The sequence below is a fragment of the Pseudophryne corroboree genome, chromosome 9 (genome assembly GCF_028390025.1).
Source record: "Pseudophryne corroboree isolate aPseCor3 chromosome 9, aPseCor3.hap2, whole genome shotgun sequence".
In the NCBI taxonomy this organism is placed as follows: Eukaryota; Metazoa; Chordata; class Amphibia; order Anura; family Myobatrachidae; genus Pseudophryne; species Pseudophryne corroboree.
Genome location: NC_086452.1, coordinates 460,517,075 through 460,805,432, shown reverse-complemented (window position 1 = coordinate 460,805,432; position 288,358 = coordinate 460,517,075). Strand labels below are relative to the sequence as shown.

The 288,358-nt window shown below is 48.3% G+C and overlaps 3 protein-coding genes across 6 annotated transcripts; all 3 read right to left on the bottom strand.

The window, feature by feature from the left end:
- Positions 1–64,404: 64,404 nt before the first annotated feature.
- LOC134958582 (protein SSUH2 homolog) lies at positions 64,405–134,420 on the bottom strand. 2 transcript variants are annotated; one of them, XM_063941279.1, is made up of 13 exons: positions 134,178–134,420; positions 122,818–122,885; positions 107,641–107,847; positions 106,523–106,598; positions 105,802–105,931; positions 105,054–105,114; positions 97,832–97,956; positions 87,663–87,725; positions 81,740–81,819; positions 79,770–79,862; positions 79,153–79,258; positions 65,451–65,558; positions 64,405–64,909 (listed from the first exon to the last, which is right to left on the bottom strand). In XM_063941279.1, the coding sequence occupies exons 1-13, from the start codon at positions 134,198–134,200 to the stop codon at positions 64,769–64,771; spliced, it is 1,281 nt and encodes a 426-aa protein (XP_063797349.1). In that variant the 5' UTR covers positions 134,201–134,420; the 3' UTR covers positions 64,405–64,768. The 2 variants fall into 2 exon arrangements, with proteins under 2 accessions (XP_063797349.1, XP_063797350.1); XM_063941280.1 differs by lacking the exon at positions 134,178–134,420 and adding an exon at positions 130,619–130,661.
- A 12,978-nt stretch (positions 134,421–147,398) lies between these two features.
- LOC134958580 (protein SSUH2 homolog) lies at positions 147,399–224,803 on the bottom strand. Of its 3 annotated transcripts, none has more exons than XR_010187069.1 (17): positions 224,621–224,803; positions 222,278–222,345; positions 219,535–219,729; positions 218,561–218,636; positions 217,009–217,138; positions 216,428–216,488; positions 215,269–215,393; positions 211,520–211,582; positions 208,977–209,056; positions 207,537–207,629; positions 194,091–194,196; positions 193,896–194,003; positions 167,478–167,708; positions 161,439–161,475; positions 152,339–152,398; positions 152,050–152,262; positions 147,399–148,128 (listed from the first exon to the last, which is right to left on the bottom strand). XR_010187069.1 is itself a non-coding variant. In XM_063941277.1 (13 exons), the coding sequence occupies exons 1-13, from the start codon at positions 224,641–224,643 to the stop codon at positions 167,568–167,570; spliced, it is 1,269 nt and encodes a 422-aa protein (XP_063797347.1). In that variant the 5' UTR covers positions 224,644–224,803; the 3' UTR covers positions 162,990–167,567. The 3 variants fall into 3 exon arrangements, 1 of the variants encoding a protein (XP_063797347.1); XR_010187070.1 differs by lacking the exon at positions 224,621–224,803 and adding an exon at positions 222,459–222,610; XM_063941277.1 differs by lacking the exons at positions 147,399–148,128; positions 152,050–152,262; positions 152,339–152,398; positions 161,439–161,475 and having other exon boundaries at positions 162,990–167,708.
- A 22,688-nt stretch (positions 224,804–247,491) lies between these two features.
- On the bottom strand, positions 247,492–288,095 carry LOC134958581 (protein SSUH2 homolog). Its single transcript, XM_063941278.1, has 13 exons — positions 287,737–288,095; positions 259,137–259,204; positions 257,787–257,960; positions 257,077–257,155; positions 255,974–256,103; positions 255,792–255,852; positions 254,517–254,641; positions 254,372–254,434; positions 253,180–253,259; positions 252,838–252,930; positions 252,634–252,739; positions 252,216–252,323; positions 247,492–248,148 (listed from the first exon to the last, which is right to left on the bottom strand). The coding sequence occupies exons 2-13, from the start codon at positions 259,198–259,200 to the stop codon at positions 248,008–248,010; spliced, it is 1,224 nt and encodes a 407-aa protein (XP_063797348.1). The 5' UTR covers positions 259,201–259,204; positions 287,737–288,095; the 3' UTR covers positions 247,492–248,007.
- Between the last annotated feature and the right edge of the window lie 263 nt (positions 288,096–288,358).

Sequence of the window (288,358 nt, the reverse complement as noted above, 5' to 3'; positions counted from 1 at the left end):
CATATAATCCTCCACCATTCTATCAATGTTGAGAGAATCATATGCAGTGACAGTAGACGACATGTCCGTAATCGTTGGCAGGTCCTTCAGTGCGGACCAGATGTCAGCATCAGCAGTCGCTCCAGACTGCCCTGCATCACCGCCAGCGGGTGGGCTCGGAATTCTGAGCCTTTTCCTCGCACCCCCAGTTGCGGGAGAATGTGAAGGAGGAGATGTTGACAGGTCGCGTTCCGCTTGACTTGACAATTTTGTCACCAGCAGGTCTTTCAACCCCAGCAGACCTGTGTCTGCCGGAAAGAGAGATCCAAGGTAGGCTTTAAATCTAGGATCGAGCACGGTGGCCAAAATGTAGTGCTCTGATTTCAACAGATTGACCACCCGTGAATCCTTGTTAAGCGAATTAAGGGCTGCATCCACAAGTCCCACATGCCTAGCGGAATCGCTCCGTGTTAGCTCCTTCTTCAATGCCTCCAGCTTCTTCTGCAAAAGCCTGATGAGGGGAATGACCTGACTCAGGCTGGCAGTGTCTGAACTGACTTCACGTGTGGCAAGTTCAAAGGGCATCAGAACCTTGCACAACGTTGAAATCATTCTCCACTGCACTTGAGACAGGTGCATTCCATCTCCTATATCGTGCTCAATTGTATAGGCTTGAATGGCCTTTTGCTGCTCCTCCAACCTCTGAAGCATATAGAGGGTTGAATTCCACCTCGTTACCACTTCTTGCTTCAGATGATGGCAGGGCAGGTTCAGTAGTTTTTGGTGGTGCTCCAGTCTTCTGTACGTGGTGCCTGTACGCCGAAAGTGTCCCGCAATTTTTCTGGCCACCGACAGCATCTCTTGCACGCCCCTGTCGTTTTTTAAAAAATTCTGCACCACCAAATTCAAGGTATGTGCAAAACATGGGACGTGCTGGAATTTGCCCATATTTAATGCACACACAATATTGCTGGCGTTGTCCGATGCCACAAATCCACAGGAGAGTCCAATTGGGGTAAGCCATTCCGCGATGATCTTCCTCAGTTGCCGTAAGAGGTTTTCAGCTGTGTGCGTATTCTGGAAAGCGGTGATACAAAGCGTAGCCTGCCTAGGAAAGAGTTGGCGTTTGCGAGATGCTGCTACTGGTGCCGCCGCTGCTGTTCTTGCGGCGGGAGTCCATACATCTACCCAGTGGGCTGTCACAGTCATATAGTCCTGACCCTGCCCTGCTCCACTTGTCCACATGTCCGTGGTTAAGTGGACATTGGGTACAACTGCATTTTTTAGGAGACTGGTGAGTCTTTTTCTGACGTCCGTGTACATTCTCGGTATCGCCTGCCTAGAGAAGTGGAACCTAGATGGTATTTGGTAACGGGGGCACACTGCCTCAATAAATTGTCTAGTTCCCTGTGAACTAACGGCGGATACCGGACGCACGTCTAACACCAACATAGTTGTCAAGGACTCAGTTATCCGCTTTGCAGTAGGATGACTGCTGTGATATTTCATCTTCCTCGCAAAGGACTGTTGAACAGTCAATTGCTTACTGGAAGTAGTACAAGTGGGCTTACGACTTCCCCTCTGGGATGACCATCGACTCCCAGCGGCAACAACAGCAGCGCCAGCAGCAGTAGGCGTTACACGCAAGGATGCATCGGAGGAATCCCAGGCAGGAGAGGACTCGTCAGACTTGCCAGTGACATGGCCTGCAGGACTATTGGCATTCCTGGGGAAGGAGGAAATTGACACTGAGGGAGTTGGTGGGGTGGTTTGCGTGAGCTTGGTTACAAGAGGAAGGGATTTACTGGTCAGTGGACTGCTTCCGCTGTCACCCAAAGTTTTTGAACTTGTCACTGACTTATTATGAATGCGCTGCAGGTGACGTATAAGGGAGGATGTTCCGAGGTGGTTAACGTCCTTACCCCTACTTATTACAGCTTGACAAAGGGAACACACGGCTTGACACCTGTTGTCCGCATTTCTGGTGAAATACCTCCACACCGAAGAGCTGATTTTTTTGGTATTTTCACCTGGCATGTCAACGGCCATATTCCTCCCACGGACAACAGGTGTCTCCCCGGGTGCCTGACTTAAACAAACCACCTCACCATCAGAATCCTCCTGGTCAATTTCCTCCCCAGCGCCAGCAACACCCATATCCTCCTCATCCTGGTGTACTTCAACACTGACATCTTCAATCTGACTATCAGGAACTGGACTGCGGGTGCTCCTTCCAGCACTTGCAGGGGGCATGCAAATAGTGGAAGGCGCATGCTCTTCACGTCCAGTGTTGGGAAGGTCAGGCATCGCAAACGACACAATTGGACTCTCCTTGTGGATTTGGGATTTCAAAGAACGCACAGTTCTTTGCGGTGCTTTTGCCAGCTTGAGTCTTTTCAGTTTTCTAGCGAGAGGCTGAGTGCTTCCATCCTCATGTGAAGCTGAACCACTAGCCATGAACATAGGCCAGGGCCTCAGCCGTTCCTTGCCACTCCGTGTGGTAAATGGCATATTGGCAAGTTTACGCTTCTCCTCCGACAATTTTATTTTAGGTTTTGGAGTCCTTTTTTTTCTGATATTTGGTGTTTTGGATTTGACATGCTCTGTACTATGACATTGGGCATCGGCCTTGGCAGACGACGTTGCTGGCATTTCATCGTCTCGGCCATGACTAGTGGCAGCAGCTTCAGCACGAGGTGGAAGTGGATCTTGATCTTTCCCTAATTTTGGAACCTCAACTTTTTTGTTCTCCATATTTTATAGGCAGAACTAAAAGGCACCTCAGGTAAACAATGGAGATGGATGGATTGGATACTAGTATACAATTATGGACGGACTGCCACGGTTAGGTGGTATAAAAAAACCACGGTTAGGTGGTATATATTATAATAATAATACAATTATGGATGGACGGACTGCCTGCCGACTGCCGACACAGAGGTAGCCACAGCCGTGAACTACCGCACTGTACACTGGTTGATAAAGAGATAGTAGTATACTCGTAACAACTAGTATGACACTATGACGACGGTATAAAGAATGAAAAAAAAACCACGGTTAGGTGGTATATATTATAATAATAATACAATTATGGATGGACGGACTGCCTGCCGACTGCCGACACAGAGGTAGCCACAGCCGTGAACTACCGCACTGTACACTGGTTGATAAAGAGATAGTAGTATACTCGTAACAACTAGTATGACACTATGACGACGGTATAAAGAATGAAAAAAAAACCACGGTTAGGTGGTATATATTATAATAATAATACAATTATGGATGGACGGACTGCCTGCCGACTGCCGACACAGAGGTAGCCACAGCCGTGAACTACCGCACTGTACACTGGTTGATAAAGAGATAGTAGTATACTCGTAACAACTAGTATGACACTATGACGACGGTATAAAGAATGAAAAAAAAACCACGGTTAGGTGGTATATATTATAATAATAATACAATTATGGATGGACGGACTGCCTGCCGACTGCCGACACAGAGGTAGCCACAGCCGTGAACTACCGCACTGTACACTGGTTGATAAAGAGATAGTAGTATACTCGTAACAACTAGTATGACACTATGACGACGGTATAAAGAATGAAAAAAAAACCACGGTTAGGTGGTATATATTATAATAATAATACAATTATGGATGGACGGACTGCCTGCCGACTGCCGACACAGAGGTAGCCACAGCCGTGAACTACCGCACTGTACACTGGTTGATAAAGAGATAGTAGTATACTCGTAACAACTAGTATGACACTATGACGACGGTATAAAGAATGCAAAAAAAACCACAGTTAGGTGGTATATATTATAATAATAATACAATTATGGATGGACGGACTGCCTGCCGACTGCCGACACAGAGGTAGCCACAGCCGTGAACTACCGCACTGTACACTGGTTGATAAAGAGATAGTAGTATACTCGTAACAACTAGTATGACACTATGACGACGGTATAAAGAATGAAAAAAAAACCACGGTTAGGTGGTATATATTATAATAATAATACAATTATGGATGGACGGACTGCCTGCCGACTGCCGACACAGAGGTAGCCACAGCCGTGAACTACCGCACTGTACACTGGTTGATAAAGAGATAGTAGTATACTCGTAACAATTAGGATGACACTATGACGGTATAAAGAATGAAAAAAAAAACACGGTTAGGTGGTAGGTATATAATAATAAATAATACAATTCTGGTCGGACGGACTGCCTGCCGTGTGCCGACACAGAGGTAGCCACAGCCGTGAACTACCGCACTGTACACTGGTTGATAAAGAGATAGTAGTATACTCGTAACAATTAGGATGACACTATGACGGTATAAAGAATGAAAAAAAAACCACGGTTAGGTGGTAGGTATATAATAATAAATAATACAATTCTGGTCGGACGGACTGCCTGCCGTGTGCCGACACAGAGGTAGCCACAGCCGTGAACTACCGCACTGTACACTGGTTGATAAAGAGATAGTAGTATACTCGTAACAATTAGGATGACACTATGACGGTATAAAGAATGAAAAAAAAACCACGGTTAGGTGGTAGGTATATAATAATAAATAATACAATTCTGGTCGGACGGACTGCCTGCCGTGTGCCGACACAGAGGTAGCCACAGCCGTGAACTACCGCACTGTACACTGGTTGATAAAGAGATAGTAGTATACTCGTAACAATTAGGATGACACTATGACGGTATAAAGAATGAAAAAAAAACCACGGTTAGGTGGTAGGTATATAATAATAAATAATACAATTCTGGTCGGACGGACTGCCTGCCGTGTGCCGACACAGAGGTAGCCACAGCCGTGAACTACCGCACTGTACTGTGTCTGCTGCTAATATAGACTGGTTGATATTTAAAGAGATATTAGTAGTATACAACAATACTATACTGGTGGTCAGGCACTGGTCACCACTCCTGCAGCAAAAGTGTGCACTGTTAATTAATATAATTGTACTCCTGGCTCCTGCTAACAACCTGCAGTGCTCCCCAGTCTCCCCCACAATTAATTATAAGCTTTTAATTTATACATTGATGACTGTGCAGCACACTGGGCTGAGCTGAGTGCACACAGACTGAGTCACACTGTGTGACTGACTGTGCTGTGTATCGTTTTTTTTTTCAGGCAGAGAACGGATATAGCAGAGAGAAGTGAACGGATATATTATATTAAATAAAAGTTAACTAGCAACTGCACTGGTCACTGACTGTGGTAAACTAACTCTGTCTGCGACTCTGCACAATCTCTCTCTATCTAATCTATCTATCTCTATTCTAATGGAGAGGACGCCAGACACGTCCTCTCCCTATCAATCTCAATGCACGAGTGAAAATGGCGGCGACGCGCGGCTCCTTATATAGAATCCGAGTCTCGCGATAGAATCCGAGCCTCGCGAGAATCCGACAGCGTCATGATGACGTTCGGGCGCGCTCGGGTTAACCGAGCAAGGCGGGAAGATCCGAGTCGCTCGGACCCGTGGAAAAAAAAGTGAAGTTCGTGCGGGTTCGGATTCAAAGAAACCGAACCCGCTCATCTCTACCGATAACACGCCGATACCGCAAGGTGCGCGGGTCGCACTTATTAATTACCCAATAGCGACTTTATTCAACCAAGTAGATGTAACTTTGGGCGACAGGCTCATATCACAATCCAACAATCTTTACGCATACCGCGCGTACATTGAGACTATATTGAATTACAGCTCGGATGCATTGTCAACAAAACACACAACAGGATTATTTTACAAAGATGCGGATGGTGAATTTAACAACACGGCGCTGGACGGGCCGAATACGGGTTTCAAAAAACGAGCAGGCGCAACAGCGCAGAGTCGCACTGTTGAACTGCTAGGCCCGCTTCACTGCGACCTTTTCCATCAACATAAACTAATTTTAAACGCCGTTGATCTGAAGATTAAACTAACCAGAAACAAAGACGCATTCTGCTTAATGTCGTCTGAGGCGGATGCCTTTAAAATACAGATCACAGCTGCATCCCTGTTCGTGAAAAGAGTTCAGGTCTCACCGGCCGTGCGGATTGGGCACGCGCAGGCCCTGTTAAACGGTAACGCGAAATACGCGATTGACCGCGTTGGGATGAAAATCTACAGCGTACCAACAGGCAGTAGAGTATTTAATCTAGAAAATTTATTTTTAGGACAAGTGCCGAAAACAGTTATAGCCGGTTTTGTGGATAACGAATCATTTTCAGGAATCCATAACCGGAACCCCCTGTGCTTTGAACATAAAAATGTAAGTTTTGCGTCCCTTTATCTGGATGGAACGCCGCACCCCGCCAAGCCATTTCAACCCGACTTTGAAAGCGGTAATGCTGTAAGAGAGTATATGTCACTCATACAGATCACAAATAAGCAGAAATCTGACAATGGTATACTGATTGACCGCGAAGAGTACCTCAGGGGCTACACGCTATTTGCTTTTGACCTTTCACCAGAACAGGAGTGTGGAGAACACCTTTCCCTGATAAGAACAGGCAATCTACGTGCCGAATTCCGCTTTGCAGAAGCGTTGGACCGGACAGTCAATGTGATAATATACGCTCTATTTGATAACATCATCGAGATTAATCAAAGGCGCGATGTGCTGTACGATTATCTATAAATGAAATAAACTAACACTACGCTGCTGAAAAAATGAACACATTACAGATAAACTGTATTCTGTATGCCGTGCAAAGCACAAGGCATATTTTTAAAGGAACGTATCCGTGCGATATGTTACCGGTCAGTAAACTGTCGCAATATCCCTGCGCGTTTGTAATCAATACGCATAGCAGCGGGCAGCCGGGTGAGCACTGGTTAGCCGCTTATTTTAACGAACAGCGTGAATGTTACTTTTTTGATTCTTACGGGTTAGCCCCTGACAGCCCCCTATTCCCAAAAGCAATAATACATTTTTTAAACTTGAATTCAAAAAGTGTTTATCACCAAAATAAGCAGTTGCAAAATTTTAACAGTACCGTTTGCGGTCAATATTGCATATACTTTATATTTTACATGTGTAAAAAATACAAATATGTGGATGTACTGGCCCGTTTTAGTGATGACACAAAACGTAATGATTGTTTTGTTTCAAATTTTGTAAGACGACTCCCAAGAAGCCATTGTCTGAGTCATTATGCATATAGATATATACAGAATTGTGTAACTTGTAACCAACGCTGTGCGTGAAGCGTTTTATGTACAACGTGTCATAACTATGGCACGTTGTACATAAAACGTTTCACGCACAACGCTGTGTGTGAAGCGTGTTACGCACAACGTTGTATTGTTTGTGTAACTTGTAATCAACATTCTGTTTGATACGTTTTATGTACAACGCATCATATCTATGATGTTTTTCTAATAAACAACGTTGTTTATTAAACTTTATATCGCGTGCTTGAAATTTCTTCCGTTTACAGCAATAGAAACAAAGAACAAAACGTTGTTTTATAAAGCATAAGCATATTTTATTGATATATGTATATATATATATATATATATATATAACACGGTAAAGAAGCATTTAAAACATTACATAAAATATTATTGACATAAGTTAAACATTGTGGCGCAAATACCAACACAAAATACAGTGTATAAAAATATTATAAATTAGTTATATGTTATAGTTTCAGCCACTGTGAATCCTGAAATAGATTTACGGATCTTTTCCTAGGCAGTAAGTAACCGTGCGGTGTTGTTAAACCTGGGGGACTTAAAACATTTATTCGACCTTTGTTAAGGGTTTGTAACGACATGGGCGATGTCACAGCGCCATCAGAGTCATCCTGCTTCTCAGCTTTTAATCGTTCTAAACACATTCTATTTGCCGCATTGGCTATGACGGTTGAGGGAATATTCAATTCAGACATTGCCTGCATAAATTCAGGCCACCCATTCGGTATATTACGGATCGACACACCGTTACTTTGCGTGATGCTTCTTATTAAATCTAACATGTTGGAACCAGGCACAGTGACGCCTTTGTACAGAAACTCCCCTTTACTGTTCCAGTCTGTGATGTGTTTAGAGCGTGTCATTTTACTCAATAGTATTTCACAGTTTTTCTTATACCGGTCATTAACACCGCTCAAAAGCTCATGATAAACAGCATCGGGTGCAATAGGCTGTGTCGTATTATTTGATTCATCGACAGATTTTGCAACGGGTGATAAAAGAGCTAAAGTTGACATTTCACTATCAGCCTGTTTACTCAACACCAGGTACCTCTGCAACAACATTGTATATCGCTTTGCTTTTTCATATTCTGATAAATCATTATTCTGTAGTATTTTCACGATCTCTACATCTAGACCATGCGTTGCTGTTTTACGTATGTCGTCGCTGTTCGGTTTATTATGTAAACGGTCTATCTGATTCTGAGGTACCAGATACATTTTCTCAGCGTACTCCATCAGCGATTAGACAATAGTCCTGTAATTAGTGGTATAGCAAAACCAAGCAGCGAACCGATAAAACCACCCGACTGTTTAACCAACCTCTTCTTTTTTCCAATGGCACATTTCTTATTACAAAGTGATTTTATAAGCGCTCGCTTCTTTTTAAGGTAGTTCAACTGTCGTTGAGACAGCGGTATTTTACCTTTAAGCGTGTTGAGCGCTATCTCACAAATAGCCGTGACTAAATCGTTTGAAGCGTTGGATAAAATAGCATTTCTTTGGATTGGTGTTGCTTTAATTAACGTTTTTAAAAGCACCCAATTACGTCTTATCCGCCCCGACATGTTCACCGTTGTTAGAATGACAACAAATGACTAAAGGTTGTACGGTTATAGCTTTATAGAACCACGCTTCTTAATGACAAAAGCAACAGGCGTGTCTGGTGGGAATAAGCCGCTTCGTAAACGATAATCGTCAAGAGCGTTGTTTCTTAAATCAACCAGTAAATTGTCTGAATTGAATATTCCCTCAACCGTCATAGCCAATGCGGCAAATAGAATGTGTTTAGAACGATTAAAAGCTGAGAAGCAGGATGACTCTGATGGTGCTGTGACATCGCCCATGTCGTTACAAACCCTTAACAAAGGTCGAATAAATGTTTTAAGTCCCCCAGGTTTAACAACACCGCACGGTTACTTACTGCCTAGGAAAAGATCCGTAAATCTATTTCAGGATTCACAGTGGCTGAAACTATAACATATAACTAATTTATAATATTTTTATACACTGTATTTTGTGTTGGTATTTGCGCCACAATGTTTAACTTATGTCAATAATATTTTATGTAATGTTTTAAATGCTTCTTTACCGTGTTATATATATATATATATATATATATATATATATAAAAAAATCCACAAAAGCAGCCGCTTCTCACTTATCATTTAAAAAACGCTGGTGCACGGTTGGTGTAATCATATAGAAAAAATCCAAGAATAACCACGCAGGTGATTGTACCCAGAAATACCAGCACACAGCTTAGATGCAAAAGAAGAAGTTTTACTTGTCCAGAAAAATCATTTAAAAAGGCAACAAGCATATAGCACACATGATGGTAGCAGCATGAATAGATCAATGAGTACTTATCATTCCGACAGCTGTTTCGACTATCTTCATCATGGGAATAGATAAAGTGACATGGTGCTGTACACTGCCATCCGCAGTGTCTGGTTCCAAAGTGACGTGTGCCTGAAAAGCTTAGCCCATGAGTGCATTAAATAGTGTGTGAAATACTTACCTGTAAGCTGTCTCACCTGTTCCCCGTCACACGTGGACATCAGCTGCGTTACATCCAAGCAGCACGGCATGTCGTGAACCGGAAGTGACGTGCAGGGGAGGGTATTAACCGCTGCACATCGTCAGTGACCAAACGATGGAGCCGGGACCTGTCCATCCTGCACGGAGACATAAGTCTCCGTAACTGTGTCCTGGTGTGAAGAATCACCCTCGGGCCGCGCGTCACTTCTAACGCGTTACCCGTGGCAACCAACAGGTCGTGCTTAAAACAGTCCGGGTAAACGAACACACCCGGAACTGAAGAAGCATCAGACCTGTTTCCGGGGACAAGGGGAGAGGCGCACAGGCAAAGAAAAACAAATACAGTGTAAGATAACATTGAACTGATAAAAATGAATAAAAATGAAAATAAATTAGATGCACACTTACATCCTGATGATGAATCTACTGATAATAAAGCATGTCTATGACCAGTCATAAATGATTTAACAATGAATTGAACTGAATTTAAATCTGTCACTGACTACATTCTTAGTTATTATACATAAATCATGCCTTATAAAAAAGCCCCAATTTATAGGCCTTTCAGTAAGTAGGTATATAAATCAACTGAAGTGTGCATATAAGCATAAACAGTTAATCTAATTAATAAACAAATAAACAAAAAAATTAAACAAAAAGTACATAGATAAGACAATGGATCCGGATGCAGAGTCATCAGGCTCACATGTGTTCACGTACATAAAAAATGTGAAGTGAAAAAAATGTAAATATAAAAAAAGAAAAGAAAAAAATATATTTATTTATAAAAAAGGTACCAACGAGAATTCCTCATTAAGTCCCAATGGTGAAAGGGAAAATAATCGTCGGATCCAGCGGCATTCTTGTTGTAATAGCAGCTTATGCCGGTCACCACCCCTCTTCAATGGTGGTATGTGGTCAATGGGCATGAATAAAAGATCTTTAATGTGGTGACCTTGATGAACGAAGTGTTTAGCAACTGGCGGAGTGGAATTTTCAATTTTGATGAACGCTTTCTTAATTGATGACCGGTGCAAGGCCATCCGTTCTTTGAGCATTCTAATAGTCTTTCCGACATATAGTTTCTTGCAGGGGCATTGGATCACGTAAACGACATATTTGGTCTCACATGTCATTCGATGTTTCAGTCGAAAAGTGTCTCCCCTAGTTGGATGGACGAACGTGCTACCTGTGTGCATATGCTTGCAATTAACACAGGAGCCACATTTGTGTGCTCCTGGTTTCAATTTTAGCCAACCATTGCCTTGTTGCGACATTGGTGCTATATCTGAATAGGTGATCTGATCCTTGAGATTTGGACTACGTTTGTAGCTAAATAATGGTAAGCTGTCACAGAATTTTCCCATAGTCGAATCTGCCTGTAAAATATGCCAATGCTTGGAGATCGCACGTCTCATGGCACCAGAGGCGACAGAATATGTACTGGAAAAGACCAATCGTCCAATCTCTGGATCTTTATTCTTGGATCTTAATACGTCTGAACGTTCCATCTGGAATTGTTGAAGCTCAGCCTCACCCCCAGTCCACAGCACGACCTGTTCATGCTGTGGACTGGGGGTGAGGCTGAGCTTCAACAATTTATTACCAAATTAAATCAAATTCCAGGGTCTATTAGGCTCACATGTGTTCACGACTTTTTGTCTATTAATTTTTTGGATGTTACGATCAAATTAAACAACGGGTCCATCACCACCCAGGTTTATAGGAAGCCTACAGATAAAAACTCTCTCTTGTTGGCTACGAGCTTCCATCCGCAGCCATTAAAGAAGGGACTACCCTTCTCCCAACTTTTACGAGTGAAACGCATAACTTCGGATGAATTATTATTACCAGCTGCTTTGACCGAGATGGGCAAGAAATTCATCGAGAGGGGCTATGATCCGACTGAGATACAAGGAGCGATCACGAGATGTCTCCAGATGGAACGTTCAGACGTATTAAGATCCAAGAATAAAGATCCAGAGATTGGACGATTGGTCTTTTCCAGTACATATTCTGTCGCCTCTGGTGCCATGAGACGTGCGATCTCCAAGCATTGGCATATTTTACAGGCAGATTCGACTATGGGAAAATTCTGTGACAGCTTACCATTATTTAGCTACAAACGTAGTCCAAATCTCAAGGATCAGATCACCTATTCAGATATAGCACCAATGTCGCAACAAGGCAATGGTTGGCTAAAATTGAAACCAGGAGCACACAAATGTGGCTCCTGTGTTAATTGCAAGCATATGCACACAGGTAGCACGTTCGTCCATCCAACTAGGGGAGACACTTTTCGACTGAAACATCGAATGACATGTGAGACCAAATATGTCGTTTACGTGATCCAATGCCCCTGCAAGAAACTATATGTCGGAAAGACTATTAGAATGCTCAAAGAACGGATGGCCTTGCACCGGTCATCAATTAAGAAAGCGTTCATCAAAATTGAAAATTCCACTCCGCCAGTTGCTAAACACTTCGTTCATCAAGGTCACCACATTAAAGATCTTTTATTCATGCCCATTGACCACATACCACCATTGAAGAGGGGTGGTGACCGGCATAAGCTGCTATTACAACAAGAATGCCGCTGGATCCGACGATTATTTTCCCTTTCACCATTGGGACTTAATGAGGAATTCTCGTTGGTACCTTTTTTATAAATAAATATATTTTTTTCTTTTCTTTTTTTATATTTACATTTTTTTCACTTCACATTTTTTATGTACGTGAACACATGTGAGCCTGATGACTCTGCATCCGGATCCATTGTCTTATCTATGTACTTTTTGTTTAATTTTTTTGTTTATTTGTTTATTAATTAGATTAACTGTTTATGCTTATATGCACACTTCAGTTGATTTATATACCTACTTACTGAAAGGCCTATAAATTGGGGCTTTTTTATAAGGCATGATTTATGTATAATAACTAAGAATGTAGTCAGTGACAGATTTAAATTCAGTTCAATTCATTGTTAAATCATTTATGACTGGTCATAGACATGCTTTATTATCAGTAGATTCATCATCAGGATGTAAGTGTGCATCTAATTTATTTTCATTTTTATTCATTTTTATCAGTTCAATGTTATCTTACACTGTATTTGTTTTTCTTTGCCTGTGCGCCTCTCCCCTTGTCCCCGGAAACAGGTCTGATGCTTCTTCAGTTCCGGGTGTGTTCGTTTACCCGGACTGTTTTAAGCACGACCTGTTGGTTGCCACGGGTAACGCGTTAGAAGTGACGCGCGGCCCGAGGGTGATTCTTCACACCAGGACACAGTTACGGAGACTTATGTCTCCGTGCAGGATGGACAGGTCCCGGCTCCATCGTTTGGTCACTGACGATGTGCAGCGGTTAATACCCTCCCCTGCACGTCACTTCCGGTTCACGGCATGCCGTGCTGCTTGGATGTAACGCAGCTGATGTCCACGTGTGACGGGGAACAGGTGAGACAGCTTACAGGTAAGTATTTCACACACTATTTAATGCACTCATGGGCTAAGCTTTTCAGGCACACGTCACTTTGGAACCAGACACTGCGGATGGCAGTGTACAGCACCATGTCACTTTATCTATTCCCATGATGAAGATAGTCGAAACAGCTGTCGGAATGATAAGTACTCATTGATCTATTCATGCTGCTACCATCATGTGTGCTATATGCTTGTTGCCTTTTTAAATGATTTTTCTGGACAAGTAAAACTTCTTCTTTTGCATCTAAGCTGTGTGCTGGTATTTCTGGGTACAATCACCTGCGTGGTTATTCTTGGATTTTTTCTATATATATATATATATATATCAATAAAATATGCTTATGCTTTATAAAACAACGTTTTGTTCTTTGTTTCTATTGCTGTAAACGGAAGAAATTTCAAGCACGCGATATAAAGTTTAATAAACAACGTTGTTTATTAGAAAAACATCATAGATATGATGCGTTGTACATAAAACGTATCAAACAGAATGTTGATTACAAGTTACACAAACAATACAACGTTGTGCGTAACACGCTTCACACACAGCGTTGTGCGTGAAACGTTTTATGTACAACGTGCCATAGTTATGACACGTTGTACATAAAACGCTTCACGCACAGCGTTGGTTACAAGTTACACAATTCTGTATATATCTATATGCATAATGACTCAGACAATGGCTTCTTGGGAGTCGTCTTACAAAATTTGAAACAAAACAATCATTACGTTTTGTGTCATCACTAAAACGGGCCAGTACATCCACATATTTGTATTTTTTACACATGTAAAATATAAAGTATATGCAATATTGACCGCAAACGGTACTGTTAAAATTTTGCAACTGCTTATTTTGGTGATAAACACTTTTTGAATTCAAGTTTAAAAAATGTATTATTGCTTTTGGGAATAGGGGGCTGTCAGGGGCTAACCCGTAAGAATCAAAAAAGTAACATTCACGCTGTTCGTTAAAATAAGCGGCTAACCAGTGGTCACCCGGCTGCCCGCTGCTATGCGTATTGATTACAAACGCGCAGGGATATTGCGACAGTTTACTGACCGGTAACATATCGCACGGATACGTTCCTTTAAAAATATGCCTTGTGCTTTGCATGGCGTACAGAATACAGTTTATCTGTAATGTGTTCATTTTTTCAGCAGCGTAGTGTTAGTTTATTTCATTTATAGATCATCGTACAGCACATCGCGCCTTTGATTAATCTCGATGATGTTATCAAATAGAGCGTATATTATCACATTGACTGTCCGGTCCAACGCTTCTGCAAAGCGGAATTCGGCACGTAGATTGCCTGTTCTTATCAGGGAAAGGTGTTCTCCACACTCCTGTTCTGGTGAAAGGTCAAAAGCAAATAGCGTGTAGCCCCTGAGGTACTCTTCGCGGTCAATCAGTATACCATTGTCAGATTTCTGCTTATTTGTGATCTGTATGAGTGACATATACTCTCTTACAGCATTACCGCTTTCAAAGTCGGGTTGAAATGGCTTGGCGGGGTGCGGCGTTCCATCCAGATAAAGGGACGCAAAACTTACATTTTTATGTTCAAAGCACAGGGGGTTCCGGTTATGGATTCCTGAAAATGATTCGTTATCCACAAAACCGGCTATAACTGTTTTCGGCACTTGTCCTAAAAATAAATTTTCTAGATTAAATACTCTACTGCCTGTTGGTACGCTGTAGATTTTCATCCCAACGCGGTCAATCGCGTATTTCGCGTTACCGTTTAACAGGGCCTGCGCGTGCCCAATCCGCACGGCCGGTGAGACCTGAACTCTTTTCACGAACAGGGATGCAGCTGTGATCTGTATTTTAAAGGCATCCGCCTCAGACGACATTAAGCAGAATGCGTCTTTGTTTCTGGTTAGTTTAATCTTCAGATCAACGGCGTTTAAAATTAGTTTATGTTGATGGAAAAGGTCGCAGTGAAGCGGGCCTAGCAGTTCAACAGTGCGACTCTGCGCTGTTGCGCCTGCTCGTTTTTTGAAACCCGTATTCGGCCCGTCCAGCGCCGTGTTGTTAAATTCACCATCCGCATCTTTGTAAAATAATCCTGTTGTGTGTTTTGTTGACAATGCATCCGAGCTGTAATTCAATATAGTCTCAATGTACGCGCGGTATGCGTAAAGATTGTTGGATTGTGATATGAGCCTGTTGCCCAAAGTTACATCCACTTGGTTGAATAAAGTCGCTATTGGGTAATTAATAAGTGCGACCCGCGCACCTTGCGGTATCGGCGTGTTATCGGTTCGTACGATCTTGCATGTCACGTACAACAGCGTGTTGTTCAGATCGTAGTAGTGTTCACCGCTGGCTGCTATATAAAATTCAAGCGGAGCTGTGTCGGATAACGCCGCTAAAGGTTGAACTTCGACGTATAGACTTTTCTCTATGCTAGTTTGTGTCGGGGGCACGTCAAAAAGATCCAGCTCTGTTTTTGCACATTCAACGGATTCGTGGTGTATGAAAGACATGTTTAAAAAATATCACCAACGGCACTCTTCGGCTTTCTCTTCTTCTTTGAGTTGCGTCGTCTCTGTTTTTTATTTAAAAAGGGTATGTCCCAAGGCGGAAGCGTTATCATACGCTTCCGTTTTCTTTTAGACACGCCTTTTCTTGTATATATTAGTCCTGAACCGTCTTGCTTTGCTTGGTTCGCCTCGTGTATCTTATTCACAACGGCCGTTGTGGCTTGCCCGATAACATATTTCGCTATATTACGAACCGCTGTCTTCATATGCGGTTTAGCCAACTCTAAACCTCTCCGGAAAAGAGGAACAGCTTTTCTGAAAAGACTTCGAAAAATACCGCCTAAACCGCAGCCGTACATGTATGCGCTGCCGTGAAAACCTGGTAATCCATTACTGGCTTGAGATTTATAATATTGCGCATAGAGGCCCGGATCGCCATAATTTTTAACAGCGACCATTCTGCTTAGTTAATAAAATTCAGTTTTGCGGCGTCTGAAGTGTAGCTTCACGATCGCTTTCCCAAACTTAAATGCCATGTTCTCGTTTTGGTCGTTCTTTATCTCTATGGCTATCGTGTCAAAATGTGTTTTGCACAATGGTACGTAATCGGGTTTCTCGTATCGTATTGTGACAACCTCATTGTTATAACCCTTCATTTCAACAGTGCGAAGTAGCGGTACATAACTATCCCCGACCCGTTGGTGTTCGATAATGTCTGTGTACACGTGCATCGTATATTGGCCGCCTTTGATGTCGGCGCATGGTTTAGAAATATTAGTTTTAGGCTGTAAACCCAGTATCCATGTCAGCTTAGAACCGGCGTGGATTTGATACAACAGTTTACTGTCACATGTTACAACGCATGCAAATGGATCATACGTTAGTCTTAATCCAACGTCCAGTTTCAGTTGTACAATTTCAGCGTTGATTACGTTCAGTAACGCCTCGATTGTTTCATAAAAACCGGGTTTAATGCAAAAACTCGCGACTCTCGCCACCGGCTGGTCCGCCGTTCCATCCCATGATAATTGCAGTCTACAATCTTGTAAATTCAATGTATTCCGCGTATGCGGGTATTGTATCTCAGTAAGTGCCACTTCCCATTCGCCATTTAAGTCTATCGGTTTAGCCAACTTTGTCGTATAGTTAGAAATCTTATTTTGCGGGAAGGTAACAGCCGATGCGTTGCTGGGTAAGGTTATGTAGAACGACTTGTCATCCATCGCTCGTCTTGTTTAGATACTGATGATCTTTATATGTCTTTTATCACCGATGCTGCGACCCAACTGTTAAATTTTGCGGGGTACCCGCGCCACTTGACTAACGCGTATTTACGGCCTCTGACCGTCTTATTTTTTAAAATCTTTTCCACTTTGTAAACTCTGTTATAGTTTTTTGGTATGCTTTGAAGCTCTTCGGGGTAAAAACTACCTGTTATAACTTCACCATACAGATCTGCCAACTTATAAAGCGGTTTAATCCCTTTAGTGTTCACACTATGTACAACAAAAATCTCCTCAGAAAAGCTCTGTTCGTAACCTTTCTGAAATATGTCCTTATATTTAGAAATACGGACGTGGTCACCGATTCCTAAACAAACTGGGGCTTTCTTACTTCTAAAGTAATCACCGTAGGTCGTTTTGAAGACACTCAATGCGTTAGAGTCATTCACATCGTTTGGAGCGCAATTAATCGTTCTATGGTATGTGTTATTATAGCTGCGTATGAAGTCTTGTAAAACGTCTATATATCTGTAGGTATTCTTTGCCGTGAAATAGCGCCACATGCGTGTTTTTAAAGTCCTATTGAAGCGCTCTATAACAGCCGCTTTCACATCGTTATTGGTCGTGAAATGATTTATACCGTATTTTTCTAACACCTTTTTTAGGTTTCTGTTTAGAAACTCTTTACCATTATCGGTTTGTAGCTTCATCGGCACATCACCGCGCTGGAATATTTTTTCAAAAGCATTAGCGACCGTTGCTGCATTCTTAGCGGTCAGACTTTTACCCCACACCCTCTTACTGAATATATTGATGATTGTTAATATGTATTTAACGCCATCGTTGTATTTTGACAAATCTATCAGCGAGACCAAATCGCATTGCCACTGTTGGTTTATACCCGATACACAAATCATGTTCCTTTTATAGTTTTTTCTTGCTGGCTTGTGCAGCGTGTATGCGTCTTGTTCTTCTAACCACTTTCTTACGTCGGATCTTTTAAATTTATTTTTAACCGACCCATAATATTTATCAATGCCGCTAAAACTACCTGGTTTTAACACTGTGTAAAATGCATCTTTCATCCGCCTGATTTGACGCGCTGCGTTGCGTGACATTCTGCGACTGGTGTTGCGTGACACTCTGTGACTGGTGTTACGCGACAATTTTTAATACGGTTTAATATCGAACACTATAAATTTATATCAAATTTAATATAAAATTTTATATTAAAGCGATATAAAACACTATCATTTAATATTAAAGGGGGTGGAGCCTAGGAGAAAGGGGTGTTACCACCTGTCAAGTTTGACAGAAAGGTTGTCTTTATCTACTGGCAGCCTCAGTTCTTCGGTGTCGGCTTTTGTTGACAGTGGAGCTGCAGGAAACTTTATGGATTTAACTTGGGCTAAGGCCTTAGGCATTCCTCAGTTACCTTTGGGTAGGTGTGTCACCATGCATGGCTTAGATGGGAGTCCGCTGTCTAATGGGATTATTTCTCTCCGTACACCCCCTGTACTACTTACAGTAGGAGCTCTACATTCCGAGAAAATCGAGTTCTTTCTTACACATTGCCCAGCAGTTCCAGTTGTTCTGGGTCACCCTTGGCTGGCCTTTCATAATCCCACCATTGATTGGCGGTCGGGGGAGATTTCACATTGGGGTACTTTTTGTGATAAGGAATGTATCACGTTTCCAGTCAGAGTAGCAGCTATCATTCCAGAACTCATTCCGGTGGAATACCAGGAGTTTGCTGATGTTTTCTCCAAAAGCAATGCGGACATTCTGCCTCCCCATCGGCCTTATGATTGTGCTATTGAGTTAATTCCTGGTGCCGCATTGCCAAAGGGAAGATTATATGCATTATCCGGGCCAGAAACTGCGGCTATGAATGATTATGTAAAGGAGAGCCTTGAGAAAGGATTTATTAGACCATCAAAATCTCCTTTAAGTGCAGGCTTCTTCTTTGTGGAGAAAAAGGATGGCTCGCTTAGACCTTGCATTGATTTTAGAGCCCTGAATAAGATCTCAGTTAAAAACACCTATCCTTTGCCGTTGATTTCTGTACTCTTTGATCAGTTACGTTCTGCTGTGATTTTTTCTAAAATTGACCTTAGAGGAGCGTACAACCTCATCCGAATTAAATCTGGAGATGAGTGGAAAACGGCCTTCAGTACTCAGTCGGGTCACTACGAATACCTGGTGATGCTGTTCGGCCTGTCCAATGCTCCGACAGTTTTTCAAGACCTCATTAACGATGTGCTCCGTAACTTCCTAGGGAAATTCGTGGTCGTTTACTTAGACGACATCCTGATTTTTTCTGAATCAATGGAACAACATGTTACCCAGGTGCGTCTGGTTCTTCAAAAGTTACGTGAGAATCATTTATATGCCAAGCTGGAGAAGTGTGAGTTTCATGTCATGGAAGTATCTTTTTTAGGGTACATAATTTCCCCTCAGGTATTTTCCATGGAACCAAAGAAACTCCAGGCCATCCTTAGTTGGGCGCAACCCACTAATTTAAAAGCAATTCAGCGCTTTTTAGGGTTTGCGAATTATTATAGGAGGTTCATTCATTCTTTTTCTGACCTGGTTGCTCCCATTGTAGCTCTGACAAAGAAAGGAGCGGATCCTACCAACTGGTCGCGTGAAGCTGAGTTGTCCTTCCGGGCCTTGAAACAAGCCTTTGTCTCGGCTCCAGTCCTCAAACATCCTAATCCGGAATTGCCCTTTGTGGTGGAGGTTGATGCCTCGGAGGTTGGAGTGGGGGCTATCCTTTCTCAAAAGGATCCGGAGTCTCTGGAGTTACATCCTTGTGCCTTTATGTCCAGGAAATTCTCCTCCGCTGAATCCAACTATGACGTTGGTAATCGGGAGTTACTGGCGGTAAAGTGGGCTTTCGAGGAGTGGAGGCATTGGCTGGAGGGAGCGAAACATACTATTTCGGTATTGACTGACCATAAGAACCTGCAATACATTGAATCGGCTAAGCAGCTTAATGCCCGGCAGGCACGTTGGGCATGATTTTTTACGCGTTTCAAATTTATAATTACTTTCAGGCCTGGTTCCAAGAATACTAAGGCTGATGCCCTGTCACGTAGCTTTCTTCCGGTTCACAATAACAATCCTGTTACCTCCATACTTCCATCTTCGGTCATCTGGGCGGGCCTCACACAAGATTTATTTACCCAGTTAAAACAGCTTCAACACCAAGCTCCTAGAATTACTCCTGCTGGTCGTCTTTACGTCCCTGAGTTTTTGAGAGCTACTGTTTTAACGGAATTCCATGATAACAAAGTTTCAGGGCATCCAGGAGTCTCTAAGACATTGGAGTTAGTCTCTCGCTCAGTATGGTGGCCTGGTCTTTCTAAAGACGTCAAGGAATTTGTTTATTCATGTCAGGTTTGTGCACAGCATAAGGTTCCCCGTTCCTTGCCCATCGGGCAACTTATGCCCTTAAATGTTCCTCTCAGGCCGTGGTCTCATATTTCCATGGATTTTGTGGTTGACCTTCCCCTTTCAGCCGGATTCCGAGTCATATGGGTGGTAGTGGACCGTTTTAGTAAAATGGCTCATTTTATTGCTCTTCCCCGATTGCCTTCTGCCCAAGGGTTGGCAGTTTTGTTTCTCCGCCATGTATTCAGGCTTCATGGGTTGCCTACTGATATTGTTTCTGATCGGGGTCCACAATTCATCGCACAATTCTGGAAATGTTTTTGTGCCTCATTGAAGATGAAATTGTCGTTAACATCCGGTTACCACCCACAATCCAACGGGCAAACCGAACGAGTTAATCAATCATTGAAACAATATTTGCGCTTGTATTCAGCCAAACTCCAGAATGATTGGTCCGAGTTTCTTCCGTTGGCTGAATTTGCTTACAATAATTCTTGTCATTCCTCCACTAAAGAGTCTCCATTCTTTTCAGTTTTTGGTTTTCACCCCAGAGCTAATTCTTTTTTTCATCATTCCTCAGTCTCCTCGCTTACCTTAACCTCCCATCTCAGAGCCATTTGGAAAAAGGTGCACCTTGCTCTCAGAAAAGCGGCCTTTCGAGAGAAGAAATTTTCTGACAGGCTCCGACGTCCTTGCACTTTTAAGGTGGGAGATAGGGTGTGGTTGTCGACTCGCAACATCAGGCTTCGACAATCCTCGGCTAGACTGGGACCCAAATTTATTGGGCCATTTCTTATTATTAAAAGAGTCAACCCAGTTGCCTTTCGGTTACGTTTACCAAGATCTCTCAGGATTGGAAATACGTTTCATTGTTCCCTGTTGAAACAATACGTTTCTTCCAGTAGATTTCCTCGGAAGATCTCTCAGGGTAGATCTCCAGTGGATGTACAGGGACAACAGGAGTTCTTGGTAGAGAAGGTTCTCGATTCCAAATTGTCCCGGGATCGGCTGTATTTTCTGGTTCACTGGAAAGGCTATGGTCCGGAGGAAAGGTCTTGGGTCCTGGATAAGGATCTTCATGCCCCGAGGCTCAAGAGGGCATTTTTTCGGGAATTTCCTCAGAAACCTGGCTTTAGGGGTTCCTTGACCCCTCCTCAAGGGGGGGGTACTGTTAGGCGCCGGGGTCCGCTTGATGGTCTGCGCGGCCCGGCGCCTAGCAACTAGAGATGCCGTGCACGTACAGCCGCCGGCTCCCTAGCAATGCTAGACGCCGGGCGCGCTGAGCCGCACGGACCCTAGCAACGGGGACGCCACTGGCGGACCGCGTTCCCCGTTGCTAGGCTTTAGGAAATTAAGATATTCACCTGCTCTCTGGCCGTGCAGCAAGGCAGCTGCACGGCATTTATTCTAATCAGCCTTTAGCAGCTGATTGGAGGACTCCTTGTTAAATACACTCCCAGGGCTTCTCACAGACGCCGGTAATAGCTTCCTGCATGCTGCCTTTGTTTGCTGAGAGTCTGTTTCCAGTCCTGCTGTATCCGGTCATTCCAGTCCTCAGAAGTCCGGTATTCGGGAGTTGTCATCTCATCCCAAGAGGTCGTTTGGTTCCCTGGAGTCCTGACTGATCACCGTTTTATATCCAGTGGTGTTCGTGAGTTGCGGCTCTGCCGTGTGTTGCGGCTCAGCCACTTTACCTTTTATATTTTGTGTTTGGAGCATTTGCGGAGGGTTCCGCTTCCACAAGTCCTCTCTGGTACTCGGCGGTGCCGGGTAGGAGAATTGGACAAGTGGATATTTTGGTTGTCCTTTTCCCTGGCGGTTTCTCCGCACATATTATAGTTTTGAGTTTGCTTAGCCCCTGGCCTGGTTGTTTAGTTAGAGGGCCTCTTGTTATCACCCTGTCTCGGGTTTCCCTTTGTCTCTCATTAAGACCGGGGGGCATCGAAGTTGGGCAGACATAATCCGCCCTTCAAACGCGGCTGCCAACGGCTCAAGAAACCATAGTCTCGCAGGGGATTTCTGACAACACGGGTGAGACAACAGAGTTAGGGCGCCAGGGGCTATTTTCCTGTCCTGCTCCCTTCCCCAGCATTCCGTTCCAGTGCTCCGGTCCTTGCCATAAGATCTCCTCTGACCAGAGTGCTGGAATCATAACACAAGCCTGCTGCATGACGGGGCGGACCTCCCTCTGGGGGATCCCAGAGTGGGGGGCCGACTTCTAGGGTTTGCCCAGGAATGGTTGAAGACCACTTCCGATGAATGGGTACGGGAAGTCGTCACTCGAGGTTACGCCGTATCCTTCAAAAATCGTCCCCTCATCGATTTTGCCTGACAGACGTCCCTTCGGATCAGGTGAAGGCAAAGACTCTTCATTCGGTGGTACAGTCCCTCCTGGACACAGGAGTGGTAGTACAGGTGCCTCTAGCTCAGAGAGGCAAGGGGTACTATTCACCGCTGTTCCTAGTCCCAAAACCGAATGGGTCTTCCTGGCCCATTCTGAACCTCAAGTCCTTGAACAAATTTGTGAAGGTCTCCAAGTTTCGTATATGGAAACTCTTCGCTCTATTGTTCTGGCCTTGGAGCCTGGGGACTATATGGTCTCACTGGACATACAGGATGCTTACCTGCATATTCCCATTGCAGTGTCGTATCCTCAGTACCTGAGGTTTGCGGTTGGCAACCTCCATTACCAATTTTCGGGCATTACCTTTTGGTTTTACCATGGCTCCGCGAGTCTTCACCAAGGTCATGGCGGTAATGACGGCTGTACTCTGCCGTCAAGGGGTCAGGATCCTACCGTACTTAGACTACTTGTTGATCCTGGAAAATTCCCCAGAGATTCTCCTACGCCACCTGGATCTGACTATCCAGTTTCTGCAAGCCCACGGGTGGCTCATCAACTGGAAGAAATCCTCCCTGGTCCCTGCTCAGAGCATGGTGCACCTGGGGGCGTTGTTGGACACTCACAACTAGCGGTTGTTCTTGTCTCAGGAGAAAGTCCTGAAGCTTCAGGACAGGATTCAATGCTTCCTATTTCGTCCGCAAGTGTCGGTACATTCGGCAATGTAAGTGCTAGGTCTCATGGTGTTGGCTTTCGACATGGTGGCGTACGCTCAATTTCAATCCCGCCCTCTGCAGAGGCTAATTCTTGCCAAGTGGGACGGCCTGCCTCACAGGATCAGGTCTCAAATGATCTCATTGTCTCCGGAGGTCCGTCTGTCACTGAGCTGGTGGCTTCAGGACCAACGATTGAGCAGGGGTCGTCCCTTCTGGACCTCCAACTGGATCCTTCTAATGACGGACGCCAGTCTGAGGGGTTGGGGCGCGGTGTTGGAGCAACACTCCCTTCAGGGTCGGTGGACCAAGGAGGAGTCTCTCCTCCCGATAAACATTCTGGAATTGCGGGCGGTGTTCAACTCTTTGAACTTGGCCCAGCATTTAATACAGAACAGACCTGTTCAAGTACAGTTGGACAATGCCACCACGGTGGTGTACATCAATCGTCAAGGTGGCACTCGAAGCCGCATTCCAATGAGGGAAGTATCACGGATTCTTCAGTGGGAGCGGAACGCCATCTGCCAGCCATATCGGCAGTGTTCGTTCCGGGGGTCCTAAACTGGGAAGCGGACTTTCTCAGTCGTCAGGACGTACACACCGGAGAGTGGAGCCTCCATCCAGAAGTATTTCAACTCCTCGTGGACAAGTGGGGCCTTCCAGATGTGGACCTGATGGCATCTCGACACAATCACAAGGTTCCGGTCTTCGGAGCAAAGACAAGGGATTCTCAATCAGCGTTCGTGGATGCACTGGCAATTCCATGGAACTTTCGGCTGCCATACGTGTTCCCTCCGGTGTCACTCCTGCCCAGAGTAATAAGGAAGTTCAAGCAAGAAGGAGGTATCCTACTTCTGATCGCTCCAGCGTGGCCCAGACGGTATTGGTTCTCAGACCTTCAGGGTCTCTCGATAGAGCGTCCCCTTCTACTTCCGCAGCGCCCAGATCTCCTCGTTCAGGGCACCTGTGTATATCAGGATTTGGGCCGATTGGCTCTGACGGCGTGGCTCTTGAAGCTTCCGTACTGTGGGCCAAGGGATTTTCTGAGGTGGTCATTCAAACCATGTTGAAGGCCCGGAAACCGGCTTCTGCTCGGATTTATCATAGGGTCTGGAATTCTTACTTTGCTTGGTGCGCATCTAACAATCATGACGCTTACTAGTTTAGTATGGCCAAACTTTTGGCCTTTCTACAACAAGGCCTGGACTTGGGCCTTCGTCTGGCCTCCCTCAAGGTTCATATTTCTGCTTTGTCGGTTTGGTTTCAGAGAAAAATTGCGACCTTACCTGATGTGCATACGTTCACTCAGGGTGTGTTGCGGATTCAACCTCCTTAGGTCCCGTCGGTGGCTCCTTGGGACTTGTCGGTGGTTCTGGAGGCGTTGCAAGGGTCTCCGTTTGAGCCTCTTGAATCTGCAGACCTTAAGTGGCTTTCTCTTAAGGTATTGTTTCTGCTGGCTATTGCCTCTGCTAGACGAGTGTCGGATTTGGGTGCCTTGTCTTGTAGGTCACCATATCTGATTTTTCACCGTGATCGGGCGGTTCTTAGAATACATTACGGGTATTTACCTAAGGTGGTGCCTTCTTTTCACCTTAATCAGGAGATTGTGGTTCCGGCCTTTGCCTCTCCTGATTTGTCTTCCAAAGAATGGTCTTTGGATGTGGTATGGGCTCTCTGTATCTACGTGAAGAGAACTGCCTCCATCAGGAAGTCAGATTCTCTCTTTGTACTGTTTGGTTTTCACAAACGTGGCTGGCCTGCTCACTAGCAGCCCTTGGCCAGATGGATTAGAATGGTGATTGCACATGCTTATGTACAGGCTGGTCGCCCAGCTCCTGCTACTATTAAGGCCCATTCTACTTGGTCTGTTGGACCTTCTTGGGCGGCCCGCCATGGTGCGACCCTTGAACAATTTGCAAGGCGGCTACATGGTCCTCAGTGAACACGTTCATAAGGTTCTATGCCTTCGATATTTCCGCCTCCCAGGATGCTTCCTTTGGACGCCGGGTTCTTGTGCCCGCTACAATGCGTCCCCTCCCATAAGTAACTGCTTTAGGACATCCCCGATGTTAATCCTTGTGGAGCCCAGTGTACCCCGCAGCAGAAAACGAGATTTATGGTAAGAACTTACCGTGTTGGGGGCGTGGCTTGGCCGAGCATGGAGTAGGAAGCTAGGAGTTAGAGCTCCGTATATCCTGCCTTTTATATCCTGCTTTCCCCGCTAGTGGCTACCAATAACCCGGCTCAGGCGTTGTGGCTTTTGGCCCTGCTCACATTGAGGGGTCTGTGGGACGGTGTTTCTGCTCTGGGAAGCCGCTGGACGTATCGCGGCCTACACCGCTCGGCATCACTCCTTCCGCCCGGCGCCATCTTGGGAATCAGCGGCGGAGTCCGGAGCCGCGCTGGGACGGGGCTCCCTCCACTCGCACCATCTGCTGTTTTCGGCTGAATCGGAGATCGCTGTGTGCCCCTGTCTCCTTTCACCTTGCGTTTGGCGGACTGCAGGCCCCTCTGTGGCGGTGATAGCTGCTGGCGGCGCGGGGGTACATCTGCCTACACGGGCCATCTCTCCTCACATCCCCTGCCTTTCTGCGCTGCTGATCGGAGCCTCCCAGCCTGCATTACTCTGCCTGCAGGGCTGCCTTGATACCTACAACTACCCTGCTCTACCCACACTGCTGGGTGGCGTTTCCATATCTACACTACTCTCTGAGAGGGTCCACTCAAAAGCCTGCTGTTGATTATACTGCCTGACTGCTGACATTACAGATTTCCTTTCCCCTGCCTGGGTTTATTCAACTGCGTGAGACTCTGGAGTCCTGGGGATTTTACAACCTGTGGTGAGCACGTACTGTTTATTCTATATCATTGAATCTGCCCGTCTCCCATCATGGTACATGGGGGCAGTGCTGCTGCTGCTACCGCTGCTGCTAAACTTGAAAAATATGCTAGAGGCTCTCAATCCTCCTCCCAACCCACCAGGGCTGCTGCTCCCCCATCCCCCTCTTCCCCTTCGGAATCACCACCTCGGGAAGACGACACGTCTCAGTCGACGCAGCAAATTCTCTTAGCCATATCCACATCCGAGCACAGAGTCATGGATAAAATTGGCCAAGTACAGGTGGATATTACTTTAATCAGGCATGACATGCAAAAGATTCGTGAACGGGTGGGGGAGGCGGAACACCGTATCTCCGACCTAGAAGACGTCACCAATCCTCTCAAAGACACAGTTTCCAGCCTCACAACTCAGATGTCGGCAGTTAAGGCGAAGCTCTCCGATATTGAAGGAAGACTGCGTCGTAATAACGTTCGCTTTGTGGGCCTCCCGGAGAGAGTGGAGGGCTCCTCCCCAGAATCCTTCCTTGAAACATGGCTTCTCCGTCTATTTCAACGCGATGACTTTGGTCCTCAGTTCTCTGTGGAGAGGGCCCATCGATTGCCTACCAGGGCTCCTCCCCCGGGCGCGCCTGCACGCACTTTCATAGCCCGTTTTCTACATTACAGGGACCGGGATGCAGTCCTACGGCTGGCCCGTACACAGGGTCCTTTGAAATTTGACAACCATGATATTGCTGTCTACCCAGACTTTGCCGTGGAAGTCCAGAAGTCGCGTACGCAGTTCCTACAGGTCAAGAGAAAGCTTCGTGATCATCAAATTCAATATGCCATGTTATTTCCGGCACGGTTGAGGGTGGTGTATGATGGCTCCACACACTTCTTCAATACCCCTCAAGAGGCGGAGGCCTGGCTTGAGCGCAGACCCAGGCCCCCTATTTAGGGACTGGTTCTCCCTCAGAGGACGCATTGACTGCTGGGTTCTGTACTCCTTCTAATCCTGTAGCGGGAATGATCTTTATTTCTAGGAGCTGAATGCTAGGATATAGCCTTTTTGTAGAGGCATTAGTTGTCTCTACTCCCTAGGGTTGTTATAGGTTCTCAGCCTTAGTTCAGTTAACGGTTTTTCTGGGATCCAGGCGTGTCTAGTTTGGGATGGATATGCAGGGAGGGGGGGGTTTGGGTTGTTCTGGGTTTGTTCCCTTTTTTTTGTACATGTATTGTCTTATGTGTCACTGTGCTATTTTTTTTTTCTCGAACTGTAATGTGTCCATGATTTCGTTTATGTATGCCTTCTGCTCTCCGTATGCTCCGCCTGTGTGCTGGCGGGGGGTCGTAGTGATCCCTTTGCTTCTCTCCCCTCTATGTTATGGGTTCCTCTCTTTTGCGCGCCTTGCTTGCCTTGGATTTTCTTCTTCCCCTCCCTCTCCGCATTTGCCCCTTGCCCTTTTTCTCCTCCTGTCCTTTCTCTTTTGTATCTATGGCTGCAGGGGTTGATGGACTCCGCATACTCGGCTGGAATGTGAGGGGCCTGAATGACCGCATTAAGCGGGCTCTGGTTTTGTCTCAGGTGAGAAAATATAGGGCAGATATCATATGCCTTTCCGAAACGCATCTAGTTGGTACTAAAACCTTGGCTCTCAGGAAGCCCTGGGTGGGTCTCTCCTATCACTCCACCTTCTCTGCTAACTCCAGGGGGGTTTCAGTTTTGGTGCGGAAGTCGGTTAATTTCCACTTGGTTCATAGCCAAATTGACCAATATGGCAGATATGTATTTCTTAGGGCCTATGTTAACCGTACACTTTTACACATACTTGCTGTCTACGTCCCTCCCCCCTACAATAATGAGGTACTCAGGCGGGCGATGTCGTTTCTTGCTACTTCTCCCTCGGCTCCGGTCCTTTGCATCGGTGACTTCAATAATGTTTTGGATAAAGTCTTAGATAGATGGACTGAGCTTCCCCCTTCCCTACCCTCTGCCTCCCCGTCCCCCACTCCGTTCGCAAGGTTGATTTCCGAGCTTGGACTCCTGGATATTTGGAGGTTGAGACACCCTAATCAACTCCAATACTCCTGCCACTCGGCCAGCTTTCACTCATTCTCGAGAATAGACTTGGCCCTCGTCTCCCCTGATCTCACTGCTAGAATACTGGATGCCCAGTACCTTCAGAGAGGAATCTCGGATCACTCACCTGTGCTGGTGGTCCTGGATTCTGTTCCTCCCCGTGGGGCTAAGCTCTGGAAGTTGAATCCCTTTTGGTTGACCTTGTTAACTGACCACGAGGCCTTGCTTAACGAATGGAGTGATTTTGGGGTTCATAATGCGTCCTGTTCTGATCCACTGGTTAAACATGACGCATTTAAAGCTTCACTAAGGGGCTCCTTCATACGACAAATAGCTAATGTCAAGAAATCTAGTAGAGAAGAGGAGATGCGCCTGGAGCTTGCCTGTTCCCAATCCGAATCTACTTACCTCACTACTAGGACCCTTGATGATCGGGCAAGTTGGGATTTGGCCAGGAAAGCCTGGTCTGACCACTTGCTTGATAAATCAAAGCGCAAATTACTTTTCTCCCAGCACGCCCTGTATTCACAATCGGACACGGGGGGTAGTTACTTGGCATTTCTGGCTAGGGGAGAGAGAACGGGGGGTTCCATTCAGCAGGTCTGTGATACTCAGGGCGAAATGGTATATGCCACTCCTGAAATAGCCCAGGTCTTCCAGTCCTTTTATTCCTCGCTGTATGCCTCTAGAGTCGCCTATACCCCCACTCAACTACAGCAATATCTTTCAGACATTACCCTGCCACAACTATCTCAACAATCTGTAGATATTTTGGATGCTAATATTACCCCAGAGGAAGTTGAGGCTGCTATTGCCTCCTTCCCTAACAAAAAGGCCCCGGGTAGCGACGGTATACCGGTTGAAGTTTATAAACAATATCGTGCATACTTTGTCCCCTATCTTTTGACTCTCTTTAATACATTGCTGGAGGGCGCTCGTCTACCTCCCTCTATGTCTGAAGCTATTATCGTGGTGATCCTTAAACCGGGTAAAGACCCTACGGCCCCGGAATCCTACCGCCCGATCTCATTGCTACCTGCTGATGTCAAAATTTTGGCCAAAATTCTGGCACTTAGACTCAATAGTGTTATCACTTCGATCATACATGATGACCAGACAGGATTTATGCCAGGCAAGTCCACCCTCCAAAATTTGAGGCGACTGTTCTGTCACCTGCAGATGGGGGACCGCCCCGAGTCGGAGGCTGTGGTGGTTTCCTTGGATGCTGCCAAGGCCTTCGACTCTGTGGAGTGGGTGTATTTGTGGGAAGTACTTAGACGGTTTGCTTTTGGCCCCAAATTCATACGCTGGGTACAATTACTCTATTCCTCCCCCGTGGCTCGGATATCTGTCAATGGCTATGTGACCTCTCCGTTTGCCTTGTCCCGTGGTACCAGACAGGGCTGCCCACTCTCCCCTGCCCTTTTTGCCCTGGCTGTAGAGCCATTGGCATGTTTCATCAGAACGTCCCCTGATGTTAGAGGCATCACCATTGACGGACATGAGGATGTCATTGCATTATATGCCGATGACATGCTCTTGTTCCTCAGAGACCCTGATGCTTCCCTGACCTCCCTTCTGGGTATTGTTGATACATTTGGTCTCTACTCCGGCCTGACTATCAACTGGAATAAATCTAATGTCTTTCCCATCTCTGGTATTCTTCCTGACCCGTTGCCAGATGTGTCCTCCTTGACCTGGACCCTTCGCTTTCAGTATCTTGGTGTCTGGATCACTCCTAATGTTAAGTCTTTTGTACATCAAAACATTGACCAGGTCACGATGGATCTGAAGCGACGGGTTCATGTATGGAAGAAGCTTCCCCTTACTGTCACGGGTCGCATTAACCTTATTAAGATGGTGATGCAACCGAAGTATCTTTATTTATTGCAGCACTCTCCTACTTATATCCCCAAGAAAATATTCACTAATATTGATAGTGTACTTTCCTCCTTTGTTTGGGGCGACAAAACGCCTAGGGTTGCCCTGAGAGCTCTGGTTAAGGCTAAATCGGATGGAGGCTTGGGCTTTCCCAATCTCCGGGCTTATTATATAGCTGCTCAGCTTGCACACCTGTCTAATTGGATTCTCAACAGGGATAGTCTCACATTTGAGAGATTCTTTGCCGAGTGTGTGGGGTCTCATTTCTCCCCTCTCCAGTTTCTTCTTTCTGCCTCTTCTACTGCTGGTCTTCCTCCTTTGCTACGACAATCGCTACTTGTGTGGCGTCAGGCTCACTCCTATTACTCATGGCAGGGCACAGACTCTGACACGCCACTCTGGTTCAATCCAAGATATAGGGAGTTGTTGCAACTCTCACAGGACAACATATGGATTGGGGCAGGCCTTACCACAGTCTTGCAACTATTTGATAATGGTGTTTTCAAGTCTTTCGCACAACTGAAGGAGGAGCTTGAAATATCCAATAGATCCTTTTATCGCTATCTACAGCTCCGCCATGCGGTGCAGGCACAGTTTGGGGCCTCACCCCCGCCCATTTCTGACTCCCCGATTAAAGATATGGTTAGGAATTTGGGTGCAAGACACCAAGTTTCCATTCTATATAGTAGTCTGAATGCCCACATCTGTCCGAATATATTTGATCAACTTAAACTCAAATGGGAACAAGACATTGGCCCAATTGCAGACGACCAATGGCTACAGGTGTTGAGCTCACTTAAATACTCCACTCAGTGTATCAAATATCAGCAGGTTTATTTTTATGTTCTGCATAGGACATACAGAACTCCAGTTTCTATGTATAAAGCAGGCCTACGGCCTGATAGTACCTGCCCCAGATGTGGTGCCCTTGAATCTACTTTTTGGCACTTATTATGGCTGTGCCCCACTGTGTATGCCTTTTGGGCAGCAGTTTGGGCGGACGTTCTGCTCACTGAACCTACGCTCCCCCCCTCTCTCCTACTATATGTATGTTTGCGCTAAACTTAGAGGAATCCTACTGCCCTGCACTATACAAATATGTTCTTTGCCTGACTACCTTAGCTAAGGTGATTATAGCGCGTAACTGGTTTGCTACCTCTTCCCCCAGTGTGTACAACTGGCGAGCCGTAGTAAATGAGGTGTCAGGACACGAGAGGTTTACACATAGATCTAGAGGGACCCTACCCCATTACTTTAGCAAGTGGGATAGGTGGAATACCTCCCGTCTGGCTACAACTGGAGCAATATTCTCTGACTGATTGAGGCTTCATATGTGAATTTACAATGTTGCCGTGACGCTTATTCCATGTGACACTGTGACACAGATGGTATTAATTACTGTATTTTTTCTGCAATGTGTGTTTTTCTTTTTTTTTTCTTTTTTCTTTCTCTTCTCTTTCTTTCTCCCTCTGTTTTGATTGTTGTTCTGGTTTTGTTCTGCATTTAATGTTGTTGTTTTTTTTTTTTTACCTTGTCCCTATGCAAAACTCTAATAAAAAATTACACAAGTAAAAAAAAAAAAGAACTTACCGTGTTAAATCTCTTTCTGCGAGGTACACTGGGCTCCACAAGGCACCCACCCTGACGCACTTGGCTTCTTTGGGTTGGTATGGCATTAGCCGCTGATACCCTCTCCTGTGGTGAGTGTGTGGTGTATGTGGCTACTAACGATTGTCGTCTCTTTTACCTGCTACTGCATTGGGCTGGTTAACAAAACTGAGCTCCTGTGCACGGAGGCGTGGTGATATAGGAGGCGGCGCTATGCATCTTGGGAAGAAGGTCAAAGCTTTGAGCCTGTTGGTGCCTCGGGTCAAGATCCTACTCTACACGCCGATGTTAATCCTTGTGGAGCCCAGTGTACCTCGCAGAAAGAGATTTACCAATGGTAAGTTCTTACCATGAATCTCGTTTTTGTCTTTCCTCTTAGTCCTACTTGCAGTCTAATCTACAAAATTATTTAGGAGCACCCCCAATAAAATACTGTTCTGAATTGATTCCACCAGTATCTATATTGGTCTATCGATGCTCACATAATACATTCTCATACCTCCCAACATGACCCTCTCCAGGAGAACACAATGCTCTGCTCCTGGACTTCCCTCTTAATTTATGATTGCCGTCACCTGTGCTAAAACACCTTTCTCATCTATTAACCTGTTCAAAACAGGTGCCAGCAATCATATATTAAGAGAAAAGACCAGAAGCAGAGCATTGTGTCCCTCTTGGAGGGGATCGTGTTGGGAGATATGCTTTCTTACAGTCTTCTTTGAAGACATTGGATCGGAGCCAGCGTACAGCCTTCATACAGTACAGGCAGTCACCAGCTGCTGTGATATCCAAGTAATCTTTCGCCAACCCACATCTGCCACCTAGTGGCCATTAGTGACACTACCAACACAACTTTAGGAGAAAATAGTCAAAATAACTTTTGCAACAGGACTAGACACAGACCTTTGGCCGGATGTAATAAAGACCGAGTTGGCCGGAGGTGCGGGTTCCCGTCCGGACTCGGACATTTTTTTAAAGCAACTTTTTTTTTCTTTCCGAACACGCATTATATGGTTTGTTGTGCATAAGCAAAGTAGAGATGAGAGGGTTCGGTTCGTTGAGATCCGAACCCCCCCCGAACTTCACGTGGTTTACACGGGTCCGAGGCAGCCTCGGTTCTTCCCGCCTAACATGCAAAACCCAAACGGGGGAAAACGTCATCATCCCGCTGTCGGATTCTCGCGAGATTCGGATTCCATATAAAGAGCCGCGCGTCGCCGCCATTTTCACTCTTGCATTGTCGAGATAGCGAGAGGACGTGGCTACGTTCTCTGCCTGAATAGCCCAATATCAGCTAAATCTCAGCTCAATATCTGTGCTCAGTATCAGTGCTGCATTGTGGTGACCAGTATATATATATATATATATATATATATAGTAGTACAGTACAGTAGTCCATTGCTGTATTTTGCTGCTCCGTGTCAGTTCTATTATCCTGAATAGTGCTCAGTATCTGTGCTCATTTATTATCATTGCTGCATTGTGGTGACCACTGACCAGTATATAGTAGTACAGTACAGTAGTCCAGTGCTGTTTTCGCTGCCCAGTGTCAGTTCTATTATCCTGAATAGTGCTCAGTATCTGTGCTCATTTATTATCATTACTGCATTGTGGTGACCACCGACCAGTATATAGTAGTACAGTACAGTAGTCCATTGCTGTATTTTGCTGCTCCGTGTCAGTTCTATTATCCTGAATAGTGCTCAGTATCTGTGCTCATTTATTATCATTGCTGCATTGTGGTGACCACTGACCAGTATATAGTAGTACAGTACAGTAGTCCAGTGCTGTTCTCGCTGCCCAGTGTCAGTTCTATTATCCTGAATAGTGCTCAGTATCTGTGCTCATTTATTATCATTGCTGCATTGTGGTGACCACTGACCAGTATATAGTAGTATAGTACAGTAGTCTATTGCTGTATTTTGCTGCTCCGTGTCAGTTCTATTATCCTGAATAGTGCTCAGTATCTGTGCTCATTTATTATCATTGCTGCACTGTGGTGACCACTGACCAGTATATAGTAGTACAGTACAGTAATCCAGTGCTGTTCCCGCTGCCCAGTGTCAGTTTTATTATCCTGAACAGTGCTCAGTATCTGTGCTCATTATTATCATTGCTGCATTGTGGTGACCAGTATATGGTAGTACAGTACAGTAGCCCATTGCTGTATCTTGCTGCTCCGTGTCACTTCTAGTATCCTGAACAGTGCTCAGTATCACTGGTCAGTGTCATGTCAGAACAAAATGTTTTGGAGGTTGTGGAGGTGTCTTCCTCAGAGGAGTCTGTACCAGGTACTCAGGATTGCCTTGAGTGGTTTCATCCCATTAGGATGGAGACAGAATGGCTGGATAGTCTAGGAAATAAGATTACTCAGAGTTCATTAGGGCATACTCTATTAAGTTGCTGGAAAAAAGCTACGAAGAATGCTCTAGATATGGATCAGTCCATTTCATCTAGGATCCCCTCAGCGCCTGATACACAGGTCTTGCAGGCCAACGCGGACATCGATGCCGACACAGGGATTGACACAGTAGTTAGAGGGGGACACTATGATAGATTGGAATATAAAATTCAGCAATTTATCAATGCCATTAGGGATGTGTTAGAAATACCTATACAAACAGAGAAAAATTCTTGTATGCTAACTGCAAAATCATTAGTGACATTCCCGGTTTCGGAAGAGTTGAATACCCTATTTGAAAGATCCTGGTTAAACCCAGAAGAGGTTTTTCACATCCCCAATAAAGTACTTAAGACATATCCCTTTCCTGAGGAGAATAGAAGGAGATGGGAGATTCCTCCCATAATGGACATTTCGGTGTCCAGGCCATCAGGGGTAATTACATTACCTGTACCAGGCTCGGCCTTGTTAACGGAGCCGAATGATCGCAAGATAGAGACAACTCCAAAATCCATTTACACGACTACTGGAGCCGCCCTTAGGCCCACTATTGCATGCACTTGGGTAGCTAGGGCTATATTAAAATGGTCAGACAATTCAATAGAAGACCTAGATACAATCCATAGGGATGATGTTGTCTTGATTCTAGATCACATAAAGGATTCGGCTAAATTCATGGTGAAAGCCATGAGGGACATTGGGCTGATGAATTCTAGAGCATCCTCCATGGCAGTAGCGGCTCGCAGAGGTCTCTGGATCCGCCAATGGAACGCAGACGCCGAATCCAAGAGGCACCTCCCCTTCGCAGGTGAGACACTGCTTGGGGACACTCTGAATACAAATCCTTCCGCAGCACCACCTGTGAGAAGACGTAACTCTGCTTCTCTGATGCAGTCCCCTTGGGCTGCCAGATCGAGAAAATTCGGGAGGACCTACTTCTGCACGAGGCTAGGCCATAGAAAGAGCAGAAAGTCTGCACCCTCTACAGGTGCACGGGTTTAGAGGTTGGATCCTACTCCCTTAGCGTCCTCAGCGTGACACGGAAGGACTCCCATGTGGGGGTCCAATGGGGGGGGGGGGGGATCTCATCTACATCACTACAGGGGAGCCTTAGTGATTATTATTATTATATACCGGGTAATACAAATTATTACCCAGGGTTAGAAACTGGATTCAGGAGTTTCCCCCTGGCTGTTTGTTTAATCAGCCCTGCCAATTGTTAGAACAGTGGGTTTGTCCCTGTCATATTAAAAAAAAGGTTTTTTTTTAAAGGGCCATCATGTCTGACACTTCCGTATATGTCCAGTGGTACTGCCATTTGATATAATTCCCGACATTACTGCCATTTAATTCCAGTGATTTGGACCAATAATACCATTGATTAGAACGAATAATTCCTGTGATACTGGCTTTTAATTCCAGTGATTTTGTCATTTTCTTCCAGTGATTTGCACCAATAATGCCATTGATTAGAACAAATAATTCCTGTGATAATGGCTTTTAATTCCAGTGATTTTGTCATTTTCTTCCAGTGATTTGCACCAATAATGCCACTGATTAGAACGAATAATTCCTGTGATACTGGCTTTTATTTCCAGCAATTTTGTCACTTTCTTCCAGTGATTTGGACCAATAATACCATTGATTAGAACGAATAATTCCTGTGATAATGGCTTTTAATTCTAGTGATTTTGTCATTTTCTTCCAGTGATTTGGACCAATAAATAATACCATTGATTAGAACGAATAATTCCTGTGATATTGAGGTGTTTGTGTCGCTTAGCTTAGCCATCCAGCGACCGCCATCCAGCGACCTTGGTGCACCTCTTTTTTTCTTTGCATCATGTGCTGTTTGGGGACTATTTTTTTAAGTGCCATCCTGTCTGACACTGCAGTGCCACTCCCAGATGGGCCAGGTGTTTGTGTCGGCCACTTGGGTCACTTAGCCTAGTCATCCAGCGACCTCGGTGCACATTTCAGGACTAAAAATAATATTGTGAGGTGTGAGGTGTTCAGAATAGACTGGAAATGAGTGGAAATTATGGTTATTGAGGTTAATAATACTATAGGATCAAAATTACCCCCAAATTCTATGATTTAAGCTGTTTTTGAGGGGTTTTTGAAAAAAAACACCCGAATCCAAAACACACCCGAATCCGACAAAAATTCTTAAGGGAGGTTTTGCCAAAACACGTCCGAATCCAAAACACGGCCACGAAACCGAATCCAAAACCAAAGCACAAAACCCGAAAAATGTCCGGTGCACATCTCTAAAGCAAAGTGATTTTAAGTAAGCAATTGTTAGGTTGCATGTCCTTTGCCAAGTTACCCTTTTAAACCCCAGAAGAGTGACACCTTGTTCCAGTTAATAAACTTACCAGTCACTGTCCTAACGAGTGGTGACTTTTGTAAGGGATCATTCGGGGGTCCTCATCTCTCTGTCTGCCTAGCACTATTGGAGCCTAGAAGCAGCATGGGAGTGGTGACCAAAGGCACGGACAGGAAAGACAACAACATCCGGGAAACAGATACAACCTTCCCACTGACTACTAGTGGCTTATTACATTTAGTGCTAAACAATTACTGTGACCGGACGGTCCCGTACGAAAGCCCTCACCGCTTTCGTGTCCCGTCCCCAGTACACAGAATGGATGTTTAGGTCACACGGGACCTGGCCACATAGGGGATTCCCGCTTACTGTAAGTAACCGCCTGTTACTGACTCCACCCACTGTGCCGTGGGCGGGTTTATGCTGCCACCACCAATCTCCTAACCTGGCGTGGCGTTTGGAACCACAGTTCTGCTCTGTAGGCGTCGACACGCTGCCTTACCACACCTGTGTGGTGTTGACGAATCCCCACTAGTCGCTTGACTAGGCCTCTACCGGTAGCTGGCAGAAAGCGGAGCTTGGAGACGTTGGGTGCTCCCTGGACAGCCGGAAAACGGGGCTATGTTTGCCCCTGCCCTGCAGGTCACAAGATGAAGCAGTCGTCTTGAGGCGGATGATGTTTATTTGCCCAATAAATAGTTCTGACAAGAACTCAGCAATACAGCAAGATGTTACAGCAGAATGAAACTGGTATAATACACTCTGGAGCTCACAGGCCTACTCTTTTTATACAGTCCTTTCCATCCAATCAGGATATCTTGCAAAATATAAATAAATTACATTTTAAAAGGATATAAGTGCACGAAGCAATTTCCTCCTTCCTGTCACACACAAAGTTTGGTATAATTTAAACTCCAATTCCTACCACCTAGGAGTTTACACTTCGCCATTGATACATTTAACACATAGCTTCAAAATACAAATGTTTCTGTCTCATTCACATCTCCATGCAAACCCAGTGTTTGGGATTACAACAGGAAAGGCTGCAACACAAACAGCCTTCCTTCCACCTTCGTTTGCATTTCAAAGAAAATGTTTGGCCACCAAGAGGCCGGCTAATTGACACTTACTTGTACATAGCAGGTCTGGAGCTAGGACAATTACCATAAGACTTCCTATGCAAAAGTGTTTCAAGAACTATTTTCAAGGCCTTTTTAGAAACAAAATACCTTGTACTTTTCTCATAAGTGCCCTGTCCATGCAGTTCATCATTCTCCAACTGCGCACTGCACAGCGCTATAACATATGACACATTATTAAACATATTTTAAATACCCGGTGCCTAGCACCCACAATACATTTAAAGATGGCGCACAGTTTAAAAGTGGCGCCAAGATTCTTGCTGATCTGAGACTCCCTTCCATTGCTGACGATCAATTAGGAATGCTGAATGCCCCCTGGTCCACCACGGACATTCTAAGGGTGATTAAATCCCTCCCTAAAGATAAGGCGCCAGGCCCCGACGGCTTTATTAATGATTTTTATGTCTCACTCCAGGACCTCCTGGCTCCCTCTCTGGTAGTTGTTTATAATGAAATCACTTCTCAGGGCACTCTCCCAAGGGAGATGCTGGAGGCTCGCATTGTCACGATCCCCAAACCAGGTAACGACTTGACATCTTGCCAAAACTACCGCCCCATTGCGCTATTAAACGGAGACATTAAAATATATGCTAAATTAATAGCTTACCAATTGAATGCCCTTCTCCCCTCCCTGATACATCCCGACCAGGTCGGATTTATCCCTGGAAGGCAAGAGTCTGACAATACCGTAGGGTATTTAACCTCGTTGACTCCTTAGCCCGTGAACAAAGTCTTCTTCTGTTATCTCTAGATGCGGAGAAGGCTTTTGACCGCATAAACTGGACCTACATATGGGAAGTATTATTGAAATTTGGCTTCCGCGACCAAATCCTGTCATCCATACTAGCCTTCTATAGCTCTCCCTCGGCCTGGGTCTTTAGTAATGGTTTTCTATCTTCCCCTTTCCCAATTTACAACGGCACCCGTCAGGGCTGTCCTCTCTCCCCTCTCATTTTTGTCCTGGCAATCGAGCCTTTAGCAGCTAAGATTCGAGCGGACCCACAGTTCCCAGGACTCCAGTTCGGTGCCACCCCCCATAAACTCTGTCTATTCGCGGACGATGTTCTCTTATTTGCAACCGACCCTTGCACCACACTCCCTCATTTACACAATATTTTAGATAGGTACTCTGCAGCATCCTATTACAAATTAAACACAACTAAAACTGATGCCCTGCCTCTTAACCTCACTCACTCCATGGCACCTTTGCGTGCTAAATACCCCTACAATTGGCAAACGACCTCAATACGATATTTGGGTATCTCTATCCCCCATCCTCCTCTTCTGTATTTGATGTTAACCTCCCTCCTTTACTGACCTCGTTACAGTTGTCCACCAAATCGTGGCTTAACTATGAGATATCTTGGCTGGGACACCTGGCCGCTTTTAAAATGCCGTTGCTTCCCAAATTAATGTTTCTGTTTCATACAATTCCCTTTGTTTTCCCCAAGAAATATTTAGATAATTCTACTACTATTCTCACCAATTATATCTGGTCTTCGCGTCCGCCTAAACTGGCCCGCGCCAGGATGTCCTTACCTAGGAGAGTTGGTGGCCTGGACATGCCTAATCTTTCCCTATACCAAGAAGACTGCCTCTTGGCCCAGATTAAAGCTCTCTCTAGTGATGTACATTCGGAGTGGACGTGTCTGGAGGAATTAGTCTGCCCCAGGTTTCCCTTGAGGGATCTCTTTTGGCTACCTAAATCTATACGACCTTCGGACCTACGCCTTCTCCCCTCAACCCGAGCCACGCTACAGGTCTGGGACAGACTGACCATGGGCTTAGCCCCTTCCTTTCATAATCTGTCTCGAATCTCTCTACGCACAGTAGCCACCCTAGTCCCTAATCTCAATTTGGCATGTTGGCGTTCTAGGGGAATTGGTCTCCTGGGAGATCTGTTTAATGGGTCCATGCTTAGCTCCTTTTCTTTTTTTTTATGTAAACTGTTTTTATTAATTAAGGCAGCAGACAGATCATTACAACAATACATTTCCAAAGGAAGGGACAATATCATCGCATATCAGAACAATACGTTTGAAGTACCCAAAGTATGGAAATAAGCTGTCTGCATAACTTACAACATCAGAACATATAATGGGGGAACATTTTAATAAAACAGCATTAGGAAAATAGGAAAGGAGAGAAAGAGAGGGAAGAGAGGGAAAAAAAAAAAAAAGGGGGGGGGGAGAAGGGGAAAGTTAAGATAGTTAGAGTCAGGTGAGAGTGTCTGCGCAGAAAGGACGAGTTCTTTGGAAGATAAGGGGGGGAACTTTATCAATTAGGGATCTGAGACATCTTAGAAAGACACCGTACACGGAATATGAGGGGGGTTATGTAGCCATGTAGGACCGATACACAGGAGAGTCTTTAAAGTCGTACCAAGGAAACCAGGTAGCTGTGAAGTTAACGGTTTTCCCAGATGAGAAGGAGATAAGGTCTTCCATGTCTAAAAAGTAATCGATCTTTGTAAACCATAATTTAATCGAGGGTGATGAGGTGGATCTCCAAAGAGTTGGAATAACCGCTTTTGCTGTGTTGCTAAGATGTCTCAATAGGGAGTGTTTATAGGAGTGCGCCCCAGCGGAGGTGTGATTGAGGAGCCAAAAACCCGGGTCTTTCGGGATCACATCCCCCACTATCAGTTCGGAACACTTGAATACCTCTGCCCAAAATGGAATTATAAGAGGGCAGTCCCACCAAATATGCACAAAGCTCCCTGGGGCATTTCTACATCTCCAGCACATATTCGAGAGGGAGGGAAACATTTTATTAAGAACAAGAGGTGTCCTATACCACCTATATATGAGTTTATAGAGGGTCTCTAATGTCGATAAGCATAAAGAGCTCGCTTGGGCGTTACGAAATACGGAATCCCATTTGATCTGTGTAGGTAGCCCTGGCAGTTCCTTCTCCCAGGAAGCCATGAAGGTAGGAAGTTGCGGAAAAAAGTCTTCCATGAGAAGCGCATAAATTTGTGAGATAGTATGTGTGGGAGAGCTAGGGGAAACGCATAGTTTTTCGAACCCGGTGAGATCCCTAGTTATATCAGAAAGGTTCTTGGAAGATGTTATGAAATGATGAACCTGCAGGAACTTCCAAAACTCAGCACTATGTAAGTTCCAATGAGACTGAACATCTGAAAATGAGCGCACCCTACCCGAACTCACCAGCTGACCGACCCTGAAAATCCCAGCTTCTGCCCATGGAGCAAAAGCTGTCCCGTGGAGACCCGGAACAAATTCGGAGTTATAGAGAAAGGAGGTTAAAGGGGACCATTTGGAGGATATATGGCTCTGAGATCTCAGCATGGCCCATAATTTAAGCGTGGGGGAGACCGTGGGGTGGGTAACCTTTGGAAGGATAGGAAGCCAAGGTGCGATTTCAATATAATGTGGAAGGCATCCCTCCTCCAGAAGAACCCATTGTTTGCGATCTTTGGCACGCGACCATTCCAGAATCCTATTCAAATGTACTGCATGATAGTAGTTAGAAATATGTGGGAGTTGTTGCCCCCCTTGATGCTTTCTCCTAAATAAGATGTCGTGTTTAAACCTGGGTGTTTTGCATCCCCAAACAAATGCACGAATAAGATTCTGGACGTCTCGCAACCAAAGTAGGGGGATGTGTATTGGAAGGGTCTGTAGAAAGAATAATATCCTAGGGAGGGCGTTCATTTTGACAACGCTGATCCTGCCGAACCATGATAATCTTAATTTCTTCCATTTCTGGAAGTCTAGGCGAAGCTTTGCCAACAAGGGGCTAAAATTCAGGGAGAATAATTTGGATAAATCGTTGGACAGTAGCACCCCGAAATATTTTAATTTGTGATCGTGCCAAGTAAAAGGGAAGGCATGTTTCAGACCCTCTACTACATCAGGAGGGGTAGTTAAGTTCATGGCAATAGATTTGGAATAATTTATTTTGAAGTTAGAGAGGGCTCCAAACTTCTCAAATTCTACCATCAGGTTTGGCAAAGAGGTGACCGGTTTTGAAATTATAGCGAGTAAATCGTCGGCATATAAAGCTAATTTGTATTCAGTCCCCTTTACCAGCAAACCCGAGATATTCGGATTGGCCCTAATGCTTCGAGCTAATGTTTCCATGCAAAGGACAAAAAGCAATGGGGATAGTGGGCAGCCTTGTCGTGTGCCATTAGAAATGGAAAAGGAATCAGAAAGGGAGCCATTAATCCTAATTTTGGCGGACGGGGAAGTATAAAGAGATAGGATTCTATGAAGACAGGTATTACCGAGCCCTAGATGCTTCAGTATGCCAGACAAAAAGTCCCAATCTACCCTATCAAACGCTTTTTCAGCATCGGTCGACAGTATGATTGATGGGGACGAAAGCTGGCCAGCATAGTGAATCATGTTGAGCACTTTAGAGGTGTTATCTCTGGCCTCTCGGCCTAAAACAAATCCAGCCTGATCTCCATGTATCAAAGCAGGTAATAATAGTTTAAGGCGATTTGCAATCAGCTTGGCAAAAAGTTTTATGTCTATATTCAATAGTGAAATTGGCCGATAACTGGAGCAAAGACTGGGGTCTTTACCCTCCTTAGGTAAAACAGCAATATGGGCTTCGAGAGATTGCGGGGAGAAGGGCGAGTGTTCTGATATAGTATTAAAGGCTCTCGTGAGTAGAGGAACCAATTTCTCCTTGAAATTTTTATAATAAGAAATGGTATACCCATCAGGACCAGGACTCTTGCCGTTGGGAGAAGATTCAATGACTTTCCTAACCTCCTCAGTAGAGAAAGGGGCATCTAGATCTTCTACTTCTTTCGTGGATAGCGTGGGGAAGTCTAAGGCCCGTAAGTAGTCAGCTATGGCTGTTTGATGGGACAACTTATCTGCTCTACCTGTCGGACCGGAAAGGTTATACAGAGTGGAGTAATATGTCCTAAAGGCCCTAGCGATGTGGGGTGTCTCATGTTGGGGCTGACCGTGACTATTTTTAATTGTATGAATAAAAGTAAGAGCACGTTGCTCTCTAAGGGCTTTGGCCAGTAATTTCCCGGGTTTGTTACCCCATTGATAGTATCTGCTACGGCATTTCCGATAAGAAAATTTAACTCTGTCAGAGAGTAGCTTATTCAGACCGGCCCTAGCAGCTTCAAGATCAGCATAATGTTGTGGGGTTTGGAATTTCTTGTGTAAAAGCTCGAGAGATTGTATCTTAGACAATAATTCACCCCGGAGTTTCTCCCTCTGCCTTTTACGGAAAGATCCTATCTGGACACAAACCCCTCTAATAACACATTTATGTGCTTCCCAGACCGAGACTTTAGAAATGTCGTCTAGGTCATTGGTACAGATATAGGAATCTAAGGCGTTGTCGATTCGAGACCGACAGTCCGCGTCCTGTAAAAAAGTGTCATTAAAACGCCAGGACCATTGGCGATGTGTACTGGGAGGAAGGCGTAATGTGAGGTTAACTGGGGCATGATCTGACCATACAATTTGTCCTATAGAAGCATCAGAAAGGAGATGTAGGTGTCGGTGACTCAGAAACAGGTAATCAATTCTAGAATATGTCTGGTGTGGGTGTGAGAAAAAGGAATAATCTGTCTCGGCAGGATGTGTCAGTCTCCATGTGTCAATCAGCTGGTGGTCGAGCAGGGCGCGTCTCACCCCCCTATGCTCCCTCTCCGGCCTGCAAGAATTCTTTTTAGAATTGTCCTGGAGGGGATCTAAGGTCCAATTTAAGTCGCCTCCCATCACCACCACCCCCTCCAAAAGAGGCTCAGCAGTATCCAAAACCGAGGACAAAAAGGAAGGTTGTTTAGCATTGGGAGCATATATGTTCAAAAAGGAAAAGCGTTGGCCGTATATGTCGCATTTCACCAGCAACCCTCTACCTTCAGCTATTCTATGGGAGGTAACATTAAGGATAGGCAGGTGGCGAGCCAATAATACAGCCACTCCTAATGTCTTACCGGCTGAATTATTAGACAGGAAAACATGAGGATAGTAGTGACATTTTAGGGATGGCACATGTCCCATCTTAAAATGCGTTTCCTGAATAAAAGCAACGTCAACTCTCTCATCTCTAAGCCATTTGAGGAGTTTAGACCTTTTCTCAGGAACATTCAGCCCTTTAACATTAAGGGTAGTGACATGTAGATCATTCACCCCCATCATTACGGCAGACCTAAGAGCTTCACAATAGTCATCCCCACGACAGACACTGGAGAGGGGAAAGGAAGAGCAGCAAGGGAAGGAAATAGAAAGAGAGGGAAAGCAGAGAAAGGAGGAAAAGAAGATGCAGCGTGGAAAACCACGTCGCGAAGTATCATAATATTAAACAGAGATGACAATACTAGAAAAAGGACAGCTGCAAAAAGGACAGGAGCGGAATCCTGCCGACTCCCAGTCCAAAGAAACAGGGGATGCAGCATAATGGGGTCCTACGGGGGGCCTAGGACAGCGACCATCCACAAAATAGAAGCTAAACAAATATAAAGTATTACCGAGGAGTGCACACAGGCACAGGTGAAACATATAGAGAAAAATAAAATATATATATATATATATATATATAAACAAGAAATATGTAAACATATATGTGTATATATACGTATAATCATTAAAATATCTAACCAGGCTTCATTAAAGCTGAGCAATTATGTATGAGTATCGTCGCAGTTATAATGAATGTAGCTTGAACAAAAACAAAATAACATATCGACGATACCCCATCACCCATCTATGAAACCATTACAATTTTACAACGTTACAAAAACCGATCTCATGTGTGGGCAACACATAGCACTATTTAAGAAAAAGAACCTAGTGTATGACATGAGTAACAGGAGAATTCACGTCCACATGGGACGAAACCTCACTTTCAGGGAGGCTCAGAAGAACGTGAACTAGAAGTAGCTCCCCTCGTCCGTGGGGAACGCACTTGTTGCCACGCGTCGTCTGGAGAGAGCACAACAGGTAGGTCCGGTAGGTGGTGAAAAGCTTCCCAGTCCGGCAGCGGTACCGGAGGTATTCCTAAGGTCGTGAAGAAGGTCTGTAAGTCCGAAGGTCTAGAGAGACTTGCGACCTTGCCACCATGAGAGACCTGAAGGGAAAAAGGGAAGCCCCATCTATATTTCAGACCAAGTTTCCTGAGAGAATCAGTAAGAGGCTTCAATGCTCGACGCTGTTGCAGGGTCGACCAGGCGAGATCAGGAAATATCTGAATCTTGTCTCCTTGAAAGTCAATACTGTCCAGCTGACGGGCCGACCTCATTATTTCCTCTTTTTGGACATAATAGTGGAGCCTGCAAATCACATCGCGTGGCCTGTCAGATGGCAAGCCGCGAGGACGGAGGGCTCGGTGAGCTCTATCAAATATAATGTCCTTGTTCGGGTCCAGGTCAATAAGTTCTCCAAATATTGTATTTAAAGCAGTTGTCAGGTCAGCCTGTTGAACGCTCTCAGGTAGGCCCCTGACTCTGATATTATTTCGCCGGCCGCGATTATCCATATCCTCAATACGAGATTTTAGAAAAGAGATATCGTCCCTTTGATGAGATAACACCTCCCGAAATTTAGTCAGAGAATCCAAGCTAGACGACTCATGGCGTTCCAGAACATCAACACGTTCCGCAATTTGAGACATGTCTTGTCGAAGCGCTGTTACTTCCTGAGTGATGGTGGAAAGCAAGCGAGTCTCCAAGGCCGAAAAATCTTGCTTCGTGGGAAGTGATTTTACATGAGATAAGATCTCGCTTATCTCCGCAGACAGAGAGGGGGCCTGTGGAGGCTGCGGAGTCCCAGGGGACGTCATGACGTCTATCAGACCGTGCAGATTCGGGGAGGCCGGGACAGTAGAAGAAGCAGCGGAGATTGAGGTTGGAGTAGTCAAGAACTGACGTAGATCCGACGAATGTCGGTTCGCAGGGGATGAGATCGCGTCCGGCTTGGTCTTGGCCTTTTTTTTTCTTTATCCCTCTCACCATGAGATCGGTCTTCAAATAAAGCAATGTAGTATTACACTTTCACATATCCTCGGCAGTATAAAAGCATGTGGACCGTCGCCGTGCAAAAGCCCCCACGTGGCCTTAGGGCAACATCAGGCAGGCAGATACATAGCTAGGGAGCCATACGGCAACTCACAGTGACAGGACATCTGACTTGATCCAATTGAGGTGTAATGACAGGACACTATGCGTCAGAAAATATGCGGCCGTGACGTCGCTCCACGGGCTACGTGGCCTTCCCCGGCCAGAAAGGTTATGTTATATACGAATGGCGGAAGTGGGTGATAAGCTGTGTTGAAAGCAGGGAACCAGCTGATACAAACAAATGGGGGGCACTTTTGCGGGCGGCAAAGAGGTCGCCACCGCCAATGTAGTGCACAGCCTTACAGTAACCTCTCCCCCCTCCCCGCCGGGGCACCGTGGATCACAGACACGGGGACCGTTTCAATTTAGAAGACTGTAGTATCTGTGAGTAATGAGCGCGGTGGCTCACTTAGCAGCCAGGGCGAGAGCACATTGAGGATGGTGGTACCCAGTAACCCCTGCGGCCAGCAGTGTGTGAAAAAACGAAGTGTCACCTCCCTTCAGTGTAGCATCAAACAGAGTGGGCAAGCAGCCCTTAAACAAAATGGCGCCACTGGCCTCTAGTACAAGGCCTCCGTGGCTGGGATACCTGGAGCCCACCGAGAGCGGGTTGAAGCGTTGGTGGAAGTGGTGTGGGTCCTCCAAACAAGGCTCAGCTCGCGCTTATGAGCGGCGTCCCGATCACAGGCGCGCCGCGGTCACTTCCGCGCCGTTCAGCGGGTCCCCGCTCCGGGCAGCGCGGGTGAAGGGGAGCTCTCCGGCCGTGCTCGTCAGGTGAGGAGAGAGATGTAGAAGCGGAGGAGGGAGGGAGATTGTCCAGCGTCCGCGGAGTACGAGCGCTCCACTTCCGGTCCGGGTCCCAGGTGAAATTGAGTCTCCTGCTTCAGTCGGGCAGGCAGGCCACAACCCGCACGGCTGCAGGAGGCATCCTCCGGCTCCGCAGCCCACTCTACCCGATACAGGCAAGGTATAGGGGACCAAATGTAAACGTCCCGTGAAGGTAGTAGTGGCAAACGAGCGTTTTATAAGTGTCTCAGGCAGGAGCTCCAGCACTGCAGAACTGCCTGTGTCTGCCACCAAGCCACGCCCCATCTTAGCTCCTTTTCTGACATTCAAGAACGTTTTGCCTTACCTGACTCTGAGAGGCTCAGATACTATCAAATACAACATTGGTGGAACAGCCTTCACCTTGCCCCCACCCCACTGTCCCCTCCTATGTCACAGGTCCTAGGCCGCCTTTCTAAGGATACATCTACAGGCGAGATCTCCTTCTGGTACAAAACACTACTAACATTGATTCCCGTTCTTAAAACTAGAGCCCAAATCAGGTGGGAGACGGATATTGGCTGTACCCTAACCGACCCTCAATGGCAAAACATTTTTATGTCGTCCTTTGCAATGTCTAAATCATTCTGAGATGCACGTCAAGCTACTGCATAGACTATATCTCACGCCTGATGCACACGATTTGGCCTGCATGCTCGAAGTTTTGTTGGCGTCTATGCGGTGAGGTGGGCCATCTTTTTCATATTTTTTGGACCTGTCCCCTTATTAAGTTGTACTGGGTCGAGGTGTTTGGGCTAATTAATAAAGTGCTTGGACTCAACCTGTCCCCCACCCCCCTCATAGCTTTACTGAATGTCTACCCGCGTTCCGTGGGTGCTAATTTACAGTACGTTTTAGGTCATATTTGCCTCGCAGCCCGTGCGGCCTTAGCCCAGAATTGGAAACAACCCAGAAGCACTTTTTGATGGAGACTGAGTATATGCCTTGCTCCTTTTCTGCCAAGTCCCCTCTAGTACGTTGGAAGCCCTGGCTTCTCTTTGTCAAGGAGGGTGAAGGAGCGAATTTGGTACTGCGATCCCCCTCCCCGGACATTCACCCTCACTCCCCTCCCCTCCCCCTGATGGAGACCTCTCCTCTTCCTGAGTCTGGGATTGCTCTGTGCTCAAGGTTGCAATTTGTATTATTTGTATTATTGTATTATTGTCGGCTCAGTGCCGTCTCTGCTCTTTTATTCTGTATTTCCTACTGTATTACGTCCATTGTAGTTTTTCTGATACACATGTTTGATTGATTTTGAACTGTATGTATATGTATTCATGTTGTCTCATTTATATATTTACTGCTCCCCCCCCCTTCCTCCCTCTTCTTCTTTCTGTACCCCTGTTTTGCAAAACAAAAAATTGAATAAAAATTATTGATGTTAAAAAAAAAAGTGGCGCCAAGCGCCCATTGTCCTCCTCATGGCGCCGGGCACTGGGGGTTAACCCCTTCAGTGCCACGGCCGCCACTGCCCATGTGGCCACCAGGGGCTGTCCGGCCACACTCCTCCCCCTCCAATTCAAGCGGGAAAACCAGGGAGCCATGTCCCAATGATTTGGCTCCTGGTCCCGCAGTCTCTAGGGGTAAAGGGGACGCTACCTGGGGGGTGTAGGCTCCGGCCTAGACAGTTCATCCATATTATGGTGGGCCGATTCTTGTGGGGACACAATAATCAATTAGTCGACATGAAGTCCAAGTCTCCACCACAACAGTCTGTCAATTCTCCCCAAGCTAGGTTGCAGCCACCTAACAGGTGGGTGGTAGGTCACCACTGTGGGGGCCAGTTACACAAGCAGAGTAAAAACTGGTCCACTGTAAACACAAGTGCCACCCAAGGTGTCCCAATTGTGGCATACCCCACCTTCCACCATAGCAGTGTTCTGCTCAATCAGGCCACAGGGTGCACCTGCCCATATGGCTCTTTCTGGCTCAGTACTGCTCTCAGTCCATGCAGTGGCACAGTAGTTCGAACCACAACCTCCTGGTCAAGAATGTGTGCCATCAGCACTGGAGCGGGTACCAGAGCCTCCTCCAATGACTCGAATGCCAACTCAAAACGGGTGCAAAGTCCTCTGACTTGGGGATGCCCTTCCTAGTTATCTCTGTAAGGGAGTTCACTACAGAACTAAAGTCGGTGACAATGTGTCCGTAGGGCCTTACAGGTTCTAAGGTCAGTACCTGTCTGGGTGATGTGGGCCAGGGATAGCCTCTGGTCGCCTCTGCTTTGAGCCTACCCCTGTCTCCTCCCACATGGTGCCCCAGGCACTGCACCTCCGTCATTCCAATCTGGCAACTGTCTGTCCTAACTGTCAGATCTGGCCTCCAATCCTCCTGTCGACCCATGAATCGGGAAACCTACTGTTACCTAGGTCTGCTGTTACCTCCTCGTCCGCTATCTGTACCACAGTGATGGCAGCCAGACCACCAGCCTCTGGATCCTGTGTGGCATCCACTGCAAGGAGGCTGCGTGTCTTCCCCGATCTACTGCGCACAGGCAGGGGACCTGCTATGTCCACAGCAACTTGCTGTAAAGGTTCTCCTATGGCCAGAGGCCCAGAGACAACACAACCGCTGGAGTGCCCCATCTGCCAACGCATGGCACCAGCCTTACAGTTGGTCTGGGCGTCATCAGACATTCCAGACCAGGGTAAGCTCTGTGTCAGGCACTTCAGGGTACGGTCTATCCCTGAGTGGCTGTCCAAAGGGGTTTCGCTGGCAACCGACACCTGTTGCGCAGGAAAGTTCCCTGGAGTGACCAGCTGGACACGTTCCCTATCTGGTCTATCCCCTCCCACTTTCCTGTCTACCCTGTACCTTAACCCTTCCCGCCAGGTCAAACTTCCTGCCCCAACCCTGTCAAGGCCGCTGCCAGAGTGGTGCCTCATGCCTTTCAGGGATGGGTCAGAGAGTTGAGCCACCCTAAACTCCTGCCTGTGGCTCTCAATTTCTCCTAAATTGGGACACTCTACAGGGGGATCTAGGTGGGGACTTCTAGGGTCAGTCTGGTAGGGGTCAGTCACAGAAAAGTCAGTGTGGTTTCTCATACTCACCGCCGGAGTTGGCAAACCACTTGGGTCAGGAGCATCATTGGGCACCCCCACAGGATCAAACGATCTGGAAACAACATCCTCTGCGTTGCTAGGGGACGTAGGCATACCAGAAGTAAAAGGCATGCAGGGTCGATGTGCCGATCTAGCCACTGTAATCTTTTCCTCTGGGTAGGCTGAGACTGTGGTTGGCTGTGCTGGCAGATGTCTAGCAGCTGTAGTCTTTTCCTCTGGGCTGGGCTGTGCTGGAATAGCTGATGTCAACGGTGGTTGTGGAACTTGACTCCGGGAAATGGCGCCAGAAAACGTGGTGACGATCCCACCACCCAGATCATTTCCTAGGACCACATCAGTTGGGCGACCATCCATGACGGCAACGTCTCGCAACTCTGGTCCAGCTCCCCAATCCAGGTAGACTCTTGCCATAGGAACCGCTTTCTCCGTTCCATCTGCCAGGGTGACCTTGGCAGTGCGACCCTGCAATACTGCAGCAGGATCTATAAGGTGGGGGCTCACTACAGTGATTGAGGCCTCAGAGTCTCTTAGGCCTTCCCCCTGCAGGGGTCCCACGTTGACCAGCTACAGGTGCCTCCACATATTGTGTAGGGGCTGTATGGCCATGCAGATGACTCTCTCCGCAGAGTGCACCTGTTTCTTGCCACACTCCATCGGACTGACTGGAGGGGGAACAGTCTCTGTAGGCTCATCTCCACTCTTCAAACAAGCGGGCCGGGCTCCAGCACTCGGATTTGGGGCACGAGTCTGGGGTGCTTGGGATGCAGGACAGTTCATACTCAGATGTTCGATTTTCCCACAGCCGTAGCACTTCTTCTCCAGTCGTGGCACCAATGATCTCTGATCACTTGCAGGGACACTGCGGTGCGGTTGCTGGCCAAGAGCACCCGGGTTGGAAGATGCTTGCTTTGGGGGGCGATGAGCTGAAGAGGGGTGTCCCCCTGGTGGTACAGTCTTTTGGAGCTGGCTGGGTGCTTCTGCCCCTGTGGCCGAATTGCCACATACCTGTCGGCTAACTGGGCAGCCATCTTTAAGCTGGGTGGCTCCCGGTCTAGCACCCACTCCTTCACTTCTGGGGCGCACCTGCGGTAGAACTGCTCCCTGCAGATCAGGTCGATCAGTGCGTCCCATGTAGTGGCTTCAGAATCCTTCACCCACTTCACCACGTACTGCCGCAGCTGGGTGGCGAACTGCTCATGGGTGCTGTTAGGGTTCTTGGGCAAGTCTCTGAACTTCTTCCTGTAAGACTCTGGAGTGATGAAGAATCGCCGGAGGAGGGCCTTCGCGACTTCGTCGTAATCCCCACAGTCCTCCGTGGCCACTCCTCGATAGGCCTCCAAGGCCTCTCCATGCAGAGTGGGCACAAGGTGTCTCACCCACTCCGACTTGGGTAAATCATGTAGTTTACAAGTCCTTTCAAAAACTTGTAAATGTCCATCAATGTCCCCATCACCTTCTGCAAACTTGGCAAACTGATGCGTCGCGATCTGTGTGCAGCAGTTGACAACGGCTCCCGGGGTACCACGGCCTGTGGTGCCCGCTCATCATGCCACATCTGGATGATAATCAAGCGCTCTTGCTCCGTTGCCCTTTCCCCCAATTCCGCTAGCCGATCTGCTAGACTATCCATGCCGCCCCCCCTAGGACGTTGGGATCCTGGCCCTGCTAGGGATTGTTGAGAAACATGGCTGCTGCGAGAGGGGGCAGGGCTTGTGGGTCTCACCGGGTCCGTACGAAGGTCCACTGTTGGGCCGTCCTCTCCGATGCTGACGACCTCAGCGCTCTCTACCTCCGTCCGGCGGGACTCCTCCAAGCTCATGAGTGCCGCCCTCATGACGCTCTTTGACGCATTGGAATGGATCTCCACACCCTTCTGCCGACACATGATCTCCAAATCGTCCTTAGACATTCCGCTAGAGTCCGCCATCTTGTGCGCTCTCCTGCGCTGCAGTTACTCCTCTCCTGAGTAACTTGGCTTCTCCAATCAGGTGACCGAAAAGCCGCCTGGGATTATCCCACCGCTATGCCACCAATTTCTGTGACCGGACGGTCCCGTACGAAAGCCGTCACTGCTTTCGCGTCCCGTCCCCAGTACACAGAATGGATGTTTAGGTCACACGGGACAAAACCAGAATGGATTGACTGCTGAATAAGCGCCTCAGCAGAGGATGTGTGTGAATTAAAAATGATTTCTGAACTACTGCGCTAGCCACACAACTATATGTGTTATAGTGTATAGGGATGAACAAGAGAAAAAGAAATGGCTGCGCTGGATTTCAGAAATAAATGTTAATGACAATAGAGAGAGCCAACGTAACAATAAAAAATCTGTCGTAATTTATTTAAAAAACTGTGGGATAATACAAATAAAGCAAATGGGTATACATAAAAGGTAATAGCTCAGTTAATTGACTCACAATAACAGCACAATTAGAAGTTGTATGTTGAAACAGCTATGACAAAAAATTGCTGAAGTCCGTAATCCATGACAGAGATGAATGATGTACAATATGAAAAAGAAATTTCAATTATGAAGCTCCAGTATTAGAACACGTTTGTATGGCCAGTGGATCAATCAGTGATAAATACCTCTCACGTGGGCTGGTCCATTTACCGGGCGTCCCCGGTCAGGTATCCTGCGTTGCCCACTGCCGCTATGCAGCGGAATAGAGACAAATTGCTGCAAAGGATCGGCTGACCTATACGGCGTGTGTGACAGCGGCTGTTTGGAAGCTGGAATCAGTCAGGAAGATTGCCGTCAGAGAGTCCTGACCTCCGTGCCGCATGTGAGACACCTGAGCAGGGTGTATGAAGAAACGAGTCCCAGAGAATCCTGAACTCCGTGCCGTGTGTGAGACACCTGAGCAAGGTGTATGGAGAGGCGGGTCATAATTGAAATTTCTTTTTCATATTGTACATCATTCATCTCTGTCACGGATTACGGACTTCAGCAATTTTTTGTCATAGCTGTTTCAACATACAACTTCTAATTGTGCTGTTATTGTGAGTCAATTAACTGAGCTATTACCTTTTATGTATACCCATTTGCTTTATTTGTATTATCCCACAGTTTTTTAAATAAATTACGACAGATTTTTTATTGTTACGTTGGCTCTCTCTATTGTCATTAACATTTATTTCTGAAATCCAGCGCAGCCATTTCTTTTTCTCTTTAGGTCACACGGGACCTGGCCACATAGGGGATTCCCGCTTACCATCAGTAACCGTCTGTTACTGACTCCACCCACTGCGCCGTAGGTGGGTTTATGCTGCCACCACCAAACTCCTAACCTGCTGTGGCGTTTGGAACCACGGTTCTGCTCTTTATGCGTCGACACGCCGCCTTACCACACCTGTGTGGTGTTGACAAATCCCCACTAGTCGCTTGACTAGGAATCTACCGGTAGCTGGTGGAAAGCGGAGCTTGGATACGTTGGGTGCTCCCTGGACAGCCGGAGAATGGGGCTATGTTTGGCATAGCCCTGCAGGTCACAAGATGAAGCAGTCTTGAGGCAGATGATGTTTATTTGCCCAATAAATAGTTCTGATAAGAACTCAGCAATACAGCAAGATGTTACAGCAGAATTAATCTGGTATAATACACTCTGGAGCTCACAGGCCTACTCTTTTTTTTTTTAAACATTAGAATTTTTATTGAAGATTTTTCACACAGAAATGGGGAACAGAAAAAAGAGAAAAGGGGAACATAGGGGGAGTCCGGAATGGTTACCATAATCAAAGCACTTGTAACGCACAGGTGAATGGATATACAGTTGGTTACATTAGGTGTTCAGAATCAAAAAGAAGAAACACAAAAAAGAGGCTTAGCACGAACAAACACCAAGAAAAAAAAAAAAAAAATAACTAAGAAACGTCTGATAACACAACATTCTTATAGAGGTCAATCTAGGTGGGGTGAAGCACAGATAAAGCAATTGGAGAGCTATAGACGGTTAGCCTGCCTTCTCTCCCCCTATAGTCGGACCAACCTAACCATTTCAGGTGAATAGAATTAGCTGAGGAAGAGTATTTAGCTTCCGCTGTTTCAAAAATAAAATGTTTGTGAATCTTATTTTGAATAAACGCTAAAGAGGGAAGATTCTCAGATTTCCACAATTGGGCTATAGCAGCTTTAGTGGCTATCAAAATATGCCCCAAGACGTAGCGATCACCTGTAGAAAGGTGGTCTACGAACAAATGCAATAATGCTAAAGCTGGGTCCAGGGGGATAGTGAATCCTAAAATCATGCTAATCATATTGAAAACTTCTCTCCAGAGTGGTTGTATCAGTGGGCACGCCCAGAAAATATGAAAGATATCCCCCGTTGAGCCATATTTCCGCCAACATAATTTAGATTGGGAAGGCCAGATCCTATTTTGTCTTTCAGGGGTGAAGTAGGCCCTCTGTATAAGCTTGAAGAACATTTCAGAGTGGTTAATACATTTGGAAACTTTAAAACAAGACCTAAATATACTGTCCCAGTCTGCATCAGTAAAGGATCTATTCAAATCTCTTTCCCATAAAATCTGAGCTTTGAATTTAGATTGTGTGCTGTTAGTCAGTTGAAAATGATACCACCACGTAATCCCACCTTTATGTGAGGATGTCTCCAGACGGCTTTTAATGTAAGCCGGAAAAGTAGGTTTGTGAAGATGTAGAGCCTGTGAGTGTAACTCAGCTTCTCACCTGCAAATATTTGAAAAAGTCTTGAGTCCGAATCCCAAATCTCTCTTGTATTTGAGAAAAGGACATCAAGACGTCACCTATAAAAAAATCGCCTACTGTGGAGAGGCCCCTCCGAATCCATTCTTCCAGGGTAAAATTAGGAATCAAGGACATAAGAGCAGATATCGACAGACAGGGAGACGGCAATTTAATCTCTTCCGAAGAGGACACTAGTTTATGCCATGAATCTAGGGTTGTTTTAATAGACTTGCAAGATCTGGACCTACTTTGGGCAGCAGAGGGTGGCAACCAAAACAAATCAGAAAGAGTAGCAGTATTCAAATAAGAAGCTTCCAGAGTGACCCACGTTTTCATGCTCGAGGTGTCAAACCAGTCCCTGGACTGACTTAACAGACAAGCAGCATGGTACTTTTCTATGTCCGGGAAAGCTACCCCACCGGATTGTTTGGGCAGAATAAGAATCTTTTTAGCAATTTTTGGCCTAGAGCCTCCCCACACGTATCTAATCAGGACCTGGTTAAATTTATTATAGAAGAGTCTGGGAAGGGGTCTTGGTATGGCGCGAAACAGATACATTAATTTCGTCAATAAGACCATCTTGGCAGCAGCAATCCTACCCAGCCAAGATACCTCCTGCAGCATCCACTCCCCAGTCAGCTCCGTAAAGGCTTTTAATAATGGGGCATAATTACATTCAATTAAATTATCTTCACTGGACAAGTTAATCCCCAGATATCTCAAGGAGCAGGATTTCCAGGCATATTTGTACGATTCCTTCAACCCAGAGACCACAGTCGGAGATATATTGAGTGGGAGGGCCTCAGTTTTATTAGTATTTAATTTGTAATAGGAAACATCCGAATAGTCTTGAAGAACAGCATGTAGTACTGGCAAGGAAGTCTCAGGATCAGAAAGACATAACAAAATATCGTCCGCAAATAAGCTGATTTTGTGGGAAATACCCCCTATAACAGGGCCACTAATCAAGTCCCGGGATCTAATGCAAGCAGCCAGGAGTTCTATCGCCAACGCAAAAATAATAGGAGATAACGGGCAGCCCTGACGAGTGCCATTAGAGATATTAAAGGGTGAAGAAAGACATCCATTAACAAAGACCCTCGCACAGGGCGTGGAATAGAGAGCCATGATAGAGTCTAAGATCCTACCAGAGAATCCAAATTTGGCCAGAATCAATCTCATAAAGTCCCAGTTTAACCTATCGAACGCCTTTTCGGCATCCAGAGACAAAACTAGGAGGGGTTCTTTTCTACAGGCAGAATGTTCAATGACATTAATCACCCTTCGCGTATTATCTGGGGCCTGTCTGTTTAAGACGAAGCCCACTTGATCAGGGTTGATCAGAGAGGGGAGCAGGGGACTGATACGGTTGGCAATTAATTTGGCATAGAGTTTTAAATCCGTATTTAATAGAGCAATTGGTCTAAAATTTTGGACTGGGGTGGGAGTTTTCCACGGTTTGGGGATGGTGATGATCTGAGCTTCCAGCATTTCTTTGGGGAAGCGCCCAACTTCTGTGGCTTCATTAAACACCGATAGGAGCACCAGAGCCAAACTCTCCTTAAAGGATTTATAGAAACCAGAAGGATAACCATCGGGTCCCGGGGCCTTTTCTGCTGGGAGGGAGTCAATAGCTTTTTCGACTTCTGCTAGAGTCCAAGGCACACTAAGAGAGCTACAAGACTCCGGTGACAGCGAAGGGAGAGGAAATTTGTCCAGAAAATTCTGAACATCCGTGCCTGTAGGTTGAAAGGTGGAGGAATCCTCCTTCAAGTTATATAGTTTGGCGTAGTAAGATGCAAAAACTTTTGCAATTTCGTCAGGATCATAGACTCTTTTACTCCTATCCGAGTGGATAATGTGAATTTTTTCTTTAGCTTTCCTGCCTCTCAGCTTCCTTGCCAGCAGTCTACCAGCCCGGTTACCATAAACATAGAATTTTTGATTCAGTCTATGTAGGTTGCGTTGGACTTCCGCTAAATAGAAAACGTTTACTGCCTCTCTGGCTTCCTGCAATGATCTAAGGAGGGTTTTATCATGTGGGTGTGTCTTGTGAGCCCTCTCCAGGGAAGCGACTGCAAGCTCAGCTTGTTCACATTTTTTACGATATTCCCTTTTAAGTTTAGCCGCTGTTTGAATCGCTGTCCCTCGTGTTACTGCTTTGAGGGCACACCAGAATGTAAAGATGGATGTCTCCCGAGGAGAGTTCTCAGAGAGGTAATAATCCATAGTGGTTTGGATAGCCTGCTTAGTGTCCGGCTGAAGGAGACTTTGTTTACCCAAGCGCCAGGGGGCCGGGGTAGTCTTTCTATTACCAATATCCCATTCGATGAATAGTGGGGAGTGATCCGACCAGGACATGGGGAGAATAGAAATTTTACGGATGGACTGTAGAGTCCATTTATCCGCTAAAGCAAGGTCTATTCTGGAATAAGAGGCATGTACTGGAGAATAAAATGTGTAGTCCCTGTCCATTGGGTGTTTTACGCGCCATAGGTCTAAAAGATCATTTTCCGCCAATAACTGGCGGAAGCCCTTCGCATTCCTATGGAGCTGACTGGAGAGTGAGGTCCGCTTGCCAGAGTTATCAACCAAAGGGTCAAGGGTCAAATTAAAGTCCCCCATGAGAAGTAAAGCGCCCTTGGCCAGTTGTTGTACCTTAGCACAGAGTTTCCTACAAAATGCTAGTTGCTTGGTGTTCGGGGCATAGCAGGAAACTATCGTCACCTCTTTATTTTCAAGAGTACCCACTAAAATCAGAATGCTCCCCTCTGGGTCGCAGTATTGTGACGTGAGGGGAAAAAGCGCAATGTTGAGACATTAAGATTGCCACCCCCGCTTTCTTCGCTGGTCCATTCGCCAAATAGCAATGGGGAAATCTCACATTAGTAAACCGTGGAGGGGCTGATTTAATAAAATGTGTCTCTTGGACGGCTATGATTTGAGCTTTAATTTTATGAAAATAATTTAATGCTAACTTCCTTTTATGTGGGGAGTTAAGACCCTTTGCATTTATAGAAACAATGTTAACCATACTGCACAGGAAACGAAGATTGCATAGTTACCATCAACCAGCTGGCATGTAGAAAGTATGAGCAACAATTTCCGGACAGAAGGAGAGGAAAAGGGAAAGAAAGGATAAGAAAAAGGAGAATAACAGTTAAAGGAAACATAACATTAACCCCTCTTGGGGGCATGGTTGGACGCCTAACCATGGCGACTCAGAATTAGTCTGTGGGGGGTAGTGGTTAATCTGCCCACACCCGAACTAAAATTCAATAAGATGCAGTTCCTCAGACCTCTAACTCTGGTCCCCCGCACCGCCAGCCTCTGGAACTAAAAAAAAAAAGAAAATAAAGTATTCTAGGGTAAAATACCCAGCTACCAAAGAGACGTGGGCGGTAGACGGAGCAACAGAGGCAGAAAACAAACAGTAAACCAACGGTGTCGAGCAGTGCCAGATTAATGTGCACATGGGCCTGGAGCTGAAATATAGGAAAGGCCTATTGTGTACCGCTGCAGCAGATTGGATTAAGGAGAGGGGAGCAGGGGATATGCCTCAGCGCCCGTTAGTTACATTACACCGCACAGTAGTGTCCGAGACACATTACACTGCACAGCAGTGTCCGATAGTTAGATTACACCGCACAGTAGTGTCCGAGTTACATTACACCGCACGGTAGTGTCCGAGACACGTTACACCGCACAGCAACGTCCAATAGTTACATTACACCGCACAGTAGTGTCCGAATCACATTACACGGCATAGTAGTGTCCGAGTTACATTACACCGCACAGTAGTGTCCGAGACACATTACACTGCACAGCAGTGTCCGATAGTTAGATTACACCGCACAGTAGTGTCCGAGTCACATTACACCGCACGGCAGCGTTACATTACACTAAACTGCAGCGTCCGACAGTTACTGTACATTACACTGCTAAGTAGTGACCTAGTCACATTACACCTCATGGCAGCGTCCGATATTTACATTACACCATACACTAGTGTCCGAGTCATATTACACTGCACGGCAGCATCTGATAGTCACATTACACTGCACAGTAGTGTCCGAGTCACATTACACCGCAAGTCAGCGTCCAATAGTTACATTACACCGCACAGCAGCGTCCGATAGTTACAATAAACCACACGGCAGCGTCCGATAGTTACATTACACCACACGGCAGCGTCCTATAGTCACATTACACCGCACAGGAGCGTCCGATAGTCACATTACACCGCATGGCAGCGTCTGATAGATACATTACACCGCAAGGTAGTGTCCGTATACACACTGGCCGGAATTCAATTGATTATCATGCATGACAAATTAAAACGGCAACGTCCGATAGTTACATTACACCACACGGCAGCGTCCGATAGTCACATTACACCACACGGCAGCGTCCGATAGTTACAATAAACCACACGGCAGCGTCCGATAGTTACAATAAACCACACGGCAGCGTCCGATAGTTACATTACACCACACGGCAGCGTCCTATAGTCACATTACACCGCACAGGAGCGTCCGATAGTCACATTACACCGCATGGCAGCGTCTGATAGATACATTACACCGCAAGGTAGTGTCCGTATACACACTGGCCGGAATTCAATTTATTATCATGCATGACAAATTAAAACGGCAGCGTCCGATAGTTACATTACACCGCATAGCAGCGTCCGATAGTTACATTACACCACACGGCAGCGTCCGATAGTCACATTACACCGCACGGCAGGGTCCGATAGTCACATTACACCGCAAGGCAGCATCTAATAGTCACATTACACCGCACGGCAGCGTCTGATAGTCACATTACACCGCACGGCAGCGTCTGATAGTTACATTACACCACACGGCAGCATCCGATAGTTACATTACACCACATGGCAGCGTCCGATAGTTACATTACACCACACGGCAGCTTCCGATAGTTACATTACACCGCACGTCAGCGTTCGATAGTTACATTACATCGCACGCCAGCGTCCGATAGTCACATAACACCGCACGGCAGAGTCTGATACACATTACACCGCACGGCAGAGTCCGATAGACACATTACACCGCACGGCAGCATCTGATAGTCACAATACACCGCATGGCAGCGTCCGATAGTTACATTACACTGCATGGCAGCGTCCGATAGTTACATTACACCACACGGCAGCGTCCGATAGTTACATTACACCGCACAGCAGCGTACAATAGTTGCATTACACCGCACGGCAGCATCCAATAGTCACATTACATCAAACATCAGCGTCCGACAGTTACATTACACCACTCAGTAGTGTCCTAGTCACATTACACTACAAGGCAGCGTCCGATAGTTACATTACACAGCACGGGAGTGTCCGATAGTTACATTACACCGCACGGCAGCGTCCGATAGTTACATTACACCGAGCGGCAGCGTCCGATAGTCACATTACACCGCAAGGTAGTGTCCGAGTCACATTACACTACAAGGCAGTGCCCGATAGTTACATTACACCGAGCGGCAGCGTCCGATAGTCATATTACACCGCAAGGTAGTGTCCGAGTCACATTACACTACAAGGCAGTGTCCGATAGTTACATTACACCGAGCGGCAGCATCCGATAGTCACATTACACCGCAAGGTAGTGTCCGAGTCACATTACACTACAAGGCAGTGTCCGATAGTTACATTACACCGAGCGGCAGCGTCCGATAGTCACATTACACCGCAAGGTAGTGTCCGAGTCACATTACACTACAAGGCAGTGTCCGATAGTTACATTACACCGAGCGGCAGCGTCCGATAGTCACATTACACCGCAAGGTAGTGTCCGAGTCACATTACACTACAAGGCAGTGTCCGATAGTTACATTACACCGCACGGCAATGTCCAATAGTTACATTAGACCGCACGGCAGCATCTGATAGTCACATTACACCACAAGGTAGTGTCCGTATACACACTGGCCGGAATTCAATTGATTATCATGCATGATAAATTAAAACAGTATGCCATTAAGGTCACAGAACATGCACACATAACTTTAAGTGTGAGAAAGTCCTGGGCATAGGGCTACACAGCATATACTCCTTTGTACCTCAAACCGCAGCTGCAGAACACCTCACAGATCACACAGGCGGGGAGCACTGCACTGCAGTGTACTGTCCAGTGGGCGGGGCTTAGAACGGCCAGGGGGTGTGGCTTCAGGCAACAGGGGCCAGGGCTCAACCATGGAAGAACCAGGGGGCAGAGTATGTTTATAAAGGTCCCACAGAGACACAGCTTGGGATGGCAAGTGAGAAGAACTTTGAGCAATCGTGGGCACAGCTGTAGATGCACCAGGAGGCGGAGCTTATCGCGATCTGGGGGAGGAGCTTATTTCAATCCTGGGTATGTGCCTCATTGGGCAGTGACAGCTGCTGGCAGCTTCAGAGGGGATAGGCAGAGTTCAGTCTCTCCGTGACAGGAATCGAGTGAGTTAATGCCATTGGTGATGACAGGAGAAAAAATTTTTTCTCCTGTCAACACTATCTGAACTGCAGGGGATCTGTGGGCCTATTTCCAGTAGGGGGCCTGGAGCTGCAGCTCCATCCGCCCCATTGTTAATCCGGCCCTGGTGTCGAGGCATCACCTGAAGAACAGTCTAATAGCATTCAAATCGGCCTTACATAGACACCCATAATAAGCAACTGCAAAGGAACTGGTGTAAAATATGAAACATGAAACATGACATAACAAAATGATTAGAAAGATACAAAAACAATGCAAGTGTAGTGGAACAAATAATACTCAGAGCTCAGTAGCCGACGAGGCCCAGTCCCGCTGAAGGCCCCGTTCGGGAGAGGTGTGTGTAGATGAGCTTGCAGAGTTCCATGACGCGAGGATCTTTTTCCCCTCCTCGACATTTGTTATAACGACAGTAGAACTTTCTCGAGAAATAAGCAACTTTGTAGGAAATCCCCATCTGTATAGAATGTTCTCTCTGCGTAGCACTGACGTGATGGGGTAAAGAGAGCGCCTTTTCGCTAGAGTAGCAGGGGACAGGTCTCCGAATATCTGAAGTGAGCCCAAAGCCTCAGAAGCAGTATCCGAGGGTCTAGCAGCTTTCAAAATTGCCTCCTTCACGTGGAAATAATGTACCCTCATAAGAACGTCTCGGGGGACCCCATCAGGGGCGTTCCTGGCTTTGGGGAGCCTATGGATGCGATCAATCAGAAAGTCCGCCGAGCGGTATGAGGGAAGGAGTTTGCTGAAGAGGTCAACTGCAAAGTCGTTTAAAGCGCTATTGGCGACAGCCTCCGGAACACCTCGCAGCTTTATATTGTTTCGTCTCGATCTGTCCTCTAGTTCAGAGAGCTTGTCCTTGAGTGCCGTTACCTCAGTTTGAAGCAGTTCATGGAAGGAGATTAGGTCATTATGCGACGACACTATTTCACCCATTTTTGTTTCTAGGTGATCGGTGCGGCCACCAATCTCATCAATAGATCTCTGGCATTCCTTCATAGTCGCTCTGAATTCAGCCGCAACTTCATCCTTAAATTGCGTTAGTAGACGCTTCATAGCGCCCACCGTAAGTGAGTCACTGTCCTCGATAGAGCTGGTGTGTGTGGTAACAGTGATAGGGGCAGACGCATCTCGAAGCGGCGAGGACATAGGTGCAACTTACTTCGAGGAACCACTCCGTACATCTTTTGATTTAGTGGTTTGAGGAGAAGGTTTAAAGAACGCCACTTGGGAAACAGATTTAGCGGCCTTATATTTCTTGGGAGGCATCATAAAGCTGACACAAATAACGGGACTGAAGTTAGGGGAGACGTTAGTAATATCAATCAGAGAAGGATCCACATGAAGGTTGAGTTGTCATGTCATGTCAAAGAAGTAGTCGGGTGGAGGCAGAATTGTCTCAGAGCAGTCACATCATAATAGTGTGGTCAATGCACCAAGGGGACATCGCATCCGATAGTCATGGCCGGTGCTGGGATAGCTGCGTTCCTATGAAGACTGTAGAATAATATGTATTATATATCGAGTACACTGGGAGTAGTGCATGTATTTACACCCAGTGGCCACAAGATGGGGCAGCTGTAGCAGAAGACACTGCTGTGAGAAATTTTAAAGCACCACAGGAAAGGGTATTGCCCAGATCTCTCCACAGAGGCCCCAGAGTGGGAACACAGTCAAGATTGTACCAGAGGGCCACCAGACTCAATGCAGCCCCAGGTCAGAGTCCCCCACAGCACACAGGCACACTACCTCTGATGATCCTGTTCCTCCAGAAAATCCAAGATGGCCGCCGCGTCTCCTGGGCCCCTGTCTCCCTGCTGTTCCCCACTGCCAGATGCCTCCTCTGCTTGCTGTATACGGAGGGTGACCTCTCTGGGGGACTGGTGAAGCCTGCTGTTGGTGTCTGCGCCCCGGGGGGGGTCCGCGCCGCTTCCTGGCGCCGAGATCCCGCTATGGAGCTCCAAACTCGGGTGCAGAATGTACTCGAGGCCCCGGCTTCTGGAGGTGCGTAGGCCGCAACCTGCAGGAACAGAGCAAACTGCTCCCCGGCTCAACGGCTGACTCTGCTGGGCACAGGTATGTTACAGGGGGGGAAGGGGAGCCCCCGGAGGGTGTCCACTGAGGGTGTTGACCCTGAAAAGAAAGCTTTAATAGCTGTGGGTAGAGGAGCCAGGCAGAGGCACGTCTCCACTCCTCACCATCCAGACCACGCCCCCAGACCTACTCTTTTTATACAGTAAAATCACAAACCACAGTCCTTTCCATCCAATCAGGATATCTTGCAAAATATAAATAAATTACATTTTAAAAGGATATAAGTGCATGAAGCAATTTCCTCCTTCCTGTCACACACAAAGTTTGGTATAATTTAAACTCCAATTCCTACCACCTGGGAGTTTACACTTCGCCATTGATACATTGAACACATAGCTTCAAAATACAAATGTTTCTGTCTCATTCACATCTCCATGCAAACCCAGTGTTTGGGATTACAACAGGATTGGCTGCAACACAAACAGCCTTCATTCCACCTTCGTTTGCATTTCAAAGAAAATGTTTGGCCACCAAGAGGCCGGCTAATTGACACTTACTTGTACATAGCAAGTCTGGAGATAGGACAATTACCATAAGACTTCCTATGCAAAAGTGTCTCAAGAACTATTTTCAAGGCCTTTTTAGAAACAAAATACCTTGTACATTTCTCATAAGTGCCCTGTCCATGCAGTTCATCATTCTCCAACTGCGCACTGCGCAGCGATATAACATATGACACATTATTAAACATATTTTAAATACCCGGTGCTTAGCACCCACAATACATTTAAAGATGGCGCCTAGCGCCAGTGCACATTTTTAAAGTGTCGCCAAGTGCCCATTGTCCTCCTAATGGCGCCGAGCACTGGGGGGTTAACCCCTTCAGTGCCACGGCTGCCATTGTCCATGTGGCCACCAGGGGCTGTCCGGCCACAATTACAATGATGAACATTTTGTGATATATATTTAAACATTGCTGATCCATATGAATATTACCATGGATACTGCTTTATATCCGCACTACTATACTATGTAGAGAAAAGTGATTGGACACCTCCCCGTGCAAGTGAAATGGTACGCTCCTGCAACAGACACGTGTTACTGAAGGTTCCGGCAAGCCATTTCTAATGAAATGGCTTGCCAGAAGGAGCTAACCGAGATTGAAAAGGGGATCATCGTAGACTGCGCGATGTCATGTTTCCATGGCGACCCCGAACTGGTATACCTGGACCGGCCAGCTCAGAGTCCAGATCTTAACCCCACTGAGAACCTCTGGGATGAATGGGAGCGACAGGTGCGTTCTAGACCGACTCAGCCTTTTTCAGTGTCGCAGTTGGTCTCTGTACTTAAGGCGAAATGGTAGAACATACCGCCTGATGTTGTCCAGGAACTTGTGGACAGTTTGCCAAGAAGGGCGTCTGCAGTCATGACAGCACGTGGTGGCCCTACATAGTACTGACGTCAGTAACATCTCGCTGATCTGTTTGCTGTCAGCGTTCAATCACTTTTGTCTATATAGTGTAGAAAGTCATATTTAGGTAAGTTATTTAAAAAGTGGATTAATAAAATGATTTTTACATGATTGTAGGTAAACAGAGTTTTATTTGGTTGATCAAAAATGATGGAGCTCGTACATTTAAATAGGTAACAAAAAAGGCAGAAATTGGGGGATATATATTTTATATATTAAATTCCACTTTTTAGAAAATGTGTTTATACATATCTGAGGGTGTAGTACAGGCGCCGCTCTGAGCCCATATGCAGAGAGTAGCCTGATAACATGTTACTGTAACAGCGCTGGTCCTAGGGCCATATTATATACACAACTGCACATAATGTTACAAGATGCCTCATACTGGGGTGTAACAGCTTGCAGGCTGGTGCCTCCTTCTGCATAGTGAGGTGACTGAGGCTGGATAGTTAAAGTCGCGTGGAGTAATTCCAGGTCACATGACGGCACAGCAGCACTTCTGAGGGTAATTGTCAGTATAAACCTTGTTCTCCTTCCCATAGACAAAGTAGTCGTATCGATTGTCTTTCCAAATGTATACCACCTTGGTGAGCGGCAGCCACTCAGTGCCGTGTCTCTGAGGATATAGAGTAAATGTATTATTACATATGGGGTACTACAGTATGCCTCGTACTATCCTAATGTGATAAGTGGGAGAGATTTACTAGGACTTGGGGAGTGACAAAGTGGAGAGAGATGAAGTATCAGCCAATCAGCTCCTAACTGTCATGTTACAGGCTGTGTTTGAAAAATGACCGTTAGGAACGGATTGTCTGGTGCTTTACCTCTCTCCACTTTATCTCTCTCCAATACCACATGGCTGCAGCCTGCCAATGGTGCTGTGGATTAGAGGGCACAGAGCGATCTCGCTGAGAGCTGCAGACACCCTGGATAGCTCCTGCACACGCGCAGATATCAAAATAGAGGTGTATGCCGCCATCGGGATTGTGGACATCTCCTGATATTTTTGCCTTAAAATAATTTTTCCCAACTTTTCACCTTCTCTGGAGGTGCGAGCAAACACGCGGATGTCCACCCCTTATAATGTGTCACTTTTATTTGAAGGTTCCCCTCAGTGTACTGCAGTGTAGGATCACCAATGCCAGCAATGTACGTACCTGTCTCAGTATCTGGGATGAAGCGGCAAACTGAGAGTGATGTTGCTGCAAACCGTTCAGGGAAGCCTGATTAATTGCCGGAGACGGGAAGTTGTTCAGCGGCGCCAACTATAATGGTAAATAGCCCACAGGTAAGAAGGTCACACTCCAGTCACACACTCAGATATCCCTTCATAAGAGGAGAGAGACACAGAGAGAGAGAGGGAGAGAGGGAGAGAGAGAGAGAGAGAGAGAGGGGGGGGGGGGGGAGAGAGAGAGAGAGAGAGAGAGGGGGGGGGGGGAGAGAGAGAGAGAGAGAAAAGGGGTGAGGGGGAGAGAGGGAGGGAGATAGAGCTGGAGAAGAAAGGGAGAGAGAGACAGAGATAGAGATAGGGAAAGGGAGTGAGAAAGAGAGAGGGGAGAGAGAGACAGGGATAGGGAAAGGGGGTGAGAAAGAGAGAGGGGAGAGAGAGACAGGGATAGGGAAAGGGGGCGAGAAAGAGAGAGGGGAGAGAGAGACAGGGATAGGGAAAGGGAGTGAGAAAGAGAGAGGGGAGAGAGAGACAGGGATAGGGAAAGGGGGTGAGAAAGAGAGAGGGGAGAGAGAGACAGGGATAGGGAAAGGGGGTGAGAAAGAGAGAGGGGAGAGAGAGACAGGGATAGGAAAAGGGGGTGAGAAAGAGAGAGGGGAGAGAGAGACAGGGATAGGGAAAGGGGGTGAGAAAGAGAGAGGGGAGAGAGAGACAGGGATAGGGAAAGGGGGTGAGAAAGAGAGAGGGGAGAGAGAGACAGGGATAGGGAAAGGGGGTGAGAAAGAGAGAGGGGAGAGAGAGACAGGGATAGGAAAAGGGGGTGAGAAAGAGAGAGGGGAGAGAGAGACAGGGATAGGGAAAGGGGGTGAGAAAGAGAGAGGGGAGAGAGAGACAGGGATAGGGAAAGGGGGTGAGAAAGAGAGAGGGGAGAGAGAGACAGGGATAGGGAAAGGGGGTGAGAAAGAGAGAGGGGAGAGAGAGACAGGGATAGGGAAAGGGGGTGAGAAAGAGAGAGGGGAGAGAGAGACAGGGATAGGAAAAGGGGGTGAGAAAGAGGGGAGGGAGAGAGAGCTGGAGAAGAGAAAGAGGGAGGGAGAGAGAGAGATGGAGAAGAGAGGGAGGGGGCAGGGAGAGCTGGAGGAGAGGATGAAGGAGAGCTAGAGAAGAGAGATGGGGAGGGAAAGCTAGAGAAGAGAGAGAGAGCGAGGGAGAGCTGAAGAAGAGGGGGCAAGGAGAGCTGGAGAAGAGAGGGGCAGGGAGAACTGGAAAAGAGAGAGGGAGAGCTGAAGAAGAGGGAGAGGGAGGGCTGAAGAAGAGGGAGAGGGAGGGCTTAAGAAGAGGGAGAGGGAGAGCTGGAGGAGAGAGAGAGAGAGAGGGCTGAAGAAGAGGAAGAGGGAGAGCTGGAGAAGAGAGGGAGGGGCCAGGGAAAGCTGGAGAAGAGAGGGGCAGGGAGAGCTGGAAAAGAGAGAGGGGGCAGGGAGAGCTGGAGAAGAGAGGGGCAGGGAGAACTGGAAAAGAGAGAGGGGCAGGGAGAGCTGGAGAAGAGAGGGGCAGGGAGAGCTGGAGAAGAGAGGGGCAGGGAGAGCTGGAAAATAGAGAGGTAGAGGGAGGGCTGAAGAAGAGGTAGAGGGAGAGCTTGAAGAAGAGGAGGAGGGAGAGCTGGAGGAGAGAGAGGGAGGTGGGTAAGGGACAGGGGGAGAGGCAGGGAGAGAGAGGTGGTTGGAGAGACTGTGTAGAATTCTGCACTATATGTACCTGGAATTTTCGTTTGATGTCACATTTTTTTACTTCTACAACTAAAGATATGACCAGCATCCATCTCTTTATAGAGAGCAGACACCAGTTACAAACTGCTAAGGTAGATGGTCACTGTGGCACAGGGAGTAAGGTATATGGCAGTGCGAGAGCTTAAGGGGCTGATGGCTGATTGCGAGTCGGATGCAGCAGTGATATCGGACACAATAGAGCAATATATTTTGGCTGTGCTTGAGCCTCGATTTTGTACACTCAGAGTCTCAGATCTGGATGCACGGTAGTAGAAATGTGAGGGGCGTTCCTGGACAGTAACTGGGAGTGACTAAATAGACGATGAATAGGGATGTTAAGAGTGTTGGGGGCAAGTCACGGGAGTGGTAATAGCAAACACTGAACCGCTCACTCAGGAGGCCATAGTCTGACAAAGACACTGCAGCTGCCAAGTATCACTGCGGCCGATGGTGGTGTTTAAAGACGCGGTATTTCTACATCTATGGGCGCATCACTCCTTACACATGCCAGATGCACGGATGTACACCAAGGAAGACTTTGTACTGCCACTTGCATAAATCCGTAGTAGTAATCTTTCTATACATTCAGTCCCTAAGCCTCAGTAGTGATCTGTACATTCAGCCTCTAAGCCTCAGTAGTGATCTGTACACTAAGCCTCTAAGCCTCAGTAGTGATCTGTACATTCGGCCTCTAAGCCTCAGTAGTGATCTATACATTCAGCCCCTAATCCTCAGTAGTGATCTGTACATTCGGCCTCTAAGCCTCAGTAGTGATCTATACATTCAGCCCCTAATCCTCAGTAGTGATCTGTACATTCAGCCTCTAAGCCTTAGTAGTGATCTGTACATTCATCCCGTAAGCCTCTGTAGTGATCTGTACATTCATCCCGTAAGCCTCTGTAGTGATCTGTACATTCGGCCTATAAGCCTCAGTAGTGATCTGTACATTCGGCCCCTAAGACTCAGTAGTAATCTATACATTCAGACCCTAATCCTCAGTAGTGATCTGTACATTCAGCCCCTAATCCTCAGTAGTGATCTGTACATTCATCCCGTAAGCCTCAGTAGTGATCTGTACATTTGGCCTCTAAGCCTCAGTAGTGATCTATACATTCAGCCCCTAAGCCTCAGTAGTGATCTGTACATTTAGCTCCTAAGCCTCAGTAAGTGATCTGTACATTCAGCCTCTAAACTTCAGTAGTGATATATACATTCAGCCTCTAAGCCTCAGTAGTGATCTATACATTCAGCCTCTAAGCCTCAGTAGTGATCTATACATTCAGCCTCTAAGCCTCAGTAGTGATCTATATATTCAGCCCCTAAGCTTCAGTAGTGATCTATATATTCAGCCTCTAAGCTTCAGTAGTGATCTGTACATTCAGCCCCTAAGCCTCAGTAGTGATCTATATATTCAGCCCTAAGCCTCAGTAGTGATCTGTACATTCGGCCTCTAAGCCTCAGTAGTGATCTATACATTCAGCCCCTTATTCTCAGTAGGAATCTGTACATTCAGCCCCTAATCCTCAGTAGGGATCTGTACATTCATCCCCTAAGCCTCAGTAGTGATCTGTACATTCGGCCTCTAAGCCTCAGTAGTGATCTATACATTCAGCCCCTAATCCTCAGTAGTGATCTGTACATTCAGCCCCTAATCCTCAGTAGGGATCTGTACATTCAGCCCCTAAGCCTCAGTATGTATCTGTACATTCGGCCTCTAAGCCTCAGTAGTGATTTATACATTCAGCCCCTAAACCTCAGTAGTAATCTATACATTCAGCACCAAATCCTCAGTAGGGATCTGTACATTCAGCCTCTACGCCTCAGTAGTGATCTATACATTCAGCCCCTAAGCCTAACTGGTAATCTATACATTCAGCCCCTAAGCCTCAGTAGTGATCTGTACATTCGGCCTCTAAGCCTCAGTAGTGATCTATACATTCAGCCCCTAAGCCTAACTGGTAATCTATACATTCAGCCCCTAATCCTCAATAGTAATCTGTACATTCATCCTCAGTAAGGATCTGCACATTCAGCCCCTAAGCCTCAGTAGTGATCTGTACATTTGGCCTCTAAGCCTCAGTAGTGATCTAAACATTCAGCCCCTAAGCCTCAGTAGTGATCTGTACATTCAGCCCCTAAACCTCAGTAGTGATCTATGCACTCAGCCCCTAAACCTCAGTAGTGATCTATACATTCAGCCCCTAATCCTCAGTAGTGATCTGTACATTCAGCCCCTAAGCCTCAGCAGTGATCTGTATATTCAGCCCCTAAGCCTCAGTAGTGATCTGTACATTCAGCCCCTAAGCCTCAGTAGTGATCTGTACATTCAACCTCTAAGCCTCAGTAGTGATCTGTACATTCAGCCTCTAATCCTCAGTAGTGACCTGTACATTCAGCCCCTAAGCCTCAGTAGTGATCTATACATTCAGCTCCTAAGCCTCAGTAGTGATCTATACATTCAGCTCCTAAGCCTCAGCAGTGATCTATACATTCAGCCCCTAAGCCTCAGCAGTGATCTATACATTCAGCCCCTAAGCCTCAGTAGTGATCTGTACATTCAGCCCCTAAGCCTCAGTAGTGATCTGTACATTCAGCCCCTAAGCCTCAGTAGTGATCTGTGCATTCAGCCCCAAAGCCTCAGTAGTGATCTATACATTCAGCTCCTAAACCTCAGCAGTGATCTATACATTCAGCCCCTAAGCCTCAGTAGTGATCTGTACATTCAGCCTCTAAGCCTCAGTAGTGATCTGTACATTCATCCCCTAATCCTCAGTAGTGATCTGTACATTCGGCCTCTAAGCCTCAGTAGTGATCTATACATTCAGCCCCTTATCCTCAGTAGGGATATGTACATTCAGCCCCTAATCCTCAGTAGGGTTCTGTACATTCAGCCCCTAAGCTTCAGTAGTGATCTGTACATTCGGCCTCTAAGCCTCAGTAGTGATCTATACATTCAGCCCCTAAGCCTCAGTAGTGATCTGTACATTCAGCACCTAAACCTCAGTAGTGGTGTATACATTCAGCCCCTAAGCCTCAGTAGTGATCTATACATTCAGACCCTAAGCCTCAGCAAAGATCTGTACATTCAGCCTCTAAGCCTCAGTAGTGATCTATGCACTCAGCCCCTAAGCCTCAGTGGTGATCTGTACATTCAGCCCCTAAGCCTCAGTAGTGATCTGTACATTCAACCTCTAAGCCTCAGTAGTGATCTGTACATTCAGCCTCTAATCCTCAGTAGTGATCTGTACATTCAGCCCTTAAGCCTCAGTAGTGATCTGTACATTCAGCTCCTAAGCCTTAGCAGTGATCTATACATTCAGCCCCTAAGCCTCAGTAGTGATCTATACATTCAGCCTCTAATCCTCAGTAGTGATCTGTACATTCAGCCCTTAAGCCTCAGTAGTGATCTGTACATTCAGCTCCTAATCCTCAGTAGTGTTCTGTACATTCAGCCCCTAAGCCTCAGTAGTGATCTATACATTCAGCTCCTAAGCCTCAGCAGTGATCTATACATTCAGCCCCTAAGCCTCAGTAGTGATCTATATATTCAGCACCTAAGCCTCAGCAGTGATCTATACATTCAGCCCCTAAGCCTCAGTAGTGATCTGTACATTCAGCCTCTAAGCCTTAGTAGTGATCTATACATTCAGCTCCTAAGCCTCAGTAGTGATCTATACATTCAGCTCCTAATCCTCAGCAGTGATCTGTACATTCAGCCCCTAAGCCTCAGTAGTGATCTGTACATTCAGCCCCTAAGCCTCAGTAGTGATCTGTACATTCAGCCCCTAAGCCTCAGTAGTGATCTGTACATTCAGCCCCAAAGCCTCAGTAGTGATCTGTACATTCAGCCCCTAAGCCTCAGTAGTGATCTGTACATTCAGCCCCTAAGCCTCAGTAGTGATCTATACATTCAGCTTCTAAGCCTCAGCAGTGATCTATACATTCAGCCCCTAAGCCTCAGTAGTGATCTATACATTCAGCTCCTAAGCCTCAGCAGTGATCTATACATTCAGCCCCTAAGCCTCAGCAGTGATCTGTACATTCAGCCTCTAAGCCTTAGTAGTGATCTATACATTCAGCTCCTAAGCCTCAGCAGTGATCTGTACATTCAGCCCCTAAGCCTCAGTAGAGATCTGTACATTCAGCCTCTAAGCCTTAGTAGTGATCTATACATTCAGCTCCTAAGCCTCAGCAGTGATCTGTACATATAGCCCCTAAGCCTCAGTAGTGATCTGTACATTCAGCCCCTAAGCCTCAGTAGTGATCTGTACATTCAGCCCCTAAGCCTCAGTAGTGATCTGTACATTCAGCCCCTAAGCCTCAGTAGTGATCTGTACATTCAGCCCCTAAGCCTCAGTAGTGATCTGTACATTCAGCCCCTAAGCCTCAGTAGTGATCTGAACATTCAGCCCCTAAGCCTCAGCAAAGATCTGTACATTCAGCCTCTAAGCCTCAGTAGTGATCTATGCACTCAGCCCCTAAGCCTCAGTGGTGATCTGTACATTCAGCCCCTAAGCCTCAGTAGTGATCTGTACATTCAACCTCTAAGCCTCAGTAGTGATCTGTACATTCAGCCTCTAATCCTCAGTAGTGATCTGTACATTCAGCCCTTAAGCCTCAGTAGTGATCTGTACATTCAGCTCCTAAGCCTTAGCAGTGATCTATACATTCAGCCCCTAAGCCTCAGTAGTGATCTATACATTCAGCCTCTAATCCTCAGTAGTGATCTGTACATTCAGCCCTTAAGCCTCAGTAGTGATCTGCACATTCAGCTCCTAATCCTCAGTAGTGATCTGTACATTCAGCCCCTAAGCCTCAGTAGTGATCTATACATTCAGCTCCTAAGCCTCAGCAGTGATCTATACATTCAGCCCCTAAGCCTCAGTAGTGATCTATATATTCAGCACCTAAGCCTCAGCAGTGATCTATACATTCAGCCCCTAAGCCTCAGTAGTGATCTGTACATTCAGCCTCTAAGCCTTAGTAGTGATCTATACATTCAGCACCTAAGCCTCAGCAGTGATCTATACATTCAGCCCCTAAGCCTCAGTAGTGATCTATACATTCAGCCCCTAAGCCTCAGTAGTGATCTGTACATTCAGCCCCTAAGCCTCAGTAGTGATCTGTACATTCAGCCCCTAAGCCTCAGTAGTGATCTGTACATTCAGCCCCTAAGCCTCAGTAGTGATCTGTACATTCAGCCCCTAAGCCTCAGTAGTGATCTATACATTCAGCTCCTAAGCCTCAGCAGTGATCTATACATTCAGCCCCTAAGCCTCAGTAGTGATCTATACATTCAGTTCCTAAGCCTCAGCAGTGATCTATACATTCAGACCCTAAGCCTCAGCAGTGATCTGTACATTCAGCCTCTAAGCCTTAGTAGTGATCTATACATTCAGCTCCTAAGCCTCAGCAGTGATCTGTACATTCAGCTCCTAAGCCTCAGCAGTGATCTATACATTCAGCCCCTAAGCCTCAGTAGTGATCTATACATTCAGCCCCTAAGCCTCAGTAGTGATCTGTACATTCAGCCTCTAAGCCTTAGTAGTGATCTATACATTCAGCCCCTAAGCCTCAGTAGTGATCTGTACATTCAGCCCCTAAGCCTCAGTAGTGATCTGTACATTCAGCCCCTAAGCCTCAGTAGTGATCTGTACATTCAGCCGCTAAGCCTCAGTAGTGATCTGTACATTCAGCCCCTAAGCCTCAGTAGTGATCTATACATTCAGCTCCTAAGCCTCAGCAGTGATCTATACATTCAGCCCCTAAGCCTCAGTAGTGATCTGTACATTCAGCCTCTAAGCCTGTTAGGGTCTCCTGCTCTGTGCTGCCACGTCGTCATGGCAACCGGGAGACAAGTGCTAGCGGAGTAACCTGAGCGTAGCTGATACTCCGGTTCGGGTCTTTTGCTGTGCAGTGGTTACAGGCTCTGTGCACGGCAGGGGATCCGGTGCTGGTTTTTGTGCTCACAGTCTGTGAGGTCTGAGTGGGGCGTGGACAGCACCTGCTATATAAACCCTCTTCTCAGGTTAGGCAGATGCTGCTGAATCTTTGTTGGTTAGTCAGTTCCTGAAAGCTAGCTAGTACTGTGTAAATTTTGTATTTGTTTGTTGCTTACTGCAAATAGGCCTTGGGATTTGGTATTACACTCTGCCAATCCAGACCTAGCAGTAAGACTGGAGTCAGTCGTTTAACCTGCTGGGGTTCTTTTGCTACTCTGTGAACCTAGCAAGTTTGCGGCTGTATTCTCAGACTTGCCTGCCAAAATCCTTTCTCACTGTGCAAGGTGTTCAGGTGTCAGTTTAGTGGCAGTAAGCTGAACCAGTGCACTGCAAGTGAGGACAAGGATTGTGGAGACTCTCCTTGTGTCTATTATTCCATCTCTGACCAAGGAGTTTACTGCCACACCCGTTGGTAACCCTTTAGGGTTTTGCTGTTGCCCTTAGCAACAGCATTTCGGGTTCTCTACGTATTAAATCACTACATCTTGCTTCTTTCCATCTGAGCATTCCTAATATTAGGGAGACACCCAGTTTCTTAGCCTTTGGGCTTCTCTGTTCACTTTGTGTTTATTTTGTTACCCTATCACCTTCTGTGTATGTAATGTCATATTCCCCAGTCTGTCTGTGAGTTCATTTGTTTTGCAGCCCTCACCGTTCAGACACCAGTACATTCCTGCTGGCACTGGTGTGCATAACAAAGCCTCAGCAGTGATCTATACATTCATCCCCTAAGCCTCAGCAGTGATCTGTACATTCATCCCGTAAGCCTCAGCAGTGATCTGTACATTCATCCCGTAAGCCTCAGTAGTGATCTGTACATTCAGCCTCTAAGCCTCAGTAGTGATCTGTACATTCATCCCCTAATCCTCAGTAGTGATCTGTACATTCGGCCTCTAAGCCTCAGTAGTGATCTATACATTCAGCCCCTTATCCTCAGTAGGGATCTGTACATTCAGCCCCTAAGCCTCAGTAGTGATCTGTACATTCGGCCTCTAAGCCTCAGTAGTGATCTATACATTCAGCCCCTAAGCCTCAGTAGTGATCTGTACATTCAGCACCTAAACCCCAGTAGTGGTGTATACATTCAGCCCCTAAGCCTCAGCAAAGATCTGTACATTCAGCCTCTAAGCCTCAGTAGTGATCTATGCATTCAGCCCCTAAGCCTCAGTGGTGATCTGTACATTCAGCCCCTAAGCCTCAGTAGTGATCTGTACATTCAACCTCTAAGCCTCAGTAGTGATCTGTACATTCAGCCTCTAATCCTCAGTAGTGATCTGTACATTCAGCCCTTAAGCCTCAGTAGTGATCTGTACATTCAGCTCCTAAGCCTTAGCAGTGATCTATACATTCAGCCCCTAAGCCTCAGTAGTGATCTATACATTCAGCCTCTAATCCTCAGTAGTGATCTGTACATTCAGCCCCTAAGCCTCAGTAGTGATCTATACATTCAGCTCCTAATCCTCAGCAGTGATCTATACATTCAGCCCCTAAGCCTCAGTAGTGATCTATACATTCAGCACCTAAGCCTCAGCAGTGATCTATACATTCAGCACCTAAGCCTCAGCAGTGATCTATACATTCAGCCCCTAAGCCTCAGTAGTGATCTATACATTCAGCACCTAAGCCTCAGCAGTGATCTATACATTCAGCACCTAAGCCTCAGCAGTGATCTATACATTCAGCCCCTAAGCCTCAGTAGTGATCTATACATTCAGCTCCTAAGCCTCAGCAGTGATCTGTACATTCAGCTCCTAATCCTCAGCAGTGATCTGTACATTCAGCCCCTAAGCCTCAGTAGTGATCTGTACATTCAGCCCCTAAGCCTCAGTAGTGATCTGTACATTCAGCCCCTAAGCCTCAGTAGTGATCTGTACATTCAGCCCCTAAGCCTCAGTAGTGATCTGTACATTCAGCCCCTAAGCCTCAGTAGTGATCTGTACATTCAGCCCCTAAGCCTCAGTAGTGATCTATACATTCAGCTCCTAAGCCTCAGCAGTGATCTATACATTCAGCCCCTAAGCCTCAGTAGTGATCTATACATTCAGCTCCTAAGCCTCAGCAGTGATCTATATATTCAGCCCCTAAGCCTCAGTAGTGATCTGTACATTCAGCCTCTAAGCCTTAGTAGTGATCTATACATTCAGCTCCTAAGCCTCAGCAGTGATCTGTACATTCAGCCCCTAAGCCTCTGTAGTGATCTGTACATTCAGCCCCTAAGCCTCAGTAGTGATCTATACATTCAGCTCCTAAGCCTCAGCAGTGATCTATACATTCAGCCCTTAAGCCTCAGTAGTGATCTGTACATTCAGCCTCTAAGCCTGTTAGGGTCTCCTGCTCTGTGCTGCCACGTCGTCATGGCAACCGGGAGACAAGTGCTAGCGGAGTAACCTGAGCGTAGCTGATACTCTGGTTCGGGTCTTTTGCTGTGCAGTGGTTACAGGCTCTGTGCACGGCAGGGGATCCGGTGCTGGTTTTTGTGCTCACAGTCTGTGAGGTCTGAGTGGGGCGTGGACAGCACCTGCTATATAAACCCTCTTCTCAGGTTAGGCAGATGCTGCTGAATCTTTGTTGGTTAGTCAGTTCCTGAAAGCTAGCTAGTACTGTGTAAATTTTGTATTTGTTTGTTGCTTACTGCAAATAGGCCTTGGGATTTGGTATTACACTCTGCCAATCCAGACCTAGCAGTAAGACTGGAGTCAGTCGTTTAACCTGCTGGGGTTCTTTTGCTACTCTGTGAACCTAGCAAGTTTGCGGCTGTATTCTCAGACTTGCCTGCCAAAATCCTTTCTCACTGTGCAAGGTGTTCAGGTGTCAGTTTAGTGGCAGTAAGCTGAACCAGTGCACTGCAAGTGAGGACAAGGATTGTGGAGACTCTCCTTGTGTCTATTATTCCATCTCTGACCAAGGCGTTTACTGCCACACCCGTTGGTAACCCTTTAGGGTTTTGCTGTTGCCCTTAGCAACAGCATTTCGGGTTCTCTACGTATTAAATCACTACATCTTGCTTCTTTCCATCTGAGCATTCCTAATATTAGGGAGACACCCAGTTTCTTAGCCTTTGGGCTTCTCTGTTCACTTTGTGTTTATTTTGTTACCCTATTACCTTCTGTGTATGTAATGTCATATTCCCCAGTCTGTCTGTGAGTTCATTTGTTTTGCAGCCCTCACCGTTCAGACACCAGTACATTCCTGCTGGCACTGGTGTGCATAACAAAGCCTCAGCAGTGATCTATACATTCATCCCCTAAGCCTCAGCAGTGATCTGTACATTCATCCCGTAAGCCTCAGCAGTGATCTGTACATTCATCCCGTAAGCCTCAGTAGTGATCTGTACATTCAGCCTCTAAGCCTCAGTAGTGATCTGTACATTCATCCCCTAATCCTCAGTAGTGATCTGTACATTCGGCCTCTAAGCCTCAGTAGTGATCTATACATTCAGCCCCTTATCCTCAGTAGGGATCTGTACATTCAGCCCCTAAGCCTCAGTAGTGATCTGTACATTCGGCCTCTAAGCCTCAGTAGTGATCTATACATTCAGCCCCTAAGCCTCAGTAGTGATCTGTACATTCAGCACCTAAACCTCAGTAGTGGTGTATACATTCAGCCCCTAAGCATCAGCAAAGATCTGTACATTCAGCCTCTAAGCCTCAGTAGTGATCTATGCACTCAGCCCCTAAGCCTCAGTGGTGATCTGTACATTCAGCCCCTAAGCCTCAGTAGTGATCTGTACATTCAACCTCTAAGCCTCAGTAGTGATCTGTACATTCAGCCTCTAATCCTCAGTAGTGATCTGTACATTCAGCCCTTAAGCCTCAGTAGTGATCTGTACATTCAGCTCCTAAGCCTTAGCAGTGATCTATACATTCAGCCCCTAAGCCTCAGTAGTGATCTATACATTCAGCCTCTAATCCTCAGTAGTGATCTGTACATTCAGCCCCTAAGCCTCAGTAGTGATCTATACATTCAGCTCCTAATCCTCAGCAGTGATCTATACATTCAGCCCCTAAGCCTCAGTAGTGATCTATACATTCAGCACCTAAGCCTCAGCAGTGATCTATACATTCAGCCCCTAAGCCTCAGTAGTGATCTGTACATTCAGCCACTAAGCCTTAGTAGTGATCTATACATTCAGCTCCTAAGCCTCAGCAGTGATCTGTACATTCAGCCCCTAAGCCTCAGTAGTGATCTGTACATTCAGCCTCTAAGCCTCAGTAGTGATCTATACATTCATCCCCTAAGCCTCAGTAGTGATCTGTACATTCAGCCTCTAAGCCTCAGTAGTGATCTGTACATTCAGCCCCTAAGCCTCAGTAGTGATCTGTACATTCAGCCCCTAAGCCTCAGTAGTGATCTGTACATTCAGCCTCTAAGCCTCAGTAGTGATCTGTACATTCAGCCCCTAAGCCTCAGTAGTGATCTGTACATTCAGCCCCTAAGCCTCAGTAGTGATCTGTACATTCAGCCCATAAGCCTCAGTAGTGATCTGTACATTCAGCCCCTAAGCCTCAGTAGTGATCTATACATTCAGCTCCTAAGCCTCAGCAGTGATCTATACATTCAGCCCCTAAGCCTCAGTAGTGATCTATACATTCAGCTCCTATGCCTCAGCAGTGATCTATACATTCAGCCCCTAAGCCTCAGTAGTGATCTGTACATTCAGCCTCTAAGCCTTAGTAGTGATCTATACATTCAGCTCCTTAGCCTCAGCAGTGATCTGTACATTCAGCCCCTAAGCCTCAGTAGTGATCTGTACATTCAGCCCCTAAGCCTTAGTAGTGATCTATACATTCAGCTCCTAAGCCTCAGCAGTGATCTGTACATTCAGCCCCTAAGCCTCAGTAGTGATCTGTACATTCAGCCCCTAAGCCTCAGTAGTGATCTATACATTCAGCTCCTAAGCCTCAGTAGTGATCTGTACATTCAGCCCCTAAGCCTCAGTAGTGATCTATACATTCAGCTCCTAAGCCTCAGTAGTGATCTGTACATTCAGCCCTTAAGCCTCAGTAGTGATCTGTACATTCAGCTCCTAAGCCTCAGTAGTGATCTGTACATTCAGTCCCTAAGCCTCAGTAGTGATCTATACATTCAGCTCCTAAGCCTCAGCAGTGATCTGTACATTCAGCCCCTAAGCCTCAGCAGTGATCTGTACATTCAGCCCCTAAGCCTCAGTAGTGATCTATACATTCAGCTCCTAAGCCTCAGTAGTGATCTGTACATTCAGTCCCTAAGCCTCAGTAGTGATCTATACATTCAGCTCCTAAGCCTCAGCAGTGATCTGTACATTCAGCCCCTAAGCCTCAGCAGTGATCTGTACATTCAGCCCCTAAGCCTCAGTAGTGATCTATACATTCCGCTCCTAAGCCTCAGTAGTGATCTGTACATTCAGCCCCTAAGCCTCAGTAGTGATCTATACATTCAGCTCCTAAGCCTCAGCAGTGATCTATACATTCAGCCCCTAAGCCTCAGTAGTGATCTGTACATTCATCCCCTAAGCCTCAGTAGTGATCTGTACATTCAGCTCCTAAGCTTCAGCAGTGATCTATACATTCAGCTCCTAAGCCTCAGTAGTGATCTGTACATTCATACTCTAAGCCTCAGTCGTGATCTGTACATTCAGCCTCTAAGCCTCAGCAGTGATCTGTACATTCATCCCGTAAGCCTCAGTAGTGATCTGTACATTCATACTCTAAGCCTCAGCAGTGATCTGTACATTCATACTCTAAGCCTCAGTAGTGATCTGTACATTCAGCCTCTAAGCCTCAGTAGTGATCTGTACATTCATCCCCTAAGCCTCAGTAGTGATCTGTACATTCAGCCTCTAAGCCTCAGTAGTGATCTGTACATTCAGCCTCTAAGCCTCAGTAGTGATCTGTACATTCAGCACCTAAGCCTCAGCAGTGATCTGTACATTCAGCCCACTCACCAGCAACTGCTCATTGGTGAAGATTTTTTCCCCGTTCACTTTCGTAAACAGCTCAGTAGGGAACTCGGAATTGTGGTCAGCTACAAACTCATAGATGTTATTTTTCCTGGAAGAGAGAATAAATAATATCTGCAAATGAAATGTATCCACAGGCTAAGGTTTATTTATCACTGTGCCCGTTTGTCCACGTCATACATTTATAGGGCACCCCATCCTACATTACAGTTTTTGGAACCACCCCAGGACAACCTGCACCTACAGTACATTTGCGAGATTGTGAGTCCGGCTGGACATGCTCCAAATTAAACGTCTTTATTTTTTTACCTAAAAGATTGTATATTTCAGACTCATTTGTATCTAATACTAAGCATAGGACTGAGGGGACATCACAATTGACCTTATTATAGGGTGCAGTACTTTTCTGTGTTGGAATGTTTATATTACAGATGTACAGTATTCATGGTCTGGGAATTGTGCTGGTTCGGGGTGCACCCCATTACGCCCCTATATATGGGGGTCATCCCCCATTTATCCTACAACAAGGAAGCAGTGATGTTGGGCTGCCCCATTGATCATCATCTTTGCAGGCATCAACAGAACACCTCATCTATTCTTACCACGTGACGGTCAGCTCGATGTAGTTCAGGATTTGTCCGCGCCCGGAACATCCCACGCACGTCACATGTCCGCTGCCGTGACAAGTTGTGCACCTGCGGATGGGAAGAGCACATGTGACATTGCAGCCATACAGGGTGAACTACAGATCTCAGAAGTGCCATGCAATCTAGTGTTTGTTGACGTTACTTAAAGGACAGTTCCACCTAAAGATGAATAATCAGTTTGGTGCTGAGACTCGCTGGTGGGATTCCTGACGTCCTGTGCCCGGTTGGGGCTACTCCTGTGACAAAAGGCATGAGCGAAGGTGACCAGTCCTCCGGCCACTTGCAGGATGCCAGAGAACCCACCTGAATGCCATACCACAAATAAGGGGTCTTTAGGCACCAGAGTGATGAAGAATACCTGTATCAATGAGTACATTCATTTAATGTGGGAGTGGTATGTAAAGTCGACAGTAACTAGGTCGACCACTATTGGTCAACAGTAACTAGGTCGACAGGGTCTCTAGGTCGACAGGTCAAAATGAGTTTTTTATGTTTTATGGGTGTGGTTTTCTCCGTACAGTGACCGGGAACCCCAATTAGTGCACCGTGTCCTGGAGACCGGATCCCATTTAATGTATAGTTAGCACAATTATTACCCAATGCTTTAATGAATTTTGGGCCTAATTCAGACCGGATTGGTGCTGTGTGTTTTCGCACAGCAGCCGACCAGGTCTGAACTGCGCCGGCGCATGGCAGACAGCCGACGGCCGTCTCAGCCCTGCGATCGCCTCTGCCTGATTGACAGGCAAAGGCGGTCGCTGGGTGGGAGTGGGCGGGCCATTTAGGGGTCGCGGTCCGGGCAACGCGGGTGTGCCTGGACCGTGCGAGGAGGTGGCGGCTGTGTGATGTCACACGCAGCCGCTGCGACCAGCACAGCAATGGGTAGTTCCCTGCCAGCGCGCAGGAGCTACTCGTAAAGTACAAAAGCATCGCCGCTGTACGATGCTTTTGTACTTCTGCGGTAAGGGAGGGCCTGACGTGCGGGGCGGACTAGCCCTGTGCTGGGCGTCCCCCCGTATGTCTGTGTGACTGATCGTAGCTGTGATAAATTTAGCATATCTACGATCAGGTCTGAATTAGGCCCTTTGTACAATGTTCACTTTCTGATAATTATCAGTAATATATAATGTACAGTAATACATGTTTATACCACTGGCTTTAAAACACAAGCCAAAAATTCCGGGTGGCATTTTAATGCCCATTTGTGATGACTAAATTTCCTTTAGAAAATACATGGTTCTCCTAGCACCCTCCCATAGGGATGTACTGTATATTATAACACATCTACATTTGTTGTGTTATGGTCACTGTTTATAAATGCTCCAATATAAAAGTTTTGTTTTAGGGCTGATAGAATTCTGCTTTTTATTTTGGGAGGGGGGTGTAGAGGCCAGCCCAGGGCGCACTAGCGGACGTGGTTACTTACACAAAGCTTAGATTAGTACTTGCAGCATTTTCATATACAGTATAACATATTGGGGGGGTATCTTATGGTAAATCACCGCAGCTAATCGATCCTACGTGGGCTAACCAATTAGCCCTGACTGCCGCCACTTATCAGGGATTATGAGGAACATGAAGCAGGATCCCTGATGATCAGCCCTCAGAGACCCGGTTTTCAGCGATAATACATGGGTCTGAGAACTTATCCCGGATCCCATGTGTCATCGCCTGAAAACGGGTCATTTACTGCATGTTTTTTTAAAAGGCTAAACCATGCCTTATACACGACTGCCCCTTTAAAATAATGCCCGAGTTTGGCCAGCATTCCGCACGGCCACCAAACTCGGACTTCATTACATCCTGGTCTTATTGCGCCTATTTTACTGCTCATTGCCCAAGGCTGGACTGGCCATCTGACATTTCTGGCAAAAGCCAGGAGGGCTGAAGGCCTGTTGGGCCGGTCCGTCCCTGTCGGTGCCCACCTCTCTGTTCCACATCCTCCGCAGTGGTGGCATCTATCATCCATACGACGTCCAGTCCCATGACACACCCAGCAATTCACCTGTACGTACCACAAGCACAGAGATAAAGTGTTACATACAGCAGCAGAATGGAAATGGAGCGAGGAGTGCCTGGCGCAATGGTGGAGACAGAAGGGAATACTGGACGTAATACACTGACAGTTGCAGGAAGTCGTGAGATTTTGGCGATTTAAAATTAAAGCTGCAATTTTTTTAAAGCGCCCCCCCCCCCCCCCCAAAAAAATCAGCCTGTTGTGCGTTTTAAAAAATTGCCGTCATCTCGCGGCTGTCTGCAGCTCCCGGGCATTGCATGTACCCCGGCGCCTTTTTACTTCCTACTACATGTTCCCTTATGTCTCCTTTCCACCATCCAGGTGCATATTATACAGAAAAGCACATTATACGCACACAAATACTCGTGCTAAGATAATAAATACATTAAAAACTTCACCAGTGTCCCCTCACTGTCATCTTGGAAGTGTGTTTTACACTGACCCTATATATATATATATATATATATATATATATATATTACCCCATGTCAGGTCCCTAAATGTTGGGACATTGACACAATTCTCATATTTTGGGCTCTATACACCACCACAATGGATTTGAAATGACACAAACAAGATGTGCTTTAACTGCAGACTTTCTGCTTTCATTTGAGGGTATTTACATCCAAATCAGGTGAACGGTGCAGGAATTACAACGGTTTCTATCTGTGCCTCCCACTTTTTAAAGGGACCAAAAGTAATGGGACAATCGACTCAAAAGCTATTTCATGGACAGGAGTAGGCTATTCCCTCGTTATTTCATCATCAATTAAGCAGGTAAAAGGTCAGGAGTAGATTTCAGGTGTGACATTTGCATTTGGAATCTGTTGCTGTCGACTCTCAATATGAGATCCAAAGAGCTGCCACTATCAGTGAAGCATGCCATCATTAGGCTGAAACCAAAACAAACCCATCAGAGAGATAGCAAAAACAATAGGTGTGGCCAAATCAACTGTTTGGAACATTCTTAAAAAGAAAGAACGCACCGGAGAGCTCAGTAACACCAAAAGAGACGGAAGACCACGGAAAACAACTGTGGTGGATGACAGAAGAATTATTTCCCTGGTGAAGAAAAACCCCTTCACAACAGTTGCCCAGATCAAGAACACTCTCCAGGAGGTAGGTGTATATGTGTCAAAGTCAACAATCAGGAGAAGACTTCAGAAGAGTGAATATAGAGGGTTCACCACAAGATGGAAACCATTGGTGAGCCACCAAAACAGGAAGTCCAGATTAGAGTTTGCCAAACAACATCTAAAAAAGCCTTTACAGTTCTGGAACAACATCCTATGGACAGATGAGACAAAGATCAACTTGTACCAGAGTGATGGGAAGAGAAGAGTGTGGAGAAGGAAAGGAACTGCTCATGATCCGATTCCAAAACATACCACCTCATCAGTGAAGCATGGTGGTGGCAGTGTCATAGCGTGGGCATGTATGGCTGCCAATGGAACTGGTTCCCTTGTATTATTGATAATGTGACTGCTGACAAAAGCAGCAGGATGAATTCTGAAGTGTTTGGGGCAATATTATCTGCTCATATTCAGTCAAATGCTTCAGAACTGAGCATGCATTTCACTTGATGAAGACAATACTGAAGGGAAAATGCCCGAAGAACAAGCAGGAACTGAAGACACTTGCAGTAGAGGCCTGGCAGCAGTGCCGTAACTAGGTGTGTGCTGGCGGTGCCTTGCCCACAGCGCATGTGCGCTGTAGGCGCAGGACCGGCCAGCAGCACCCGCAGGGCCGTCTTTGATTGAATGCGCAGCGCTGGTAATGTATGTAGCTGTGCGCTCAGCTCCGTGTCTGCTGGGCACACCACTACATACATTACCCCGCATTACAATGGTGCGGGAAGGCGCTGCAGCTGCTTGGGCACATACTCCACCCCTTCCAGTCTTACTGATCAGTGCTGCCTCATCCTCAGGCAGCTCGGCGGCGCCACCACCTCCTCCTCCAACGCGGAAACAGCTCGATTCAAACAGGATTAAGGGGGAAGTTCCGGGGGTAAGTACCCTGGGTCCCCCCTGTCTGAAATGGCCCTCTGCCAGTGCCACACGCCACAGATCGGATCTCTATTTCCGATCTGCGGCGCAGCGCTCCGAGTCCCCACTGACAGCACATACACACAGCCGCTGATGCTGCGCTCCGTTTCCTCCTGCCTGCAGGCCCGGCGGAACCCGCTCAGCAAAGGGATGCGGAGCAGGTAGGCGCCGGCCTGGAGAGGTGCTGTCAGTGTCTCTGTTCTGCATCCCTTTGCTCTCTGTTGGTGCTGCCGGCTGCCACTGCGCCTGTCACACTATTACAGGCAGCTGCGCCGGCAGCTATGTGTGATATGTTTTTTGTTTTTCTTTTAACAACAAACCATGTGTCTCCGGAGTCCAGACTGGGCCAGGTCAGCATTCAGCAAACCCCACCAGCCCACCCAGTGTGATTGCAGCAAGCACCGCCCCCTCAAGCGCCTCATACTGCTGCTATCAGCCATACTGTGCTCCTCCGCTGCCGCAATGAAGCCCCCCCCTTATCCTCACCCTCCCTGTGTCTCCCCCTCAGCACCCTGATCCTCACCCTCCCTGTGTCTCCCCCTCAGGACCCTGATCCTCACCCTCCCTGTATCTCCCCCTAAGCACCCTTATCCTCACCCTCCTAGTATCTCCCGTAATGTGTAAAAGGGGGACTCAGCTGCCGTAATGTGTAAAAGGAGGACTCTGTCTGCCTGCCTAATGTGTAAAAAGAGGAACTCTGTTGCTGTAATGTGTAAAAAAGGGGGACTCAGCCTGCCTAATGTGTAAAAAAGGGGGACTCTGCTGCCATTATGTGTAAAATGGGGACTCTGCCTGTCGTAATGTGTTAAAAGGGGGACTGCTGCTGTAATGTGTAAAGGGGGGGCTCTGCCTGCCTGCCTAATGTGTAAAAAGGGGGACTCTGCAGCCGTAATGTGTAAAACGGGGACTCTGCCTGCCGTAATGTGTAAAAAGGGTACTATACCTGCCGTAATGTGTAAAAGGGAGCTCTGTGGCCTTGCTCCTTCCCCATGAAGCCATATATTTTGAGCGTACTGGCCCTGTTTAGGTATATGGGGGGGGGGGGGGGGGGGGCGCCGATGCTGTTTCTTGCACACAGCGCTGAAATGTCTAGTTACAGCACTGCCTGGCAGAGAATCACCAGGGATGAAACCTAGCGCCTGGTGATGTCTATGCGTTCCAGACTTCAGGCTGTAATTGACTGCAAAGGATTTGCAACAAAGTATTAAAAAGTGAAAGCTTGATTTAGGATTGTTTAGTTTGTCTCATTACTTTTGGTCTCTTTAAGTCTGCAGTTAAAGCACATCTTGTTTGTTTCATTTCAAATCCATTGTGGTGGTGTATAGAGCCCAAAATATGAGAATTGTATTGATGTCCCAATATTTATGGACCTGACTGTATATATATATATATATATATATATATATATACACACACACACACACACACACACACACACACACTACATGTGAATAAAACCTATTTGCCCAGTGCTGTGAGATGGCGATGCTAACCACTATGCCACCATATACATTATAGCATAATGAATATAGCCAATATTTAAGGAATAAATCCCAGTTGTGGAGCAAAGCAAAAAGAAGCTTTGCACTGGACCAAACATGATGCAATGCAAGGGGCGGGGCAAACAACATTTATTGTTTTGTATGTAAGATAAATATTTGCTGCTTCCGCATGTAGCCCACACATGTTGGGCAGCTTTATTTTTACATTGCAGCTTATATTTGAGCTATGACACGCCCCTCCCACATCTCTGCACATATTACACCTGCCCCACCTTCAGCGCAGCACGGTGTTACCCAGGTGCACAGGTTACATCTGCCCCACCTGTAGTGCAGCACAGTGTTACCCAGGTGCACAGGTTACATCTGCCCCACCTGCAGCACAGCACGGTGTTACCCAGGTGCACAGGTTACATCTGCCCCACCTGAAGCGCAGCATGGTGTTACCCAGGTGCACAGGTTACATCTGCCCCACCCACAGCACGGTGTTACCCAGGTGCACAGATTACATCTGCCCCACCTTCAGCGCAGCACGGTGTAACCCAGGTGCACAGGTTACATCTGCCCCACCTGAAGCGCAGCATGGTGTTACCCAGGTGCACAGGTTACATCTTCCCAACCTGCAATGCAGCATGGTGTCACCCAGGTGCACAGGTTACATCTGCCCCACGTGCAGCAAAGCACGGTGTTACCCAGGTGCACAGGTTACATCTGCCCCACCTGCAGCACAGCACAATGTTACCCAGGTGCACAGTTTACATCTGCCCCACCTGCAGTGCAGCATGGTGTCACCCAGGTGCACAGGTTACATCTTCCCAACCTGCAGCGCAGCACGATGTTACCCAGGTGCACAGGTTACATCTGCACCACCTGCAGTGCAGCACGTTACCCAGGTGCACAGGTTACATCTTCCCAACCTGCAGCGCAGCATGGTGTTACCCAGGTGCACAGGTTACATCTGTCCCACCTGCAGCGCAGCACAGTGTTACCCAGGTGCACAGGTTACATCTGCCCCACAGGCAGCACAGCACAGTGTTACCCAGGTGCACAGGTTACATCTGCCCCACCTGCAGCACAGTGTTACCCAGATGCACAGGTTACATCTGCCCCACAGGCAGCACAGCACAGTGTTACCCAGATGCACAGGTTACATCTGCCCCACCTGCAGCGCAGCACGGTGTTACCCAGGTGCACAGGTTACATCTGCCCCACCTGCAGCGCAGCACGGTGTTGCACATGTTACATCTGCCCCACCTGCAGTGCAGCACGGTGTTACCCAGGTGCACAGGTTACATCTGCCCCACCTGCAGCGTAGCACGGTGTTACCCAGGTGCACAGTTACTAAATCTTTTTTTTATTTGCTCCAGTTTAGACTCAGCCGAAAAATACTCTCTAGTTTAGGCTCAGCAACCAGCCTTTGTGGAAATGCAAATCCCAGCATGCCCTGACAGTCAGGCCTTACAATTCCATACCTGCTGCACAAGTTGTCAACCTTTGAACCAATAGAACAGGGGTGGGGAACCTCCGGCCCGTGGTAAGTATAAGGCCCGCAAAGCCATTTGTTCCGGCCCACCCGCTTGTGTGTCAGCGAGACACGCCGCTGCTCAGTCTGATGGCAGCGTGTCTCAGCTGTCAGGGCATGGAGGAGAGCGCGGCTATGTCGGGCGGCAGCGGCGGGTAGGATCTCAAACCAGCCGCCGGTTCCTGAGCTAATCAGAGCTCGCGGACCGGCAGCCAATCAGGAGCCGCTGCTGCCGGTCCGCGAGCTCTGATTGGCTCACGAACCGGCGGCTGGTTTGAGATCCTACACGCCGCCGCCCGACATAGCCGTGCTCTCCTCCCTGCCCCGACAGCTGTGATACGCCGCCCCCCGACGGAGCAGCAGCACAGTGGGGTGGGGGGGCATTTGTGTATCTGGCACTGTGGGGGCATTTGTGTATCTGGCACTGTGGGGGCATTTGTGTATCTGGCACTGTGGGGGCATTTGTGTATCTGGCACTGCACTTTTGGGGGCATATGTGTATCACGTCTCATTTTAATTGGCCACACCCATTTTTTGGTGCGCGCACACTCAGTACCTCTTAGGAGCATAACTACTGGGGGCATAACTGCTGGGGGGGCAGGGTAATTTTTAAGTTGATCATTTTTGTATGGCCCCCCTGAAGGATTTTATAAATATCCAAATGGCCCTTGGTAGAAAAAAGGTTCCCCACCCCTGCAATAGAAGAACAGTTTCCCATATAAAACACAGACTCCTCGTCTATATAACCCTAAAATAATGACTTACCCGACGCGTTCCGTGGCATTTCGTACACACTGTCTTGCAGGTTCCCAAACACTGGGGGCAAGCCTTCAGCAAGGAAGAGAAACGTGGGGATTAGCATGTGATGGACAGAACAACATTTGGGACAGTAGTCCTTGCCAAAAGCTATAAGAGGACAACAGTGTCCTCACCCACCCCCAGTAGTACAAGTGCATGCACCGACATGCAGAGCGCCCCCTGTCTGCAGGAGACCACATCCCCAATATGCACTATGTAGCTGTATGTGTTGGAATCACTGGCTCTGTGGTTAGCACGTGGTACTCTCTCCCCAGGTGTGGTGTATCAGAATAAGCAGCTTCTGTGGGTTACACACACTATGTGGCCTATTGCCAGTGGCTCATGTACGGCACAATACGGTGATATAAAAGCGTGACAGGGAATCCTTCCTAGAGAACCATTCATGGACCAATAGGATCCGTCTCCTGGGCTGCCTCCCCAGCAGAACGTGTTACGGAGTAGTTACTGACCTCTGGAGTAGCTGTATATACCCTACGTGCAAGGCATCTTAGTTTGTCTATGACGGAGCCGGCTGTGAGAAGTATCTCAGTAAAAACGGTGGCAGTATAGAGAAGGCATCCAGCGAGAAAGCCCGCTGCCTGTAAGTACATCCGGAACACCAGACACCCGGGTGGAGTTTGCACTACATCAGCAGCTCATAGTGTTAAACAAGAAGGAAGAAAATTTGAAAGCGCTGACACTCTGTGTATATATATGAAATATATTTTTATTATTTAAACTTCAAAGTTTTTTAATACCAAAGAATAAAATAATATTCAAGAAATATAACATCAGCAATACAATTAAAAACACATTCTTTTATCCATATAATAAACCATGTACATGACCCTCTTTTCTGGTCCCTAGAGACTGTTGGCAATTATTTGTTACTTTTATTCTAAACAAAATTGTATCGATTCAGTCTCTGGAGCAGAAAAGCTCCCAACTCCCTGCAACACAATGACTCTGCTAACTATGGTGGTCATTCCGAGTTGTTCGCTCGCAAGCTGCTTTTAGCAGCTTTGCACACGCTAAGCCGCCGCCTACTGGGAGTGAATCTTAGCTTATCAAAATTGCGAACGAAAGATTCGCAATATTGCGAAAAGACTTCTCTGTGCAGTTTCTGAGTAGCTCGAGACTTACTCTTCCAGTGCGATCAGTTCAGTGCTTGTCGTTCCTGGTTTGACGTCACAAACACACCCAGCGTTCGCCCAGACACTCCTCCGTTTCTCCAGCCACTCCCGCGTTTTTCCCAGAAACGGTAGCGTTTTTTCACACACTCCCATAAAACGGCCAGTTTCCGCCCAGAAACACCCACTTCCTGTCAATCACACTCCGATCTCCAGAACGAAGAAAAAACGTTGTAATGCCGTTAGTAAAATACCAATCTTCATAGCAAAAAAAGTGCTAAAAAAAAAAACAGACCTGCTTTTTTATCCCGTGTTTGTATAGGCATGCAGGGATCCATGAGATCCGTGCATGTTTTTCAGTGGGAAGGGGTGGGAAATGTTATAATTTTTCACAAAAAAAAATGCGTGGGGTCCCCCCTCCTAAACCAAACCAGCCTCGGGCTCTTTGAGCCGGCCCTGGTTGCAAAAATATGGGGGGGGAAATGACAGGGGTTCCCCCATATTTAAGCAACCAGCACCGGGCTCTGCGCCTGGTCCTGGTTCCAAAAATACGGGGGACAAAAAGCGTAGGGGTCCCCCGTATTTTTGAAACCAGCACCGGGCTCCACTAGCTGGACAGATAATGCCACAGCCGGGGGTCACTTTTATACAGTGCCTTGCGGCCGTGGCATCAAATATCCAACTAGTCACCCCTGGTCGGGGTACCCTGGGGGAGTGGGGACCCCTTCAATCAAGGGGTCCCCCCCCCCAGCCACCCAAGGGCCAGGGGTGAAGCCCGAGGCTGTCCCCCCCATCCAATGGGCTGCGGATGGGGGGCTGATAGCCTTTGTTGAAAGTAATGAATATTGTTTTTAGTAGCAGTACTACAAGTCCCAGCAAGCCTCCCCCGCAAGCTGGTACTTGGAGAACCACAAGTACCAGCATGCGGCGGAAAACCCCAATAAAGACATTACACACACACCTTGAAAGTATAACTTTAATGCATACATACACACACCACCATATACACATACTTACCTTATGTTCACACAAGGGTCGGTCCTCTTCTCCATGTAGAATCCATGGTGTACCTGTTGAAAAAAATTCTACTCACCAAATCCAGTGTAGAGGGCTCCTCGGATAATCCATTTGTAATCCACGTACTTGTAAAAATAAAAAAACGGGACACCCGACCACGAACTGAAAGGGGCCTCATGTTTTTTTCACATGGGACCCCTTTCCCCGAATGCCAGAAACCCCCTCTGACTGATGTCTAAGTGGGTTTCTTCAGCCAATCAGGGAGCGCCACGTTGTGGCACCCTCCTGATCGGCTGTGTGCTCCTGTACTGTCTGACAGGCGGCACACGGCAGTGTTACAATGTAGCGCCTATGCGCTCCATTGTAACCAATGGTGGGAACTTTGTGGTCAGCGGTTGACCGAAAGTGACCTCACCGCTGACCACAAAGTTCCCACCATTGGTTACAATGGAGCGCATAGGCGCTACATTGTAATACTGCCGTGTGCCGCCTGTCAGACAGTACAGGAGCACACAGCCGATCAGGAGGGTGCCACAACGTGGCGCTCCCTGATTGGCTGAAGAAACCCACTTAGACATCAGTCAGAGGGGGTTTCTGGCATTCGGGGAAAGGGGTCCCATGTGAAAACATGGGGCCCCTTTCAGTTCGTGGTCGGGTGTCCCGTTTTTTTATTTTTACAAGTACGTGGATTACAAATGGATTATCCGAGGAGCCCTCTACACTGGATTTGGTGAGTAGAATTTTTTCAACAGGTACACCATGGATTCTACATGGAGAAGAGGACTGACCCTCGTGTGAACATAAGGTAAGTATGTGTATATGGTGGTGTGTATGTATGCATTAAAGTTATACTTTCAAGGTGTGTGTGTAATGTCTTTATTGGGGTATTTTTTTAGTAGTAGTACTACAGGTACCAGCGGGCCCGGTTTTCCGCCGCATGCTGGTACTTGTGGTTCTCCAAGTACCAGCTTGCGGGGGAGGCTTGCTGGGACTTGTAGTACTGCTACTAAAAACAATATTCATTACTTTCAACAAAGGCTATCAGCCCCCTATCCACAGCCCATTGGATGGGGGGGACAGCCTCGGGCTTCACCCCTGGCCCTTGGGTGGCTGGGGGGGGGACCCCTTGATTGAAGGGGTCCCCACTCCCCCAGGGTACCCCGGCCAGGGGTGACTAGTTGGATATTTGATGCCACGGCCGCAAGGCACTGTATAAAAGTGACCCCCGGCTGTGGCATTATCTGTCCAGCTAGTGGAGCCCGGTGCTGGTTTCAAAAATACGGGGGACCCCTACGCTTTTTGTCCCCCGTATTTTTGGAACCAGGACCAGGCGCAGAGCCCGGTGCTGGTTGCTTAAATATGGGGAACCCCTGTCATTTTTTTCCCCATATTTTTGCAACCAGGGCCGGCTCAAAGAGCCCGAGGCTGGTTTGGCTTAGGAGGGGGGACCCCACGCAATTTTTTTTTTAACTTTAAACAATTTTTTTTTTTTTTACAAGGTGCACAATGAAGCCCTGCACGGATCTCTCAGATCCGGCCGAGATTCATTGTATTAAAGTCGGCAGTGTTTTACAAGTCACTCACGTAAAACACTGCCTAAAAAAACGAATGACATCGACATCGGAAAAACCGAAAATGCAGAATACGGCAGCTTAGTAAATTAGTCGTAATCAATTCAAAAAGTTGCATATTTACACTTTCGATGTCATTCGTGATTGAACTTTGACCTCAAACGGGAAAATACGATTCTTAGTAAATTTACCCCCCCCGGTTTCCAATTATTCTTATTATAACACCATATCACTCCTTCTTATATGCTTTTAAAATAACATTATAATGTCCACAATCTGAGGGTTTTTTTTTTAACGTGATATATGGATTTTGTTTTACCGTTCTGGCACCAGGTTTTAATCAGTAGAATAAGCTGAAATACGTTGGAGTCTTTGACTCAAAGATTGAAATTTAACAGCGTGCACGTTAGAAAAAAAACCTTGTATGTGTTTTCGCTTAGTATAATTAGCTACATAGTTAGCAGAGTCATTGTGTTGCAGGGAGTTGGGAGCTTTTCTGCTCCACACAGAGACTGAATCGATACTTTTATTCTAAACACAATTGTAACAAATAATTGCCAACAGTCTCTAGGGACCAGAAAAGAGGGTCATGTACATGGTTTATTATATGGATAAAAGAATGTGTTTTTAATTGTATTGCTGATTTTATATTTCTTGAATATTATTTTATTCTTTGGTATTAAAAAACTTTGAAGTTTAAATAATAAAAATATATTTCATATATATACACAGAGTGTCAGCGCTTTCAAATTTTCTTCCTTCTTGCTTGTTCCTAAAGGGTTGAGTATCCCTTAATTATATGAAGGCAGCGGCAATTCTGTTTATATAAAAATAAGATTTTACTTACCGATAAATCTATTTCTCGTAGTCCGTAGTGGATGCTGGGGACTCCGTCAGGACCATGGGGAATAGCGGCTCCGCAGGAGACAGGGCACAAAAGTAAAAGCTTTAGGATCAGGTGGTGTGCACTGGCTCCTTCCCCTATGACCCTCCTCCAAGCCTCAGTTAGGATACTGTGCCCGGACGAGCGTACACAATAAGGAAGGATTTTGAATCCCGGGTAAGACTCATACCAGCCACACCAATCACACTGTACAACCTGTGATCTGAACCCAGTTAACAGCATGATAACAGCGGAGCCTCTGAAAAGATGGCTCACAACAATAATAACCCGATTTTTGTAACAATAACTATGTACAAGTATTGCAGACAATCCGCACTTGGGATGGGCGCCCAGCATCCACTACGGACTACGAGAAATAGATTTATCGGTAAGTAAAATCTTATTTTCTCTGACGTCCTAGTGGATGCTGGGGACTCCGTCAGGACCATGGGGATTATACCAAAGCTCCCAAACGGGCGGGAGAGTGCGGATGACTCTGCAGCACCGAATGAGAGAACTCCAGGTCCTCTTTAGCCAGGGTATCAAATTTGTAGAATTTTACAAACGTGTTCTCCCCCGACCACGTAGCTGCTCGGCAGAGTTGTAATGCCGAGACCCCTCGGGCAGCCGCCCAGGATGAGCCCACATTCCTTGTGGAATGGGCCTTGACAGATTTAGGCTGTGGCAGGCCTGCCACAGAATGTGCAAGTTGAAATGTGCTACAAATCCAATGAGCAATCGTCTGCTTAGAAGCAAGAGCACCCAGTTTGTTGGGTGCATACAGGATAACAGCGAGTCAGTTTTCCTGACTCCAGCCGTCCTGGAAACCTATATTTTCAGGGCCCTGACAACATCTAGCAACTTGGAGTCCTCCAAGTCCCTAGTAGCCGCAGGTACCACAATAAGCTGGTTCAGGTGAAACGCTGACACCACCTTAGGAAGAAACTGGGGACGAGTCCGCAGCTCTGCCCTGTCCGAATGGACAATCAGATATGGCTTTTGTGAGACAAAGCCGCCAATTCTGACACTCGCCTGGCCGAGGCCAGGGCCAACAGCATGGTCACTTTTCATGTGAGATATTTCAAATCCACAGATTTGAGCGGTTTAAAATGTGATTTGAGGAATCCCAGAACTACGTTGAGATCCCACAGTGCCACTGGAGGCACAAAAAGGGGGTTGTATATGCAATACTCCCTTGACAAACTTCTGGACTTCAGGAACTGAAGCCAATTCTTTCTGGAAGAAAATTGACAGGGCCGAAATTTGAACCTTAATGGACCCCAATTTGAGGCCCATAGACACTCCTGTTTGCAGGAAATGCAGGAATCGACCAAGTTGAAATTTCTTCGTGGGGCCTTCCTGGCCTCACACCACGCAACATATTTTCGCCACATGTGGTGATAATGTTTTGCGGTCACCTCCTTCCTCGCTTTGACCAGGGTAGGAATGACCTCTTCCGGAATGCCTTTTTCCTTTAGGATCTGGCGTTCCACCGCCATGCCGTCAAACGCAGCCGCGGTAAGTCTTGGAACAGACCTGGTACTTGCTGAAGCAAGTCCCTTCTTAGCGGCAGAGGCCATGAGTCCTCTGTGAGCATTTCTGGAAGTTCCGGGTGCCACGTCCTTCTTGGCCCATCCGGAGCCACGAGTATAGTTCTTACTCCTCTACTTCTTATAATTCTCAGTACCTTGGTTATGAGAAGCAGAGGAGGGAACACATACACCGACTGGTACACCCACGGTGTTACCAGAACGTCCACAGATATTGCTTGAGGGTCTCTTGACCTGGCGCAATACCTGTCCAGTTTTTTGTTCAGGCGGGACGCCATCATGTCCACCTTTGGTCTTTCCCAACGGTTCACAATCATGTGGAATACTTCCCGATGAAGTCCCCACTCTCCCGGGTGGAGGTCGTGCCTGCTGAGGAAGTCTGCTTCCCAGTTGTCCACTCCCGGAATGAACACTGCTGACAGTGCTATCACATGATTTTTCGCCCAGCGAAGAATCCTTGCAGTTTCTGCCATTGCCCTCCTGCTTCTTGTGCCGCCCTGTCTGTTTACGTGGGCGACTGCCGTGATGTTGTCCCACTGGATCAATACCGGCTGACCTTGAAGCAGAGGTCTTGCTAAGCTTAGAACATTGTAAATTGCCCTTAGCTCCAGTATATTTATGTGGAGAGAAGTCTCCAGACTTGATTACACTCCCTGGAAATTTTTTCCCTGTGTGACTGCTCCCCAGCCTCTCAGGCTGGCATCCGTGGTCACCAGGACCCAGTCCTGAATGCCGAATCTGCGGCCCTTTAGTAGATGAGCACTCTGCAGCCACCGCAGAAGAAACACCCTTGTCCTTGGAGACAGGATTATCCGCTGATGCATCTGAAGATGCGATCCGGACCATTTTTCCAGCAGATCCCACTGAAAAGTTCTTGCGTGAAATCTACCGAATGGAATCGCTTCGTAAGAAGCCACCATTTTTCCCAGGACCCTTGTGCAATGATGCACTGACACTTTTCCTGGTTTTAGGAGGTTCCTGACTAGCTTGGATAACTCCCTGGCTTTCTTCTCCGGGAGAAACACCTTTTTCTGGACTGTGTCCAGAATCATCCCTAGGAACAGCAGACGTGTCGTCGGAAACAGCTGCGGTTTTGGAATATTTAGAATCCACCCGTGCTGTCGTAGAACTACTTGAGATAGTGCTACTCCGACCTCCAACTGTTCTCTGGACCTTGCCCCTATCAGGAGATCGTCCATTTTCTTTGAAGAAGAATCATCATTTCGGCCATTACCTTGGTAAGGACCCGGGGTGCTGTGGACAATCCAACCGGCAGCGTCTGAAACTGATAGTGACAGTTCTGTACCACGAACCTGAGATACCCTTGGTGAGAAGGGCAAATTGGGACATGGAGGTAAGCATCCCTGATGTCCCGGGACACCATATAGTCCCCTTCTTCCTGGTTCGCTATCACTGCTCTGAGTGACTCCATCTTGATTTGAACCTTTGTATGTAAGTGTTCAACTATTTCAGATTTAGAATAGGTCTCACCGAGCCGTCTGGCTTCAGTACCACAATATAGTGTGGAATAATACCCCTTTCCTTGTTGTAGGAGGGGTACTTTGATTATCACCTGCTGGGAATACAGCTTGTGAATTGTTTCCACTACTGCCTCCCTGTCGGAGGGAGACGTTGGTAAAGCTGACTTCAGGAACCTGCGAGGGGGAGACGTCTCGAATTTCCAATCTGTACCCTTGGGATACTACTTGTAGGATCCAGGGGTCCACTTGCGAGTGAGCCCACTGCGTGCTGAAACTCTTGAGACGACCCCCCCCACCGCACCTGAGTCCGCTTGTACGGCCCCAGCGTCATGCTGAGGACTTGGCAGAAGCGGTGGAGGGCTTCTGTTTTTGGGAATGGGCTGCCTGCTGCAGTCTTCTTCCCTTTCCTCTATCCCATGGCAGATATGACTGGCCTTTTGCCCGCTTGCCCTTATGGGGACGAAAGGACTGAGGCTGAAAAGACGTTGTCTTTTTCTCCTTTATACGGCAATACTTCCATGTGCCGTTTGGAATCTGCATCACCTGACCACTGTCGTGTCCATAAACAACTTCTGGCAGATATGGACATCGCACTTACTCTTGATGCCAGAGTGCAAATATCCCTCTGTGCATCTCGCATATATAGAAATGCATCCTTTAAATGCTCTATAGTCAATAAAATACTGTCCCTGTCAAGGGTATCAATATTTTCAGTCAGGGAATCCGACCAAGCCACCCCAGCGCTGCACATCCAGGCTGAGGCGATCGCTGGTCGCAGTATAACACCAGTATGTGTGTATATACTTTTTAGGATATTTTCCAGCCTCCTATCAGCTGGCTCCTTGAGGGCGGCCCTATCTGGAGACGGTACCGCCACTTGTTTTGATAAGCGTGTGAGCGCCTTATCCACCCTAAGGGGTGTTTCCCAATGCGCCCTAACTTCTGGCGGGAAAGGGTATACCGCCAATAATTTTCTATCGGGGGAAACCCACGCATCATCACACACTTCATTTAATTTATCTGATTCAGGAAAAACTACAGGTAGTTTTTTCACACTCCACATAATACCCTTTTTTGTGGTACTTGTAGTATCAGAAATATGTAACACCTCCTTCATTGCCCTTAACAAGTAACGTGTGGCCCTAAAGGAAAATACGTTTGTTTCTTCACCGTCGACACTGGAGTCAGTGTCCGTGTCTGTGTCGACCGACTGAGGTAAAAGGACGTTTTAACGCCCCTGACGGTGTTTGAGACGCCTGGACAGGTACTAATTGGTTTGCCGGCCGTCTCATGTCGTCAACCGACCTTGCAGCGTGTTGACATTATCACGTAATTCCTTAAATAAGCCATCCATTCCGGTGTCGACTCCCTAGAGAGTGACATCACCATTACAGGCAATTGCTCCGCCTCCTCACCAACATCGTCCTCATACATGTCGACACACACGTACCGACACACAGCACACACACAGGGAATGCTCTGATAGAGGACAGGACCCCACTAGCCCTTTGGGGAGACAGAGGGAGAGTTTGCCAGCACACACCAAAAACGCTATAATTATACAGGGACAACCTTTATATAAGTGTTTTTCCCTTATAGCATTTTAATATATATAGTCATATCGCCAAATAAGTGCCCCCCCTCTCTGTTTTAACCCTGTTTCTGTAGTGCAGTGCAGGGGAGAGCCTGGGAGCCTTCCCACCAACATTTCTGTGAGGGAAAATGGCGCTGTGTGCTGAGGAGAATAGGCCCCGCCCCCTTTTCGGCGGGCTTCTTCTCCCGTTTTTCTGAGACCTGGCAGGGGTTAAATACATCCATATAGCCCCCAGGGGCTATATGTGATGTATTTTTAGCCAGAATAAGGTACTATCATTGCTGCCCAGGGCGCCCCCCCAGCGCCCTGCACCCTCAGTGACCGCTGCTATGAAGTGTGCTGACAACAATGGCGCACAGCTGCAGTGCTGTGCGCTACCTTATGAAGACTGAAAAGTCTTCTGCCGCCGGTTTCTGGACCTCTTCACTTTTCGGCATCTGCAAGGGGGTCGGCGGCGCGGCTCCGGGACGAACCCCAGGGTGAGACCTGTGTTCCGACTCCCTCTGGAGCTAATGGTGTCCAGTAGCCTAAGAAGCCAATCCATCCTGCACGCAGGTGAGTTCACTTCTCTCCCCTAAGTCCCTCGATGCAGTGAGCCTGTTGCCAGCAGGACTCACTGAAAATAAAAAACCTAACAAAACTTTTACTCTAAGCAGCTCTTTAGGAGAGCCACCTAGATTGCACCCTTCTCGGCCGGGCACAAAAATCTAACCGAGGCTTGGAGGAGGGTCATAGGGGGAGGAGCCAGTGCACACCACCTGATCCTAAAGCTTTTACTTTTGTGCCCTGTCTCCTGCGGAGCCGCTATTCCCCATGGTCCTGACGGAGTCCCCAGCATCCACTAGGACGTCAGAGAAAACTGGGTATTTGGTTAGCGCCGGGAAAATGTATTTTTCGCTTCTAGTGTTACCTTCAGGGAGGACGTGCGGGGAACGGGAATTTTCATTTCCTTGTCCTGGAACATGGATGGAACCTGGACGGGTATTTCCCAGGGCTGAGGGGCTGGTCCATAGGCGGGGGAATCCACCGGCTGGCCTGTCCGCAACGACAAGAGGCACAGTTATGGCCACATAGAGAGATGGATATACACGTGCAGTTGTGCAATGGCAAAACGTGACTGGGGTAAGATCTGCCTCGCCGCGTATATACGGGACTGAACGCATCTTTCCCTTGCAGCTTCTGGCAGTGGTGATTCAGTAGGGGTGACATGTCAATGTGTGGAGGTGACATTAGATCACTGTATAGAAATCTTCTAGAGATCATTTTTACATTTCCCTCAAATTCCGTCTCCCTGATCTGCATCAGTTATGTTATGGGGCTAAATCACGAGAATACACTGACTTAGAGGAGTGCTGGATGAAGACCATATAAATAGGAGGGGAGGGGGGGGGGGGGGTATAGTATTTGCATCCTAAAACTAAGCTGTACCGTTTTTCCGCTAGTATAAACTGCCTATGGGTTTTGGGGTTTTTTAAATCAGAAATGTCATAAATCTCAAGATTGCAGGGGTGTATCTAGCGGTCCGAGCACCCCTGGCAAAGTATAGGACTGGCGCCCCCCATATTTGAAATATGGAAGGCATGTGTGCCAACAAGGGGGCGTGGCCACACAAAAGTACTCCAAATTCAAATGACACCACACAGTAGTGTCCCTTACTCACATTACACTGCACAGTAATGTCAATTTTTCAAGTTATGCTACACAGCTGTACCCCTTATAGGCATTACGCCACACACTAGAGCCTCTTATTAACATTATGCTACACAGTAGTGCCCCTTATTAACATTATGCTACACAGTAGTGCCCCTTATTAACATTATGCTACACAGTAGTGCCCCTTATACACTGTCTGTGCCCTCCAGCTCCCGCTGGGATGTTGTCACCTCTGGTGTCACCTCCCTGTTCTCACTTCCCATGCCACTATATATATATATATATATATATATATATATAATCTGTATACGTATTATTTATCTCTCTCTCTATATATATCTAATATATATATGCACATATGCATATGTGTATACACACATACATATGGCCTCAATCCAGCACTCTGGCAATCTGTACTAGTGGAATCGTAGTTCCCCTGGTGCCCTCCTTACGTATATGTGTATATGTACATGTATGTATGTGTATGTATATATATATATATATATATATATATATATATCACCACAAGGTGCAGCACTCCAGGAGATTTAAGAATACGTAGTTACAGCAGCATATGCTTTGGTAATGTTTCAGTGCCGTTTATGTATACAGTATATGCCATGTGTGTCTGCATGCCGGACCCGCATGCCAGGAAGCCGACACATGGGGTTCTATAAAGGTATGTTTTGTATGTTCCATTATTGTCCTGAAGACGAAGTTAATAAATACTTAGAAACGTTGACATAAACCTGCTTTGGATCTGCATTTTTATCTGAATGCCGCCTGCAATGGTCTACGTATATGTGTAACCCTACCAGGTTACTAAGGAGGGCACCGGTAAAGTTATTCTGCCAGCACTTGGGAGTGTTGGCAGTATATATATATATACCAAACAGGGAAAAAAAAGTGATGTCTATACATACAACCAAGCGCATCAACTGCAGGAATACTCCTGCGGACCCACTGTTGCAAAAGGTCCTTTCACTGGAGGTCTCCCATGTAGTATAATAGGAAGGAAAGATAAAGTGCATATAATGAAGCACTGTTAACTCCAATTCAGGCTATAATAAAATGCGTCTCCTCTAGCACAATTACAACCAATTTAATATCGCATAAAATTCATATAACAGTAAAACGCAAACATGTAGCAGCACATATGCTCATATAGCAGCACAGTGATATCCAGGTAGGAAGTCCAATAAAGTGCAATTACCAGAAGCAGGTAGGCATAAGAGCATGTAGGTCTATGAGTCCAAAACAAGACTGTGGCAACTCCTGCACGTCAACCACTGGTCCTCCACACTGGATCTCCCAATATGATGAAGATTTGGATTCTGGCAACTGGTACACGTAATTTTATTGAGGAAGGGGTTAAATTTATTTTAACGAATAATTACTTCCATTTTAGAGACACGTTTTATCTACAGAAGGTGGGCACGGCCATGGGCACCAGGTTCGCTCCAAGTTACGCCAACCTCTTCATGGGGTCATGGGAGGAGCAATACATTTGGACTAATAATCCTTTTGGGGCGAACCTGGTGTCCTGGGTCAGATACATAGATGACGTGTTTTTTATATGGAGAGGCGATACGCCCACATTAAAGGATTTTTATGACTACTTGAACTCTAATTCTATTAATGTAGTGTTTACTTTTGAGAGCAGCACTACAGAAACGCACTTTTTAGACGTAAGTGTTTGCCAATAATGGTCAGTTACAGACCAAAAATTACAGAAAACCCACCGACTCTAGAGCATATCTCAAGAAGAATAGCTGCCACCACCCAGATTGGCTGGGCTCTATACCCTGTGGGCAGATACGGCGTCTCCGGAGAAATTGTACCGAGACTGCTATTTTTGAGGAACAAGCTAATGAGATGCAGGAAGACTTTGCAGCATCTGGCTATATGCTTGACAGAGTCAAGGATACAACCGTTAGAGTGGGAAATATGCAAAGGAAAGAACTTCTCCAAAAAAAAGAGAAAATGCAAAAAATCCATTCCACACCTTTTGAGTGGGCTTTTATTACAACTTTTAATAGTCAGTACAGAGATCTAGAGAAGATTTTAAAGAAACACTGGGACATTCTTAAACGAGACCCGATAGTGGAAGATAAACTCCCAATGAAACCAAAGTGCATTTACAGGAGGGCCCCGAATTTAAGCAGTACGCTCGGCAGAGGCTCCCTGCCTCCGGTGAAATCAGTACCCACAATCAAATCCAAAGGATTTTTCCGATGCGGGATGTGCATCGGATGCCGCACAATTAAAGGGGACGGTAACAACAAAACTAGTGAACTAGTGAATAATAGGAAGAAAGTGAATATTAAAACCTTTGTCACTTGCAACACCAAGAACGTGGTGTATGCTGTGGAATGTACATGCGGACTCTTTTATATTGGGCGAACTTCTAGGCCATTAAAAGTGCGGTTGAGAGAGCATCTTAGAAATAGAAATAATGGCCTGACGACACATGCTCTATCTGACCATTTCCGTATTGTACATAAGGAAAATCCTGCTGAGATTAGGAAACTTTTGGGCCTAGAATGGGTAAAAGGGAACTGGAGACAAAGGGACCTTTCAACACAATTAGCAAAAACTGAAATTAGCTTCATATATGAGCTAGGTACATTGCAGCCGGGCGGGTTAAGCCTCGATTTTGAGCTGAAATGGTTTTTGTGATTGCACTTTCCCCTGAGGCACTATCCCTGCACTTTATATGCTGCATGTTTACATTTTTGCATTTAACAATACACTGTTGTGTATTGTTAAATGGGTCCAATATATGATTTACTGAGTGTATTCTTTTGCTTCCTCCGACATTCTCGAATACAAATGATATATATATGCCGGGACTTATGGAAACATTCATGAAATAAACTGACTACATATGGTGTGGATAATACACGAGAGCGGGTTTCCATGGAGACGGGGACGCTACGCCGGACGGTACAGTACTAGACGCGAAAGGCGGAAGCGGAAGTGACGTCAAGACGCGGAAGGGCCCATGGGAAATGTAGTCTGAACGCGGCACATGAGCCCTCCGCGTTTGGTGGCCATGGAAACGGGGACAAAACGATGGACTCCACAAACATAGAAGGAGGGGGAGAAACGGAAGTGACGGCGGGACAGGGAGTGCTTATGGGACATGTAGTGAAATAATGTATAGAAGCCACCCGTGCCCGCCGCGCTGTGATTGGTTATGTTCTGATAATGTCAATTATTACCTTTAAACATAAAGCTATATACTATTACCATTGAGCCGATATGGCCGCTATACCACGTGCACGTGCTACGCACTTTGCACGCTATTTGCGTACAGAGTACCGTACGTGGTACGCACTCGGCGTACACACGCTGCGCTGAGTGTACGGAATACACACAGCGAGCGCACACACAGTTGATAACCTTTAAACCTTATTAATAAACACAGTAAGAATATGCTTATTCTCTAAACCTTAGTAGTCAGATACTACAATGATGTAACGCTTAAAAACCTTAACAATGAGTATGCTGTTTGAGCGATTGAGACGCTAAGAAAAGCCCTTTGCAGTAAACAGTGAAAACACAAGACCTGGTTTGGATTTAAAAACCACAGCAGCTCTAACACCGCCGTGGATGGTTTAGAGAAAAAGGGAAACACAATACAAGTTATACACTACAAACTAACATAGAAATCTAGACAGAATAACAGAAAACAATGTGAACAAAGGCGAATAATTGCAAACAAGAGCGAACAATTGAGAACATAAATGGCGAACAAAATGGCTACAGAGAATAATACATACGTGGGGATGATTCGCATGCGCGACCTGGATCCAGTCCTCAGCATTCAGGGAGAAAGCTTTCAGAGAGAGTGAGACTGGCCAGGCAATGGTGGTCTTTATATACACAACATACATTCACAATACAATGGTCCCTGTAATCTCATTGTTCATTGGACACAGGGATGTGTCTTCACATTATAGCAAAGGTCATAGGTGGATTTGAACAGGTGGGCTGTGTCTTTCCCCAACTGCTCTGGTGGGAGGTATCCCCAGGATTCCCACCGCATGTGTAATTTTCAGCAAATACAGTTAATGTTCATAAACTACATTTGTACATAACTATACGCAGGAGCGAGCGATCCTTTCCTAACTAGCATCGGAATGTTACCCTTAAAATACCCTACAGCTGGATACTAGACACCACCTTTCAACCTTTGTCTGACCCTTCCTATCATGTAAAGAGGAATCTCTCTGTCCAGGAACAGTTTAAACTAAACATACTCGCTGACATTGTCTAGGGGAATATTACCTACAAAACACACTATATGGGTAAAATATGCTACGATCGAGTCGCACGCTAGACGCTCACAAACTCTACCGTAAATGCACATACCACGCGCGTGATCACCGGAGCGATCTTTGCGCAAATTGCGGATATGTGCACGCACGGCAGAGCGTGTGCACGCGCAGCGGGCATGTGCATGAGGGGTTAGTACAAGGCATATGCATCATGATATTTTTCGACTTTGACAGTTCCCATTTAAATAGAGGGAGGGAAGGAAATGGAGGACACATTGCTGGATGCCTTGAAAAAGACCCGCTGTAGAGGGTAGAAACGCGTAAAAAAAAATGCTGAATCCAAATCTTCATCATATTGGCAGATCCAGTGTGGAGGACCAGTGGTTGCATTGCAGGAGTTGCCACAGTCTTGTTTTGGACTCCTAGACCTACATGCTCTTATGCCTACCTGCTTCTGGTAATTGCACTTTATTGGACTTCCTACCTGGATATCACTGTGCTGCTATATGAACATATGTGCTGCTACATGTTTACGTTTTACTGTTATATGAATTTTATGCGATATTAAATTGGTTGTAATTGTGCTAGAGGAGACGCATTTTATTATAGCCTGAATTGGAGTTAACAGTGCTTCACTATATGCACTTTATCTTTCCTTCCTATTATACTACATGGGAGACCTCCAGTGAAAGGACCTTTTGCAACAGTGGGTCCGCAGGAGTATTCCTGCAGTTGATGCGCTTGGTTGTATGTATAGACATCACTTTTTTTTCTGCACTATTCCTAACCTTTAGGGTAGAGGTATTTTAGAGAGTTACCTCTGGGTATCTGTGTTCATCAAGCTGCTATTAGTGCGCACCGTTGACAGATTCTACATCCATTCTCCATTTGCATATACCAAACAGGGTCCTTAAGAGGCAAGGATCAGGCGGCACTCCATGGTCTTTAGAAGCAGTGAAAGGATTTATTATATATCCTGATGAAAAGCCCAACTTGGTCTTGAGATGATATGCGGGAATAAACCCTTTCAGTGCTTGTAAAAACCATGGAGTACCACCTGATCCATGCTGTATAAGGACTCTGTTTGCTGTGTATCTGAGGAAGAAGGCACCCTCCCATGCCAGGGCAATACTAATAAATATAAAGGTGGCACTCACAGACTTGTATATAATATAGGGTAGATACCCCACAGCTTTTCAAACGTCTTTATCCTGACGAAAATTGAATGAATCTTAATGTTGAAAAGCTGTATCTACCCTTGTTTGTATACAAGTTCGTGAGTGTCGCCTTTATATGTATTTGTATTGCCTTCACGTGGGAGGGCACGGGCTGCTGGGAGCGTATGTGGTGCGCAGTGCCGGACACCGCCGCCAGTAACTGTGGCTGCCGCTGCCTGCTGTGCTTATTGGCGGGTGTCACTGCGGGGGGGGGGGGGGGGACACAGGTACAAATTGACTGTTCAAAGCTGCCAGGTGCCCTCCCACGTGAAGGCTGCTGTGCTTATTGCCGGGCGTAACTCTGCCCTCTGGCCACGGGTGGCACCGGCGGGTGGCGCCCCTCCTCGGCTGGCGCCCCTGGCGAGTGCCATCTTGGCCAATGGGTAGATACGCCCCTGCCAGATTGTATTAAGTTATACCCCTTTTATACCGCTTTCCCGAGTCCAGCCGGGGTTACTGACCACTGGGTTCAAGATGCGTCACAGCGGCGTGAAACCCCGTTTCCACCGCAGGCTGGACCAAGGTAATTGCTGGGCATTCCCTATGCCGGCGCTTGGAGAGAATAATCTCCAAGCGCCATTGAGCTGGCTCTCCATAAGCTTGTAACGGGACCCGGGTCGTCCATTTACACTGCCCCGTCACCCGTGTCCAAACGTGTTCGCTACCTGGGTTGTAGTGCAAGATTGAGCCAGCAAATACCTCAGGTATAAACGGGTTATTACTCAGCCATGAGGCGTTTTAAGAAAGAGATGACCCACTTCAATTAACTGGTAAATCAGAGGGCTAAAATGGGGTCTTTTTACACCCTCCGTTTTCCAGACACCATTACTATGAAGTCTACGCGGTTCCATCTGCTTTTAAACTACAAATCCCAGCATTCTCTTCTGCTAGACTACAATAGTTCCATATAATACAGAACCTCTAAGTACACGTACAGACAGAGAAAGGTCTGTGATACTATCACTTGGTACACACTGACCGGTAAAAGGCGTAGTCACCCATGCACACGCCCTGGACTCTGTGAAAGTCTCCAGCCGATACTAGAAAGTACAAGACAAAGCGTTAGGTATCCCAGCATACCAGTATATAGGAACAAGGGTGCAGGTGCACCATACACCATTAAAATGATAGCAACCATCATATCCGAGGTTCTTGGCACATATTGGCCAATATATAAGTCTACCCACCAATGATCACGGTGACCTCATCGGACAGGTCCCTAACATTATAAGGGTTTGCCTCTGGGGCACAGAGCACCACCAAACCAGAGGTGAACCCCTATAATGTTCGGGACCTGTCCGATGAGGTCACGGTGAAGAAGGTGGGCAGGCTCATATATTGGCCAAAATATGCCAAGAACCTCGGATATGATGGTTGTTATAATTTTAATGGTGTATGGTGCACCTGCACCCTTGTTCCTGCATTGTAGTATCAGTCCCAGCAAGGTAGCACATCCCATTATAAGAAGCTACGGTGTGCAGCCCGGGCCCCCGCATCACAGCAAACTAATTGCATTGTTGTGTAGTGATCAGCCCATTATACACACACTGGTGACAGAGAGATTGTAACCCTGCGGTGAATAACCAATATAATTCTACATCCAACCAGAACCACCTCTAGGGTCTGGAACATGAATGACAATACTAGATATGAGCTAGATAGATAGTCAAGTAGATATGAGAAGATGGACACAGACGGGAGGACCCCGGGAAGAGGAGACTACACACCCGGTATGTATTAAACGGTTGGAGTTCCTGAAAGTTCATCTCTTGCGCTGCAGTTGAGCGATAACAACATTTGCTGTTGGCGTAAGTCAGCAGAGCTTCTCTGGCAACATCTTCGGAGATGAAGGGGACCCTGCAAAGAGGAGGTCACAAGCCAATTAACAGGATGCAACCTGCGATTCACTCACCCCAAACACTCGGTGCAAGAGCACATATACCAGGACAATTATGGGTAATGCGTGGAATCCTGGGCATCACAAATCACACGGAATGTAGGTATTAAATGTTGCACGAATGGACCGCACCCGGCAAAAACCTCATCTTTCCACCAGCAGTGATAATATTTGTTATGAGTACTCAGTAGGTTACATTGCCAGATTGGAAATAATTAATAGCCCACGTTCTCTCGTATTCTTCTCAGAGAAATTTGCTAATTCAGATGATATAATCTTGAAGTAGCAAGTTTCAGTTTAACTACACACAGGATGACCAAACTGTACAGAGTCTGATGGATCAAGCTGGCTATGTGTAACCCTGTCCCGCATGCTGTGATGTAATCTGCAGGAAAAGGAACACTGAGCAATTCCAATAATGCCGTCCAGTACCAGGAACGCAATGTGATTTTTGGCCTATCAAAATTCCTCTGAGCATTCAGTCCCCTCCCCTGACTCCCACCCCTGTTTGTGAGCTGCTACTGGGAAAAGAAGACTGCAGGCAATCTTACGTCCAGTTGGCGTTTGTCGGCGTCGGCACAGCCCCAGGAATCGGTCCCACGTCTGGCGGAGGTAGAAATTTACCACCTGTGATTGGAAAGGAATTTTCAGTATCAGATGACTGGATACACATCCTGCACCACCATTGTCACACTGGGGGTTATGTTTATTTTCCTACGCAGTTTTGACCTTGGACCCAAATTTGCTGTCTGTCTGTCTCCAAAATGACGGCAGCACTCATCAACTTCTGACGGAACATCAAACAGGATCGCAGCTATTAGCAATCACTGGTAAATCAAACCGTACAATTACCCCAGCACAAATCACATGTATTATATATACTAGTATATTTTACAGTATATATGAAACCTTTTTTTCTAATGAGTTTTGTTTTTATATAGCAGTAGAACAGGAAGTGTGCGTCAGGCTCCTCTGTTAAGTAACTCTTATTGCTTCGGCTGTCTACGTCTCTTTTATTTTATTTTTTTTTAAGATTAGTTTCCATGACTGATAATTAATTTTAATAATCATATATATTTCTATACCTTACATCTCGTGTCTGCCTCTCTATCTAAACTCGTATGTTCCTCATTATAGATGCAGAATTATCCTGTACGCCATGCAATTTCTTATGTTACTTGTATCCTTTTTCAGTTGCACCCACGTACCAGGTATTCAGCTCACTTTCATATCTATGTCATATCTCAGCTGCTGTGGAATCAATGATGCCATAAAAATAACCAATGATACAGTGGCAATTTAAAAATTTGTCATTATGAAGATTAGTAGAGGAGCCCCAGCCAGCTTCCATTCGGGGGCCCCGTATGCCTTAAGTACTATAGGGTTGATGTATGAAGAATTTAATGGAGATGTGGATCAGTAGAGAAGTTGCCTATAGCAACCAATCAGCATGTACCTATCATTTTATAGGATATACTTGATAAATGTGGAGCTGCTATGGGCACTGGTCCATGTCCCCACTTTTTTCACTGCTTAATACATCAACCACACTTTAAATCAGTGAATCTTCCTTTTTAATACAGTATATAATTCTGTCATTCAGTACTTTTATCAGTCAGGCGGTTCATGGTGTAACAACTTGTTTTTGGAAACGTGACAATTTACTTACCCCCTTCAAAAGTGCCCATCCCTTCATACCCTGGAATATCTGTCCATTCAGGGAGTGGAGCTGTTGGACCATCCGTGCACATAGCCGGACTAGTGGCAGCAGCTGGAGGGTAATATGGCGGACTCATCGCCGGATTCATGGCCGCTGAAGCCATCTTTCCTTCGGGATAGTTCATGTATCCAGGGATGAGAGGTTTCCGTTCAATATCTTATTGAGAAACAGGAGAGGTGAGGACCCAACGGAGACACAAAGCCAGTCTTTAGTAGGAATTACACATAGGGGTAGATTTACAAGAATATGGTTGATCAGTGGCTTTGAAAGATGAATTTAAAGAAATAAATACTAAACCGGGCTGGTGTAACATTGATCTCTGGTGCTGTTTTAAACCCAACCATCAAAGTTTCCAGTTATCGTTGTCTATGATAAACTGCAAGTGTGTATATCTGCCCCATAGGGTTCATTAACAACACAAAACTAAGACATCTTGGACAAAATAAGTGTGCTGAGAAAGTTGTCCATATTTGTACAGAATCCTAAGGTTTGATAAGTCTTATTGAGATGAGCAAAGAAAATGAGATTGCAATGCAAAAGGTAGAGATTACTGTAAAGAGATGAACTGTAGGAGAGGGTATATATTTAAGGTGGGTGTGGGTCATTGCTTTGTAGAAGGCTGTCAAAGTAAAAAAATATTGCAGTACACACATTACGTACAAACTACACACAGATGGCCTCTGTGCGCGTACTTGCTCTGCCGTGCATGCGCATATTCGCAATTTGCGTATGGTCGCTCCTGCGTACCTGCGAATTAGCACGTGGTATGAGTATTTACGGTAGAGTTTGTGAACGCATGGAAAAGCCATCAAAACACATTACATATTTAATCCAAATAGTGCACATTTTACACATAGCCTCCCTGCACCACAGCAGCAAGTTACAACAGTTTAAATGGTTTCAGAACAAAGGGATTCACCTTTACAGGATAGGAGGGGACAGACTAAGGCTATAAGGTGGTGTTTGGTATCCAGCTGTAGGGTATATTAAGGGTAATATTCCGGTGTTGGTCTGCAGCAGATCGCATGTTCCTGCGGATAGTTATGTGTAAGAGCAGAATATAGGTATAAACTGTATTTACTGTATATTATGTATGCGGCGGGAATCCAGAAGAGACCACCCACAAGAGCAGTTGGAACAGACATCGCCCACCTATTCAAACCGACCTATGACCTCTCCTGTACTGTAAATGACCATCCCTGTGTCCAATGGACAAAGAGATTACAATATCCATTGTATTGCTTTTTGGAAGAATTGTATAAAGAGAGCCTGCTGCTGGCCTGGTCAGACACAAGACTCACAACGTTATCTATCAGATGACGGAGGACCAGACTGGGTAGCGCGGCGAATCCACTCACGTATGTACCATTGATTGTAGCCATTATTCTGTTGTATTGTATGGTTTATATTGTGACCCCCTTTCAGCAATAATACGCTGTGGTGTCGGAACCCAGTGGTTTAACTACAAACTGGTGTCGTGTCTTCCTTTCCCTGCTAAGGTTTAAAGTGCATTAGTAACGCATCACATTGCTGTATAAGGTTTAAAGTGTATTAGTAATGCATCGCATCAGATGAAACGGCCAGCGTTGTAGGCCGAGAAACTCGTTAAGGTACTCCATTGAAGGACTTCATCTGACTGCTGCATTCTCCTGACACTCCGTGAGCCGTATCTATCGAGTGGACCATAGCCGCAATTAAAACGGACTTTTCACCAGCGGCTGGGGAATCTGCTGCTCCAATTTTTCTGCACTGCTGCACATTCAAATTGGTACAGTACCCTTTAGCGGAGAAAACAACCGCGTTCGTCTGGATGGTTCACTGGAGACGTGACCAGCTGTACTTTCATTGCACAGAGCCGCTGCAAACCCGGCTCAGTACAGCGCCTTTGACGGAGAGGCTCTCACATCAGGTGATATACTACAAGTGAATTTGACCATCACCATCTATTTGTCACATAATAATACAGCGCGGGTGTCCACAATCTCAATACTGGGATACTCTTTGCCAATGAGGTTCTTTTGTGTACAAGGAGTAGAGAGTGTACATTTTAACAGTGATCCTATAACAGAGGCACCTCTCATCAGTCTCCTTCCTATAAGTATTTCAGCTCGTGGACGCACGGCTGATTTTCATGAAGCACCAGTGCAGCTCTTAATTAAGGTTTATTAAAGGTTTTCTTACTCATATTGGTTCAGGAGATATGGCAGTCTTGTATATATTTATACATTATTAATTGTTTATTATCTTTAGGCCAGTTTATGTACTGTATTTTTATGTGGCTGATATAACTATATTTTAATAAAAAATATATATTAGATTCATCCAGCGCTCCCATTTTCTCTCTTTTTTTCACATGTAACATAAATGCCTTCTGTGCTTAGATTTAGGTCCCATCACCATGATATCTCATTATGGTATGCAATTATTCCAAAATACGGAAAAATCCGATATCCAAAATACCTCTGGTCCCAAGCATTTTGGATAAGGGATACTCAACCTATATTAAGTTTAGCGGCCGTAGCGGCTCCATGGTAAAGTGTATTTAAAGTGTGTATAAGGTATAGCTTTTCATTCCTGTTGATAAATCAGCATTATCAAGGCATATGACCAATTTCAGTCTGCACAAGCATCTCTGAGCTGGAGGAGATCCGCTTTCATCCTATACTTTTTATTTTAAAGACATTTTGCTCCCTCTAGTTGCATTTTGGCAAAGAAGCACATTTCGCCGCACAACTTCAAACTAGTGATAAGCGGGTTCGGTTCCTCGGAATCCGAACCCCCCCGAACTTCACCCATTTTACACGGTTCCGAGGCAGACTCAGATCCTCCCGCCTTGCTCGGTTAACCCGAGCGCGCCCGAACGTCATCATCCCGCTGTCGGATTCTCGCGAGATTCGGATTCTATATAAGGAGCTGTGCGTCGCCGCCATTTTTCACTCGTGCATTGGAAATGATCGTGAGAGGACGTGACTGGCGTCCTCTCAGTTTCTATGTTTAGGGGGCTGCAAATATCTGTGATCAGTGTGCTGCAAATATCTGTGCTCAGTGTGCTGCAAATATCTGTGCTCAGTGTGCTGCAAATATCTACGTTCTCTGCCTGAAAAACGCTCCATATCTGTGCTCAGTGTGCTGCAAATATCTGTGCTCACACTGCTTTATTGTGGGGACTGGGGACCACCAGTATTATATAGGAGGAGTACAGTGCAGAGTTTTGCTGACCAGTGACCACCAGTATTATACGTTCTCTGCCTGAAAAACGCTCCATATCCGTGCTGCATTGTAGTATATATACTTATACAGTAGGAGTACAGTGCATAATTTTGCTGACCACCAGTATATAATATATAGCAGTACGTTACAGTAGGCCACTGCTCTACCTACCTCTGTGTCGTCAATTATACTATCCATCCATACCTGTGGTGCATTTCAGTTTTGCACAGTTTGCTGACCACCAGTATATAATATATAGCAGTACGGTACAGAAGGCCACTGCTCTACCTACCTCTGTGTCGTCAAGTATACTATCCATCCATACCTGTGGTGCATTTCAGTTTTGCACAGTTTGCTGACCACCAGTATATAATATTTCTCTGACGTCCTAGTGGATGCTGGGTACTTCGTAAGGAACATGGGGAATAGCGGCTCCGCAGGAGACTGGGCACAACTAAAGAAAGCTTTAGGACTACCTGGTGTGCACTGGCTCCTCCCACTATGACACTCCTCCAGACCTCAGTTAGAATCTTGTGCCCGGCTGAGCTGGATGCACACTAGGGGCCCTCCTGAGCTCCTAGAAAAAGAAAGTTTATTTTAGGTTTTTTATTTTCAGTGAGATCTGCTGGCAACAGACTCACTGCTACGAGGGACTAAGGGGAGAAGAAGCGAACCTACCTGCTTGCAGCTAGCTTGGGCTTCTTAGGCTACTGGACACCATTAGCTCCAGAGGGATCGAACACAGGGCCCGACCTCGATCGTCCGGTCCCGGAGCTGCGCCGCCGTCCCCCTTACAGAGCCAGAAGCAAGAAGATGGTCCGGAAAATCGGCGGCAGAAGACTTCAGTCTTCAACAAGGTAGCGCACAGCACTGCAGCTGTGCGCCATTGCTCCTCCTGCACACCTCACACTCCGGTCACTGATGGGTGCAGGGCGCTGGGGGGGGCGCCCTGAGCAGCAATATTAACACCTTGGCTGGCAAAATAATCACAATATATACTCCTAGAGGCTATATATGTGAAAAATACCCCTGCCAGAGATCCATAAAAAAGCGGGAGAAGCCCGCCGAAAAAGGGGCGGGGCTATCTCCCTCAGCACACTGGCGCCATTTTCTCTTCACAGTGCAGCTGGAAGACAGCTCCCCAGGCTCTCCCCTGTAGTTTTCAGGCTCAAAGGGTTAAAGAGAGAGAAGGGGCACTAAATTTAGGCGCAAATCTGTGTATTATAGCAGCTATAAGGGAAAAATCACTGTGGGTAGTGTGAATCCCTGCATTATATAGCGCTCTGGTGTGTGCTGGCATACTCTCTCTATGTCTCCCCAAAGGACTTTGTGGGGTCCTGTCCTCAGTCAGAGCATTCCCTGTGTGTGTGCGGTGTGTCGGTACGGCTGTGTCGACATGGTTTATGAGGAGGCTTATGTGGAGGCGGAGCAGATGCCGATAAATGTGATGTCGCCCCCTGTGGGGCCGACACCAGAGTGGATGGATAGGTGGAAGGTATTAACCGACAGTGTCAACTCCTTACATAAAAGGCTGGATGACGTAACAGCTGTGGGACAGCCGGCTTCTCAGCCCGCGCCTGCCCAGGCGTCTCAAAGGCCATCAGGGGCTCAAAAACGCCCGCTACCTCAGATGGCAGACACAGATGTCAACACGGAGTCTGACTCCAGTGTCGACGAGGTTGAGACATATACACAATCCACTAAGAACATCCGTTGCATGATCTCGGCAATAAAAATAAATGTGTTACACATTTCTGACATTAACCCAGGTACCACAAAAAAGGGGTTTTATGTTTGGGGAGAAAAAGCAGCCAGTGTTTTATTCCCCCATCAGATGAGTGAATGAAGTGTGTGAAGAAGCGTGGGTTCCCCCGATAAGAAACTGGTAATTTCTAAAAAGTTACTGATGGCGTACCCTTTCCCGTCAGAGGATAGGTCACGTTGGGAGATATCCCCTAGGGTGGATAAGGCGCTCACACGTTTGTCAAAAAAGGTGGCACTGCCGTCTTAGGATACGGCCACTTTGAAGGAGCCTGCTGATAAAAAGCAGGAGGATATCCTGAAGTCTGTATATACACACTCAAGTACTATACTGAGACCTGCAATTGCCTCAGCATGGATAGTGCTGCTACAGTGTGGTCTATTACCCTGTCAGGACAGGGATACTATTTTGCTAACCATAGAGCATATTAAAGACGTTGTCTTATATATGAGGGATGCACAGAGGGATATTTGCCGGCTGGCATCCAGAATTAATGCAATGTCCATTCTGCCAGGAGGGTATTAGGGACCCGGCAGTGGACAGGCGATGCTGACTTTAGAAGGCACATGAAGATTCTGCCTTATAAGGGTGAGGAATTGTTTGGGGATGGTCTCTGGGACCTCGTATCCACAGCAACAGCTGGGAAGAAAAAAATTTACCTCAAGTTTCCTCACAGCCTAAGAAAGCACCGTATTATAAGGTACAGTCCTTTCGGCTTCAGAAAAGCAAGCGGGTCAAAGGCGCTTCCCTTCTGCACAGAGACAAGGGAAGAGGGAAAAAGCTGCACCAGACAGCCAGTTCCCAGGATCAAAAATCTTCCCCCGCTTCCTCTGAGTCCACCGCATGACGCTGGGGCTCCACAGGTGGAGCCAGGTGCGGTGGGGGCGCGTCTCGGGAACTTCAGCGACCAGTGGGCTCGCTCACAGGTGGATCACTGGGTTCTGCAAGTAGTATCACAGGGATACAAGCTGGAGTTCGAGGCGACTCCCCCTCGCCGTTACCTCAAACAGCCTTGCCTGCTGCCCTCGAGGGGTGGTAGTACTGGCGGCAATTCACAAGCTGTACTTCCAGCAGGTGATAATCAAGGTACCCCTCCTTCAACAAGGCCGGGGTTACTATTCCACAATGTTTGTGGTACCGAAACCAGACGGTTCGGTGAGACCCATTCTAAAATTGAAATCCTTGAACACTTATATACGAAGGTTCAAGTTCAAAATGGAATCGCTCAGGGCGGTTATTGCAAGCCTGGACGAAGGGGATTACATGGTATCACTGGACATCAAGGATGCTTACCTGCATGTCCCCATTTACCCTCCTCACCAGGAGTACCTCAAAATTGTGGTACAGGACTGTCATTACCAATTCCAGACGTTGCCGTTGGTCTGTCCACGGCACCGAGGGTATTTACCATGGTAATGGCCGAAATGATGATACTCCTTCGAAAAAAGGGAGTTATAATTATCCCGTACTTGGACGATCTCCTTATAAAGGCGAGGTCCAGAGAGCAGTTGTTCGTCGGAGTAGCACTATCTCGGGAAGTGCTACAACAGCACGGCTGGATTCTGAATAGTCCAAAGTCGCAGCTGGTTCCTATGACGCGTCTACTGTTCCTGGGTATGGTTCTGGACACAGAAGAGGAAAAAGGGTTTCTCCCGGAGGAGAAGGCCATGGAGTTGTCATCTCTAGTCAGAGACCTCCTAATACAAATACAGGTGTCGGTGCATCAATGCACGCGAGTCGTGGGAAAGATGGTAGCTTCTTACGAAGAAATTCCATTCGGCAGGTTCCATGCAAGGATCTTCCAGTGGGATCTGTTGGACAAGTGGTCTCCAAGAGCCAGGGTGTCGCTGTTGTGGTGGCTGCAGAGTGCTTATCTTCTAGAGGGTCGCAGATTCGGCATACAGGACTGGGTCCTGGTGACCACGGATGCCAGCCTACGAGGCTGGGGGACAGTCACACAGGGAAGAAACTTCCAAGGACTATGGTCAAGTCAGGAGACTTCCCTAAACAAAAATATTCTGGGACTAAGGGCCATTCACAATGCCCTAAGTCAGGCTAGACCCCTGCTTCAACACCAGCCGGTGCTGATCCAGTCAGACAACATCACGGCGGTCGCCCTTGTAAACCAGCAGGGCGGCACCAGAAGCAGGATGGCAATGGCAGAAGCCACAAGGATTTTCAGATGGGCGGAAAATCATGTGTTAGCACTGTCAGCAGTGTTCATTCCCGGAGTGGACAACTGGGAAGCAGACTTTCTCAGCAGGCACGACCTCCACCCGGGAGAGTGGGGACTTCATCCAGAAGTCTTCAAAATGATTGTACACCATTGGGAAAGGCCACAGGTGGACATGATGGCGTCCCGCCTCAACAAAAAGCTAAAAGGATATTGCGCCAGGTCAAGGGACCCTCAGGCGATAGCTGTGGACGTTCTGGTACCACCGTGGGTGTACCAGTCGGTGTATGTGTTCCCTCCTCTGCCTCTCATATCCAAGGTACTGAGAATAATAAGAAGGAGAGGAGTAAGAACTATACTTGTGGTTCCGGATTGGCCAAGAAGAGCTTGGTACCCAGAACTTCAAGAAATGATCTCAGAGGACCCATGGCCTCTGCCGCTCAGACAGGACCTGCTGCAGCAGGGGCCCTGCCTGTTTCAAGACTTACCACGGCTGTGTTTGACGGCATGGTGGTTGAACACTGGATCCTAAAGGAAAAAGGCATTCCGGAGGAAGTCATTCCCTCGCTGATTAAGGCTAGGAAAGATGTGATCGCAAAATATTATCACCGCATATGGCAAAAATATGTTGCTTGGTGTGAGGCCAGGAAGGCCCCAACGGAGGAATTTCAACTGGGTCGATTTCTGCACTTCCTACAGTCAGGAGTGACTATGGGCCTAAAATTGGGTTCCATTAAGGTCCAGATTTCGGCTCTGTACATTTTCTTCCAAAAAGAACTGGCTTCTCTGCCTGAAGTTCAGACTTTTGTTAAGGGAATGCTGCATATTCAGCCCCCGTTTGTGCCTCTAGTGGTACCGTGGGATCTCAACGTGGGGTTGGATTCCTGAAGTCGCATTTGGTTGAGCCACTTAAATCCGTAGAGCTAAAATACCTCACGTGGAAAGTGGTCATGCTGTTGGCCTTGGCGTCGGCCAGGCGTGTATCAGAATTGGCGGCTTTGTCATGCAAAAGCCCTTATCTGATTTTCATATGGATAGGGCGGAATTGAGGACTCGTTCCCAATTCCTTCCTAAGGTGGTATCAGCTTTTCATGTGAACCAACCTATTGTGGTGCCTGCGGCTTCGGGGGACTTGGAGGACTCCAAGTTACTGGACGTAGTCAGTGCCCTGAAAATCTATGTTTCCAGGACGGCTGGAGTCAGGAAAACTGACTCGCTATTTATCCTGTATGCACCCAACAAGCTGGGTGCTCCTGCTTCTAAGCAGACTATTGCTCGCTGGATCTGTAGCACGATTCAACTTGCACATTCTGCGGCTGGACTGCCGCACCCTAAATCTGTAAAAGCCCATTCCACGAGGAAAGTGGGCTCTTTTTGGGCGGCTGCCCAAGGGGTCTCGGCTTTACAACTTTGCCGAGCTGTTACTTGGTCGGGTTCAAACATCTTTGCAAGAGTCTACAAGTTTGATACCCTGGCTGAGGAGGACCTTGAGTTTGCTCATTCGGTGCTGCAGAGTCATCCGCACTCTCCCGCCCGTTTGGGAGCTTTGGTATAATCCCCATGGTCCTTACGGAGTTCCCAGCATCCACTAGGACGTCAGAGAAAATAAGATTTTACTCACCGGTAAATCTATTTCTCGTAGTCCGTAGTGGATGCTGGGCGCCCATCCCAAGTGCGGATTGTCTGCAATACTTGTATATAGTTATTGCCTAACTAAAGGGTTATTGTTATGAGCCATCTGTTAGTGAGGCTCAGTTATATTTCATACTGTTAACTGGGTATAATATCACGAGTTATACGGTGTGATTGGTGTGGCTGGTATGAATCTTACCCGGGATTCAAAATCCTTCCTTATTGTGTCAGCTCTTCCAGGCACAGTATCCTAACTGAGGTCTGGAGGAGGGTCATAGTGGGAGGAGCCAGTGCACAACAGGTAGTCCTAAAGCTTTCTTTAGTTGTGCCCAGTCTCCTGCGGAGCCGCTATTCCCCATGGTCCTTACGGAGTTCCCAGCATCCACTACGGACTACGAGAAATAGATTTACCGGTGAGTAAAATCTTATTATAGCAGTACGGTACAGAAGGCCACTGCTCTACCTACCTCTGTGTCGTCAAGTATACTATCCATCCATACCTGTGGTGCATTTCAGTTTTGCACAGTTTGCTGACCACCAATATATAATATATAGCAGTACGGTACAGTAGGCCACTGCTCTACCTACCTCTGTGTCGTCAAGTATACTATCCAGCCATACCTGTGGTGCATTTCAGTTTTGCACAGTTTGCTGACCACCAGTATATAATATATAGCAGTACGGTACAGTAGGCCACTGCTCTACCTACCTCTGTGTCGTCAAGCATACTATCCATCCATACCTGTGGTGCATTTCAGTTTTGCACAGTTTGCTGACCACCAGTATATAATATATAGCAGTACGGTACAGTAGGCCATTGCTATTGATACTGGCATATAATTCCACACATTAAAAAATTGAGAATATGTCCCCTCTTTTTGTGACACTTGGGATAAAGACTTAACACATCGGGGAATCAAGATCCACTGGGACACACACTGCAAAGTTATGGCACAATGCTCCACTAGTCTAGACGTTGTGGAAACACAATACAAATTACTGACGAGATGGTATAGATGCCCGTCACTTCTACACAAATTCTACCCCTCGGTCTCCCCTCTGTGTTGGCGATGTGATACGGGTACGGGCACACTGATCCATATATGGTGGGACTGCCCGTTAATTGCCCCATTCTGGAAAAAGATCATGGAACTATCCACAAAAATTCTGGGGGGCTCAGTCCCGCTGGGCCCAGATTTTTGGTTATTATCACATTCAGATATACCCCTCTCTCGTTACAAGAAATCCCTCATTAAACACCTAAACAACGCAGCAAGAGCTGTAGTACCGGTACATTGGAGATCCACTAATCCACCGACAATATGGGAATGGTTCCAACGCATTGATTTTTACATGCATATGGAGGATGTTTATTCTACCGCCTTAGACAAATACTCAGACTATATAGCTACTTGGCTTCCTTGGATTGAATTCAAGACTACTAAGACCTATGCTGACTATGCACCCTGACCAAACACTGCTGACGGAGGTTCTTAAGGCCTCTGTCTTAGCTTAGATATATTCAACGTATGTGGCCCACTCATTCCCCTCCCCATTCTTCTCCCCCCCCTCTCTTTCTTCTTCCCCTTGTCATCTTCTTTATCTATTTGTTCCAAATGTCGAATGCCTCCTACCTTAAATACATGATATATTAATAAGCAATATCGTCTTGGGGCTGCTCTTAACTTTAGATTTTGCAAATTATATTGAACGTTACACGGTTTAAGATAATATAAGTGAATCTGCTGATCCCCCTTTGTTGCAAACACTTACTGATGTCTATAAACACAACCGCTGAGGCATACGACTGTTGTATACGTTCTATTTTTGATATGTATGTTGACATATTTGGAAAATGTTTTATATTACAAAATGAAAAATAAAGAATTTAAAAAAAAAAAAAAAATGGAGAATAAAAATGTGGAAGGTAAAATAGGGAAAGATCAAGATCCACTTCCACCTCGTGCTGAAGCTGCTGCCACTAGTCATGGCCGAGACGATGAAATGCCATCAAGGTCGTCTGCCAAGGCCGATGCCCAATGTCAACACAAAAGTTCAGTAAAATGACCCAAAAATCAAAATTAAAAGCGTCTTGAGGAGAAGCGTAAACTTGCCAATATGCCATTTACGACACGGAGTGGCAAGGAACGGCTGAGGCCCTGGCCTATGTTCATGGCTAGTGGTTCAGCTTCACATGAGGATGGAAGCACTCATCCTCCTGCTAGAAAACTTAAAAGAGTTAAGCTGGCAAAAGCACAGCAAAGAACTGTGCGTTCTTCTAAATCACAAATCCCCAAGGAGAGTCCAATTGTGTCGGTTGCGATGCCTGACCTTCCCAACACTGGACGGGAAGAGGTGGCGCCTTCCACCATTTGCACGCCCCCTGCAAGTGCTGGAAGGAGCACCTGCAGTCCAGTTCCTGATAGTCAAATTGAAGATGTCACTGTTGAAGTACACCAGGATGAGGATATGGGTGTTGCTGGCGCTGGGTAGGAAATTGACAAGGAGGATTCTGATGGTGAGGTGGTTTGTTTAAGTCAGGCACCCGGGGAGACACCTGTTGTCCGTGGGACGAATATGGCCATTGACATGCCTGGTCAAAATACAAAAAAAAAATCACCTCTTCGGTGTGGAATTATTTCAACAGAAATGCGGACAACTGGTGTCAAGCCGTGTGTTGCCTTTGTCAAGCTGTAATAAGTAGGGGTAAGGACGTTAACCACCTAGGAACATCCTCCCTTATACGTCACCTGGACCGCATTCATCAGAAGTCAGTGACAAGTTCAAAAACTTTGGGTGACAGCGGAAGCAGTCCACTGACAACTAAATCCCTTCCTCTTGTAACCAAGCTCCTGCAAACCACACCACCAACTCCCTCAGTGTCAATTTCCTCCTTACACAGGTAAGCCAATAGTCCTGCAGGCCATGTCACTGGCAAGTCTGACGAGTCCTCTCCTGCCTGGGATTCCTCCGATGCATCCTTGAGTGTAACGCCTACTGCTGCTGGCGCTGCTGTTGTTGCTGCGGGGGAGTCGGAAGACCACTTGTACTACTTCCAGTAAGCAATTGACTGTCCAACAGTCCTTTGCGAGGAAGATGAAATATCACAGCAGTCATCCTGTTGCAAAGCGGATAACTCAGGCCTTGGCAGCCTGGGTGGTAAGAAATGTGTTTCCGGTATCCACCGTTAATTCACAGGGAACTAGAGAATTGATTGAGATACTGTGTCCCCGGTACCAAATACCATCTAGGTTCCACTTCTCTAGGCAGGCGATACCGAAAATGTACACAGACCTCAGAAAAAGAGTCACCAGTGTCCTAAAAAATGCAGTTGTACCCAATGTCCACTTAACCACGGACATGTGGACAAGTAGAGCAGGGCAGACTCAGGACTATATGGCTTTGTATCACCGCTTTCCAGAAGAGGCACACAGCTGACAACCTCTTACGGAAACTGAGGAACATCATCGCAGAATGGCTTACCCCAATTGGACTCTCCTGGGGATTTGTGACATCGGACAACGCCACCAATATTGTGCGTGCATTACATGTGGGCAAATTCCAGCACGTCCCATGTTTTGCACATACATTGAATTTGGTGGTGCAGAATAATTTAAAAAACGACTGGGGCGTGCAAGAGATGCTGTCGGTGGCCCGAAGAATTGCGGGCCACTTTCGGCATTCAGCCACCGCGTGCCGAAGACTGGAGCACCAGCAAACACTCCTGAACCTGCCCTGCCATCATCTGAAGCAAGAGGTGGTAACGAGGTGGAATTCAACCCTCTATATGCTTCAGAGGATGGAGGAGCAGCAAAAGGCCATTCAAGCCTATACAACTACCTACGATATAGGCAAAGGAGGGGGAATGCACCTGAATCAAGCGCAGTGGAGAATGATTTCAACGTTGTGCAAGGTTCTGCAACCCTTTGAACTTGCCACACGTGAAGTCAGTTCAGACACTGCCAGCCTGAGTCAGGTCATTCCCCTCAGCAGGCTTTTGCAGAAGAAGCTGGAGACATTGAAGGAGGAGCTAAAACAGAGTGATTCCGCTAGGCATGTGGGACTTGTGGATGGAGCCCTTAATTCGCTTAACCAGGATTCACGGGTGGTCAATCTGTTGAAATCAGAGCACTACATTTTGGCCACCGTGCTCGATCCTAGATTTAAAACCTACGTTGTATCTCTCTTTCTGGCAGACACAAGTCTGCAGAGGTTCAAAGACCTGCTGGTGAGAAAATTGTCAAGTCAAGCGGAACGTGACCCGTCAACAGCTCCTCTTTCACATTCTCCCGCAACTGGGGCTGCGAGGAAAAGGCTACGAATTCCGAGCCCACCCACTGGCGGTGATGCAGGGCAGTCTGGAGCGAGTGCCGACATCTGGTCCGGACTGAAGGACCTGCCAACGATTACTGACATGTCGTCTACTGTCACTGCATATGATTTTGTCACCATTGAAAGAATGGTGGAGGATTATATGAGTGACCGCATCCAAGTAGGCACGTCAGACAGTCCGTACGTATACTGGCAGGAAAAAGAGGCAATTTGGAGGCCCTTGCACAAACTGGCTTTATTCTACCTAAGTTGCCCTCCCTCCAGTGTGTACTCCGAAAGAGTGTTTAGTGCAGCCGCTCACCTTGTCAGCAATCGGCGTAGGAGGTTACTTCCAGAAAATGTGGAGAAGATGATGTTCATCAAAATGAATTATAATCAATTCCTCCGTGGAGACATTCACCAGCAATTGCCTCCAGAAAGTACACAGGGACCTGAGATGGTGGATTCCAGTGGGGACGAATTAATAATCTGTGAGGAGGGGGATGTACACAGTGAAAGGGGTGAGGAATCGGATGATGAGGAGGAGGTGGACATCTTGCCTCTGTAGAGCCAGTTTGAGCAAGGAGAGATTGATTGCTTCTTTTTTGGTGGGGGCCCAAACCAACCAGTCATTTCAGTCACAGTCGTGTGGCAGACCCTGTGGCTGAAATGATGGGTTTGTTCAAGTGTGCATGTCCTGTTTATACAACATAAGGGTGGGTGGAAGGGCCCAAGGACAATTCCATCTTGCACCTCTTTTTGCTTTAATTTTTCTTTGCATCATGTGCTGTTTGGGGACTATGTTTTTAAGTTCCATCCTGTCTGGCACTGCAGTGCCACTCCTAGATGGGCCAGGTGTTTGTGTCGGCCACTTGGGTCGCTTAGCTTAGTCACACAGCGACCTCGGTGCAAATTTTAGGACTAAAAATAATATTGTGAGGTGTGAGGTGTTCAGAATAGACTGAAAATGAGTGGAAATTATGGTTATTGAGGTTAATAATACGATGGGATCAAAATGATCCCCAAATTCTATGATTTAAGCTGTTTTTGAGGGTTTTTTGTAAAAAAACCACCAGAATCCAAAACACACCCGAATCCGACAAAAAAAAATTCAGTGAGGTTTTGCCAAAACGCGTCCAAATCCAAAACATGGCCGCGGAACCGAATCCAAAACCAAAACCCGAAAAATTTCCGGTGCACATCACTACTTCACACACACAAGTGCGCCACCTGTGATAATAACAGCCCCAATCTCCACTCACTCCCATGATTCATACAAGCCAGGCTGAAGAGAGCAGTATTTCTGGATATAAACATAAAAATAAAAAAAAGAATGAAAAGGGAGATTCTAAAGTTGTAAAAGGACGGACGTGACAGTTACACTATTTCACAGTCCATACATTTCCATAAGCGTAGGGCAGCTCCTTGCTTGTCATCTATGGAGAGCGCACAGTAGACCTGGACTTTAACATGCACCATTGTCGGATGTCGGGAGTGTCCCACGTGCTTCATCAGTGAGGACCCACAGATGTCAGAGCCAGTGAGAGCTACTCAGACAGATCTGCTCACATAAGAACACCTGTATGTACTTACCTAGTGACCATCTCGTTCACCCAGAGAGAGAATGTGAGCAGAAAAGGGAGGAGCAGATCTATATGTATCTACAGCTGCCTTATATAGTGTAGAAACATCTACCTTCTTACTGAGTCATAGTATCATAAAACAGAGAGTGGTCAATGATTACACAGAGCGATCCTTACGTAAATGACCACAGTGTTTCCTATTACAGACCTTCCCTACTGGATCCCTGGTAAATGCACACTACAGCTGCACCCACTGGCAGAGTGTAGGGTATTAAAACTGCACACACCCCACTGCTCTAACATTATACACCCGTGATTATATGGTGGTTAATACAGTTATCTATTGCATAATCCCTGGTACTATTATTGTGTAATTAGAGCAATGTTAGACACAGTTTATATTTATATGTCTGCAGATGTGATGTCAGGAACATAGGGCGGCTGGATATACATACCTGGGGTCATCAGGTAATTGGGCTGATATGGCTGTCCCATGGCTCCATAAGCAGCTGAATGTCCTCCACTAGAGAAGAGCAAAAGAATTAGATGAAATGTAGAGTGTGAGTGAGAGAGAGTGAGTGAGTGAGTGAGTGAGTGAGTGAGTGAGTGAGTGAGTGAGTGAGTGAGTGTCCACACTTCCGGTCTCGAAACAACATTAAAAAAAAAAGTAACTTCGTATCTGGAACAAACCATGTTGCCATGCAAGGGGAGCAAATACATTTCTAGGGGGTTATTCAATTCTTTTCACCCCCTTCCACACCTGTTCTGTTTCTGCCGATGGGTGTGGTTTCATCATTTCAGCACGCTACCCCCGGAGTAGCGAGGGCGCCCAAGCCTTTACGCAGCTAAACCTGATTACTATGAGCACGTTATGTGTGATAACGGGGATCACTTTAGAAAGGAGATTGGGCGTATTATATCATTTGAATACCACCCAGTTGCATACCTCCCAACATGACCATCAATGCTCTGCTTCTGGACTTTTCTCTTAATTTAAGATTGCCGGCACCTGTGTTAAACAGGTTAATGAATAAGAAAGGTTTTTCAGCACAGGTGATGGCAATCATACATTAAAGGCCAGTACTAGCGGGAGAGATGTGTACTGAGCGATCTTAACACAGACCGCTCAGCACACATCTCTCCCCCCGCTCAGCACAGCGCGATGTGCTGAGCGAGGGGGGGGGGGGGGGGACGGGGGGCCGCTCACGTCACACAGCGCTGAAGTAAGCGACCCGCTAGATTGAGCCTGCATGCAGGCCAATCTAGCACCGGCGATAGCTATGCGCGGGGCCGCTCATCGCTATCACTGGGGGGCATACACACGGCAGATCCGTGCTTAAAATCTAAGCAATCTAGTCAGATTGCTTAGATTTTTAGGCACGGATCTCTCCGTGTGTACCCCCCTTAAGAGGGAAGTGCAGAAGCAGAGCCTTCTGTCCCTCCTGGAGAGGGTCATGTTGGGAGGTATGCAATTGTTTCTGTGCAGGGTAAATACTGGCTGCTTTTGCATGTAGCCCACACATGTTTGACGGGTAGCAGTTGATTTACCAAAGGACACAATACCGACGGTCATAATCCCGACAGCCATTGACTGACAGTCAAAATACCGACATGGTCAAAATATCGACATTCATTAAGCGGACTTGTTTAAAATGCCGACAGTCAGAATACCGACATTTGAAATGCCATTATGTCAAAATGCCGACATGCGTTTTTAAGGAATTTTTGCACCAAAATAGACTTGTTCATACTTTGCCATCCCAGTGGACCTGGAGGGGTAATATAATAGTGTGCCGAGCGCAGCGAGCCAGAAGCATGGCGAGCGCAGAGAGACAGCGTGCCAGAAGCATGGCGAGGGGATGCGGTACACTTACACGGTGTCCATGTCGACACTGACACAAAAACACAGAAAATCTCATGTCGGTATTTCAAATGTCGGTATAGTGAATGTCGGTATTTTGACCGTGTTGGTATTTTGACTGGAGGCCAATGGCTGTCGGTATTATGTCCGTCGGTAAATCATACTGAACCCATGTTAGACAGCTTTATTTTACACTGCAATTTAGATTTCAGTTTGGACTCCCCTGACCCAAATCTCTCTCTGCACATGTTACATATCCCCCACCTGCAGTGCGACATGGTTTTGCCCAGTTGCTTGCTTTTTTGTTTTGCTTAAAAACATGAATCAGACCCAGTGCAGACCTTCCAACATGACTCCTTCCATCAGATATAAAATGCTCTGCTTCTGCCCTTGTTAACTTGAGTGCCATCACCTGTGTTGATCTACTGCACCCAGAGGTGTAGCTAGGTGCCCTGGTGCCCGGAGCAGAGACATATTTCAGCCCCCCCCCCCCCCCCCCCTACGCCACACAGTAGTGCCGCTTATACACGTTACACCACAGTTGAGCACTTTATACACGCCAGTGCCGTAACTAGGCATTTTAGCGCTGTGTGCAAGAAACGACAGTGGCGCCCCCCCCATGCAAGATAGGGGCAGTGCGCGCCGCAGGCGCGTGAAAAAGTTATAGGGGCGTGGCTTCACGGGGAAGGGGCGTGGCCACAAAATAATAGCAATTCATACTACGGTGCACAGTAGTCTACATTATTCAAATTACGCTGCACAGTAGCGCCACTACACCAGGTAGAGCCCCTTTTATACATTACAGCAGACAGTCCCCCTTTTTACACATTGCGGCAGCCAGTCCCCTTTTTTACACATTGCGGCAGCCAGGCCCCCTTTTTACACATTGCGGCAGCCAGTCCCCCTTTTTACACATTGCGGCAGCCAGGCCCCCTTTTTACACATTGCGGCAGCCAGACCCCTTTTTACACATTGCGGCAGCCAGGCCCCCTCTTTACACATTGCGGCAGCGAGTCCCCCTTTTTACACATTGCGGCAGCCAGGCCCCCTTTTTACACATTGCAGCAGCCAGGCCCCCTATTTACACATTGCGGCAGCCAGTCACCCTTTTTACAGACAGTCCCCCTTTTTACACATTGCGGCAGACGGTGACAGAGAGAGAGAGAGAGAGAGAGAGAGAGAGAGAGAGAGAGAGAGAGAGAAGAAAGAAAGAAAGAAAGAAAGAAAGAAAGAAAGAAAGAAAGAAAGAAAGAAAGAAAGAAAGAAAGAAAGAAAGAAAGAAAGAAAGAAAGAAAGAGAGATATACTTACCATCTCCCTGCTGGCAGTCAGGCTCCTCGTGCAGCTCCCTCGGTGCAGGCAGTGAGGTGAGAAGGAGGAGGGGGAGCAGGGAGCCGCAGCAGCGCTATGTCATTGGTAGTAAGCGCCGCTGCAGCATCCCCCTCTCCTTCTGTATTGGCTGCCTGGCGCTGCTGTGGATGCTGGGATGGAGGAACCGCATCCCAGCATCCACAGCAGCGCCGGCCAGCCAATACAGGAGAGGGGGATGCTGCAGCGGCGCTTACTACCAATGACATAGCGCTGCTGCGGCTCCCTGCTCCCCCTCCCTCCTCCTCCTTCTCCGCTGCCCGGCGCTGGTCCTCTTCTCCCTCCACAGCGCGGCGCACGGCGCACACAGCAGAGGCGGCATGTGATGAGTCAATTTGACTCATTACATGCCGCTGGCCGTGCGCCCTCAGGGCAACTGTGCTGTGTGCCAAGCCCACTTGGCACACACGTAGTTACGGCCCTGATACACGCTATACCACATTACAACCATTTATACACGTTACACCACAGTAGAGCCCCTTGTACACATTACACCACAGTAGAACCAATTATACATATTACACCACAGTAGAGCCCCTTATACACGTTACACCACAGTAGAACCATTTATACATATTACACCACAGTAGAGCCCCTTATACACGTTACACCACAGTAGAGCCCCTTATACACATTACACCACAGTAGAACCATTTATACATATTACACCACAGTAGAGCCCCTTATACACGTTACACCACAGTAGAACCATTTATACATATTACACAACAGTAGAGCCCCTTATACACGTTACACCACAGTAGAGCTGCTTATAAACATTACACCACAGTAGAGCCATTTATACATGTTACACCACAGTAGAGCCGCTTATACATGTTACTCTGCAGCTTCTAATGCAGAGAGAGGTGCTGCAGCTGGGGCAGAGAGGTGCAGCAGCATCAATGTAGAGGGCGGGATGTACTAATGTACATCGCCGCCCATCGCCACGATGCTGATCGCATATGTACTAACATATGCGATCAGCATTGCGGAGGACAGCTCTTCCGATAAGAGCTGTCCTCCGCGATGCACAGCGGCAGCCTGACTTCCGGGATTCGGCCCCAGGAGTCAGTGTGCGCATGCGCAGGGTGATGGGGGTGGCCGCAAGGCATGCTGGGAGGGATCCGATCGGATCCCTCACACAGCGCCGCGGAGAGAAGCCCATAGGCTTCTATGGACTATCGCCAGCTAAAGCTGGCGAACCCCGCCGCGGCGCTCACCTGCCGGTCGGGGGATGGTACATCAGGAAAATGTGGTAAACAGGGGGTTTACCGCATTTTCCGCTTAGTACATCCCGCCCAGAGAGAGGTGCTGTAGCAGCCAGGGCAGAGAGGGGTGCTGCAACAGCCGGGGCAGAGAGAGGTGCTACAGCAGCCGGGGCAAAGAAAGGTGCTACAGCATCAGGGACAGAGAGAGGTGTGGCAGCAGCAGCAGGGACAGAGAGAGGTGCTGCAGCAGCCAGGGCAGAAAAAGGTGCTGCAGCAGCAGGGGGAGAGAAAGAGGTGCTGCAGCAGCAGGGGGAGAGAGTGGTGTGGCAGCAGCAGGGACAGAGAGAGGTGTGGCAGCAGCAGCAGGGACAGAGAGAGGTGTGGCAGCAGCAGCAGGGACAGAGAGAGGTGTGGCAGCAGCAGGGACAGAGAGAGGTGTGGCAGCAGCAGCAGGGACAGAGAGAGGTGTGGCAGCAGCAGGGACAGAGAGAGGTGTGGCAGCAGCAGCAGGGGGAGAGAAAGAGGTGCTGCAGCAGCAGGGGGAGAGAGTGGTGTGGCAGCAGCAGGGACAGAGAGAGGTGTGGCAGCAGCAGCAGGGACAGAGAGAGGTGTGGCAGCAGCAGCAGGGACAGAGAGAGGTGTGGCAGCAGCAGGGACAGAGAGAGGTGTGGCAGCAGCAGCAGCAGGGACAGAGAGAGGTGTGGCAGCAGCAGGGACAGAGAGAGGTGTGGCAGCAGCAGGGACAGAGAGAGGTGTGGCAGCAGCAGCAGGGACAGAGAGAGGTGTGGCAGCAGCAGCAGGGACAGAGAGAGGTGTGGCAGCAGCAGCAGCAGGGACAGAGAGAGGTGTGGCAGCAGCAGGGACAGAGAGAGGTGTGGCAGCAGCAGCAGGGACAGAGAGAGGTGTGGCAGCAGCAGCAACAGGGACAGAGAGAGGTGTGGCAGCAGCAGGGATAGAGAGAGGTGTGGCAGCAGCAGGGACAGAGAGAGGTATGGCAGCAGCAGCAGGGACAGAGAGAGGTGTGGCAGCAGCAGCAGGGACAGAGAGAGGTGTGGCAGCAGCAGCAGGGACAGAGAGAGGTGTGGCAGCAGCAGGGACAGAGAGAGGTATGGCAGCAGCAGCAGGGACAGAGAGAAGTGTGGCAGCAGCAGCAGGGACAGAGAGAGGTGTGGCAGCAGCAGGGACAGAGAGAGGTGTGGCAGCAGCAACAGGGACAGAGAGAGGTGTGGCAGCAGCAGGGACAGAGAGAGGTGTGGCAGCAGCAGCAGGGACAGAGAGAGGTGTGGCAGCAGCAGGGACAGAGAGAGGTGTGGCAGCAGCAGGGACAGAGAGAGGTGTGGCAGCAGCAGCAGGGACAGAGAGAGGTGTGGCAGCAGCAGCAGGGACAGAGAGAGGTGTGGCAGCAGCAGGGACAGAGAGAGGTGTGGCAGCAGCAGGGACAGAGAGAGGTGTGGCAGCAGCAGCAGCAGGGACAGAGAGAGGTGTGGCAGCAGCAGGGACAGAGAGAGGTGTGGCAGCAGCAGGGACAGAGAGAGGTGTGGCAGCAGCAGCAGCAGGGACAGAGAGAGGTATGGCAGCAGCAGCAGGGACAGAGAGAAGTGTGGCAGCAGCAGCAGGGACAGGGAGTGGTGTGGCAGCAGGGATAGAGAGAGGTGTGGCAGCAGCAGCAGGGACAGAGAGAGGTGTGGCAGCAGCAGGGACAGAGAGAGGTGTGGCAGCAGCAGGGACAGAGAGAGGTGTGGCAGCAGCAGGGACAGAGAGAGGTGTGGCAGCAGCAGGGACAGAGAGAGGTGTGGCAGCAGCAGGGACAGAGAGAGGTGTGGCAGCAGCAGGGACAGAGAGAGGTGTGGCAGCAGCAGGGACAGAGAGAGGTATGGCAGCAGCAGCAGGGACAGAGAGAGGTGTGGCAGCAGCAGCAGCAGGGACAGGGAGTGGTGTGGCAGCAGCAGGGACAGAGAGAGGTATGGCAGCAGCAGCAGGGACAGAGAGAGGTGTGGCAGCAGCAGCAGGGACAGGGAGTGGTGTGGCAGCAGGGATAGAGAGAGGTGTGGCAGCAGCAGCAGGGACAGAGAGAGGTGTGGCAGCAGCAGGGACAGAGAGAGGTGTGGCAGCAGCAGGGACAGAGAGAGGTGTGGCAGCAGCAGGGACAGAGAGAGGTGTGGCAGCAGCAGGGACAGAGAGAGGTGTGGCAGCAGCAGGGACAGAGAGAGGTGTGGCAGCAGCAGGGACAGAGAGAGGTGTGGCAGCAGCAGGGACAGAGAGAGGTGTGGCAGCAGCAGCAGGGACAGAGAGAGGTGTGGCAGCAGCAGGGACAGAGAGAGGTGTGGCAGCAGCAGGGACAGAGAGAGGTGTGGCAGCAGCAGCAGGGACAGAGAGAGGTGTGGCAGCAGCAGCAGGGACAGAGAGAGGTGTGGCAGCAGCAGCAGGGACAGAGAGAGGTATGGCAGCAGCAGCAGGGACAGAGAGAGGTGTGGCAGCAGCAGGGACAGAGAGAGGTGTGGCAGCAGCAGCAGGGACAGAGAGAGGTGTGGCAGCAGCAGGGACAGAGAGAGGTGTGGCAGCAGCAGCAGCAGGGACAGAGAGAGGTGTGGCAGCAGCAGGGACAGAGAGAGGTGTGGCAGCAGCAGGGACAGAGAGAGGTGTGGCAGCAGCAACAGGGACAGAGAGAGGTGTGGCAGCAGCAGCAGGGACAGAGAGAGGTGTGGCAGCAGCAGCAGGGACAGAGAGAGGTGTGGCAGCAGCAGCAGCAGGGACAGAGAGAGGTGTGGCAGCAGCAGCAGCAGGGACAGAGAGAGGTGTGGCAGCAGCAGCAGGGACAGAGAGAGGTGTGGCAGCAGCAGGGACAGAGAGAGGTGTGGCAGCAGCAGGGACAGAGAGAGGTGTGGCAGCAGCAGGGACAGAGAGAGGTGTGGCAGCAGCAGCAGGGACAGAGAGAGGTGTGGCAGCAGCAGGGACAGAGAGAGGTGTGGCAGCAGCAGGGACAGAGAGAGGTGTGGCAGCAGCAGGGACAGAGAGAGGTGTGGCAGCAGCAGCAGGGACAGGGAGTGGTGTGGCAGCAGCAACAGGGACAGAGAGAGGTGTGGCAGCAGCAGCAGGGACAGGGAGTGGTGTGGCAGCAGCAGCAGGGACAGAGAGAGGTGTGGCAGCAGCAGCAGCAGGGACAGGGAGTGGTGTGGCAGCAGCAGGGACAGAGAGAGGTATGGCAGCAGCAGCAGGGACAGAGAGAGGTGTGGCAGCAGCAGGGACAGAGAGAGGTGTGGCAGCAGCAGGGACAGAGAGAGGTGCTGCAGCAGCCAGGGCAGAAAAAGGTGCTGCAGCAGCAGGGGGAGAGAAAGAGGTGCTGCAGCAGCAGGGGCAGAGAGTGGTGTGGCAGCAGCAGGGACAGAGAGAGGTGTGGCAGCAGCAGGGACAGAGAGAGGTGCTACAGCAGTCGGGGGAGAGAAAGGTGCTGCAGCAGCAGGGGCAGAGAGTGGTGTGGCAGCAGCAGGGACAGAGAGAGGTGCTACAGCAGTCGGGGGAGAGAAAGGTGCTGCAGCAGCAGGGGCAGAGAGTGGTGTGGCAGCAGCAGGGACAGAGAGAGGTGCTGCAGCAGCCAGGGCAGAAAAAGGTGCTGCAGCAGCAGGGGCAGAGAGAGGTGCTGCTGCAGCAGCAGGGGGAGAGAAAGAGGTGCTGCAGCAGCAGGGGCAGAGAGTGGTGTAGCAGGACAGAAGTAACCCTGCTGCACATCTGCAGACAGTGAGTCATATAAAGAGGGCAGCAGAGCTCAGGTGTCTCCTGTCAGTGTCTCCTGCAGTCACCTCTGGCCTGCCCTGTTCCCTACCTAGTCTCCGAGTCAGTGTGCGCCCCACTGCTTCTCCTCCTCCTGCTCTGCAGCTGTATGTACAGCGGTACGTGTTATAGCAGGTAGAGGGAGGGGTGGTGATCAGGCGGCGGCACGCCCTCTAACTTTTCCAGCGCCTGGAGCTCGAGCTCCACCGGAGCCACCCTCGCTACACCCCTGACTGTACCTAATGGATAAGAAAGGTGTTCAACACAGGTGAGTACAATCATAAATTAAGAAGGAAGTCCAGGAGCAGAGCGTTTTATACCTGATGAAAGGGGTCATGTTGGGGGGGGGGGGGTCTGCCAATGTATCTCATATCCTTTTCACACCAGCCTATTTTCCCGCGTTGACCCCAGCAACAACCCGGGTGTAGCGCTGGTGTGAAAGGGTCCCGGGCATTTCAACCCTGCTATGTACCAGGGTTGTTCCCGGGATCTTCCTGGGATCCAGGCCAGTGTGAACGGTGCAGGGACAGGTCCCGCCTTCCCGGGTTGCCTCTGCTGATGCTGATTGGCTATGCAGGGCAGCTTCCTGGTGTTGTGGTGTTTCAGAGACGCGCAGAGGCATCACACAGCGTGGAGGCAGGTACTTGTAAGCTCTGTGGCACAACAAACCTCCGCAGCGCTTTTTTTAACCCCTGCAGCCCTGCAATGTCTTGGACAAATGAGGAGGTGAGGGAGCTTTTAAGCATTAAAGGGGAAGAGGAAATCCGACGCCAGATCACAGGAACTGTAAAGGATGCCCAGATATACCACAACATAGCGAAGACCCTGGCCTCGCGGGGCATCATCCGTAGCCAACAACTAGTGCTGAATAAACTGAAAGGGCTCAAAAAACAGTTTAACTGCATCCATGACCACAAGGGCCGTTTCTAATGACATTCTCAAAAAATGCAGGGCCATCCCGGGTTCAGTATGAAAGGTGCCGACCCGGGACGTCCCGGCTCCAAATGCTGGTGTAAACGGGCCCAACCCGGGAATGTCCCTGCATGATCCCGGGACCGTATTCCCAGGTAAGTCCCTGCATTTTTGGTATGAAAGGGGTATCATACAGCTCCAAGAAACCTGGATTGGGAGTTTCCCTTTTACTATAATCATACTTTTCAATGTGACCCATTCCAGGAGGGACAAAATGCTCTGTTCCTGGACTTCCCTCTTAATTTATGATTAACCTGTGTTGAAACACCTTTCTTATTAATGAACTAGTTAAACACGTGATGGCAATCATACATTAAGAGAGAAGTCCAGGAGCAGAGCATTGTGTACCTCCTGGAAAGGGTCACGTTGGGAGGTATAATGAACTTTGGCTGTGTGGCATACTTGCCTACCCTCCCGGAATGGCCGAGAGGCTCCCGAAAATTGGGTGACCCTCCTGGCCCCCCGGAAAGGTGGGCAAGCCTCCCGCTTTCCCTGCAGCCCCTCCACGACCCTCCTCGGCCGTCCGCAGCAGAGAACAAGTGGGCGTCATCGTAGCTCCGCCCCCCGCTATACAGCGCTTCTTTTCTCGGCGCGGGGGGGGGCGGAGTCACGATGACGCGACCCTGATGCCACGCCCCCGGACCGTCCACTTTCCTGACAACCACGCCCCCAGACCGTCCATCCTGCTGCCGGCCACGCCCCCATGCACCTACAACGCTGCCTCCTCCCAGAGGAGGGGGCAGCAAAGTAGGTAAGTATGCTGTGTGGACTGTACTGTAGAGCATTATAAAAGCTTGTCAGCGACTGACAGAGAACAGTGACGCTGTGTGTGACAGGAGGGGTTCCGGTATGAATGGTCGACAGTCATTAGGTCGACCACTATTGGTCGACATTGACATGGACACATGGTCGACACATGAAAATGATCGACACATGAAAGTTCGACACATGAAAAGGTCGACATGAGTTTTTTCACCCTTTTTTTTTGTGTCGTTTTTTGCGTAATGTGACTGGGAACCCCAATTAGTGCACCGCTTCGCTCGCCATGCTTCGGGCATGGTGCCTTCGCTCCGCTACCGCTTCGCTCGGCACAGATTACCGTTCCAGTCGTAGTCCACGTGGATCGTAAAGTATGGAAAAGTTCCCCAAAAGAAAAAAAAGTTAAAAAACTCATGTCGACCTTTTCAGGTGTCGACCATTTTCATGTGTCGACCATGTGTCCATGTCGACCATGTCAATGTCGACCAATAGTGGTCGACCTAATGACTGTCGACCATAACATGGTCGACCATCTGAACGGATACCGACAGGAGGAGGGAAGACGGATTCTGTATGTTTTACCGGCTGTCAGTATACCGACAGTGGCATCCCATTGCTCGGAATCCCGGCATCACTCGCCACAGGTTATATTCACACTCGGTCAGTGGCGTGGATGCGGATGTCTGGATGCCATCCGTCGGTATTCCAGCGGCTGTCAGGGTTCCGCCGTTGGTCTCCTGAACCCCCGGGATCCTGACAGCCAGCATTTTAACTGCATCCCGGTCAGACAGTGCAGGGAAAATGACACTGGGCACAAGTTACTGATACACAGGCACAGCTGGGGGCAGATTCCTGCTTACTACTCGCTGACACTGCAGAAAAAAAACAACAAAAACTTTAAAAACTTATTTAGACAGTGGCATGAGGGTTGGCAAGCAGGGATGACAGGGCTATGTCCATGTCAGGTTTGTTGAGCTTAGATGCCCCCTGCCTGGGGAGCCCCATGATCTCTGCAAATCTCCCAGATTGCAGAATGCGTCTCTTTAAAACTACTCAATGTTTGTCACGTGTCTCCATGTAACATGACCAGTACCACAGCGCCCCTTGTGGAGAAATGACAGCACTGCGAGACGGCCAAGGAAGTACAGGCAGCAACAAACAAAACTTTCTCCTTTCTATTCGTTTGTTTTTTTTGCAAGTAGAGTTACCTATAGTGTGCTACACAATACAGTCTACAAGGAGACTTCTATATTACATTGTGCATACCTCCCAACATGACCCTCTCCAGGAGGGACACAATGCTCTGCTCCTGGACATCCATCTAATTGTATGATTGCCCTCACCTGTGTGATTACCTTTCTTATCATTTATCCTGTTCCGCACACATAAGGGCAATTGTAAATGAAGGAGGAAATACAGGAACAGAGCATTGTGTCCCTCCTGCATTCCCTCCAACATTTTACACATGAAAACCGGTACAAATTAGGAAAGGGGGCGTTTTCTATACTTTCAAAGTTAATTTGGAGAGTCAAAAATCAGTACAAAGCCCTTTTTGGCAGGTACAGACCATACAGTTGGAGAGTATGCTCCTGGAGAGGGTCATGTTGGGAGGTATGTGAGCTCTTAGGACAGGATAATCCCATAATCTGTTCTTTCAACCTGTGGCTGGGAATGCTGGGACTTGTGGTTCCTACAATTGTAGACAAACAGGTTCCCTATCTCTTCCTTAATATGAGCCTACATAGATAATGGTGCTGTTTAGGCATCAGCCCTGCAGGTTATCCTATGTGTGTGTGCTGACCCCTCAGCCATAGCCCTGCAGTGACTCACTTCCCAGTCACAGTGTATGTGCACTACAGTAACCAGCATGCTGCACCTACCTGAGCCTGCTGTGCTCTTCCATGGTCACTGACTGCAGCAGACCGGTCCCTATAGAGGATTGCTTCACACCAATTGCTTCCAGTTCCTGTTCCTGCTGCTAATTACAGACAGGTCCCTCTCTGCTGCGTTCTTCCTTCTTCAGGCTACTTCTCTTTCACTTTCATTTCTGCTGAGCAATGTGACAAAATAGCAGGAGTGTTACGTTCCACAGAGCAACGGCTGCATGTGCCCAGGAGCCCTGCTGTGTGATTACGTTCCACAGAGCTACAGCTGCATGTGCCCAGGAGCCCTGCTGTGTGATTACGTTCCACAGAGCAATGGCTGCATGTGCCCAGGAGCCCTGCTGTGTGATTACGTTCCACAGAGCAATGGCTGCATGTGCCCAGGAGCCCTGCTGTGTGATTACGTTCCACAGAGCAATGGCTGCATGTGCCCAGGAGCCCTGCTGTGTGATTACGTTCCACAGAGCTACAGCTGCATGTGCCCAGGAGCCCTGCTGTGTGATTACATTCCACAGAGCAATGGCTGCATGTGCCCAGGAGCCCTGCTGTGTGATTACGTTCCACAGAGCAATGGCTGCATGTGCCCAGGAGCCCTGCTGTGTGATTACGTTCCACAGAGCAATGGCTGCATGTGCCCAGGAGCCCTGCTGTGTGATTACGTTCCACAGAGCAATGGCTGCATGTGCCCAGGAGCCCTGCTGTGTGATTACGTTCCACAGAGCTACGGCTGCATGTGCCCAGGAGCCCTGCTGTGTGATTACGTTCCACAGAGCAACGCCTGCATGTGCCCAGGAGCCCTGCTGTGTGATTACGTTCCACAGAGCTACAGCTGCATGTGCCCAGGAGCCCTGCTGTGTGATTACATTCCACAGAGCAATGGCTGCATGTGCCCAGGAGCCCTGCTGTGTGATTACATTCCACAGAGCAATGGCTGCATGTGCCCAGGAGCCCTGCTGTGTGATTACGTTCCACAGAGCAATGGCTGCATGTGCCCAGGAGCCCTGCTGTGTGATTACTTTCCACAGAGCAATGGCTGCATGTGCCCAGGAGCCCTGCTGTGTGATTAGGTTCCACGGAGCAATGGCTGCATGTGCCCAGGAGCCCTGCTGTGTGATTACGTTCCACAGAGCAATGGCTGCATGTGCCCAGGAGCCCTGCTGTGTGATTACTTTCCACAGAGCAATGGCTGCATGTGCCCAGGAGCCCTGCTGTGTGATTAGGTTCCACAGAGCAATGGCTGCATGTGCCCAGGAGCCCTGCTGTGTGATTACGTTCCACAGAGCAATGGCTGCATGTGCCCAGGAGCCCTGCTGTGTGATTACGTTCCACAGAGCAATGGCTGCATGTGCCCAGGAGCCCTGCTGTGTGATTACATTCCACAGAGCAATGGCTGCATGTGCCCAGGAGCCCTGCTGTGTGATTACGTTCCACAGAGCAATGGCTGCATATGCCCGGGAGCCCTGCTGTGTGATTACGTTCCACAGAGCAATGGCTGCATGTGCCCAGGAGCCCTGCTGTGTGATTGCGTTCCACAGAGCAATGGCTGCATGTGCCCAGGAGCCCTGCTGTGTGATTGCGTTCCACAGAGCAATGGCTGCATGTGCCCAGGAGCCCTGCTGTGTGATTACGTTCCACAGAGCAATGGCTGCATGTGCCCAGGAGCCCTGCTGTGTGATTACGTTCCACAGAGCAATGGCTGCATGTGCCCAGGAGCCCTGCTGTGTGATTACGTTCCACAGAGCAATGGCTGCATATGCCCGGGAGCCCTGCTGTGTGATTACGTTCCACAGAGCAACGGCTGTATGTGCCTAGGAGCCCTGCTGTGTGATTACGTTCCACAGAGCAACGGCTGCATGTGCCCAGGAGCCCTGCTGTGTGATTACGTTCCACAGAGCAACGGCTGTATGTGCCTAGGAGCCCTGCTGTGTGATTACGTTCCACAGAGCAACGGCTGCATGTGCCCAGGAGCCCTGCTGTGTGATTACGTTCCACAGAGCAACGGCTGCATGTGCCCAGGAGCCCTGCTGTGTGATTACGTTACACAGAGCAATGGCTGCATGTGCCCAGGAGCCCTGCTGTGTGATTACGTTCCACAGAGCAATGGCTGCATGTGCCCAGGAGCCCTGCTGTGTGATTACGTTCCACAGAGCAATGGCTGCATGTGCCCAGGAGCCCTGCTGTGTGATTACGTTCCACAGAGCTACGGCTGCATGTGCCCAGGAGCCCTGCTGTGTGATTACGTTCCACAGAGCAATGGCTGCATGTGCCCAGGAGCCCTGCTGTGTGATTACGTTCCACAGAGCTACAGCTGCATGTGCCCAGGAGCCCTGCTGTGTGATTACATTCCACAGAGCAATGGCTGCATGTGCCCAGGAGCCCTGCTGTGTGATTACGTTCCACAGAGCAATGGCTGCATATGCCCGGGAGCCCTGCTGTGTGATTACGTTCCACAGAGCAATGGCTGCATGTGCCCAGGAGCCCTGCTGTGTGATTACGTTCCACAGAGCAATGGCTGCATGTGCCCAGGAGCCCTGCTGTGTGATTACGTTCCACAGAGCAATGGCTGCATGTGCCCAGGAGCCCTGCTGTGTGATTACGTTCCACAGAGCAATGGCTGCATGTGCCCAGGAGCCCTGCTGTGTGATTACGTTCCACAGAGCTACGGCTGCATGTGCCCAGGAGCCCTGCTGTGTGATTACGTTCCACAGAGCAACGCCTGCATGTGCCCAGGAGCCCTGCTGTGTGATTACGTTCCACAGAGCTACAGCTGCATGTGCCCAGGAGCCCTGCTGTGTGATTACATTCCACAGAGCAATGGCTGCATGTGCCCAGGAGCCCTGCTGTGTGATTACATTCCACAGAGCAATGGCTGCATGTGCCCAGGAGCCCTGCTGTGTGATTACGTTCCACAGAGCAATGGCTGCATGTGCCCAGGAGCCCTGCTGTGTGATTACTTTCCACAGAGCAATGGCTGCATGTGCCCAGGAGCCCTGCTGTGTGATTAGGTTCCACAGAGCAATGGCTGCATGTGCCCAGGAGCCCTGCTGTGTGATTACGTTCCACAGAGCAATGGCTGCATGTGCCCAGGAGCCCTGCTGTGTGATTACTTTCCACAGAGCAATGGCTGCATGTGCCCAGGAGCCCTGCTGTGTGATTAGGTTCCACAGAGCAATGGCTGCATGTGCCCAGGAGCCCTGCTGTGTGATTACGTTCCACAGAGCAATGGCTGCATGTGCCCAGGAGCCCTGCTGTGTGATTACGTTCCACAGAGCAATGGCTGCATGTGCCCAGGAGCCCTGCTGTGTGATTACATTCCACAGAGCAATGGCTGCATGTGCCCAGGAGCCCTGCTGTGTGATTACGTTCCACAGAGCAATGGCTGCATATGCCCGGGAGCCCTGCTGTGTGATTACGTTCCACAGAGCAATGGCTGCATGTGCCCAGGAGCCCTGCTGTGTGATTGCGTTCCACAGAGCAATGGCTGCATGTGCCCAGGAGCCCTGCTGTGTGATTGCGTTCCACAGAGCAATGGCTGCATGTGCCCAGGAGCCCTGCTGTGTGATTACGTTCCACAGAGCAATGGCTGCATGTGCCCAGGAGCCCTGCTGTGTGATTACGTTCCACAGAGCAATGGCTGCATGTGCCCAGGAGCCCTGCTGTGTGATTACGTTCCACAGAGCAATGGCTGCATATGCCCGGGAGCCCTGCTGTGTGATTACGTTCCACAGAGCAACGGCTGTATGTGCCTAGGAGCCCTGCTGTGTGATTACGTTCCACAGAGCAACGGCTGCATGTGCCCAGGAGCCCTGCTGTGTGATTACGTTCCACAGAGCAACGGCTGTATGTGCCTAGGAGCCCTGCTGTGTGATTACGTTCCACAGAGCAACGGCTGCATGTGCCCAGGAGCCCTGCTGTGTGATTACGTTCCACAGAGCAACGGCTGCATGTGCCCAGGAGCCCTGCTGTGTGATTACGTTACACAGAGCAATGGCTGCATGTGCCCAGGAGCCCTGCTGTGTGATTACGTTCCACAGAGCAATGGCTGCATGTGCCCAGGAGCCCTGCTGTGTGATTACGTTCCACAGAGCAATGGCTGCATGTGCCCAGGAGCCCTGCTGTGTGATTACGTTCCACAGAGCTACGGCTGCATGTGCCCAGGAGCCCTGCTGTGTGATTACGTTCCACAGAGCTACGGCTGCATGTGCCCAGGAGCCCTGCTGTGTGATTACGTTCCACAGAGCAACGCCTGCATGTGCCCAGGAGCCCTGCTGTGTGATTACGTTCCACAGAGCTACAGCTGCATGTGCCCAGGAGCCCTGCTGTGTGATTACATTCCACAGAGCAATGGCTGCATGTGCCCAGGAGCCCTGCTGTGTGATTACATTCCACAGAGCAATGGCTGCATGTGCCCAGGAGCCCTGCTGTGTGATTACGTTCCACAGAGCAATGGCTGCATGTGCCCAGGAGCCCTGCTGTGTGATTACTTTCCACAGAGCAATGGCTGCATGTGCCCAGGAGCCCTGCTGTGTGATTACGTTCCACAGAGCAATGGCTGCATGTGCCCAGGAGCCCTGCTGTGTGATTACATTCCACAGAGCAATGGCTGCATGTGCCCAGGAGCCCTGCTGTGTGATTACGTTCCACAGAGCAATGGCTGCATGTGCCCAGGAGCCCTGCTGTGTGATTACATTCCACAGAGCAATGGCTGCATGTGCCCAGGAGCCCTGCTGTGTGATTACGTTCCACAGAGCAATGGCTGCATGTGCCCAGGAGCCCTGCTGTGTGATTACGTTCCACAGAGCAATGGCTGCATGTGCCCAGGAGCCCTGCTGTGTGATTACATTCCACAGAGCAATGGCTGCATGTGCCCAGGAGCCCTGCTGTGTGATTACGTTCCACAGAGCAATGGCTGCATGTGCCCAGGAGCCCTGCTGTGTGATTACGTTCCACAGAGCAATGGCTGCATGTGCCCAGGAGCCCTGCTGTGTGATTACGTTCCACAGAGCAATGGCTGCATTCACCTGGGAGCCCTGCTGTGTGATTACATTCCACAGAGCAATGGCTGCATGTGCCCAGGAGCCCTGCTGTGTGATTACATTCCACAGAGCAATGGCTGCATGTGCCCAGGAGCCCTGCTGTGTGATTGCGTTCCACAGAGCAATGGCTGCATGTGCCCAGGAGCCCTGCTGTGTGATTACGTTCCACAGAGCAATGGCTGCATGTGCCCAGGAGCCCTGCTGTGTGATTGCGTTCCACAGAGCAATGGCTGCATGTGCCCAGGAGCCCTGCTGTGTGATTACGTTCCACAGAGCAATGGCTGCATGTGCCCAGGAGCCCTGCTGTGTGATTACGTTCCACAGAGCAATGGCTGCATGTGCCCAGGAGCCCTGCTGTGTGATTACGTTCCACAGAGCAATGGCTGCATGTGCCCAGGAGCCCTGCTGTGTGATTACGTTCCACAGAGCTACGGCTGCATGTGCCCAGGAGCCCTGCTGTGTGATTACGTTCCACAGAGCAACGCCTGCATGTGCCCAGGAGCCCTGCTGTGTGATTACGTTCCACAGAGCTACAGCTGCATGTGCCCAGGAGCCCTGCTGTGTGATTACATTCCACAGAGCAATGGCTGCATGTGCCCAGGAGCCCTGCTGTGTGATTACATTCCACAGAGCAATGGCTGCATGTGCCCAGGAGCCCTGCTGTGTGATTACGTTCCACAGAGCAATGGCTGCATGTGCCCAGGAGCCCTGCTGTGTGATTACTTTCCACAGAGCAATGGCTGCATGTGCCCAGGAGCCCTGCTGTGTGATTACGTTCCACAGAGCAATGGCTGCATGTGCCCAGGAGCCCTGCTGTGTGATTACCTTCCACAGAGCAATGGCTGCATGTGCCCAGGAGCCCTGCTGTGTGATTACGTTCCACAGAGCAATGGCTGCATTCACCTGGGAGCCCTGCTGTGTGATTACATTCCACAGAGCAATGGCTGCATGTGCCCAGGAGCCCTGCTGTGTGATTACGTTCCACAGAGCAATGGCTGCATGTGCCCAGGAGCCCTGCTGTGTGATTACGTTCCACAGAGCTACAGCTGCATGTGCCCAGGAGCCCTGCTGTGTGATTACATTCCACAGAGTAATGGCTGCATGTGCCCAGGAGCCCTGCTGTGTGATTACATTCCACAGAGCAATGGCTGCATGTGCCCAGGAGCCCTGCTGTGTGATTACATTCCACGGAGCAATGGCTGCATGTGCCCAGGAGCCCTGCTGTGTGATTACGTTCCACAGAGCAATGGCTGCATGTGCCCAGGAGCCCTGCTGTGTGATTACGTTCCACAGAGCAATGGCTGCATTCACCTGGGAGCCCTGCTGTGTGATTACATTCCACAGAGCAATGGCTGCATGTGCTCAGGAGCCCTGCTGTGTGATTACGTTCCACAGAGCAACGGCTGCATGTGCCCAGGAGCCCTGCTGTGTGATTACGTTCCATAGAGAAACGGCTGCATGTGCCCAGGAGCCCTGCTGTGTGATTACATTCCACAGAGCAATGGCTGCATGTGCCCAGGAGCCCTGCTGTGTGATTACGTTCCACAGAGCAATGGCTGCATGTGCCCAGGAGCCCTGCTGTGTGATTACGTTCCACAGAGCAATGGCTGCATGTGCCCAGGAGCCCTGCTGTGTGATTACATTCCACAGAGCAATGGCTGCATTCACCTGGGAGCCCTGCTGTGTGATTACATTCCACAGAGCAATGGCTGCATGTGCTCAGGAGCCCTGCTGTGTGATTACGTTCCACAGAGCAATGGCTGCATGTGCCTAGGAGCCCTGCTGTGTGATTACGTTCCACAGAGCAACGGCTGCATGTGCCCAGGAGCCCGGCTGTGTGATTACGTTCCATAGAGCAACGGCTGCATGTGCTCAGGAGCCCTGCTGTGTGATTACGTTCCATAGAGCAACGGCTGCATGTGCCCAGGAGCCCTGCTGTGTGATTACGTTCCATAGAGCAACGGCTGCATGTGCCCAGGAGCCCTGCTGTGTGATTACATTCCACAGAGCAATGGCTGCATGTGCCCAGGAGCCCTGCTGTGTGATTACGTTTCACAGAGCAATGGCTGCATGTGCCCAGGAGCCCTGCTGTGTGATTACGTTCCACAGAGCAATGGCTGCATGTGCCCAGGAGCCCTGCTGTGTGATTACGTTCCACAGAGCAATGGCTGCATGTGCCCAGGAGCCCTGCTGTGTGATTACGTTCCACAGAGCAATGGCTGCATGTGCCCAGGAGCCCTGCTGTGTGATTACGTTCCACAGAGCAATGGCTGCATGTGCCCAGGAGCCCTGCTGTGTGATTACGTTCCACAGAGCAATGGCTGCATGTGCCCAGGAGCCCTGCTGTGTGATTACATTCCACAGAGCAATGGCTGCATGTGCCCAGGAGCCCTGCTGTGTGATTACATTCCACAGAGCAATGGCTGCATTCACCTGGAAGCCCTGCTGTGTGATTACATTCCACAGAGCAATGGCTGCATGTGCCCAGGAGCCCTGCTGTGTGATTACGTTCCACAGAGCAATGGCTGCATGTGCCCAGGAGCCCTGCTGTGTGATTACGTTCCACAGAGCAATGGCTGCATGTGCCCAGGAGCCCTGCTGTGTGATTACGTTCCACAGAGCAATGGCTGCATGTGCCCAGGAGCCCTGCTGTGTGATTACATTCCATAGAGCAATGGCTGCATGTGCCCAGGAGCCCTGCTGTGTGATTACGTTCCACAGAGAAATGGCTGCATTCACCTGGGAGCCCTGCTGTGTGATTACATTCCACAGAGCAATGGCTGCATGTGCCCAGGAGCCCTGCTGTGTGATTACGTTCCACAGAGCAATGGCTGCATTCACCTGGGAGCCCTGCTGTGTGATTACATTTGATGACAGTAAACGTGTAGAAACATTCTCATCTGTCAGTAAGGAAGAGACAATTGTCAGTAAAAGTCACTGAGGAAATAAATGAAAAGCGGCGATGTCAAAAAAAAATCACTGCAATATGTGTAACAAATTCTGTATAGAAAAACGCTATGTTCAGACTGGTATGTGTAATATATATATATATATATACACATACATACATCTCCTATATAATAGCCCTATTCTGTGACCTTGTGATTCATTTGCTAACGCTGGGCGGAGTCACAACAGTGGGCGGAGTTATTCAAATGAGTCACAGAGATCTGGCCAAATCTACAGGAGACTAGGAGCAGAAGCAGATAGCATGGACATTGGGCATGTCACAGACAGGGCTGCATACCTCCCAGCTTTCTGCAGGAGCTTTCTCCAGGCAGAAGGAGGGAAACACTCGGCGAAAAGGGGGCGTGGCTTCACGGGAGGGTCCCCGTTTTCGTCAGTGAGGGGGCATGCCCAGCGCTCTGTGAGCTGCTGGCATGCCCCCAGGGGCTGATTATGAGTCCGGGGGGCCCAGGGCACTTGAGACAGGGGAGCCCTATCTCATAGCTGTGCCTGCTGGGGGTTGGGGCGTGGCCTAATCGCGGCCCGCGCGGCCACGCCCCCTTATGCAAATTCCGATTTTTGTTTTTATTTTTTTATGGGATTTTGGCCCCTAGGCTAGGGCTAAATCCAGAGGAGGTGGTCGCTCCCCCCTACACACCCGCACAGGGAGAAGAAAGCAGGGAGACTGCTGCCTCCCTGCAACACCACAGACCTGCCAATATGCAGCAGCGTGTGCTGACTGTAGCACAATGCTGCCACTGTTGCTGGCAGGACGGGGGGGGGGGAGCTTCTGAGCTGGGACAGAGCTACTCCAGCCGGGGGGGCCTCTAAAACTGTGGGGCCAACGGTACGTATCCCCCGCCCCCCCCCCCCCCCCCCTTAATCCGGCTCTGCTGCTGGAACCCCCCCATTAATCCGTACCCCCTGATGCCCCCTCTCCCTCTGTCTCCACTATTCACCGCTGCTCTGCTAAGCAGAACAGCGAGTACAGGAGCTTTCCAACTGCCCCCCCCCCCCCCCCACCGCAGGACACTGCGACCCGCGGGTGGGACAGCGGGACAGACCCCAAAAAATGGGACTGTCCCGCGAAAATCGGGACATTTGGGAGTTATGGGGGTGTGTGAGGGGTATGTCATACAGACAGACGGGCACCGGCTCACTGTGTGCTTGACCCCCCACATCGGCATACTCAGCAGGGTCTCTCTGGTGCGGAGGAGCGTCACTTTCTGACACACTCCACGCTTCTTAGCTGCAGTTTAGTGAGGCACCTGCCGCTGTGCAGGTTCCATACTGCCTCTGTTATCTCCAGCCCCGGCAACCCCACCGCTAGCTGCAGCGCTGCCACCCGCAGTGGAGTGCGCCCAGCTCATTCACACACTTTAGCTGGCGGGTAGCGCTGCAGAAATCCGAGCTGCTTGCAGGCTCTGACCCACTCCTCCCTCCAGCCGCAGCGTCTCCTGGGAGCTAACCAGTCACTCCCAGTCTCCCCTTACCACAGTGCCCTGAAGCCGTGAGGTCCGCGCCACGTGCATGCTATGACCCCCTCCTCCCTCCAGCCGCAGCATCTCCTGGGGGCTAACCAGTCATTTCCAGTCTCACCTTACCACAGTGCCCGGCAGCTGCGCGAGGTCTGCGGTGTGTGACTGAGGAGGGGGGGGAGGGATGCGGACTGGCAGAGAAAGCAGGACTCCAGCCTGAGAGAGTCAGCCATGCCAAGTCTCCAGCAGCAGCAGATCCCAACAGGTTGGAATGGAACAGCAGCAGCCAGCAGCAGTGACTCCGGTAAGACACATCTGTCTGTCACCACTGTTTTGTCCCTAATACCAATCTCTCCCGTGCCCTGTGTTCTGTCATGTCCCTGGCCTTGCCCTGCCACCCTTATTCTGGCCCTTTCACCCTTATCCTGGCCCTGTCACCCTTATGCTGGCCCTGTTACCCCTATCCTGGCCCTGTCACCCCTGTGCTTGCCCTGTGAACCCTATACTGGCCCCGTCACCCCTGTCCTGGTCCTGCCGCCCCTACCCTGGCCCTGTCACCCCTATCCTGTCCCCGTCACCCCTGTCCTGGCCCCGTCACCCCTGTCCTGGCCCCGTCAACCCTGTACTGACCCCGTAACCCCTGTCCTGGCCCTGTTACTGCATACCCTCCAACTACCTTTTATGGCATGTACAGTACCCGCAGCGCCTCCAGACCTCTCCCCAATGCACCACACCTCCGCACCTTCCCCTCCACCACATGCGGCACTCCACCCCTCCCCCACATGCTGTGCCTCCAGACCCCCTACACCACCCGTGGCTCCCACTCCTCCACCCCTTCACCACCCACAGCACCTCCAGGCCCCTTCCACCATTCACCCCCCTTATACGTCTCCCCCCACACCTGCCCCCCTCCACCCGCAGCATCTGCAGACACCCTCCTCCATCAGCGGTCCCCCCCTCACCCACCCCTCCCCCACCAATGGCACCCCTGCACCTGCCCCTCCACCACCTGCAGCACCTCCGGACCTCCTTTCCCATCCGCCGCAACACCCGTACCTGCCCCTACCCTACCCATGGTGCCTGCGGTCCCCTACCCAACCCCCGGCACACCCGTCCCTTCCCATCCCACAGCACCTCCGGAACCCTTCACCCATCCACAACATCCCCACCTGCCCCTCTCCCACCTGTGGCACCCCTGCCCCTCCCCCACCTGCGGTGCCTCCGGACCCCTCCCCCATCTGCATCCCCCACTCCTCTGCCCCTCCCCCACGCGCAGCACCTCCCGAACCTTCTCCATCCGGTCCCCACCCCCACTTCTGCCTCCCCTCCACCCGCAGCATCTACAGACACCATCCGCAGTCCCCCCCGCACCCGCTACATTCTGTACATCGTGCCCTGCAGGTGCTGTTCACGCCGTCACAAGGGGCTGCGCCTCCTTCACCATCGCACGCCCTTTCATTGTGCAATATTTAACCACTAACAAAGGAATGCAGGTAATACTCCATATAATACAAATATTAAACCCCAGAAAGGCATGCAAGGGTTAAGGGGGCGTAGCCCCTTGCGACGGTGTGAAGAGCGCCCGTAGGGCGCGATGAAGCACCTAGTATATATATATATATTCTCTCTCTCTCTCTCTCTCATATTCTTTAACTCAGGTAGTAGTAGCCGCATACATATCTAAAAGGTGCATAAAAAGGAGGAAAGCGCAGGAGTGCAATATGTAAATAGACAATGGGGTATATTTACTAAGGTCCCGATTTTGACCGAGATGCCGTTTTTTCTTCAAAGTGTCATCTCGGTAATTTACTAAGCCAAAAACACGGCAGTGATGAGGCCATTCGTATTTTTTTGGAAGTTCATGTGTAAAATTACGAATGAATACACCATCGGTCAAAACGCGGCTGTTTAGGTATGAATCACGGTCATTTACTAACCATTCGTATTTGTAATGTCTACCGTGATAATGCATTTGCGGTCGTGAAAAAATACAATTCGTACAAAAGTCCTAAAAAAAAAGTAGACCTGCTTTTGAGAAGCGTGTTTACATGTGTATTCAATTATTCATTAGTCACACCTGAATGTTTGGCCCTATAAAAGGCTCCCAGGCACATTTTGAATATCTCTCACTCTGAAATGGCGGCTGTTGTGTGTGTTTCAGATTTTTTGGTTGCTGGGGGATACCTGAGAGTGCTCCATGACTCTTCAATAAATCAGGGCCAGGTAAGTGAACATGGTCAGCAGGTTGAACAGGTGCCGCGGAGGCTGCGCCAGCCTCGTTTTTTTAGGGGACGTTTAAACTTAAACGCATTGTCTGATGATAGGGTCATACAGATGTTTAGGCTAAATCGAAACAACATTTTCCGTCTGTATGACCTTGTCAAACTGGGACTAGACCCTGAGACAGCACGCTCTCGCTCTGTCTCAGGCCTGCACAAACTCCTGTCTGTGTTGCACTTTATGGCTACTGGGAGCTTCCAGGCTGTGACAGGCGACGTCATTGGTATCTCCCAGCCCACCTTTTCAAAATATTTGAATCAGGTGAGTTCAAATATACATATACGTCTATGTCTAAGTGTTGCTTCTGTTAGGTCTTAGAACACAGTATTGTATTGAATACAGATCATGACACTCACCTTATAGTTATTAATGTCCACTCAGGTTTTGGATGTCTTGGACCCCCATATAAATGCATCTATCTGCTTCCCTACCCAGGAGTCGCAGTGGCATGCAGTCAGGGTAGCTTTCTATGAGCTTGCTGGCATGCCTAATGTGCTGGGGGCCATAGATTGCACACACGTTGAGCTGAGACCACCTAGGGGCCGTCAATATATTTATACTAATCGACATATGGACAAATCCACTAATGTCCAGGTGGTTTGTGATGCAAATCTAAAAATTATGAGTGTGGTTGCAGGTTACCCTGGCGGCTGCCATGACTCCTTCATCCTCAGTCAGTCATCTCTCTTCGATAAATTTGAGGACGGACAAATGCCTGATGGCTGGCTGCTGGGTATGTTCCAAGTGTGTTGTGTGTATGTGTGTTAACTTCAAACTCCTTTATTTTTTAGGGTAATTATTCATCATACACATGTACTAATGTTGCCTATATCTGTTTTTCAGGTGATGGTGGTTATGGCTGCTACTCTTGGCTACTTACTCCATTGTCCCAACCTGATTCTCCTGCTGAACACAGTTACAATCATGCACATAAGTCTACGCGGAACGTGATAGAAAGATGTTTTGGAGTGCTGAAATCTAGGTTTCGGTGTCTGGATAAATCTGCTGGGCTTTTGTTGTATAGTCCCTCTAAGGTGACTAGGATTGTGTTCTGCTGCTGTTTTCTCCATAATCTGTGTTTGCAACAACATCTGCCACATGATGATGAAGAAAACAGTCAGCAAGCAGAGGAGTTAGAAACATCTGGTGACAGTGTGAGTACAGATGTAGGGAGGCAGGTAAGGCAAGAAGTTATTCAGCGATATTTTACCCGTAAGTATTATTTTGTTTAAAATCACCTTGCCTAACCACTTTTATTACATGTATTGTAGGGGGTGAATGTTTGTTTTGTTCGTTAGTGTTTGTTCTTTATACTGGTGTGTGTGTTTATTTTTCTTTTAATTAAAAAAACATTGACAATCATTACCCCATTAAACCATACACACATAGCGTGTTTTAAAATGATTGACACGGACACAGGTTTTTTTTGGGAATACAATAGCAAAACATTTATTGTGTTGCATAAATTTCCTGTCTTAATCATTTTTTTTTTGTGTGTGTGCTTGGTGCAGAAGTTTGTCCTGGGTCGCTGGCCCGTGTTCTGCTTGACCGTCGAACAGGGGAGGTAACTGGGGTCTGGCTAGGGGTCGTTGTTCCGGAGCTGGAGCTGACTTGTTGTGCTGCCAGCACAGTAATGCTTTGGCTAAGGTTGTGAATACTGGCATTCAGCTGATTATTGGTGGCAGTGTGGCTGGCAACAATTCTGGACAAAGTTTCAGTCACTACTTGGTTGTGCTGGATAACTTGTATTAGGGCTTGTTGCTGCCGCTGTTGCTCATCGATTACTCAAGATAAATTTGTCAGCATTTGCATGTTGTCCGCCCTGATTTGCTCCATTGAAGTAGCTATTCTGCCTACCTGAACAATCAGTCTGCCCGAGTTCCTACTAATGCGAGGTAGATGATGCGGCAGACTGGCAAGGTGTGTGTGTGTGTGTGTGTGTGTGTGTGTGTGTGTGTGTGTGTGTGTGTGTGTGTGTGTGTGTGTTCAGGTAGGCAGTGTTTTGGACCTGTTGTGTGGCCCAACTGCACCAAAGGTCTGCGGACATTTGTTGCTGTGGTGGAGTTGGGATCAATTGGGGGCTTACGGAGGCTTGGGGCATATCCTGCTGCTGGGTTGGCTGGGTAGGAGCAACGGGCTGCAGGTGCAGTGTAAAGGTAGCCTGTTGGTCAGGTTCCTGCTGGTCGTCCTCGCCCATGATGGTTGGTTCTGTATAGGGGTCACAACAGCCACTGATTATTTTCAAATATATTTCTTTGCTTGTCCTAAACATGGCATACTTAATAATACTCATGAAAATGTTACAGATTGTGTGTTGTCAAAAAAACATGGAATATTGCCTTAAGAAACACATATGTGCCTTCACAGGCGTGCGCAGACACTGACTGGCGAGTTCCGCACCAAACTTCCCCCCCTACACAACATTATAGTGTTCTCTATCCTCCCCTGTCCTGGATATAGACTGCTCACCTGGACGACCCAGAGGAGCGGACCAGGTAAGCAGTCTACATCCAGGACAGGGGAGGTGTGAGTACACTATAATGCCGTGGAGGGGGGGGGGGTAGTCCTGTGCGAAACCCGCAATTCAGTTTCTGTGCACGCCTGTGTGTGCCTTCTAATTTACACAACACAATTTTACTTAATTTGTTTTGTTCAGAGACTCTAAGCCATAATGATATGTGAAACACGAAGATATGTCCCCATTTAACATTAATGCATGTAAAAATTGTGTATGGCCCTTCCTTTAGATAAACACAAACAAGGCAGTAAATGTGGGTTATAACAAACTCATTAATTTGTAAAGGCAGTCATTTTTTTCATTTAAAAAGTTAAAAATATTTTATTTGTGTCTTTTTCTCAAAACCTGCAAATGTGTTAATTTGGACTATGGGGTATATGCAATAGCGGGCGAATCGGCAAAAAAGGCGAATTCCGGGCCGTTTTCGCCTCCAAAAATCAATTCGCCTATGCAGTGCAGTCATTTTTCGCAAAAAAACGGCCCGTCAAAATTCGCCTTTTCTCAATTCGCGTTTTTCCGAATTCGCCTTTTCTGCAATGGTACAGATGCTGCAATTCGCCTCCAGCATATTCAATTCAAGTTTGGAAATTCGCCTGCAGTGCTTTTAGACAGCAAATTCGCGATTTTCCATCCGCCACACTTTGGAGGGTGAAAACAAATAAAAAAATTTTAAACATGGTTTTTTTGGTGTTTTTTTTTTTTGGAATAGTAGATCTATTTATATTAGAAGGGATTAGGTTTTTTTTTTTTTTTTTGGGGAGGCACAAATATTATTTATATATTTTTTAAAATATTTTTTTTTTATTTTTTTTTTTTAATTGCTGGAACGGTAAAATCAGGAAAAAAAATGGCGTGGGGTCCCCCCTCCAAAGCATAACCAGCCTCGGGCTCATCGAGCTGGTCCTGGTTCTAAAAATGCGGGGGAAAAATTGACAGGGGATCCCCCGTATTTTTAAAACCAGCACCGGGCTCTGCGCCTGATGCTGGTGCCAAAAATACGGGGGACAAAACGAGTAGGGGTCCCCCGTATTTTTAACACCAGCATCGGGCTCCACTAGCTGGACAGATAATGCCACAGCCGGGGGTCACTTTTATGCCGTGCCCTGCGGCCGTGGCATTAAATATCCAACTAGTCACCCCTGGCCGGGGTACCCTGGGGGAGTGGGGACCCCTTCAATCAAGGGGTCCCCCCCCCCCAGCCACCCAAGGGCCAGGGGTGAAGCCCGAGGCTGTCCCCCCCCATCCAATGGGCTGCGGATGGGAGGGCTGATAGCCTTTTTGTGTTCAAAAAAAAGATATTGTTTTTTCCATTAGTACTACAAGTCCCAGCAAGCCTCCCCCGCAAGCTGGTACTTGGAGAACCACAAGTACCAGCATGCGGGAGAAAAACGGGCCCGCTGGTACCTGTAGTACTACTGGAAAAAAAATACCCAAATAAAAACAGGACACAGACACCGTCGACAGTAAAACTTTATTACACACTGCCGACACACACATACTTACCTGTGTTCACACGCCGACATCGGTCCTCTTCTCCATGTAGAATCCCGGGGTACCTGAAAAGCAAAGTTCAATATACTCACCTTAACCAGGCTCCAGAGATAAATCCACGTACTTGGCAAAATAATAAAACGCATTTACCCGCTCCATAACGGACTGAAAGGTGTCCCATGCTGACACATGGGACACCTTTCCACGATTAAGATCTGTCAGTGACAGTTGTCACTGACAGGTCTCTAAGCCAATCAGGAAGCGCAACTTCGTTGCACTCACCTGATTGGCTGATCGCTGTGACAGCGCCTCGCACAGCTCCCTCCATTATATTCAATGGTGGGAACTTAGCGGCTAGCGGTGAGGTCACCCGCCGGTCAGCGGCTGACCGGCGGGTGACCCCACCGCTAGCCGCTAAGTTCCCACCATTGAAAGTAATGGAGGGAGCTGTGCGAGGCGCTGTCAGTGTACAGACGGCGTCCAGCCAATCAGCTGAGCGCCACGGCAGTAGCGCTTCCTGATTGGCTGAAGGGACGTCAGTGACAGGGAGTCACGTGACGTCCCGACATTCGGGAGAAAGGAGTGTAATGTGAAAACATTACACTCCTTTCTAGTCCGGTATGGCACGGTGATCATTTTTTTATTTTAAAAAGTACGTGGATTTACCTCTGGACCTGGACCTCTGGACGGACGCTGGAAGGTGAGTATAATTTTTTGACAGGTACCCTCGGATCGTCGGAGATCGTTGCAGTCGGCGTGTCAACACAGGTAAGTATGTGTGTGTCGGTGTATGAAATAAAGTTTTACTATCAAGGTGTGTGTGTCCTGTTTTTATTTGGGTATTTTTTTCCCAGTAGTACTACAGGTACCAGCGGGCCCGTTTTTCTCCCGCATGCTGGTACTTGTGGTTCTCCAAGTACCAGCTTGCGGGGGAGGCTTGCTGGGACTTGTAGTACTAATGGAAAAAACAATATCTTTTTTTTTTACACAAAGGCTATCAGCCCCCCCATCCGCAGCCCATTGGATGGGGGGGGACAGCCTCGGGCTTCACCCCTGGCCCTTGGGTGGCTGGGGGGGGGGGACCCCTTGATTGAAGGGGTCCCCACTCCCCCAGGGTACCCCGGCCAGGGGTGACTAGTTGGATATTTAATGCCACGGCCGCAGGGCACGGCATAAAAGTGACCCCCGGCTGTGGCATTATCTGTCCAGCTAGTGGAGCCCGATGCTGGTGTTAAAAATACGGGGGACCCCTACTCGTTTTGTCCCCCGTATTTTTGGCACCAGCATCAGGCGCAGAGCCCGGTGCTGGTTTTAAAAATACGGGGGATCCCCTGTCAATTTTTTCCCCGCATTTTTAGAACCAGGACCAGCTCGATGAGCCCGAGGCTGGTTATGCTTTGGAGGGGGGACCCCACGCCATTTTTTTTTCTGATTTTACCGTTCCTAGCTATTGGGCAGGAAGGCGAATTCAGCACGCCCACTGCTCGCCGATTGGCCGGAATCCGCCTGCGGGAGGGGCGAATCAGTTTCACATTGAATATAGTGAAACCAGGGTCCCGGCGACAGGGCTGCGGCTGGCGATAGCGGGCGAATCATACAGAGGCGGATCTAATGCCGCGATTCGCCCGCTATTGCATATACCCCTATGTTTATAACTGGTGATGTGGGCCATGTTAAACATTTGTCTTAAACAATGTTTTTTATTTTAATTTTTTCACAAAATGTTATTACAAAAACAAAATGGATGCTAGGGCCAACATGACATCTGAAAATGGGTGCAGTAATTTTGGAACAAAAAAACATGTGCTTGGTAATTGACATTATGGCCCTGACTAATAATGTGCACAAATATAATTGTCCAGACAATACACAAACAGTGGTGCAGCTGAATTAACCATGAGAAGACCTAAGGATTTGAACAGACAATGATATGTGCAAGGTGATAAAGGCACAAGGCAAACAGATTATTTTTTACATTTATAAACAAAAAAAAACATTTTCTGCATATAACACCTTGCACATATCAGTGCTTAGTAAAATTAATATGACTTAGCCATGTTCATTCATAGTCCACACTGTGTAAAACTTATAATAATTTTATCATAACATTTTTTACTCACCAGACAGCTGAGGTGATCGTGGCTCATCACTTTGAGGACTTGCCAAAATGTCCAGAGGTGGCTGGGGCAACACTGCGGAGACGCGCCGCCTGGGTGGTGAAGATGGAGCCGCAGACTCAGACTCCACACGACGTGACTTACTGGGCCTCGTAGGCAAACTCACAGAGCCCTGTGATGTCCGCCTTAGAGGAGGGCAGCTTGCAGAAGAAGAACCTATGTGAAAAGAAAAACATTATTATTTTTTTGCTTCTATGTGTTATCCGAATATGTGAATACAGTGAATTCTTACCTGCATTCCCACCATCATCATCAGTTGGCTGTGGCCTGTCTGTGGTTCTTCTCTGGCGTACTGTTGATACATTTGAAAAAACATTATGACCATACTTTAAAGACTCCTTGTTATCTGAACTTCCTTATTGTGATGTAAACATCTGGAACCTAATGTTAAGTAAATTATTTTTTGTTTAAGCTATTCTGTATTCATTAATTGGGTGTGTATTTTTAAAATAAGATGGTGTTGCACTAAATAATCCTTATCCAAAGGTTAATTCTGCGCAATATTTTTAGTACAAATTACAACAACAAATTGATACAAACAGCATCAAAAAAAAAAAAAACATCAATAACCAAAAAAAAACAATATTTTAAAAAAGCACTTAAAAAAAAAATAGGGACAAGCAAGATCTCTGATTATGTATTAGAACTACACATACCAGCATGCACTGCAACAGATGTACCATTCACTAATAACAAAACTCAGGCAATGCATGATGGGACTTGTAGTTTGGAAACACCTTGACCGCTACAGGTTGCACAGGCCTGCACTACTTCACCAACACAATGATTCTAATTTTAAAAACACAGTAACAATTAGCAGCATAAATATATTTCAAAATGCAATATCACAAAATAATTAAAAACAAACTCACCATCCTGCCTTGGCCGGTCAGAATCCCTGACATGAGTCGCAGCAACCACTTCGGAAGGAATAAGGGACCGCACAGGCTCCTCCCAATCACGATAAGTAGCACGGAAGGGGTGTCCACCCCCTTCTTGGCCATCTTGGCCTTGACACAGCGCTTTATGTCATAAAAGCGATTCCGGCACGTGTCCTCAGTCCGCCTCACCACACCCTCACTATTCACTGCCGCTATAACTTTACCCCACAGGACAGCTTTCCTACGTGAGGACACCTTGGCAGCATCCTGCCCAAACAATTGGCGATGATGCCTCATCAGCTCCCGCACCAAAGCCATGTTTTCAGCATAGCTGAACTTAACATTGCGCCCAGTCTTGGTAGTGGTGCGTGGCTGCGGAGCCACAGCACCATCACTATCACTGGATAACGCAGCAACAGGCACCCCCTCCTCCTCCTCACTAACCTCCTCCCTCTCACTAACCTCCTCCACCTCACTCACCTCCTCCCTCTCACTCACCTCCTCCCTCTCACTCACCTCCTCCACCACACTGACCTCTGACTGAGACATAATCCCTACAAACTACAAGAAACACAGAGAAAAAAAAACAGAAAACACACTCCTCCACTACCACTACACCCCACACAACCAACACACACACACACACACACACACACACACACACACACACACACTCACTCACTCACTCACAATGACAATAGACTTTAAAAAAAAAACAAGGACAAAAAATTAGACAAACTTTGAAAAAACAACACAAGTAAGACAATACTACTTACACACACAGTACAGCACTCAACAATCGATAAACTCCGCAACAAATCCACCAAACTCACCAACTCCTAATACACCTTCCTCTCTCCTCTCCACTAGCTAAACCCACGAGGTGCGGACGGTTTGGGGCGTTTTTATAGTAATGTGCACAGACACTCCTCCATCACGAATACAACCAATCACGGACGAGTGACAAAATCGAAACTTAGAAAAAAAAAACGCGGCCGGGAACGGACAAACACTGCCGGAACAGACATGTGACGCAGTCGTAATAAAAACCGAAAAACACGGCCGAAAAACAACAAAACCGGCCGCATTCTTACAAAAAAAACACGAATGACATCGACATCGGACAACACGAAAAATACAAATACGACAGCTTAGTAAATTAGGTGTAACCAATTCAAAAAGTTGCACAAACACACTTTCGATGTCATTCGTGATGATTTTCACACCAAATCGGTAGTAATACGAATCTTAGTAAATTTACCCCAATGTATACTAAAAATCTAGAATCAATTTATTACTGATACATTAAAATATTGACAGCACACAGATTATCAGTGTAAAAGTGTATATATACGTGCACCTGAGCTGGGGGTGTTGAATATTTACTGGTAACGCAGACCTTCAGGGGTGCATTAAGGCCGGGATGTACTAAGAAAGCAGACACATACCACCAAATATCGCATTGATACTATCACATATGTACGCAGAGGCGTAGCGTATAGCCATGGCACCCGGAGCAAGCTCGTGTCACGGCGCCCCCCCCCCCCCCCATATATACACAAATACATCCCCATCACCTTCCTCAGCCCCCATACACACATTACGCCAGGTAGCCCCATATACACATTACGCCAGGTAGCCCCATATACACATTACGCCAGGTAGCCCTTATATACACATACATTATGCCAGGTAGCCCCATACACAAATTACGCCACGTAGCCCTATACACAGATTATGCCAGGTAGCACTTATATACACATTACGCAAGGTAGCTCATATGTACACAATACACCAGGTAGCCATATATACACAATACACCAGGTAGCCCTTATATACACAATACACCAGGTAGCCCTTATATACACAATACACCAGGTAGCCCTTATATACACAGTACACCAGGTAGCCATATATACACAATACACCAGGTAGCCATATATACACAATACACCAGGTAGCCCTTATATACATAGTACACCAGGTAGCCCTTATATACATAGTACACCAGGTAGCCCTTATATACACAATATGCCAGGTAGCCCTTATGCTGTATACATAATACACCAGGTAGCCAGCAGAGAGTGAGAGTGTGTGTGTCTCACACTCCCTGTAGCTCCTGGACCTGTCACCCGCCGCTCCTCTATTCACCCTCCCTGCAGCACCGGGATCCGCCGCTCCTCTACTCCCGCTCCCTGCAGCTCTGGGATCCACGCTCCTCTACTCCCGCTCCCTGCAGCTCCGGGATCCGCCGCTCCTCTACTCCCGCTCCCTGCAGCTCCGGGATCCGCCGCTCCTCTACTCCTGCTCCCTGCAGCTCCGGGATCCGCCGCTCCTCTACTCCCGCTCCCTGCAGCTCCGGGATCCGCCGCTCCTCTACTCCCGCTCCCTGCAGCTCCGGGATCCGCCGCTCCTCTACTCCCGCTCCCTGCAGCTCTGGGATCCACGCTCCTCTACTCCCGCTCCCTGCAGCTCCGGGATCCGCCGCTCCTCTACTCCCGCTCCCTGCAGCTCCGGGATCCGCCGCTCCTCTACTCCCGCTCCCTGCAGCTCCGGGATCCGCCGCTCCTCTACTCCCGCTCCCTGCAGCTCCGGGATCCGCCGCTCCTCTACTCCCGCTCCCTGCAGCTCTGGGATCCACGCTCCTCTACTCCCGCTCCCTGCAGCTCCGGGATCCGCCGCTCCTCTACTCCCGCTCCCTGCAGCTCTGGGATCCACGCTCCTCTACTCCCGCTCCCTGCAGCTCTGGGATCCGCCGCTCCTCTACTCCCGCTCCCTGCAGCTCTGGGATCCACGCTCCTCTACTCCCGCTCCCTGCAGGCTGCAGCTCCGGGATCCGCCGCTGCTCTACTCCCGCTCCATGCAACTCTGGGACCCGCCGCTGCTCTACTCCTGCTCCCTGCAGCTCCGGGATCCACGCTCCTCTACTCCCGCTCCCTGCAGCTCTGGGGATCCACGCTCCTCTACTCCCGCTCCCTGCAGCTCTGGGGATCCACGCTCCTCTACTCCCGCTCCCTGCAGCTCCGGGATCCACGCTCCTCTACTCCCGCTCCCTGCAGCTCCGGGATCCACGCTCCTCTACTCCCGCTCCCTGCAGCTCCGGGATCCACGCTCCTCTACTCCCGCTCCCTGCAGCTCTGGGGATCCACGCTCCTCTACTCCCGCTCCCTGCAGCTCTGGGGATCCACGCTCCTCTACTCCCGCTCCCTGCAGCTCTGGGGATCCACGCTCCTCTACTCCCGCTCCCTGCAGCTCCGGGATCCGCCGCTCCTCTACTCCCGCTCCCTGCAGCTCTGGGATCCACGCTCCTCTACTCCCGCTCCCTGCAGGCTGCAGCTCCGGGACCCGCCGCTGCTCTACTCCTGCTCCCTGCAGCTCCGGGATCCAGCGGCGCCCTCTGACGGTTTCGGTGCCTGGAGCTTGCGCTCCGCCAGAACTGCCCTCCCTACGCCCCTGTATGTACGATTATTATCGCAATGCAATAAGAGCTGCCCCTTGCGATACCTGCACCGCCGGATAAGGAGGTGTGCGTGAGTGTCCTGCAGCTCCTAGTACCAGGAGGTGATGTCTGCAGGGAGTCCTGGGGCTTCTCCTTCTCCTCCTCCCCCTGCAGATCGGCTGTGTTGTAGGGGGGGAGGTAGGGATGGCCATCGGTAGGTTATCCATCGATGGTCACCATCGCTGGTACCATTGATGGATAACCTCGATGGTGTAAAACCATCTGTAATGGTCACCCCCTGCATTACTGTTAACTGTAATGTGGGCCAATCAGAGCCTGGGGGCAGGGCTGCACTGGTGTCAGGGGGCAGGGCTAAGCTCAGCGCTCTGACATTACGAGGAAAAAATAATAATTCAGTAGCCCTAAACCATTGATGGTGGGAAACCATCTGGTACTCCCCCATCATTTGTAAAAGTATTCAACATCGGTCATAGACCATCGTTTATTTTTAATCATCGATGGTCAATGGTCATCCCTAAGAGGAGGTTGGGGGATCTGGGACCGTGTCGGGTGGCTGCCAGCACACAGATGAAGGGGAGGGGGGGGCAGAGGCAGCAGGATGCAGAAAAAAGCCCATAGGCTTCTACAGGGTAACACCCGAAAAAGCTGACATTACCCTCCACATAGTTAAGCAGGCGGCCAGGGTCTAGTACATTGAAAATGGGGGTTTTACCACATTCTTCCTTTAGTACATCCTGGTCTAAGAGAGGAGTGGGCCTGTGTGCAGTCTCTGTCTGGGCCCCAACTCCACTCTTAATGCGCCCCTGCTTCCATGGAATACATTACAGCCCTCCTTAATGAACATGTTGCAGTGTACCAAGAGGTTTGGGACCCCTGGTTTCACCAGTACAACCGTCCCTTGCCTGGCACTTTGATATCTCTCCTTAGAGTACTATGTCGTGCTTGGCCTTGTATATGTGGCTTGTACTATGTCCCTATTTCATCCATAAGCCATCCTGTACTATGGTGACGCCTATGTTTCTGAGGCTGAGCCTAGCAGGGTCCTGATGCGGATTCTGATTGGGAAGGCCAGATTGGATTGATGAGGGAGACAATTTTGTTAAATAGGCTGCTGAAGAGGAATTCATTCCGCAAATGAATTTAGTTTGCTGCACAGCCATCCTTCTATCCTTACCTTATACTAGGTGCTTCATCGCGCCCTACGGGCGCTCTTCACACCGTCGCAAGGGGCTACGCCCCCTTAACCCTTGCATGCCTTTCTGGGGTTTAATATTTGTATTATATGGAGTATTACCTGCATTCCTTTGTTAGTGGTTAAATATTGCACAATGAAAGGGCGTGCGATGGTGAAGGAGGCGCAGCCCCTTGTGACGGCGTGAACAGCACCTGCAGGGCACGATGTACAGAATGTAGCGGGTGCGGGGGGGACTGCGGATGGTGTCTGTAGATGCTGCGGGTGGAGGGGAGGCAGAAGTGGGGGTGGGGACCGGATGGAGAAGGTTCGGGAGGTGCTGCGCGTGGGGGAGGGGCAGAGGAGTGGGGGATGCAGATGGGGGAGGGGTCCGGAGGCACCGCAGGTGGGGGAGGGGCAGGGGTGCCACGGGTGGGAGAGGGGCAGGTGTGGGGATGTTGTGGATGGGTGAAGGGTTCCGGAGGTGCTGTGGGATGGGAAGGGACGGGTGTGCCGGGGGTTGGGTAGGGGACCGCAGGCACCATGGGTAGGGTAGGGGCAGGTACGGGTGTTGCGGCGGATGGGAAAGGAGGTCCGGAGGTGCTGCAGGTGGTGGAGGGGCAGGTGCAGGGGTGCCATTGGTGGGGGAGGGGTGGGTGAGGGGGGGACCGCTGATGGAGGAGGGTGTCTGCAGATGCTGCGGGTGGAGGGGGGCAGGTGTGGGGGGAGACGTATAAGGGGGGTGAATGGTGGAAGGGGCCTGGAGGTGCTGTGGGTGGTGAAGGGGTGGAGGAGTGGGAGCCACGGGTGGTGTAGGGGGTCTGGAGGCACAGCATGTGGGGGAGGGGTGGAGTGCCGCATGTGGTGGAGGGGAAGGTGCGGAGGTGTGGTGCATTGGGGAGAGGTCTGGAGGCGCTGCGGGTACTGTACATGCCATAAAAGGTAGTTGGAGGGTATGCAGTAACAGGGCCAGGACAGGGGTGACGGGGTCAGTACAGGGTTGACGGGGCCAGGACAGGGGTGACGGGGCCAGGACAGGGGTGACGGGGCCAGGACAGGGGTGACGGGGCCAGGACAGGGGTGACGGGGACAGGATAGGGGCGACAGGGCCAGGGTAGGGGTGACGGGGCCAGTATAGGGTTCACAGGGCAAGCACAGGGGTGACAGGGCCAGGATAGGGGTTACAGGGCCAGCATAAGGGTGACAGGGCCAGGATAAGGGTGAAAGGGCCAGAATAAGGGTGGCAGGGCAAGGCCAGGGACATGACAGAACACAGGGCACGGGAGAGATTGGTATTAGGGACAAAACAGTGGTGACAGACAGATGTGTCTTACCGGAGTCACTGCTGCTGGCTGCTGCTGTTCCATTCCAACCTGTTGGGATCTGCTGCTGCTGGAGACTTGGCATGGCTGACTCTCTCAGGCTGGAGTCCTGCTTTCTCTGCCAGTCCGCATCCCTCCCCCCCCCTCCTCAGTCACACACCGCAGACCTCGCGCAGCTGCCGGGCACTGTGGTAAGGTGAGACTGGAAATGACTGGTTAGCCCCCAGGAGATGCTGCGGCTGGAGGGAGGAGGGGGTCATAGCATGCACGTGGCGCGGACCTCACGGCTTCCGGGCACTGTGGTAAGGGGAGACTGGGAGTGACTGGTTAGCTCCCAGGAGACGCTGCGGCTGGAGGGAGGAGTGGGTCAGAGCCTGCAAGCAGCTCGGATTTCTGCAGCGCTACCCGCCAGCTAAAGTGTGTGAATGAGCTGGGTGCACTCCACTGCGGGTGGCAGCGCTGCAGCTAGCGGTGGGGTTGCCGGGGCTGGAGATAACAGAGGCAGTATGGAACCTGCACAGCGGCAGGTGCCTCACTAAACTGCAGCTAAGAAGCGTGGAGTGTGTCAGAAAGTGACGCTCCTCCGCACCAGAGAGACCCTGCTGAGTATGCCGATGTGGGGGGTCAAGCACACAGTGAGCCGGTGCCCGTCTGTCTGTATGACATACCCCTCACACACCCCCATAACTCCCAAATGTCCCGATTTTCGCGGGACAGTCCCATTTTTTGGGGTCTGTCCCGCTGTCCCACCCGCGGGTCGCAGTGTCCTGCGGTGGGGGGGGGGGCAGTTGGAAAGCTCCTGTACTCGCTGTTCTGCTTAGCAGAGCAGCGGTGAATAGTGGAGACAGAGGGAGAGGGGGCATCAGGGGGTACGGATTAATGGGGGGGTTCCAGCAGCAGAGCCGGATTAAGGGGGGGGAGGGGCGGGGGATACGTACCGTTGGCCCCACAGTTTTAGAGGCCCCCCCGGCTGGAGTAGCTCTGTCCCAGCTCAGAAGCTCCCCCCCCCCCGTCCTGCCAGCAACAGTGGCAGCATTGTGCTACAGTCAGCACACGCTGCTGCATATTGGCAGGTCTGTGGTGTTGCAGGGAGGCAGCAGTCTCCCTGCTTTCTTCTCCCTGTGCGGGTGTGTAGGGGGGAGCGACCACCTCCTCTGGATTTAGCCCTAGCCTAGGGGCCAAAATCCCATAAAAAAAATAAAAACAAAAATCGGAATTTGCATAAGGGGGCGTGGCCGCGCGGGCCGCGATTAGGCCACGCCCCCAACCCCCAGCAGGCACAGCTATGAGATAGGGCTCCCCTGTCTCAAGTGCCCTGGGCCCCCCGGACTCATAATCAGCCCCTGGGGGCATGCCAGTGTGACACCCTGATAGATTAAAAATGGAATTAATAATATTGCATAATTAATATGGTAGTGCATAAGGTTTAATGGTGTGTCGCCTGCACATATAACTGTGCATTACTTTATGCATCCCTCACAGAGGAAAATAGCAGTGGCTATTTTGATATGTGTCCCTCACAGAGGGAAGTGCCATGGTTTGGGAGAGTTGTGCGTACCTCCCCGAGGGAAAACTAATTTGCAGAGTGTTCCCCATGGACAAGCACTGCGAAGGGGACAGTGCTGCCGGAGGGAAGAGCCGGGCGGCACGAGCAGCCTCGAGAGAACCGTCCCGCACGAGAGAGGAGACGGTTGGGAGCTCTCACGCGGCAGGAGCAGGGGTTCGTGGCGCAGTTGACGGAGGACACAGAAGTGGGGAGAGGTGTGCTACCTGAGCTCCGGCTGGCGGGACTGATCCGAGGAGGCGGTGGGGAAACTCCGGTTCAGCAGTGCAGCGGATGATAGTGCTGCAAGTGACCGTCCTCCAGGGCCCCGGTGACTGACCTTAGGAGGTGTTCTCGATCCGCCCAAGAGGCGGGAGTAGGCGGCGGCTTCCTCGGAGAGACCAGCGGAAGAAAGGTGCGGCCTGCCAGTGATTGACAGCGCTGGGCGGGACCAATCTAGAAGCCCTAGTATTCAGGCAGTGAAGGAGGAGGGCTGGAGAAAGCGGATCCACCACCCATATATGGACCAGGAACCTCTCACAGTTAAAGTACGGTTCAGGTATAGTGCATGTTGCTAAACACTAACCTGCATTGCAACAACACTGGTACAACAACCAGAGAATGTAAAAACATAAAAAAGAACTAATAAGTGCACTTATTACAAATAAATACTGCAGTATAAGAAAACACCATATCTATTTAAGATTGGATCACAGCAGAGGGACAGCTAAAGACAGAGTTGATTACAGACTACAGCCGTCAGCGTCCTGCACCTCCTGTTAGAAAGCAACCTCCCTGACATAATTTAATGGTAATGCACTCAAGTTACTAAACACACAGAGACCTAAGACTAAAGTAATAAATCCAGCACTTCAGGAGTGATAATTTAATATTTATTTCATCTCTGTGCAAAATATCAATAACCAATAACTATAGAGACATTTATCATACTCACCTAGTTTGATTGAGTTAAATCGTCATCTGGACTAACCCTGCGAAAGGAAAAAGAACAGTCAGTCTGAGAGTGATTACTTCCTTATATAGGATTGACTAGTGCACCATAAATAACATTTTCCATTTGTTTTAAAAGACATTGAGATATATAATATTTATAAGAGCGCTATGGTAGGGAAAGATATAGAGTATAACTTCGCATAAAAAATGTTATTATATGCTAGTTGGTAATTGATTTTAACATATAACAATACTTATATTTATGTATGTTCAGTATGAGTTAACAATTGGGTTTTAGGTGACTCCTGACCAGAGAATAAGAGAAGATTCCACACGGAGCCGATCAATAAATGTGTTTACGGGTTTGAGGGTGAAATATGGGATTCATATCTGAAAATTGAATGAAATTGAAATTTGTCTTCAACCTTCTTTAATTCTGTAAATTTTATAGAGTTCTTTTAAAAAAAACATTCATACTCATAAATAAATATTTAGTTATAACGTAGCAAAGAAAGTGACGGTCATTTATTGATAAAGAATATCCTCACCTCTCTGCGAAGAGTCAAGAAAGAAAATACTTCGAACAATCACCAAGAGGTAAAAAGAAAAATAATATCGTTTCATTAAATATCTACTCAAACGTTACACCAGCAGCTCACAGAGCGCTGGGCATGCCCCCTCACTGACGAAAACGGGGACCCTCCCGTGAAGCCACGCCCCCTTTTCGCCGAGTGTTTCCCTCCTTCTGCCTGGAGAAAGCTCCTGCAGAAAGCTGGGAGGTATGCAGCCCTGTCTGTGACATGCCCAATGTCCATGCTATCTGCTTCTGCTCCTAGTCTCCTGTAGATTTGGCCAGATCTCTGTGACTCATTTGAATAACTCCGCCCACTGTTGTGACTCCGCCCAGCGTTAGCAAATGAATCACAAGGTCACAGAATAGGGCTATTATATAGGAGATATAACCCATTGGTTTCCATGTCCTGTTGTCAGGGACCCGCAAGCACTGCAAGGTCACCTGACCCGGGTCTCTACCACAATGCCAGAACCCACAAATAATTCTACAATAAAACCAGGGAAGTTGTGGGCCTTTCGACACACCTGTTATACTGATTGCATTTAGGTAGCGGCTCCCACGCATCCACGTAGTCTGTTGGTGAGGCTCCCATTGCAGTCATTTATAACCGTGCACTAATTATAGTTCAAATATACAAGCACAGCCGACCCCGTGTCCCGCAGTCTGCGATTCGGCCTTTACTTTGTGCACAAGGCTTAGCGATAGCCACATCCACGCAGTCTGGGATAACGCTCCCTGCTTCAGCAATTTATTAATATTTCCAATTGCACACAGACCTCCGCGCAGTATGGTTGTGTGCCTCCTGTTTCATCAATCAATAACACCTCTGTATGACAATTGCGCATAGGCTCTGTGAACAGACGTCCACGCAGTGCGTTGTCACACCCTACTTGGCAATTAATCACAATTTATAGCATCATTTATCGATCCAATAGTCTCTTCAAAGAATTTGTGTTCTGGAAGCATTTATACGACAGATTAAACAAATGGACGTTTATTTTACCAAAAAACAAGGGTACAATGCTTATTTCAGAAAGTTACAAAAAGTAGTGGTTACAAGATAAAAGAGTTACAAAGAATATACATACAAGTAAGCAAAGGAGTAAATAAAACAGGATTAACTTGCAGCCTTAACACGCAGCTCGGTCTGTCCGCAGGGTAACGGTGGGAAAGGTGCAGAGACCTGCAGGTGAAAACTCCTCTGTGATGGAGCCTCATTTCCAGCCCTGATCACAAGCCGCAAACACTCTTTATCACCAGAATATCGCACCTTTGGTGGGGTCAGCTGAGGCCCTGATTGGCTCATTCGATAACTAATGCGGGCCCCCCCTGAAATGCTCATATAACTTATAACTCACAGTCACATATTTGGGCATAACGTCCCCCACAAGAGGAAAACAGGGGGTGTCCATATTACTCTCTGCTATTTCAGCAATGATATGACTATAAATACAGTGTTTGTGACATGGGTTAGGGGAGAGGTTTCATATCTTGGAAACTATGGCCCTCATTCCGAGTTGATCGCTCGCAAGGCGATTTTAGTAGATTTGCTCATGCTAAGCCGCCGCCTACTGGGAGTGAATCTTAGCTTCTTAAAATTGCGAACGAAGTATTCGCAATATTGCGATTACACACCTCGTAGCAGTTTCTGAGTAGCTTCAGACTTACTCGGCATCTGCGATCAGTTCAGTGCTTGTCGTTCCTGGTTTGACGTCACAAACACTCCCAGCGTTCGCCCAGACACTCCTCCGTTTCTCCGGCCACTCCTGCGTTTTTTCCGGAAACGGTAGCGTTTTTTCCCACACGCCCATAAAACGGCCTGTTTCCGCCCAGTAACACCCATTTCCTGTCAATCACATTACGATCGCCAGAACGATGAAAAAGCCGTGAGTAAAATTACTAAGTGCATAGCAGATTTACTTGGCGCAGTCGCAGTGCGAACATTGCGCATGCGCACTAAGCGGAAAATCGCTGCGATGCGATGAAATTTACCGAGCGAACAACTCGGAATGAGGGCCTATGCTTCTCCGAGACACAAAGAACGCAGTACCTCTCCGCATATACTAGATCTCTTTATAGGGAAACTTATATGCATATAGGGAGTATGGAAATATAAATTTGACTCCATATACCAATTTATAGATAAATGGGCAGCAGATTTATAACCCCATTTAAAAAAACAAGATAATTCCATCTACCTAAATATTGAGATTCTGCCCTAATAGCTCATGAACCTCACACCTGTCATCAGGAAGCGGCTTCACCTCTCTACCTCCCGCTCCCTGCAACTTACGCTTCACCTCTCTACCTCCCGCTCCCTGCAACTTACGCTTCACCTCTCTACCTCCCGCTCCCTGCTCTTACGCTTCACCTCTCTACCTCCCGCTCCCTGCTCTTACGCTTCACCTCTCTACCTCCCGCTCCCTGCAACTTACGCTTCACCTCTCTACCTCCCGCTCCCTGCTCTTACGCTTCACCTCTCTACCTCCCGCTCCCTGCTCTTACGCTTCACCTCTCTACCTCCCGCTCCCTGCTCTTACGCTTCACCTCTCTACCTCCCGCTCCCTGCTCTTACGCTTCACCTCTCTACCTCCCGCTCCCTGCTCTTACGCTTCACCTCTCTACCTCCCGCTCCCTGCTCTTACGCTTCACCTCTCTACCTCCCGCTCCCTGCTCTTACGCTTCACCTCTCTACCTCCCGCTCCCTGCTCTTACGCTTCACCTCTCTACCTCCCGCTCCCTGCTCTTACGCTTCACCTCTCTACCTCCTGCTCTTACGCTTCACCTCTCTACCTCCCGCTCCCTGCTCTTACGCTTCACCTCTCTACCTCCCGCTCCCTGCTCTTACGCTTCACCTCTCTACCTCCCGCTCCCTGCTCTTACGCTTCACCTCTCTACCTCCCGCTCCCTGCTCTTACGCTTCACTTCTCTACCTCCCGCTCCCTGCTCTTACCCATTGTTCTAATCTAATCCTGACGTTTAAGATATACTTCCGGTATCATGTGTTCTTGGCACCTCCAGGGGTTGCGTTCCATTTACCAATTTTGAAATACCCCCACATACATTTCCCTCTGATCTCCTATTTACTCATTTGTAGTTTTGCTAAGCAGCTATTATCTCGATGGTCGTAGCCTGATAACACCTGTCCTACGGATGGTGCGCTGCGTCACAGAATGCTGGGCCCTCACCCTGCCTGTTTTATCCATCTACAATCCAGACGTCAGTTTGATTTGACACAGTTGCACAGTGGGATGACCGAATGGCACAGGTCTTTTAAGGAGCGAGCTTATGATTAGGTCTAATATAACACAATAATAACAAATATATCAATAATATTGTTAATACTAGAAATGATTAGCAAGAACCACTACAGCAAAAACAAAGTATTACTAATAAAAAAGCAGCAATAGCTGATTAGGGGTATGGGTCCTTGGGTTGACCACGATAGGTCGACAGGTGAAAAGGTCGACATGAGTTTTTGTTTTTTTTGGGGTGTCGTTTTCTTCGTAAAATGACGGGGAACCCCAATTAGTGCACCGTATTCGCTCGCCATGCTTCGAGCAAGGTGCCTCGCTCCACTACTGCTGCACTTGGCACAGATTACCGTTCCCAATTGTAGTCCACGTGGATCGTCAAGTATGGAAAAATCCAGAAAAATGGAAAAAAATAAGAAATGTGAAAAAACTCACGTCGACCTTTTGACCTGTCGACCTAGTACAGGTCGACCTAATGATCACGTCGACCTAGTTACCCTGTCGACCTAACGTATGTCGACCCAATGACCGTTGACCTAAGTTGTGTCAACCTAACGACCGTATCCCCTGATTAGACGGTGTTAATGAGAATAATCACATAATGTAAGAAATTAATGTTACCACTGTAACAATTTGTATATCTGAGTCAGGCAGCCGGAATTCTATTAAGCCAGATTTCGTTTTATTGTTACTTTTTATTGACTGGTTTTGTACAAATTGTTACAATGGTAATACTTGCGGTATTATGCGCTCAAGGCATTTCCAGGCGTTGCGTTCCATTTACCAATATGTGATTCTTCTCGTTACCACAGCCTAATCAGTATAACACTTGCTGCTATTGCTGATTTTTGTTACTATGGATCCCCGCGAATGTGTCCCAGTTTTTATTATTCTTTAAATATAATCGCCATATCCGCGTGTCAGGCTGCCACAATTAGAAGAGATCATTTACACATATAATTATATGTATACACTATGGGGGTCATTCCGAGATGATCGTAGCTATGATCATTCACACTGACATGCGGGGGGACGCCCAGCACAGGGCTAGCTCGCCCCGCATGTCAGACCACGCCCACAAAACAGCGGCCAAACGCCGCCATTTCGCCCCCCACCCTGCGACCGCCTCTGCCTGTCAATCAGGCAGAGGCGATCGTAGCGGCCCGACGGCCTCCGGCTGTCTGGCATGCTCCGGCGCACTGCGGCGCCGGCGCATGCGCAGTTCTGACCCAATCGCACCGCTGCGATAAACTGCAGTGTGCGATCGGGTCAGAATGACCCCCCATATATAATTATACACAAAGCCCAATATCCATTTATTCAGTTCACTTCAAACGATGAGACAAGGTGAACTTTGCGCAGTTGAGCGATTTTTTTATTTTCTTGCACTGCGCATGTGTCAGATTCGCACTAATGTAGTGATTAATTAGCGATGGTGGATGCAGTGAGAATTAATTTGCAAAGTGAGCGACGGGTATTCATCGTCTGTAGGAGGTAATAGGGGTGGCTTGTTAAATGTAGGCATGCCGCAGCCATTTTGGAAGCATGTCTGAGCCTGCGACTTACTTGTGACGGACATTGCGTCACTGTACACAATCAGAGATACCATGGGTTGGCGTCTTTGTACAAATACTTGCAGCTGCAGAATTAGCATATTCTCCCAGATTCGCTGTGTACAGGATCGCAGTAAACACGGCATTTGTGTCTCACTCTGAATCAGCCCCAAAGTATCGTCCCGCAGAGGAACATGGGTCCGAGACGACAGATTGTAGTAACCAGTTCTCTTTTTATACAATTAAAAAATTATTATGGTGCTAAACAATTAGTATTAAAAATGACTACAATAGTAATATACTGTGACTTATACTGTATATAAACATTGCAGATCCACAGGAAAAGGCCCCGGATTACCACGGCGATTGCTTTATATCCGCACTACTACTAAGTCATATTTAGGTAGAAGTTTTTAAAAAGTGAATTAATAAAAGGAATTTTACATGGTTGATAAAAATTATGCAGCTCTTACATTTAATGAAGTAACAAAAAAGGCACAAGCTGGCGGATATATACTTTAAATATTAATTCCACTTTTTAGAAACTTAAACATGACCCATATGCGGAGAGCAGCCTGATTACATGTTACTGTAACAGCGCTGGTCCTAGGGCCATATTACATACACAACAGCACATAATGTTACAAGATGCCTCATACTGGGGTGTAACAGCTTGCAGGCTGGTGCCTCCCTCTGCATAGTGAGGTGACTGAGGCTGGATAGTTAAAGTCGCGTGGAGTAATTCCAGGTCACATGACGGCACAGCAGCACTTCTGAGGGTAATTGTCAGTATAAACCTTGTTCTCCTTCCCATAGACAAAGTAGTCGTATCGATTGCCTTTCCAAATGTATACCACCTTGGTGAGCGGCAGCCACTCAATGCCGTGTCTCTGAGGATATAGAGTAAATGTATTATTATATATGGGGTACTATGCCTCATACTATGCATTATAGAGAAAGTATACATCACAGAGGACTCCTAATGTGATAAGTGGGAGAGATTTACTAAGACTTGGAGAGTGATAAAGTGAAGAGAGATTAAGTACCAGCCAATCAGCCTCTAACCGCCATGTTACAGGCTGTGTTTGAAAATGACAGTTACCATACCTGTCCTCATCAGTTACACCTCACCCTACCTGTCCGACATCATTTACACCTCACCATACCTGTCCCACATCATTTACACCTCACCATACCTGTCCCACATCATTACACCTCACCATACCTGTCCCCCATCATTTACACCTCACCATACCTGTCCCACATCATTTACACCTCACCATACCTGTCCCACATCATTACACCTCACCATACCTGTCCCCCATCATTTACACCTCACCATACCTGTCCCACATCATTACACCTCACCATACCTGCCCCACATCATGTACACATCACCATACCTGTCCCACATCATTACACCTCACCATACCTGCCCCACATCATGTACACCTCACCATACCTGTCCCACATCATTACACCTCACCATACCTGTCCCCCATCATTTACACCTCACCATACCTGCCCCACATCATGTACACCTCACCATACCTGTCCCACATCATTACACCTCACCATACCTGTCCCCCATCATTTACACCTCACCCTACCTGTCCCCCATCATTTACACCTCACCTTACCTGTCCCACATCATTACACCTCACCATACCAGCCCCACATCATGTACACCTCACCATACCTGTCCCACATCATTACACCTCACCATACCTGTCCCACATCATTTACACCTCACCATACCTGTCCCACATCATTTACACCTCACCATACCTGTCCCACATCATTACACCTCACCATACCTGTCCCCCATCATTTACACCTCACCATACCTGTTCCCCATCATTTACACCTCACCATACCTGTCCCACATCATTACACCTCACCATACCTGCCCCACATCATGTACACCTCACCATACCTGTCCCACATCATTACACCTCACCATACCTGTCCCCCATCATTTACTCCTCACCATACCTGTCCCACATCATTACACCTCACCATACCTGTCCCCCATCATTTACACCTCACCCTACCTGTCCCCCATCATTTACACCTCACCATACCTGTCCCACATCATTACACCTCACCATACCTGCCCCACATCATGTACACCTCACCATACCTGTCCCACATCATTACACCTCACCATACCTGCCCCACATCATGTACACCTCACCATACCTGTCCCACATCATTACACCTCACCATACCTGCCCCACATCATGTACACCTCACCATACCTGTCCCACATCATTACACATCACCATACCTGTCCCACATCATTACACCTCACCATACCTGTCCCACATCATTACACCTCACCATACCTGTCCCACATCATTACACCTCACCATACCTGCCACACATCATTACACCTCCACGTACCTGTCCACCATCATTACACCTCACCATACCTGTCCCACATCATTTACACCTCACCCTACCTGTCCCCCATCATTTACACCTCACCCTACCTGTCCCCCATCATGTACACCTCACCATACCTGTCCCACATCATTACACCTCACCATACCTGTCCCACATCATTACACCTCACCATACCTGTCCCACATCATTTACACCTCACCCTACCTGTCCCCCATCATTTACACCTCACCCTACCTGTCCCCCATCATGTACACCTCACCATACCTGTCCCACATCATTACACCTCACCATACCTGTCCCCCATCATTACACCACATACCTGTCCCTCATCATTTACACTTCACCATACCTGTCCCCCATCATTTACACCTCACCATACCTGTCCAACATCATTACACCTCACCATACCTGTCCCCCATCATTTACACCTCACCATACGTGTCCCCAATCATTTACACCTCACCATACCTGTCCCACATCATTTATTCCTCACCATACCTGTTCCCCATTATTTACTCCTCGCTATACCTGTCCCTCATCATTTACTCCTCCCCATACCTGTCCCCCATCCTTACACCTCACCATACCTGTCCCCCTTCATTTACACCTCACCATACCTGTCCCACATCATTAACTCCTCACCATACCTGTCCCCCATCATTTACACCTCACCATACCTGTTCCCCATCATTTACACCTCACCATACCTGTCCCCCATCATTTATTCCTCCCCATACCTGTTCCCCATTATTTACTCCTCGCCATACCTGTCCCTCATCATTTACTCCTCCCCATACCTGTCCCCCATCCTTACACCTCACCATACCTGTCCCCCATCATTTACACCTAACCATACCTGTCCCACATCATTACACCTCCACATACCTGTCCCCCATCATTTACACCTCACCATGGTGGTCATTCCAAGTTGATCGCTCGTTATTTTTCCCCACAATGGAGCGATTAGTCGCTAATGCGCATGCGCAATGTCCGCAGTGCGACTGCGCCAAGTAAATTTGCTATTAAGTTAGGTAATTTACTTACGGCATTACTAGGTTTTTTCTTCGTTCTGGTGATCGTAGTGTGATTGACAGGAAGTGGGTGTTTCTGGGCGGAAACTGGCCGTTTTATGGGTGTGTGCGAAAAAACGCTGCCGTTTCTGGGAAAAACGCGGGAGTGTCTGAAGAAACGGGGGAGTGTCTGGGTGAACGCTGGGTGTGTTTGTGACGTCATACCAGGAACGAAACTGACTGAACTGATCACAGTGGCAGAGTAAGTCTCGAGCTACTCAGAAACTGCTAAGTACTGTCTATTGGCAAATCTGCTAATCTTTCGTTCGCAAATCTACTATGCTAAGATTCACTCCCAGTAGGCGGCGGCTTAGCGTGTGCAATACTGCTAAAAGCAGCTTGCGAGCGAACAACTCGGAATGAGGGCCCATACCTGTCCCACATCATTTACACCTCACCATACGTGTCCTCATCATTTACACCTCACCATACCTGTCCCCCATCATTTACACCTCACCGTACCGGTCCTCATCATTTACACCTCACCATACCTGTCCCACATCATTTACACCTCACCATACCTGTCCCACATCATTTACACCTCACCATACCTGTCCCCCATCATTTACACCTCACCGTACCGGTCCTCATCATTTACACCTCACCATACCTGTCCCACATCATTTACACCTCACCATACCTGTCCCCCATCATTTACTCCTCACCATACCTGTCCCCCATCATTTACTCCTCACCAAACCTGTCCCCCATCATTTACTCCTCACCATACCTGTCCCCATCATTTACTCATCACCATACCTGTCCCCCATCATTTACACCTCACCATACCTGTCCCACATCATTTGCACCTCATCACACCTGTCCCACATCATTTACACCTCACCATACCTGTCCCACATAATTTACACCTCACCATACGTGTCCCCCATCATCTACACCTCACCATACCTGTCCCCCATCATTACACCTCACCATACCTTTCTTACATCATTTGCACCTCACCACACCTGTCCCACATCATTTACACCTCACCACACCTGTCCCACATCATTTACACCTCACCATACCTGTCCCCCATCATTTACACCTCACCATACCTGTCCCACATCATTTACACCTCACCATACCTGTCCCCCATCATTTACACCTCACCATACGTGTCCCCCATCATTTACACCTCACCATACCTGTCCCACATCATTACACCTTACCATACCTGTCCTACATCATTACACCTCACCATACCTGTCCCACATCATTTACACCTCACCATACCTGTCCCACATCATTTACACCTCACCATACCTGTCCCCCATCATTTACACCTCACCATACCTGTCCCCCATCATTTACACCTCACCATACCTGTCCCCTATCATGTACACCTCACCATACCTGTCCCACATCATTACACCTCACCATACCTGTCCCACATCATTACACCTCCACATACCTGTCCCTCATCATTTACACCTCACCATACGTGTCCTCATCATTTACACCTCACCATACCTGTCTTACATCATTTACATCTCACCGTACGTGTCCCCCATCATCTACACCTCACCATACCTGTCCCCCATCATTACACCTCACCATACCTGTCTTACATCATTTACACCTCACCATACGTGTCCCCCATCATTTACACCTCACCATACCTGTCCCACATCATTTACACCTCACCATACCTGTCCCACATCATTTACACCTCACCATACCTGTCCCCATCATTACACTTCTACATACCTGTCCCATATCATTTACACCTCACCATACCTGTCCCCCATCATTACACCTCACCATACCTGTCTTACATCATTACACCTCTACATACCTGTCCCCCATCATTTACACCTCACCATACCTGTTCCCCATCATTTACACCTCACCCAACCTGTCCCCCATCATTTATTCCTCCCCATACCTGTTCCCCATTATTTACTCCTCGCCATACCTGTCCCTCATCATTTACTCCTCCCCATACCTGTCCCCCATCATTTACACCCAACTATACCTGTCCCACATCATTACACCTCCACATACCAGTCCCCCATCATTTACACCTCACCATGGTGATCATTCCGAGTTGATCGCTCGTTATTTTTTTTCGCAATGGAGCGATTAGTCGCTAATGCGCATGCGCAATGTCCGCAGTGCGACTGCGCCAAGTAAATTTGCTATTAAGTTAGGTAATTTACTCACGGCATTACTAGGTTTTTTCTTCGTTCTGGTGATCGTAGTGTGATTGACAGGAAGTGGGTGTTTCTGGGCGGAAACTGGCCGTTTTATGGGTGTGTGCGAAAAAACGCTGCCGTTTCTGGGGAAAACGCGGGAGTGTCTGAAGAAACGGGGGAGTGTCTGGGTGAACGCTGGGTGTGTTTGTGACGTCATACCAGGAACGAAACTGACTGAACTGATCGCAGTGGCAGAGTAAGTCTCGAGCTACTCAGAAACTGCTAAGAACTGTCTATTCGCAAATCTGCTAATCTTTCGTTCGCAAATCTACTATGCTAAGATTCACTCCCAGTAGGCGGCGGCTTAGCGTGTGCAATACTGCTAAAAGCAGCTTGCGAGCGAACAACTCGGAATGAGGGCCCATACCTGTCCCACATCATTTACACCTCACCATACGTGTCCTCATCATTTACACCTCACCATACCTGTCCCCCATCATTTACACCTCACCGTACCGGTCCTCATCATTTACACCTCACCATACCTGTCCCACATCATTTACACCTCACCGTACCTGTCCCACATCATTTACACCTCACCGTACCTGTCCCCCATCATTTACACCTCACCGTACCTGTCCTACATCATTACACCTCACCATACCTGTCCCCCATCATTTACACCTCACCATACCTGTCCCACATCATTTACACCTCACCATACCTGTCCCCCATCATTTACTCCTCACCAAACCTGTCCCCCATCATTTACTCCTCACCATACCTGTCCCCATCATTTACACCTCACCATACCTGTCCCACATCATTTGCACCTCACCACACCTGTCCCACATCATTTACACCTCACCATACCTGTCCCACATCATTTACACCTAACCATACGTGTCCCCCATCATCGACACCTCACCGTACGTGTCCCCCATCATTTACACCTCACCATACCTGTCCCACATCATTTACACCTCACCATACCTGTCCCACATCATTTACACCTCACCATACCTGTCCCCATCATTACACCTCTACATACCTGTCCCATATCATTTACACCTCTACATACATGTCCCATATCATTTAACCTCACCATACCTGTCCTACATCATTACATCTCTACATACCTGTCCCCCATCATTTACACCTCACCATACCTGTTCCCCATCATTTACACCTCACCATACCTGTTCCACATAATTTACACCTAACCCTACCTGTCTTACATCATTTACACCTCACCATACCTGTCCCACATCATTTACACCTCACCATACCTGTCCCACATCATTTACACCTCACCATACCTGTCCCCCATCATTTACACCTCCCCATACCTGTCCCCCATCATTTCCACCTCACCATACCTGTCCCCCATTATTTACACCTCACCATACCTGTCCCCCATCATTTACACCTCCCCATACCTGTCCTACATCATTTACTCCTCACCATACCTGTCCCCCATCATTACACCTCACAATACCTGTCCTACATAATTTATTCCTCACCATACCTGTCGCCCATCATTTACACCTCACCATACCTGTCACCCATCATTTACTCCTCACCATACCTGTCCCACATCATTTACTCCTCACCATACCTGTCCCACATCATTTATTCCTCACCATACCTGTCCTCCATCATTTACTCCTCACCATACCTGTCCCCCATCATTTACACCTCACCATACCTGTCCCCCATCATTTACTCCTCACCATACCTGTCCCACATCATTTACTCCTCACCATACCTGTCCTCCATCATTTACTCCTCACAATACCTGTCCCACATCATTACACCTCACCATACCTGTCCCCCATCATTTACTCCTCACCATACCTGTCCTCCATCATTTACACCTCACCATACCTGTCCCCCATCATTTACACCTCACCATACCTGTCCCCCATCATTTACTCCTCACCATACCTATCCTCCATCATTTACTCCTTACCATACCTGTCCCCCATCATTTACACCTCACCATACCTGTCCCTCATCATTTACACCTCACCATACCTGTCCCCCATCATTTACACCTCACCATACCTGTCCCCCATCATTTACACCTCACCATACCTGTCCCCCATCATTTACACCTCCACATACCTGTCCCCCATCATTTACACCTCCCCATACCTGTCCCCCATCATTTACACCTCACCATACCTGTCCCACATCATTTGCACCTCACCACACCTGTCCCACATCATTTACACATCACCATACCTGTCCCACATCATTTACACCTCACCATACGTGTCCCCCATCATCTACACCTCACCATACCTGTACCCCATCATTACACCTCACCATACCTTTCTTACATCACTTGCACCTCACCACACCTGTCCCACATCATTTACACCTCACCATACCTGTCCCACATCATTTACACCTCACCATACCTGTCCCCCATCATTTACACCTCACCATACCTGTCCCACATCATTTACACCTCACCATACCTGTCCCCCATCATTTACACCTCACCATACGTGTCCCCCATCATTTACACCTCACCATACCTGTCCCACATCATTACACCTTACCATACCTGTCCTACATCATTACACCTCACCATACCTGTCCCACATCATTTACACCTCACCATACCTGTCCCACATCATTTACACCTCACCATACCTGTCCCCCATCATTTACACCTCACCATACCTGTCCCCCATCATTTACACCTCACCATACCTGTCCCACATCATTACACCTCCACATACCTGTCCCTCATCATTTACACCTCACCATACGTGTCCTCATCATTTACACCTCACCATACCGGTCTTACATCATTTACATCTCACCATACGTGTCCCACATCATCTACACCTCACCATACCTGTCCCCCATCATTACACCTCACCATACCTGTCTTACATCATTTACACCTCACCATACGTGTCCCCCATCATTTACACCTCACCATACCTGTCCCACATCATTTACACCTCACCATACCTGTCCCACATCATTTACACCTCACCATACCTGTCCCCATCATTACACCTCTACATACCTGTCCCATATCATTTACACCTCACCATACCTGTCCCCCATCATTACACCTCACCATACCTGTCCTACATCATTACACCTCACCATACCTGTCCCCCATCACTTACACCTCACCATACCTGATCCCCATCATTTACACCTCACCCTACCTGTCCCCCATCATTTACTCCTCCCCATACCTGTTCCCCATCATTTACTCCTCGCCATACCTGTCCCCCATCATTTACACCTCACCATACCTGTCCCCCATCATTTACTCCTCACCATACCTGTCCCACATCATTTACTCCTCACCATACCTGTCCCCCATCATTTACACCTCACCATACCTGTCCCCTATCATTTACTCCTCACCATACCTGTCCTCCATCATTTACTCCTTACCATACCTGTCCCCCATCATTTACACCTCACCATACCTGTCCCTCATCATTTACACCACACCATACCAGTCCCCCATCATTTACACCTCACCATACCTGTCCCCCATCATATACACCTCACCATACCTGTCCCCCATCATTTACACCTCCACATACCTGTCCCCCATCATTTACACCTCCCCATACCTGTCCCCCATCATTTACACCTCACCATACCTGTCCCACATCATTTGCACCTCACCACACCTGTCCCACATCATTTACACCTCACCATACCTGTCCCACATCATTTACACCTCACCATACGTGTCCCCCATCATCTACACCTCACCATACCTGTCCCCCATCATTACACCTCACCATACCTTTCTTACATCATTTGCACCTCACCACACCTGTCCCACATCATTTACACCTCACCATACCTGTCCCACATCATTTACACCTCACCATACCTGTCCCACATCATTTACACCTCACCATACCTGTCCCACATCATTTACACCTCACCATACCTGTCCCCCATCATTTACACCTCACCATACGTGTCCCCCATAATTTACACCTCACCATACCTGTCCCACATCATTACACCTTACCATACCTGTCCTACATCATTACACCTCACCATACCTGTCCCACATCATTTACACCTCACCATACCTGTCCCACATCATTTACACCTCACCATACCTGTCCCCCATCATTTACACCTCACCATACCTGTCCCCCATCATTTACACCTCACCATACCTGTCCCACATCATTACACCTCCACATACCTGTCCCTCATCATTTACACCTCACCATACGTGTCCTCATCATTTACACCTCACCATACCTGTCTTACATCATTTACATCTCACCATACGTGTCCCACATCATCTACACCTCACCATACCTGTCCCCCATCATTACACCTCACCATACCTGTCTTACATCATTTACACCTCACCATACGTGTCCCCCATCATTTACACCTCACCATACCTGTCCCACATCATTTACACCTCACCATACCTGTCCCACATCATTTACACCTCACCATACCTGTCCCCATCATTACACCTCTACATACCTGTCCCATATCATTTACACCTCACCATACCTGTCCCCCATCATTACACCTCACCATACCTGTCCTACATCATTACACCTCACCATACCTGTCCCCCATCATTTACACCTCACCATACCTGATCCCCATCATTTACACCTCACCCTACCTGTCCCCCATCATTTATTCCTCCCCATACCTGTTCCCCATTATTTACTCCTCGCCATACCTGTCCCTCATCATTTACTCCTCCCCATACCTGTCCCCCATCATTTACACCCAACCATACCTGTCCCACATCATTACACCTCCACATACCTGTCCCCCGTCATTTACACCTCACCATGGTGATCATTCCGAGTTGATCGCTCGTTATTTTTTTTCGCAATGGAGCGATTAGTCGCTAATGCGCATGCGCAATGTCCGCATTGCGACTGCGCCAAGTAAATTTGCTATTAGGTTAGGTAATTTACTCACGGCATTACTAGGTTTTTTCTTCGTTCTGGTGATCGTAGTGTGATTGACAGGAAGTGGGTGTTTCTGGGCGGAAACTGGACGTTTTATGGGTGTGTGCGAAAAAACGCTGCCGTTTCTGGGAAAAACGCGGGAGTGTCTGAAGAAACGGGGGAGTGTCTGGGTGAACGCTGGGTGTGTTTGTGACGTCATACCAGGAACGAAACTGACTGAACTGATCGCAGTGGCAGAGTAAGTCTCGAGCTACTCAGAAACTGCTAAGAACTGTCTATTCGCAAATCTGCTAATCTTTCGTTCGCAAATCTACTATGCTAAGATTCACTCCCAGTAGGCGGCGGCTTAGCGTGTGCAATACTGCTAAAAGCAGCTTGCGAGCGAACAACTCGGAATGAGGGCCCATACCTGTCCCACATCATTTACACCTCACCATACGTGTCCTCATCATTTACACCTCACCATACCTGTCCCCCATCATTTACACCTCACCGAACCGGTCCTCATCATTTACACCTCACCATACCTGTCCAACATCATTTATACCTCACCATACCTGTCCCCCATCATTTACTCCTCACTAAACCTGTCCCCCATCATTTACTCCTCACCATACCTGTCCCCATCATTTACTCCTCACCATACCTGTCCCCATCATTTACTCATCACCATACCTGTCCCCCATCATTTACACCTCACCATACCTGTCCCACATCATTTGCACCTCACCACACCTGTCCCACATAATTTACACCTCACCATACCTGTCCCACATCATTTACACCTCACCATACGTGTCCCCCATCATCTACACCTCACCATACCAGTCCCCCATCATTACACCTCACCATACCTTTCTTACATCATTTGCACCTCACCACACCTGTCCCACATCATTTACACCTCACCATACCTGTCCCACATCATTTACACCTCACCATACCTGTCCCCCATCATTTACACCTCACCATACCTGTCCCACATCATTTACACCTCACCATACCTGTCCCCCATCATTTACACCTCACCATACGTTTCCCCCATCACTTACACCTCACCATACCTGTCCCACATCATTACACCTTACCATACCTGTCCTACATCATTACACCTCACCATACCTGTCCCCCATCATTTACACCTCACCATACCTGTCCCACATCATTTACACCTCACCATACCTGTCCCCCATCATTTACACCTCACCATACCTGTCCCACATCATTACACCTCACCATACCTGTCCCACATCATTACACCTCCACATACCTGTCCCTCATCATTTTCACCTCACCATACGTGTCCTCATCATTTACACCTCACCATACCTGTCTTACATCATTTACATCTCACCATACGTGTCCCCCATCATTACACCTCACCATACCTGTCCCACATCATTTACACCTCACCATACCTGTCCCCATCATTACACCTCTACATACCTGTCCCATATCATTTACACCTCTACATACCTGTCCCATATCATTTAACCTCACCATACCTGTCCTACATCATTACACCTCTGCATACCTGTCCCCCATCATTTACACCTCACCATACCTGTTCCCCATCATTTACACCTCACCATACCTGTTCCACATAATTTACACCTCACCCTACCTGTCTTACATAATTTACTCCTCACCATACCTGTCCCACATCATTTACACCTCACCATACCTGTCCCCCATCATTTACACCTCACCATACCTGTCCCCCATCATTTACACCTCCCCATACCTGTCCCCCATCATTTACACCTCACCATACCTGTCCCCCATTATTTACACCTCACCATACCTGTCCCCCCATCATTTACACCTCCCCATACCTGTCCTACATCATTTACTCCTCACCATACCTGTCCCCCATCATTACACCTCACCATACCTGTCCTACATAATTTATTCCTCACCATACCTGTCGCCCATCATTTACACCTCACCATACCTGTCCCCCATCATTTACTCCTCACCATACCTGTCCCACATCATTTACTCCTCACCATACCTGTCCCACATCATTTACTCCTCACCATACCTGTCCTCCATCATTTACTCCTCACCATACCTGTCCCCCATCATTTACACCTCACCATACCTGTCCCCCATCATTTACTCCTCACCATACCTGACCCACATCATTTACTCCTCACCATACCTGTCCTCCATCATTTACTCCTCACAATACCTGTCCCACATCATTACACCTCACCATACCTGTCCCCCATCATTTACACCTCACCATACCTGTCCCCCATCATTTACTCCTCACCATACCTGTCCTCCATCATTTACTCCTCACCATACCTGTCCCCCATCATTTACACCTCACCATACCTGTCCCTCATCATTTACACCTCACCATACCTGTCCCCCATCATTTACACCTCCCCATACCTGTCCCCCATCATTTACACCTCACCATACCTGTCCCCCATCATTTACACCTCCCCATACCTGTCCCCCATCATTTACACCTCCCCATACCTGTCCCCCATCATTTACACCTCACCATACCTGTCCTCATCAGTTACACCTCACCATACCTGTCCCCATCATTTACACCTCACCATACCTGTCCCCCATCAGTTACACCTCACCATACCTGTCCCCCATCATTTACACCTCACCATACCTGTCCTCATCAGTTACACCTCCTCATACCTCTCCCCCATCATTTACACCTCACCATATCTGTCCCCCATCAGTTACACCTCACCATACCTGTCCCCCATCATTTACACCTCACCATACCTGTCCCACATCATTAACACCTCACCATACCTGTCCTCATCAGTTACACCTCACCATACCTGTCCTCATCATTTACACCTCACCATACCTGTCCTATATCATTTACACCTCACCATACCTGTCCTCATCATTTACACCTCACCATACCTGTCCCACATCATTTACTCCTCACCTTACCTCTCCCCCATCATTTACACCTCACCATACCTGTCTCCCATCATTTACACCTCACCATACCTGTCCCCCATCAGTTACACCTCACCATACCTGTCCCCCATCATTTACACCTCACCATACATGTCCTCATCAGTTACACCTCCTCATACCTGTCTTACATCATTTACACCTCACCATACCTGTCCTCCATCATTTACACCTCACCATACCTGTCCCCCATCATTTACACCTCACCATACCTGTCCTCATCATTTACACCTCACCATACCTGTCCCCATCATTTACACCTCCCCATACCTGTCCCCCATCATTTACACCTCACCATACCTGTCCTCATCAGTTACACCTCCTCATACCTGTCTTACATCATTTACACCTCACCATACCTGTCCTCCATCATTTACACCTCACCATACCTGTCCCCCATCATTTACACCTCCACATACCTGTCCTCATCATTTACACCTCACCATACCTGTCCCACATCATTTACACCTCACCATACCTGTCCCCCATCATTTACACCTCCACATACCTGTCCTCGTCATTTACACCTCACCATACCTGTTGTCACTCACCGCGGGCAGCGGCGGCCGCGCTTGTCCCTGCGGGTGACCTGGTCTGCCCGGCGCCTCTCTTCTCCCGGCGATCTCCGGTTCCAGCGGCGGGTCGGTGCGTTACTCCGGCGGCTTCCCGGAGCGAGGGCGCCGCCATCATAGTGAGGTCAAGGAGGCGGAGCAGGACTGACGTCACCTGCCTGCTCCGCCAATCAGGCAAGGGCGGGGAATTCAAAACCAGACGCCGGGCAGAGATCCGGTGCCTGAGTATCTTCGTTTCTCCCGCAGAAGCTGTGATTCCAGAGCTCCCACGTTCCTGTGATCTCCGTGCCTCCAAGCACCCTGTGCCTCCAAGCACCTCCATGCCTCCAAGCACCTCCATGCCTCCAAACACCTCCGTGCCTCCAAGCACCTCGTGCCTCCAAGCACCTCCGTGCCTCCAAGCACCTCCGTGCCTCCAAGCACCTCCGTGCCTCCAAGCACCCTGTGCCTCCAAGCACCTCCGTGCCTCCGAGCACCTCCGTGCCTCCGAGCACCTCCGTGCCTCCAGCACTTCAGTGCCTCAGCATTCAGTCTCACTGTGCTCCCGGCACCTGTGTGTCTCAGTACCTGTACTACCAGCACCTCAGTGCCTCCAACACCACAGTGCCTCCAACACCACAGTACCTCAGTATTCAGTATTTCTACAAGTCTTGTCTTTCAGGAAACCTTCAAGAAATTCTTCCGTGCTTCCTGCCTGCCGTCTTAATCCTGCATGAGGAAGACCTACATCCGGCCATCTCTACTGCGACCCAGTAGCGGTTTCTCTTCCCGGTCATCGGAAGAAGCCCCGAGTCCACAACACTCCCAAATCAGGTCAGTGACAGTATACTCAGGCCAGATGGACCCGGGGAATCGGAACACGGACTCAAGTGCCATCCAGAATCTGGCTTCCCGAGTACAAAGTCAGGAAGCGGCGCAAGGCCAGGTGATGCAGTACCTCCAGCAGTTGTCCGGGCGTCTGGATCAGATTCAGGCGTCTCTAGCCTCTGTAATTCCGGCACCTGTTCCAGTAGTCGCACCAGTTGCCGTTGCCAGCAATGTTCAACCATCGGCCGGTATCACCCCACGCCTTCAGCTGCCTACTCCGTCCCGCTATAATGGGAATCCTAAAGATTGTCGCGGTTTCTTAAACCAATGCAAGGTACATTTCGAGCTACTTGCACACAACTTTCCTACAGACCGGTCCAAGGTAGCATATATTATTTCTCTGCTGGAAGGGTCTGCCTTGGATTGGGTGTCTCCATTATGGGAACGATCTGATCCCATGGTTTCCAACTATACCAACTTCATCACGTCCTTTCAAAGAATTTTCGACGAACCCGGCAGAATGACCACTGCTTCTTCCGACTTGCTCCGTGTTCGACAGGGCGCCCGTTCCGTGGGTCAGTACGTGGTTCATTTCCAGACCATTGCCTCCGAACTACGCTGGAATAATGATGCCCTGAGAGCTGCCTTCTGGAACGGTCTTTCCGACCGGCTGAAAGATGAGCTGGTTACTAGAGATCTGCCGGATCCATTAGAAGATTTGATTTCCCTTTGCGTCAAGGTGGATCTTCGGATGCAGGAGCGTGGAAGAGAACGTAGCCGTTCGGATCGTTCCAGGTTTCGGAATCCTACTCCTAGACCGGTGGCCTCACCTAGCTCGGACGAGCCCATGCAAATTAACCGATCCCGACTGTCTCCGGAAGAACGACAGCGTCGTCGTGAGGATAAACTCTGCCTTTACTGTGGAGCCGCAGATCATTTTCTTAAATCTTGTAAATCCCGTCCGGGAAACGGGCAGGCCTAGCTTGTTCCCGGAGGAGTCAAGCTGGGAGTTACGACAAAAGCTTCTCCAACTTCGGACTGTTTGCTTCCTGTAACTCTAGTCTCCGATTCAGTCTCCAAGTCTTGTGAAGCCCTGTTGGATTCCGGGGCTGCGGGGAACTTCGTATCTTCCTTCTGTGCCCAAAGCTTGGGTTTAAAGTTACGGCCTATCGAGCGGCCAATTTCACTGACGGCTATCAACGGGACTAGAATTTCCAAAGGTCTTATAACGTGGCGCACGGGGCCAGTTAAGCTGCAGGTCGGGGCTCTACATCAGGAAGGTCTGGAACTCTTGGTGATCCCAGAAATGCACCATGATCTGGTTCTTGGAATGCCTTGGCTAATAAGTCATAATCCCCACATCGACTGGAAGTCTTCACAAATTCTGTCCTGGAGTTCCTTTTGTCACACTAATTGTCTCACTCCTGTTTGTCCGCTCCGTGTCTCCTCCAAGACGGATGAAGAGCACATTCCGGAGGCGTATCAAGGGTACAAGGACGTATTTTCGGAACAAGCAGCTGATCTGTTACCACCTCATAGGCCTTGGGACTGCCCTATTGACCTTGTCCCAGGGAAGACGCCACCCCGTGGTCGCACATATCCTCTGTCACTTCCCGAGACTCAAGCTATGTCGGAGTATATTAAGTCCAATCTGCTCAAGGGATTTATTCGCCCCTCTTCCTCCCCTGCTGGAGCGGGCTTCTTTTTCGTGAAGAAAAAGGACGGGGGGTTGAGACCATGCATCGACTACCGCGGCTTAAACGATATTACTATCAAGAATAAATACCCCTTGCCACTAATCACAGAGTTATTTGATAGGGTTCGTGGTGCCCGCATTTTTTCCAAACTCGACTTGAGGGGAGCTTATAATCTTATACGCATCCGAGAAGGGGATGAATGGAAGACTGCCTTCAATACCCGAGATGGGCATTACGAATACTTGGTGATGCCGTTCGGTCTCAGTAATGCTCCCGCTGTTTTCCAGGGATTTGTCAATGAAATCTTTCGTGACATGTTATATCAGAGTGTTGTGGTATATTTGGACGACATACTGATCTTTTCCAAGAATCTTGTCGAACACAGGACTCAAGTCAAAGAGGTGCTCCACCGTTTACGAGAGAATCATCTCTATGCCAAGCTTTCCAAATGTACCTTTGAAGTAACATCAATTCCGTTCCTCGGTTATATCATCTCGGGGACGGAGCTTCGCATGGATCCGGAAAAGCTGTCTGCCATTCGTGACTGGACTCAGCCTCTTTCTTTGAAAGCAATACAAAGGGTTCTGGGCTTTGCGAACTACTACAGGAAATTCATTAGGGGTTTCTCCACCATTGTTGCGCCCATTACTGCCCTGACGAGAAAGGGTTCTAATCCAAGTTTGTGGCCTCCGGAAGCCATTGAGGCTTTTTCCCACTTAAAGTTAGCTTTCATGACGGCTCCAGTTCTCCAACAACCAAATTTCGATGAACCTTTCTTCCTAGAGGTTGATGCATCTTCAGTCGGGGTTGGGGCTGTTCTCTCTCAGTACTCCTCTGATAAGAAATTACATCCGTGTGGCTTCCATTCTCGTAAATTCTCTCCGGCCGAACGAAATTACACTATTGGAGACCAGGAACTCTTGGCAATTAAATCCGCCTTGGAAGAGTGGAGATATCTTTTGGAAGGGGCTAAACATGTGTTTACCATCTACACGGATCACAAAAATTTGCTGTACATCAAATCCGCACAATGCTTGAATCCTCGCCAAGCGAGATGGGCACTTTTCTTTTCTCGATTCTCGTTTGTTATCAAGTACCGGGCCGGGACTCTCAATATTAAAGCAGATGCGCTTTCCCGTTCACAAGCTTCCACAGACGAGGATGAATCTCCTGAGCGGGGTTTAATTCTAAATCCAGTTTCTGTCTCTGCTGCTTTAACTACTCCAGCTCCTCCTCCTGGAAGAATGTCCGTACCAGCTAGATTCCGGCCAAGAATACTACAGTGGGTCCATAACTCCAAGTTTTCCGGTCATCCCGGTGCCCAGAAGATGTACAAGTTTCTGCAAAGGTCTTACTGGTGGAACACCATGAGGAAGGATGTACAAGATTGCGTTAATTCTTGTCCACAATGTACACAACATAAATCTCCTCGTCTGCCTCCTGCAGGGTTACTTCATCCTTTGCCTATCCCTGTGAGACCCTGGACTCACATTTCCATGGACTTCATCACTGACTTGCCCTGTTCCAAGGGTTGCAACACCGTTTGGGTAATCGTTGACCGTTTTTCGAAGATGGCACACTTCGTGCCTTTGACTGGTCTCCCGACAGCTCCGAAACTGGCTCTACTGTTCATCCAAGAACATTTTCGATTGCATGGGTTGCCACAAGAAATTGTTTCTGACCGTGGAGTACAGTTCACCGCCAGGTTTTGGAAAGCCCTCTGTTCAACTCTACAAATTAAACTTAAGTTTTCGTCCGCTTATCATCCCCAAACAAATGGTCAAACGGAACGAGTCAATCAAGATCTAGAGACTTTCCTTCGTTTGTATCTCTCCCCTTCACAGGACAACTGGGTGGAGTTGTTGCCTTGGGCGGAGTTTGCCCATAACCATTTGTTTCATTCTTCCACTGGGGAATCACCATTCTTCGTCAACTATGGGTTCCATCCACGTGTTTCAGAATTTCCAAGCCTTCCGATAGAAGAGGTTCCAGCTGTAACGTCCACTCTACGACACTTCGGACAAATTTGGAGAAAGGTTCATGCTAATCTTAAGAAGGTTTCAGTCAGGTACAAGTTCTTCGCAGATAAGAAACGGCGAGCCGCACCTCAATATAAAGTTGGGGACAGGGTATGGCTGTCCACACATAATCTCCAGTTGAAGGTGCCCACCATGAAGTTCGCTCCAAGGTTCATCGGTCCTTACCCTGTGCTACAAGTCTTAAATCCTGTGGTCTGTAAACTGGGTTTGCCTTCCCACCTTCGTATACCTAACGCCTTTCATGTTTCTCTACTCCGTCCCCTCATTCTGAATCGGTTCCACTCAGCATCCCCTAGGCCAACGTCTGTAGTGACAGAAGCTGGAGCGGAGTTTGAAATCAAAGCTATTCTTGACTCTCGTTATCTTCATAAAAAATTACAGTACTTGGTGGACTGGAAGGGTTATGTTCCTGAAGAGAGAAGTTGGATTAAGGCTACTGAAGTAACGGCTCCTCGACTGGTTCGGATCTTCCACTCCAGACATCCAACTAAGCCCAGAAAGTGTCCAGGGGCCACTCCTGGAGGAGGGGGTACTGTCACTCACCGCGGGCAGCGGCGGCCGCGCTTGTCCCTGCGGGTGACCTGGTCTGCCCGGCGCCTCTCTTCTCCCGGCGATCTCCGGTTCCAGCGGCGGGTCGGCGCGTTCCTCCGGCGGCTTCCCGGAGCGAGGGCGCCGCCATCATAGTGAGGTCAAGGAGGCGGAGCAGGACTGACGTCACCTGCCTGCTCCGCCAATCAGGCAAGGGTGGGGAATTCAAAACCAGACGCCGGGCAGAGATCCGGTGCCTGAGTATCTTCGTTTCTCCCGCAGAAGCTGTTATTCCAGAGCTCCCACGTTCCTGTGATCTCCGTGCCTCCAAGCACCCTGTGCCTCCAAGCACCTCCGTGCCTCCAAGCACCTCCGTGCCTCCAAGCACCCTGTGCCTCCAAGCACCTCCGTGCCTCCAAGCACCCTGTGCCTCCAAGCACCTCCGTGCCTCCAAGCACCTCCGTGCCTCCAAGCACCTCGTGCCTCCAAGCACCTCTGTGCCTCCAAGCATTCCGTGCCTCCAAGCACCTCCGTGCCTCCAAGCACCTCCGTGCCTCCAGCACTTCAGTGCCTCCAGTGCCTCAGCATTCAGTCTCCCATCATTTACACCTCACTATACCTGTCCCCCATCATTTACACCTCACCATACCTGTCTTACATCATTTACACCTCACCATACCTGTTCTACATCATATACACCTCTACATACCTGTCCTCATCATTTACACCTCACCATACCTGTCCTCATCATTTACACCTCACCATACCTGTCCCCCATCATTTACACCTCCCCATACCTGTCCCCCATCATTTACACCTCACCATACCTGTCCCCCATCATTTACACCTCCCCATACCTGTCCCCCATCATTTACACCTCCCCATACCTGTCCCCCATCATTTACACCTCACCATACCTGTCCCCATCATTTACACCTCACCATACCTGTCCCCCATCAGTTACACCTCACCATACCTGTCCCCCATCATTTACACCTCACCATACCTGTCCCACATCATTAACACCTCACCATACCTGTCCTCATCAGTTACACCTCACCATACCTGTCCTCATCATTTACACCTCACCATACCTGTCCTACATCATTTACACCTCACCTGTCCTCATCATTTACACCTCACCATACCTGTCCCACATCATTTACTCCTCACCTTACCTGTCCCCCATCATTTACACCTCACCATACCTGTCTCCCATCATTTACACCTCACCATATCTGTCCCCCATCAGTTACACCTCACCATACCTGTCCCCCATCATTTACACCTCACCATACCTGTCCTCATCAGTTACACCTCCTCATACCTGTCTTACATCATTTACACCTCACCATACCTGTCCTCCATCATTTACACCTCACCATACCTGTCCCCCATCATTTACACCTCACCATACCTGTCCTCATCATTTACACCTCACCATACCTGTCCCCATCATTTACACCTCCCCATACCTGTCCCCCATTATTTACACCTCACCATACCTGTCCTCATCAGTTACACCTCCTCATACCTGTCTTACATCATTTACACCTCACCATACCTGTCCTCCATCATTTACACCTCACCATACCTGTCTCCCATCATTTACACCTCCACATACCTGTCCTCATCATTTACACCTCACCATACCTGTCTTACATCATTTACACCTCACCATACCTGTCCCCCATCATTTACACCTCACCATACCTGTCCCCCATCATTTACACCTCACCATACCTGTCTTACATCATTTACACCTCACCATACCTGTCCCCCATCATTTACACCTCACCATACCTGTCCCCCATCATTTACACCTCACCATACCTGTCCCCATCATTACACCTCATCATACCTGTCCCACATCATATACACCTCTACATACCTGTCCTCATCATTTACACCTCACCATACCTGTCCCACATCATTTACACCTCACCATACCTGTCCCCCATCATTACACCTCACCATACCTGTCCCACATCATTTAACCCATTTCTATAAATCACTGGGCAAATTAAACTATTTAAAAACTTCTAAATACAATAATAAGAATTTACTTACCGATAATTCTATTTCTCGTAGTCCGTAGTGGATGCTGGGGACTCCGTAAGGACCATGGGGAATAGCGGCTCCGCAGGAGACTGGGCACAAAAGTAAAGCTTTAGAACTACCTGGTGTGCACTGGCTCCTCCCCCTATGACCCTCCTCCAAGCCTCAGTTAGGATACTGTGCCCGGACGAGCGTACACAATAAGGAAGGATTTTGAATCCCGGGTAAGACTCATACCAGCCACACCAATCACACCATATAACTTGTGATCTAAACCCAGTTAACAGCATGATAACAGAGGAGCCTCTAGAAAAGATGGCTCACTACAGCAATAACCCGATTTTTTTTTTGGTAACAATAACTATGTACCAGTATTGCAGACAATCCGCACTTGGGATGGGCGCCCAGCATCCACTACGGACTACGAGAAATAGAATTATCGGTAAGTAAATTCTTATTTTCTCTGACGTCCTAGTGGATGCTGGGGACTCCGTAAGGACCATGGGGATTATACCAAAGCTCCCAAACGGGCGGGAGAGTGCGGATGACTCTGCAGCACCAAATGAGAGAACTCCAGGTCCTCCTCAGCCAGGGTATCAAATTTGTAGAATTTTACAAACGTATTTGCTCCTGACCAAGTAACTGCTCGGCAAAGTTGTAAAGCCGAGACCCCTCGGGCAGCCGCCCAAGATGAGCCCACCTTCCTTGTGGAATGGGCTTTTACAGATTTTGTCTGTGGCAGGCCTGCCACAGAATGTGCAAGCTGAATTGTACTACAAATCCAACGAGCAATAGTCTGCTTAGAAGCAGGAGCACCCAGCTTGTTGGGTGCATACAGAATAAACAACGAGTCAGATTTTCTGACTCCAGCCGTCCTGGAAACCTATATTTCCAGGGCCCTGACAACGTCTAGCAACTTGGAGTCCTCCAAGTCCCTAGTAGCCGCAGGCACCACAATAGGTTGATTCAGGTGAAACGCTGAAAACCACCTTAGGGAGAAACTGAGGACAAGTCCTCAATTCCGCCCTGTCCGAATGGAAAATCAGATGAGTTCTTTTACAGGATAAAGCCGCCAATTCTGACACGCACCTGGCCCAGGCCAGGGCCAACAGCATGACCACTTTCCATGTGAGATATTTTAACTCCACATATTTAAGTGGTTCAAACCAATGTGACTTTTGGAACCCAAAAACTACATTTAGATCCCAAGGTGCCACTGGAGGCACAAAAGGAGGCTGTATATACAGTACCCCTTTCACAAACGTCTGAACTTCAGGGACTGAAGCTAGTTCTTTTTGGAAGAAAATTGACAGGGACCAAATTTGAACCTTAATGGACCACCATTTCAGGCCCATAGACACTCCTGTTTGCAGGAAATGTAGGAATCGACCTAGTTGAAAATTCCTCCGTCGGGGCCTTACTGGCCTCGCACCACGCAACATATTTTCGCCAAATGCGGTGATAATGTTTTGCGGTTATATCTTTCCTGGCTTTGATCAGGATAGGAATGACTTCATCCGGAATGCCTTTCTCCTTCAGGATCCGGCGTTCAACCGCCATGCCGTCAAACGCAGTCGCGGTAAGTCTTGGAACAGACAGGGTCCTTGCTGGAGCAGGTCCCTTCTTAGAGGTAGAGGCCACGGATCCTCCGTGAGCATCTCTTGAAGTTCCGGTTACCAAGTCCTTCTTGGCCAATCCGGAGCCCGAATATAGTGCTTACTCCTCTCCATCTTATAATTCTCAGTACCTTGGGTATGAGAGGCAGAAGAGGGAACACATACACTGACTGGTACACCCACTGTGTTACCAGAGCGTCTACAGCTATTGCCAGAGGGTCCCTTGACCCAGCGCAATACTTGTCGAGTTTTATAAACATGTGGAAGACTTCTGGGTGAAGTCCCCACTTGCTGACAGTGCTATCACATGATTTTCCGCCCAGCGAAGAATCCTTGCAGCTTCTGCCATTGCCCTCCTGCTTCTTGTGTCACCCTGTCTGTTTACATGGGTGACTGCCGTGATGTTGTCCGAATGGATCAACTCCGGGTGACCTTGAAGCAGAGGTCTTGCTGAGCTTAGAGCATTGTAAATGGCCCTTAGCTTCAGGATATTTATGTGAAGTGATGTCTCCAGGCTTGACCATAAGCTCTGGAAATTCCTTCCCTGTGTGACTGCTCCCCAACCTCGCAGGCTGGCATCCGTGGTCACCAGGACCCAGTCCTGAATGTCGAATCTGCGACCCTCTAGAAGATGAGCACTCTGCAACCACCACAGGAGAGACACCCTTGTGCTTGGTGACAGGGTTATCCGCTGATGCATCTGAAGATGCGACCCGGACCATTTGTCCAGCAGGTCCCACTGGAAAGTTCTTGCGTGGAATCTGCCGAATGGGATTGCTTCGTAGGAAGCCACCATTTTTCCCAGAACCCTTTCATTGATGTACTGAGACTTGGCTCGGTTATAGGAGGTTCCCGACTAGCTCGGATAACTCCCTGACTTTCTCCTCCGGGAGAAACACCTTTTTCTGGACTGTGTCCAGGATCATCCCTAGGAACAGACGACGAGTCGTCGGAATCAGCTGCGATTTTGGAATATTGAGAATCCAATCGTGCTGCCGCAACACTACCTGAGATAGTGCTACACCGACCTCCAACTGTTCCCTGGATCTTACCCTTATCAGGGAATCGTCCAAGTAAGGGATAACTAAAATTCCCTTCCTTCGAAGGAGTATCATCATTTCGGCCATTACCTTGGTAAAGACCCGGGGTGCCGTGGACCATCCATACGGCAGCGTCTGAAACTGATAGTGACAGTTCTGTACCATAAACCTGAGGTACCCTTGGTGAGAAGGGTAAATTGGGACATGAAGGTAAGCATCCTTGATGTCCCGAGACATCATGTAGTCCCCTTCTTCCAGGTTCGCAATCACTGCTCTGAGTGACTCAATCTTGAATTTGAACCTCCGTATGTAAGTGTTCAAGATTTTAGATTTAGAATCGGTCTCACCGAGCCGTCCGGCTTCGGTACCACAACAGTGTGGAATAATACCCCGTTCCCTGTTGCAGGAGGGGTACCTTGATTATCACCTGCTGGGAATACAGCTTGTGAATGGCTTCCAAAACTGCCTCCCTGTCAGAAGGAGACATCGGTAAAGCCGACTTTAGGAAACGGCGAGGGGGAGACGTCTCGAATTCCAATTTGTACCCCTGAGATATCACCTGAAGGATCCAGGGGTCTACTTGCGAGTGAGCCCACTGCGCGCTGAAATTCATTGAGACGGGCCCCCACCGTGCCTGATTCTGCTTGTAAAGCCCCAGGGCTTGGCAGAGGCGGGAGAGGGCTTCTGTTCCTGGGAACTGGCTGATTTCTGCAGCCTTTTTCCTCTCCCTCTGTCACGGGGCAGAAATGAGGAACCTTTTGCCCGCTTGCCCACGAAAAGACTGCGCCTGATAATACGGCGTCTTTTATGTTGAGAGGTGACCTGGGGTACAAACGTGGATTTCCCAGCTGTTGCCGTGGCCACCAGGTCTGAAAGACCGACCCCAAATAACTCCTCCCCTTAATAAGGCAATACTTCCAAATGCCGTTTGGAATCCGCATCACCTGACCACTGTCGTGTCCATAACCCTCTACTGGCAGAAATGGACAACGCACTTAGACTTGATGCCAGTCGGCAAATATTCCGCTGTGCATCACGCATATATAGAAATGCATCTTTTAAATGCTCTATAGGCAATAATATACTGTCCCTATCTAGGGTATCAATATTTTCAGTCAGGGAATCCGACCACGCCAACCCAGCACTGCACATCCAGGCTGAGGCGATTGCTGGTCGCAGTATAACACCAGTATGTGTGTAAATACATTTTAGGATACCCTCCTGCTTTCTATCAGCAGGATCCTTAAGGGCGGCCATCTCAGGAGAGGGTAGAGCCCTTGTTCTTACAAGCGTGTGAGCGCTTTATCCACCCTAGGGGGTGTTTCCCAACGCACCCTAACCTCTGGCGGGAAAGGATATAATGCCAATAACATTTTAGAAATTATCAGTTGTTATCGGGGGAAACCCACGCATCATCACACACCTCATTTAATTTCTCAGATTCAGGAAAACTACAGGTAGTTTTTCCTCACCGAACATAATACCCCTTTTTGGTGGTACTCGTATTATCAGAAATGTGTAAAACATTTTTCATTGCCTCAATCATGTAACGTGTGGCCCTACTGGAAGTCACATTTGTCTCTTCACCGTCGACACTGGAGTCAGTATCCGTGTCGGCGTCTATATCTGCCATCTGAGGTAACGGGCGCTTTAGAGCCCCTGACGGCCTATGAGACGTCTGGACAGGCACAAGCTGAGTAGCCGGCTGTCTCATGTCAACCACTGTCTTTTATACAGAGCTGACACTGTCACGTAATTTCTTCCAACAGTTCATCCACTCAGGTGTCGACCCCCTAGGGGGTGACATCACTATTACAGGCAATCTGCTCCGTCTCCACATCATTTTTCTCCTCATACATGTCGACACAAAAGTACCGACATACAGCACACACACAGGGAATGCTCTGATAGAGGACAGGACCCCACTAGCCCTTTGGGGAGACAGAGGGAGAGTTTGCCAGCACACACCAGAGCGCTATATATATACAGGGATAACCTTATATAAGTGTTTTTCCCCTTATAGCTGCTGTATTTTTAATACTGCGCGTAATTAGTGCCCCCCTCTCTTTTTTAACCCTTTCTGTAGTGTAGTGACTGCAGGGGAGAGCCAGGGAGCTTCCCTCCAACGGAGCTGTGAGGGAAAATGGCGCCAGTGTGCTGAGGAGATAGGCTCCGCCCCCTTCTCGGCGGCCTTATCTCCCGTTTTTCTGTGTATTCTGGCAGGGGTTAAATTCATCCATATAGCCCAGGAGCTATATGTGATGCATTTTTTGCCATCCAAGGTGTTTTTATTGCGTCTCAGGGCGCCCCCCCCCAGCGCCCTGCACCCTCAGTGACCGGAGTGTGAAGTGTGCTGAGAGCAATGGCGCACAGCTGCAGTGCTGTGCGCTACCTTGTTGAAGACAGGACGTCTTCTGCCGCCGATTTTCCGGACCTCTTCTGTCTTCTGGCTCTGTAAGGGGGCCGGCGGCGCGGCTCTGGGACCTATCCATGGCTGGGCCTGTGATCGGTCCCTCTGGAGCTAATGTCCAGTAGCCTAAGAAGCCCAATCCACTCTGCACGCAGGTGAGTTCGCTTCTTCTCCCCTTAGTCCCTCGATGCAGTGAGCCTGTTGCCAGCAGGTCTCACTGAACATAAAAAACCTAAAACTAAACTTTTCACTAAGCAGCTCAGGAGAGCCACCTAGTGTGCACCCTTCTCGTTCGGGCACAAAAATCTAACTGAGGCTTGGAGGAGGGTCATAGGGGGAGGAGCCAGTGCACACCAGGTAGTTCTAAAGCTTTACTTTTGTGCCCAGTCTCCTGCGGAGCCGCTATTCCCCATGGTCCTTACGGAGTCCCCAGCATCCACTAGGACGTCAGAGAAATTATTATTAATAATAATAATAATTGGGAGGGGTGCATCAGGGGTTCTGATATTTTCTTAAAATCATGATTGTCCCCTACTTTCCACCTACTCTGGATCTGGATAAATGTGCATTATCTCTCTTTGAGACCCGGGTTAACCTAAACCAGATTTCTAATAGAATAACAAAATCTCGCAGCCGAAGGTTTTTAAGCCCTATTAAGAAACTTTTGCCCAATTCGCGGCTAATTGAATCTGCCCCTTATAATGTGTCACTTCTGGGTAAGTGTTTTCTTTAGTTCATGCAGTGTAGAATCACCAACGCCAGCAACGTACTTACCTGTCTCAGTATCCGGCAGGAACCAGCAAACTGTGCGTGATGCTGCTGCAAACCATCCAGGGAAGCCTGATTAATTGCCGGATCTGGGAAGTTGTTCAGCGGCGGCAACTATAATGAAACCATAAGTAGGAAGGTCACACTCCAGAACCACACTCAGCATTCCGTCTGCCTCATCTATACACTCAGCCCACTCACCAGCAACTGCTCATCCGTGAAGATTCTCTCCCCGTTCACTTTCGTAAACAGCTCAGTAGAGAACTCGGAATTGTGATCAGCTACAAACTCATAAATGTTATTTTTCCTGGAACAGAGAATAAATAATATCTGCAAATGAAGTGTAGCCATATGCTAAGGTTTTCTTATAACTGTGCCCATTTGCTCACATCATACATTTATATGTAGCACATTACAGTTTTTGGAACCCCCCGGGACAATCTGCACCTACTTATGGTGGTCATTCCGAGTTGTTCGCTCTGTAAATGTCTTTGCATTGCAGCGATTTTCCGCTTATTGCGCATGCGCAATGTTCGCACTGCGACTGCGCCAAGTAAATTTGCTATGCAGTTAGGAATTTTACTCACGGCATTACGAGGTTTTTTCTTCGTTCTGGTGATCGTAATGTGATTGACAGGAAGTGGGTGTTTCTGGGCGGAAACTGGCCGTTTTATGGGAGTGTGTGAAAAAACGCTACCGTTTCTGGGAAAAACGCGGGAGTGGCTGGAGAAACGGAGGAGTGTCTGGGCGAACGCTGGGTGTGTTTGTGACGTCAAACCAGGAACGACAAGCACTGAACTGATCGCACTGGCAGAGTAAGTCTCGAGCTACTCAGAAACTGCACAGAGAAGTCTTTTTTCGCAATATTGCGAATCTTTCGTTCGCAATTTTGATAAGCTAAGATTCACTCCCAGTAGGCGGCGGCTTAGCGTGTGCAAAACTGCCAAAAGCAGCTTGCGAGCGAACAACTCGGAATCACCCCCTATGTGAGATTGTAGGTACAGCTGGTTATGGACACCAAATGGGGATGTTTTCCTCCCCGTAAAATCCATTCCTCGTAATCCATCTGAGGGACACTGTTAAGATTCTGGGTTAGGGGGAGGGCAAGGAGCAGGCACTAAATAGTTAGAAAAAAAACCCTAGAACTATGCTCCACCCCCTCTAAGCCCTCCCATCTCACCAGAGCTCAGACCTCAGTCTTTAACAACACCGTATGGAGAAGTAAGGAGATGAAAAGCCTATCCAATACAGAAGAAGCTACAGGGAGGGAACAGTGTCCCCCAGATGGATTGCAAGGACTGGTTTTTACGGGAAGTCCAAAAATTCTCTTTCCTCTACCATATAAGGAGAAGAGGGTACAGCCTGGCAAATCCAGTCAAACTGTAATCCAATTAGTGGCACAGGAACAGTGAATGTAATCCAAGACATGAAGGCAAAAGTGTGTATCGAGGACCAGGTGATGGCCTAGCACCCTTATCCAACTGAGGCCCCATGACTTGCTGCTCCAGAACAGAACTAACGCCAGCCTAATGAAAAAAAAGCAAGACATAAGTCCATGGAACACCTAGATGCTGGCTATCTACAAGAAAAGCAGATGATTGGAGGAATAATGGGGGTCATTCCGAGTTGTTCGCTCGCAAGCTGCTTTTAGCAGCTTTGCACACGCTAAGCCGCCGCCTACTGGGAGTGAATCTTAGCTTATCAAAATTGCGAACGAAAGATTCGCAATATTGCGATAAGACATCTCTGCGCAGTTTCTGAGTAACTCGAGACTTACTCGGCATCTGCGATCAGTTCAGTGCTTGTCGTTCCTGGTTTGACGTCACAAACACACCCAGCGTTCGCCCAGACACTCCTCCGTTTCTCCAGCCACTCCCGCGTTTTTCCCAGAAACGGTAGCGTTTTTTCACACACACCCATAAAACGGCCAGTTTCCGCCCAGAAACACCCATTTCCTGTCAATCACATTACGATCACCAGAACGAGGAAAAAACCGTGAGTAAAATTCCTAACTGCATAGCAAATTTACTTGGCGCAGTCGCAGTGCGGACATTGCGCATGCGCACTACGCGGAAAATCGCTGCGATGCGAAGAAATTTACAGAGCGATCAACTCGGAATGACCCCCAATATTAGAGAAGAACCTGCAATAAAGGAACAGAATGTTCCACCAACTTAAAAACCAAAAGCAAACCCACCTAAAAAACTGTCAAAACAGTATCAATGCCCGAAGAGGAACTAGTGCCGAATGGGCCCCACACCACATCTAACGGACTGTCCATCAGGACACCAGGCCTGTCTGTCCAGGAAGATGACAGACAAGGGATCCTTGCAACCAACAACTGGAAAGGAAGCTGAGCAACCAGCAGCCAAAAGAGCTCCATTGATCAACCTGACCTAACCAGGGAATAGAAGTAGCACTGTCATAGAAAAAAAGATTTCTATGAGAAGACCTCAGGAAGGATCAACAGGCCCCCAAACTGCAACTCTGGACATCAAGGTTGGAAAGGAGGTCAAGTAAGCTCAACCATAAGACCTCAAACTGGAAGAATGCACCTCAGGGGCAGACAGGGCACACACGGAGGGTGCAGCATACCACCCTTCAAACCATGGACGGAAATATGATCCTCTATGAAAAAGACCACTCAGGCTTCATGAACCCATCCACCAAGACACGATCATGAGACAGACAAGTGCAAGCATAGCTGAGAAGATCACAACAGAATGAAAAGCTGTTATCATCATGGCAAAACTGGTACAGATGAAGAGCACCAGATGGTCCCAGTATCCAACCAGAAGTCCCAAGAAAACCAGACACTGGAACCAGTGCTGGCATCAAAAAGGATACCAGCAAGATGTGGACTCTTAACCAGGAACAATCACATCGAGAAGCCATCTGATTAGTGACTCAAATGGCCTGATGAAGAAGAATGTACCCACAGGGGATGACTAGAAATCCTGGCAATTGCATCAAAGGAGCCCTGAAATCAGGAAAACTGTGGAGAAATCATCAGAAGGCCCATAATCATAAGGGACCTTCCAACAATTCAAGCAGTGCACAAATATGGCCAATAAAGGCAATGACTAAAGGTGAAATCAGCATCCCAAGATGCGTGAACCTCCCTATCAACGCCCACCTAATTGATGCCTATGGGAGATCCCACTGGAATCCCCTACAAAAAGCAGCTGTGTATCAACAGTAAGGATAGGTCATTGGGGGTAATTCTGAGTTGATCGCAGCAGCAACTTTGTTAGCAATTGGGCAAAACCATGTGCACTGCAGGGGAGGCAGATATAACATGTGCAGAGAGAGTTAGATTTGGGTGGGTTATTTTGTTTCTGTGCAGGGTAAATACTGGCTGCTTTATTTTTACACTGCAATTTAGATTTCATTTTGAACACACCCCACCCAAATCTAACTCTCTCTGCACATGTTATATCTGCCCCTCCTGCAGTGCACATGGTTTTGCCCAACTGCTAACAAATTTGATGCTTATCGGTTTATCGGAGCCACGGACACCAGACGCCGCTCTCCTCACCCTCATACCACAGAGATGCCATTGATGTAGCAGACATGGCGGTATCTTTCACCACTAAAACAGCCTAAGATACAACTGTGTTGAGTATATGTGCACTCCGGACTCTATCTTCTTTAGACAGGGGCAGGCTTTCTCATCTCAGCAGCCGGGATACTCTGCACTGCGTTAACGGCATCAGGGTTCCCTGTGCAGCAACAGAGAATGCAGAAGCAGGCTCCTCTCTTTACCTTCAAATCAAGGTGGGAGTATTTTATCTCTCTCATCCTGTATTTGATGTGAAAACAGATACAGGACAGCAGAAGACTTTTTACTCCTTTATACCCCGGTTTCTATTGCTTTTATTCAACACACAGTTGTACTATTTGGGGCAGTACGGATGGTGTAATGGTTAGCATTACTGCCTCACAGCACTGAGGTCATGGGTTCAATTCCCACCATGGCCCTAGCTGTGTGGAGTTTGTATATTCTCCCCGTACTTGCGGGAGTTTTCTCCGGGTACTCCGGTTTCCTCCCACATATCCAAAAATATACTGGTAGGTTAATTAGCTCCCAACAAAATTATCCCTAGTGTGAATGTGTGTGTGTGTACATGTGATAGGGAATATAGATTGTAAGCTCCACTGGGGCAGGGACTGATGTGACTGGTCAAATATTCTCTGTAAAGCGCTGTGGAATGTGTGCGCTATATAAATAACTGGTAGAAATAATAATAATAATAATAATAATAATAGTATTTATGGTACACCTAATGAAATGTGGAATGCATTTTTCAGTGAAATTTATGTTGTGCTCCCTGTGGTTATAAACGGAGCTTATTTTGATTGTGGGGTTTGACTACTTTATGCAGAGCAATTTACAGAAATCTCATGCATAAACTCACCATTAAGTGTTGTTGAGCTATATATGCTTGTTGCACAGATTATCGCAAACCTCTTAGAAATCATCACTTAGATGCAGGACAATTCTACTTATAAGACATTTATTTGACCTCCAGGTGTTTTGTGACCTATGTGCTTAGTCACTTCTGCTATTCACAGATAAGAAATGCAAAAAGAGTACATATAAACTCCAAAGATAATACACTCAGGGAGAGGTTAAAATTATTATTAATGAACTTTTGGTAATTATCTGTTGGATTATTGTAATTGCGTCAATGTGATGTCTTATTTGGATACAAACAGCTTGTATTACAAACGATACACTTATCAGCGTCTTAGATTGTTGGAATCTTTCAGAGACTATTAAATAATTATATGCAAATCCCAATCAAGGAATACATCATCCATACAATTTATAAGTGGTTTATTTTGATTGAAGTACATACCTTACCTTGACATTCACTAACAGTGAAAAAACGGGTAAAAGGAGTACATACAAACTCCAACAATCTTTCTACACAATGGAAACCTAGTAACACTGCTTAATTACAGAGCAAGCAGTGGTGAGTAGAGCGGCCATATCGTCTTACATTCACCTATTAAGAAACAAATACTTTTGGAGTTTTTTTCGGATACCTAATTTCCATATATATTTTCGCTATTTAGAAAATACGCAAATTTATGCTAGATTTACCATACAACGCAGTATTAACTTGTATATGTCGCATAATGCCTAGTGTATAATTTTTGTATTAATTATTAAGTTATTTTTTAACAAATTAATTTACAAGTGTGCCCCAGAATAGGCTTATAGCCCTTTTTTGTTTACATCTTTGTAAAAACCTTCTCTCCACGGGGTTGAAACTGGTCAGCTGTACAGAAAAATTGAGAACCCTAGCTAGTTGGTCAGGGGTGGGTGCAATGGCCCCTTACAAATGGGGGCGGTCTGTTGCTGAGGATCTGGGAGCCAGTCCTCAGGAACCCCAGGAGCAGAGAAGGACTTGAAGACACCAGGGACCTTTATAAGGAGTACAGCACTGGGAAGATGTTGGTCTGCCTCTGGATGGAGAAACGCCACTGAACTGCTGGGCAGATTGCATACCAGAGCAGGGAACCGAATGCCCAAAGAGAGGGGGCCCACCGACAGTGATAGGAGGATTACAGTCGGAGAGGCGGAGCGGCGATCACAGCCCGCAGAGAAGAAGGCCCCCTTCCTCCCGTGTAGAGAAGAACATCAGGAACCAGGAGCAGACCTCGGGAGGTAGAAGAGGGACCCTGTCTGCTGCAGAGGTCCACCAAGGGTGATGTAGGAGCCGAGCAGCAGCATTCATCGACAGAGAACGGATGCCAGTCACAGCTCCAGGAACAATGCCAGGAGATAGGACCCTGAAGAGCCAGTGCTGAGGATGCGGAGGGGACCCCTTTCAACACTCAGTTGTCATTGGAACTGCCCAGCTGGAGAGGAGTCATTGGAGCAAAGACCAGAGGCCGTGGAGAAGAACAAGCAGCGCGGAAGATGTAGCAGATGTGGACACACTAGTAGGGGATCCCCCTGACAGACCCTGCAAACAACAACCTACGCGACAGTGGGGTAGTGAGACGGCAGGCATGAAGACCCCCAGAAGGAGGAGGAGCTCTCCAGACAGCGGTTGAAGACCTCAGAGGACCTCTGGGGAGAGATCAGAGGAGCGCAGCGGAGAAGGTGACTGCTATGCCGAGGATTTCAGCCGGACACCGAGAGTCGCCGTGCGGAGCCGGAGGAGTGCCCTGTTCCACCTGTGCCAGATCCCATCTCTTCCACCTGTGCCAGCCAGGACCAGGGAGGATCCTCTGTGCAACACAGCCATTTCTCTACTACTACCTGCAAAAGCCTGCTTGTTGTAAACCTGCTTTGTCGTGCTGAACCACTAAAGGCCTGCTACTCAGTGACTGTTTCCAGTAATACCTATTCTGTGCAGCACAGCCATTTCTCCACTACTACCAGCCAAAGCCTGCTAGTGGTAAACCTGCTAAGACTACATCTGCTAGCACACTGGGAATAGCAGCGGTTACATCAGCTTGTAAAGTGCAAGTGACTGATTCTCTGTGATATAAATTCATTAGCATTTTCCATCCGGCTGAGGTTGCACCATCAGTTTTGGTAAATTAGAGGTTGACCCATTTAGTGATTTGTGTGTATTACTGTCTGGTATAATTTTTTTTAGCTTAAATTGAAATATCCAAAACATTTAGAACTTTTTTTTTTCTTCATTATAATTGTACTAATTAGCTTTTTCCTCCAGCCTTAGAGGGACATGTACTAAGCAGTGATAAAAGTGGAGAAGTGAGCCAGTGGAGAAGTTGCCCATGGCAACCAATCAGCTGCTCTGTATATGTTTGTAGTATGCAAATTGTAAATGTTACGTCAGTGCTGATTGGTTGCCATGGGCAACTTCTCCACTGACTCACTTCTCCACTTTTATCAATTAGTACATGTCCCCCTTAGACTCTGTAGGAAAAGACCATTTGTAACCATCAACTTTTCCTTTACCAATTCAACAAATAAAATAGCGTTGTACCTTCACAACTGGTGATCAATGGGGGTAATTCAGACCTGATCGCTAGGGTGCGTTGTTTGCATCCATGCGATCAGATAGTCGCCGCCTACAGGGGGAGGGTATAAGATGTGTGCAGGGGTGCGTTCGCTTTTGTAGGAGACCTGCATAAACATCAGTCTCTGCACTGCCCAGGACTCAGCCGCTGCGTTTGTTTCATGCTGATAGGGGCCGGAGCTGACGTCCGACATCCTCCCTCAAAATGCCTGGTCCCTCCTGCGTTTCTCCGGACACTCCTGTAAAACGGTCACTTGCCACCCCCAAGTGGCCACTTCCTGTCAGTCACCTTGCGATCGCCCGTGCGATCACTTTTTTCGCACCATCCTGTCGCTAGGCACCGATGCAATCGTCTGACGCGCCGGGGCACTGAGGTGCATACATGTGCACAGTTCAGACCTGATCATCCGCTGTGCGATAACACACAGCAGCGGTCAGGTCTGAATTACCCCCATTGTGTCTGCCTAAGGGGCGTTCCATCTTCACTTTCGTCTCCATCACGGTGTGCCTTTGCTGGTGGGGTGTCCGGAAGTGGACGGCCGCAACAGCAAGCACATCTGAGTACCTGGGTATTACACAGGTTACTATCCCGGATAGTTATAACCCGAGTTATAAAGGCAACACCTGGACCCTGGGGAGGAAGTGTGAGTCCTGGGTACACACTGACATCGCAAGGGAACTCTTCCCAACGGGGATGGCTACACATTCAAGAAGGGTAGGACGGATGCAATTTGTAAGTGGGAAAAAACCCACCGCCTCTGTCCATTTACAGACATGCCAGCTACTCGTGGACACTAAAAAATTGACGACAAAAAGAAAACATCGTCACCACCTGCAGTGGCCAATAATGGCCCAACCATACTGACCACTCCTCCCAGGTCTGCAACTCCACCCCAGCCTACGAGGACAACAGGTGTGAGAGGCTAATTGCAATAGAGGACACCCAAAAGGTGCTCCCTGATATGTTACGGTTTAGCTGGGAATCCCAGAGAGAACCCTGCAATGGTCTCCCTTCGAATAGGAAAGAGGTGCAGCGGTTATAGATTCAACCAGGAAATCTGGATGGCAACCTCACTGACGTCCAACGTGGGGTCACCCAGGTAAGCTCCGCTCTGACCTTTGCCATGTCATGCAGAAACTGCCCTCGCCGTATAAGCTCCAGATGTGCCGAAATCTGCAATCTCCCGCACAAAATGCACTATGGTCACCTGGTTCTCTGCAACTACAGGACAATCTACACTCATGCACGTAGAACCGTATTAAACCATAAAACGGGCCCCAACGTATAATATAACTAATGTCCTGCTCCTTGTCATCCCCTCTAACACAGAATCAAATATTTTTATAATGTCAACTAAAAGATTGCACACTCCAGACTCCTTTATACCTTATCACAAGCATAGGACCAAGGACATATCAGGATTGTCTTCATTGCAGGGGTGCTGTGTTGGAATGTTTTATATTTAAGTGTATTGGTTTATAAATATGAATACACTCCCCCCCCGTCATGTTTCCCCTATCGCTTTAATCTCATATACAGTGCATCCAGAAAGTATTCACAGCGCTTCACTTTTTCCACATTTTGTTATGTTACAGCCTCATTCCAAACTGAAATAAATTAATTTTTTCCCTCAAAATTCAACACACAATACACCATAATGACAAAGTGAGAAAAAATTTTTTGAGATTTTTGCAAATTTATTAAAAATAAAAAACTAAGAAATCACATGTACATAAGCAGTGGTCGAAGTGGAAATTTTGAAGTGGGGGTATGGAAAAGTGAAGGCTGTAATTATGCGCGCGCCTTTGAAAAGGGGGTGTGGTCTCTCAAAAGGGGCGTGTCCTTAAGTGTACTGTACCACACCATATACCCTTTATATACATTATGCACCACAATAGTAGGAACCCTTATACTATCTAGTACTGGTGCCCCTTTCACATTACGCCACACAGTATGAGCCAAAATTCACATTACGCCACACGGAATGAGCCAAAATTCACATTACGCCACACGGAATGAGCCAAAATTCACATTAAGCCACACGGAATGAGCCAAAATTCACATTACACCACACGGAATGAGCCAAAATTCACATTACACCACACGGAATGAGCCAAAATTCACATTACACCACACGGAATGAGCCAAAATTCACATTACACCACACGGAATGGGCCAAATTCCCATTACACCACACGGAATGTTCCAAATACACATTACGCCACACGGAATGAGCCAAAATTCACATTACGCCACACAGAATGATCCAAAATTCACATTACGCCACACGGAATGAGCCAAAATTCACATTTAACCACACGGAATGAGCCAAAGTTCACATTACACCGCATGGAATGATCCAAAGTTCAGGGAGAGTGACAGCAGGACAAGGAGAGTGACAGCAGGGACAGGGAGAGTGACAGCAGGGACAGGGAGAGTGACAGCAGGACAGGGAGAGTGACAGCAGGGACAGGGAGAGTGACAGCAGGGACATAGGGACAGAGAGATGACAGAGGGACAGGGAGAGTGACAGCAGGGACATAGGGACAGAGATGACAGAGGGACAGGGATAGCGACAGCAGGGACAGGGAAAGTGACAGCAGGGACAGGGAGAGTTAGAGAGGGACAGGAAGGCTGCAGTGCGGAGGAGGTTGTGGTCGGCGGCGGCTGTACGGAGGAGGAGGCTGTGGGCAGCTGCAGCGGCGGTGTGGAGGAGACTGTGGTCATTGCCGGTGGCGGCGTTACGGAGGAGGCTGTGGTCGGCGGCGACTGCTGCTGTGTCCTTCAGTGCGGCTCTGATTGTGAAGCCCCCCCCCACCACCACTTTCAGCCCACCTATCATTCTAAATATGGCGCAGACCATTAGCCAATCAGGAGCCGCCGCTCCTCATTGGCTGCCGGTTCGAGAGCTCCAATTGGCGCTTGAACAGCGCTAAATTTGAAATGATAGCGGCGGCGGGGGTCTTCAGCGGTCAATGCTCGAACTGCCGATATGCCATACCGGTGTATACCGGCCCACTTCGAGCATTGTACATAAGTATTCACAGCCTTTGCTCAATACTTTGTTGATGCGCCTTTGGCAGCAATTACAGCCTCAAGTCTTTATGAATATGATGCCACAAGCTTGGCACACCTATCTCTTGGCAGTTTCGCCCATTTCTCTTTGCAGCACCTCTCAAGCTCCATCAGGTTGGATGGGAAGCGTCGGTGCACAGCCATTTTCAGATCTCTCCAGAGATGTTCAATCGGATTCAAGTCTGGGCTCTGGCTGGGCCACTCAAGGACATTCACAGAGTTGTCCTGAAGCCACTCCTTTGCTATATTGGCTGTGTGCTTAGGGTTGTTCTGCTGAAAGATGAACCATTGCCCCAGCCTGAGGTCAAGAGCGCTCTGGAGCAGGTTTTCATCCAGGATGCCTCTGTACATTGCTGCATTCATCTTTCCCTCTATCCTGACTAGTCTTCCAGTTCGCTGAAAAACATCCGAACAGCATGATGCTGCCACCACCATGCTTCATTGTAGGGATGGTATTGGCCTGGTGATGAGCGGTGCCTGGTTTCCTCCAAACATGACGCCTGGCATTCACGCCAAAGAGTTCAATCGTTGTCTCGTCAGAACAGAGAATTTTGTTTCTCATGGTCTGACAGTCCTTCAGGCAGAGCCGGCCATAGCTATAGGCAAACTAGGCAATTGCCTAGGGCATTTGATATGCCCAGGGGCATCAGCAGCTTCTACTGATTAAAATGATATGCGGCATGCCTATATTCTGTAGCATTTCATATGCAGATACAGCCACAGTCTCACACAGTATAAAGGCATGCTGTATATCATTTTAATCATCAGAAGCTGCTTGTGCATCCTAGCCACATAACAATGCAAATAAGATGCATTTTCATTTAAAAATTTGCCCGACGTTAGCACTGAGGCAATATTTATGAGAACACATCTGTATCCAAGCAGAGGTCACAGTGTTAGCGGCAGTGTGAGTGCTGTGTGCATGTGAGTGGGTTGGTTGTGCAGTAGTGTTCGGAATATGTGTAAGGAGCATTATGTGTGTCATGTAAAAATGCATTAATAATGTGCAACATATGTATAAGGGGCACTGTGTGTCATTATGTGTTTAAGGGCATTAATAATGTGTGGCATACTGTATGTGTAACAGGGTACTACTGTATGTGTGTCATTATGTGTATAGGGGCACTAACAATGTGCAGCAAATGTGCAGGGGGCACTATGTGTGTCATTATGTGTATTAGGGCATTAATAATGTGCGGCATATGTGTAAGGGACATTATGTGTAAAAGGGCATTAATAAAGGTTGTCATAATGTGTAAGCACATTATGTTTAGAAGGACATTAATAATGTGTCTCATATGTGTTAGGGGCATTACTGTGTGGAATTATGTGTTTAAGGTGCTCTTCTATGTGGTGTTGCGTATAGAAAGGGCACTACTGTGTCGTCTAATGTGAATAAAGAGCAATAGGGTGTATTGTAATGTGAATAAGGAGCAATTCAGTGTGATGTAATGTGAATAAGGGGCTCTACTGTGAGGAGTAACGTTTATAAGGTAAAGTGATACTACTGTGGGATGTAATATGAATTATGGAAACTATCGCATGATCAAATGTGAATAAAGTGCAGTACTGTGTGGCGTATTTGGAATTGTGGTTACTATTGTGTGGCCATGCCCCTTGCCAGCAAAAACACACCCCTTTTTGGGCTGTGCGCCAAATGTGCGAATTGTTCCTATTTAAAATATAGGGGTACAAACACCAAAATAAGGACTGCTATGGCTGAGGGGTGATGGTTCTGGGAAAGAAGTGCAAGGTCAGAGGCAGAACCAGCAGTGGTGCTAGGGGGCACTAGCCAAAATCTTGCCTAGGGCATCATATTGGTTAGGGCCGGCTCTGCCTTCAGGTGCATTTTGGCAAACTCCAGGCGGGCTGCCATGTGCTTTTTACTAAGGAGTGGATTCTGTCTGGCCACTCTACCATACAATCCTGATTGGTGGATTGCTGCAGAGATGGTTGTCCTTCTGGAAGGTTCTCCTCTCTCCAAAGAGGAATGCTGTAGCTCTGACAGATGGGTTCTTGGTCACCTCCCTGACTAGGCCCTTCTCCCCCAATTGCTCAGTTTAGACGGCCGGCCAGCTTTAGGAAGGGTCCTGGTGGTTCCGAACGTCTTCCATTTACGGATGATGGAGGCCACTGTGCTCATGGGACCTTCAAAGCAGCAGATATTTTTCTGTACCCTTCCCCAGATTTGTGCCCTGAGACAATCCTGTCTCGGTGGCCTACAGACAATTCCTTTCACTTCGTGCTTGGTTTGTGCTTAGACATGCACTGTCAAGTGTGGGACCTTATATAGACAGGTGTGTGCCTTTCCAAATCATGTCCAATCAACTGAATTTACCACAGGTAAGCTGTAAGAACATCTCAAGAATGATCAGTTGAAACAATATGCACCTGAGCATAATTTTGAGCTTCATGGCGAAGGCTGTGAATACTTATGTACATGTGATTTCTTAGTTTTTTTATTTTGAATATGTTTGCAAAAATCAAAAAAAAAAAAAATGTTTCACGTTGTCATTATGCGGTATTGGCCCTCATGCCGAGTTGATCACTCGCTATCTACTTTTAGCAGCCGTGCAAACGCATAGTCGCCGTCCACGGGGGAGTGTATTTTCGATGTGCAAGTATGCGAACGCCTTTGCAGCCGAGCGGCACAAACACATTTTGTGCAAAACAAGACTAGCCCTGTAGTTACTTATCCTGTGCGATGAATCCAGCGACGGAGGTCCCGGAATTGACGTCAGACACCTGCCCTGCAAACGCCTGGACACGCCTGCATTTTCCCAAACACTCCCAGAAAACGGTCAGTTGGCACCCATTAACGCCCTCTTCCTGTCAATATCCTTGCGATCGGCTGTGCGAATTGATTACTCGCTAGATCCATTGCACAGCAACGAAGCTCTTTGTACCCGTACGACGCGCGTGCGCATGCGCAGTTTTGCCATTTTTTAACCTAATCGCTGCGCTGAAAAAATCTGCAGCAAGCGATCAACTCGGAATGACCCCCATTGTGTGTAGAATTTAGAGGGGAAAAAATAAATTTATTCCAGTTTGGAATAAGGCTTTAACATAACAAAATGTGGAAAAAGTGAAGCGCTGTGAATACTTTCTGTATGCACTGTACATATCATCCTGCAAAATAATTTTTTTTGCATGCATGCAGACACAATTTGAGGAGCATTTGTCCAGGCTGGCTCCGATTTGCATGGAAAATCCGATCAGTGGCTAAAATAAATATTGTCCCCACCGCGCTGTCACTATCCTGGTGCTTAGATACATGCACCTAATAAAATGGACTCGTCTGCTCAAAAAAGAAATGCATGACATCACAAAAAAAGAAGTTTCTGCACTTTGAGCATGGGGGGGGGGGGGGGAGAGTATTGTTACACATTCATTGAAGGCTCTTTTTAACTGATTACTACTCCTGTGACAACGGTCACTCCACCCTCCCATTGCTAAGTTCATTTAACACCCCAATTTATCCTATAACAAGGAAGTAGTGACGTTGGGCTGCCCCATTGATCATTATCTTTGCAGACATCAACCAAACACCTTGTCTATTCTCACCATGTGACGGTCAGCTCGATGTAGTTCAGGATTTGGCCATGCCCGGAGCATCCTGTGCACGTCACATGTCCGCTGCCATGACAAGTTGTGCACCTGCGGATGGGAAGAGCACATGTGACATTGTAGACATACAGGGTGAACTACAGATCTCAGAACTACAAAGCGGACTGATGTTTGTTGACATGACTTAAAAGATAGTTCCACTTCCACCCAGGGGCGCCAGAACGTGTTGTGGTTGGGACGGGGGCATATATAAAAATAAATGTTGGTGCTCCCCCCACACGATTATCCACCCCCACCCCATGCGGGGAGCACTTACCCCCCAGATCACCGTGGACAATCTGACTTCAAAACTCCGGCGCTGCAGCGTGTTGCCCCGTGTCCTCCTGCCCTAGCCGGCTCTCAGATGCATTACTGGGAGGAGGCGTGGCCATGCTGTGACTGCTGGGACATCCCCGCCTCCTCCCAGTAATGCCTCTGTGAAGAGCTGGTTAGGACTGGACACGGTGCAGCACGCTGCGGCGCTGGAGTTTTCAAGTCAGAGTCTCCGCGGGGATCTGTGGGGTAAGCGCTCCCCCTTCCCACGCCTCTGACACATTTGGGGGGGGGGGGGGGCATGCTGCCCCTATTTTCCCCCATTCCGACGCCACTGCTTCCACCTAAAGATGAATATTCAGTGTGGTTAGGCGTTCAGACTGGCTGGGGGATTCCTGACCACCTGTGCCCAGTTGAGGTTACGCCTATGACAGCAGGCACAAACGTGGGTGGCCAGTCCTGTGGCCACTTGTAGGATGCCAGGGAACCCGCCTGAATACCAGGCCGCTGTAAGGGAAATGTATGCACCAATTTCCACTTAAAACTGAATTCTCTTGTTATGTTGTGGAATTATCTTTTAAGTACTTCAGATGCATTATGGCTAATTCCGATGTGGGGCCGGGATGTAATGACGCCTGAAATCGCCGGACGTGCGAAATGCCGGCCGATCTCAGACGTTTTATTAAAGGGGCAATCACTTACAAGGAAAAAACAAGTAAGTAATTGCCCATTTAAAAAAAAGTCAGAGATTGTTGTTGCGGCGATCTCGGGAGCCATGACACCCGGCCCGTTGTTGGAATTGCTATCACTTCCTTGGAAGCTGCAGTGACAGCTCTGTATGGTAACCATTAGGGCACGTGCGCAGTGCAACTCGGACGCGTGTGCAGACTTACACTATCGGCCAGCTACGTGCTGCACCGACACTGCGTCAACCACTGAATGCGCCCCATTGTGTATTAATGACAATTTGTTAATTACATTTTGACAAAATAATATTTTAATGCCCCAATTCCCTATTAGTTACTTTTCCTAGTAATATAATATTCCGAGTTTGCACCCAGTACTAGGGTAAATAAAAGCACAGACAGTATTCATTATAAGCGGAGTATCGGTGAGCACGCCCACCTCTGTTTTCCAGATCCTCTGCAGTGGTGGCATCTATCATTCATACGACGTACCGCCCCATGACACATCAAGCATTTCACCTGTATGTTCCACAAGCACAGAGATAAAGTGTTACATAGCTGCACAGTAGCAGTAACGGGATGCAGTTCATTTACTGGCTGTCGGTGGTCAGGAGACTGACACCGGAATCCCGTCAGAAGCCAAATCCAGAATTCGCCACCGGGCCCGAATCGTGGCAAGCGCAGTGAACCCCAAAGGGGTCACTTGGCTTGTATGACCAGTGACAGACTGGGGAATGAAGGGCCCTCCTGGGAATGCAGTGGTATGGGCCCAAGCTTAAGGGGTGTGGCCAGCCTCCAGAGGGGGTGTAACCAGCCACCAGTGATGGGCTCGACCAACCATTAGAGAGGACACTTCATATAGTGTGTCAGGACTGCCCACTTTCATTAGGAGAAGGTTAATCTTGGTGTAGTTTCCATAGAAACAAACCAAGGACCCAAGTTCATCCATGATCCTGCTCCACCAACTTACTGGCCCCTAGAGGAGAGGGTGTGGCCCTTGGGCAGTGAGGCCTATCCAGTATTTTCCCAGCACACCTGCGGGCCAGTCCAACCTCTCAGGTCATTGTTATATAGACAGTTAATAATTAATAGTGAACAAAGACATCACTAAACAATCTCTTGCAGGTGATCTGGCAGCTTTGAGCTTGTCAAATTTAGAGCTAGATAAAAAAATCAATATCAAGTTCACATCATTGCTGGCTCAGGCTCCATTCCCTTCATGAAGGGGCCCGTCCAGTCTGAATCAGAGGCCTCCAGAGTTCGGGACAGGCAGACATCATTAAGGTAGGCAGCAGCCCCAGCCTCACACCCACCTCCTGCACTGAAAATCCTCACCAGCGACTCCCATCCCCTCCAGCTGCTCTGATGAAAAAGCAGCCTGCTGTGCTGCCCTAAGCAAGTGGTGTCCCTAGGCATATGCCTCACAGTGGGATATCCGCCCTGGTCACAGCAAAACACCCGATTCTGCACCAAAATGCAAAAACTTTTTTTCATCTTGATATCGCAATGGGTTTGTGCATTAACGGTTAGCATTACTGCCTCACAGCACTCGGAGCTTGGGTTCAATTCCCACCACGGCTGTAACTGCGTGGAGTCTGTATATTCTCCCCGTACTTGCGTGGGTTTCCTCCGGGTACTCCGGCTTTCCTCCCACAATCCAAAAATATACTCCATAAGCTCCACTGGGGCAGGGACTGATGTGAATGGCCAAAATATTCTATGTAAAACTGCTGCGAATATGTGAGCTAACTGGTAATAAATAAATTAAGTGCCTGGCTCAGTGGTGGAGACAAATGGGTATATGCAATAAACTAGGAACTGCAGGGAGTCGTGAGATTTTGGCGATTTGGCCGCTATATGTAAAAGCGCTATTCACTTTAGTATTGAAATTATTTTCTTTACTGATAAAAATTACAATGCTATAAATATACAGCATTGTAATTTTTATCAGTAAAGAAAATAATTTCAATACTAAAGTGAATAGCGCTTTCTCATTTTTTGTTTGCTGTATTCTGTTGTGGAGGGGTTAGGATCATCCCTCAGAGTGTAGCTGCTTTTCACTTTGGGAAGTGTCAGCGCCAGGTGCAAATTTGTATTTCAGCGCTATATGTAAAGCTGCAATTTTTTTAAAGCCATAAAAATCAGCCTGTTGTGCCTTTTATAAAATTGCTACTTTACACATAGGCCTAATTCAAGGTTGATTGCAAAATAACATTTTCCTCTAATGGGCAAAACCATGTGCAGTGCAGGTGGGGCAGATGTAACATGTGCAGAGAGAGTTAGATTTGGGTGAGGTGTGTTCAAACTGAAATCTAAATTGCAGTGTAAAATTAAAGCAGCCAGTATTTACCCTGCACAGAAACAATATAACCCACCCAAATCTATCTCTCTCTGCACATGTTACCCCCCCCCCTCCCCGCAGCGCACATGGTTTCGCCTATTAGAGGAGTATGTTATTTTCCAATCAACCTTGAATTAGGCCCATAGCGACTAAATTGCATAAATCCTGCAGCTGCCTGCAAACTCCCAGGTGTGACACGTATCTCCCAGTCTTCTTACTTCTGCAAAAGTTGTTAAGTGTACAAATGTATTAAAGACATCTCAAATATCCCCTCACTGTCATGTCGGTATTGTGTTTTACACTCAGCCTTTATTTACAGTACATGTTACATGTGAATAGAACCCCATTTACCTAGTGGTGTGAGGCATCAATGCTAACCACTGTGCTGCCTATACATTAAAGCATAATGAATATAGTTAATATATAGAGGCTGATTCTGACTAGGGAGCAAAACCAAAATAAGCTTTGCAAATGTTACATCTGTTTTTACCAAGGTTTAAAGTTACTTGTTTTTTAGAAATGCCCTGGCAGTCTGGTCTTACAATTCTAGAACGGCTGTGCACCCACAAGTTGTCATCCTCTGAATCAACACCAACTCCTCGTCTATCCAGTCCTACATGAATACAAATTGCAGTACTTACCTTCCGCCTTCCGTGACATCTCCTACACACCGTCTTGCAGGTTCCCAAACACTGGGGGCAAGCCTTTAGCAAGGAAGAGAGGGATTAGCATGTGATGGACAGAACAGCATTTGAGCTATAAGAAGACAACAGTGTCCTCACCCACTCCCAGTACTATGCAGAGCGCCCCCTGTCTGCGGGAAACCACATCCCCAATATGCACTATGTAACTGTATGTGTTGAAATCACTGGCTATGATGTCAGGACATGGGAACGGATGCGTCCTCATACATCCAGCCTCAATATGCCACGCAGCGCGAGATGCCAGCCATAAGTGAGCCGCCAGATCCCGTGCAACTCTATTAACGCCTTTAACATCCCTATTGACATCACTAATGCCGCTTCCACTAATCTTCTCGCCCTTTCCACCTCCTTTGGACTTTCTCAATGGACCTCCACCCCTACTCACAATCTCGGCGACTCCCTCGACCTTGTCTTCACCCACCGATGTGATCTCTCTGATTTCTCAAACTCTTCCTTCCCTCTCTCTGACCACCATCTGCTTTCTTTCACCCTCTCATCGACCTTCCTCCTCTCCACGCCCAGACCCACCACCACCAGACGCAATCTTGGGTCTGTCAACCCAACTTTCATGTCCTCCCTCGAGACTTCCTCTCTCCTCTATGACTTGTCCCAACCAGGCAGCCTCCTTCTATAACGCTTCCCTAACCGCTGCTCTCGACTCTGTGGCACCCCTCTCCTCTGTCCCCCTCCACCGCTCCAAACCCCAACCCTGGCACACCAAACTAACACGTTTCTTACAAGAATGCTCACGCTCCACTGAACGCTCCTGGAGGAAATCTCACTCTCTGCCGGACTTCCTCCATTTCAAGTTAATTCATTCCTCCTACAGCTCTGCTCTTTCCCTCGCCAAGCAATCCTTTTTCCAAGCACTCATCTCTTCTCAGTCCTCCTGTCCACGCCATCTCTTTGAAACTTTCAACACTCTCCTTCGCCCCCCTCCTCCTTCCCTCCCATCCTCCCTCACTGCCACTGACTTTGCCTCCTTCTTCATCTCCAAAATTGAGGACATCCAACACGACATCTCCCGCTCTCACCCCTCTGCTACCCTCCTGCCCCCTTCATCCCTCCCCTCCATCTATCCCACCCTGTCCTCCTTCCGTCCCACTTCAGAAAAGGAAGTCCACCCCCTCATCTTATCCTCCGTCCCCCCCTCCACCTGCCCCCTGGACCCCCTTCCCTCCCGTCTTCTCCACTCCCTCTCCCCCACTGCCTGCTCCCACCTTGCTCACCTCTTTAACCTGTTCCTCTCTACCGGCATCTTCCCCTCACCATTCAAGCATGCTCTGGTCTCACCTATTCTCAAAAAACCCAACCTCGACCCCTCATCACCCACTAATTACCGCCCCATCTCCTTTCTCCCTTTCGCCTCCAAATGACTTGAAAGACTGGTCTACAGCCGTCTCACAAGCTACCTCTCTGACAACTCCATCCTCGATCCACTACAATCTGGCTTTTGCCCACTCCACCCAACTGAGACTGCCCTGGTGAAAGTCACCAATGACCTGCTTTCGGCCAAATCCAGTGGCCACTTCTCTCTGCTCATCCTTCTGGACCTCTTTGCTGCCTTTGACACCGTAGATCATCCTCTCCTCCTCCGCACACTCCAAAACGCTGGCCTCTCTAGCACTGTCCTTGACTGGTTTTCTTCTTACCTCACTAACCGCTCCTTCTCTGTGTCTGCCTCCAGCACCACCTCACACCCTTCCATCCTTCCTGTTGGTGTCCCTCAGGGTTCTGTCCTTGGACCCCTTCTGTTCTCCCTGTACACCTCTTCCCTGGGTGCGCTCATTAACTCCTTTGGCCTTCAATACCACCTCTATGCTGATGACACACAACTCTACCTCTCCTCTTCTGATCTGTCCCCCTCTGTCCTCCCTCAGGTTTCCAGCTGCCTCTACGCAATCTCCTCCTGGATGTCTGAGCACTCTTTGAAGCTCAACATGGACAAAACTGAACTCATCATCTTCCCCCCCATCCAGAGCAACATTGTTGACAACACCACCATCTCCCCCGTTCCCCAACTCCGCTGCTTGGGCGTCACTCCTGACTCCTCCCTCTCTTTTGCACCCCACATCCAAGCTCTGGCACAATCCTGTCGTTTCCAGCTGCGCAACATTGCTCGTATCAGGCCATATCTCTCCCAGAGTGCAACTAAACTCATCATCCACTCACTGGTCATCTCACAACTTGACTACTGCAATGTTCTCCTCACTGGCCTCGCTTGCTCCCATCTTGCTCCCCTCCAATCTGTCCTGAACTCCGCAGCTAGGCTCATCTTCCTTTCCCGCCGCTCCACATCTGCCACTCCCCTTCAACAAAATCTACACTGGCTGCCATTCCCCTACAGAATCCTCTTCAAACTCCTCACCCTCACATACAAGGCCATCTCTAATTCCACTGCTCCGTACATCTCCAACCTCCTCTCCCTTCATACTCCCTCCCGCCTCCTACGGTCGACCAATGACCTTCGCCTCTCCACTGCCCTGGTCACTGCTTCCAATGCTCGTGTTCAAGACTATGCTTGTGATGCACCCCTTCAGTGGAACGCACTCCCCCGCTCCATTAGACTCTCCCCGACCTTGCAAAGCTTCAAACGGGCACTAAAAAGCCACCTATTCATCAAAGCATACGCGCCCGATGCATAACCCAGTCCTGAAGCTGCACCTCCACCCCCTGCCTCAGGCCGTGAACATCTGAGCTTTGCTTGCACACTGCCATCAGGCTACCTCTTGTCATCTGTCTGTCGCCCCTCCCCAGTAGATTGTTAGCTCTTCAGAGCAGGGCCCTCTTTCTTCGTTATCTAAGCCCTTGTCTCGACACATTTCACTCGCATCTCTCCCCTACTCAACGACCTTCTTTACCCTGCTAGTAAAGGCTCATCTCCATCTATGGCCACCAGCCTCTAGTAGTACAATGATTACTCCCTCGCTACTTACATCTTAGATGTATTGTGTATGAGAATGTGTGGTGCTCTGTTACCTGTACTCTATTTACTGTAATGCTATGTTTTGTCTCCCTGTACTGTCCTTTGTACGGCGCTGCGAAACACATGTGGCGCCTTATAAATAAAATGTAATAATAACGCTGTGCGTCTTTTTTTTTGCCAAAAATGCATCTTAGTCCGCCATGTGACTAGGAAGCGCGATGAGACTACTGAGTAATGTGATATATGACAATTGTATATTGTGTGTGACTGAGTCTGTATATGGAGGGGTTGAGTATGAAATGCCAACAGTCGGTATGCCGGCGGTCACATACCAACCACGGCATCACAACAGTTTGGATCCAGACACCGGATGGGGGTTAGCTATAGCTAACCCTCCCTAGTTCCTATCCCTAACCCCACCTTCCTAGTGTCTGCTAATACATGTATATAATAGGCTGAAGGGGAAGCACTGCTAGAGAACCACTTAGGGCCCGTAGGCTTCCTGGCTACCTCCTCAGATGAGATGTCTCCAGCAGAACGTGTTACAGAGTAGTTACGGACCTCTGGAGTGGCTGTATATACCCTACGTGCACGGCATCTTAGTTTGTTTATAACGGAGCCGGTTGTGAGAAGCATCTCACTAAAATACGGTGGCACTGTAGAGAAGGTATCCAGCGAGAAAGCCCGCGGCCTGTGCGAACATCCGGAACCCCAGACACCCGGGTGGAGTTTGGACTACATCAGCAGCTCATAGTGTTACCTTCACGGAGGATGTCCGGGGAACGGGGATTTTCATTTCCTTGTCCTGGAACATGGATGGGATCTGGACGGGTATTTCCCAGGGCTGAGGGGCCGGTCCATAGGCAGAGGAATCCACCGGCTGGCCTGTCCGCAATGACAAGAGGCACACTTAGGGCCAGATGTTTACGTGTACCTCAAATTCAGTCTCCGTGATCTGCATGGGTTATGTTATGGGGCTAAATTACCTCACATACACTGGCTTAAATGAGTGTCAGATGAAGACCGGACACGTGGGAGGTGGTGGTGATGGTGTGCAGTAGCAGATTTACCACGAGGCAACCAAAGCAGCCGCTTATGGCCAGGCAGGTCCCAGAGGGCACCCCAGAGAGGGCTGAATCATGGAACCGGGAGGGCATTTCTGATTTCCGGAGGACTGTACTGACTGGGCATGGGCTGCCTGTTACAATTGGGGGGGGGAAGGGCACACACTGAGTACTGTTTGAGGACTGGGGGCCCCAACTTGGTGTCTTGCTTAGGGCCCCATGAGGTCTAAATCTGCCGCTGGTGGTGTGGGGGGTGTATGTAGTATTCGCATCCTAAAAGTAGGGAGTACCGTTTTCTAAGTTGTATATACTGCATATATTTATATTTCTCCTCACAAATCTCAAGACTGCATGAAGTTACTCAGCCACGCGGCTTTTTAAGAAGGAGATGCCCCACTCTAATTAAACTCCGGGCTTTCTGGTCTTCCAGAGCGTTAATATATCATTTTAACACCCTCCGCTTTCCAGACACCATTACTACGAAGTGTAACAGCCTCCAGTTCCGATTCCCGCAGTCACCCGTGTAATAAGACTGCTCTGGGACCCAGGAACTGAGGACCGGATTCATCTTTGTATGGAATGGCAGAGCTGTAATTCCGTGTCATTGCAATTCAAATGCGGCAGGAGGCGCCCGCAGGAGATAGACGCCGGCTGCATGCATCGGTGAGACGACGCAGACCCTGGACCCCTCACGCCTTCAAAACACGAGAAGGATGATGCCCATTCCATCTGCTTTTAAAACTACAAATCCCAGCATTCCATACGGCTAGACTGTAACAGTTCCACAGATATTATAGTATCGCTATACACATAGAGGCATGAACACAAGGGTCTGTAATACTAACACACACTGACCGGTATAAGGCGTAGTCACCCATGCACACGCCCTGGACTCTGTGAAAGTCTCCAGCCGATACTAGAAAGTACAAGACAAAGCGTTAGATGGGATCCGGATGATAGGTCGACACCATGTAGCCGACATGCATTAGGTCGACATTAACAAAAGGTCGATATGTCAAAAGGTCCACAAGACAATGGTCGACACAGCAAAAGGCTGACTTGGGGTTGTTGTTGTTGTTTTCATACTTTTTAACTAAAAAAAACTAATGTCGGCCTTTTCATGTGTCGACCTTTTGTAAATGTCAACCTTTTGAGGTCGACCTAGAGACTGTCGAGCTAATAACTTGTATACCTCACCTGTGTTAGACATCACAGAGCATGTTGTGTAGTGATCAGACCACTATACACACACTGGTGACAGAGATTGTAACCCTTACCCTGCGGCCAATGATCCATATAATTAGACACCCAACCAGAACCACCTCTAGGGTCTGGAACATGAATGACAATACTAGATATGCGCTAGATAGATAGACATGATAGATATTAGAAGATGGACACAGACAGGAGGACCAGGGGCAGAGGAGATTACACACCCGGTATGTATTAAACGGTTGGAGTTTCTGGAAGTTCATGCCTTCTGCTGCAGTTGAGCGGTAACAACATTTGCTCTTGGCGTAATCCAGCAGAGCCTTTCTCGCGTCATCTTCGGAGATGGAGGGGACCCTGCAAAGAGGAGGCCACAAGCCAATCAACAGGAGATGCATGGAATCCTGGACATCACACGGAATAAAGGAATTTATGGTGCATGAATGGAACGCACCCAGAAACAGCCTCTTCTTTCCACCAGTAGTGATAATATCCGTTATGAGTACTATATGGGTGACATTTGGGAATTGGAAATGTTTAATACTCCACGATCTCTCTTAGGGGTCCATTTATCAATTATCACATTTGCAGTGCGATCTGGGTGCGGAATTTGCACCCAAAATTAGATTGCAGTATGTGATAATACCACCCGAATGTATCACTGTTCACCCGCAGGGACAAGGCCTCTGAAATGAGCCCATCCCTGCGATGTGTTCAGTCTCGTCACTCCTCCACTATCCACACGTGCACTGGCCATAGTTGGGGAAAGAATCAAAATTCCCCAATCAATTACTCCCTCCCAGCCCATCTCGTGTCTGTACAGGGCTGTCCGTCATACCCAGCAATTCTGGGCCTCTCTGACATGCGGGGGACGCCCAGCAAAGGGCTATTCGGCCCCGCTTTCCAGGCCCTACCCCCCTCATGCGCAGATGTGAGAAAGCATTGCACAGCGGTGATGCTTTTGCACCTGCCGAGTAGCTCCCTGCAGGCAGCTACCCGCCATGTTTTTGGTCGCAGGGCTTGTAAACGGTGCTGCAGTGACATTTTTGGGGCGCGGTCTGGATAACTCAGGCCCATTTGTAGGGTGGGGCGAGGCGGCTGCGTGTGACATCACAAATGGTTGGGACAAGCCTGAGTTATCCAGACTGCACCCCGAAAATGCTGCGCAGCACTGTTCACACGCCCCGTAACCGCTTCTTCCTGTCAATCAAGCAGAGGCGATCGCACCAGTGAGATACCTTGGGCATCAGCTTGCGAACGCTGGTCTAAATTAGGCCCCCTATTCCTTTTAATCATAAGATCTTTCACAAACTTCTTTGGTTTTCATTGAGTAAGTCACACACAAAATGTTCCAAATCTAATAAACTTTATGTAAGAATGAGCAGAGAATAAATAATTCACAGATCTATCCCCACACACACATGGTGATACAATGGTAGTGCTGGGTGATCAGCCTGTTCAAACATGGACAATATTTGTATTATTCACTATATATTGCTGTAGTCCATGTATTTTGGGGGGCCTGTGGCTCTCACAAAACAAATTTTCAGCCCTCTGCCACATCTCCCGTCATGCAGTTTTGCAAAAGAGAAAAAAAAAATTTCCATTGCTGGTACAACTTTAGTAAACGCTAAATTCATTTGTACTATCTCCAGCATACACACCATCTGCAGCAAAAAAATTATCTATAAACTCCCCCCCCCCCACACTTCCCTTCCCGTGACTCCCACCCCGGTTTGTGAGCTGCTACTGAGAAAAGAAGACGGCAGGCAATCTTACGTCCAGTCGGCGTTTGTTGGTGTCGGCACAGCCCCAGGAATCGGCCCCATGTCTGGAGGAGGTAGAAATTTACCACCTGTGATTGGAAAGGAATCTTTAATATCAGGGGACTGGATACACATCCTGCACCACCACTGTCAGATGGATATTATACCCCCTTATATGTCTTATGTTACAGATCAGAATCTGTTTATGAAACTAACTGGATTTACTTAAATGTATTTTTTGCAGGAGGCTAAAAATTTGCCCTTAACCCCAATTTGTTGTCTGTCTCCAAAATATGTAAAAACTTTTTTCTTTTAAACTTTGATAGAATTCTTTTTTTTTAACATAGCAGTGGACCTGGAAACGTGCGCCGGGCTTCCACATTAAGTGACTCATAGCTGTAGGTGGCAACTCATTACCGGTAAAATATTCATGAATAGCAACTAAAAGTTATTTTGTTATCACCATTTCCATGGTTGATAATTGATGTACAGTAATAATCATTCTCTACCTTACATCTCATGTCTATCCTCTACCCATCTAACCTCGTATGTCCCTCTTATGTCTGATGCTGAATTTTTCCGTATGCGGCGCAAATTGTAACGTCATTTATACCCATGCATTTATTACTCTGCTTGTAGGAACCTGTTGTTCTGTTACTGTCTTATATAAGTCCTATCTCAGCTGCTGCAGAATAAGTAACGCTGTGAAAATAAAAAATGATAAAGATAATGAAAATCTTGAAGATAAACGGCTGATATCAACACATGGCGCCATAAAGCATGGTATAGGGGCCCCAGACAGCTACATTTCCAGGGCCACATTTGCATTAAGCACTATAGGGTTGATGTACTGTATCAACCAGTGAAAAGAGTGGAGAAGTGGAGCAGTTTTTGTCCTTCATAACTTTTATCAGTCAAGAGCTTCATGATTACTGCAAGTAAGTGCTGTTAAATTATATTAGAAATAGTTTTTCTGGAAACACTTACCCCCATCGCCGGCGCCCATCCCTTCATACCCTGGAATATCTGTCCATTCAGGGAGTGGAGCTGTTGGACCATCCGTGTCCACAGCCGGACTGGTGGCATCAGCTGGAGGGTAATACGGAGGACTCATGGCCGCTGAAGCCATCATTCCTTCAGGATAATGTGTGTATCCAGGGATGAGAGGTTTCCCAGCAATATCTGATTGGGAAACAGGAGAGGTGAGGACCAAACGAATACACAAAGCCAGTCTATAGGAATTACACATAGGGGTATACTTACTGACCTACGGGTAATTAGCAGATTGAAAAGATGGATATTAAGAAATAAATGGTAATCCGGGCTGGTGTAGTGTTTACTTCTGTTGCCGTTTTAGGCCTATCGGTCAGTCAAACCATAGATTAGTAAAACTGCTCCACAGGGTTCATTAAAAACTCATATCTAGGACATCTTGGCCAGAGGAGTTGGCCGTGTTTGTAAAGAATCATGTTTGCCAAGTTTTACTGAGCTGAGCAAAAATAAATTAATTATTGTAAAGAGATAACGTGTAGGAGAGAGAACTTTTTTTTTGGGGGGGGGGGGGTCATTACTTTGTAGGAGGTTTATTGCCAATTTTAGTTGCAGAAACATCTCTGAGCTAGAGAATGTCTGGTTTCATCCTGTACTTTTCATTTTTATTGCATTTTGCACCATCCAGGTAGATTTTGGCAAATAAACGCATTTCGCCACACAAATTCAAACACACAATAAGGACAGCCCCAGCGTTCCCTCACACTCATGAACTGAGCAGTATTTCAGGTGAAAAATGTAAAAATAAATTGAACTAAAAGGGAGATTCTAAAGTTGTAAAAGAACGTACGTGACAAGTTACACTATTTCACAGTCCATAAATTTCCATAAGCGTAGGGCCGCTCCTTGCCGGTTATCTATAGAGAGCCCACAGTAGACTGGGACTTTAAAATGCATCAGTCAGACCATTGTTGTATGTTGGGAGTGTCCCACGTGCTTCATCAGTGAGGACAACAGATGTCAGAGCCAGTGAGAGATACTCAAACAGATCTACTCACATGAGAAAACCAGTATGTACTTACCTAGTGACCACCTCGTACACCCAGCAAGAGATATGGAGAACGTGAGCAGAAAGAAAGGCAGGAACAGATATATAAGTTTGTACAGTTACCTCATATTGGTGGTCATTCCGAGTTGATCGCTCGCTAGCAGTTTTTAGCAGTCGTGCAAACGCTAAGCCGCCGCCCTCTGGGAGTGTATTTTAGCTTAGCAGAAGTGTGAACGAAAGGATTGCAGAGCGGTTACAGGAAAAAAATTGGGCAGTTTTAGACTAGTTCCAGAACTACTCAGCGCTTGCGATCACTTCAGACTGTTCAGTTCCGGATTTGACGTCACAAACACGCCCTGCGTTCGCCCAGCCACGCCTGTTTTTTTCCTGGCACGCCTGCGTTTTTTTGAACACTCCCTGAAAACGGTCAGTTGACACCCAGAAATGCCCTCTTCCTGTCAATCACTCTGCGGCGGCCATTGCGACTGAAAAGCTCCGAAAGACCTTGTGTAAAAATACACCGGCCGCTGTGAAAGTACGTTGCGCGTGCGCACTGCACCACATACACATGCGCAGAAGTGCCATTTTTTTTACTTAATCGCAGCGCAGCGAACATTTTCAGCTAGCGATCAACTCGGAATGACCACCATTGTGTAGAAACATCTACCTTCTTTCTGAGTCATAGGGCTCTATGGGGGCAATTCCAAGTTGATCGCAGCAGGAATTTAGTTAGCAATTGGGCAAAACCATGCTGCACTGCAGGTGGGGCAGATATAACATGTGCAGAGAGAGTTAGATTTGGGTGGGGTGCGTTCAATCTGCAATCTAATTTGCAGTGTAAAAATAAAGCAGCCAGTATTTACCCTGCACAGAAATAAAATAACTCACCCAAATCTAACTCTCTCTGCACATGTTATATCTGCCCCCCCCTGCAGTGCACATGGTTTTGCCTAATTGCTAACTAAATTTCTGCTGCGATCAACTTGGAATTACCCCCTATGTACTAAGTCTTGGATGGAGATAAAGTAGCAGCCAATCAGCTCCTAACTGCCATGTCACAGGCTGTGTTTGAAAAATGACAGTTAGGAGCCGATTAGCTGGTACTTTATCTCCAGCGACTTTATCTCCAGCCAAGGCTTAGTAAATAGACACCATAGTATCATAAGACAGAGAATGGTCAATGATTACACAGAGCGATCCTTACGTAAATGACCACAGTGTTTCCTATTACAGACCTTCCCTGCTGATCCCTGGTAAATGTACATTACAGCTGCTTCAGCGTAGCATTCCGTCAGGCCGTTCCCTACTATATAACATCTGGAGCATCAAATGTAATCATGGCGGGGAAATGAGATGTGACGTAATGCCCTGCGGCTATTCCTCTGTACCCCGACCATGTCAGGTTTTCATGATTTCTGTCTGTGGTAGCAGGTGGGATAAGTACTGAGCCATCAAAATAGATCAACTCACCTGTGCATGAATAAAGCAATCCAGAAAACATGACCTGTTGGGGGTACTTGGGGAATGGAGTTGAGAATCACTGCTCTAACATTATACATCCATGATTATATAGTGGTTATTACAATTCTCTATTACATAATCTCTGGAACTATTATAGTGACATTAGAACAACGCTAGACACGGTTTATGCAGGTGTGGTGTCAGGAACATAGGGCGGCTGGATACACACACCTGGGGTCATCAGGTAATTGGGCTGATATGGCTGTTCCATGGCTCCATAAGCAGCTGAATGTCCTCCACTAGAGAAGAGCAAAAGAATGAGAGGAAATGCTATGTATAAATATATATATAGTACAATACCTATACTGCGCTGAAATAACCAAGAAATTGGAGAAAAATGTTCTAAACATACAATATAGTTCAATGGACAGTCTTTTATGTAGAGACTGCTTTCTCCAAGGAAGATCTTTACCAGTGAGGACTAAAGGGATTCTAGAGCGGTGGTCTTGGGCAGTGCCAAGTTCTGTTGGCGTCTGTTCACTGTTCCCTTTTGAGTTTCAGCCTTGGCTTTAAACCTTTTATGAAGATGTGAGTGAGGATAGATTCTTCCACTGAGTCTATAAGGAGACCCTCATACTAGAGTACATCCAATAAAATCAACTGGGTCAAAAGGTCAACAATTAAATGGTTGTCGTGTACTTAGATGGTCAGCGTCAAAAGGTCGTCAGGTTCAAAGGACAGATATGCAAATGGTCAACACATTTTTTCATGATTTTTAGGGTTGGGGTTAGGGTTAGGCACTTTGGGATGGGTTAGGGTTAGGCACCAGGGTGAGGGTTAGACATTTGGCAGAGGGTTAAGATGAGGCTACGGAAGGAGATGGTTGGGGTTAGGCACAATGAGGAGAGTTAGGGTTAGGCACCATGGGAAGGGTTAGGGTTATACTGCAGAAGGGGAGGTTAGGGTTAGGCACTAGGGGGATGTTAGGGTTAGGCTACCGTAGGGGAGGTTAGGGGTTAGGCACTAGGGTTGAGGTATGAGGGGAAGGTTGTTAGGCTTAATCACTAGGGAAAGGGTTAGGGTTAGGCACCAAGAGAAGGTTTAGGGAAAGGCAACAGGGAGGTGGTTAGGGTTAGGCACCAGGGGGAGGGTTAGGGTTAGGCACCACGTTGGGGAGGGTTAGTGTTAGGCACCAGGGGGAAGGTTAAGGTTAGGTACCAGATTGGGGAAGGTTAGGCACCAGGTGGAGGGTTAGTGTTAGACACCAGGGGAAAGGTAAAGGTTAGGCACCAGGGTGGGGAGGGTTAGGCACCAGGTGGAGGGTTAGTGTTAGACACCAGGGGAAAGGTAAAGGTTAGGCACCAGGGTGGGGAGGGTTAGGCACCAAGGGAAGGGTTATGGGTTAGGCACCAGGGGGAAGGTTAAGGTTAGGCACCAGAGGGAAGGTTAAGGTTAGGCACCAGGTTGGGGAGGGTTAGGAGTTAGGCACCAGGGGGAAGGTTATGGTTAGGCACCAGGTTGGGAAGGGTTATGGGTTAGGCACCAGGGCGAAGGTTAAGGTTAGGCACCAGGTTGGGGAGGGTTAGGGGTTAGGCACCAGGGGGAAGGTTATGGTTAGGCACCAGTTTGGGAGGGTTAAGCACCAGGGGCAAAGTAAAGGTTAGGTACCATGGGGAGGGTTAGGGTTAGAGTAAAAATAACAAAATAGTCTACTTTTTATGTATTTCCTATTTAACTGTCAACCTTTTGACTGTCTATCTACATACAAGGCGATCTTTAATCCACATCCGTCTCTCGTGGCTTCCCGCAATACTTCATCACTAAATTGCTGCTCTGCACACACAGGTACAACACATCTAATGCAGCCACAGGAACCCGGGAGACCCCCTTTTACTACAATGACCTTTGGCTGCAAGGACTGTTCTGTAGAAAACATAAAAACTTGTCGATAGTGACTGACAGAGACAGTGACGGTGTGTGTGACAGGAGGGGCAGACAGTGCAGGGAATGACACTGGGCACAGTGACTGATACACTGGCACAGCTTTGATGCTTATACACTGGCACTGACTGCAACAATGAAATGTGTTATGTAGAGACCTGATCCTTGGCAAGCAGATATGTCAGGACCATAACCAGGTCTGATTTTTTGGGGTGGGCTTAGAGATGCTCCTGCCTGGGGATCCCCATTCCTGTGCAATCCACCCCACCCAGATAGAACGTCTGTTTTTGCCTGTGTCCCTATGTAACATGCCCAGTACCGCAGCGCCCCTAGTGGAGACAGCCCCACATACAGCGACGCCCGTGGGCGACATAAACAAGAGTTTGCAGCAACAACACAACAGGGATTGATATTTTAGAGTGTGAGCTCTTGGGACAGGGTGATGCCTAAATGCACGCTCTGACAACCTGAAGCTGGGCGTGCTGGGACTTGTGGTTCCCGCAGCAGGTCCCTATCTCTGCCGTATACCGCTGCTGTCCTCCCTGCAGATGCTTACCCCCCTCTCACTGCCTTGTAGTGACCCGGCTGCCCAGTCACTGTGGTGCACTACAATAACCAGCATGCAGCACCAACCTGAGTCCGCTGTGCTCTGCCATGGTCACTGCCTGCAGCAGGTTCCCTACAGAGGAGACGGAGCTGCAGTGCACGTCGCTTCCTGTTGATTACAGACGGGATCTCCCGTACCCGGGCCCCCTGTCCTGTTCCCGGCCCCCCTGTCCCGCTCCTGGCCCTCCAGCCCTGCTCTTGGACCCTCCTGCCCTGTTCTTGCCCCCCCCCCCTGTCCTGTTCCTGACACCCCCCCCCCCCCCCCCCTGTCCTGTTCCTGGCCCCTGTTCCTGGCCCCTCCTGCCCTGCTCCTGGCCCCCCTGTCCTGTTCCTGCCCCCCCCCCCCCTGTCCTGTTCCTGGCCCCTCCTGCCCTGCTCCTGGCCCCCCCTGACCTGCTCCTGGCCCCCCCTGACCTGCTCCTGGCCCCTCCAGCCCTGCTCCTGGCCTCTCCTGTCCTGCTCATGGCCCCCCCTGTCCTGCTCCTGGCCCCTCCAGCCCTGCTCCTGGCCTCTCCTGTCCTGCTCCTGGCCCCTCCAGCCCTGCTCCTGGCCCCTCCAGCCCTGCTCCCGGCCCCTCCTGTCCTGCTCCTGGCTCAGGCGTCTCTTTCCTTTCTGTCAAGCAATGTAACAAGATGTTGCAGCTGGAGTGTTATATGATTACACAGAACAGTGGCTGCAGTTACCTGGGAGCCCTGCTGTGTGTGGCTATCTATAACATAGCGGTACAGTCAATAGGTCAACACCGTAGGGTCGACACGCATAAGGTCAACAGGTACAAAAAATGTAATAGGGATCCAGTCTTTAGGTTGACAGCATCAGTGGTGCATGTAGAAAAAAATGTCTTATAGGTACTGTGTGCGCGCACACACAAAAAAGAGGGTGTGGCCAATGAAAATGGCGTGATACACATATGACCCCAATAGTGCCAGAGATATACATTCCCCCCACAGTGCCAGATACACAAATGCCCCTACAGTGCCAGATACACAAATGCCCCCACAGTGCCAGATACACATTGCCCCACAGTGCCAGATACACATTGCCCCCCAGTGTCAGATACACATTGCCCCACAGTGCCAGATACACATTGCCCCACAGTGCCAGATACACAAATGCCCCCACAGTGCCAGATACACAAATGCCCCCACAGTGCCAGATACACATTGCCCCACAGTGCCAGATACACATTGCCCCCCAGTGTCAGATACACATTTGCCCCACAGTGCCAGATACACATTGCCCCACAGTGCCAGATACACATTGCCCCACAGTGCCAGATACACAAATGCCCCCACAGTGCCAGATACACATTGCCCCACAGTGTCAGATACACATTGCCCCCCAGTGTCAGATACACATTGCACCCAGTGTCAGATACACATTGCCCCCCAGTGTCAGATACACATTGCCCCACAGTGCCAGATACGCATTGCCCCCCAGTGTCAGATACGCATTGCCCCCCAGTGTCAGATACGCATTGCCCCCCAGTGTCAGATACGCATTGCCCCCCAGTGTCAGATACGCATTGCCCCACAGTGCCAGATACGCATTGCCCCCAGTGCCAGTTACACATTGCCCCACAGTGCCAGATATGCATTGCTCCCCACAGTGCCAGATACGCATTGCCCCCCAGTGCCAGATAGGCATTGCCCCACAGTGCCAGATACACATTGCCCCACAGTGCCAGTTACACATTGCCCCACAGTGCCAGATATGCATTGCTCCCCACAGTGCCAGATACACATTGCCCCACAGTGCCAGATACACATTGCCCCACAGTGCCAGATACACAAATGCCCCCACAGTGCCAGATACACAAATGCCCCCACAGTGCCAGATACACATTGCCCCACAGTGCCAGATACACATTGCCCCCCAGTGTCAGATACACATTTGCCCCACAGTGCCAGATACACATTGCCCCACAGTGCCAGATACACATTGCCCCACAGTGCCAGATACACAAATGCCCCCACAGTGCCAGATACACATTGCCCCACAGTGTCAGATACACATTGCCCCCCAGTGTCAGATACACATTGCACCCAGTGTCAGATACACATTGCCCCCCAGTGTCAGATACACATTGCCCCACAGTGCCAGATACGCATTGCCCCCCAGTGTCAGATACGCATTGCCCCCCAGTGTCAGATACGCATTGCCCCCCAGTGTCAGATACGCATTGCCCCCCAGTGTCAGATACGCATTGCCCCACAGTGCCAGATACACATTGCCCCCAGTGCCAGTTACACATTGCCCCACAGTGCCAGATATGCATTGCTCCCCACAGTGCCAGATACGCATTGCCCCCCAGTGCCAGATAGGCATTGCCCCACAGTGCCAGATACACATTGCCCCACAGTGCCAGTTACACATTGCCCCACAGTGCCAGATATGCATTGCTCCCCACAGTGCCAGATACGCATTGCCCCCCAGTGCCAGATACGCATTGCCCCACAGTGCCAGATACACATTGCCCCACAGTGCCAGTTACACATTGCCCCCACAGTGCCAGATATGCATTGCCCCCACAGTGCCAGATATGCATTGCCCCAGACAGTGTTGTGTTTTTTTTTTATATATTTTCTTTACAGGTGCCAGCGGACCCTTTATGTCCGTGCATGCTGGCACTTGTGGTTCTCCAAGTGCCAGCATGCTGGGGCAGGCTTGCTGGGACCTGTAGTTCACCTGTAAAGAACAATATTAGCATACAATGAACTCCGCACCCACCGCCACACATTTTTATTTTCTGGGGTCCCCACTTCCGAGGAATTCCAGCCCTGGGCTGACTGGCTTGGGGGGGGGGGGGGCACTTTAATGGCATGGCAGGGGGACCCCACACTGAGTGTCTCCCCTGCTATGGCATTACTCCCCCCCCCCCCCCTTAGAGATATACATTCCCCCCACAGTGCCAGATACACAAATGCCCCCACAGTGCCAGATACACATTGCCCCCCAGTGTCAGATACACATTTGCCCCACAGTGCCAGATACACATTGCCCCCCAGTGTCAGATACACATTGCCCCACAGTGCCAGATACACATTGCCCCACAGTGCCAGATACACAAATGCCCCCACAGTGCCAGATACACATTGCCCCACAGTGCCAGATACACATTGCCCCCCAGTGTCAGATACACATTTGCCCCACAGTGCCAGATACACATTGCCCCACAGTGCCAGATACACATTGCCCCACAGTGCCAGATACACAAATGCCCCCACAGTGCCAGATACACATTGCCCCCCAGTGTCAGATACACATTGCACCCAGTGTCAGATACACATTGCCCCCCAGTGTCAGATACACATTGCCCCACAGTGCCAGATACGCATTGCCCCCCAGTGTCAGATACGCATTGCCCCCCAGTGTCAGATACGCATTGCCCCACAGTGCCAGATACACATTGCCCCCAGTGCCAGTTACACATTGCCCCACAGTGCCAGATATGCATTGCTCCCCACAGTGCCAGATACGCTTTGCCCCCCAGTGCCAGATAGGCATTGCCCCACAGTGCCAGATACACATTGCCCCACAGTGCCAGTTACACATTGCCCCACAGTGCCAGATATGCATTGCTCCCCACAGTGCCAGATACGCATTGCCCCCCAGTGCCAGATACGCATTGCCCCACAGTGCCAGATACACATTGCCCCACAGTGCCAGATACACATTGCCCCCACAGTGCCAGATATGCATTGCCCCCACAGTGCCAGATATGCATTGCCCCAGACAGTGTTGTGGTTTTTTTTTAAATATTTTCTTTACAGGTGCCAGCGGACCCTTTATGTCCGTGCATGCTGGCACTTGTGGTTCTCCAAGTGCCAGCATTCTGGGGCAGGCTTGCTGGGACCTGTAGTTCACCTGTAAAGAACAATATTAGCATACAATGAACTCCGCACCCACCGCCACCCATTTTTATTTTCTGGGGTCCCCACTTCCGAGGAATTCCAGCCCTGGGCTGACTGGCTTGGGGGGGGGGGCACTTTAATGGCATGGCAGGGGGACCCCACACTGAGTGTCTCCCCTGCTATGGCATTACTCCCCCCCCCCCCCCCCCTTAGCTCTGATTGGCTAAGAAACCGGTGCCTGATTGATATTTACCCTGCCGCTGCCGGAGACCGGACACCACAGAGCATTGAGGGGCAGGAGAGGCGCTGCGCTCTCCTCCCCTCACACAGCAGCGGGCTGCAGGTATGGTGGACGGGCCAGCGGTACGGCGTACCGGCTGGGAATTTCTTACCGGTACGCCGTACCGCCATACTTGCAGCACTGTGTGTTACACATGGCGCAGGGTGATGGTGGGGGGTGCTGAGCATGTGTGTACAGTACAGAGCAGGCTGTGTGGTGCTGCTGCTGCTGTCAGTGTGTGTGGCTATGCCTGTGTTGCTGCTGCTGTACCTAATGACATCACCACACGGCGGTGTCTCAATCAGTTCAGTGCACAGGAGCTGTGCGCCATTCACCGCGGACATCTCGTGACCCCCCCACACCCACCAATTCTGAGGAGCAGCAGGAGGAGGAAATGAAGCTCCGCCTCCCGAGTCCCGGCAGCCTTGGCAATAATAGCGGGCGGATCACAGCTCACAGGTGCGCTACAAAGTGGGCGGTACGGCGTACCCGCTGCCAAATCCTTAAGGGTACGCCGCACCCAAGAGTACCTGCACACTTGCACCCCTGGGCAGCACTTAGGTCGACACTCTTTAGGTCGACATGGTCTATAGGGCGATGTGGTCACTATGTCGACATGGAAAAAGGTTGACATGAGTTTTTTTTTTTGTTTTTTTTTTTCGTTTTTTTAAACCTTTTCATACTTTACGATCCCTGTGGACTACGATTGGGTATAGTAACATGTGCCGAGCGCTGCGGTAGCGGAGCGAGGTACCGTGCCCGTAGCATGGCGAGCGCAGCGAGGGGACACGGTGCCCTAATTGGGTAAAACGACGCCCAAAAAAATGTAAAAAGCTTATGTCAACCTTTTTCCATGTCGATCTTGATCAGGTCGACCTAATGACCATGTCACCCTATTTCAGGTGTCGACCTAGTCACCGTCGACCAATAGTGGTCGACCTAATGCCTGTCGACACTATGATCCACACCCGTTTTAACATGTTTTTCCAACTATGAAGCAGCGCTGCCCGGGCGCAGGATGCCATCGCAGTCTCCCTACTAGCCAGGTGCAGGGGCCGTGGGATAGCGACGTTGCCACCCGCGGAGACCGACGCCCTGGGTGGCAGCGGCGGCACTTGCACACCCCACCCTATGACCTTGCCCCCAAATCAGGGGAAATATAGATATGGGCAGCGGGGGCGCCTTCCCCCGTGACTGGAAGACCCGGCACCTGCACAATGGATCTGGAGGTACCAGGACCGGTGCATGTACCGACGCCATGGTGCGACTGCGCATGCACAAACCCCCGGCTTCTGCGGACCGCACTTAAGGTAAGTATACAATAAAAGATGATTTATAACTAAACTGTACCTGTGTTTTTATTAATGAAAATGTTTTTTCTTTTTTACATTTTTCATTGCTAAAAAATGTTTTTTCTTTTTTACATTTTTCGTTGGTGAACTACAGGTCCCAGCTGAACCAGCTGGCACTTATGCATGGCCAGCTTAGCGTGCTCATAAGAGTGTGTTAAATGAGCCAATGAGTTCTGCACATTTATGTTAGTGTGCACTTGTGAACCAGGGTTAGTGATGGCCATCGGTTAGCCCGCCATCGATGGTGGGCATACCAATAAACTATGTCATACCATCGATGGTTTTTTACATCGAATGTTTAGCACATACATACACTGAAGAGATGTGCGGCTCAGGCGGCTGCCACGGCCCTGGCCCTGCTGCCTTGCTGCAGTTGCTCCGCCGGTCCCAGGACTTGGGAGACCGCCACCCCAGCAGCTACAGAGCTGCTCAATCAGTATGTCAAAGGTATGGCCATTGACCATCGATGCGTCAACAACATTGATGGTTTATAGTAGTGATGAGCGGGTTCGGTTCCTCGGGATCCGAACCCGCCCGAACTTCACCCTTTTTTGCACGGTTCCGAGGCAGACTCAAATCTTCCCGCCTTGCTCGGTTAACCCGAGCGCGCCCGAACGTCATCATCCCGCGGTCGGATTCTCGCGAGATTCGTATTCTATATAAGGAGCCGTGCGTCGCCGCCATTTTTCACTCGTGCATTGGAGATGATCGTGAGAGTACGTGGCTGGCGTCCTCTCAGTTTCTATGTTCAGTGTGCTGCAAATATCTGTGCTCAGTGTGCTGCAAATATCTGTGCTCAGGGTGCTGCAAATATCTGTGCTCAGTGTGCTGCAAATATCTACGTTCTCTGCCTGAAAAACGCTCCATATCTGTGCTCAGTGTGCTGCAAATATCTGTGCTCAGTGTGCTTTATTGTGGGGACTGGGGACCACCAGTATTATATAGGAGGAGTACAGTGCAGAGGTTTGCTGACCAGTGACCACCAGTATACGTTGTCTGCCTGAAAAACACTCCATATCTGTGCTCAGTGTGCTGCAAATATCTGTGCTCACACTGCTTTATTGTGGGGACTGGGGACCACCAGTATTATATAGGAGGAGTACAGTGCAGAGTTTTGCTGACCAGTGACCAGTGACCACCAGTATTATACGTTCTCTGCCTGAAAAACGCTCCATATCTGTGCTGCATTGTAGTATATAGTAGGAGTACAGTGCATAATTTTGCTGACCACCAGTATATATATAGCAGTACGGTACAGTAGGCCACTGCTCTACCTACCTCTGTGTCGTCGAGTATATTATCCATCCATACCTGTGGTGCATTTAAGTTTTTGTGCGCAGTATATATATATATATATATATATATATATATATAGTAGTAGGACAGTGCATAATTTTGCTGACCACCAGTATATAATATATAGCAGTATGGTACAGTAGGCCACTGCTCTACCTACCTCTGTGTCGTCAAGTATACTATCCATCCATACCTGTGGTGCATTTAAGTTGTGCGCAGTATATATAGTAGGAGTACAGTGCACAATTTTGCTGACCACCAGTAAATAATATATAGCAGTACGGTACAGTAGGCCACTGCTCTACCTACCTCTGTGTCGTCAAGTATACTATCCATCCATACCTGTGGTGCATTTAAGTTTTTGTGCGCAGTATATATATAGTAGTAGGACAGTGCATAATTTTGCTGACCACCAGTATATAATATATAGGAGTACGGTACAGAAGGCCACTGCTCTACCTACCTCTGTCGGCAAGTATACTATCCATCCATACCTGTGGTGCATTTAAGTCTTTGTGCGCAGTATATATATAGTAGTAGGACAGTGCATAATTTTGCTGACCACCAGTATATAATATATAGCAGTACAGTATGCCACTGCTCTACCTACCTCTGTGTCGTCAAGTATACTATCCATCCATACCTGTGGTGCATTTAAGTTGTGCGCAGTATATATAGTAGGAGTACAGTGCATAATTTTGCTGACCACCAGTATATAATATATAGCAGTACGGTACAGAAGGCCACTGCTCTACCTACCTCTGTGTCGTCAAGTATACTATCCATCCATACCTGTGGTGCATTTAAGTTGTGCACAGTATATATAGTAGGAGTACAGTGCATAATTTTGCTGACCTCCAGTATATAATATATAGCAGTACGGTACAGTAGGCCACTGCTCTACCTACCTCTGTGTCGTCAAGTATACTATCCATCCATACCTGTGGTGCATTTAAGTTTTTGTGCGCAGTATATATATAGTAGTAGGACAGTGCATAATTTTGCTGACCACCAGTATATAATATATAGCAGTACGGTACAGTAGGCCACTGCTCTACCTACCTCTGTGTCGTCAAGTATACTATCCATCCATACCTGTGGTGCATTTAAGTTGTGCGCAGTATATATAGTAGGAGTACAGGGCATAATTTTGCTGACCACCAGTATATAATATATAGCAGTACGGTACAGAAGGCCACTGCTCTACCTACCTCTGTGTCGTCAAGTATACTATCCATCCATACCTGTGGTGCATTTAAGTTGTGCGCAGTATATATAGTAGGAGTACAGTGCACAATTTTGCTAACCACCAGTATATAATATATAGCAGTACGGTACAGTAGGCCACTGCTCTACCTACCTCTGTGTCGTCAAGTATACTATCCATCCATACCTGTGGTGCATTTAAGTTTTTGTGCGCAGTATATATATAGTAGTAGGACAGTGCATAATTTTGCTGACCACCAGTATATAATATATAGCAGTACGGTACAGTAGGCCACTGCTCTACCTACCTCTGTGTCGTCAAGTATACTATCCATCCATACCTGTGGTGCATTTAAGTTTTTGTGCGCAGTATATATAGTAGTAGGCCATTGCTATTGATATATTACTGGCATATAATTCCACACATTAAAAAATGGAGAACAAAAATGTGGAGGGTAAAATAGGGAAAGATCAAGATCCACCTCGTGCTGAAGCTGCTGCCACTAGTCATGGCCGAGACGATGAAATGCCATCAACGTCGTCTGCCAAGGCCGATGACCAATGTCATAGTAGAGAGCATGTAAAATAGAAAAAAATAAAGTTCAGTAAAATGACCCAAAAATCAAAATCAAAATCGTCTGAGGAGAAGGGTAAACTTGCCAATGTGACATTTACGACACGGAGTGGCAAGGAACGGCTGAGGGCCTGGCCTATGTTCATGGCTAGTGGTTCAGCTTCACATGAGGATGGAAGCACTCATCCTCTCGCTAGAAAACTGCAGTGCCACTCCTAGATGGGCCAGGTGTTTGTGTCGGCCACTTGGGTCGCTTAGCTTAGCCATCCAGCGACCTTGGTGCACCTCTTTTTTTCTTTGCATCATGTGCTGTTTGGGGCCTAGTGTTTGAAAAGTGCCATCCTGTCTGACGCTGCATTGCCACTCCTAGATGGGCCAGGTGTTTGTGTCGGCCACTTGGGTCGCTTAGCTTAGCCATCCAGCGACCTTGGTGCACCTCTTTTTTTCTTGCATCATGTGCTGTTTGGGGACTATTTTTTGAAGTGCCATCCTGTCTGACACTGCAGTGCCACTCCTAGATGGGCCAGGTGTTTGTGTCGGCCACTTGGGTCGCTTAGCTTAGTCACACAGCTACCTCATTGCGCCTCTTTTTTTCTTTGCATCATGTGCTGTTTGGGGACTATTTTTTGAAGTGCCATCCTGTCTGACACTGCAGTGCCACTCCTAGATGGGCCAGGTGTTTGTGTCGGCCACTTGGGTCGCTTAGCTTAACCATCCAGCTACCTCATTGCGCCTCTTTTTCTCTTTGCATCATGTGCTGTTTGGAGACAATTTTTTTAATCTGCCATCCTGTCTGACACTGCAGTGCCACTCCTAGATGGGCCAGGTGTTTGTGTCGGCCACTTGGGTCGCTTAGCTTAGTCATCCAGCGACCTCGGTGCAAATTTTAGGACTAAAAATAATATTGTGAGGTGTGAGGTGTTCAGAATAGACTGGAAATGAGTGAAATTATGGTTATTGAGGTTAATAATACTATGGGATCAAAATGACCACCAAATTCTATGATTTAAGCTGTTTTTGAGGGGTTTTTGTAAAAAAAACACCCGAATCCAAAACACACCCGAATCTGACAAAAATTTTCAGGGAGGTTTTGCCAAAACGCGTCCGAATCCAAAACACGGCCGCGGAACCGAATCCAAAACCAAAACACAAAACCCGAAAAATGTCCGGTGCACATCACTAGTTTATAGCTGATGTTGAATACATTTATCGATGGGGAAGAACCAGACGGTTTCCCGCCATCAATATAACAGACCCATCCGATGGTTTTGTGGTTTTGTTTCTACCAAGTGCTGCAACACAGAGTACAGCTCCACCCCCTGACAACCATGAAGCCCCACCCCCAGGCTATGATTGGCCCACACCCCAGTTAATAGTAAAAGCAGGGATGACCATGAGTGGGTGAAACCATCAATCGTTCCCTTTTAGATTGTTTTATACGGTTATATGGTTCAATGGTACCATCGATGGCTAACCCTCCGATGGCCTTCCCTAGTATGTAATTTAGAAGAGGGAATGGGAGGGGCCGTGGGCTGGGCTGCAGCAGGCATGCCGCTGGCTGTGTGTATTATAGGCAGAACTGCTTACAAGGGTGACTGTCGTGTCAGGGGCTGGGTGGGGACACACTGTATGTGACGTGCCAGCTCTGTGCAGCTGCAAAAGCTCTATGTAATGCAGGAAAAAACTTCCATCGGGGCCATGGCAACCATCGATGGTGGGATAGTGGTTCTCTGTCATCGATGGTAAAAAATAGTTAACATCTGTCATAGACCGTCAATGATTTTAAACCCTGACCAGGGTTCTGTAGGTGTTAGTAAAGGGTTTCAGTTGAAAAACCATGTTCATCCACAAAATGATGTGCACACACACCCCCTCCCCACCCCCCTCCATTACCCAACTGATTTTTTGTTGTTTTTGTGTCGTTCCACTGAAATCGTGAGATTGTAGATACTTTGTTTTCTGATTCAGAGTTGCAGGGGCGCAGACAGCTCTACCGGGCCCCAGCAATGGGAGGTGTGGCCATCAGGGACGTGCAGTCAGGGGAGGCAGTGCCTTCCCTGACAGAATTATTAAAATAATACAAAGTAGGTATTTATAAGAGTCTGTGTTATAGATATCTTCTTTGTTTTATTCTAATCATCACCCCTGTGGTGGTGGTGGTGATGCAGCATAGCGGAGTGGGAGGCAGCGGGAGAGGTGCCTCCCACTGACAATAGTAAAGTTCAGCCAGTGGGGGGGGTGGGCAGGGTCCAAGCTACGGGCTGTAAGAGCCCATTGAAAATGTATGTAAAAGCGGCACCAGTACAGGTGCCTCAATGACAGGAGCGTGCATTCACTCACATGAAAGCACACCCCTGTCAGTCCGGGAGATGTGATTGGCCCAGCGGATCCAGTGCAGGATCCGCCCAGATCCAGTGCTGGATCCGCTGGGTAGCGAGCGTATGTGGCGGGACACGACGGGTTCGTGACGGCGGGACCCGGCGGACATAGCACGGCTGGCGGCAGGCCTGGATCCGGGTGGATCCTGTGCCTGCTAGCCATTTTGCAGAGTTCAGCAGAAAAAAATGGCACCTCAGCATCATTTTTTAAATTCAAGATGGCTGCCGCGAGCCAATCATGACTCACCACATCATCGCCCCGCCCACACTGGCTGACTTATATATAAGTCAGCGCGAGGCAGCGAAGTCAGGCCGACGGCGGAGGAGGAGCAGTGAAGAGCTCCTGAAGGCAGAAGATGCCGGGGGGAGTCCTGGATGGGCGGCGGCCATGCAAAAGAGCTAAAAGGCCGCCGCCCCCAGGTGAAAGAGCAGAACAATAAATTATTAGAACATATGGTGTGGTATTTTTATTTTAATATTTTCTTTACAGGCGGACTACAGGTGCCAGCGGGCCCTTAATGTCCGGGCATGCTGGCACTTGAGGTTCTCCAAATGCTGGCATGCTTGGGCAGGCTTGCTGGGACCTGTAGGCCACCTGTAAAGAACAATATTATCCTGCCATGAACCCCGCACCCACTGCCAACCAGGGGTGCGGGGCACCAGTGCTGGTTGTTGCTCAGCAGGGGGGACCTCATTTTATTTTTTGGGTGTGCCCACTTTCTGAGGAATTCCAGTCCTGGGCTGACCAGTTAAAGGCAGGGCCGGCGCTACCGCTAGGCAGCTTTAGGCAGCTGCCTATGGGCGTCGACCACTGGAGGGCGGCACTGCACACTGAATGAATCAGAGAACGCTATCTTTATCACCCTGCCTCACCTCGCCTCAGCTCAGCCAAGCTCCTTCTCTTCTTTAAGAGACGAGGAGCAGCCAGGGATGTCGTGAGTACCCAATTGCTGACAATTGTTCAACATTAGTTCAACGTGAGTGGGTCATCATCCCCCCCCCCCCCCCCCCCGAATGTTACCTCCAGTGTTCGCAAATACGCGCTAGGGTGGGTGGGTGGGTCCCGGGTGGGTGGCGCTGCACAGATATTGGTTTGTTTTAATGATTGATGTCCCCCTCGCCCGGCTGCAGAAGTGGAGGAGGAGCCAGCCTGCGAGGGGGACAGCAATCATTAAAATAAACCAATATCAGTGCCGCGCGTCCCAGGGAAGTTTGTACAGCCCGCCCTCCCTCTCTCTTCCCTCCTCCCCCAGAACTAAGGAACAACAGCGCCGATGTTCTTCACATCACCCTCCAACAGTGGTTACCTACGATACTGTTCCAGTACAGCACACAGAGGAAATGTGCAGTGCAGAACGATGTAAGGTAACTCACACTGGCTCTGTCTGTTCTGTTGTGACATACACATTCAGGCTGAAGCACCAGGCAGCGCAGGACAATCTCAATTTGCAGAGAAACTTCAGCCATGTAGTTCTGGTTTCTGCTATTGGTTTAGAAAGGTTCACAATACACAGAAAGTTCTCTTCAGGAGCATCATGCAGAGAAGGTGTAGGTGCGGTATATAGGGATGGTGTAGGTGCGGTATATAGAGAAGGTATAGGTGCGGTATATAGAGAAGGTGTAGGTGCGGTATATAGGGATGGTGTAGGTGCGGTATATAGGGATGGTGTAGGTGCGGTATATAGAGAAGGTATAGGTGCGGTATATAGAGAAGGTGTAGGTGCGGTATATAGGGATGGTGTAGGTGCGGTATATAGAGAAGGTATAGGTGCGGTATATAGAGAAGGTGTAGGTGCGGTATATAGAGAAGGTATAGGTGCGGTATATAGAGATGGTGTAGGTGCGGTATATAGGGATGGTGTAGGTGCGGTATATAGAGAAGGTGTAGGTGCGATATATAGAGATGGTGTAGGTGCGGTATATAGGGATGGTGTAGGTGCGGTATATAGAGAAGGTATAGGTGCGGTATATAGGGATGGTGTAGGTGCGGTATATAGAGATGGTGTAGGTGCGGTATATAGAGAAGGTGTAGGTGCGGCATATAGAGAAGGTGTAGGTGCGGTATATAGAGAAGGTGTAGGTGCGGTATATAGAGATGGTGTAGGTGCGGTATATAGAGAAGGTGTAGGTGCGGTATATAGGGATGGTGTAGGTGCGGTATATAGAGAAGGTGTAGGTGCGGTATATAGAGATGGTGTAGGTGCGGTATATAGAGATGGTGTAGGTGCGGTATATAGGGATGGTGTAGGTGCGGTATATAGGGATGGTGTAGGTGCGGTATATAGGGATGGTGTAGGTGCGGTATATAGGGATGGTGTAGGTGCGGTATATAGGGATGGTGTAGGTGTGGTATATAGAGAAGGTGTAGGAGCGGTATATAGAGATGGTGTAGGTGCGGTATATAAAGAAGGTATAGGTGCGGTATATAGAGAAGGTGTAGGTGTGGTATATAGAGAAGGTGTAGGAGCGGTATATAGAAATGGTGTAGGTGCGGTATATAGAGAAGGTGTAGGAGCGGTATATAGAAATGGTGTAGGTGCGGTATATAGAGATGGTGTAGGTGCGGTATATAGAGAAGGTATAGGTGCGGTATATAGAGAAGGTGTAGGTGCGGCATATAGAGAAGGTGTAGGAGCGGTATATAGAAATGGTGTAGGTGCGGTATATAGAGATGGTGTAGGTGCGGTATATAGAGAAGGTATAGGTGCGGTATATAGAGAAGGTGTAGGTGCGGCATATAGAGATGGTGTAGGTGCGGTATATAGAGATGGTGTAGGTGCGGTATATAGAGATGGTGTAGGTGCGGTATATAGAGAAGGTATAGGTGCGGTATATAGAGAAGGTGTAGGTGCGGCATATAGAGATGGTGTAGGTGCGGTATATAGAGATGGTGTAGGTGCGGCATATAGAGATGGTGTAGGTGCGGTATATAGAGATGGTGTAGGTGCGGTATATAGAGATGGTGTAGGTGCGGTATATAGGGATGGTGTAGGTGCGGTATATAGAGATGGTGTAGGTGCGGTATATAGGGATGGTGTAGGTGCGGTATATAGAGAAGGTGTAGGTGCGGTATATAGAGAAGGTGTAGGTGCGGTATATAAAGATGCTGTAGGTGCAATGGGCCTAATTCAGACCCGATCGCTGCTACAACAGCGATCGCAGCCTGAAGCCCTTTTGATTGTGTGCACGCGCAGCGTACGCACCCAGTGAGGTTCGAAAACATCTCACTGGTGCGATCGCCTCTGCCTGATTGACAGGGAGATACGGTCGCAGAGCAGGAGGGGGCGTACCAACGGCGTTAGAATGCCGTTGGTGGGGCACAGTCCGGACAACGCAGGCGTGTCCATAACGTTGCAGGGGCGGGCCGCGGCAACTGCGTGACGTCACACGCAGCCACTGTGACCCACAACGCACCGGTTAGCCGCTAGGCTGCGCAGGTAGGGAGCTACTTGGCTGGTGCAAAAGCATTGCCGCCATACGATGCTTTTGTACCCGTGCGAGGGGGGGGCCTGACATGCGGGGAGGACTAGCCCTGCGCTGGGCGTCCCCCTGCATGTCAGAGAAACTGTGCTACCAAAGAGGAAGGGGCCCACACAGAGCATGCTTACGGACCCTCTCCTCTCTTAAACTACCCCTGCTTGAACTGTGTGACGTGTAGGCTGCACACACACAGAGCGATGTACCAATACTAAAATGTGGTAAAAATAAGATTAGAGCGCATGGACTCAGGAACAGGGAGTGATTGGGGACAGGAGCAGGGAGTGATTGGGGACAGGAGCAGGGAGTGATTGGGGACAGGAGCAGGGAGTGATTGGGGATACTGGATCAGGGAGTGATTGGGGATAGGATCAGGGAGTGATTGGGGACAGGATCAGGGAGTGATTGGGGACAGGAGCAGGGAGTAATTGGGGATAGGATCAGGGAGTGATTGGGGATAGGAGCAGGGAGTGATTGGGGACAGGATCAGGGAGTGATTGGGGACAGGAACAGGAAGTGATTGGGGACAGGATCAGGGAGTGATTGGGGACAGGAGCAGGGAGTGATTGGGGACAGGATCAGGGAGTGATTGGGGACAGGAACAGGAAGTGATTGGGGACAGGAGCAGGGAGTGATTGGGGACAGGAGCAGGGAGTGATTGGGGACAGGAGCAGGGAGTGATTGGGGATACTGGATCAGGGAGTGATTGGGGATAGGATCAGGGAGTGATTGGGGACAGGATCAGGGAGTGATTGGGGACAGGAGCAGGGAGTAATTGGGGATAGGATCAGGGAGTGATTGGGGATAGGAGCAGGGAGTGATTGGGGACAGGATCAGGGAGTGATTGGGGACAGGAACAGGAAGTGATTGGGGACAGGATCAGGGAGTGATTGGGGACAGGAACAGGGAGTGATTGGGGACAGAATCAGGGAGTGATTGGGGACAGGATCAGGGAGTGATTGGGGACAGGAACAGGAAGTGATTGGGGACAGGATCAGGGTGTGCTGCTGCGTGTGCTCACACTGCTCAGTGCTGCATGCTTACTCTGTGCACAGTGTGCCGGGATCCCTGCTGCCTCTTGTTAATGTGCTGCATACTGTGCTTGCGGCGGGTGTCGGCGGCGCTGGTCTGGTGGTCAGTGGAGTGCGTTAGGACAATCCAAGTTGTCTGTTACCCACTAAGTGCTATGATGGTGTTACACATAACATTCATTCCCCGTCACGTCACTATGTAGGCTGCCCCTCATTTGTACAGCTTTGTGCTGTTATAGTATGGCTACCTACTACCCTTTCCTCTTCCTTACCCCCAAGTACTGCCCCAGCTGTTACCCACCCTTGCCCCCCCTTACTCCTAGTACTGCCTGCCCCTAACCCCCTCCTTACACTCCAGTACTATCCCAACTACCTACCCTTAGCCACTCACTACCCTCAGCACTGCCTGCCTTTAGCCCCTTCCTCCCCTCTCAGCACAATCCCAACTGCTGTCTACACTTACCCCCTTCCCTACCCCTAGTTCTGCCCCAACTGTTGTCTGCACTTACCCACTCCCACCCCAGCACTGTTTGTCCTTAGCCCCTCTACCTCCAGCTCTAACCAACTTCCTCCTGCCTCTCCCCCTATAATGTGTGATGGGACCCAGAAACAGTGGAATAGGACCCCATTTATTTTTAAGTAATGGGTCCCTGGGATCCACAAGTTTTTTCGCTCACCGCGATCTCCCCCCCCCCCCCCCCCCCGCGCAATTATGCTCCCGAATGTTACTTGCTCCTCTCCGCATCACTACCAGCCCCCCTACCTCCCGCGATTGTGCTCCCAAATGTTACCCGCTGCCTCCCCACCTCCTGCATCTTGTTACCATCCAGGGCTGCCAGGGCCAGGCTGAGGAGGGTCAAGACCTCCCCTTTGCACTAAAAACACAACAGCATTAGGACCCGGGACATTCTCAATGACCATGCGCCCTCCCGCCCCCGGCTGTTGCTGCTGTGTGGCTGATCCTGACATTGAGCGGAGCTGAGCTGCCCAGAGCCGCTGAACAGCTGTCACACCAGCTGCAGCTACTGTACCACACTTTTCCAGTTATCTGGCTAGACACATAGCGGCTGCGGATGACAGCTGCCTCCTGGGCTCCTCCCAGCCAGCTGCGCAGTGCAAGGTGGCACTAGGTGAGCACTACTGGGTGCATTGTTTGTGTGTGGGTGACATTGTGGGTTACATTGGGTGAATGCTGAATATGGGTGCCAGTGAATGACTGCTGTATATGGGTGACATTGGGTGACTGCTGTGTGTGGGTGACATTGGGTGACTGCTGTGTGTGGGTGACATTGGGTGACTGCTGTGTGTGAATGTGTGCGACAGTGGGTGACTCCTGTGTGAGTGACTGTGCTAATTTTAAATTGCCACCATATCTGCCGTGGTGCTCCTGATTTGAGATGTTTATGTTGGGAAAGGAGCTGCATTGGATGAGAAATCGCGTTGGGGAGAGGGGCTAGGGGTTAAAGAAAAGAAAGCTAGTGAAAGGTGTGGGGATGAGAGAAGGAATCAGGTAGGCAGTGGGGCAAGGATGCAGGCAGGGAGTGAAACAAGCAATGAAAGGTGCGGGGAATGAGGGGAGGAGGGGGGGGGGCAGGGGTTGAGAGGGAAGAAGGAGCCGAATGGGTAGCAGGCAAAATGCGAGCAGTAAGTAAAGGTGAGAGACACAGGCATTCAGACACCAAGGAGAACAAATGTTTTTGTTTTTTTTGTGGGTGGGGGGTGGGGGGTTAGGCTGAAGTTTTGCCTAGGGTGCCGAGATACCTTGCACCAGCCCTGGTTAAAGGGTGGGCAATGTGATGGCAAGGGGACCCCACACTGAGTGTTCCTCCTGCTATGGCATTATCCTCCCTTGCTGGTTGTGCCTGGTGCTGGTTTTCGTGACATAGGGGGAGGCCCACGCGTTTTTCCCCTCTTCCCTTCTTCATTAAGGGGTAGTTAATAAGACCAGTGCCTCCCCTGCTGTTTAACTCGCCGCACATCACTGGTGGCCATGCCCCCTCCTCAGAAAATCTGCAAAATGAAAAGTTATGTGCGGCCACTGGCGCAGCACAGGGAGGGGGCACTGGTGAAGATCTGGCGGGCGGAGGTAGGCTGGTGCAATCTCAGGAGAGAGAGGACTGACCGCTTCTGCAGCTGTCTCTCCACAGCCCAGCACACTGCTCAAAGTGCCTACTGTCTGCAACGGAGAAGGCGGGGCAGCAGGATCTGGGCTCCCGCCCCTCTCGGCGCCACTGCAGAAGTGCAGGCAGATCATGTGCGGATGCAATTTATGGCGGATTCTCAAGTGCAAAAATATGCAAATGCCAATGTAATCATTCTCCTTGTGCCACAGTGTGTGATAGAATAAGCAAACCCTGCATGCCCACAGTCTATGTAACATATTCCCTTTGAGATAGAGTAATAACGACCATAGCTCGGGTTTAGTATGGTATGCCGTTGGTCGGGATCCCAGTGGAAGCATACCGGCGCCGGGATCCCAACCGCCAGCAAACTGGGAGCTGGGCGAGCGCAAATGAGCCCCTTGCGGGATCATACACGCGCCGCGCTATTTATTCCCCTTCCAGGGGGGTCGTGGACCCCCAGGAGGGAGAATAGTTGTTGGCATGCTGGGTGTCTGGATTCTGGCGCCGGTATACTGAATACCACCCCCATAGCTCACGTGTGCCTTCTTTGACAACTGCCCCTATGAAAGAAATGGAATGTTTTTAGATTAAATGTTTTTAAATAAAATGTTTTAATGGAAGTGATTTATTCCAAACTTTATGTACAGATGGTATAAATGTCCCATTTCTACCGGGAGAGATCAAAGGATTTAAACCATATTCATTGTAACTATTTGCACATTGTAACTTCCTAGTGAGTTTTACCCATATGTGCACTGAGTCCTGCTTGCACCCAGGTGCCTGTATGCGGACACAGTTACCACCAGGTCCCCGGAACAACCCCAGATCCAGCTGCACAATTGGTGTCTCCTCCCTGCAGTGCTGCCTTACAGCCACCCACAGGCTTGGGCTGCCAGGATCTACCACCCATAGTGAAGGTTCCATACCAGTGTGTGACTACACAACATCATCCGCAGGTTCAAGTGTGACTGCAAGGAGCGCTGAAGGTTACTTGGCACTTTCTGTAAAGATCAGGGACTGAGAATGAAGGATTAGCCGGCTGGATAAATTGTCACAATTAAATTAAGTTGAATATACTGGTTATAAATGATACAAATTCTGTGAAACTTCATTAAGTCTGATCTGCTGATGTGATTGTGGCGTAAATCAGTAAACCGCAATGTAGCAATGAAAAGCAGTAAGCTGCTAGCATGGGATGTAAAGCACATTGGGGGTCATTCAGAGTTGATAGCTCGTTACGGATGTTCGCAATGCAGCGATTATGGCAGAACGAGGCTAATCTGCGCATATGTATGCACCGCAATGCGCAGGTGCGTCGTACGAGTACAAAGAGCTTTGTGGTTTTGCACAGGTTCTAGCGACGCTTCCATTCGCACTGCCGAACGCAAGGAGATTGATAGGAAGTGGGAGTTTCTGGGTGGCAACTGACCGTTTTCTGGGAGTGTTTGGAAAAACGCAGGCGTGGCCGGGCGTTTGCTGTGCGGGTATCTGATGTCATTACTGGGTCCTTCATCGCAGCAATCATCGCACAGAATAAGTAACTACAGGGCTGGTCTTGTTCTGCACAAAATGAGTTTACGGCTGCACAGGCGTTCGCACTCCCGCAAAGCAAAGATACACTCCCCCGTGGGCGGCGACTATGCATTTACATGGCTGCTAGAAGCAGCTAGCGAGCGATCAACTCGGAATGGGGGCCATTGCCAAATAACTGTTCCACCTGACAAACCCGGTCTCTGGCAGATGTGCCGATTGGGATATATGTGGCTAATAGAGATTGCAGAACTCTCTGAGCAATCCGATTAGCATCTGAAGTCCTACATTCTGCAACGCCTTCCTTGCTGTAATAAGTGCAGAGTACCTGTAGTGATCATCTAATGAATGCTCCTTTGGCACAGTATATCCTAGTGTTGGATCGGCTCAATAGCTTTTCCAATAAATTAGTCTTTAAAACTTTTGTTATGGCAGCAAAAATTAACTAATGGCGATACCCGACGCGTTTCATCATCCCAGAGAAGATCATCAGAGCACAAAAAATAAAAATATTATGTCTGCTCCACTTTACAGAGGGCGGCAAAGATTAGTCACATGGAAGATGCAGAGAGTAAAGGATTGGCTGCAGACTTTGCTACTTTGTGGATCGGCCAAAAGTGGAGAGACATTGGTGGCAATTCAATTGTTTTAGCGAGTCCTATTACCCGTCACTTTAGACAGGGCAATATTCAATTGCTTGGCGCTGGGCACCCATGTCCACCTAGACTGAGTTTAGGTGCTTAAAGCAGCTAAACCCATCTTAACTATTGGACAGGACAAGGAAAATGTGCAGAAAAATAGAAATTATCGTACATTTCTTCCACCACCACACATATCCAATGATCAAACCCAACTCCTCAGGCCTGTTGGCTGGTATTGGTCCGTTCATCAACTGAGGAGCGGCAGGTCGTCCTAATGGGAATATAGGAAGTCTACGTGCATGGTCATATCAATTTATTAATGTTTGTAGTTATTGTTCCTGCAAGCCTCCACCTCTCCGCGGCACCAATGAATCTATCTCCAGGCGTTAAAGAACAAGTAGTAAGGGAGGGTCTGACAATGTGAAGCAAAGGCTGTGTATTATGGAGCCGCTCCCATGTAGGAAATATTGCCACAAGCCCAGTAATGGATTTCACCAAGGGGAAAATTTCCTAAAGATCAGTTTGTCAAAGCCGCTATGTATCAGCACATTGACGGCTGTATATAAAAAGGGCAAAGGGAAAGTCAGGCTCGTTTTGTGGGAATTTCAATTGCACACAAATTGATGACTTTGAAAAACTGATGAGATGAGATGTATCAACCCGCGGAGAGAGATAAAGTACCAACCACTCCGCTCCTACTCCTAACTGTCAAACAGCCTGTAACCTGGCAGTTAGAAACTGATTGGCTGGTAATTTACCTCCACAGTTTGATACATTTCCCTCAAACCTTTTAACCAGTGGGATGATTGGTGGACCAGGTATGATGGTCATCTGACTTCCAATGATAACCAGGTACCGGGACTGATAATCCCACCACCTGTACTTTTCTGCACAGCACAAGCAGCACAGTACACAGCACAAGCAGCACAGGACACAGCACAAGCAGCACAAAACAGCACAGAGCACAAGCAGCACAGAACACAGCACAAGCAGCACAGGACACAGCACAAGTAGCACAGGACACAGCACAGCACACAGCACAAGCAGCACAGAACACAGCACAAGCAGCACAGGACACAGCACAAGCAGCACAAAACAGCACAGAGCACAAGCAGCACAGAACACAGCACAAGCAGCACAGGACACAGCACAAGCAGCACAGGACACAGCACAAGCAGCACAAAATACAGCACAGAGCACAAGCAGCACAGAACACAGCACAAGCAGTACAGGACACAGCAGCACAGAACACAGGTCACAGCACAAGCAGAACAGCACAGAACACAGCACAAGCAGCACAGGACACAGCACAAGCAGCACAGGACAAGCAGCACAGAACACATCACAAGCAGCACAGAACACAGCACAAGCAGCACAGAACACATCACAAGCAGCACAGAACACAGCACAAGCAGCACAGCACAAGCAGCACAGGACACAGCACAAGCAGCACAGAACACAGCACAAGCAGCACAGAACACAGCCCAAGCAGCACAGGACACAGCACAAGCAGCACAGGACACAGCACAGAACACAGCACAAGCAGCACAGAACCCAGCACAAGCAGCACAGAACCCAACACAAGCAGCACAGAACACAGCACAAGCAGCACAGAACACAGCACAAGCAGCACAGAACACAGCACAGGCAGCACAGCACTGAACACAGGACAAGCAGCACAGAACACAGAACAAGCAGCACAGAACACAGCACAGAACCCAGCACAAAACACAGGACAAGCAGCACAGAACACAGGACAAGCAGCACAGAACACAGCACAAGCAGCACAGCACACAGCACAAGCAGCACAGCACTGAACACAGGACAAGCAGCACAGAACAAGCAGCACAAAACACAGCACAAGCAGCACAGGACACAGCACAAGCAGCACAGGACACAGCACAAGCAGCACAGGACACAGCACAAGCAGCACAGAACACAGAACAAGCAGCACAGAACACGGCACAAGCAGCACAGCACAAGTAGCACAGAACACAGCACAAGCAGCACAGAACACAGAACAAGAACAAGCAGCACAGAACACAGGACAAGCAGCACAGGACACAGCACAAGCAGCACAGAACACAGAACAAGCAGCACAGAACACGGCACAAGCAGCACAGCACAAGTAGCACAGAACACAGAACAAGCAGCACAGAACACAGAACAAGAACAAGCAGCACAGAACACAGGACAAGCAGCACAGAACACAGCACAAGCAGCACAGCACAAGTAGCACAGCACAGAACACAGCACAAGCAGCACAGAACACAGAACAAGCAGCACAGGACACAGCACAAGCAGCACAGGACACAGCACAAGCAGCACAGAACACAGAACAAGCAGCACAGAACACGGCACAAGCAGCACAGCACAAGTAGCACAGAACACAGAACAAGCAGCACAGAACACAGAACAAGAACAAGCAGCACAGAACACAGGACAAGCAGCACAGAACACAGCACAAGCAGCACAGCACAAGTAGCACAGCACAGAACACAGCACAAGCAGCACAGAACACAGAACAAGCAGCACAGAACACAGAACAAGCAGCACAGAACAAGCAGCACAGAACACAGAACAAGCAGCACAGAACACAGCACAGGCAGCACAGAACACAGCACAAGCAGCACAGAACACAGCACAAGCAGCACAGAACACAGCACAAGCAGCACAGAACACAGCACAGAACAGAACACAGAACAAGCAGCACAGGACACAGCACAAGCAGCACAGAACACAGCACAGGCAGCACAGGACACAGCACAGGCAGCACAGAACACAGCACAGGCAGCACAGAACACAGCACAAGCAGCACAGAACACAGCACAAGCAGCACAGAACACAGCACAAGCAGCACAGAACACAGCACAGAACAGAACACAGCACAGAACAGAACACAGAACAAGCAGCACAGGACACAGCACAAGCAGCACAGGACACAGCACAAGCAGCACAGAACACAGCACAAGCAGCACAGAACACAGCACAAGCAGCACAGGACGCGGCACAAGCAGCACAGAACACAGCACAGGCAGCACAGAACACAGCACAGAACAGCACGCCCTAAATCACTTGTGTGACTCATCGCAGGCGTAGGACATAAATTACATTTCCTAGAATGCCGTCATTAATAGAGCAAACAAATGCCAGATGTTATATAGAAAAAGGTTTACTGACAAAACGACTTCTGTTACACAAAAAGGATCTAAATTCACCAAATCTGTTTAAAAAAAATAACACTAGTGGCTCAGAGCTTTATGTCACACACAGCAAATAAAACAAAGGTATGAAAAAAGTCTCTTTAAAAAGGTAAAATAATAAGAAGGAAGAAAGAAAATCCCCAATTTTTCATTTCAATTAAATCTATCCTAAACTGTAACAGGTTTCTTACATTGACCTTCATTTTGGTGGCATGTAAATATGTTGCAGGTCACCAGCTCTTACAACACACACACAAAATACACAATACACATTATTCACCAAACCCGCTGGACACCGTATGCATTGTCCAACAAAGTCCTGCATTGGCGTAGGATACAGCTGTAACTCAGAGAGGAATTCTGTAGGTGTAGGTGTGCACAATATCACAGTTGTTAAAGAAGGGGGGGGGGGGGGGGGGGACACTAGTATTTAAAAATGATCTTGTGTAGCTGCGGCAAGAGGCGGCGGTCACAGAATGACGCAGCAGCAGGTGTCGGGATAGTTCTTGGTCTCCACCTTGTTCTCCTTGCCATAGACGTAGTAGCTGCAGTTCTTCCCCTTCCAGGTGTACTCCACCTTGTTGAGAGGCAGCCACTCAATGGATTGTCTCTGCGGGGGTAGAGAAGGAGGAGTTGTATGACTTATATTATCAATTGGAACAGCGGTATGGGATGCAATCAATTTGCCGGGTGCTGGTATCCCAGCGGTCAGAATACCGACGCCGGAGTCCCAACAGCTAACAATGCAGACAGCCGGAATCCCGGCGCACAAGGGACGATAACTCAAACTGTTTAATGCTATGCTAATGTGGACTTGTCCTGCTGCCCAGACCTTTTGGAAAGACATCCAGATTTATATCAGCAGGGATCTTGGAATGCCATTCACAGTCCAAATGTCCGGGCCTTTTGGAATCATTATGCCCCCATCCATAAGTTGTACCCGCTCCAAAGGTTATAGATTACTTATGGCTTGTATAGCTGCTGCATCAAAGAAAACAATATTATCTCAGTGGATAAATTAGGAGCCCGTTTCAATGGGCGGGATGTTATTCCGCCGCAGTTCGGCGACCATGTAGGATGCCGGACGCACTTTTTTTTTTTTTTTTTTTAAAGGGGCATTCATGTACAAGGCAAAAAAAATAAAAAAAAGTCCAAGTTCTGACAGCAAACCACACAGGCGCAGAACTGGGGCAGCATTACATCCCACCCTAGATCTCTCACGTCACCACATTTGGCATATTTGTACCAAATGGATTGGATTGAATGCTCCCTTGATATTAATTCTATCGCTGAAACTTTTACTATTTGGCTTCCTTATCTTATCACTTTGCCATCACATACTAGGGATTATGTATGAAGGCAGTTGGGATGACCAGGGCTGTCTTTTCATATGGGTTCACTGGGCACTTGTCCAAGGGCCCCATGAGTACAAGGGCCCTAGGCTGATAGCCGAGGGTCGCCTTTTTCCAGAGGTTTCAGATTTTTGCAAATCAGCCCTGGGGAACTGGAGATATCTAACTTCAAAGCAGTGGTCCCCATCCAAGCCTGTTACTTGCTATTCCCAGCAAGATATCTCAGGTTATGTCTGACCTAGAGTTTTTTTTAAGAGTACTCTCCAAAAGCTGGGACTCTCCCCTTTCAGTGGACACTGGCAGCTTGTCTCTACTATGCCAAGAACCAGAGATATCAGCCTCCCAGCAGCTGGTCTCTGCTCCAGCTCCACACGCCTGGTATGCAGTTTTATATTTTTGCTGGTAGATTGCTCTGGTTCCTGAACTCTGATCCCCAAGTTCCCAGAACCTCCTGAAAGGTGGGACTCTCTTGTTTTTTTATGTAATTGGAAGCTAAGAAATCTATTTCCAGGAACTGGAGATATCTGCAATCAAGCAATCTGCCCTCCCACCGGAAAATGATGAATATTAAGCCCACTCCACTATCCACCCCTCCCCTGCGTATTAAACATCCCCTACCACCCTGGAAGTCATGTACTGGGGCCCCTTCATTCATCCCAATACCCCCTTCTACAGTTTAGTGTTCTCCCTCCCGCCCCATCTCCCACCATCTGTGCAGTAAAGGAGTAATTAGCAGAATTACTGCTCCAGGTCCTACATGCTGAGCGGAAGATAGAACACCTCCTACTGACCGCAGGACATCAAAGCTGTCACTGATAGCACCCCCCACCTCTAATACTGGAGGATGAGTAGGGGCCCCAGTGTATTGCTTTGCCCAGGGGCCTACACTGCTGTTAAAATGGCCCTGGGGATGACACCAGGGGTTAAAGTGAGCCGGAACGGGGCGGAACTGCGTTCCGTCAGTTCCATTTGGAGACGGAACGCAGTTCCGCCTCCTCTGGCTCACCTCACCCCATGTGTCCCCGGCGCCGCCGCTGCAGCAGCAGGGAGATGACGGGCGCCCGCTGAGATTGTGTTACCAGCGGGCGCCTGTGTCCCTGCACAGCGGCAGCCAGCTCTGTCATTGCGCGCTATGGAAGAGACGTCATGACGTCTCTCCAATAGTGCCGAGGAGCGGACGCTCAGAAGACTGCAGCGGCCGGACACGGAGCGGGGCTTGGTAAGTATGGTGTGTGTTGTCTTTGTCTTTTTTTAATTTGTGTAGCAGCGCATCTGGGGGGGGGGGGGGCGCATTACCACTGGAGGGGGGGCATCAACTAAGGGGGGGGGGGTTATTACTACTGGGGGGCAAACTACTGAGGGGCATCTGCTGGGGGCAAACAACTGGGGGGGGGGCATTACTACTGGGGGGGCATCAACTGAGGGCAAACTACTGGGGGGGCATTACTACTGGTGGGCAAACTACTGAGGGGCATTTACTGGGAGTAAAACAAATGGGGGGAGCATTACTACTGGGGGCAAACTACTGGATTACTACTGGGGGGCATTACTACTGGGGGGCAAACTACTGAGGGGCATCTACTGGGGGCATTACTACTGGGGGCAAACTACAAGGGGGCAAACTAAAGGAGGGCATTACTACTGGGGGCAAACTACAGAGGGGCAACTACTGGGGGCATTACTACTGGGGGACATTACTACTGGGGGGCATCTGCTGGGGGCAAGCTACTGGGGGATAACTACTGGTGGCAAACTACAAGAGGGCATTACTAATGGGGGTGTAACTACAGGGGCTAAACTACTGGGGGCATTACTACTTTGAGGCATTACTACTGGGGGCTAAACTACGAAGGGGCATAACTACAGGGGCTAAACGACTGGGGGCATTACTACAGGCAACATTACTACTGAGGGCTATATTACACGGGCATTACCATTAAGGGCATTACTACTGGGGGCACTGCTATTGCGGGCATTGCATAAGTGGAACCACTACTATGGGCTCTATATAAGGGTCCCTACCACTGTGGGCATTGTATAAGAGGCGCTACTGCTGTGGGCATTATGTGTATTATGGGATGCTACTACTGTGGGCATTATTACTATTGTGTAACACGACCCTTTTTTAGACCACCCACCCTTTTTTGCATTGGCGCCGTGGGGAGGGGGGTGAGTTCCACCACCTCTCTAGGACCACTTTAAGCACTGGATGACACCATGGTATAATATGAAGGTCGCCTCCAGAGAGTCCTCCCTGTTTTAGGTTTATCCCCCTAAAGATTAGATATGGTGACTGACCAACCCTTCCTTTGCTTTCTGTAGTCTGAGCCCTATGGTTATTAGTCACCCATCCTTACTGAGGGTTTTATAACATCTTGGGAGGAATGCCATGGTGCACTAAACTGTTGTATCCCATGTATACTGTGCCAAGTCTACTCTTATTGTCTTGTGTGAGTTTCTCAATAAAAAAAAAAAAAAAACATTTTGGAAAAAAAAAAGTTCAGCAATCTTGAGAAAATAAAAGAAATTTTTTTTAGATTAGTTTCCACTAAAATGGGCAGCAGTACGGGGAAAGAGTATGGGGTTGTATGTATAATACTATAAGTGAGAGCGGTCATCAGTTTTCAAGGCAGTCTGCTACTCTTGTGATGGACACAAGCTCAACCCACACTATACCAGGGCATGAAATACTATTTTTTTTTATTTTTTTATCAGGCAGGTGTATATTTATCAGGCAGGTGTATATTTTTGACTTCCATAAAGTAAACTTTACACTTTCCCTCGAGTTAAACTTTTCCATATCATGATTATTAATTTCTAGCCCCCCTCCGATATAATAAGACATTGTGATAGGTACCAGGGACAGCGCCTCCTACCGCATATACAGTAGAAGTGGAAAAATAGTTTACAGGAAGTGTGGAGAGAACGATGGCCCACCTGCAGCGGGTCAGAGGGTCTAGTGGGTGATGTCTGACATTACTAGGTAGCAGAATAAATGTTCCAGGTGGCCTGCACCTGGAAGGTCACCCGCTGTGATTTGCTGCCCACTGCTATACCCCCTGCCTGTCCAGAGTAACAGCTACTGGGGCCACGTTAAAGAGCCTGAAAAACACATGGAACCATGGAAGATTAAGGGGGGAATTTATCAAAGCTTGGAGAGAGATACAGTAACAACCAATCAGCTCCTAGCTGTCATGTTACAGGCTGTGTTTGGAAAAATGACAATTAGAAGAAGGTTTGAGAAATCTCCCTATTAAATTAATTTCCCCACCATAGGATAGAGACTACAGATTGCTACATGCAATGGGTGTATGCCGGTACGTACCTGCTTCAAGATCCGGCAGGAGGAGATGTATTGAGAGTAATGCTGCTGCACAGCGTTCTGGGACGCCTGGTTAATGGACTGCTCCGGGAAATTCATCAGGGGCGGCACCTTTATATAAATCACACACAGCTAAGAGTTAACGACATCAGCACAGCGGCGTTCTCATCTTGTGTAATTCACACAGGGCTACAGCAGAACATCTGCAAGAATTGCAAAAAGGAGCCCTTCCTGCAGATTCACGATAGGTCTGCACTTACAATGGACCGCCTGGTCAATTGGACAAGGACGAGACGGTCACATGGCATGACCTGTGTGCCACTCCCAGCACAGGGAACCAATCGCATTGTAAGAGCACAGTCTGGTGGATAAATGTGGGTTAATTGTGCACCCGGATGCGGCACAGGTACGGACTACTCACCAACAATTGTTCATCCATGAACAGTTTCTCTCCAGACACTTTCTTGAAGAGGTCGGTCGGGAAGTCCGAGTGGTGGTCGGGTATGAATTCAAAAAGGTTATTCTTCCTGCAGGAAAATAAGGAGGACTCGCCTTAAGCCCATTGCTGTTCCACATCTTCAGACCCCTGTAACGCCCGACTTATCCCTGTTTCCCAAGTCCTCACCATGTTATCGTCAGCTCAATGTAGGTTATAACTTGTCCCTTCCCGCTGCAGGCTGGGCAAGTCTGGACATTTGTCTGATTGCAGGCATTGCATCTGTAAGGATACACAAACATTAAAGGGCATTTATTAAAACAAATAAATAGATTACTAAATTGAAGATAGATCAACCTATTCCGGCCATCACAAGAGGGAACATACATATACTGTAACTAAGTGCACTGTAACGTCCATTCTGAATGCTGCACAGTCCATTTCTGAAAAGCACAGCATTCAGGTCACCATCAGATCACACAAATGAAATTTGGGTTCACCAAGCCTCAAACCTTACAAGATGCCTCTTACCCCTTTGTTCCAGACCCGCTGCAATTGGAGCACTCCTCCCCGGAGCGTGTCCCGGAGCCGTCGCAGTTGCTGCATTTCACCTGTAAACAATAAATATATCTGAATGCAGCGGGTGTAAAGGTTTAGGAATAAAGTGGTCGCCAATAAGGTCAGGAGTATAATATCACAGCCCAGATATGTATCAAACTTTCTAGTCAGTGGAGAAGTGGACAGGTGAAGTTGTTGCCTATAGAAACCAATCACCTTCTAGCTAGCATTTATCAAGAATGCAATCTATAAAATTACAGGTAGAAGCTGATTAGTTGCTATGGGCAACTTCTCCACTTTTTAGTAGGTTTGAGACATCTCCCCCTATGTTTAAGTTTAGGAGTGTTTTTACTCCACAATGGGCCCGATACGGATTTGGAAGTAAAGCAAAAAAAAAAAAAAGCAAGTTACTGAGGACCTGGGCAAAACCAAGCTGCACTGCAAGGGGGGCAGATGTAACATGTGCAGAGAGAGTTAGATTTGGATGGGGCGTTTCCAAACTGAAATCTAAATTGTAGTGTAAAAATAGAGGTGTGTAACATCTGTGGGCTACGTGAAAAAGCAGCCACTATTTACCCTGCACAGAAAAAAATATAAATGTGTATTTGCTCCCCTTGCATTGTAAAATGGTTTTTGTTTTTTTTAAATACAAGTTGCTTACTTTTTTTGCTTTACTTCCAAATGAGAATCAGGCCCTTTCTGCGTTATTGCTGTTGGCGATATTGCCAAGTTGCTATAAAAGGGCTGCTGCCATAGCTGGCTGGAAAAAATGGATTTCTACACACAATGTCTTTTGATACATATGGAGAAGTGGTAATAACCTCTTTTTTGTTTAAAAATTAAAAACCTTCTCATTACTTGAGATATCTTCCCCGAAGTAAGTGACCGCTAATAGCACCATGGTAAACTAGAAGTTTACACTAATACATGTTGAAATTAAGACAGCGCTGGCACATACAGGAAAAAGACAACTGTAGATATTAGAGAGGGTGAAGGGCAAGAGGACAGGAGAAGAAAGTTTGAACATCACCATAGAGGCTAAGAAAGTGGATGAGATCTCCAAGGGAGGAGGTGTAGAGAGAAGAGGACCAACGGGTGAAACTTGCTCAAACTCCTTATCGATATGTATGTTTCTTACAGAAGAAGTACCGTGGCCATTACTTACCTGGCTGTTTCCATTACACGCCTGACAAATAATTTTCCCCTTTCCATTGCACTCTTGGCAGGACTGTAAGACAAGAGGGTAAAGTTAGAACCATCACCCTGTTGCTGCGCGTTTCTCTCTTCCCGTTGTGCGCAGTCTTTATTACCTTCTTGGAAGAGGTGTGAGGAACCGGCATTTTCCGAATTTCATCATTGAAGAGGGTCGGGGGCTGCGCTGGGATCTCCCATGGCTGAGGGGCCGGGCCGTTGGCTGCAGAGTCAATTGCTTGATCTGCATAAAATAAGAAAGAGAATAGCGTACAGCCTAAGACAGAATATGGCAGATCAGGGACGACCGATGCTACCTGTCTCTTCACCTGCCAGTACATGAAACTTCCTATCCCTGCATTATCTTGTGTCTATTTAAATGGTGTGCCTAGACGGTTAGCCTACACCAGTGCCTCTCACAGACGCGGTGCGACACCTCAGTGCAGACATTCCCTACCTCGGTCCTCAATGCACACTAACAGTCTAGGTTTTAGTAATATCGATGCGTAAGAACAGGTGTCTTCATTAGTACTTCAGTTATTTGGATTTAACCATCTGTGCTTAAGCATGGATATCACTAAAACCTAGACTGATAGTGTGCCCTGAAGACCAAGGTTGGGAATGCCTGCCTTAGTGGGCAGCCAATACTGGGCAGCTGGCTAGAACAGGCCTAGATGAAGTTTGTGAGGAGCACCAGAGGTGGCTAGAACAGGCATAGATGAAGTTTGTGAGGAGCACCAGAGGTGGCTAGAACTGGCCTAGATGAAGGTTGTGAGGAGCACCAGAGGTGGCTAGAACAGGCCTAGATGAAGGTTTTGAGGAGCACCAGAGGTGGCTAGAACTGGCCTAGATGAAGGTTGTGAGGAGCAACAGAGGTGGCTAGAACAGGCTTAGATGAAGTTTGTGAGGAGCACCAGATGTGGCTAGAACAGGCCTAGATGAAGGTTGTGAGGAGCAACAGAGGTGGCTAGAACAGCCCTAGATGATGGTTGTGAGGAGCACCAGTGGTGGCTAGAACAGGCCTAGATGAAGGTTTTGAGGAGCACCAGAGGTGGCTAGAACTGGCCTAGATGAAGGTTGTGAGGAGCAACAGAGGTGGCTAGAACAGGCTTAGATGAAGTTTGTGAGGAGCACCAGATGTGGCTAGAACAGGCCTAGATGAAGGTTGTGAGGAGCAACAGAGGTGGCTAGAACAGCCCTAGATGAAGGTTGTGAGGAGCACCAGTGGTGGCTAGAACAGGCCTAGATGAAGGTTGTGAGGAGCATCAGAGGTGGCTTCTACGTACAGGAAGCAACAGATTTTTGAAGCCGTGCAGGCACAGGAAGTAATTCATTTACATAGAGTAACATGAGATTTACTCAAACACATATAATCCCTCCAATGTATTACTAACCGTTTAAGGGTTTAGTCACCCCCTCGCACGCCCGTGACTCGGTGAATGTTTCCAAGCGATACTAGAAATAGAACAAGACACCACAGATAATAATAATAATACAGATACTCTTCTACATAAAAGGACAAGTCACTGTCCTCTAGCTGAAAGCCTGTACGGGAAGCCAGAAGCAGCATAGTTACCCTGTAGGTACTGAAAGGACTGAGCTGGGTAATCTCCATCTCTTGGACTGGTGACGTGCCATAGCAGCATTTGCCGTTGGCGTATTCCAGGAGAGCCTGTTTAGCAGTATCCTTTGAGATGGTTGGAATCCTACAGAGAGGAAAGGATGCGGTTGCAATACTGTAACGCTACCACCACGGCATGTCTCACATGTCTCACGCAACCTAATGATCTTCTCAGGAGGGAACCAGATGGGCTCCGAGAGGGGACAATGTCTAACATTTACTACTGGCTATTACTCCTAATTACCCATAGAGCCTAGTCAGGGCTGCCATCAGAAATTATGGGGCCCAGGACTGACCAAATAGACAGGGCCCCTCCCACCCAAAAAAAGGATTCTGCCGCTCTGCTCCACCCCTATGTGATGTCATACATTGTGACGTTACATATAGGTGGAGTGTTGCGGACCTACAGGAACGGTTTACAGAGAGCTGATGCGCAGATAAGGCTTGTTTTAAGAAGTCCTCCTTGTACATCAGACTGCTGTTTATTCTCAGACTGGTGGAGCTCTACCAGTATTGGCGACAGGAGCCAGGGGTGGGCCCCCCTCTCTCTGTAAGGGCCCGGGACACCAGTCCCCACAGTTCCCCCCAAGTGGCTGCCCTGAGCCTAGTAGCTGGTTCCTCCCACTGAATGTCCTACCGGCATGTAAAATGTTACAATAAAACAAACTACTCTATTAAGCTAAAATACAGGAACATTATTCAGTACATATATACTTCTACCTCAGGACACTAGTACTAGCGCGACCTGATGGCAAACCTCTGTACCATTTGGACAGAATGCAGTGAATTAGGCCACCGGGAATTATGCCGGCCATACAGTAAGATAAGACATCATTAAAGTCTGTAAATCACCAGAAACTTCAGGTAGTTCCCATTTGTAACACGTTATAAAAGAGCCTACAACCTAAAAGCCCCTTTCTAGGGTGACAGAGACCCCGGTGGCAGCTTCATGGCCTCAGTACATCGAACCTACTTGCTATAAGCATTCTGTGGCATGGTCCTAAAAAAGGGAAATTAGTTTAATCTTCATGGAAAAAGCAGGTACGAGAGCTACTTACGTCCAGTCATTGCTTGCAGGTGGGGGCACGGCTCCAGGTCCTGGCCCAATAATGGGTGGAGGTGGCAGAAATTTTCCATCTGCAAAGAAACACAGTCAATCATGGCTGATGCACAATATATGCAACGTGTAACCTAATTAGCTACAGCTACGGTCATTATGCAAATGCAAACTGGCGACACCGTCGCGGACATCGCAAGTCATATGTGGGGTAGGAAACAATCAGCGGCGTTCAAGATAGTCTTCCAAGGGGTAAAATTAGAAGTTACAGGGTGCAATTCAGTCTTGCTGTGGAGCCAAGCTTTGTGCACACCGGGGGGTTGATTTATCACATCTCGGATAGCGATAAAGTGTGGAGAGGTGATGTACCAGCCAATCAGCTTCTAACTTTTATTTTTCAAATGCAGCCTGCAAAATGAGAGAAGCTGATTGGCTGGTACATTATCTCTCTCCGAAATTTGAAAGCTCTCCCCCTCAGACGTATAGCGTAAAGAGCACTAACAGATGTATCGCCATATTCCCTCAGAACATGTTGGTAACACCCCCCTCCATCCACTAGAACTGTTTGTGGTCAAGTGCTTATCACCAACCCCCAATCCAGCCGTGATGGCGGTCACTGCACTATGAGGAGGATGACAGATACTCATCTAGCGTAGTACCACACCAGAAGACAACAGTGCGGTATCACAACACATATATCCGAACACTTACTGCTATCACCGCCGGCCATGCCTTCGTAGCCAGGGATGCCTGTAAATGGGGGGTAAGGTGCGGTTTGAGGGTCATGGGAATTCGTGTTCACTGTAGGGTAATAAGCTGGAACCATCCCGGGATTTATAGCTGGTGGGTAATTTGCCACTGGAGCCATTGCTAGATTTCCAACCGCTAAGAACAGAGAAGAATGACATACAAGCATTAACACCGGGGCTACAGAGGCCATGGGGAGGCCAAGAGCAAGTAACAAAATAAAACATGGACTACAACTCTCAGCATGCTTGAGGAGGAATGAAGATAGAGCACACCTGTTCTCAACCTGGGTTACTGGTATCACCAGGGGTAATAGCTGTCATGGTGGGACTTCCATGTGATAATTAGACACCCGGGAAAGCTGCATATGGGGGATATCTAGCCCCATTCATCACAGTACGTCAAGCTTATGCGGTCTATAGTTTGAGTGTCAATTTACACAATTTCATCAATTGTAATATGCGAGAACCAGATATATATGTTGTAAAATAGATCACATATGCTGGATTAAATCCATACGACTCCCTAGCTTAACCCCCCACACCCCTAGCCTATCATCTGGGTGACTGGTTCACCGTCAGAAGCCCTGTGGCTCTGAACTGACACAACTTTAAAGGCAGATGTCAGGTGCTGCTAATTAGCCCTGTCCATGCCTTACCACTGACCCTTGAAAAACCTGGACTGGATCTTATTACACCATGCTGTTTATTGCTCCATCTCTGCACAAACCTGCTGCTCCACATTAACCTCATGGGAAAGCACGCTGTCCCTGCCACAATGTATATACACACACGATTCATTCCATAGTTGTGCGTTTGTTTTAGATCTTGTTCATATAAAATGTATTGTTGTGACACCTAAACTTTATAATCGAATGGCAATTATAATCATTACAATTATAATCATTATAACGGTATTGCTGTGCAAATGTCGGGGGTATAAAAATAATGCAAGTGGGCTGCCAGGGGTTTATACACTACTATAGCTTATAAGACATTGGTTACAGCTAGTGATCTGGGGATGTGATGTGATGCGAATATATATATATATATATATATATATACACACTATATACTCCTTCCTCTTTTACTCCCTACGCAGCGGGTACTTTGTGCAACCACAAAACAGGATCTTTCTCTACTAATTACTAAGTGTCGCCATCCAGGATACCAGCACCTTCGTTAGCCTTTATGGGTAAAGCTGATACCTTTTACACGTACGGAATCATTGATCATCCTCTGTGTTATCGTTGCAAATTAAAATATCAGTTTTTCTTCCTTCCTATCCGCCGTACACCGTAAATTAAGACATTACCTGGGTTCATTGGGTATCCGGGCTGGTACTGATGACCCATCGGTCCATAATTTGACGTTTCCATGGTTCTATTTCATTAAAAAAGAAAATAAACAGGTAATGTTGTATTAGAAGAAGGAGAAGAAACAAAGTAACAAAAGCAAACTCAGTGATTGTAGCTCTGCAGCAAGCGTTACACGGAAGATGAGAGTATAATCAGAGCCCTATTTACTAAAGCAGGGTTCCCAACCACTCAAGGCACACTAACAGTCCAGGTTTTAAGGATAGAAATACTTGAGCACATGTGACCTAATTAGCACCTCGGTTATTTTGATGTAAGCTTCTGTGCTCAAGCGTGGATATCACTAACACCTGCACCGTTAGTCTTGAGGACAGAAGTCTGGAAACGGAGATGTACGAAGCCTTAGAGAGTGATAAATTTCACTGTGATAAAAGCCAACCAATCAGCTCCTAACTCCATGTTACAGGCTGGGTTTTAAAAAAGACAGTTAGGAGCTGGTTGGTTGGTATTTTATCTCCGTGTTAATTATCACTTTCCAAGGCTTAGTACATCTGGGACATACCTGTAGAACTAAAGGACGAAGGTCCTCCTGCCAGTGAAAACAAAAAGTGTTTTGTTTCTTATTAAGTTAATGGATGCGAAAGCCCAAATCTGTCCTTTCAGTTCCACTGCTAGCTGGCACACATAAGCGGAAGTCCATACATGCCTTGTGAGGAAGCGAGTTAACCCTCACCACTCCAGGACATTATGGCTGAGGTAACAACGTACTGTTACAGTGTGTCAGCAGTAGGCATGGATTTATTGTAAACCTCTCCGCTGCAAGTACTGGTGTCAGCGAGCGGTTGTTTTGTAACTATTATGGGGGCCCACTGTCATCAATGGTAAATAGACCCATCACAATTATAATGGCATACCTTCCATAACATTAACGATTGCTATAATAAGATTGTATAGCATAGCATCCTAACTCCTGCCAGTCAGGGTTGGACTGGCCCACAGGGGTACAGGGGAAACTACCGGTGGGCCCTACTGCCTGGGGGCCCACCCACTCCTCTAGGGATCAGGTTCAAGAATGTGCGGTTACTAATCTAGTACATTATCTTGCATACACTACAGTATTTACTGTATATATTTATTTAGGGGACCAACACTTGCAAAATGGTTAGCAAACCAATGTGGTGGCTGGGCACGCCCCCTCTAGAGACTGGGACACCCCTAAACATGGGCCCCTACCACTGCATTCCCCCGTGGGCCCTACATTCCCCAGTCCGACACTGCAGCCAGTACAGGGAACATACGTGCATATATTGTGTCTGACACACAGCTGAATTTATACATACAGCATTAGCCAAGTTGCAAGAAACTAATTTGCACTGCACATGGGGGGTCATTCCGAGTTGTTCGCTCGCAAGCGGATTTTAGTAGATTTGCTCATGCTAAGCCGCCGCCTACTGGGAGTGAATCTTAGCATCTTAAAATTGCGAACGATGTATTCGCAATATTGCGATTACACACCTCGTAGCAGTTTCTGAGTAGCTCCAGACTTACTCGGCATCTGCGATCAGTTCAGTGCTTGTCGTTCCTGGTTTGACGTCACAAACACACCCAGCGTTCGCCCAGACACTCCCCCGTTTCTCCGGCCACTCCTGCGTTTTTTCCGGAAACTGTAGCGTTTTCCCCACACGCCCATAAAACGGCCTGTTTCCGCCCAGTAACACCCACTTCCTGTCAATCACATTACGATCGCCAGAACGATGAAAAAGCCGTGAGTAAAATTCCTAACTGCATAGCAAATTTACTTGGCGCAGTCGCAGTGCGGACATTGCGCATGCGCATTAAGCGGAAAATCGATGCGATGCGAAGATTTTTACCGAGCGAACAACTCGGAATGACCCCCATGGCCAGAAAGAGAACACAGGTGTGTACACCAATGCAGACGTGTGTACCCGGCGGGGAGAGAAGGGGGATGCAGAAGTGGCCTAGTGCTGTTTGGGTGTAGACAGTAACGGACCTACATTGAAACTAACGAAGCTTAAGCTTCAGGGCCCCTAATCCCAGAAGGGCCTGGCTGCACTCATCTCACTTGTACATTTTAATACCAAAAATCTGATTTTCAGCCGTTGTTTTTATGCACTGTATGGTAACAACACGTCACCAATATCACCATGATGACAGCCAGGCTTCTAGCCGCTATTATAGCTTGGACGCAAGTCGCTTAGTACCGCGGGAGCTACTGGGAGTTGTAGTCCAGCTCTATGATTTGCGCTCTGTAAATAGTCGGGAATTGTAGTTTAGGATGGATACACGCTTAACGCTATTTACAGAGCGCAAATCACAGAGCTGGACTACAACTCCCAGCAGCTCCTGGATCAATGTTGCCCTATTGTTGCTGGTTGCGAAGGGGGCCCCCCATAACAGTTAAAGCTTCAGAGTCCCAAAAATGTAGTTCCACCACTGGGTGTAGAAGCAAACGCATCTCAACACATGTACATGGGAGTATACGCCAATGATGGCGCACATGCTGCGGAGTAAGAGTGGATGCATGTATACAGACGTATAGCTCTGCATATGGGTGGAGATAGACTATTTTGGTACATTTGTGTGTGGGGGGGGAGTGGGGGAATTTACACTTAAACTGGTTACAGATTAGACAATGTACAAATGACGTGCTGGTCATCCCGATTTCCCTTGAATTCCCAAACGATAATAAGAATTTACTTACCGATAATTCTATTTCTCGTAGTCCGTAGTGGATGCTGGGAACTCCGTAAGGACCATGGGGAATAGCGGCTCCGCAGGAGACTGGGCACAAAAGTAAAGCTTTGGGACTACCTGGTGTGCACTGGCTCCTCCCCCTATGACCCTCCTCCAAGCCTCAGTTAGGTACTGTGCCCGGACGAGCGTACACAATAAGGAAGGATTTTGAATCCCGGGTAAGACTCATACCAGCCACACCAATCACACTGTACAACCTGTGATCTGAACCCAGTTAACAGCATGATAACAGAGGAGCCTCTGGATAGATGGCTCACAACAACAATAACCCGATTTAGTTAACAATAACTATGTACAAGTATTGCAGACAATCCGCACTTGGGATGGGCGCCCAGCATCCACTACGGACTACGAGAAATAGAATTATCGGTAAGTAAATTCTTATTTTCTCTGACGTCCTAGTGGATGCTGGGAACTCCGTAAGGACCATGGGGATTATACCAAAGCTCCCAAACGGGCGGGAGAGTGCGGATGACTCTGCAGCACCGAATGAGAGAACTCCAGGTCAGTGGCGGAACAAGCAAGCGGTGGGCCCAGGTGCGACAAAATGCTTTGGGCCCCCCCCCCCCCCATCCAAGTCCACCCCAGGGGCAGTGCGCGCCGTAGGCGCGCGCAGAAATACATAGTGGCGTGGCTTCGTGGGGAAGGGGTGTGGCCACAAAATAATACCAACACAGTAGTCTCCATTATTCAAATTACGCCGCACAGTAGCACCACTACACCAGGTAGAGACCCTTTTACACCTTACAGCGAACAGATTCCTCTTTTTACACATTACAGCAGACAGCGTGCCCTTTTTACACATAACGGCAGACCGCGTGCCCTTGTTACACATTACGGCAGACAGCGTGCCCTTTTTACACATTACGGCAGACAGCGTGCCCTTTTTACACATTACAGCAGACAGCGTGCCCTTGTTACACATAGCGGCAGACAGCGTGCCCTTTTTACACATTACGGCAGACAGCGTGCCCTTGTTACACATTACGGCAGACCGCGTGCCCTTGTTACACATTACGGCAGACAGCGTGCCCTTGTTACACATTACGGCAGACAGCGTCCCCATTTTTACACATTACGGCAGGCAGATTCCCCATTTTTACACATAGCAGCAGGCAGATTCCCCATTTTTACACATAGCGTCAGGCAGTCCCCCTGTTTTACACATAGCGTCAGGCAGTCCCCCTTTTTTACACATTACGGCAGGCAGATTCCCCTTTTTACACATTGCGTCGGGCAGATTACCCCTTTTTACACATAGCGGCAGGCAGTCCCCCATTTTTACACATTGCGGCAGGCTGATTCCCCCTTTTTACACATTGCGGCAGGCAGTCCCCCCTTTTTACACATTGCGGCAGGCAGTCCCCCCTTTTTACACATTGCGGCAGGCAATCCCCCCTTTTTACACATTGCTGCAGGCAGTCCCCCCTTTTTACACATTGCTGCAGGCAGTCCCCCCTTTTTACACATTGCGGCAGGTATGCCCCCCTTTTTACACATTGCGGCAGGTAGTCCCCCCTTTTTACACAGTGCAGCAGGTAGTCCCCCATTTTTACACAGTGCGGCAGGTAGTCCCCCATTTTTACACATTGCGGCAGGCAGGCACAAGAAAGAAGGAAAGAAGGAAAGAAGGAAAGAAGGAAAGAAGGAAAGAAGGAAAGAAGGAAAGAAGGAAAGAAGGAAAGAAGGAAAGAAGGAAAGAAGGAAAGAAGGAAAGAAGGAAAGAAGGAAAGAAAGAAAGAAAGAAGGAAAGAAAGAAAGAAAGAAAGAAAGAAAGAAAGAAAGAAAGAAAGAAAGAAAGAAAGAAAGAAAGAAAGAAAGAAAGAAAGAAAGAAGAATTATACTTACCCTCTCCGCTGGCTCAGGCTCCTCGGTGCAGCGTCAGAGACGATTCCCGGGCTGGAGAGAAGGAGGAGGAGGGAGGCTGAGAAGGGAGCCGCAGCAGCGCTGTGTTACTGGTGGAGGCGCTGCTGCTGCTGCCCCTCTGCTTCCCTATAGGCTGTTCTCGGAAGACAGCCTATAGGGAAGCAGAGGGGCAGCAGCAGCAGCGCCTCCACCAGTAACAAAGCGCTGCTGCGGCTCCCTTCTCAGCCTCCCTCCTCCTCCTTCCCCCGTCTGTAGTACCGCTGCTCCTCTCCTCTCTTCGCCGGGCGGCTGTGCGCTGCGGGCAGCGGTTGCCCGCAGCGCACAGCGGCATGTAATGAGTCAGTTTGACTCATTACATGCTTGGGCCCCTGGACAGAGGCGGGCCCCAGTGCAGTGCACTGCCTGCACTGCCGGTAGTTCCGCCTCTGCTCCAGGTCCTCCTCAGGCAGGGTATCAAATTTGTAGAATTTAGCAAACGTGTTTGCCCCTGACCAAGTAGCTGCTCGGCAAAGTTGTAAAGCCGAGACCCCTCGGGCAGCCGCCCAAGATGAGCCCACCTTCCTTGTGGAATGGGCTTTTACAGATTTTGGCTGTGGCAGGCCTGCCACAGAATGTGCAAGCTGAATTGTATTACAAATCCAACGAGCAATAGTCTGCTTAGAAGCAGGAGCACCAAGCTTGTTGGGTGCATACAGGATAAACAGCGAGTCAGATTTTCTGACTCCAGCCGTCCTGGAAACATATATTTTCAGGGCCCTGACTATGTCCAACTACTTGGAGTCCTCCAAGTCACTAGTAGCCGCAGGTACCACAATAGGTTGGTTCAGATGAAACGCTGAAACCACCTTAGGGAGAAAATGAGGACGAGTCCTCAATTCCGCCCTGTCTGAATGGAAGATCAGATAAGGGCTTTTACAGGATAAAGCCGCCAATTCTGACACGCGCCTGGCCGAGGCCAGGGCCAACAGCATGACCACTTTCCAATGAGATATTTTAACTCCACAGATTCAAGTGGTTCAAACCAATGTGACTTTAGGAACCCCAAAACTACATTGATATCCCAAGGTGCCACTGGAGGCACAAAAGGAGGCTGTATATGCAGTACCCCTTTTAAAAACGTCTGAACTTCAGGAACTGAAGCTAGTTCTTTCTGGAAGAAAATTGACAGGGCCGAAATTTGAACCTTAAATGGACCCCAATTTTAGGCCCATAGACACTCCTGTTTGCAGGAAATGCAGGAATCGACCTAGTTGAAATTCCTGCATCGGGGCCTTACTGGCCTCGCACCGCGCAACATATTTTCGCCAAATGCGGTGATAATGCTTTGCGGTTACATCCTTCCTGGCTTTGATCAGGGTAGGGATGACTTCATCCGGAATGCCTTTTTCCTTCAGGATCCGGCGTTCAACCGCCCTGCCGTCAAACGCAGCCGCGGTAAGTCTTGGAATAGACAGGGTCCTTGCTGGAGCAGGTCCCTTCTTAGAGGTATAGGCCACGGGTCCTCCGTGAGCATCTCTTGAAATTCCGGGTACCAAGACCTTCTTGGCCAATCCGGAACCACGAGTATAGTTCTTACTCCCCTCCGTCTTATAATTCTCAGTACTTTTGGTATGAGAGGAAGAGGAGGGAACACCTACACTGACTGGTACACCCACGGTGTTACCAGAGCGTCCACAGCTATTGCCTGAGGGTCCCTTGACCTTGCGCAATACCTGTCCAATTTTTTGTTTAGGCGGGACGCCATCATGTCCACCTTTGGTTTTTCCCAACGGTTTACAATCATGTGGAAGACTTCTGGGTGAAGTCCCCACTCTCCCGGGTGGAGGTCGTGCCTGCTGAGGAAGTCTGCTTCCCAGTTGTCCACTCCCGGAATGAACACTGCTGACAATGCTATCACATGATTTTCCGCCCAGCGAAAAATCCTTGCAGCTTCTGCCATTGCCCTCCTGCTTCTTGTGCCGCCCTGTCTGTTTACGTGGGCGACTGCCGTGATGTTGTCCGACTGGATCAGCACCGGCTGACCTTGAAGCAGAGGTCTTGCTTGGCTTAGGGCATTGTAAATGGCCCTTAGCTCCAAGATATTTATGTGAAGTGATGTCTCCAGGCTTGACCACAAGCCCTGGAAATTTCTTTCCTGTGTGACTGCTCCCCAGCCTCGCAGGCTGGCATCCGTGGTCACCAGGACCCAGTCCTGAATGCCGAATCTGCGGCCCTCTAGAAGATGAGCACTCTGAAACCACCACAGGAGAGACACCCTTGTCTTTGGTGACAGGGTTATCCGCTGATGCATCTGAAGATGCGATCCGGACCATTTGTCCAGCATTCTTGCGTGGAATCTGCCGAATGGAATTGCTTCGTAGGAAGCCACCATTTTTCCCAGGACCCTTGTGCACTGATGCACTGACACTTGGCCTGGTTTTAGGAGGTTTCTGACTAGTTCGGATAACTCCCTGGCTTTCTCCTCCGGGAGAAACACCTTTTTCTGTACTGTGTCCAGGATCATCCCTAGGAATAGAAGACGTGTCGTCAGGATCAGCTGCGATTTTGGAATATTGAGAATCCAACCGTGCTGCCGCAACACTACTTGAGATAGTGCTACCCCGACTACCAACTGTTCCCTGGATCTTGCCCTTATCAGGAGATCGTCCAAGTAAGGGATAACTAAAACTCCCTTCCTTCGAAGGAGTATCATCATTTCGGCCATTACTTTGGTAAAGACCCGGGGTGCCGTGGACAAACCAAACGGCAGCGTCTGAAACTGATAGTGACAGTTCTGTACCACAAACCTGAGGTACCCTTGGTGTGAAGGGTAAATTGGGACATGGAGATAAGCATCCTTGATGTCCCGAGACACCATATAATCCCCTTCTTCCAGGTTCGCAATCACCGCTCTGAGTGACTCCATCTTGAATTTGAACCTTTGTATGTAAGTGTTCAAGGATTTCAGATTTTAAATAGGTCTCACGAGCCGTCCGGCTTCGGTACCACAAATAGCGTGGAATAATACCCCTTTCCCTGTTGTAGGAGGGGTACCTTGATTATCACCTGCTGGGAATACAGCTTGTGAATGGCTTCCAATACCGCCTCCCTGTCGGAGGGAGACGTCGGTAAAGCAGACTTTAGGAAACGGCGAAGGGGAGACGTCTCGAATTCCAATTTGTACCCCTGAGATACCACCTGAAGGATCCAGGGGTCCACCTGTGAGTGAGCCCACTGCACGCTGAAATTTTTGAGACGGGCCCCCACCGTGCCTGAGTCCGCTTGTAAAGCCCCAGCGTCATGCTGAGGACTTGGCAGAAACGGGAGAGGGCTTCTGTTCCTGGGAACTGGCTGTTTGCTGCAGCCTTTTTCCTCTCCCTCTGCCACGGGGCAGAAATGAGGAGCCTTTTGCCCGCTTGCCCTTATGGGGCCCAAAGGACTGCGCCTGATAATACGGCGTCTTCTTATGTTGAGAGGCTACCTGGGGTAAAAATGTGGATTTCCCAGCCGTTGCCGTGGCCACCAGGTCTGTTAGACCTACCCCAAATAACTCCTCCCTTTTATAAGGCGATACTTCCATATGCCTTTTGGAATCAGCATCACCTGACCACTGTCTTGTCCATAACCCTCTTCTGGCAGAAATGGACAGCGCACTTACTCTTGATGCCAGTCGGCAAATATCCCTCTGTGCATCACGCATATATAGAAATGCATCTTTTAAATGCTCTATAGTCAGTAATATACTGTCCCTATCTAGGGTATCAATATTGTCAGTCAGGGAACCCGACCAAGCCACCCCAGCACTGCACATCCAGGCTGAGGCGATTGCTGGTCGCAGTATCACACCCGTGTGAGTGTATATACATTTTAGGATATTCTCCTGCTTTCTGTCAACAGGTTCCTTAAGGGCGGCCGTATCCGGGGACGGTAGTGCCACCTGTTTAGACAAGCGTGTGAGCGCTTTATCCACCCTAGGGGGTGTTTCCCAACGTGCCCTATCCTCTGGCGGGAAGGGGTATGATGCTAATAACTTTTTAGGAATTAACAGTTTTTATCGGGGGGAAACCCACGCATCATTTAATTCCTCAGATGCAGGAAAAACTACAGGCAGTTTTTTCTCACCCAACATAATACCCTTTTTAGTGGTACTGGTATTATCAGAAATATGTAAAACATTTTCCATAGCCTCAATCATGTAACGTGTGGCCCTACTGGAAGTCACATTCGTCTCTTAATCGTCGACACTGGAGTCAGTATCCGTGTCGGCGTCTGTATCTGCCATCTGAGGTAACGGGCGTTTTAGAGCCCCTGATGGCTTTTGAGACACCTGGACAGGCACAGGCTGAGTAGCCGGCTGTCTCATGTCATCAATCTTTTGTAAAGAGCTGACACTGTCACGTAATTCCTTCCATAAGCTCAGCCACTCAGGTGTCGACTCCCTAGGGGGTGACATCTCCATTACAGGCAATTGCTCCGCCTCCACACCATTTTCCTCCTCATACATGTCAACACAATCGTACCGACACACAGCACACACACAGGGAATGCTCTGATAGAGGACAGGACCTCACTAGCCCTTTGGGGAGACAGAGGGAGAGTATGCCAGCACACACCAGAGCGCTATATATATACAGGGATAACCTTATAGAAGTGTTTTTCCCCTTATAGCTGCTGTATTGTTAATACTGCGCCTAATTAGTGCCCCCCTCTCTTTTTTAACCCCTTTCTGTAGTGTAGTAACTGCAGGGGAGAGCCAGGGAGCTTCCCTCCAACGGAGCTGTGAGAGAAAATGGCGCCAGTGTGCTGAGGAGTTAGGCTCCGCCCCTTTTTCGCAGACTTTTCTCCTGCCTTTTTATGGATTCTGGCAGGTGTTAAAATACATCCATATAGCCCTGGGGGTTATATGTGATGTATGTTTGCCAGCCAAGGTGTTTTTATTGCTGCTCAGGGCGCCCCCCCCCAGCGCCATGCACCCTCAGTGACCGCAGTGTGAGGTGTATTTGAGGAGCAATGGCGCACAGCTGCAGTGCTGTGCGCTACCTTGGTGAAGACCGATGTCTTCTGCCGCCGATTTTCCGGACCTCTTCTTGCTTCTGGCTCTGTAAGGGGGCCGGCGGCGCGGCTCTGGGACCGGACTCCGAGGCTGGGCCTGTGTTCGGTCCCTCTGGAGCTAATGGTGTCCAGTAGCCAAGAAGCCCAAGCTGGCTGCAAGCAGGCAGGTTCGCTTCTTCTCCCCTTAGTCCCTCGATGCAGTGAGCCTGTTGCCAGCAGGTCTCACTGAACATAAAAAACCTAAAACTAAACTTTCACTAAGAAGCTCAGGAGAGCCCCTAGTGTGCACCCTTCTCGGCCGGGCACAAAAATCTAACTGAGGCTTGGAGGAGGGTCATAGGGGGAGGAGCCAGTGCACACCAGGTAGTCCTAAAGCTTTACTTTTGTGCCCAGTCTCCTGCGGAGCCGCTATTCCCCATGGTCCTTACGGAGTTCCCAGCATCCACTAGGACGTCAGAGAAATAGGACCTAATTCAGACCTGATCATAGCAGGGCTACAATCAGTCACACAGACATGCAGAGGGACGCCCAGCATGTCAGGCCCGAAACACCCCCCCCACACACACACACACACGCCCCCGCAGGAGTACAAAAGCTTTGCACAGCGGCGATGCTTTTGTACTTCGGGAGTAGCTCCCGGCCAGCTCAGCTCCAGCGCGCTGGCTGAGAACTACTTGTCACTGCCCGGGTCGCAGTGGCTGCGTGTGACTTCACGCAGCCGCTGCGGCCCGCCCCCGGCACGGTCCGGCCATGGACGATTTGTCATTCTGATCCATCAGAAATCGTCCAATTAAAAACAAACGTCTATGTATACCCATTTTACAACCAACTCTGTTCTGCATCAGACGGATTGTGCCCAGTGTCTGTGGAGGAGGAGGAGGAGGTAGATAATTGGGGTTTACACTCTTATCTTCCCTATTCTTATTGTGGCTCCAGTAAATGAATGCCTCCCCTCCCCCAGGGATTATAATCGACTCCTTATCAGACTTCCTTCAAGTACATTTTGGCTTTTTCACAATGAGATTTGTAAAAACAAGTGGGTCAGATAAAAGTATAACAGTCTACACCGACAGCCGCACAGAGTGATGTAGGGATGGCCATCGACCGTCGATGATTCAAAATCAATGGTCTATGACCGATGTTGAATACTTTTACCATCGATGGTGTCAGCGTCTGGAGTCTTACCGATACGCAGGGGCCGCGGGGCTGGCTTCTCAGGCGGCGTGCGGGCAGCGACAGAGGTGGGCTGCTGCGCCGGGTCCGAGGGTGGCAGTAACGGCGGTGAGGGGGTCTGCTCGTGGCGGCGGGACGCCGCTGCAGTGAGTCGCTCTTGCTGAGCTGTTGCTAGGAGACCAGGGGTAGTGAGCTGTGTGGCTATACAGAAAGGTCTGCATTACTGGGCGTCGCCATGTTGGAGACCAAGTTTGAGGCATAGTTCTTGTTTCCTGTTTCTTCCAGCCAATCCAGGGGAAGTTCTCCCTATAAAAGGGGGCTGGTTTAGGACAGGGATGCCAGTGCTTCAAGTTACAACCCTGTTGTAGGTGCTTAGCCTGTGCTCCCAGGATTCTTGCCGTATTCTGGTTACTCCTGACCCTGCTTGGCCGGTTCTCTGTTGCTGCTGCAGCTCTGCCATTCCTAGCCTGCTCCTGCCTGTGGAAGCGCTCCTGGAAAACCCGGTCCAGTAAGACTCTGGGTCTTCTGCCTCGTCTTTCAAGCCACACTCCACAGATCTTCTTCTCCAGTCACGTCTTTAACCACCATCCACAGTCCCGCAGTTCATAATCTACAGTCTCGTCTTTCAAATCACAGTCCACAGTTCTTTGCCTTCAGCCACGTCTTTAACCACTATTCACAGTTCCGCAGTTCATTATTTACAACCTCGTCTTTCAAGCCACAACCCGCAGTTCTTTGTCTACAACTACGTCTTTAAGTCATCGTTCACCAGCCACAGTTCTCTACCTCAGCCCTATCCATAAGAACTACAATCCACTGACTCTTAGCTCCGTCTGCGTTCTTCATTGCCCCTTGTCCCATGAGAAGGAACTATATCCAACCCCCTCGTCTCGTTCATCCACAGCCAACTACCTCCTTGGGCAAGTCTCAGCTGCCGGATCCTCAAACCTCGCTAGACGTGACACTAAGCACTGGCCCAATGGATTTGACAGGTGATCAGGCCTCAGGAGGTGATTCAACTGCAGATATCTGGTCTCGCTTAAGTAAGCAGGAGGCCACACAATCCCAAATTGTGCAGTTCATGCAGAATATGTCCGACCGTCTCGATTCTCTCTGTGTCGCCATGACGGCCCTTCAAGTATCTACAGCTGCTCCCACATTAGCACCTCCGGTCCCGCTTCCTCCTGTACCAGTACCACTTCCACGGTTGCATTTGCCATCTCCCAGTAAGTTTGATGGGAATCCAAAACAAAGCCGTGGGTTTCTTAACCAGTGCGAAATCCAGTTCGAACTACAGTCGGCCAACTTCCCATCAGCACGAACCAAAGTAGCCTATATAATTTCTTTACTTACCGGGCAAGCGTTGGAATGGGCTTCACCTTTATGGGAGAGGACGGATCCCATCCTGTCTAACTATTCAGAATTTCGTGGCCACCTTTCGAAGAATCTTCGTTGAACCGGGCAGAACTTCTGCCGCCTCATTGGAGAGCCTGCGCCTGGGCACGCGTATGGTCAGTCGGTATGTGATCCAGTTTCGTACTCTCTCCTCAGAACTGAACTGGAACGAGGAGGCTCTCATTGTAGCTTTCTGGAGCGGTCTCTCCGAAAAGATCAAGGATGACCTCGCAACTCAGGAAGTACCTGATAAGTTGGATAAATTAATTTCCTTATGCAATAAATTAGACCTGAGGTACAGAGAACGTTGTATGGAAAGATCGTGGTCAGATCGTCCTAAGCCTAGAGTTGTTCTTCCACCAACACCATCATCACCAACTATTGAAGAACCCATGCAGATCAATCGTTGCCGCCTCTTCAACGAAGAACGTCAGAGACGGCGACAAGGGAACCTCTGCTTGTATTGTGGTGCATCTGATCACTTTGTTAAATCTTGCAATCTACGTCTGGGAAACGTCCGCTCCTAGCTTGTGCTGGAGAGGTAAAGCTAGGAAACTTCTCAGTATTACATACCAAGAAAGTCTGTCTTGTTAACCCACCTGGAGCTCCCTTCTTCCTCTCTTCTCATCCCTACACGACTCGATTGCGGAGCCGCCGAAGGCTTCATTACATCAGCTCTGGTCAAACGATCTGGAATACAAACGGTCCGTTTGGATCGCACCATTTCTGTTACTGCAGTGGATGGAAGTCATATTCCTGAGGGTATTATATCCTTTCGTACTATGTTCTTCATTCAGAAAAAATCTCTTTCCTTGTAATTGCTAAAGCCTCTCATGAACTGATCCTAGGATTTCCATGGTCATTAAGACACAATCCCCACATAGACTGGCAAACTATGGACGTTCTCTCTTGGGGGCGAGACTGCTTCCAGAACGGTTTGCTTTCAGTAAGACCCCTCTGTTCTTCCAGCCTTCCTGTGGAATACCAGGCCTTTCAAGATGTTTTCAGTAAACTTGGGGCGGTCACCTTGCCTCCGCATCGCACTTGGGATTGCCCCATTGATCTGGTACCAGGCAAAACTCCTCCCCGAGGTCGAATCTATCCTCTCACTTGCCGAGACACAGGGCATGTCGGAATATATCTGGGAGAACTTGGATAAAGGGTTCATCAGGTCTTCCACCTCTCCGGCCGGGGCGGGGTTTTCCTTCATCAAAAAGAAGGATCGGGGTCTGCGACCTTGTATTGAGTACAGAGGTCTCAACGACATAACAATTAAGAACAGATATCCGTTACCTCTAATTCCAGAACTGTTCTACTGTGTTAAAGGAGCTACTGTATTCACTAAGCTGGACTTACGGGGGGCCTACAATCTTATACGTATTCGCCCAGGTGACGAATGGAAGACGGCATTTAATACCTGCGATGGCCATTACGAATACCTGGTAATGCCTTTTGGCCTATGTAACGCCCCAGCCGTCTTTCAAGAATTTGTTAATGAAATCTTCAGAGACCTCCTCTATGACTGCTTGGTGGTGTATTTGGATGACATCCTTATCTTTTCCTGGGATCTGAAGACCCATCGAGAACAAGTCAAAGAAGTTATAACTCGTTTACGGAGGAATCAATTATTCTGTAAGTTAGAGAAGTGCACCTTCGAAGTACCCACGATTCCATTCCTTGGTTACATCGTCTCAGGGCAGAAGTTACAGATGGACCCCGCTAAAGTCCAGGCGATTCAGGATTGGTCGCTTCCAGCTACCCTTAAGGGAGTTCAATGTTTCCTGGGGTTCGCTAACTTCTACCGAAGATTTATTCAGAACTATTCTTCGGTCATAGCTCCCATAACCGCATTAACTAGGAAAGGAGCCAATCCTGCCAAGTGGTCTCCGGAGGCTTTGGAAGCCTTTTCGTCTTTAAAGGAGGCCTTCATGACCGCCCCTGTTCTTCGACAACCCGATCTCAGCCATCCATTCCTGGTGGAGGTTGATGCCTCTTACTGTAGGAGTAGGAGCAGTATTATCCCAGCTCTTCAAGGACAAGAAGGTCCATCCTTGTGCGTTCTTCTCACGAAGATTCTCCCCCACTGAACAGAATTACACTATTGGGGAACAAGAATTACTGGCGATTAAGTTAGCCTTTGAGGAGTGGAGGAATTTGTTAGAGGGAGCTCAGCATCCAATCTCGGTAACCACGGATCACAAGAACCTCCTGTATCTACAGTCAGCTCGATGTCTGAACCCACGCCAAGCAAGATGGGCACTCTTCTTTACCCGTTTCAACTTTAAACTTAGTTACCGACCAGGTTCCCTCAACAAAAAGGCAGATGCATTATCCCATTCCCTAAGTTCTGAAGAACCCTCTGACCGTTCAAAGGAACAATTCATCTTGGAATCCACCTCTTTTTCAGCAACTAATACCTCTCCATTTCCTCCACCGGGAAAAATCTTCGTTGCACCAAATCTTCGCAAGAGACTGCTTACATGGGCTCACTATTCCTCTTCATGGGCCATGCGGGTGGTCATAAAACGCTCAAATTCATTCAGCGCTCCTATTGTTGGCCTCATCTCAGGACTGACGTTCAGGAATTCGTGGCTGCCTTTCCAAAGTGTGCCCAGCATAAAAGTCCCAAAGGTCCTCCAGCCAGGTTACTCCATCCGTTTCCTGTGCCGCAAAGACCATGGATGCATATTTCTATGGACTTTATTACTGTTTTGCCTTCGTCTGGCAGACGGAATACCGTATGGGTCATAGTTGACCGTGTCTCTAAAATGGCACACTTCGTTCCCCTGGCTGGTCTTCCTTCAGCATCCCAGTTGGCAAAATTATTCATAGCAGAGATCTTCCGACTCCATGGTCTACCGCAAGAAATCGTGTCTGATAGAGGTCCTCAGTTTGTGGCCAAGTTTTGGAGATCCCTATGTTATGCTCTCGGTGTGAAATTGAATTTCTCCTCAGGATATCATCCCCAAACGGATGGTCAAACAGAGAGAGTGAACCAGGACCTGGAGGCACTTCTGCGTTTATTCATGTCCTTCTCTCAGGACGACTGGCTGGACTTCCTCCCATTCGCAGAATTTGCCCATAACAATCTCTATCAGTCTGCCACAAAATCTTAACCATAATTAATGAAAAATGTAGATCATCCGAAAGTTCCTGACTTCCAACTTCTGCCTACGCTCAAGGTCCCTGCCGCAGAATCAGCACTTCGAAAGTTTACTTAAACCTGGAGACAAATTCACAAGGCTTTGCTCAAGACATCCAAGAAGTATAAGACCTACGCAGATCTGGAGCGAAAAGCTGTACCAAGTCTTAAAGTGGGAGATTGGGTTTGGGTTTCCACATGTAACCTAAGATTGAAGGTTCCTACTAAAAAGTTTGCTCCTAGATTTATTGGGACCTACCCAATCGAAAAAGTTTTAAATCCTGTGGCCTACAAAGTGAAGTTACCTCCACATTTGAGAATCCCTAATGCATTTCATATTTCTCTCTTAAAACCGTTGGTACTTAATCGATTCAGAGCTGCTCTGCCTAAATCACCCAAGATCCAATCAGCACAAGGAGATGAATTTGAGATTCACAACATCCTCGACTCCCGCAGACGATATGGTCGCCTCCAGTACCTTGTTGATTGGAAGGGATATGGACCAGAGGAAAGGTCTTGTGTAGAAGCGGAAGATGTCCATGCTCCAAAACTTCTTCGGACATTTCATGCCATTTCCAACTAAACCATATAGGTGTCTGGAGGCCACCCGCAAAGGGGGGGGGGGGGGGGGGTACTGTCAGCGTCCGGAGTCTTATCGGTATGCTGGGGCCGCGGGGCTGGCTTCTCAGGCGGCGTGCGGGCAGCAGCGGAGGTGGGCTGCTGCGCCGGGTCCGAGGGCAGCAGTAGTGGTGGTGAGGGGGTCCGCTCGTGGCGGCGGGACAGAAAGGTCTGCATTACTGGGCGCCACCATGTTGGAGACCAAGTTTGAGGCATAGTTGTTTCCTGTTTCTTCCAGCCAATCCAGGGGAAGTTCTCCTTATAAAAGGGGGCTGGTTTAGGACAGGGACGCCAGTGCTTCAAGTTACAACCATGTTGTAGGTGCTTAGCCTGTGCTCCCAGGATTCTTGCCGTATTCTGGTTACTCCTGACCCTGCTTGGCCGGTTCTCTGTTGCTGCTGCAGCCCTGTCGTTCCTAGCCTGCTCCTGCCTGTGGAAGCGCTCCTGGAAAACCCGGTCCAGTAAGACTCTGTGGGCACGGTCGGTCCCGGGTCTTCTGCCTCGTCTTTAAAGCCACACTCCACAGATATTCATCTCCAGCCACGTCTTTAACCACCATCCACAGTTCATAATCTACAGCCTCGTCTTTCAAGCCACAGTCCACAGTCCTTTGTCTCCAGCCACGTCTTTAACCATTATTCACAGTTCCGCAGTTCATTATTTACAACCTTGTTTTTCAAGCCACAACCCGCAGTTTTTTGTCTACAACTACGTCTTCAAGTCATCGTTTACCAGCCACAGTTCTCTACCTCAGCCCTGTCCATAAGAACTACAATCCACTGACTCTTAGCTCCATCTATGTTCTTCATTGCCCCTTGTCCCATGAGAAGGAACTATATTCAACCCCCTCGTCTCGTTCATCCACAGCCAACTACCTCCTTGGGCAAGTCTCAGCTGCCGGATCCTCAAACCTCGCTAGACGTGACAGATGGGGGAGAACTAGATGGTTTCCCACCATTGATGGTTCAGTGCTACCAAATTTTTTTAATATTTTTCCTTAAAGTGTCAGGCCACAGAGCTTAGTCCTACCCCCTGACATCTGAGAAGCCATGCCCCAGGGCTCTGATTGGCCCACAGTTAATTTTACAGTAATACAGGGGGTGACCATTGATGGTTCCCTTACAGATTGTTTTACACCATCTATGTTATCCATTGATGGTACCATCAATGGTGATCATCGATTGATAACCCACCGTTGGCCATCCCTAGAGTGATGCCCACTTACAGCCTATATATCAGGAGGGTTCCCACACCTTACAAATTGCTACCCACTGAGAGGTTTACAGTCCCACAGCCCCAGAGACACTGCTGTAACAGAGGTAGCAGTGTGGGGCTTTACCCAAGGCTATCCAAATTAGGGGCATTATACTAAAACATTTCAAATATAATATTTCTGATAAATAAAATAATTGATGTTGCAATTTGCATCCTTACCAATGCTCTACCAATAGTAATAATAGTCTGGCTACAAGGCGTCTATGGCGCAGAAAGCACAGTCTGTACAGAGTGTCATCATCACGCTTTACCAAGCGTTTCTAGAACACAGACACCAGATAAGGTCTCTCACTGGGGTCTCCTGAGAGCCGCGGTGGCCATCTTGGATTTCCAGGCTCACACAAGATCTGGCCGTGAATACATGCCTGCTACCCTGTGAGACCCTAATAGCTACCTGTATAGTGCCAGGAGCCGCTGCTGTGCAGTATACGGTCCTACAACCACTGGAGGGTCCACTGGATGGAAGGAACGGTCTCCTGTACCAGCCCTGAGCTCCCTGACGACAACCCACCCTCCTGTTATGAGACGAAGCTCCATATGCGCAGTATATCCAGCCCAGTGACACCTTATACCGAGCATCGGCTGGAAATCTCCGGGACTGGAGGTAAGGGGTACTTCCAAGTTCTTACTCTCTGTAGGCGAACCTCTGTACCTGCTCCTGCACCCACATTGCGGCAGCACCCTTTTGCCCCTAGGCTGGCCCGGGACCTGTGGAGTGCAGTTAGATGTCAAGCACCACCACTCCAGACCCCCGACTTTTGTCGTCTCACCCTGCTCTTCCTGCATGTGTGTAGTACAGGGACCCAGACGGACGTCTGCACACGAAGCTCTGAAATGACATATGTAGCAGTACTGGGGCGTTTCCGATTGCAGTTTTGCATTTCACCTCTGTGACCTGTCTATGTAACAATGTGGTGATTATATGCCTGCCCACCCACCGACCGCTCTCTGTACACCTTACAATGAACTGAGTTATTGTCCTCACAAGATTGACCCTTTCTATGCTATAACTATACCTGAAGCAACATAATCTTTGGTTCTGATTACACTTGCTGTCCCAACATGGCTAAATCCAAGAAGGATACTCCCTGGGACCCCTAAATTGAATTTCTTCAAAGCCCATCCCTCGCCATCATCTGTTAAATCTTCCCCGACAAGAACGGACCCCCCCCAAACAACTCTCGGCTTTATCTAAATCATTCGATCCGACACGATCTATGTTAACTTCAGATCTAGCCCAAGGCGACGACGCCCCTTTAACTGTAGGCCTCATGAAACAACTGTTAGCTACCTTTAAAACGGACATCTCTACGGAAATTAAAAATGCCTTGCAGTCTGGCCAACAAAGCATTGATGATATTGGTCAGAGAACTGACCATTTAGAAAATAAATTTGAGGAAATGATCCATTCGCATAACGACTTTATCACATCCCATGATGCACTGCAGGCCGAAGTTGATTCCCTGAGGGCTAAGGTTGGAGGCCTTGAGAACGATTCCAGATGTAATAATGTCAAAATCAGAGGGATACCGGAGTCTATAGCTATCTATCTCAGACCTTGAGGAACATGTTTTAGATATTCTTAAAAGCTTGGCTCCGGATATCAGGGCTGAAGAACTTTTGCTAGATCGCATAAATCGTCTGCCTAAACCCAGAGCCACCCCGGCAGATGCACCAAGAGACACCATTATACGCTTCCATTATTTCCACATCAAAGAGAAGATACTCCGTATCTCCAGATCCAAAGACCAGGTGTTATCAGCCCTGGGAAACTTTAAAATTTATGGCGACTTATCAGCTTCAACAATTGCTCGTCGCCGAGCCTTTCTCCCTGTTACCAGAGCCCTACAGAAGGCTGATATACAATATAGATGGGGTTTCCCAACCAAACTCATCATCCGTCGCAACGGATCTACGATGGTCATTTCCACTCCAGAAGATGGCATTAAACTTTTGGTTAAATGGAACCTAGACAACATATCTACGACTGGTCCCAAACATTCCCCATTGTCTCAGGACTGGTCGAAAGCAACCTAAACCGGGTTATCCTTTACGCATTACTCTTTACTATTTTATCTTGTTTATGTTGATATTTTGAAATGCATGTTTTATATGTTCTTCTGTGGTGTGTTTTGGTAATGGATCGGGTCTCCGAACGAGCTATGACACCCGCTGAATTGATGTGTTGTTGACTTACACAGGTGATGGAGACTTGATCTTACCGATACATATCTTTAGTTTGCTACATACGGTTTCCTACGATTTACTAGGATAATTTTAATAGCTATACACACCTTCTTCTAGATATCACACCCTTCTAATATCGACAGATGGTCAATCAGTATGTTCAGTGTACACAAACTGATATTTGTAATCACTACTCAGTTATTAGTTTAAGTGTTTTGTGCCCATAGAGAGCGGTGGTGGCATGTACTGTTCCCAAGCCCACCAATGTGCCACCTACAGTGGTGGCCTTCGGTTACAGTACCTAATGGTACTCACTGTTTCTTCCTTTTTGTTTATCTTTTGTCTCCCCCCCCCATCCTTTCTCAGTCTACCCCCGAGTTTACCTCAAAGGTACATCCCCTCCATATTCTCTATATGGACCTATGAGCCTGTCCACATCTGATTCACTATACAGTTACTTATGACTATGTCTTTGGATTCTGACGATCTCTACTTTCCCATAAATAATGGTTAATGTAATTTCTGTTAATATAAATGGTCTCAACTCGCCTAATAAGAGGAAACTTGCATTGAGCCACTTTGCAAAATTGAAAGCCCATGTTGTGGCTCTCCAGGAGACCCATTTCATGGCCTCCTCCCCTCCCCAGTTCTCCAATTACAAATTCCCCCTTTGTTATACCTCTAATGGCCCGAAAAAGAAAGCGGGAGTTGCCCTTTTATTCTCCTCTACATGTCAATATAAATTGGAAAAACAGACATCTGACGCGGAAGGCCGCTATTTAATGCTCAATGGTATATTAGATGATAAACTAATTACCCTTGAAGTTGTCTATGCGCCCAACTCTAAACAGATTCCGTTTCTCCGGAAATTTTGCAATACGTTACGGGCCACTTGCTCAGGAGCGCTATTCATTTTAGGCGATTTCAATTTAGATTTAAACCCCCATATAGAGAGATCCTCCCCACTGCGCCTCATGCGCAGGACCACCACTAGCAACTAATCCTCCCAATTCAGACACTTATTATATGAACACGACCTCTTATGTCTGGAGGGCCAAAAACCCCTCATGTAGGGTCTATACCTTTTATTCCCCATTACACAGCTCCCATTCACGGACAGATCTGGATAAACGGACTTTGCAACAAATCCAGAAGTCCCGTATAATTCCCATCACCTGGTCAGACCATTCTGCTCTGTCTCTTCGATGGAGCCTAATCGACCCCAAAACATCTTCTAGACCAGGCATTCCCAACCTCGGTCCTCAAGGCACACTAACAGTCCAGGTTTTAGTGATATCCATGCTTGAGCACAGGTGAATTACTTAGTACCTCAGTTATTTTGATTTAACCATCTGTGCTGAAGCCTGGATATCACTAAAACCTGCACTGTTGGTGTGCCTTGAGGACCGAGGTTGGGGAAGCCTGTTCTAGACAATGGTGCATTAATGGATATCTTTTAAATGACCCCATTGTTAAGGAATCTATATCGCGAGCCCTACAGTTATTTCTAGATACGAACGCCCCTGAAGAGACGAATGTCTAACTACTGGCGTTCCTTAAAAGCAGTTGTAAGGGGCTCCTTTATTCAGGCTGCCGTTAGACGTCGTGTTAACCACAACAAATTGATAAAAGAAATTGAATCCCGTTTCTATTATACAATTATTATTATAAAAAAGAAATTAATGTCATAAATTGTGCTGTTGATGTACTTCCTTTTTTTGTATTCCATTTGATTCCTGGAACTTTGTTTCGAAATGTATTGTAACATCAACATTTCATTGTCTGTTTTGGCTTTTGTGACATTTTTCCAGTAAAAACAATTCTTAAAAAAAAAAAAGAAATTGAATCCCGCCTCGCTAATTTAGAACTCAAAATTGTCCCCCTTAAACAAGACGATATATAAAGATCTACTTAGAACCCGAAGAGAATGGAATACTTTGTCGCTGCCGGAAGTCCACAAAACCATGTTTAAATGGAAACAAAAATTCTATGTCCAAGGGGACAAAGCAGGTAGGATGTTAACTAAGAAACTTAGGGGTAAAACGGCACAGGAACAAATTAAAGGGGTCACGACTTCAAGGGGCACGAAGGTTACAGATCCCTCAGACATTGCAAATACCTTTGCTGCTTACTATTCATCCTTATATAATTTATGTGATGATTCTGTGACTCCCCAACCAACTCCAGAGGAAATAGATAGTCTTTTTTAGAGAAATGATCCCTACCCTCCTTGGACGCAACCACCCTACACAACCTGGAGAGTCCTTGGTCCGTGGATGAGATAATTAGGGTTATTCAGGAACTCCCTTCAGATAAAGTACCATGGCCAGATAGATATACTAATAACTTCATTAAATCCGTTCGAGAGATTCTTGTTAGACCATTACAATTGGTTTTTGAAGAGGCCTCACAAAGGGGGACCTTCCGGGATAAAATGCTGGAATATAATTACATTTCCCAAACCAGGGAAAAAACCCTCGATCCTGGCCAATTATTGCCCTATCGCCGTTAAACTCAGACGTGAAAATGTATGCCAAACTTATTTCCTTCCAATAGATCATCACCGCTCCTCCCGTCTCTAGTCCACCAGGATCAAGTGGGATTTGTTAGCGGACGCCAAGCCCTGGACAATACTAGGAGGCTAATCGATGTTCTTGATGCCTTTTCTGCTTCCCCCGAACCATTACTTTTGCTTTTGTTGGATGCAGAGAAGACATTCAACTGATTACACTGGGGATACCTACGGGCAGTATTACTGAAGTTTGGTATTGACGGCAGAGCTCTCTCATCCATCAATGTCCTCTATTCAAACCCGTCTGCCCGAATACTTGTTAGTGATTGCTTTCTGTCCCTTTCAACATTACAAATGGCACTCGTCAGGGCTGTCCATTGTCCCAATTGGTGTCCGCCTTAGTAATCGAGCCCTTGGCCGCGACCATTAGATGTACCCTACAATAACTGGTCCTGAGCTGTTTGGCGTTCCAAGCAAAATTTGTCTATAAGCAGATGATGTTTTGTTAACTCTCACGAACCCACTTACATCGCTACCGCAGTTACCTAAAATTCTGCAGGAATACTCGTCCATATCCTTCTACAAGTTGAACTGTTCCAAAACAGAGGCCCTGCCCATGGTATCCATACTCCAGGTTGACAACGAAAAGGTCGACACACCTTAGGTCACCGCCAATTGTTCGACACGCCTTAGGTTGACATGGACAAAATGTCGACATGAACAAAAGGTGACAGGAACAATGTCGACATGGAAAAGGGTCGACATGGAAAAGGGTCGACATGGAAAAGGGTCGACATGGAAAAGGGTCGACATGGAAAAGGGTCGACATGGAAAAGGGTCGACATGGAAAAGGTCGACGTGGAAAAAGGTCGACGTGGAAAAAGGACGACGTGGAAAAAGGACGACATGGAAAAAGGATGACATGAGTTTTTCACAATTTCTCTTTTTGGGAACCTTTTCATACTTAACGATCCACGTGGACTACGAATGGAACGGTAATCTGTGCCGAGGTGCACTAATTGGGGTTCCCGGTCACTCTACGAAGAAAACAACACCAAAAAAAACTCATGTCAACCTTTTTCCATGTTGACCTTGTTCATGTCTACCTTTTGACCATGTCGACATTTTGTCTATGTCGACCTAAGGTGTGTCAACCTTTTTGTTGTCAACCTGGAGTCCTAGACCCCCTGCCCATCAACTTCACCTCCTTTCATGTTGGACCACCTAAAATCTAATTACTCGTATGCATGGCAAACCACTAGCATTGAATATTTGGGTGTACACATACCTACAAAAATGCAGGACATCATCTCCTACAACTGTCCCTCGCTTTTATCTAAATTTTCACAATCAACACAAGATTGGATGATGCAACATGTATCGTGGATGGGCCACATAGCCGCTCTCAAAATGGTCTTACTCCCCAAGTTTCTATATTTATTTAGGACAATTCCTATTCTCCTACCAGATGCTTTACTTACTAAGTTTAATACTTTATTTGTAACATATGTATGGAAGGGGGAAAAACTGAGACTAGCCCGTAAAACGATGGCCCTCCCTAAATCTTTAGGAGGTTTAGCTTTTCCAGATCTTCATGCATACCAACTGGCCTCCCTCCTGTCCTCTTTAGGAGTTTGGGAACCGGGTGATGACCCAAAGCCCGGGGTAGTAATAGAACGGGGCCTTCTCTCCCAATTCCCACTTCTAGGCTTACTAAGATTGCCCTCCAAAGAGGGGAAACGTTTATCCCTCCGTTCTATCATTGTGCACTCGGTTTGCAAAGCATGGCACATGTTCATATCTTGAGCAACTGTGGCCTCTCTGCCCTCTCCAGTGGCAAACGATGGATTTGCATTGGGGGGGGGGGGGGGGGGGGGCATGTGTACCTGGCACTGGGGGCATATCTGGCCCTGGGGGGATGTGTATCTGGCACTGGGGGGTATTTCTGTATCTGGCACTGGGGCATATCTGGCACTGGGGGGACATGTGTATCTGGCACTGGGGGCATATCTGGCACTGCGGGGACATGTATATCTGGCACTGGGAGAATATCTGGCACTGTGAAGCAATTTCTGTATCTGGCACTGGGGGTATTTGTGTATCTGGCACAGTGGGGCAATGTGTATCTGGCACAGTGGGGCAATGTGTATCTGGCACAGTGGGGCAATGTGTATCTGGCACAGTGGGGCAATGTGTATCTGGCACAGTGGGGCAATGTGTATCTGGCACAGTGGGGCAATGTGTATCTGGCACAGTGGGGCAATGTGTATCTGGCACAGTGGGGCAATGTGTATCTGGCACAGTGGGGCAATGTGTATCTGGCACAGTGGGGCAATGTGTATCTGGCACAGTGGGGCAATGTGTATCTGGCACAGTGGGGCAATGTGTATCTGGCACAGTGGGGCAATGTGTATCTGGCACAGTGGGGCAATGTGTATCTGGCACAGTGGGGCAATGTGTATCTGGCACAGTGGGGCAATGTGTATCTGGCACAGTGGGGCAATGTGTATCTGGCACAGTGGGGCAATGTGTATCTGGCACTGTGGGGCAATGTGTATCTGGCACTGTGGGGCAATGTGTATCTGGCACTGTGGGGCAATGTGTATCTGGCACAGTGGGGCAATGTGTATCTGGCACAGTGGGGCAATGTGTATCTGGCACTGTGGGGCAATGTGTATCTGGCACAGTGGGGCAATGTGTATCTGGCACAGTGGGGCAATGTGTATCTGGCACTGTGGGGCAATGTGTATCTGGCACTGTGGGGCAATGTGTATCTGGCACTGTGGGGCAATGTGTATCTGGCACTGTGGGGCGATGTGTATCTGGCACTATTGGGGTCATATGTGTATCTGCCCCTCCCCCCATATGTGTACCACGCCCCCATTTTCATTGGCCATGCCCCATGTGGCATGTGGCCACACCCATTTTTGGACGCACGCACCTCCGGCGCGCGCACACAGTACCTATAAGAATTTTTTTCTACTGTCACCACTTCTCCTACCTCTATGACTGTTTGTTTTTACCCAATTTTGTCTTCTAATTGTGTCCAGTTGTAAAGCGCAACGGAATTTGCTGCGCTATATAAGAAACTGTTAAGAAATAAATAATAAATAAGTGTGGTCGACCTAGAGACCGGATACCAACGTGCCCCATATACCGAGATATTGTGCAGAACATGTGCCCCATAACCAACACATTAGGTACACCCAGAACCACCAGATCTGTGATTGCGGCCTTCCACATGGATCAGAAGAACGATACTTGGGAGGATCGGACATGTTTGATAAAGAAACCAAGATCCAGAAAGTTCTTCAGCCGGTTTCTGGCTGTGAACAATTATCACTTAGTTTATGGGAAGCTTTATATATTCTAATAAATGAAAAATATATATTTTCTGCATCCCATCTATATACAGTAAAGCTGGGTACACACTGAAGCGATGTATACCCAGCTGATACGTTGTCCCGATGGGCCGACATATCGGAACCTGGGACACACTGAACGAAGTTAATGAAGGACGTAATGACCACCGTTCCATCCTTCATTAGCATACATGGTGTCGCTAGCGATATAGTCAGGTTAATGCGCAGCACACCAAACCTGATGACATCGCTAGCGTCCACGGGCCTGTGTATATCGGGAATACACACTGACAGATATCCACCACATTGATCGATATGTCGGCCCAATTCGCCGGATCAGATGACACATCACTCATACCTCCCAACTTTTGCCGGCGGTGATCCGGGACCTGCCGCACCGGAGACGTGGCCGCAACCAAAAGGGAGGGGTGGCCTTCGGATGAGTGGGTGGGGCCTATGAAGGAGGGGTGTGGCCTATTGCCATGACCCCCGTTTTTGTCATTTTGGGGGCGTGTCCAGGGCTCCCTGAGCAGCACCCAGCTAGCCCTCACTGTACTGACAGATGCCGTGCGCAGGCACACAGCATCTATTCAGTGATCGACGGCTGCATCTCTTCCAATCTGCCCGCGGGACACTGCGACCCACAGGAGGGACACTGCGACCCACAGGAGGGACACTGCGACCCACAGGAGGGACACTGCGACCCACAGGAGGGACACTGCGACCCACAGGAGGGACACTGCGACCCACAGGAGGGACACTGCGACCCACAGGAGGGACACTGCGACCCACAGGAGGGACACTGCGACCCACAGGAGGGACACTGCGACCCACAGGAGGGACACTGCGACCCACAGGAGGGACACTGCGACCCACAGGAGGGACACTGCGACCCACAGGAGGGACACTGCGACCCACAGGAGGGACACTGCGACCCACAGGAGGGACACTGCGACCCACAGGAGGGACACTGCGACCCACAGGAGGGACACTGCGACCCACAGGAGGGACACTGCGACCCACAGGAGGGACACTGCGACCCACAGGAGGGACACTGCGACCCACAGGAGGGACAGTGTCCAATTAGCGGGACTGTCCCGCTGTATTCGGGACAGTTGGGGGGTATGCATCGCTCAGTGTGTACCCAGCCAGTGCCAGTGTTTACCAGCCTCAATCTTCAAGGCACACTGGGCCTGGTTTGTATTTGGAAGCAAAAAAAAAAAAAAAAGGGTAACTTTGTATCTGGAACAAACCATATTGCCATGTAAGGGGAGCAAATATATTTATATTATTTCTGTGCAGGGTAAATACTGGCTGCTTTTACACGTAGCTAACAAATGGCAGACAGCTTTATCGTACACAGCAATTTACATTTCAGATTGATAACGTTTTGCCCAATTACTCACTTTTTTGGTTTGTGTCCCAACATGAATCAGAGCCACTAACACTTCAGGATTTAGGACTAGATGCAACATCGCTTGGAGAGTGATAAAATGAGGAAAGAGATAAAGGGGGTCATTCCGAGTTGATCGCTCGTTACTAGTTTTTAGCAGCCGTGCAAACGCATTGTCGCCGCCCACGGGGGAGTGTATTTTCACTTTGCAGGAGTGCGAACGCCTGTGCAGCTGAGCGTCTGCAAACACATTTTGTGCAAAACAAGACCAGCCCTGTAGTTACTTATCCTGTGCGATGATTGCTGCGACAAGTGACACGGTAATGACGACAGATAGCTGCCCGGCCACGCCTGCGTTTTTCCAAACACTCCCAGAAAATGGTCAGTTGACACCCAGAAACGCCCTCTTCCTGTCAATCTCCTTGCGTTCGGCTGTGCGATTGGAGTCGTCGCTAGAACCAGTGCAAAACCACAAAGGACTTTGTACCCGTATGACGCGCGTGCGCACTGCGGGGTATACGCATGCGCAGATTAGCCATTTTTTCCACTTATCGCTATGCAGCGAACAACAGCAGCTAGCGCTCAACTCGAAAGGACCCCCAAAGTAGCAGCCAATCAGCTCCTAACTGCCACATCACAGGCTGTGTTTGAAAAATGACAGTTAGGAGCTGATTGGCTGGTACTTTATCTCCGTCTACTTTATCACTCTCCAAGCGATCATGCATTTAGCCCTTAGTGATATTCATGCTTGAGCAGAGAGGGTTAAATCATAACAACTGCGGTACGAATTAAGTCACCTGTGCTTAAGTATGAATATCCTTACATCCTGGAGTGTTAAGGTGGGTACACACTAGTAGATATATCTGCAGATCAATTGATCTGCAGATATATCTATGGACGGATCGGGCAGTGTGTTGAGCATACACACTGCTCGATCCGTCGGGGCTGACGTCATGAACTGGGCGGGCGTGTACACACGCCCGCCCAGTTCACCTGTCAATCACCGCAGGCCGCCGCAGCATGTGTACGGTCGGTCGGCCGACCGCCCCGTACACACACAGCAACGCGCCAATATATCGATAGATATATTGGCCGTCGGCTGTGCTGCGCGGCCGACCCGATACGTCTGTGAACGACGGAGTTCACAGACGTATCGGGCGTACACACTGGCCAATGCTCCCGCGATATATCGACCAGTGTGTACGGGCCTTTAGTGTGCCTTGAGGACCTCGGTTAGGAAGCCCTGCCCTGATCACACATTTATAACATTTCCACTATGTAAATAATTATTATTAATAAGACAAAACAACACGCAGAATACATTGAGGGGGGTCAGGGTCCAGCTGTCCTTAGGCACTTATTTTGGAGAGCATCAGCTGTGACGTCAGCCCCCACATTTAGCCAGGGCGCAGACAGCAGCGCTCCTGAAGGTGCAATACCGCCTCTCACCGCTAGGCTGTTTATCAGCACATGATAACCAGTATCAGTAAATCAGTAGCTGCACACCACTGATTTTCCCCACAGGCCCCAAAATGCACTCCACACCCCAAGTGGAAACAGTCACAAGCCTCAGGGGTTAAATTAAACAGCGTTCATCAGCCCTACATGTGTCCTGACATAGGTTTATGTGGCTCGCTAACTGTTGTGGAACTACAAGTACCAGCATGTCGTGCACCAACACCCCCTGCACCCTCCTCCCTCCCCCCGAATTTGCAAGCACAAATGTAGGTAATCAGTGTGAAAAGTAACTAAAGCAAATGAAACTTACAGAACATTACAGCAGGAGCCCCAACTTGTAACTTGCATTAATGCAATAAGAGACAACACAGTAACAAGTTATTATTGTGACAATGTATCAGTAATAAGGTACCTGGTGGGGTGAGAGCAGCCTCCTGTGTCTGCAGCAGAGACTTCCCTGAGATCCGGGCCTGGGAGAGGGTCAGAGAGAGAGGGGAGAGGGTGGGAGGAAGCTGGGTGTGGGTGGAAGGACAGCCCTCTACAGTGCAGGCTGGGCCTGGGGGCTTCTGCATACAGGGCGTTGCTGTAGCAGTATACACTCTGCTTTCCTAGAGTTTCAGGATGTGATGCTGCACTGGATAATACTCTGCTGTCTGCCCACTCGTGCCAGGAAATGCAGTGGGAGGTCTGTGTGGGTGAGGACGTTACAGGCACACTAGTGGTCTATGTTGGGGACACTCATGCATAAGAGCAATGCACCCCCAATTACATAGTAGCACATATATAAGGCGGGGGATGTGTAATTGTCCCAGGATCATTTAGTTGCAGTTTTAGCCACATCCATAAATATTTATTAAACTTGGGAATGTTTTGAAAACAGAAATGATCTGTTGTTTATACAATAAACCTTTACTAATAATAATAATAATAATAATAATAGAGGTGTAAGCACATAACAGGAAACCTAGACAGCAAAACAATTCCCATTAGGAGATTCCTTGTAATCTGCTCCTGATTCCAAGCATGGGATACTG

Excerpts from the sequence above, each read along its gene's own strand:
- LOC134958582 (XM_063941279.1), bottom strand. The coding sequence starts at position 134,200 with ATGGAAGAGCACAGCAGGCTCAG. Across the intron at positions 122,886-134,177 it reads GAAGAGCACAGCAGGCTCAG|TGGAGGACATTCAGCTGCTT; the intron begins GTAGGTGCAGCA and ends GCTCTTCTCTAG. Across the intron at positions 65,559-79,152 it reads TCACCAATGAGCAGTTGCTG|TTGGCGCCGCTGAACAACTT; the intron begins GTGAGTGGGCTG and ends TTACCATTATAG.
- LOC134958580 (XM_063941277.1), bottom strand. The coding sequence starts at position 224,643 with ATGGCAGAGCACAGCGGACTCAG. Across the intron at positions 218,637-219,534 it reads GATGGGCGCCGGCGATGGGG|GTGGTAAATTTCTACCTCCT; the intron begins GTAAGTGTTTCC and ends TTCCAATCACAG. Across the intron at positions 217,139-218,560 it reads CCAACAAACGCCGACTGGAC|GGTCCCCTCCATCTCCGAAG; the intron begins GTAAGATTGCCT and ends TCCTCTTTGCAG.
- LOC134958581 (XM_063941278.1), bottom strand. The coding sequence starts at position 259,200 with ATGGAAACGTCAAATTATGGACCGATGGGTCATCAGTACCAGCCCGGA. Across the intron at positions 257,156-257,786 it reads CATGGCCGGCGGTGATAGCA|ATGGAAAATTTCTGCCACCT; the intron begins GTAAGTGTTCGG and ends GTTTCTTTGCAG. Across the intron at positions 256,104-257,076 it reads CCTGCAAGCAATGACTGGAC|GATTCCAACCATCTCAAAGG; the intron begins GTAAGTAGCTCT and ends TCCTCTCTGTAG.